Source organism: Pipistrellus hanaki, assembly GCF_964339955.1.
Source record: "Pipistrellus hanaki genome assembly, chromosome: 19".
Lineage (NCBI taxonomy): Eukaryota > Metazoa > Chordata > Mammalia > Chiroptera > Vespertilionidae > Pipistrellus > Pipistrellus hanaki.
Genome location: NC_140521.1, coordinates 4680854 through 4924646, shown reverse-complemented (window position 1 = coordinate 4924646; position 243793 = coordinate 4680854). Strand labels below are relative to the sequence as shown.

General features: G+C 53.5%; 6 protein-coding genes and 1 long non-coding RNA gene across 12 annotated transcripts; 4 read left to right on the top strand and 3 right to left on the bottom strand.

Annotated features, from left to right (window-relative positions):
- The first annotated feature begins 10540 nt into the window (after positions 1 to 10540).
- Positions 10541 to 123545, top strand: SEZ6L (seizure related 6 homolog like). Of its 3 annotated transcripts, none has more exons than XM_084867604.1 (17): positions 10541 to 11037; positions 89121 to 89882; positions 90615 to 90748; positions 91144 to 91336; positions 92319 to 92504; positions 95755 to 95920; positions 96957 to 97123; positions 97957 to 98151; positions 101014 to 101152; positions 108168 to 108364; positions 112333 to 112527; positions 113337 to 113528; positions 114440 to 114634; positions 115341 to 115373; positions 117041 to 117149; positions 118422 to 118524; positions 120506 to 123545. In XM_084867604.1, exons 1-17 carry the CDS (start codon positions 10947 to 10949, stop codon positions 120533 to 120535), a joined length of 3087 nt encoding a protein of 1028 aa, XP_084723730.1. In that variant the 5' UTR covers positions 10541 to 10946; the 3' UTR covers positions 120536 to 123545. The 3 variants fall into 3 exon arrangements, with proteins under 3 accessions (XP_084723730.1, XP_084723729.1, XP_084723728.1); XM_084867603.1 differs by having other exon boundaries at positions 10542 to 11037; positions 117038 to 117149; XM_084867602.1 differs by having other exon boundaries at positions 10544 to 11037; positions 117035 to 117149.
- Positions 123546 to 140647: 17102 nt separating this feature from the next.
- ASPHD2 (aspartate beta-hydroxylase domain containing 2) lies at positions 140648 to 156185 on the top strand. Its single transcript, XM_084868210.1, has 4 exons — positions 140648 to 140822; positions 144561 to 145670; positions 151729 to 151842; positions 154420 to 156185. Exons 2-4 carry the CDS (start codon positions 144860 to 144862, stop codon positions 154527 to 154529), a joined length of 1035 nt encoding a protein of 344 aa, XP_084724336.1. The 5' UTR covers positions 140648 to 140822; positions 144561 to 144859; the 3' UTR covers positions 154530 to 156185.
- Positions 156186 to 159479: 3294 nt separating this feature from the next.
- Positions 159480 to 180116, bottom strand: HPS4 (HPS4 biogenesis of lysosomal organelles complex 3 subunit 2). Of its 2 annotated transcripts, none has more exons than XM_084868160.1 (14): positions 180027 to 180116; positions 177652 to 177913; positions 176070 to 176160; positions 174237 to 174380; positions 171950 to 172057; positions 171489 to 171605; positions 170374 to 170468; positions 168861 to 168933; positions 168667 to 168703; positions 167829 to 167925; positions 166357 to 167272; positions 163167 to 163299; positions 162662 to 162770; positions 159480 to 161723 (listed from the first exon to the last, which is right to left on the bottom strand). In XM_084868160.1, the coding sequence occupies exons 2-14, from the start codon at positions 177684 to 177686 to the stop codon at positions 161552 to 161554; spliced, it is 2127 nt and encodes a 708-aa protein (XP_084724286.1). In that variant the 5' UTR covers positions 177687 to 177913; positions 180027 to 180116; the 3' UTR covers positions 159480 to 161551. The 2 variants fall into 2 exon arrangements, with proteins under 2 accessions (XP_084724286.1, XP_084724287.1); XM_084868161.1 differs by having other exon boundaries at positions 161580 to 162057.
- A 14-nt stretch (positions 180117 to 180130) lies between these two features.
- On the top strand, positions 180131 to 190615 carry SRRD (SRR1 domain containing; the record flags this gene model as incomplete). The annotated part of the gene is made up of 8 exons (XM_084868207.1): positions 180131 to 180334; positions 185418 to 185458; positions 186696 to 186955; positions 187038 to 187136; positions 188481 to 188635; positions 189043 to 189088; positions 189211 to 189397; positions 190506 to 190615. Exons 1-8 carry the CDS (start codon positions 180156 to 180158, stop codon positions 190613 to 190615), a joined length of 1077 nt encoding a protein of 358 aa, XP_084724333.1. The 5' UTR covers positions 180131 to 180155.
- On the bottom strand, positions 189015 to 198494 carry TFIP11 (tuftelin interacting protein 11; the record flags this gene model as incomplete). The annotated part of the gene is made up of 12 exons (XM_084868145.1): positions 189015 to 190070; positions 190586 to 190751; positions 191132 to 191274; positions 191609 to 191852; positions 192197 to 192365; positions 192936 to 193042; positions 193150 to 193677; positions 194573 to 194725; positions 196235 to 196362; positions 196684 to 196840; positions 197806 to 197962; positions 198286 to 198494. The coding sequence occupies 12 exons, from the start codon at positions 198492 to 198494 to the stop codon at positions 189715 to 189717; spliced, it is 2517 nt and encodes an 838-aa protein (XP_084724271.1). The 3' UTR covers positions 189015 to 189714.
- On the top strand, positions 196855 to 197427 carry LOC311613835. Its single transcript, XR_014793545.1, has 2 exons — positions 196855 to 196973; positions 197010 to 197427. It is a non-coding gene; the product is annotated as an uncharacterized lncRNA (long non-coding RNA).
- Positions 198387 to 238406, bottom strand: TPST2 (tyrosylprotein sulfotransferase 2). 3 transcript variants are annotated; one of them, XM_084868190.1, is made up of 6 exons: positions 238303 to 238406; positions 212262 to 213167; positions 211766 to 211964; positions 210347 to 210397; positions 208943 to 208991; positions 198387 to 198502 (listed from the first exon to the last, which is right to left on the bottom strand). In XM_084868190.1, the coding sequence occupies exons 2-5, from the start codon at positions 213101 to 213103 to the stop codon at positions 208950 to 208952; spliced, it is 1134 nt and encodes a 377-aa protein (XP_084724316.1). In that variant the 5' UTR covers positions 213104 to 213167; positions 238303 to 238406; the 3' UTR covers positions 198387 to 198502; positions 208943 to 208949. The 3 variants fall into 3 exon arrangements, with proteins under 3 accessions (XP_084724316.1, XP_084724315.1, XP_084724317.1); XM_084868189.1 differs by lacking the exon at positions 198387 to 198502 and adding an exon at positions 204852 to 205288; XM_084868191.1 differs by lacking the exons at positions 198387 to 198502; positions 208943 to 208991 and adding an exon at positions 209560 to 209761.
- Between the last annotated feature and the right edge of the window lie 5387 nt (positions 238407 to 243793).

Below are 243793 nucleotides of genomic sequence, written 5' to 3'. Positions count from 1 at the left end.
GGTATTCGAGCTCATTTCTAAAATATCGCATTTTCAGAAAAGCATCAGCTGGAGAGAAAAAAAACATTTTGTTTCTCTTCCCCAGGTAATAGCACAAATGCAGCGAGCCTGTAAGAGGATTTCTCACAATAACAGATTAATAGACTCGAATGAGCTTATCGCGCCATTTACAGGGGACGAGTTAGGCAGAGCTGGGAAGCTTTCCGTGTGGAGACGGAGCCCCAGGGAGGACTCCCTGGGACCCAGATTCCCCCTCCCCTCCCCCCAGCAGCCGCTGAGGTCCTTCTGTGCCCCGAGGCCGCAGACAGAGAGGTCTGTCTCTGCAGCAAACCTCAGGCCAGGCCCCCATGAGGGACAGAGAGAACAGATGGAAGGGCCTGGATTGGAGTGGGTTTCACTGGTGCCTGGGAAGGTAAGCCAGGGCCGAGTTCCAGCGAGAAAAACAGAGGCAGCCACACGCAGCCCAGGCAGCTTGGGTCCCGGTGACAGATCAACGCAAAGGGACATTACATGATGCAGGAAAGGCATCGAACAGCCATTCCTGATAAAAGTCCCCATCCCGTCGGGAATAGAAAGAAATGTTTTTTATGTGATAAAGGGCACCTCTAACGAGGTGAGATGAGATGAGAAATGAAGCGAGGGAATCCATTCTCATCCTGTCCAGTCAATGTTGTGCTTGATGTTCTAGTCGGGGAAATGAAGCAAAAAAAAAAGAAAAACAGTAAGAGCGAGATAGGAAAGGTAGGGGTGAAGCTCGTGTTATTTGCAGGAGGCATGATCATCTTTGCAGAAAATCCCACGGAGTTTACAAAGAAAGAACCCTAAGGGATCTACGTGGAAGCGACTGGTAGTAAAAAGTGAGTGTGCCTGGCTGGTGTGGCTCAGTGGTTGAGCGCTGACCTGTGAACCAGGAGATCATGGTTCGATTCCCGGGTCAGCGCACATGCCCAGGTTGTGGGCTCCATCCCCAATGTGGGGCGTGCAGGAGGCAGCCGATCCATGATTCTCTCTCGTCATTGATGTTTCTATCGTTCTCTCCCTCTCCCTTCCTCTCTGAAATCAATAAAGATATATAAATATATTTTTCAAAGCAAGTTTAGCAAGGTCCATATGCAAAGACCAAATTGTATTTCTATAAACTAGGAGCAATCTGTTGGGAGTTGAAGGTAACACAACCACTATAGCATGAGGAATGGGAGTTAGTCAGTGACAGATCTGACAAAAGACAGCCAAGACTTACAATACATACCCTAAGAACTATAAAAATTGTTGAGTGAAGTTAAAGAAGGCATAAACAAATGGGAAGATTTATGGTCAGAACAGGTTTTTAAAATATATTTTTCTTGATTTCAGAGAGGAAGGGAGAGGGAGAAAGAGACAGAAACATCAATAATGAGAGAGAATCATTGACTGGCTACCTCTTGCAAGCCCCTCACTGGGGATCGAGCCTGCAACCTGGGCATGTGCTCTGACTGGGAATCGAACTGTGTCCTCCTGGTTCATAGGTCTACGCTCAACTACTGAGCCACACCGGCCAGGCTAAAACATTTACCATTGTTAAGATGTCAGTGCTGCCCGCCTTGATCCACAGATTTAATGCAAACCCACTCAAAACCTCAGCAGGCCTTTTTGCAAAAATGTACAAGAAGATTATATACTTCATAGGAAAAGACACACACTCAAAAAAAAAAAAAAAAACTAGAGCAAAAAGAATTTTGAAAAGGAACGAAATTGGAGGACCTACGCTGCTTGACGTTAAGGTGTATTATTAGTCCATAGTCATCAAGACAGTATCAGCGTGGTCCTGGCATCAAGGTAGATCCAGAATAGATGGGATAGAATCGGATTGAGAAACAGGCCCATGTATATATGGCCAATTGATTTTCAATAAAGCTGCCAAGGCCATTCAATGGGGACCAAACCATCTTTTCATTTAATGATGCTGGGACAGTTGGCTAAAACGAATCTTGACGCTTACCTCCAACCGTCCAAATAAATCATAGACCCACAGGTAAGAGCTAAAATGATAAAACTTCCAAGAGAAAAGATTTTTGGCCTCGGCTTGGTCGTATTTTTTTCTAAATGGGGTTTTGCTCCTATGAGTTATCGCAAACAGGGCTCTTTGTCCGGTCACACGCAGGAATTGGGGCGTGGGAAATACGGGCCTCACGCTGACTCCGGATCCCTACCCCGCCCTCTCCTGGTGTGTCTTTTCCTCATTTCAGGTTCCCCGAGTCAGGATGCTGTCTCCTCCTTTTGTGTCTGTTGGGAAGAGATAGCATATTATTATTTTATAATGTACATCCAGTCATGTAGATTCAAAACCTGGCCCTTTAAAAAAAAATGCTTTTATTGATTTCAGAGAGGAAGGAAGAGGGAGAGGGAGCGAAACATCAATGATGAGAGAGAATCATTCACCAGCCGCTTCCTGCATGCCCACTAGTGAGGATCCAGCACACAACCTGGGCATGTGCCCTGACCGAGAATCAAACCGTGACCTCCTGGTTCATAGGTCAATGCTCAACCACTGAGCCATGCCGGCCTGGCCAAACCTAGCTCACACTGTCTTATAATGACCAGTCTCACTAGATCCTCTCCCAGCATTCTGAAGTGGTTGTGGGGTTTTTCCTGACACTCTGTGGCAGCCTCCTTTTGGCTCTAGGTCTCTCCAAAGGTGGTTTCCTTTGCCAGGAATCATCTCCTATTCACCATCCCCTACCTTGCTTAACTCCTGTGATTCTTTCTTTCTTTCTTTCTTTCTTTCTTTCTTTCTTTCTTTCTTTTTTTTAACATATTTTTATTGATTTCAGAGAGGAAGGGAGAGAGAGAGAGAGATAGAAACATCCATGATGACAGAGAATCATGGATCAGCTGCCTCCTGCAAGTCCCCCACTGGGGATCAAGCCCACAACCCAGGCATGGGCCCTTGACCGGAATCGAACCTGGGACCTTTCAGTCTGCAGGCCAACACTCTATCCACTGAGCCAAATCAGCTAGGGCAACTCCTGAGATTCTCAATGTCTCCACCAAGCATTTGCCTCCTCACAAAAGGCTCCCGGACTCTACGTCCCACGTAGAGAGAGCCAGAGCAGCTCTCATGTCACCCGGCTCATGTCTCCCTTACGTAATTAGTTACCTAATGATGAACTCACCCCAGTGGGATGGAAACTAGAACCAAGGCTTCCTCGGGGGAAGAGTCAGGGTTTCTGGAAAGATCGCCTGCCCCACCTACACTGTTCCCACCCCCCAATGCGCCCCAAAATCTGCCAAATGGCAAGAGGCCCCCAAAATCTGGGAAAAGCCTTTGACAAGTCATCTCAGAATAGTAACAGCTTCTGTCCCAGCCAGCGCTGTCGCTGGCAGCTTAATTACGGCAATTAGGACCGACATTAAAACATGATTATAACATAAAATTGGAATTAGCCGTAGAACACATCCAAATTTTTCGGCATGCTATTGATTTTCCTCCCCACTGTTCGTCAGAGGGCTACAGGAAATCCAGAGAGAGCCGGTATCATTAAGACGGAGCCTGTGAAAATGCTCATCAGCATCTGTCTTTTGTCCGGGGCAGTGATGGGGGCGGGGGGGGGGGCGGGGGGGGGGGTCCCGGGGAACATAAACACTCGTGTTTCTTTCCCGGCCCTCAGGTGGGGCAGAACGCGCTGTCTCGTGCCTTTTAAAAAACCGAGCAGAAAAGTGAGGCACATGTAAGACATGCTTAAGCCAGAAGCGGTGAGTGGTGAGTGCACAGGAAAACGGTGAATCTCACTGGCTCAGGTGGCTGGCAGGGAGCAACCTGCTGGGAACCCCCACACATCAGGGTCCTTGCTGGGGTGCTTCCCACCCCATAGCCCTCGGCACACGTGAGGGCGCCCCGTGGAGCCGATGTGTCAAACGCCGTGGGCGTCTGTTGTTTGCACTGGGCCAGAATTTATGTTCCTGTTGTCTTTATGTTCCCATCAGCACCACAGTTCTGTTTTAAGAACCACTTCCTGGGCTTGTCAACCAAAAGGTTCCACCCTCCTCTGCCCAAGAGCTTTGATTGACACCCCCCCCTTACATACACACACACACACACACACACACACACACCCTACACACACACACACACACCACCATTTATTCCCAAAGAACGAGATACACTCAGACGCTCCACCCTCCCGCAGCCTCTCAGACCATCTGATGTTTTTCTTGCCACGTTGGTTCCATTTATTGAGCACCTACTGTGTTCCTGACGCACACCATTATACACTGGAAAAAAAAAAAAGTATGGAGCACCATAGCCATGCTCTGCTTAAGAGGGTCATGGGAGCAGGGAGGAAAGGAATCTCACCGCCAGAGTTGGGAGGGGGGTGGGGGGAATGGGTGGGAAAGGCGGGCCAGTCACACTTGAACTTGAGACAATGAGCAGCCGGGGGCCTGTCAGAGAGGCAGCAGGGAGAAGGGCAGCCCAGGGGGCGGGAACAGCATGAGCAAGGGTGGTGGCCCAGGGGGCAAGGGAATGAGGAACAGGAGAGGAACACAGAGCGGAGCCTTTGCAGAAATGCCGAGGCCCTCCGCCCTCCGATGACAGGTGCTGGGGAGCCGTGGGCGGCTGTGGGTTCAGACGCAGCCTTTAGCCTGTGCATCAGAATTCCCAGTGAGCGCAGGGAGGTGGGCATCCAGGGGAGGCAAAGCCTTTGTTTGGCAATCCCCACCCCGGAGGCAATTCTGTTCCGTTCCCTCCCATCACGGAGAAACCTGAACTTAACGGCAGAACATCACTGCCATGGTAACCGTGAGAGAAACAAACAATGCACGCGCCCGCCGTAAAGGCTGTTTATTTCTCATACCGTTATTTCAATGGGCGGGATGGCAGGGACGGGATGGAGAGCAGCAGGCTTTAATGGTGTCACTCCAAACGACTCGAAATGCTCCCAGACACTCAGACACGGGCGGGCGCTTAGATCATGCCTCTGGCCCGGAACTCCCGCTGCTTCCGAATCTCACTGCTGGGAAGCGTCACCTGCTCCCCACCCTCCCCATCCCCCTCCCATTCCCTCCCCGTGGAAGGGCGGTGTGGTCCAGTGGTTATACACTTCAGCCGGAGGTCAGACAGGCCCGGGTTTGAGTCCCACTTCTGTCACGCTTACTGACGGGTGACTGTTGGCAAATTTCGCCTGATTCTGTATCTGAAACCCCCGCTGGACTTCCTCCTGGGCCCAGACACAAACACACTGAAGAAACCCAACTAGAAAAGGGCTCTCTATGGCATGTGAGCTGCGAGTCTCACCAACCGTCTGTATAAGGCAGTCTACCTCCTCTCTGCCCGTTCCAATAGCCTTCGGAAGCACTAACACCCCTCGCTTCGTACAGACCAGGAACCGGGGGTTTGAAGGTGATGCATCAGGAGAGGGCTCTGACCGCCCCCTCAGGCATGTCTGACTCCAAAGGACCCGGGCCCCGGTGGGAGGCCCACAGCAGCCCACAGGCTTGTTCTCTGTGGTCTGAACATTGTGGGTGCCGCCATTCACAATGCTAACTGAGAATAGATACACAGCATCTTTCATTTATTTTTCTTTTGTCACCTTGCGACCCGAAAGCATAAACCCAGGGAAATCTCCCCGCCGGGTCTGCGGGAAGGTGACTGCGGGGTCCCCTCAGGGCCTGTGGGGGTGTCCTGTCTTCCAGCCTCCTCCGCGTTTCTGACATTGCACTGTTTCTCCAGCCCCTCGGCCAGCCGAGCCTCTGCAGAATGCAAACCCATCCCACAGGCTCCGCTGCCGATACACTTTCCGAGGGAAAATAGCAGCATTGTCTCCCCGTGTGGGTTCCCGTGAGCCTCCGGCACCGCTCAGGAGCCAGGGCAGGTGGTGTAGACCAGGGGTCCTCAAACTTTTTAAAGTGGGGGCCAGATCACGGTCCCTCAGAGAGCTGGAGGGCCGGACTATATGAACTACTAATTCCTACTGTAACACCTCGGCTGCGCTCACTGCCCAAAAAACCTGGCGGGCCGGGTCAGACTCCTCTGCGGGCCGCATGTGGCCCGCGGGCCATAGTTTGAAGACCCCTGGTGTAGACACACCGAGAATTTCCACGGAAACCAAAGAGGCAGGATCACTTCTTTCCAGGTGATGGGAGCAGGCTTGGTGGGGGTGGCTGCCTCACAGTGGATGGTCCCCTTGTTAGCACGGGCCTGAGTGAGACAGGACGGCCTCAGCTTCCTGCAGGGCACCGCATGGGCCAGACCAGGTTGAAATCACACCATGAGATGCCGGGTCCACGCTCTGCCTGCCTTTCAAAGGCCCAGCGTGGCTGTGTCTCCGGGGCTCTCCTATGGCTGGGGCATTTCTTTAAAACCCTGTCACTTTGAAGATGTCTCCTTTTGTATCTTAGTTCTACTCCCACAAGACAAAAGATGTTCTTCCCTTCTCCCTTCCGGATGTAAACCCTCCCCCTCAATGATGTAAACCTTCCGGGCACCAGATGTTTCTGGGAGAGAAACGTGATGCTGCCTCTGGGTGGGGCCGGAGGAGGAATAGAATGGAAACGTCCACATTGTATGCTGATGAATGGGGAGCGCAATCACCGAGGACAGACTTCCTGGTTAATTATGATCTGTGCAGACAGAGGAGGGCATCTCAGACACACCAGGACAATGGCTACCATTTATGGCAACAACCCTGCTTCAGCCCCCGACTGGCACCTGCTGGGCGCTCTCGTGGAATGTGCTCCCCCCTTCTCCCCGTTCTTCACAGGTTACCTCCATCTCACCTTTCACTTCTCTGTTGAAATGCCTCCTACTTACTCTGAGGGGCTATTTCCCGGTCATTCAACATGAACCTGCCTCATTTACTCTCCCATCGCCCTGTTTTATCTTCCCACGGAACCCAAAGCTCTCAGCAGACATTCTTATTTGTTGAAGGGTTTTCTGTGTGTCTCTCTAAGTTCCGGAGAACAAGGACTTTGTCTGGTTCATTTGTGTGTTTCCGGTGCCCAGAATAGTGCCTGGCACGTGACAGGTGCTCAGAAGATTTTTGTTCAAAGGATGGATGAATGGATAGATGGATGGATGGATAGATGTTTGGACAGATGGGCAAACAGATGGGTGGAGAGTTTACTATATGCTACGTACACAACCCTAAGTGCTTATAATAATTATCCATTTCATCGAAATGACAGCCTTTCTTTAAAACAGGTTCAGAGAGGTTAAGTCAGTTGGGCAAGGCCACACAGCTGTTAGGAGGGAAACAATTCAAATTCAAGTCTGTTGGGTTTCAAAGTCCACTGTGATCCACTCTGCTAGGCTGCTTTTCCTGGCGTAGAACATTCACCTTGGAAAGGATTTGGGTACTGGTGCTGCCAGACTTCACTGGACTGTCAGGTCTAGAGAGCAGATGATAGCACCTAGCATGGAGTTTGGCTCAGAGTAGACACTTGATAAATAGTAGGTGCTCAAACAATATTTGTAGATAGATGAGATGGAAGGATGAATTGGGGATGCGGGTGGGTGGATGGATGGATGGATAGGTGGGTAGGTGAGTGGATGGGGGAATGGATGGATAGGTGGGTGGGTGGATGGATAGATGGGTGGGTGGGTGAATGGATGGATGGATGGATGGATAGGTGGGTGGGTGGATGAATGGATGGAAGGATGGATGGATGGATGGAGGGAGGATGGATGGATGAATGGATGGGTGTATGGGGGGGGGGGGTGGATGAATGAATGGATGGATGGGGAAATAGTCCTAGAGAGCCTGCTCACCAGAGGAGGAATCAGAGCTCAGCACTCCTATCCCAGTGTTCTCTTTCTCTAAGACCAAACTTCTGAGCATGAAATTCACTGTTTTCCCCACAATCTGAACTGGGCTGCGGGATGGATCCTCTGTACAACCCTGTGAAATAAAGGCTGTTGTATCCCCGGTGCCACAGGGGTATTATCTACTTGTGTCAGTCACCCCGCATGAGCAGTGTTATTTCTGTCCCTTTTTATCAGCAGAGGAAAAGAAGGGCCGGGAAGGTTAAATCTTGCCCTTCTTCCACAGCAGGGGAAGCGAGGCCACGCCTTGTCTCCCCTGGACCGGTTTTCCCTGCACAGGAGCCGGCACAGGCAGCAGAGAGAGTTGTGGGCACATCACCTGCTCTGCAGAGATGCTGGGGGTTCCTCTCGGGGAGCTGTGGGGAGCAGAGGGCCCCCAGGGCACCGGAATCCAGGCCAGAGGTGTCCTGTGGTCATAGCGAGAGTACACAAGCCGGGACAAAAGGGAGACCAAGTCCCTTTGCCTCCCCGAGCCTCAGTTTCTTCATCTGTAATGAGCATCAAAAATGAGACGGGGAAGATTTGCTTCAGAATTCCATTCCTATCATGGGCCTTCTTCTTTAAAAAAGAAAACAGAGCCGAAACTGGTTTGGCTCAATGAATAGAGCGTCAGCCTACGGACTCAAGGGTCCCGGGTTCGATTCCGGTCAAGGGTATGCACCTTGGTTGCGGGCACATCCCCAGTAGGGGGTGTGCAGGAGGCAGCTGATCGATATTCTCTCTCATCGATGTTTCTAACTTTCTATACCTCTCCCGTCCTCTCTGTAAAAAAAATCAATAAAATATATTGTTTTTAAAAGAAAACAGACAAAAAAAACAAACAAACCAAAAGCAACAACACACCTCTTAATATGAGACAAATGGAATGAATAAGTCCCTGCCCATATATTCAATGGGTAACGGTCTATGGTGTCACTTCTTCCATATGAGATACTGGCGTGCAAGCAATGATCTCGTGGCTCTCGGCCTTGACCGAACGGATTGACTCGGCTCAGATGCAGCCTGCTGGTCAGAAGGAGGGTGTCCGCACCAGAGAACAGCCGCCGGAGGATGGCACATCCGATTCTGGAAAGCAGCGTGTTGACTCAGACTGGAGCCTGCTGGGTGCCACTACTTCCCGGCCAAGTGACCTCAGCTGGGCCGTGGACTCTCCCTGTGGCTCCCACGGAGACACCCACACCTCACGGCCATGACACTGAAATGAGGGGCCAGGCGCTGTGCAGACACAGCAGAGGCCCCTGGCTAGCGGGAGCTGCGTAGGAACACGCGTGTTTGTTTTCTTTGCCTCAACGTGTGGCGCTGGCCTGTCTGTGTTTCTCTCCCTCGCTTGCTCTCTCTCCCTTTCCCTCCGCCTCCCTCGCTCTACCTTTCCACTCAACAAGGATCTCTGTGCACCTGCTGCACATCCACCCTGTGCAGCCAATCAAGAAGGCCATCGAGGTCACGCCCCCAAAAACACAGCTCCCAGCCCAACACAGCAAAGCCAGGGAGGGCCTCAGCTCCCCCAGCGGAGGGGTAAGGCTTATGCACCCCTCCCCTCAGCACCCCCTCTCTGAAAACCAACTGGCTTTGCTGCCAGGAACTGGAACTTGGCAGAGCTCAGGAGAGGGTTTCATTCGGGTGCTCTCTGTCCCCCAGAACCTAATGCAGGGCTGGACCTGTGGTGAGTGCCCTGCAAAGGAGCATGGAGTGACTGAATGAACGCGGGAAGGGGGCCGCTTCGGGGGGAAGATGGGGAGGTCTTTTGATTCCCTGGGTCACAGAGCTTCCTCTCCTCCCTTGTCCTCCTCCACCCAGCACCCTCCTTCTCCCCCCTCCCCCCCCCCCCCATTCTGTACAGGGACTCCCAGCTCACCACTCTGCAGCAGCGGCTGCAACCTTCTCTCCATCTGCTCCCTCTGCCTGCTCAGGCTGCCTGCTAGATAGGGTGGCGAGGTGGAGTCCGGGGAGGGAGGAGAGGGCTTCTGTTTGCAGGGGGAGTGGGGCGGGGGGGGGGGCGGGGGGAGGCCGGGGGAGACCTAGGGAGCTGGCTGGGTTCCCAAAGCTAGTCCACCCCTTCTCCAAGCCTGTCCCATCCAGCCCTTGGCTAATGCCTGTCCCCAAACACCACCCCCACCCCCACCCCCACCTCCATTTGTGGAGAAAAGTCAAGTTGCTGAAAATCAGGGCCTGATACCAGCAAGGCAGATGGGGGTGGGGATGGGGGGACGGGGGGCCTTGAACTCCAGCTCAGACTGGGAAGGGGCTGCAGCAGGGGCAAGGGGCTGGGTCCTGGTGTCCAGGTGCCCCTGGGGGGGTGTGTGTGAAGGGTGGCACTCGGGTGAGAACAGAGAGGCAGTGGTTTTACAGTCTCCGGGTGGGCTCCGGAGGGGCACGCGGGCCTCGGGTCCTGGAGACACCATTCTGCAGCCATGTGTAACGGTCCAGAGAGACGGATGGCTCTTAGGAGATCCACCGAGTCTGAGACTTCCTAGGTCATGGGGAGGACTCCCTTCTGAAACCCGGGAGGGCTGGCAGGGAAGAGGGGGGCCGATGGGGGCCGGGAGGGCTGGCTACAGCGGAGACACCTGGACTTGGGGTCCCCTATGGAAGGCCGAGAGGGCGAGGGTGAGCTCCAGGCTGCTCAGGGCCTTCGCCTGCTCCCGGTCTGGAAAGAGGTCCGGACACGCTCCAGCCTCGCCGGGCGGGCGCCGGGCCCGGGGAGCCCCCGCCGGGAGGCAGCGCCCCGCCGCCGGGACGCAGGGAGCCGCGGCGGTAAACTTTGCGGGGCGCGGCGCCCCTCTCCCCGCCGCCCGCCCCTCCCTCCCTCCCTCCCTCCCTCCCTCCCCCGCACTCGCTCCGCACAGCCCGGCCCGGCCCCTCCCTCCCTCCCCCGCCCGCTCCGCCCGCCCGCCCGCCGGCTCCTCCTCATCCCGCCCGCCCGCCCCGCACAGCTCGGCGGCCGGAGGAGCGTTCCGTTCGCGGGCTGAGCGCACCGCCCGGCTCGTCCGCCCGCCCGGGGGCTCGGCGGCTGCCCGGCCCGCACCCCCGCCCCCGCTGCCGCCTCTCCGCCCCGCTCGCCGCCCGCCCCTCCCTCCGCTCCCGCGGGCTCCGGAGCCGTCCGCCGCCCGCAGCCCGGGCTCCGCGCGCCCCGCTCCCCGCAGCCACGATGCCCGCGGCCCGGCCGCCCCGGGGACTCGCCGGGGTCCCGCTGCTCCTCGCGCTGCTGCTGGGGGGCCCCGCGGCCGCCCTGGCCGGAGGTGAGCGCCGGGCGGGGAGGGGTCGGGCGGAGGGAGGAGGGGGCAAAGTTGTAGCGAGTGTGTGTGGCGGGGGAGGAGGTTGGGGTCGCGGCCGGCCCGGGCCCCCCACTGGGATGGGGATGGGGATGGGGATGGGGATGGGGATGGGGATGGGGATGGGGATGGGGAGCGGGGCGGCTGCCCCCATGGGGGGCCTGGCGCCGTGTCCCCCCCGGCCCGCTGGCGGAGTGGAGGCGGGGGTGGGTCTGGAGGACTCGGCTGATCCCCCCCTTTGCAGCCCCCCCCCCCGCCCCGAGAACCTCTTTGGAGAGTGGGTGGCTCCGATCCCCAGATTCCCGAGCTCCTCCCCGCGGCTGCACCGGGGCTGGCGCCAGGGAATTCTCCCCTTTTCTGGGATGAGAAGCGGGGATGGGGGCTGAGGGGGGGGGGGGGGTGACCCGCTCTGCAACTGAGGACTGGACTCCCCACTGCTGGCACCGCGCTGCTCCCTCCCGCTCCCGGACTCCATGCCCCCCCCACCTGGGATGTGGGGGGGGGGAGGGGTGTGCCCAGGGCCCGGGTTGTAGGACCTGTCTCCGCCAAGTGTCTGTCTGTCTGGGAGCTGGACTTGGGTGTGGCTTTTGCCTGGAGGCCCCCTGGAGGGGGCTCAGGGCTCCCCGAACTTGGCCCGGGCGCCCTGGGGTGGCATGGGGGAGAGGAGATGTTGGGTCACAGCCGGGGAACCTGAGCGGACTCCGCCCCCCCCTCCCCTGCTTTCTCCCCATCACGCTCTCTCTGGTTTTGGAAAACACTATTAGGAATTGGGGGAGGGGTGCTCGGTGCTCGTCTCGCCCCCCAAGTGCTGGCCCATCGGCCCGGCTTCTCCCCAGACCGGAGCCGCACCCTCTCCTCCATCCCGCTCTGAGGTCCCCTCTCCCCAGAAAAAGTTGGGGAGGAGGTTCCTAGGGAGGGAGGGGGACAGTGCCTGACTCACCCCAAGCCGAGGGTGAGCTGGAGGGTCGGGTCAGGTCACTGGGAGACACCCTGTCTCTCCCGAAAGGTCCCACTCACTCCCTTTGCCAGAAGCGCGCTCCCCGCGTGGGGGAAGCAGGCAGGTGCAGGGGCTGCCCGGGCTGGAGGGCTGGGGACCATCCTGGAGCGCGCACCCCTCTGCCTGCACCGCCCTGACCTGGGGCTGATGCTGAGGGACAGGCGGACCCCTTCTCCCCGCAGGGCGCACCCCTACTTTCAGCACCAGAGTCCACTGACAGCTCTCTGCGCCCTGGGCCTCAAAGCTCTGGGTCCCTTTCCCTTCCACTCCTCCTCCCCAAGGCCTGGAGTGCCCTCCTCAGCATCCATCAGGCATTTTTATCCCCCACCCCCATCCCCACCTCCATCCCCTATAAACGGGGAGGCAGGCGTGCAGAGCAAGGGAAATAATTCATTCATCGCCTTCCGTTTAACAAAGCCTATCATTGAAGAACCACCCCCCCCCCCCCCCCGCCCCTCAGCAGGCCATCCTGGTCCCCGTGCACCCCGGGCCTGGATGGGTTCCCTGGTTGGAAAGACGGGAGGAGAGACTCTGGTTAAATAAATCGTCTCCACCACAGCAGGCCCTTCCTTAATTAGCTGTCTCTTTTCCAACAATGGCTGGGTGGCCTTGAGCGGAGTCCAGATCTCCCTCCTCCCTCCGCGCCTCCTCCGCTGTGAGTCTGTGTTGTCACACACACACACACACACACACACTCTCACACACTCACACACACACACACACACACACACACACACACGGTGCCTCCCAAGATCACAGTCTTCCACACACCACCCTCCAGGGGGAAAAAAAAAAAAGAAAAAAAGAAAGACATGTCTCCACGACACATTCTGAATGGTTCTCCGAGACCAGGGTTCCCCCCACCCTGCTCGCTTTGCTGGCTCCCCACACACCATGGGCGCCTGCTCATGTGAAAAGGCGTTTTTTGCTCTTGTTTCTCCTAACTCCACACGCCGGCTGGCCGGCATATATATTTTTAATTAACTTCGGGCCACCACCCAATTAAAGCCAACCCAATGCTGTCCTTCGGAAGCCTCATTAATAAGCCCAGCTGTTGTGACTGGGAGCGTCTGAGTCATGAGGAGGGAGGGAGGGGGGAGGAGGGGGAGGGGGGCCACTGGGCCTTGCGGGTTCTGAGGGTGCATTGGGAAACAATGGACCTTACCCCCTCGTCTCCCCCCCCCCCCCAATAAATTCTAGTTTTTAACGTGGAGTTCAACTTCCAAGAATGTCAGGTGGAGGAGGGCCGGGCCGGTCCGCTGACTCTGCCAGGCCAGCGGGTCCTCCTGTGTGTGCAGTGCAGGGAGGGAATCTCTAAGTACTTGACAGGGGGGACTTGTTGCTACATTCTCATGCCGGTCACGTGACTCCCCGGGCCATTTTCGCTGTGAGGCATGAATAAGTATAAAGTGTAACTTGTTTTTTTGAAGAGGCTTCTTATTGTCTGCGATAGGCACATGGGGAATAATTGTGGCGACGTGCTAAGACTGCAGAGCCTGGCTGTAATAATTTCTTTGCTTTTTTTTTTTTTCTTCTTCTTCTTCTTTTCCTTTCTCTCTCTTGAATTAATAAAGCAAATTGAATAGTGCTCAACACGCTCGGATTTGCGGCTTCCTCCGAGTCCCTAATGTGCGTTGTTGTTAGATTCACTTAAAGCCCATTTTCATTATGGATCGTGGTTCTCTCCCAGGGAGGGTTGGCGGCCTCTGCCAGGCGTGAGGGATTCCTCTTGTCTTCCCCGGGGGGCCAGGTTAGACATCGGGAAAATCATGTGGTGTGATTCTTGATCATAGTGGCTTGTTTTCTGGTTTTGCTCGCCGGTCCATTCCTGCTAGTCAAAAAGCTATATTCCAGAGGGCTGATTGGGGCCACCATCTCCGCAGCACGCCTGTGCCGCAGGCCTCCACTAGGGGCGCTCTCAGCTATGGTCGGTGGCTGAGGGCAGAGGAGGTGGATGCTGTCCCTGGAGCCAGCCACCAGGTGTGTGCGATGCCAAAGGTCAGCAGAACGGAGCTCTGATGAGCTTGGAGATGACCTCGCTATTGCCTCTGCCCTGTCCCTTTCTGCTGACCGCCGTGGATTCTTGTTTCTCAGGGAGATATTGCCGAGGACGCGGTGTGTGCTGTGCAAAGGGGGAAGGAGCGGTGGAAAGGGCAGGAGGACGCGCTGAGAAAGGCATCATGGGAATAGAGTTCAGCGGCCCTTTTTATTCCAGTGGGTGCTTCCTTCATGGACCCAAGATAAAAAAACAAAAACCAACAACAACAACAAACAAACAAACACGCCAGAGTCCTAACCGGTTTGGCTCAGTGGATAGAGCGTCGACCTTCGGACTGAAGGGTCCCAGGTTCGATTCCGGTCAAGGGCATGTACCTTGCTTGTGGGCACATCCCCAGTGGGGGGTGTGCAAGAGGCAGCTGAATCGATGTTTCTCTCTCATCCATGTTTCTAACTCTCTATCCCTCTCCTTCCCTCTCCGTAAAACGTCAATTAAAAACAAAACAAAACCACCAGAGAGGCCCTGGCAGGGCTGTTCTGGGGAGTCTGGCGGAGCTGGGTGCTAGAGTGAGATTTATCAGGTTCTGGGAAAGAGCTGCTGTGGTTTTGGAGTCTGAGTGACCTCAGTCCAAGTCTAACTTCCTGGTTTATGAGCGTGTGATCTTCCTAGCTTCTCTCTGCCTTTATCTCACCATCTGTGGAATACGGGTGGGATTGACGGTCCCAGCTTGGAACACAGGTTGTAATGATGGCGTAACACTTCCTTATAAAGGTGCCTGGCACATAGTAGGTGCTCACGTAATGCTTCCTTCCATGGCTTCCCTGCTTTCCCATGAGCTAATGGCCCCTGTTCATGGGTGCCAAGGAGCCATGTCCCTGGAATTGGTGTGACCCAGCTGTGTGCATGAATATCTGGCTCATTTCGGCCAGAGACCAAGGGGCGGAGGAGGTCGGTGAGTGAGTAGCCGCAGCACCTCTGTGCTGCCTGTGGCCGGTGAGGATTTTTCATTGCCAGGTGCCGACCCTCTCTCTACCTTTCCGAACCCTCACACGGTCTCTCTTTGAACCTCTACACTGCCATCAGGGAGCGGCTTTCATGGTACCCACAATGTAGGATGGCAGGTTAATGTTTGGAAAGAAGACATGAGATGACATAAAACATCTACTCGAGCATGCATTTATTTATCATTTACGGAGCACGTCCTGTGCGTGCCCCTGGCCCCGTGCTGGGTGCTGGGGACATACGATGAGGTCCCTGTGCCAGCTTAGGGCAGCCTAGTGAGAGAGAGCTGCAGCTGAAACCGGTGTGGCTCAGTGGACGGAGCGTCGGCCTGTGGACTGAAGGGTCCCAGGTTCGATTCCGGTCAAGGGCATGTGCCTTGATTGTGGGCACATCCCAAGTAAGGGGTGTGCAAGAGGCAGCTGATCGATGATTCTCTTTCTTTGATGTTTCTCCCTCTCCCTCTCCCTTCCTCTCTGTAAAAAAATCAATAAAATATATTAAAAGAGAGAAAGAGGGAGAGAGAGGGAGAGAGATACACAGCTCATGCGTGGGACAGATCCTCAGACCTGCCCGCTCTCCTCGCAGGCCCTGGGCTCCGGGGGCTCAGAGCGGGAACAAAGGCCCGGAGCCACGATGCTCAGTGTTGTCCACTAGAGGCTGTGGTGACACCAGAGGAAGGAGGCCTCTGGGAAGCCGGCCAGGGCCCTGGGTCTGCTCACGTTTGCATAATCGGCTGTGACTCTGGCTCCTCTGACTCGGCCCTTTGGGTGAAGGCAGGGGGTGGGGAAGGACAGGGCTGCTTTTAGGGGGCCGTGAAAGGGTGGCGAGTGCCCAGGAGGTCAGCGGACCCACGTGACATCATGTACAGCGGCCCCTTGACCAACGTGGGTCGTAGGGGCTCCGACCTCCCCGCCTCCTGAGCCGTCCAAAATCCAAGCATAACTTTCCACTCCTCCAAAACATAACGACTGAGAATCAGCTGATAATTGACAACATAAACAGTGGATTAAAACATCTCATATGTTCTATGAGTTCTATAGTGTATTCTTTTTTTAAAATATATTTTTTTAATTCATTTTTTTTTTTACAGAGAGGAAAAGAGAGAGATAGAGAGTTAGAAACATTGATGAGAGAGAAACATTGATCAGCTGCCTCCTGCACACCTACCACTGGGGATGTGCCTGCCATCAAGGTGCATGCCCTTGACCGGAATTGAACCCGGGACCCTTCAGTCCCCAGGCTAACTCTCTATCCACTGAGCCAAACCAGTTGTACTGTTGATATTTGGCTCTGCGGACGAATGAGTTTGCCGACCACTGCCCTGGACAGTGAAGTCTTCCAAAACCTCCCCTGATCCGCATTCATCCACATGTTTCTTAGCCTCTATCCAACCCAGCATAAGTGCGCAGCCCATTTGTAAGAAAGATGCTAAATTACCTTTCATCTTCGTCTCCGTTGTAAGGCCGTTTCATCAGAGCCCTAAGATCTGAATTTAATTTCCAGCTCTTCCTCCCGCATCTCTGTGGCCTTCAGAAGCCTGTAGGAGCCCCGGTTCCTCGTTTGAAAATGGAAATGATGATAGTGTTGCGATGAGGGAACGGAATGAGACGATAGGTGCGAGATCACTGACGAATTCTACAAGAGGGAAACTAGAGAGATGAAGAGAAAGGAAAATTAGAAGATGAAGAGGGAGAGACATCCACTTCGTAAAAGAGGGAAAATTCCTTTTGTGCCAACACCGAGTCATGAGACGGGCCGTCGAGCGGGTCCTGGCTGAAGGCATCGTTCCTTCCTTCCAGCGGGAGCCTTGGCTGCAGGGATGTACCTTGCTGCTGAGCTCATTCCGGAATGGAAACGTTGAGGTGTGGAACCTGCCTTCTCTCCCCCTGGCAGCTGCCAGCACAGCCAGTGCTCAGCCAGGAGCTCGGGAAGTGCAGCCAAGTGAGCAAAACCCCGGCTTCCGCGTCAGAACAGCCTGAGTGTAAACCTGTAGCTTCCTGCCGAAACCGGTTTGGCTCAGTGGATAAAGCGCAGGCCTGCGGACTGAAAGGTCCCGGGTTCAATTCCGGTCAAGGGCATGTACCTTGGTTGAGGGCACATCCCCAGTAGGGGATGTGCAAGAGGCAGCTGATTGATGATTCTCTCTCATCGATGTTTCTAACTCTCTATCCCTCTCTCTTCCTCTCTGTAAAAAATCAATAAGTACATTTTTTTAAAAAACAAAAAACCTGTAGCTTCCTGTTTGGTGCGTGACCTTGGACAAGCTGCGTGTCACGTGGCCCTGGATCTTGGACCCTGCCGAGGGGCGATGGTCTAGACTCTGTCCAGGCGTGTCCCTGGGCGGGAGAGGCCCTGGTCTGGACAGGCTTTGCAAAAACCATTTAAACATGGCACCTTCCTGGTGTCTGAAAATGAACCCGATGGTAGAGGTGCTTCCGGGCCCTGACCCACCTCGGTCCTCTCCCTGGTGTTTCCATCATATGGAGGGAAGAGGCCTACAGACAGGAAGGGGCCCGCTGCGAGCACCTTAAGGGCATCTGTCTCCATTAAAGCAGTGGCATCTGTCGCCCAAATAGGGGAGATATGTCACGGGCCGTGGCAGGGTGACGGCAGAAAAGGCGCTCTAGTAGAAGCTGAGATCCAGCCAGAGCGCCCTCTCCCTGCTGACTTGGCACCTGAGTCTCAGAGACACCAAGTGGACCAACCAGCACCTGGGAAAGGTGCCATCCAGGCAGATGGCTCCAGTCAAGCCAGCAAGAGGAGCCCACAGAGGGGGGCTGGGGAGACGCAGGTCCCAGGCCAGGTGCCCCCCTGTGCTTCCTCGCTCTCACTGGGGTCGAGGAGAGTGGCTGACGGGGTGTGAGAGCCAGAGAGGGATCACATGATGCGCAGACGGCTGGCTCAGGGCCAGCCTTGGGCAGTGGTGGCTGGACAGCAGGAATGGGGTTAGAGCAAGGTGAGCGGATACAGTCTCATATAGGGGTGTGGAGCTTGGGACAAGTCTTACAGGGAATGGGGGAGGGGGTCAGTGTCTCTGGGTGACAGTTTCCTTCTCTGGCCTCACCCCTTCCCAGTGAGGCCAGAGAAGGAAACTGTGGAGGTGGACATGTGCCAAAGTTCAGCATCATGGATCGGTGAGTTCGGGATGCCGGGATGGAACCTTGTAGCTTAATAAAGAATGCAGCCCTAGCCGGTTTGGCTCAGTGGATAGAGCGTCGGCCTGTGGACCAAAGGGTCCTGGGTTCGAGGGCCCTTGCTCAGGGTTGCGGGCTCAATCCCCAGTAGGGGGCGTGCAGGAGGCAGCCTATCAATGATTCTCTCTCATCAATGATGTTTCTATCTTCCTCTTCCTCTGTGAAATCAATACAAATATTTTTTTTTTTAAAAAAAGAATGCAGACACTAGAGTCTGAGAGATATGGGTTCCAACCCAAGTGCGGGGTCTTAGACGAGTCACTTACCATCGGAGATGATGGGAGGGGAGAGGGAATGGCAACGATGATGGCGGTGTTTGTTGTTATTGTTGTGACTCTGAGCCGATTTTCTTGATTCTCACATCACTGCCGGCTTTCAGGAGAGGAGCCACTCAGGGTAGTTCAAGGGTAAGAAGGCTCTCTCACCGAGGGACCGAGTCCCGGGTCCAGCATGTTCCCGGGACTGGCTCCGCTCTTCATTTCTAGTTCCTGGCAGCCCCTTCTCCACCATCAGGTGCTCCTGGCTCTCTCTCCACTGCCTGCCTCCTGCTCCCCTCACCACAGGCCCCCCATCCCCTGCACACATGGGCCGTCACCCCTTCTCCGGCTCCAGCTCAGCGTGCGGACTGTCTAACACGGTCACCACTGCTTACACGTGGCTACTCAGGCTTCAACCTGAATTAATTAGAATGACATTAGGATTAGAGTGCTTCAGTCAACTAACCAAATGTCAGGTGCTCAGTGGCCACGCCTGGTTCACGGCCGCCACACGGGAGCCTCCAGGGAGGGAGCGTGTCCATGTTGACAGCAAGTCTGGCTGGGCAGCACTGATGCACAGATGCGCCTCCCAACACTGACCCCCACCCCACGCCCCCACTCCTGCCCCGAGGAACGTGGCTTCTCCAGCTCAGGTAACAGGTTGGCTGTTTGTGTTTGATCCAACCGCCTGTGGCTGGAGAGGGCAGCACGCCAAGGGGCGTACCACAGGGCCCCTCGGGGCTGTGCTGTGGACTGAGGGACCGCCGCTAATGATATCCACGCTTGCTCTGCTGGCCTTGATAGCTGCTTCCCCCGCCCTTTCAATTTGCCAGGATGTGGCCTGGGAACCCTCCTGCCAGCCCATCCATATTCATCAAGTGCCTCGCTGATAACATCCGAGGGCGAGGAGAGCCAGAACCACAGGGTGCGGGAACCTGAGCCTCTGTCTCCGCTCCTCCCAGGACAGAGATTCTTGGGGTCAAGGGTTGATGCTTTTTTTTTTTTAGTCTTCACCTGAGAATATGTTTTTCACAGATTTTGGGGGGGGGGGAGGGGAGGGAAAGCGAGCTGGGAAGGGGGGAGAGGAGAGAGAGAGAGACATCCATGTGAGAGGGAAATGTCTATTGATCACTCCTTCAACGTCTCATTCCCTAGAGTCTCCCGGCCAGGCCCCCACCTCCATGCCTCCCTTGAAAGCAGGTTCATCAGGTTGTAAAGCTCATTTGGGCCAACCCCTTCGGAAATGGATGCAGACTATGTGGAATCGGGCCTAGGATGCCAGGGCTTCAGGAAGAAAAATTTGCTTAATTTATGGCATAAATAATTTTTGTAAATGATGCGCTGGGGCCAGGTTGCATACTTTTGCTTCAGGTGGGGTTCAAAACAACATCTTGTTGTTGGGGCTGCTTTTGAGAAAAAGCTCAGTCCACATGTGTCAGTGTAGGCACGTTCCTTGGCCTTTCTGTGAAATGAGGGTGCTGGATGGACCCCCCATCACAGGACTGTCGTGAGGAGTCAGGAGTTGACCTTGTAACTCATAGAATAGTAGTTGTCGCACTGTAGGAGCTCAGTAACTATAGTAACGCAAATATCATGTGATCAGACATGTCATCACCATTCGTCAAGCATGTATCTAGTCCTACGCTTGCTATCATAGGCAAGTCAGAAGGGTGCGGCATCACTGTGTGCCCAGCCCAGGGCCTAGATCCGGGTTAGCTCAGAGCAGGTGTCCAGTCACCCGATGCCTGGACAACTGGATTATCTTCACCGTTAACCACTTTCCCACAGATGCAGGGACTTGTAAGCCTTCCTCCTCTTCTAGACTCTGACATCCTCCAAGGCAGGGACTACGTCTCATTTGGCTCTCAGTCCCCACCGCTTAACGATACATCCAACAGAAGCCCTGTGAATGCAGAGTTGTTGAATGAATGAATGAATGAATGCTGAAATGTAATTATTCTTTGATCAAGTGCAGGAAATGCTCGCTAGTGACCCATGTGGTTGTCTTCTGCAAAGACTAAGAACTCCTCATGTCTGTGCCACCAACGTCTGGCTCAGAGCATGAGCGGCGGCGGGGGGGGGGGGGGGGGAGATAGAGGAGCTTTGCTGATGAAACCAAGTTCTCCTTGTCTCAAGACCCCTTGCTTTTTATTAACACAAATTGTCCTAAGGCAAGGTGGAGATATACACTGAAAAGGGTAGGGATTCATACAGAAGCATTGTCAGATTGGGGAATTGCCTTCGGCTGTTCAGCTGTTTGGCCAACAGGAGGCAATAACATGTAGATTAAAGATGCCTTGAGCTGTCAGCAAGCAATCATCCTTTTCAGGTTTGGAGAAATGCCTTTAGCCATTCCCAACAGGTGACAACATATGTGACTCAGCCCTTGTTGAGTCCCCAAGTTCCATCAACCTTTCAATGAAACTCTTGCAATTATGACAGTGCTAGAATTGGCTTCTGGCAGTCACCCACCCTCCTTTCTAGAAAAAAAGAAAGAAAGAAAGAAAGAAAAAGAAAATTTAGGTGACACTCTTTAAGAGACCTTCCATAATCATCCCTTCATAGATGACAGATGAGAAAATGCCATCAGGGCCTGCTGAGAGCAATGTTTCTGACTTCTCTTATGGCCACAATATGTTAGCACTTTGTCCTTTTGTGCATGTGGGAAAATGCATCCTGAGCAGAATCGCAGGGGATTATACAGATGTACCTGGATGTGTGTATATGCATTCTAGGGCTGACGCAGCTGTAAAAGATGTGCTGGGTGACCTTGGGCCGATCTCTGTCCCTCTCTGGGCCTCAGCTTCTCCATTTATACATGCAGTGGCTTGCACTGAATCAGTACTTTTCCAAAATGGACTGTGAGTTTAAAAATCCCGTGGGGAGCTTTTAAAGACACAGATGCACAGGGTGCACCCCCTGCCTACAGCCTTAGGAAGCGCCACACATGCAGTAAACTGTGTCTGGGTTCTCTGACCCCTAAACCATGACCTTCGATGATTCTTTTGTTCCTAACCATTATGCGTACCAGCTGTGTGCCAGGCAGACGCCAGCCCATTACATTATCTCAGGTATGGTAGAGAGGATTATCCCCATTTTACAGTAGTAGCTATTGGGCCTGGAGATGTTCAATGACTTTTGTTTAAGGTCACCCAGATCTAGTGAGACCCAGATCAGAGCAATGATTTTTGAGTCTGAGTGATCTGAAAAGAATGAACTGCTTTTCTGTGGTGTGGGTGTGGGTGAGAGTCCACTCACCATGTTCCCAACCTGAGGACAGTCCATAGGTGGGAAATTCACTGACTCAACCACCAAGAGCAAATCTATACTAATAAAAGGGTAAGATGCTAATTAGACTAAATGTCCTTCTGGACAAAGCCATGGTGGCAGGGGCCGAGGCAGACGCGGTTAGGGGCAGTCAGGCCGGTGCGGGAGAGCAGTCAGGGGTGATCAGGCTGGCAGGGGAGAGTGGTTAGGGGCAATCAGGCAGAGGCAGAGTTGTTAGAAGTGATCAGGCTGGCAGACCTGTGAGCTGTTAGGACCAAGCATTCCCAGATTGCGAAAGGGATCCTGGATTGGAAAGGGTGCAGGTGCTGAGGGACACACCCCCAATGCACGAATTTTGTGCACCGGGCCTCTAATATTTAATGAGTGTCCACTGTGTGGGCTCCCAAAAGAGGAGAAACAGTTGTCTTCATGGGCCCAGGAAATGAGTTGCAGAGGCTAAAGAAGGGCCCTTGGAACTTAGGAAAAAGAAAGGCAAAGAGCAAAGGAAAGGGGAGGGAGGGAGGGAGGGAGGGAGGGAGGGAGGGAGGGAGGGAGAGAGAGAGAGAGAGAGAGAGAGAGAGAGAGAGAGAGAGAGAGAGAACGCGCCAAATAAATGTACCCCATGGAGTGTGTGATGGATCACACACAGCTCTCCACCAGACAGGCACAGGTTGGCCATGCATGGGACAGCCCCCTCACATGACTGATGCTGTCTTCAGCCCTTTATGCTGCTCCGGTGCTTGCCAGGGGCAGGCTGAGCCAAGGACATGTTAGCACGCAGGCTCCAACTCTTGGAGTGGCCAAGGACAGGTCGCCAGAGTTTGTGCAGCTGTCTTTCCCCCCGGGCTTGGGAAAATTCACTGATTCAACCGCAGACAGCAAATCTGTAATGTGTGTCTGCTGTGCGGGCATTTGAAGACCTAACCAAACACCACTGTGGCGAGAGTATGGAGAACAGAGAAGGAAGTGGGCAACAGGAAGTCACTCGGAAGCTGGCTCAGATCCTATGGGGCAGGGAGGCTGCCGGCAGGTGTAGAGTTTATTCTCGGGTGCTCAGAAGCCACAGCAAGCAGGGCAGGGGCCTGTCCTAGTTTGGTAACAATAACTATGAAATAAAGGGGTGTTATATTTAGGAGGCCCTGGCAGACAGGACTCAAAGGAGTTAATTCTACCCTCGCACCTGTCCCCATGAGAGAGGCTCCTGCCTCCCTGTTAGTGTCTGGAACCATTGCAGTTCAGTCTTTTTTTATTATTATTTATTTAATATATTTTATTGATTTTTTACAGAGAGGAAGGGAGAGGGATAGAGAGTCAGAAACATCGATGAGAAAGAGTCATCGATCAGCTGCTTCTTGCACACCCCCTACTGGGGATGTGCCCGCAACCAAGGTACATGCCCTTGACCGTAATCAAACCCAGGACCTTTCAGTCCGCAGGCCGATGCTCTATCCACTGAGCCAAACCAGTTTTGGCCCGTTCAGTCTTGCTTAGCCCTTCCCTCCTGCACAATCCTTCCCCAGCTAGATGCAAGGGAGCTCTCTGCTCTGAGCTTGCTCAAAAGTCACCAATATTTGCATCTCTTGACCCTATGGCTGTATTTAAAACGTCCCAGGTACCCACTGACTTGCGCCCTCACCCCTGGCCTGGTGCTTTGAAAGGCTTTCTTCGTCCTCCCCATGGTGGCGAGATCACAGGGAAGGCGACAGAAAGAGGGGAGAGAATATGAGATCGGACAGATGATGTCTAAAGCCACCCTCCCCCTCCTCCCCAGCCCTGATCATGCGGCACCAAATGGATCTTAGATATATTATTACCAGGGCCTCTCCGTTTAATGTAGGCCCGACATCACTGGGTAAATTAAATGACATTTATAATACAGCTTAACTATAAAAATGTGCTTGGGGCAGAAATTAGACATCCCCGGCCTTCTTCTAGCAAAAGACATTTTTACAAATGCATAGAGCACCTGAGCCAATTTGGAGGCCCTGTCATTTTGATTTAGAGCCAGGGAAGTGGGGCCGATCCCAAAAGAGGAGAAACAATTGCCTGGTTGAGAAAGACTTTTCAAATTCTGGATCTTATCGCTAACCTGCTGTGGACTCAGAAGCATCATGTAGAGTAGACGGTTGACCCGTGAATGAGACCTGGAACCCTCTCTCACTTGCATAACCCACGAATCCCTGATGAGTTCCACATGTGCTCTCTTCCAGGCAGTGTTCCCTGCCCCTCTGAGCAGGGTGAGGAACATCTCAGTGGAGCCCTTATATTCACTTTGTCTCAGTTAGCTACTGCTGCATAAGAAAACACCCTCCCCACCAAAGCTTATTGGGTTAAGAATAACAACCACCTATTTATTATCTCCCATGATTCAATGGTTTGTCTGGGCTCAGCTTGGAGATCCTTTTGGTCCATGTGGTGTTGTTGACCTAGGCTGGATCACCCATATGTCTGGCAGCTTAAGCTGCTTATCCCCTGAGCGTCTCCCTTTTCCCTCCTGTGGCCTGTCCATGTGACTTGGGCTCCTCCCAGCTTGCCAGCTGGATTCTATTCCAAGAGCCAAGGCAAAAGCTGAAGATCTTTTAAGGGCCAGCTTCAGAGGTTGCACAGTGCGTTCTCTTGGTCAAGACTAGTCACACGGCCAGCTCAGATTCAAGGGCAGAGGAAGTAGAGCTCAGTCTTAATGGGCAGAAACTTGGCAGCCATCTGTAATCTACCTCTTGGACCGATTCAGGATCTAGCATGGACTGTGTTAGTCCACGTGCTTGGCAGCTGCGGTGCTCAATTGTCAGTTTGTGCCCGTGTCTCCTTGTATAATTCATTTTAGGTAAAAGGAAGTACTATTGGTTCAGGTTTGATACCGAGGCCACAGTCCTGTGTGGGTCATTCATAACCCAGGAAATTAGTGTGAAATATAGCAGGAATCTAAGGACCAACATTATATCTTTTATACTAACAGGAGTAATAATAATAATAGCAGTCATAATGATGATTAATAGTAGTAAGTATCAACAGTAGTATAATTCCTACAGCTCTAGTACTAATAATTGTACTACTGCCTTACACTTAAGCAGGATTTAGCCATTTAATAGCATCTTTATTTCTGTTATCTCACGCTACTATCTAACAATCTCGTGAAATGCCCTATGAGGGCTTTGGTTATAATCTAAAGTTTATATAAATGCGGAAACTAAGCCTAAAAAGGGATGAAAAACTTACAATGGTATCATTTATTGAAGACCTACTATGTGCTGACAATGTACATCAATTTGATTTCCTTCTCCTACCAAAGGCGGAAGGGAGATGCTATTATTGTCACAGTAAGCAACGGCCTCCTGTTTGATGAGAATAAGGAAAATATGCCATCAGCTAAGTCCCTTCCTTTTTCTGATCCTCTTTCTTCATCTGTAAAATGAGCAGGTTGCACTAAAGGATCTCTTGGGACCCTTGAGTCCTCATACTCAAGGAATTGTGAGAAAATTGCAATGGCTTTAGTAACAGCTTGGAAGTTAGGTGACAGGGCACATCTAACTTAGGGAGTGATATTGAGCAAATTACTTCATCCATCCTTGCCTACCCATCCATCTGCCTGTTCACCCATCCATCAACCTGTCTATCCATCAAAACATATTTTCATTCATTCATCTGTTGATGAATCTATCCACTCATCCTCACATCCTTTCATCTTTCCATCAACCTATCCATTCATCAGCTCATCCTTTGCGAGACCGTTTTAAGACCTTGGTTTGCCCTAGGCCCCGAATTCACGTTATGCCAGACACGTGAAATGCATTTTTTATTGAAACATTTTACAGGAAATATTAAAGTTATGCTTTTGGAATTATTTTGTTACCACAGTAACTCCCTCAATTTATATTCATCTCAATTTCTTGAAAAATCATCAAGAACACTCAGGAAATCTCATGAAATGAGACTCTAACCCATCAGTGCTTTTCAAACATAATGAAACTTTTATGAACACTGAATTTCAAAAAATACTGAGGTTGACATAAATGGTGTGTTGTGGAGGCATTTAATTTAAGCCCTTATTAATTTTGCTTGTGCGGTTTTCTTTCACTGTATTGGAGCCAATATATTGTTTTTAGCTCTCAGACATTTTCATGGGCTCTTAAAAGAAATAAAAAGAAGTATAGGCCTCAGGCTCTGATGGATAAAATAGCCCACTTTCCAAATCTCTTACTATCCTTCCTGAGTTTCTCAGCTCCCAGTTGAATGAGAGGAGGAAGGTCAGGCAAATGAGCTATCTGGTCAACCCAAGATTGTGCGATGCATGAAGGAAACACAACATGAATCCCAATACATCACAACAAAGAGATTTCTTCCCGTTTACCCTCCACCCCTTCAGGCACTTCTGTTCTAAATTAGAAACAATAATTCTGGACTGATGAGAGAGAAAACGAAAGCCAGTTTCAAGCACTCGTCATAAATTATAATGAATACCTCCTCTACTAAGGAGCGTTTTGATTACTTTCTGAAATGCGCAGTAGCAGATTTATCTTTTCTGATCACCTCGGGAACATTTTTTTCCCCCATCGAAAAAGAAGGTTTCAAGAAATGCTGAAAGGTTTAGGATAATGAAGGCAAATTGCTCTTACAACAGCAGGGAGTTGTGAGCAGTTTGTGGGTCTTTGAACATGGAAAAAATGAGAGAATTCCCCGGAGGGAGGGGAAAAAAACCCGCAATTTGTCATTAGAAAATCCATCTGAGAAAAACATGGCTGGATGCCTGTGGAATACCCATGAATCAGGACCCTTGGTGAATAGGCTAATCCTCATCCTTACTTACCGATGAAGCAAGCGTGACTCGGAAAGATCACTTGCCCAAAATCTCACAGCAAACTTCAGGTCAAGGCCAAGAGCTGACCCTGGCTTGGCCATCTTTTTCTCTCCTATCGTAACACAGCATCCTAAAACAGTGGGAAATACGTCAATTTTTTTTTAAAAGGTACTCTTTTTTTACAATATAATATGTTTTCTTCCTTTGACATTTTTGAACATTTGGGAGATGTGTAGAGAAAGTTAAATACCCCACCGCCACCCCACTGTACCCACAAAACCTATGTTAACAGCCAGTGCGAATCTTTTCTTCCCTTTGTTACCGCTTTGAAAAGCAATTTTCTCTTTATGTTTCTATATGCTCCTGGAGTCTCTGTAATGTTTAGATTTTCCATGGCATTCAATTTTGCTCAATTCCCTGTAGCTGTTTGGGTCAAATTCTTCTAGGAGTAATTGCCACGCCGGGGAACACGATGCTGTGTGTACCACATGCCCACGTTGGGTGTCTTTTTATTGTCAGGAACTGAGCTGGTTGTGGATGGAAAGAAGTTGTCTAGGACTGAAGGACCCCAGCCCCCGGCTGATTGATGGGGAGGATAGATGCATAAGCAGGCAATGTGGACAAAGAGCAATGTGTCCTGTGATAGGAATGAGCTGCAAAAGCCCAAGGATACAGTGATCCCGGCTGGGGTTTGGGGAGGGCTTCCTGGAGGAGGTGATTCCTGAGCTGAATTCCAAAGGCCGAGTCAAAGTTGGCAAAATGAAGATGGGAGCCAGAAAGGCACTGGAGACTCAGCTTAGAAGAGCAAGCTCAGCCCTAACCAGTTTGGCTCAGTGGATAGAGCGTTGGCCTGTAGACTGAAAGGTCCCAGGTTCAATTCCAGTCAAGGGCATGTGGTTGCGGGCACATCCCCAGTCGGGGGTGTGCAGGAGGCAGCTGATCGATGTTTCTAACTCTCTATCCCTTTCTCTTCCTCTCTATAAGAAAAATCCATTTAAAAAAAAGGAAGAAGAAGAGCAAGCTCAAAGGGTGGAGGCAAGAACTTTGAACCTTTATACTAGCAGCAGTAATAATAATAGCAGTCATAATGGGCCTGAAAGCTACCTCTGCCATTAGACCATACTCCCACAATTCCCTTTTAACATCTGGGAAAGCCAGGCCTCTTTGAGGCTCTGGTGCTGTTACACAGGCGATTAGCTCATTCTGCTGTCTTTCTTGGCCATTGGTATTGTCTAAGGTGATTATCATGCGGACGTTGGTTATAACCAGTGCATCCGGAAGCTAAGATGCGTATCAGATGTGCACGTGACGCTCTGTCCCCACCCCTGAGTTCAGACATCCTTACCTTGGCACTTGCTAGTTGGCAAGCCTGGACTGCAGCTCACTGACTGATCCACAGTGGCTTGCATCCGGGCCACGCTGAGGATATTTGGGAATCTGCCTATGAGTCAACCATCGGGCAATGCAGCCGGTTCTCAGAACAGGGTCGGGGGATTATGATGGCATGAGGGAACCCTGGAGGTAGAGAGGAGGCAGAACCCAATTCCTAAGAGCTTGCACCCTTGCTCAATCTTTGCCTCTCCTATCGATCCCAGCTCTCCCACTTACAAGCTGTGCAGCCTGGAGCCAATGACCCCGGAAGGGCCTTGGTGTAGATACAAATCCATGTAAAGATCTTGATAGAGTCACACACACACACACACACACACACACACACACTCACACACACCCTCGATGCTCAACAAATGGTAGCTGTTGGTGTTAGCTTATTTTAAGTTCCCTCAGGCCTCCCAGAACTGTTTGGGGCCAGCTATTTCCGCCAACACAGTCTTTTCCACAAAGGTCTGTGTTGGGCACAAAGCGATGGGAGAGGCAGGAGGCTGGCGAGCATCTCAAACGCCCGCCCGGCAGGGCCTCCCAGGCACCATCAGGAATGACTCAGTGCGGGAGTTATTTTGGTTCAGCCTTTGTCTGCCCTGCTCTGGTTGTTCAGATAACCGGACTGGGCCTGACTTCAGACTGATCTCTCCTCCAGGCTGACCTCCAGTTCTCAAGCCGCCTTGGGTACGCCTGCTGCCTGGGAGTGAGATAGTCCCCTCACAACCAAAGCAGGGAGGGAGCGGAGATGCTACCACCCTCTCCAAGGGATTAGGAGTGACATTGTGATGCGAAGCCCAGCGGTGAGAGTCGGAGTGAGCTTTGTTCTCATTTCAGTCGTGCCGCTGCCTGTCTCATCAGCTCCTCTCTCTGGACCTCAGTTTTCTCATTTCTAAAATGGAGCTGTAAATGTCCACCTCATTGGGTTATCGTGAGATTAAATGAGATTGGAATATGATAAGTGCTCAGTACTATCTTGGGATGTCGTAAGTACTCAGTAATTTCTAGCTATTTTTATTCTTATATTTATCCATTCATTTTGAAAAAAAATAAATAACTGAACTACATCTGTCTCTATATGCCATGTCCCCAGATAGATGCTGCTGATATAGTTGCAAGCAAATAGATGTGATCTCCACCCTCAGGCAGCCCAGCCCATTAGAGGAGAAAAGCAATAAGCAAATTAAATATACATATACTAGAGGCCCATTGCACAGTATTTGTGCAAGAATAGGCTCCTGGCTTCACTCCCAGCCTCCCGGGACTGGCAAGTCCCCACTCCTGCTGGGAGCCCACACGTCCTCACTTCTGTCTGGAGCACCACTCCAGTAGCTCTCTCTGCCGCCCCCCCCTCCCCTCATAGCAGGCTTCACTCCCCCCTGTGCCTATGTATGCAAATTAACCTCCATCTCTGTTGGGTTAATTTGCATACTCACTCTAATTGGTTGTGGGCATAGCAGAGTGATGGTTAATTTGCATGTTTCTCTTTTATTAGGTAAGATGTGTATGTATAAAGTCACAGGTAGGAATAGAAGTGCTGCAAAGGCATCAACCAGGGTGCTGGGATCAGGAATCAGGTGGTCAGGTAGGCGACCTTTGAACTAAGGCCCGGTGGGTGACTTAGGGGTTCAACAGGTCAAGATCAAGGGAAATGGCATGTGCAACGGCCCTGTGGAAGGAATCAGCTTGTCCTGTTGGGGTCAGAAGCAAGGCCATTGTGGCTGGAGCGTGGTCAATGCAGGCAAGTGTGCTCAGAAATGGAGTGAGAGATAGCCAGGCCCTGGCACACACAAGGCCTTGCCATAAGCGTGTGGGACCATCTAAGAACAGTGGGAAGGGAGCAGTTGAGAGGTGTGGGGCAGAGAAGTGAGGATGGTTCCGAGTTCCCTTTTGGAACTCTCCCTTGGGCTGCCGGGTGGAGAATGAACTTGAAGGGAAGGCCAGTCGGGAAGCTACCATAGCCATCCAGTGAGGCAACACAGCAGCTCCTACTTGAGCAGAAGCTGTACAAGTGGCAGGTTCAAGGTCTATTTTGGAATCAGAGTCAATAGATTTGCTGATGGATGCAGTGTGGGGGAAAGGGAGAAAAGAGAATCAAGGCCGTCCCTGGGCTACCACTCGAGTGACTGGCTGGATCTGGTGGTACCATCTGGTGGGACGGGAAAGATTTTGGAGATGGATCAAGGTCATGTGCAGGGCTCTAACGGCCCTGACATTGAATGGAAGGCACAGGCAGTCCTCAGGTTACGTCGGACTCCACCCACGTATGTCATTTCGTGGTTAGGTCGCCATCTCCCATCTATAATAAAAAAAGCATAATACGCTAATTAAACCAGATGTCCTTTCTTCCGGACAAAGCCGCAGCGGGCAGGGGCCACGGCAGAGAGGGCAGGCGGCAGCAGGCAGGAGCCAGGGGCAAGGCCCTTGCATGAATTTCATGCATCGGGCCTCTAGTTTATTTATTTAAAAATTTTTTTAAAAAAGTTCCGTCATTTCAAGGTATGTACATATGTGCTTTGTTTCTTATTATTTATTTACCACAAGTAAAGTCAGGAATTGTTATCTCTTTTTCAGTTTTTTGTTTGTTTGTTTTTACTGTTTCACTTCATTACTGCTGTGTTTGTGCTCCATGTGAGTGACGTAGGTATTTATGTAGGCGGGTCCCAACTTACGGTTAAAATCGCGTTACCTCGCGCTGTAAGAACGGATCTCTGACGTAACCCAAGGACCTACTGTATCTGTCACCAGCAATACACTGTGCCCAGACTCTGGTACATCTACCTATCGATCTAGATACGCCCTCTCACACGCATACACCCAGGCTCTTTTCATTATATCCCCTTAGTTTATGCCTTCAAAGCACCGAGGACAAATAGAATCATCTTATTTATTTATTTTCATTGGTACCCTCTAGCTCCATTACCATAATATAAGGTTTGTGAGGGTGGAACATTTGACTTCCATGTTTACTGCCAACCCCCAGGGCCTAACGCTGGGTCTGACATAGTTGTTGTTCCATAAATCCCTTTCTTAAAAATATATATTTGTATTGATTTCAGGGAGGAAAGAAGAGGGAGAGAGATAGAAACATCCATGATGAGAGAGCATCATTGATCGGCTGTCTCCTGCACATCCCCTACTGGGGATCGAGACCGCAACCCAGACATGTGCCCTGACCGGGAATCCAGCCGTGACCTCCTCGTTCATAGATTGATGCTCAACCGTGAAGTGCCGTCGGCTGGGCACCCCATAAATCCGTGTGGAATATGTAAGCGTCTGTGTTGACATGGCGATGTGTGCAATTTAACTTCTATTGCCTGCCGGGTGTTCTTTTCATGGATCTGAAATAGCCAAATGGATTCTCCGTGGGTTCTCTCCATGAGTTGGGGAAGGCCTGAGGCTGGTCCTAGCGGGCAAGCTGCACACAGCGAGGAGAGAGCCAGGATTCTGGCGTGGAGAGAGCCAGGCGGGGTCGTAGTGTACGGACAAATGAATGTCAGGAGCGCTCTGTTGTGAAAACGGGGTGGTTGGGGGCCTTCCAGGAAGACCTGACAATGTCAATTGACTGCAGGAAGAGTTAATATCTACTTGCAGCCCAGCCAACTGGACTCAGTTGCTTAGCAACTACCTCCCCGGAGTTATATAATATGTAAGGGAAACACTTTTTTTTCTTTCTTTCTTTGCAAATGGAATACAGGCTTTCTAGGTGACAGGCGCTCTTGGCCGTGATCTTTCTGGTCTCCCGTTGACTTGGGTGAGTTAGAGTGAGAGTGGCCACGCGGTGGCTTCCCAGCTGCCTTCATCCAAGAAGGGATGGATTTGGACAGAGGTGGGAAAGGGCAGTCTGTTCTCTCTTCTTTACCCACAGGAGTTCCTGCGGAGCTCTGGCATGGCCCCGCCCCCCTCTGTGGGTCTGCTAGAGGGGGATTTTGTGACATTGAATCTCCCTAAAGATTTGACCAAAAGGGGAGAAGTTACTACTGGTCTACCCAGAGTTTCATTTGCTCATGGCATTATCCATCGTCCTGGTCTTTGAGAAGCCTGACAAACACGTATTGAATAAATGAATATGTCACTCGTTCAATGATCACAATGCAGTATTAGAGAAGCAGAGCGGTCCAGGCGTGAATCACAAGCTTTGGAATCAGACAGAACGGAGTTCGAACGTGGGTTCCTGTTCAGCAAATTACTGAACCCGCTCTGTTTTTTCATCTGGAGGTGAAGATGATGGTGATGATGGTGATGATGGTGGATGGTGATGATGAGGGTGATGGTGACAGTGATGAAGGTGACGGTGATGATGATGATGGTGATGATAATGATGAGGATGATGGTAAAACTAGTCTTAAGTGCCCTGCAGGGCTGTGGCCACGATCTAGTGAGATAATATATATGAAAGTTGCTCTAGAAAGCTATATAAATATTCGTGATCATTAGAATGACGCTAAGACTGTAACTCAGATTCAGGGCTTCTTGTAGAAGGCCATGGTGTAGACAGTGATGGCAGGAGCACATACAGAGAGATGATGGGTGTGGGAGAGCAAAAGAAAGAAGGGATCCCTAAAAAGAGGAAGGGATCTTGGGATGAGGGCAGCTCCCTATGAGGGTGTGACTGTGAATTTGCATCCTAAACTCTTCACTATCCCAACACGCTGCTTCTCCAGGCACATTGAAAATGTCAGTTAAGCCCTGGCCAGTTTGCTCAGTGGTGAGCAAACTGGCATCAGCCCTAAGAACTGAAGGGTCTTGGGTTTGATTCCCGGTTCTCCCGGTACAGGTTTGATCCCCAGCCCTGGTCAGGGCACACGCGGGGGACAGACAACCAGTTGATGTGTCTCTTTCACATCTGTTTGTTGTTGTTTTTTCCTCTCTCTCCCCACCCCTCTATCTCTCCATTCCTCCCTCTCTAAAATCAATTTTTAAAATGTAGACAAAGAACCACACACCCAGCTCTCCACTTGCCCAGGGCCTGATGCCGAGTAGGGACTCTGAATAGCTCCCAACATCGGGGTATTCTGACGGAGGCAGCCTGGCATCCCCCTCCTGGGCTCATCTCAAGCTTACTCTCTCTCTAGAACAGACAGCCTGGGAGGGAGGGGATGTCAGGGAACTATTTAATGCATATCTATTCATCCGAGAGGAAACCCACCGTTTGATGACGCTGGATGCTACTTAATACAAAATGATAACTTCGGGGAGAGGCAAAGCAATCTTTTTAATTACATTGGTTTGATTCGTCTACCTGATGCTTTCTGGGAGAGGTTAATTTAGTTGATTCTCTTTTATGTGCAGTCCCATTACTTCTAATGTCTCCAACACATATTTATGCAGCAAAACAAGAGAGGAGAGATACAGCCAGCCAAGGCCCCAGGCAAGGAGGACTATCAAACTGTCCGTGCAGGCTGGTAAATTTCCTTCTGCTAATCTGCTCTCTGGACAGATGGGTCAAGATCGGAAGTTGTCGCTTCAGCCCCCGGGGCCTTTATAGACTTAACTAAACACACAAGGGGCAGGAGAGGGAGCTGGCTTCCCCGGCCCAGGAGGTGTGCCTGGCGCGTCCCCCATGTCACCACCTTCAGTCTGTGTTTATCCTGGGCTGAGCACGTACATGGATGGACTGACTCCTTGAAATCTCACAATAGCTCTCTGCACTTGGGGCTGTTATCCCCATTTTACAGATGGACAACTGAGTCTCACTGGTTAAGTTGTATAGCCAAGACCACACTGACAGGAAGTGCTGGGTGAGATGGACAGGTAGCTGCTTCCTAAGGCTTCCTCAATCCTTCTCCTTCCTTCTCCCTGCCTCAAACCATCCCTTCCTCCTCCTGTACTCATCCCCTTTTACCTCCCTTCCTTCCTCCTGGTAGTAAAACGTTGGATGTGAGTGTGTGTTTACCTATACAGTCTGCCCCGCAGACCCATGGGGTTCTGTATCTGCAGATTCAACGGAACACGGATTGAAAATATTCAGAAAAAAAATGACATGGTTGCTTGCGTGTACTGTGTGGCTAGGCCTACAGGGGTGTGTGTCTGTGCTGACCATGTACAGACATTTTTCTTGTCATCATTCCCTAAACGATACAGCATAACAGCCACTCACATAGCATTTACACTGTGTTAGGTGTCCTAAGCAATCTAGGGATGATTTAAAGCACACGGGAGGAGGATGTGTGCAGGTTATATGCAAACATTATGCCACTTTCTCCAAGGAACCTGAGCATCCGAGGATTCTGGCGTCTGCGTAGGTTCTGGAGCCAGTTCCTTGAGGATGCCGAGGGACGGCTATGGATTCGCATGTGCGTGTGTGTCTGATTCATCCTTCCAGTGGTTGATTTGAGCTCTAATTGTGTGCCAGGGTTGGTAGTTGGTGCTAGACAAACAGCGTCAGAGGCTAAGAGGGGAGGCAAGGTCCTTCAACTTTCTCCAGGCCAATCACAGGGCAGCTGTCAGGGCTTGGTGCATTCCCATTGGCCACTGCCTTCCCATGTCACCTTCCTTGAACTGGATCTCACTGTGTCCCGGCCCTGCCATGTTCTCCTATTTGAGAAGGGGTGGGCGGAAGTGAGGAAGGCAGTGGAGCTGGGGGCTCCCCATTTCCCAGACACACCCCCCACCTCTCAGCCTTCATTCAAGGAGGACCCTCCTCCTTCCTCATCCCCCCCCCCCCCGCCATTTGCCAGCCAAACCCCACCCAGAATCTGAGTCCAATTGAAATACCCCCAGGTCTCCTCTGGTCCCCTCCACTGCCACCCCAGGGGGCCGGAGCCCTCCTGTTCGAAGCCCCAGGCTCCCTGCACTTGTGTCTGGATCTCATCTGGGTTTCTCTCCTTGGCGGACTTGGCCTTTTCTCCCTGCTGACCTGAGAGAAGCCCTTTTGGGGAATGAGCATGTGTTCTCTTCTAGCCGGAGCCCACGCCCCTGGCAGGCCGCCTGGCATCCAGTAGGCACTCAACAAAGTTCACATAATAGATTCAAATGTCTCTGGAGGCGGTCATGGGACGCACTGTTTAACAAACAGAAACAAACTCCTTCTCGATGCAAAGAACAAGGCGCAGCCCCTGGTTGCCAGGGTGGAGGGGGTGGGAGAGGAAGAGAAGGGGATGAAGAAGTGCCACCCGCCAGTGATAAAATTAGTCCCGGGGATGGAAGCACAGCACAGGGAATAAGGCAGAGATCCCATAAAGGATATGGATGGTGCCAGTTGGCGGCGAGACGTTATCGTGGTGGTCGCCTTGTAAGGTGCATAAATATCGAGTCTCCGTGTTGTACACCTGGAGCTAATGGAATATTGTAAATCAGCTCTATTTTAGAAATAATTTTTTTAAATAATAATAAAAGCACAGGCTTTGGCAATGACTGGATCTCCAGCCATAACAGTCACTGTTGGTGGCAACCACCTCGAGTCTTCCAAGTCCCCGTCAGCTCATCTTTAAAACGCAGGTGACAGCTCGGCTGATGTGGTTCAATGGTGGATGGTTGGCCTATGAACCGGGATGTCACGGTTCGATTCCCAGTCAGGCCACGTGCTCGGATTTCTGGCTTGATCCCCAATAGGTAGCGTGCAGGAGGAAGCCAATCAATGATTGATTCTCTTTCACCATGGATGTTTCTGTCTCCTCCTTCTCCCCTCCTCTCTGAAATCAATTTTTAAAAATATTAAAGTTGAGAGTAACGTCATCTTCCTAGTAGGATTGTTGACAAGGTTTTAATGAATGAATGCCTCTAAAGTATTTTCAAAGCCCAGAGCAGAAACCCAATATGTGAGAACTGCTATGATCATCACCGTCATATCATTAGGACAACTACTATTCATTTCTACAGAAGACAAAAGCTGAGGAGTCCAATTTTCTATCTTCCCTCACATCTCTGTCTAGATCCACATGTATCCCCCCCCCTTTTTTTAAATATATTTTATTGATTTTTTTTTTTTTTTACAGAGAGGAAGGGAGAAGGATAGAGAGCTAGAAACATGAGAGAGAAACATCAACCAGCTGCCTCCTGCACACCTCCTACTGGGGATGTGCCCACAACCAAGGCACATGCCCTTGACCGGGAATCGAACCTGGGACCCTTGAATCCGCAGGCCAACGCTCTATCCACTGAGACAAACTGGCTAGGGCTATATCCCCCTTTTTAAATTACATATTTGGGGGTAACTAGGTAATAACATCATATACATTTCAGATATACAACTTTATAGTATGACATGTATCCCTCTAATCACATGGTTACATGTCTGATTTGTATAAAAGCCGAGTCTATGGCTTGTTGGTTCCCATGAGAAGGTAAACAGGTCACTCCCCAACTCCTTGGCCTTGGCCAGTCCTCCCAGGTTGCCATAGATTCACGGCGGCACCTGCTCTAACAGACAGTGAAGGCGGCATCGGCTGTCTCCGGAACGTTCCAAACCTTTGAGATTGATGGATGAGAAGGCCGCCCAGCCTCCTCGCCAAAACGCTCCCCCGAGGCCACTGTCAAACACAGAATCCTGAGCTGGAGGGACAGGGGTCAACTCCGATATTCTTCTGCCAGTAAACAATTCATCAGTTTTATGTCTTAACTTTTTTTTCTGACGAGGTTAGCGGTGGAGGAGAGGGAGCATTTAATGATGATGTGGGTGGAAGGGCAGATCTGCTTATTCAATCACAGCCGCACAAAAATAGAGAAGACCTTTCGATGAGTGATGGGCCCCCGGATGATTTAGAATACTCTCCACTAAGCGTATTATCGAGCTCGCACGCGCTTGAATCGTTCATCATCATTAACGCACGTTTAATAGAAATAATTCTTAAACATTAACGCCGGGCTGCGGTAATTTTCCTTAATTGTAATCCTTACACAGCACTATTTAATTTTCAAGTTTGTAGCCGAGTTTCTTGCTGGACAGATCCCTTTTGTTTTTCCGTTCAAACCTCTGAAGACAGATTGTTCCCGCAGCGCCCCCTGGTGGAGCAATTCCTAGAGTTGCCCACATGGGAAGCAGTGTGATGGCTCATAGGTGCCTGCAACTTGGGGGCCTCCGCCCTGGTGATTGACTTAGGAATAGTCAAGGTGTCAACATCTGGATCGTTTCTCCAGGACCTAGAAGGCTGCGGGGTACATGGGAACTCCCCAGCAGACATCTGTTGAAGGGATAAATGAAGATGGCAGTCACATCTTGTTCTCTGTCATCTCCATGCCATCTACCTTGGCTGGAAATGCCCTAACCCCTCTCTCACCTTCACCGAGGTGGCTCAGCCTTACATCCCTGTGAAACTTGCCCAGGAACCTTCCCAATTTGGTTAGGTGAGATCTTGAGGCTCCCTTGGGTCCAGACATTCCCCTTCATGGATGGCAGCAATGATGCAGATGATGTAGCCCCCTAGTCTCTGAGCCCTGCTAGGTGATGGATGTTTCTTGTTTATCTCTGTGGCAAGCAGTACCTGCTCGTATATAGAAGATGTTGGTGCAAGCTTGAACGGATGAGTCAAATCACTGATGTTTGTCCTTTGTTGTACCCTTTCCCCGCTCTGGGACCAGTTTCCCTGCCTAAAAATAAGGATGCAATAACCACAGGAACACTTACTAAGCGTGTGCTATTTGCCAGGCAGCATTTTATCGTTTCATGCTCGTTTCAAGCAGGTGTGACATGTGATAGCCAGCAGCCTACTGGGCTTACCCAACAGGCCCGTGACATGTGCCCGGGAGGTTCTGGGCCACCAGACCTGATTCCCTTCCACCCTTGTCTTCCTTCTCGTATTTCTTTCCATCGATATCATTGGCAAAGCAATCTCAAGGTCACATCTAAAATAGAGGTGGGTTTCCCTGCCTTTCCTCATTCAAGAACATGGATGGCTGCCTTTGGCACATCCCACTTCCGTCAACACTACTACGAGCATTCAAACCTGCTTTCTTTTTGCTGTTCAAGGTCATTTTCAATGACTTAACATCTGCCAGGATGGTCTTCTTGGGGCTGGTCAACAGCCAACAATCATAACCTGTTCCCCACTCCTCTGCTCCCCCTGTAAGAATTTCTTCCTGTAGAACTCCCTGTTGCTTATCCCACTGAGCCCTCACAATGGATGCCTTTCTCACTACCCCCTGCCTACAACGCTTCTTTCCAACAGCCACTGTTTCTCAAAGTATGAGTCCCGGACCACCTTTATCAGGAGCACCCAGGGGACCTATGAAACATGTGGTTTCCGGTTTCCCATCCTAGACGCTCTGTGTCAGAACCCCTGGGGGCGGGGGCTGGAATTGGCATTCTAGTGACTCCTCCAACCCAATCGCACTGCGGTTCAAGAACGGCTGTTCTCACCAGATTGCTTTCTTCTTGAATTAACTTTTAATTCTCCTGGGAGTCCTTTGGAGAATCAATTTAGCAGAAGCTCTTTCTCCTCTGGAAAGAGAACCGAGCCTTCTTTCTTTTCAAGCACGTTTCAGCGACTGGCTCGGACTCTCTGGAATGGCGTGAGACGCCACACTGCCTTCTTAAGCCACCAGGCCAACCCCTGCCCAGGCCACCCTTCGTGTTCAGGGGACCATCACACCTGACCTTCCAAACGCTTTCAGACCTTGTGTTTATGCCTTTAGAATCCATCCTCTGTCTTCCTGCGGGGGTGTCTTCCCCCCAAAAGAGTCTGAGCTGTGTGTCACCATATATCTTGATGGCATCTCTTATACAATGAGTGCTCGACCCACAACATGACCCTTCACAGCTTTGATCCCCACTATCCTGGCCAATGTTCCCCCACATACATCTCAGAGAATTCTGTTACTACTATTTGGGAGGCTCTCTGCACCCGCCCCCCCACCCCAAGACCAAAATTATCTTTCCTTTGGGTTAATTTCCAGAACCATCTCCATTTCCCTCCATTCTTACCCCAGGGAAGAGATGGTCGCTCTTTCTTCTGTGGCCCGAGTTCTGCATAGCATGATTTTATTTTTTTTTTAATTTACCAAAAGTGGGGGGAAAAACATTTGAAAGTGCTTTCTGTATGCCAGCCATGTTATGCCCATTATTAGCTTACCTAACCTTCCCAGAATCCTCTGCAGTAGGTGCTATTATCATCATCTCCGTTTTGGAAATGAGGAAGCTGAAACTCAGAAAGTCAAGTCACTTGTCCAAGGTTACCCAGCGAATAAGATGAAGAGTCAAGTTCAAAACCATAGCCATCTGACCAACACTGAGTGGCGCCAATAATGGAAAAAAATCTCAAATTTCCAAAAAGGACAAGCTGATGCATTCTCGGTGTCAAGAAGATGGTCTAGCCCCATGGTCGGCAAACTCATTACTCAACAGAGCCAAATATCAACAGTACAGCAATTGAAATTTCTTTGGAGAGCCAAATTTTTAAAACCTAAACTACAATATATAGGTAGGTACATTGTTATTAACTTAATTAAGATACTCCCTCAATTACACATGGTATTTTGTGGCGGAGCCACACTCAAGGGGCCAAAGAGCAGCATGTGGCTCGAGAGCCTCGGTTTGCCAACCACTGGTCTAGCCATCTATATGGCATTGTCTCTGCAGGGGATAAGAATTGTCCCAGTGTTTAGGAAATGGGAAATGGCACCTGTTTGGGGTTCTGTCACATAACCGAGAGCAACTAGTTTCAAGCTAACCTGCCAGAGAAAGGTGGAAGAACTCGGGGACACTAAGCCATCTCTTTGTGAACAGAAAATTGAAAACGGCATTGAAGCATGGAACTTAAAGCTAATCTCCTATGCCTGGTGAAGCCAGAGTGATTTATTTTGAGAGCTTCAGGGACAATTTATCCCTAAAAGGGATGTCTGGAATAAACCAGTGTTTTTTGAACCCTGACCACCTTCATTTTATTCCTAATGCATCTACAACTTTGTTTAAGGCAAAAAGCATAAACTTCCATCTTAGCTCTATGGAGGGTTGGCCTGTGAGGTCACTTTTGCTGATGGTAGATATTGGGACCGGGTTTCCTCTATGGTGCTCATTTCCTATTGGTTTTTTGGGGTTTTTTTTAAAGTCACATGCACCCACTAGAATTCTCAGGAGGTAGTGGGGAAGAGAGTGCAGTGCAGTACTCCATTCTTCTGGCTCTGATACCACAAAACTTGGTAACCACCCAGCAGGCAGAATGCTATCCTATATAATAAAAGCCTACAATGCAAATTACCCCCTTGGGAGTTTGACTGACTGGGAATTCGACTGCTCCCTGTGATATGTGGTGACCACCAGGGAGTACCATGGAATGAAGGAAGACCCTGATTGACCCTGATAGTTGGCCAGGCCTAGGGACCCAACCCACGCACAAATTTTGTGCACTGGGCCTCTAGTAGGATTATAAGCTTTGCAGTTAGACCTAAAATCTTGCTTCTGTCCATTATTAACTTCATCGCCTTAGGCAACACTTAACCTTCTTGACCCTCAATTCCTCCATCAATTCCTCCATCATAATGAAAATGATTTGCTATCTCACAAAATTGTTATTAAGAGCAAATGGAGTAATGCAGATGAACCCTGGCTCACAGTAGGTTTTCAGAAAGGTAGATAGCATCATCGTATTAACATTTAATATAGGTGCTGATATGGGTATATTTCAATTTTTCAACTTAGTATATTTTAATTATTTTTGTCTTTTTTCTTCTTGTTTCTCCTTTTTAGCATTCTTCTACATTATTTGATTTTTTTTTTACACATACATTTTATCTATTGATGTTTTCGCTATGTATCATTACCCTTCTTGGTGGTTGTTCTAGGAATGACAGCATGTGTCCTTTAATTAGCATTAGAGTTGATATTGTGCCACTTCATATAAAATTGAAACACTTTGCAACCATCAACCCTTGCATTTGCCATGTATGGTGGGAGGGTGCGATTGAATTCACTTCCTCAGTTGACCAAACGATTGCCTTGTCTTCAAACTGTCCCAGAAGATGCTCCTTAAGGAACAGTCACATCTTAGATCCAGAGCCGAGACTCTGAAAGTCAGCTCATAAGGTAGCACTCACATGGCATGCAACCACAGCAGAGGGCTACGCACCTCCTCTCTGGCAATCCAGTATGGCCAGATTGTAATCCAGTTTTGCCACAGATAGTCATTTCTTCATTTGGCAAAATAGCTGATATATTAGATTGGCTATGTCACGTTAAGATGCTTTAGTAAATACACCCCCAAAACCTCAGTGACTTGGAGCGGTAGAAGTATTTTGTCTCTTGTTCCTGAAATGTCTATTGCAGGCAACTTTCCTCATGGACCTTCAGGCATCGCAAATTTCTCTGACATGAGGCTCTACCCTCCTTGGGCGATGGAGTTCTTTGATGGGTCTTCGGCAGAGTGAATATGGGGACAGGGTAGGGCTTTTAATTGAGCCTCAAAGTGGCACAACCATAGACAGAACTCAGTCCCTAACTGCAAGGGAGGCTGGGATATGTAGCCTAGCTTTATGCGCAGGAGGAAAAGGAAATAGGTTTTTTTGTTTGTTTGTTTTTTAAATATATTTAATTGATGTTTTTACAGAGAGGAAGGGAGAGGGATAGAGAGCTGGAAACATCGATGAGGGAGAAACATCGATCAGCTGCCTCCTGCACACTCCCTACTGGGGATGTGCCCACAACCAAGGTACATGCCCTTGACCGGAGTCTACCCTAGACCCTTCAGTCTCCAGGCCAGCGCTCCATCCACTGAGCCAAACCGTTTAGGGCAGGAAATAGGTTTTAGTGAAAACCCAGAATCCTCTGCCACACTTGCCTTACATCATGAGTTAAATTCACTCCATGGAACAGGATGCTCTCACACTGTGAGGGGTATGTGAAGACCAGAATGACCCAGGGCAGCATGTGCTCATGGCCTATTGCTTGTACAACATCCAGCCCAATTGCCCACATTCCTTAACTCTCTCTTCTTATCTGAACTTGTGGAGGTGAATTCATGTCATTCAAATGTGCACCTGCTGTGAGTCGGCTCAGTGCATCTCTTCCATTCTGCCCAGGACAGTGCCTGGCAGGCAGAGGAGGCTCAGGAAGTGGAGGAGGAGGAAGAGGGGAGGGAAGGAGGAAGGAAGGAAGAAGGAAGGTCAATGGAATTACATGTCCTGTGAAGCTGTAGGTACCACCCACCTGTGTTAGCAAAAATTACCATTGATCCGTGAACTAAGGTGAGAGAGTGGGAGGATATCACCGTCATTCCACCACCTGGAAAGCCTCTCAGTCAATAGAAGCCATCCCTCATCTTCCCACCCCCACAGGCCACATCCTCCCATCCGTCCTCCTCCGCCATCCAGCAGGACCATGTCTGTTGGAGGAACGATAAAGCCACAATCAAAGCAAAACCCAGAACAAAACAAAAAAACACTCCTCTGTGAACGAACCGAAGGCTTTCATCAATTCTCCAGTTCCTTTCTCTGCCCCCAGAGAGAAAATTGGAGGGTTCCCATTCAGAGAGCTCATTTTCCTGAGTGGGTTCTGAGAGAGGACGGAACATTAGGCTTTCTCCTTTAAGGGAACACGGCGCTCCTTTTAGAATGCATCGGGGCACGTTGGAACACAAGCAACAGCAGCGGAAGGCACTCGTGTGGTGATAATTTGATGCGATTCCGATGTCAGGGACATGCAGCGCTGGTCTTAGTCAGCTTCCCTGAGAGCGTTGCTGTGTGTGTGTGTGTGTGTGTGTGTGTGTGTGTGTGTGTGTTGCCTGGGAGAGTGGGTGCGTAGAAGCCCAGACACCAGCCCTGCATCCTCAGGCCCAGGCCCTCTTTTCCCACCTCCCTCCTCACAGTGACTTTCTGAGTCCAATTCAAAAGACTCCTCGGGGGCATAGGATAAATTGGAAAAATTTCAAACTCTTCATCAGGAAAGAGTCCACAAGCCAAAACAAATCCACATACACTTGAGGGTTTGGCCTGGAAATACTTTACAACATTTTAAAGTGGATTATTCCAACATTTAAAATGGAAGATTTTGGCCAGGCCGGTTTGGCTCAGTGGCTAGAGCGTGGGCTTGCGGGCTGAGGGGTCCCAGGTTTGATTCCCGTCAAGGGCATGTACCTTGGTTGCTGGCACATCCCCAGTGGGGAGTGTGCAGGAGGCAGCTGATTGATGTTTCTCTCTCATCGATGTTTCTAACTCTGTCCCTCTCCCTTCCTCTCTGTAAAAAATCAATAAAATTATTTTTTAATGGAAGATTTTTTTTATTTTGTGTGTTTGTTTTATTTTTCTTCTTTTTTATGGTTAAAATGAAATACATTAATGCCAGTAAATCACATTAGTATGTGTCTGACATATACTAAGTATTCAACAAATGTTACCTGTTATTTATATATGATGATGTCTTCAAACAGGGACAGAGGGCTTAACCCAGAAAGTAGTGGTTTTTAGCCACTCACATGTTCTCTTGGCTCCTGAAACACGTGCTGCCCCCACCCCAGGCCGTCCAAGGGCATCCACAGAGTCTCCCTTAATTGGAGACAACTGTCAGAGGTTTTCATCTGCATAATGAAGAATAAAAGCCATTTTAACTCAGCAGACAAGACAGTGGAGTTTAATCTTCAAACTTGATTGACCTGGACACGTTCCTGTCAATAAGAAAGGTTCTGTTTGGGGCTGTGAGAAGCCAAGGCCAGCTCTGGGCCTGATGGGATAGCAGCCTGCTGCAGGCTCTGCTGCAGGCTGTTAGCCACCTTCCTGTCGCTTGCTGTCAAGCGAGCACCATGTTGGGCCTTCTAATGGGTTCAGGGGTGTGGTTGAGTGAAGGAAACAGATTTTTAAAGCCACCCATACGTTTGAGAAATTTCAGCTTCTGTCCCTCATTTTCAATACCAGCAGTATGCCACTGGCCAAACTGAGTTCCTGTCCATGTCTGCGTTTCAGAGGCTTCTGTTTTGCCTGATTCACGATCAATTTTTTAAAAAGTATATTTTTATTGATTTCAGAGAGAAAGAGAGAGGAAGAAAAAGATAGAAACATAGAAACATCGATGATGAATCACTAATCAGCTGCCTTCCACAGACCCTACACTGGCGATCCAGCCTGCAACCCCCATGTGCCCTGACCAGGAATCAAACCATGACCCCCTGGCTCATAGGTCCACACTCAACCACCCAGGCCAGGCATGACCAGTTTCCTCCCACAAGGCCTTTCACCCCACTGGTCTATTTGCACCGCGTCCCTATGGCCTTTCTTTTCCAACACCACCTCTAAGTCTGAGCTGGGCTCCTCCTCCCTGAGTTCTGCTACTTTGCCCTTCTCCCCCTCCTCCTTCCCCTTTCCTCTCCCTCCCCCTTCCCCCTTCCCCTCTCCTTCCCCTCTCCTCCCCCTCCTCCTCTCCCTCCTCCTTCTCCTCCTCCTTTTTTGCTCCACTAATACCAGCAGCGAATATTTTAGCAGCCAATGGCCAAGTCATTAATCTTGTACTGACTTGTTTGGTGTGCACAACTGAAAATATTTCGCTTCCGGAGAACAAGAAAAATAGGCTTATTTGCATTACACTTATTAATTTGGGCAGTTATTCAGTGTCGGGTAAGTTCATGTTCAAGAAAAAATGCTAATTTTTATTAAAATGTTCTATTATTTTATATTGACGATGACTCATTTATTTCAGCCCTTTGTATTCAGCATCTCTATCGAAATAAACCTGCGTTTCTATGCAAATGGAAGCTTTTGTTTTTCTGCAGCCCGCAGAAACCTAAACCTGGTTTATCTGGCTCGTGGTAGCCTTTGAGTTTGACATGCTTCGTGTAGGCCAGGCTGCTCACCCTCCCCTGGAGGACTCCCTCCTTTGTGACCCGCAGTGCGTGACCCGGAAATGGATCCCGCCAAGCAGCCCACGTGTCCCTGCTGCTTCCGGTCACGGCCTGGCTCAGTTTGGAGCACGGTTTGCGGTCACCATGGCGGCTCCCAGGCGGGTAGGCAGCCCCACCGCGCAGTGCGAGGAGCAGAGGGGCTCCCTGGGGTCCTCTGTCACCACCGGGACGCCAGAGCCCTCCATGTGCCTCGGGTCCCTCGGGCTCTCGCTCATCATCTCGCCCGGAAAGGCTGCGGAGCTGCCGGAAGTGGTTCTCGGAGCTGCCGGAAGTGGATCTCGGATCTGTGCGGGTAGGCAGCCGCCGGCGGGGGGAAGGGGCGGGGCTGTGCCAAGTTTTATTTTTCAGTTGCAGTTGACAGTCGGTATTATTTTGTTTTAGGTGTACAGCATAGTGGTTAGCCAAATCAGTTGCTTTCCTTGGTATTCCCGCCGATGCCTCCTGCAGCCCCCCAGCCCCGTATATGGTTATCAGTATTGTTGACTAGATTCCCTGTGCGGTGGTTTACATCCGGGTGACGACTCTGTCACTACCAATGCGGACTTCTTACTCCTTTCACCTCGCTCAGCTAGTCCCCCAGGCCCTTTCCCCTCTGGCAGCCATCAGTCTGTCCTCTGTATCTAGGAATCTGTTTCCATTTCATTTCTTATTTATTTTGTTCTTTAGACTCCGCACACAAGTGCAGTCAGGTGAAATCTGTCTTTCTCTGGCTGACTTAATTCTCTCGGCATAATACCCTGTAGGTCCGTCCGTGCTGTCGCAAATGGTAAGATTTTATTCCTTTTCTGTGGTTGCGTAATGTTCCGTTATGCACATGTACCAGATGTTTTTGTCCACTTGCCTACCGATGGGCACTTGGTTTGCTTCCATAGCTCGGCTGTTGTAAATTACGCTGCAGTGAGCGTGAGGGTGCATATATTCTTTGGAATCAGTGTTTTGGGTTTCTTTGGATCTCTACCCAGAAGTGGGATTGCTGGGTGAAAAGGCAAGTTCTAGCTTTAATTTTTTGAGGAGCCACCATATTGTTTTAAAACAGGAATTTTTATTTTTATTTTTATTTTTATTTTTATTTTTATTTTTATTTTTATTTTTATTTGCATGAAAGTCCCAAGTTCAGGCATCCCTAGAAAAATCGGAAGGGTTGGCAACACAGGACCCACATTCCTGCTCTCTGACCAAGGACTGGGGTGGAGTAGCCAAGGATGCCTCTTAATTTGGCATGGGTTCTCTGTATGTCATGCCCCGCCTGGTCCACCTTACTCATTTGCATATCCTGCCAGCCTGGTGGGCCTCTGACCTTACCAATCTTGTACCTACGCCTTGAAATCCCCACTTCTGGCCCCCATAGATTTGCCTGGGGCTCTCCATTTCGTGGGATAGGGAATCCTAGAAGACAGCCGGATCTGCACTGTTGGAATGGAAATTTCCACACCATGAAAGGAAGAACTAGTTCAAGATATGTATTTTTTTAATTCAAGAGGTTTTGCTGCAGTCATCTTTCAGTCCTGTTGAGTCATTTAGTTGATGGAATGTATTGGGATGAGATTGGGCCGTGAGTGGCATGTGCCAAACTCACTCTGCATTTCAAAGAGCAATGCCATCAGGGAAACAGATCTATGGGCAAGAATGTAACCCCAACCCGCCTCTCCTGCCCTAGATCCTGGGCCAGAAGATAAAGACTAAAGGAAGGAGACGCAGCTCTGCCTGCCTGTCCATTCTGCTACTTCAAGCTGCAACCGGAGTTCTAAAAAGGTGTGGGTGCAAAAAATGCCTTGCAAGTGCTACAGTCCAGTGGTTTTCCTGTCAGGCCCTGATGGGACCCGGGGAAGTTGCTGGTCAGGCAGTCATCGGATATCATTTGTGACGGGCGGACAGTGGTGAACAAAAGTAGACAGAATCCATGTCCTCACAGAGGAAGTCAGGTGGAAATGAGCCAAGGGCCGGGACCACGTGATTCCAGCCCGGTGTGGTGACTGGGAAAGACTTCTTGGAAAGTGATCAGATCTAAGGGACAATTGGAAACCAGAGGGGTGAAGGGAGCGGGTTTCAGAGAAAGAGGAAGGCAGGTTGAAGAGCCCCAGGATGGGAGGGAACATGAGTGACGTAAGGAATTAGAAGCAGGTCAGTGGGCTGAGATAAGATGGGGAATGAGAAGGTTTCGGGCCATGCATAGCCTTTCAGGGTTTTATTGCCCCCGTGAAGTCAACCGGAAAACCCATTTTTATCTTCTTTCTGTGTGGGATTATATGTTCTCATTAACGTAAAGGATCCTCTAGTAACTAGAGTCTAGTTAAACACAGTTGGAAAGCCCATTGCTCCAAGACCACTGCGACTATGGATAAGGAACCTGAGGCTCAGAATGGGACACAACCAGGCACAGTCCGAGGAAATAAGGAGCCTTAAAGCAGACCAGGCGCCGAGAGAGAGAGAGAGAGAGAGAGAGAGAGAGAGAGAGAGAGAGAGAGGGAGAGAGAGAGAGAGATGGCAGGCACAGTGTGGAGCCAGCGCTAAGGATGAGAAGACAGGCAGAATACAGTGCCTGGAGAGTTGAGGTTGCAAATGGCCATCACACATCCGGGTGGGAATAGAGCCAAAGCCTTCGGGGTCAGCACTCTGGTCCTTGGGATAGGGATTGGCAAGAAGAAAGCAGAATTGACAAGGCAATGAGGCTGGGATGGAGGCAGAAACCCTGTTATCAGAACCGAAGCTGTGTCAGTCAATTGAACATTGTGGGGGATGAGGGACCTAAATCCCAGAGTAGGCTGAGACCTTCAATCCCTCCCACCAGGGGTTGTGTGGCTGGCTGAGACCAGGCTCACTTTATCCACATAACCCTCTCCCTGACCCCTGGTTTGTTTTTTAAAGCAAAGTAGCGATTTCATCCGGGGGAGGTTGTCTTTGCTCATCACTGGATGATTGTTATTCTAGATGCGAACACCAGAGATCTAATACAAGGAAGCTAGGAAGTGAGTTCAGGTCCTGGCTGCAGGTGCTGGCTGGATGGCCCCCGACGTGTCTGTCCCCTTACCATGATGGCATCAGCTTTCCAGGCTGCAGCCTGAAAACGATGGTACTTCCCACTTTATCTTGAACTTCACGGAGCTGCCATAACACGCAGGATCTTTATCTGTTTAAAGGACTGTAACCTAACAGCTGTGGACACTGGCACCCCATAATGCATTGACCCCACCCCATTGGTCACATATTTAGTTAGGTCACAGACCACACATCCCAATGCCCACCCTGCATCCCAGGTTAAGAACTTAAAAGTCCAGAACTAGACAAAGCAGGAAGATCATGTGGAGGATTCTTATATGAGAATTTCCTGGCTGGGGCCGAGACGAAGTTTCAGGAAGGAAGGAGCTTGCCCAGAGGAAAGGTGTGAATAGACCGACCACAGCACCTTGATTTTTAACAAGCCTCAACAAAAGGCACTCGGAACCAGCTGGCCCAGATTTCTCCAGGGAGCGAGAAAAGAGTAGGCAGCCTACAGTTCGGAAGGAGAGAGAAAAGTAGAACAAGAATCATGATTTGGGGAATAGACAGGGTTTGGTGGGGAGGGGTGGGTTGGAAATGAACTTTTAACATTGACGAACAGACTCATACTCCTGGAGTTCGAGAGGCTGGCTCCTGGTCCCATTTCTCTCTCGGTCCTTTGCTGTGTACCCTTCAGCCAATTATTTCCCTTTCTGGCTTCAGAGGAAGAGGGAGTGTTTAAACTAGGTCACCTACAGTGTTATTTTGCTAGATTGTCAGGAATCTAGCCATCTAGATAGGACTAGTTGCCAATAATCTAGACAGGATCTGTCGACCTCTGAGTCCTAAGGTGGACACAGAGTTGGGGTATAACAGTGAGAATTGCCAAGGGTCCGGGCTATACAGTTAGAGGACTTGGGTTCGAATCCTATTCTGTCACACTATCTGAACCTCAGTTTCCCCAAACTGTGAAATAGTTCATCAACTCTAAGATGGCATTGACGATCAAATATGTAATATTTTATGGGCCACTAAGGAGGAAAAAGCGCTGCCAATGAGACTGGGAAACGCTGTTGGTTATAAGATGCATTCCAAATTCAGAGATGTTAAAATGTAAATCTATGTGCATCTGAGAATCAGTGAGATATGGTAACGCCCACTTCCTAGGGATGCCTCGGAGGGGAGATGACGCATGTAGAATGCCTGGCGCAGAGCAAGTGCTCAGTGTGAGTTACTAGGTATTAATTACACAGGCACTAAGTGCCTATTGAACCTGAGAAATGGAAGGTGCTACATGCTTTTTAAAGGAAAGGAGCAGAATGGTCCAAGAGAAGTGCTTCTCAGAACCTGCTTTCCATCAGTTTTACAAGAGCAGCCTTTGGTTAGAAGGGAGAACTGCACTTCCTACATGTAAATAACCTTTGCAATTTTGTGATTTTTTTTTTTTTTAATGATGAGGTTAAATGAGATGGTTGTGCAATTAATTCATATTTGGCCTAAGAGACAGTTGGGCATTCTGGGTGAGGCCCTGGTTTTCCTTTCCCTGTTTGGAGAACATTCTCGATGGACCCCTCCCACCATCTTGGGATGGCCAACCACAAGGGCAGAAGCGATTCCTCTGTTCCCAGAAGGAAATTGGCCCCTGATGGAGACACCGGAGAGGTGAAAGAAAGGGAGAGAAGAAGAGACGTGACCCATAAGGAGATTGGAGAGCAGAGCTGTGAGAGGTAGGGAGGAAAAGGGAACAAAAAAGAAACCCCGTGAAGAAGGAAATGAAGAAATAAAAAGAATTCATTCCTCGGGCCTTCATTTCTTAGCCTGAGGTTATGCCCCAGCAGCCAGGATTGGGCTTTGGATCAAGTTTCCAATTCCAGTGCCTTGTCGGAGATCATTTCAAATGCGCTCACCCCGGGCCAGAAGGGCCCTTCCCGGTGGCGAGTAGGGATTTGAGGAAGGAGGAGGCGTCTTGTCTGATTAGCTGGGCCTTATCTGCAGAGCCCAGTGGACGGCCTAATGCGAGGAGCTAGCTGGCGAAGCACTGAACCGTCCCAGCTTCTCGCTGACAAAAGCAGAGCTGAGGTCCTGGCTGCTCCTTATCAAGTGACAGGAACACTTGGTGAAGCCACGGAAATTGGATTTGAATGATTTCCATCCTCCTCTCTCCCCGCCCCCAACCCAGAGCATTCTGATCCCCCAGTGAGTTAAAGGGACAGCTCCTGTCCAAGCCATGCCCAGAGATCAGGAGACAGAACCAGGCAGACCTGGGGCCTAGTCAAGGCCACTGTGTCCCTTAGGGGAGTGGCCGGAAATGGGATCCAGTTCTTTAGGCTGCCTCAGTCTTTCCATTGAGTTGCCCTAGAATTTTTTCTGAGCCATCACTCTGTACCTAGGGACCCAAGGTGGTGAATATTTAGTTTATTGCCCTAAAAAATGATCTGGCAGGTAGAGACATTATCTTTAACTAGAGGCCTAGTGCATGAATTCATGCATGGTGGGATATGGCCGGCCCACCCAGATTGGGGCTGATCAGGGTCAGCAGCGGGGGGGGGGGGGGGGGGGGGGACGGACAGGGAGGAGCCCTGGAAGGTTGGCTGGTCAGCCCTGCCCCCATTGGGCTGCTTGGCTGGCCACAGCGCACATCATAGCGACTGTCATTCCGGTTCTGGTCATTCTGATCGCTTGGCTTTTATATAGAGAGAGATGGAAATAAAACCTATTTGGCAATAATAATAATAGCTGTAACTTCATATCAGACGATATGCTATTAATTTTTATTAAATTCATACAAACCCCCCCACCATGAGGTAGTCCCCATTATTGCCCCAGTTTGCATATGGGAAAACAGGCATAGTGAGGAAAAGTCACTGCTCAAGGCCACATAGCTAAATGGTAAGGTTTGGCTAGCACCCCAGGTATGTGGTGTTAAAGCCAGAGTTCTTGACCATGGGGCTCTCCTGCCTTCCCGGAGGGCTATGTGGGCAGAGCCAGGATTGAACCCATGACTCCTGTGTGACCTTGGGGAAATCCCTTCCTTTCTCTGGGACTATTTCCTCACCAGTACCATGGGGTAATAATAGAACCATCTGGAAGGAACAGTGAGGATTTTAACTCAGTTAGTGCATGGAAAGTGCTTGTATCACATCTGGTACATGGAAAACACTCAATCCGTGTTGACAGTAGTACTTATTATCATTGTCACTGTCATTGCAATTACTGCCTCAGGATCGGGAGAAGGTGGGAAGTTGGAAAGTCTGGGAAATACTCGATATCTGTAAAGCAAAGCTGATTTAATCCAGGCCTGAGAATTCACAGCTCACTAAGTCTGACCTGTCACTTCTGCTCTTAATGAAAATATGCTCAATATTGGAATTAATTACTATTCAAGTGGCCTTGTGATTAAGCATCGAGGGATCAGTAGCACACAGTGGATTATCATCATGGAGTGAAATATCTTAATTGGGCGGGGGGAGGGAGGGGTGTGCAGAATGAAAGCACTATCCTGAATCCAGTTGGAAAATCCTTGTAACACTGGCTGCTGTTGTCGACATAATGTCAGGAATATTATTACGAAAGTTCTACAGTCCACATGGTTTACTGTGGGATCTGGGGGTGTGGGGAAAGTTGCTAAAGTAATTAAGCTGTTCTGAATAAATGGATGTCTCCATGGCTTGAAGAATTTGTGGCCACTTGAAGAGATTTGTCCCAGCGACCCTACCACTCAGGGCATTGAGAGAGGGGACTGCACTCCAATTTATCCCAGGCTTTAGCCATTTCAGTTTTCTGATTAGCTTTGTGCAGCTAGCAGGGACTCTGTCAGGCAGATAGCTTGTCGTGCCAAACACAGGACAAGCCTGTCACTGGTCAAGAAGCCCACTCAGTCAGAGAAAGTGGCTCGCCTCGCCCTAATCGATACCATCTCTGCAGCCCTAAGAATCACAACCACCGCCAAGCCCGTGCCTGCTCCTGCTCCTCCATTACCGGTTTCAAGTAGCAGGCTCACTCAGCTGGCCAAGAAGCCAATCGACTGCAGGGCTGGCTGATTCTGAGCAGGAGGACTGGGGTCTCTTCAAGGACAAGCTGAACACATAGCAGGGAAAACAGACAGTGGCCTCGACCCAGCATCCACGGCTGAGGGATGGCGCCAAGTAGGAAGCAAGCCAACAAGACGAGGCTGTGAGCTGTGTTGGGCTAGCGCATCTCGACCCCCGTGGAGAAAGCATGACGAGGGATGCGCTTGAAGAAAACTGTGGCCATCCCAAATGGTGATTTGCAGTCTGGCCAGGAAGGAAGTAAATGGGACTCAACAAGAGGCATGAAGCAACTGCATTTAGAAGCAGACAGGGCTAACGGTGGCTGTCTAGAAGATGAAGGGCTGTGCAAGGAAGGATGGCTTCTAGTTTCACACAAGAGCAAACTTGCACTTGGCTCGCACTCCTCAAGCCTCAATTATCCCCATGCCTTGTCCCCCCTCTGTGGTGTCTGCTGGCTTGGTGAACAGTGCCACCATATGCATGCTTGAGCAAGACAAAACCTTGGAAGTCATCCATCCCTCCTTACTCTCCCCCACTCCTCTTACCCTATCCATCTCCAAGTCCTGCTAATTGTGCCTCCTAAATATTTTTCAAAGCAGCTCTTTGAAAAATATTTTCCCACCAACTTTTCCACCAACCGCCTATTAGCCACCACCAGTTATCACCTGGCCAACAGCAACAGTATCCTCAGTGGTCTGGCTTCCAGCTTCTTCACCCTGTTACCATCGACATCTTTTCAACAGAGATTTGCCAGTGTTACCCCCTCCCCATTTTAAAAACCTCCTGTGGTTCCACATTGCTTTCAGAAAAAAGACCAAAATTATGAATCTGTTCCACCGTTCCCAGCATAGTCTGGGTCCCTGCCCACCTCTCACCGCTGCACAAGCTGTTCATCAGCCTGGAAGATACTTCCCTCCAACTTTCACCAAGTTTACCCAGTTGTTCCTCAGATTCCAGCTCAAGCATCCATCGCACATAGTGGCTGTCCTTTGCCCGCTGCCTCTATTACCCTTGAGATCGGATACTTAAATATATACACAGAGAATCATAGTCCTTCAGAGCCCTTATCTCAGCTAGTAATTACATCTTCACCTTTCTGTGATTATCAGTTTATAAAATCTATCTCCTTGTGGATGCGTTTACTGATCACCCAGCCCGCTCCTGTCCTCTCTAGCCTTTCTCTACAATGGTTGAGTTCCCAGCCTCCCTTGCAGCTAGGAAGGGTCACATGGCACAGTCTGGCCAGTGAGATGTCAGCAGAAGATGCTGATTGGAACTTCTGGGAAAGATTCTCAAAAGAGGACAGATTTGACTTGGATGTCCGTGGTCTTTGTGCCTCTTCCCTTGATTCCTCAAAACCAATGAGACTAGTGCAGTGGACATGTTTCAGCCATGAAGTCAAAGCCACACAAAGATAGCAGAGCAGAAAAAGAGGGCCTTGCTGCCTCTATTGGGTGGCGGGGTCAGCCTCTTACCACCTCTGCATTAGGGTTTCATGTGAGTCACGGCAGCTGAGTTAACCAATACACTTCCATGGGCCTTATAGCTTATCCCAGAAGATTCTAACTGATGCAAGCTCTGAAAGATGGGCCTGTGTATATTTTTGCTCTGCATGCATCCCTAGCATGCATCCTGGCATCTAGTATATGCTCAACCAGCATCTATTGGACAAATGGATGGAGAAAGCTCCACCTTTGGAGTCCAATGGATCTGGGCTCCCGTTCCCATTCTGTTGCTGTGTGCCCACTTAACCTCTCTGAGCCTCAGTTTCCTCAAGTGAAAATCCAGCATACTCACATGATATTCAGGGGGTTATTCTGGGGATCTAGGAAGTGATGGGTAGACTGTGCCAGACCTTGACTCAATAAACAGTAACTGTTGATATGATGCTAACTGATTGGCTCTGTCACCTCCAACTGCCACTCTGAGCACTGACTATGATGTACGAGGCTCTGCGGTAGGCACTTGGGGGCGAAGATCTACAGAGTGGATTCTGTCCTCCAAGACGCGGCAGCTCAGTTGATGAGAAAGGATTTGCATAAAGGCATGGAGAACTCTGTGCCTCTCAGTGAAAATGTGCTCATGGCCATGGGGGGGGGGGGGCGGGGACAGGCCCTCCATGGGAGTGAAGAACAGGGGGAAATCAATCTCCCTGATCCAGTCGTCCATGGGAACAGCACAGGGACAGGAAGTCTGCTTCCCCTCCGCTCACTTAGCTGACAAGCACGTACTGGTGCTCCTGCCACGGGGCTAAGTGCTGGGGTAACACAGGCACCCTCCCCCAGGCTATGTGCAGAAATGACTGCTCGGAGATCCTTGCCTGCCTGAACAATGGGCTAAACGAGCGAATGTGCGATCAAATGAACTTCTGAAGAGAAACGAATGAGCTAGAAAATAAATGTCGGTGTTCCCCAGGGAATAACTGTGCTCTGGAAAATTACAGCGTCTGGGAAGATGGAGGGCCAGGCGGTAGGCTCCTGACCCTAATCACAGGGGGGAATGTGGGTGGGAGAGAAGGCGGGTGAAGGTGGGCGTGGAGCCAGACTGGGAAGACAAGGCTGGTGGGGCCTTGAGAATAGTCTTATCAACCACCCTCACCCCCCACCCTATCCACGCCCCCCCCCCTCACAATTGGGGAAAGGTAACCACAGAGGGTTATTCCTTGATCCTAAAGGTAGAAGAGAAAGGAAAGGGATTTTGCTCCATGCAGCCTTCCCTGATTACCCAACTCTCATGTGCTGTGAGACTCGGGCAGGTTGTTCATTCATTCAACAAATATTTATCGAGCACCAGCTCTGTGCCAGGCACGGGGGTTGAGTGCTGGGATTACATGATGTACAAGGCAGGCAGGCTGTCTTTGTGGCCCTTATATTCCAATGGGTTAAATCAGGTAATACACATGTTACACACAGCTATAGGAATAGACGATGAAGCTGGGACTTTGAAGAACATACTTCAGAGGGAAGAAGAAGAGGGTGTCTGGTTGAAGTTTAAATTTGCATTTCCTTCATGGCTAATGACACGGAGCATCCTTTCGTAGGCTGCTTTGCCATCCATATAGCTGGCGGGGGCAGTGCCTGTTCCAATATGCCACCCACTTTGGGAAGTTGCTTATTTCGATCCTATTGATTTTGAGGATTATTTATATATTTTGGATATGATTCCTTACCAGCTCTGAGATTTTCAAATAGTTCCTCCCCATCTTGGCTTGTCTTTATTTTTCTTAGCAGCGCCTTTCAAAGAGCAGAAGCTCTTCATTTTAATGAGGTGCACTTTATTAGTTTTTTCCTTTTATGGGTATTTTTTTCCCTCCCAGGGTGTTAAGATAATTCAGTGCCTGGCACATGAGTAAGCCCTTCCTATGTGGCAGATGCCATCGTTATTACTACACAGGAGAACGTGCAGCCCTCTCTGTGCAGCCTCGTTAAGTCTCCCCCTATCCCCCCCCCCCAGCCTCAGTTTCCTCGTGTGTGCAGTGAGGGAGTTAGTCGCTAAGTGGTGTTCAAGGCCCTTTATCCTGGACAAGTCTGAGTGTTAATATTCTCTGAGAGTTGAAAAGGAGCGTTGAGGGAAGGGGTTGTGGACTGGGAACCAGGAGCAGGGAAGCCTTTCTCAGGAGCAGAAGCTCTGCCTCCCTTTGGAGCTAAGAACCAACATCCTGCAGATGGTTTCAGACCCACTGTGGGCACCTGGTGATGCTGGAGTAGAAGCCCCGAAGGCTATGTGCTTCCCTGAACTGCTCAAAGTTAGGATTCTGCAGGTGGGGAAACTGAGGCTCCGGGAGGCAAGATTACAACGCGGCAGGCCAGAGCCAGAATTTGAACCCAGGACTGCATAACCCCGATGCCCACTCTCCTGTAGCCCCATCCAGGCTGGACCCCGGAGGAGGGAAATGACCAGGCAGGCAGAGAGAGGGAAACTTCAGCCAAAGAAATGTTCCCTCTGAAAGTCACAGTGCATTCTCTCCCCAGCAGCTGCGAGAGAAAAATAGAGTGGGTCAGAATTAGCAGGGTTTTTTTGTCTCCTTTTTAATTTATAGCTTGTTAGTTGATGTGCTCATTGGGAGAACTTCTTGCTCTCTGGCTTGGCAGCGAAGTCAGTGACAAAGCACTGACAGCCTAGAACAGCCCTGCTCCTCCATGTCAGGTCATGGCTGGGCTGGGAGCTAGGTGCACCCCTGGGTGTCTCGGCAATAATGGGAAGGTGTGAAAACCCCGCTGTGGACTTGGTGGCTGCAGCAGTCCCGTTTCTGAGTTTTTATTTCCCCAGACATTTCATAAACCACTCATTATTCTCCACGCACTAGAGAAACAAAGGCAGTTAGGACTCTGCCCCTGTCCTCAGACTGAAGAAGAGACAGCCACATCTATATATATAAAAGCCAAGAGACCGAAAGACCAGAATGACCGCTTGATTTGACGTGTACTGTCGCCTTGATTGATTCCTTTCCCCCAGCTGACTGGCCCCATTCAGCGCCAACCAGAGCAGGCTGGCCAGACCCCACCTGTGCACGAATTCATGCACTGGACCTCTAGTGTACAAATAATGTTAGGACAGGCTGATGGAAATTGCAACAGTAAAGAGAAGCAGCAGGGTGTCATGGATTGTGTCATCAGAGAAGGCTACATGGAGGAGGCAGTGTCTAGGCTTGGTCTTGAAGGATGAGTAGGAGTTCAACTGGGTAGAGATTGGGGGGAAGGGGGTTAATAAATGTTCCTGTTCTATTCTGTTCTCCAGCAGTTTCTCAGCTGTTGCTCTTGTATGCTTGCCGGATTATAAACTTACTGGGGAAATTATGTCTGTGCATTACAGGATATTTGATAGCATCCCTGGCCCCAGTACAGACTGTACTCTCCCCCTCCTCTCCACAAGTCATGACAAACAAAAAAGGTCTCCAGACATTGCCACTTGTCCCCTGGGGGCAAAAACCAAAATTGATTGAGAACCACTGTCACAGCATATCCATGCAGGCATTCATTTATTCATGTATTTTTTCATTTATGTCTTCAATAGACATTTTCTGAATACTCACCATAAGCCGGGCACTTTGGGAGGCATTAGGAACACAAAGATACACAAGGTACAGCCAGGGCCACTGCCCTCTGGGAGTTGCCAGGCCAGAGAGGAAAAGAGGCAAGCCAATGAGATGTGACGGGAGCATGGTGGTGGGGCGGGGACAGCAAACAGCTGGATGTAATCTGGGAAGGCTCCCTGGGAGAGGCAACACCTCTGCCGAACATCAAAGCCAAGTAGACATTAGCCAGGTGAAAAGGAAGGAGGAAGGCATTTCAAATCGAGGAAGAGAGAGGAGACCTTCTTAACCAAGAAAATGGGTTCGGCAAAGGCCTGGCGGGTAAGCCAAGGGGGCCCTCCGTGGGTTCCAGCAGTTGTGTGTCCCTGGAGCACAGAGCTCCAGGGCTGTAGGGTAGAGAGCCACCCATGTCATTGGGGAGCATCTGTGTTTATCCAGAGAGCCATGCGGGAGCCATGGGAGGATGCAAAGCGGAGAAAGAAGAGAAGCTGAGTTAGAGGAAAGCTGTGTGGCCGCCAGGAAACAGGGAAGCCCGGCACGGAAGCCTGAGTAGCTGGGCGTGTGGCGGGGCCAGGCTCTCCTCACTCCGGAGCTGCTCCTGGCCCTGCCCCTCCATCCTGCCCTCTGGGTCCCCTCTTCAGGGGAGACATTTGAGTCGCACCTCCGGCCCATCGATGGCTCAGTCTCTCCCTCACCCTGGCCGAGGCCTCCAGCGTCCCAGCAGCTCCTCAGCGATGACAATCCCTTCAAGTTGACGTGGGGAAAGTGCTTTATCTACCCCAGCCGTTAGGCTTGTCACCGCGCCCTGATTACACTCGGAGCTTGAAGACAGACTGCGGTACGCTCACGGCCCATCTCTGGAGAGTCAGAGAGTCACAACTGCCAACCATTAGGTCTCAGGCTGAACCAAGGGACCAACCGTCTAATTGCTTGAGAATGTTGGCATTACTGAAACTTCCTCATGCCTGAATGACATGATCTTCCGGGGGGGGGCGGGGGGGCTCCGGCATTTCCAACGGTTCCGCCAGCCCCTCCCCTTCATCTCCCGCCTCCCCAGGACTCAGCACAGAGACTGCCACCCACCACCCAGGCTCTCTGACTGCTCCCAGGGGCCCTAGAAGTCCTCTACATAGGGTGATCTTGGGTTCAAATCCCAACTAGGCCACTTAAGGCATGACTTCACCTCCCTGAGCCTTAGTTTCCCCACATGTCAAATGAGGATAACCAAGTTCCTACCTCATAGGATTACCATGCGGATCAAACGGAATTATCCTTGTAAAGATGTCCCAGTGGGCGCCGGAGCCACTTACCAGCTGGGTGAACCCCGGCAGGTTATTGCCCTTCTCTGTGCCTCAGTTTCCTCATCTGTAAAATGGCTATCATGATAGGACCTGCCTTGCAGGGAGGATACAACGAGCTAATACATGTAAAGCGTTTAGCACAACATCAATACTGCTTAAGTGTTACTCTTATTGTTTGAGTAATAAAACCGGGCAACTAGACGACTTATCACTTTGCCACGATGAAGGATTGTGGCTGCTGAGGCGGCCCCAGGTGCCCCCGCCCCGCCCCATCTGCTCCCAAGCCTCCAAGCGGTGGCGGCGGCGGGGACCAGCGATTCGGAATTTGTTTTAATCAGCAGAGTGCAGGCGTGCTATTTCACACGCCGGCTGTTTAACTGTACACCTAGTTACAGCTGACTGCCTTGGGTGATTGGTTGAGGGGGCCGAGTTCCCATTTGTCCCCAATCAATCTGGAAACGGAGAAGCAGCCAGAATATTCATTTTCCACCACCCGGCCCGCAGCCTGGGATAATTCCTGATGGGCCTCAGGGCCTGAGAGGATGCAGAAGTGGGTTCCTGACGTACAGGCAGGGGCTTAAATGGCCCAGGTCCCCGATATCGATCAAGGGACAGGACACAGTCCAAAGGGGCAGGAGGGCTAAGATTGCTTAAGAGCAGCTCTGGGCCCCACACTGTGGATGTCCGGCTGTATTCTTGACAGCATTTAACCCAAGCGACGTGCAGGCATGTCGGCTGGTATTTCATAAGCACCTACTATGAGCTTCCATCAGGCAAAGCTCTGGAGAGGGGAAACACAGAAGGGGGCGTCAGAGCTAAAAATAGGAGTTCCATCTGGGAGAAGCGAAAAGTTGGGGAACCGCGTTTATGAAGATGGCCCTGTGACAAGATGGCATTCATTCAATCGCGCCTGCGTTTACTTCGAAACCATGCACTTGCACCTGCCACGAGCCAGGCGAGGTCCTGATGACTTGCAGGTGCCCAAGAAAGTAAAATGCGGGCCCTGCTCCCCTACAATCACAGCGAAATCGCGGTACCGGCTGTTGATCGGGCATTGACAGTGAGCCATCCTTCGCATAAGTTATTTTGTTTAATTCTCACAATAGCTCAAGGAGATGGGTCCTATTTTTACCCCGGGTTTGCAGATGGTGAGGCAGAAGCTCGGAGAGGGGTGAGTCGCTTGACTGGGGCCCCTGCCTTGAGGGAGGGATCAAGATTCAAACCAGTCCCATCTGACCCAAACACCGGTTTGCCAACCATTAGAACCAGACCCTGATGTTTTAACAGCTGGGTACGAGCTACAGAAAGTCTGGTGGGAGTGCCCACTACCTGTGGTAGTAGAACCCTCATCCCCAGCACGCACTTTAATGTCTTGCACATAGTAGGTGGTCAGTAAGCAATTGCTAGTTGACCAAGTTCACTCAAAGCCTTCCCGAGCACTGTCAGGCTTCTGCCCCTTGTTTCTTCAATGGCATTCACAGAGCATCCTATCCACAATCCATGAAGAAGGACTTTGATAATCCTCAGTTTGTAAAGGAAGAAATGGGGGCTAGAGGGAAGTGGGTCCAGACGTGAACCCAAGCCCCACAACATGTACCGGGAGTTCAGGGACCTCATCACTGCGGGCACCGTCACCCAGTGCTACCGAGACTTGGGGGGCCCGGGCTCCGCACCCAGCACCCCCTGTTAGATGCAGGGCCCCCTGTGCTCTGGTCTGCCCAGGTAAACTCCTTGGGAAAACAATTGCACAGAACTGTAAGGCTTTGTTCTGGTCCACAGATTGGTGCTTGGCCTGATAAATAGGGGGACATGCACCCCTCTCCTTGCTGCCCATCCTGGTATTGAGGCGGCCATGTGCTCCGCCTCCCAGACGCTAGCCCAGACTGTGCTGCAGGCACGTGGCTTTGGCGTACGCCCGCCCAGGGAAGCAGCACTGGCTGGAGGGGAGAGAGGCTCCGTCACCTTCTCGTTCTGGGCTTGACTCCTTCGTCTCGAAAGCGAGTCTAAGAACATCTGCTCGAACGAGCCCGGGCATATTAACCAGCCGCCGAGAACGTATTGTTGTCTCCTCCAATACATAGCAATTACATGGTGTGTTTTGCTCATTAGCAAGAAATTGACACAGAGGCAATCCTGCTTTTTTAAATTACCACCAATCTCACTGCACCTGCTTGCGAAAAAGGCAGGAGAAAAAAAATAAATAAAGGTTGGTAATAACCATTTCATGATATTTTAAAAACAAACACTTTCCCTTAAAAATAGCTTTCTGGGTTTGCGGCCTCCTCCCCCCAGCCCCCGTCTTATGTTGAGGAGCCCCGTGTCTTGTGCTGCAGGCTGGCTTCACCCTCAGCCTCACAGGCTCCAATGCCACCCGTGCCTGGGCACAGGAAACAAGGGAGGCCCGGGGCATGAGTCTGGCTCCCTCGAGTTCTTGAAAGCAAGGTGCCAACGTTAATCGTGTGTTAAGGGACCTAGTGCACATAAATGACAACCGTCATGCCTAAGAGGCGGTGGGAAACTGACTTCTCTGGGGTTATAAGGGATGCATTTGCCCCCCTTCTGCCACCCCCCCTCCCCCACCCCCACCCCAGGACTCAGAGAGCGGAAGTCACTTGCACAAATCACACGGCTCTCCCTGAAGCTGGCGTTCAGACCTGCTGCCCAAACTACTGTAGTTGTTGAGTTCCCGCTATCTCATTCTCCCACTCCTCAGTCCACCGGCCACACCTGTCATGCCCAGTGCAGTGGCTCACTGCACACAGTAGGCGCTCCATAAACACATCCTTCGCTGAATGCCTCCAGGCCCGGGGGGCGGTCTCATTCTGGGGTCAAGCCCCTCCCTGGCTGGGTAAACCTCTCCACCTCTCTGAGCCTGTGCTTTCTTGTTTAGAGGACCGAGATCATGATTAAGTACTTCTCAAGCTGGTTGGTTTGTTGGTTGGTTGATTGGCTGGCAAGGGCCACCTGTAATACTGGGGCAGAAGGTGCCCACGGAACTGGAAAGCGTTTTAGGAATCAAAACGATGACTCTGGGGTTTACCTCAGAGGTCCTGCTGGGCACAACCTGTGGCTGATGAGAACTTCAGAGCTTAGCTTGGGGATTAGCATTCTGATTAAGAGAAGAGCTGAGGCCCTGAGGTGGGGGCTGAGCTCAGTGTGTGCAAAGGACAGCAAGTACCCCCGGGCTGCAGGTGGGGGGAGAGGTGATGAGATTGGCAGGATAAGGCAGCTGATCCTTTCAGAGCCCAGGGCTTTGGCTGTGACTTAGGATAACAGGGAGAGGCATCAGGGGATTTTGAGCCGTGAAGTGACCTTGTGTGGTTTCGCTTTCATAAGGATCTGCAGCTGACTCAGAGAGAACAGATTGCAGAGGGGCAAAGACAGAAGCGGGAAACGAAAAGAGGAGGAGGAGAGCCCTGAAGTTCATCAAAGGACTTGTCTGGTGATTCCGTTGAATCCATTAAACCCCCAGAGAAGAAAGCTCAGCAGAGCAGCCCACGGGCCACACTGCGCTTCTGGGAACCTTGGCATAGCGTGAGCTGGGCTAAGAGGCCCTGGAATGATGGAGAATCACAGTGGCCTTGAGGCAAATAAATCAGACACATTTCCTTCCTGAGCACCTTGTGGTATTAAGTTCTAGTCCTCGGAAGCCCAGGGATGAAGAATCCAAGCTCCCTAACCTCAAAGGACTGACAGGGGAGAGGAGGAGGGGCTCTGTGCACACAGCTCGCCTCAGTGAGCTCTGGAATAGAGAGGCCTTCCTCCTGAATGGGGCATCAGGGAAGTCTTCCTGGAGGCGGTGGCGGCTGGGCTGAGCCTTTGAAGGATGGGTAGGATTTGGGTAGAAGGAGTTGTGTGTGGACTTGCCTCATCTTGGAGGAGGAACTTTGAGGAAGATGTTGACTTTTTTCAAATTTTGTTTTTCAACTAGTTTCCATTCACTATTATTTTGTAGTTGTTTCAGGTGTCCACCGTGGTGGCTAAACAATCAGATACTTGACAAAGTGTTCCCCCTGACATTGAGTTTCCATTTGTCTCATGGACAGGGCTGAAGCAGAATCTGCTAAAGGGAGAAGTTCACATTTTCCACTTTTCACTCCTCTCTCCTTTATTTCTCCTTCCTGTAAGCTGGGAATTGTGTTGAGCACCAGGGAAGCAATGATGGACAGACAGCCCTGGTCCCTCCTGGAGCCCACAGGCTGGTGGGATCCTAGTCCTGGCGGACAGCTATTGGTGGAGGGGCTGTGTGAATACCACAGCAGAGAGTCTGTTCCTGCTCCTTCCGGTAGTGGGAGCCATGGCAGGTTTTAAGCTGGGCGATGACATGATTTGAACTGGACAAGAGCTAATCACTTGCGCAGCACGTACAGGATGGATTTGAAGGAGGCCAGAGGCAGAAGGTCGGTGAGCATTGAAAGGCAGGCCAGCAGTTGCAACCTTCCTTTATCTGGGGCTCTCTGGTCGACCCTGCTCCTGTGTGGGGGCGAGGTGGGGGGATGGCGAGTGGGAGGGAGAACAGGCTGCAGGTCTGGAAAGGGATGAAGGGTTTCCATGGCAACCTTTGCTTGCCCGTCGCCAAGGTAGCTCTGCAAATTCCCCAGGCATCATTCCCATGGACCTTGAAGCCAGCATCCCCGGCAGCTGAAGCCTGGCTTTAGAAAGACAGGGACGCATTTGGGAAAGGAGGAGGAGGAGGGAGTCGAGACAAAGCTCTCCTGCTGGAGCCAGGGTGCCCTCCAAATGCCCCGAACCCCTCCTGCAGGCTCCTCCTTCCTACTTCAGACAGGGACCCTCCCAAGCCCACCTTTACCGCTGGGGCTTGTGTTCCACACCATAGGGCCTCGAGGCATCTGGGAAATGGGCTGGCATAGTCTCCCTTCTGTGTCCTGTGGTCACTTTCAGTTCTGTTTGCCAAGCTCCCCATCCGACACCTGGTCCAAGGGAGGCCAGTCAGAACGCTGGTGGTCGTTATTCTCTTTGGCATTGGGGGCAGGATACCATTGTCCTCTTTGGCATTGGGGGCCTCCTCTCAGGCCGGCCACTGACTGGCATGTGACCTTGAGGTAGTCACTTCCTTTCTTTTCGTTCTCCCTCTCTTCATGCGCCATCTGGGGATGTTGGCCCATTTCCTGGGCACTGCAGTCTTTAGCCTGATGATGACGATTATTGTTATTCGTGGTGTTGCCGCTGTTGCCATATTATTGCCACCATTAGGACCATTATTATAAGCCCTCTACTGTTGATCCCTGATGCAAAGGCAAAGATACGAGTCCCACACTTAGTTAAGACTGAAATTATCTTACCAACACTGACAGCACAATGCCCTTCTGTCTTAGACAGAGTTGCGTGAATAGAGTTCACATCAAACTCTGTGTTATCCATATATCAGGCCGGGGTTGCTTGAGGGTGTGGAGGCTGCTTTAGCAAGTGAATCCTCAAATACTCATTTGTCTTCGTCTTAATCATTGACCAGATCTTCGATCCCTGAGTTCCCACCGGGTCTGCACTGCATGTCCATCTCCGCCCTAGATGACCCTGCATTATTGAGAATCCTGAGTTCAAACCCTTCGAAGATGCAACCCCTGCTCCTGTAGAAAAGCGTCCCCGTAGACCAGTTTAGTTCAGGACTGTATTCCCACCCCTGACCCAACTGTTGGGCACAGAGTCGACACTCAACATTTGTTGAGAGGAAGAAAGGAGAGAAGGAGGGGGAGAAGGAGGAGGAGGAGGGACTCCAGGCATTCATCCAAGAAGGTAGAGGCAGCAGATCCTCTCATCTCTCTCTCTCAGCGGAAAAGCCTCATCTTTTCCTCTGGCCCCAGTTTTTCTGTCTTCCTTTTTACTCACCAACACCCAAAGAAAGAAAAAAAGATTTTTTCCTACCATGCGAGAGCATCCATGTTTCAAACCTGCTAACGACCCTCCTCCCGACAGAGTCAATGAATCCCACGCGATGTCTCCTGGGTGGTTGTCATTAATTGAATTAAATGAGATAATATTTGTTGAGTACTCAGCAGCACCGCCTGGAAATGTTTCTTGCACAGAATTGGATCTGTAATGGGTAGCGACGATCAGCGTTTGTTGTGGCTGCTGCTCTTAATTAGGGTATTAATAGCCCCTTCATTAGCGCAGCACTCGGGAGCTTCCAACCCATTTTCCTAAGCGGCTCCTTATGACCCGCTTGGGGTCAGTTTTTCCATCAGACAGATGGGGGCGTTGACCACGCAAACCTCATGAAGTTGGTTTGAGAGGTCTCGGTTATGTTATCAGTGGGCTCTGCCACGTCTAGGCACAGCTCTCTCCTGGGTTAGTATGACCATTGCTGGCTTATCTCAGGCCTACTGGGTAGATTCTCACCATGGCAGCCAAATGCCTGAACAGTGTCCCCTGCAGAAGGGCTGTCGCTCAGGGACCGCTCAGAGGGGTCTGTGGAGTGGAAAGCCTCACCCCAAGGCTGCTTGGCTGTCATTCATGGCAAGTAAACTGGCCTTATCGTAACCTGAAACTCCACCTTCTGCCCTTGTAGGCAGGAACACATCTGCTCACAAACCACCTGCTTTGTGGCTGCTGCTGCTACTGTCGTCTGTCTGTGGGTTTGCACTGTGCCCAGACCTTACTTCAGCCTGCCCCTCCTCGCCCACTAATAACGCCCTTTCTCAATCACCTCATCTGTTGGCATTTAAAATGGCAGAAGAGCAGCCAGGTGTGGCTCAGTGGTTGAGCGTCGACCCAGGAACCAAGAGGCCACCGGTTCCATTCCAACTGTCAGCACACATAACAGAGTTGCAGGCTCCATCCCCAGTAGGGGGCATGCAGGGATCAGTGAATCTCTCATCATTGATGTTTCCATCTCTCTCTTCCTCTCCCTTCCTCTCTGAAATCAATAACAATGTATTTTTAAAAAAATAAAAATGGCAAAAGTAAAGGTATCAGAGACCTTGACTTCATGTTTGAATCCACAGGGACCAGCTCAGCGCTCGTACATAATAGATGCCCAGAAAATGCTTGCTGCATTTAGTTGAATTATTATTTAGTTCATGATCATGTGCTCATTATCCTTAGTGGAACGATTTAGTGGAATTTAGTTAATTGCGTTCATTCTCAAGAAGGTTAGTATTGCCCCCAAGGGATCAAACACTGGTTCTTGGGTTCCTGTGTATGTATAAAGCATACAGACAGCTAGTATACACACACAAATACATCAGCAGAATCACATTTTCATGAAAAAAAAATATATTTGGACAGGTTGCTGAGATGGGCAATAATTTTTTTTAAAAAAGGATTCAATAAACAGACTTATAATCCATTCAAAGTTATCATTTTAAAAATCTGGACCAGAAAACACAAATAGATAGAGCACATAATTAAAGAGTTCACCAACGTGAACCACCAGTGAGCAGTTCACGGAAAACAGTCATCCTTCATAGAGGTCAAGTCGGTGCATCCGAGAGTGCCCTTGAGGGACCACATTACACTGACTAAATCAGCTTAAAGCATTTAAACCAATCACAGCGGGTGCCAGCAAGGTTACTGTCACATTGGTAAGCTCGGATGTCTTGTAATTGGGAAGACCCCTTAGGAAAGCAATATGGCAATTCTGTGCAGCGAGGGCTTGTAAAGGTCTTCATGCCCTCGGACCGAAGAATTCCATCCCAGGGAATTTGTGCCCGGAAATGGATTCCATGGTAGCAAAACTTGTGTGCATAAGACGCTCGTTACCTGTAGCTAGCATTGGAGCGGTGAGAGAGGGGAAGGAGGGAGGGAGGGAGAGAGGGAGATATGCCCAATAAAAATAACGCACATCATGAAGCACCTAAGAGAGTGCTGAGCTCATGGCCAACACTTCAAAGTCAGTGGCATCCCTATTAACCTCCACTCCCAACCAGCATTAAGGTGGGAAGAATGAGCATCTGTCTTGTCTGGGGGGACTTGTGAAGGGGGGTCAGTGTCAGGGTCATATTGTGGAAGGGCAGGAATACAACGCCCGAGAGCTGAGAGTGGACGGCTGCCAAGTCAGCGAGCATCCTGTGCGGCCTTGTTTGGGGTGGCTGTCTCCAGGCATGAATGTGAGGGCTGTTTTCTGGGCTCAGAATCCTGCTCCCTGATCCTCCCAGCTCATTGCTGGTGGGAAAGCCTTTGTGCGGTTCACCTGCCGTGGCTAGGAGGCCGCCTATGGAGCCAGCCCGTGCGGACCAGCTCCCAAGGACCCTTTGCGGAGAGCATAGGGGGCACTGGGCTTAGCACAGAGTCCTTTCTCACTGCCCAGTTGCCTCCAGCCTAGGGATATGAAGGCATTATAAGGCCTAAGTACCTAAGGCCCAGCATCTGCATTTGCAGGCCTGCCCTGTGCTCCTCTCACGAGCCTGGTGAATGCTTCAGGGAGTCTGTGCCAGTCCCCAGCAGTTCCCCCGCCATTCCCGGGAGAGACCCACCATGCCCTCCGATGTATAAATATCAGAAGGCTGGGGATTTCAAAGTCTGAGAGGTGCCCCTTACAAAGAAGATGGCCAACCCATACCTTCCTTCTCCTTGTGCCTGGAGGAGAAGGACTTTCTGTGGGTTTTGTAAACCCGGGTCAACTTGAGAAATGAATGCTGACCATCGTGAATAACATTTGCCACGATGGTGGGGACCAGGCTTGTCTCTGTCTTTCTCAATGATCTTGCAATCCATCTAGGCTCCCAGTCGCTGCGGGAGAGTCCCGGGCCATCCCTTCCATGTCTGTCAATCACCAGGATCTTGCCAGAGGCAGACAGGGAAGAGTGACCTTTGGCAGGTGTCCAAGCTCCCAGGGTTCATTCAACACAGCGACAGGCTGTGTTCAATCCATGCTAGACGCTGGATTCCAATGGAAGCGGAATAGAGCCCCCGCCCTCATGGAGTCAAATGAACAGCAATCCTGTGGTTTAAAATCACTGTGAAGTTACACCTGGGAGATTAGTGGGGCTGTAAGAGCACAGGAGGTGGGTTTGAGATCAAGGAAGGTATGGGGACACTGAAGCGCCACGGAGGATTAGGAGGGGATGGGAAGGAGGAGGGGAGCGGAGAGAGAGAGTGCCACGCAAAGGCCTATCATCTCCGTAATGCTTCTCTCGCCCTTCCTGCTCGCAAAGCAAGATAGGGAAATAAATGAGCAAAGATAAAATGAGGAGAGTGAGCAAAAAGGTGGAAACGGGGGAAATGAATAACAGACCAGGTGAGGAGTGAGAAGCAGATAAGCGGTGGGGTGTTAAGGGGTAAAAGGGAGGTGTGGATAAAAGGATAACAAAGGTGTACAGGGACAAGGAGATAAACTAACGAATGAACGAACGGAGTGTGTGAGAGCCCCACATGAATGAAAAGTAGGTTTCCTCCACTAAAGCATTTTCCCCAAGGCCAAAATGGCCAAAGGGCTCCTTTTTAAAAAATATGTTTTTTATTGAGTTTTAGAGGAAGAGAGGGAGAAAGATCGATAGAAACATCAATGGGCTGCCTCCTGCACGCCCCCGACTGGGGATGGAGCCTGCAACCCCCAACTTCAGTTGGGCATGTCAGCCGTCTCAGTGCAACCAACAGCCACACTTGCCAGGCCTAAATTAAGGACTTCTTCATGTATGGTGGCTGGAAAGACCCTTCAGAGGAGGTGAGATGTATGCTGACATCTGAAGACTAAGGAGGGGCAGACACGGGGAGAGGGACCGGGCAGTGCAGAGGGTAGGGTCCCGGAATGGGTCTTTCTCCCCATCCCCCCACCCCCCCACCCCACACCCCCCACCCCACCCACCCACCCCCGCCTGCAAGGACAATCTGGCTTTCCCCCTGCAGTGATTGCCTGCAGCTTGTTGATCTGGGGGGAGTGGCTGGGACTCAGAGAAGAGCGGGCATTTAACCTCCAGGCAGCACTCAGAGTCTTATAAAAACCCCGGGGGAGTTTATCACATCTAAGACCTTGATAACATCTGTATTAGAAACAAGAATCCAAGCAGACTGCCTGTGAAAGATTAGCTTTAGTTCTTTCAGGAGAATAAATGGCTTATACCAACTCCGGCCCGCTTTATCGGCGTGCACCTGCCAGCCAGCCACCCTCGCTCCCCATCAAGATGGCCACTCGAGGAATCCGGGAATGAGCCTGTCATTCCCAATTCAGTCGAGCTGAAAAGTCTTTTGTAAGCATTCACTCTGCCCAGATCGAGGTGGAGAGCGTGGCGGGGGGAGGGACCAGGAGAGAAGGTGCAGCCCGTCTTTTCCGATGCATTCGGCCCTCTGTACCCACGGGTTCTGCATCCAGGGGTTCAACCCACCCTGGGTCATCAGTACCGAACATGTACAGACATTTTCCTTACGGTTATCCCTAAACAATACAGTATAACAACTATTGACATAGCATTTACATTGTGTTAGGTGCTATAAGTAATCTAGAGATGACTTAGAGTATACGGGAGGATGGGTGTAGGTTACATGCAAATCCCATTTCATATAAGGGACTTGAGCTTCTGCAGATTCTGGTATCCAAGGGGGATTCTGGAACCAATCCCCCATGGACACTGAAGGATGGCTGCAAACACAGGCTTATAGGAGATTTTCTTACATATCCGTTCACGCGACTGGTGCCACCTATGCCAGGCACCGAGGATGGAGGAGGAAAAGACACAACCCCTCACTCACATGGTGTGTGTCAGGGTGAGAAGTGAACAGGGATCAGGGTGTTGTTAACCCAGCCCAAGAAAGAACAAAAGCATAGATATATAGGGGCAAGGGAAAGGCAGAAACTGAGTACAAAGAATAAGACAGCAGAAGAGAGCATGGCAATATATATTCATTAAAAAAAAAAAAAAAAACAAACACTTATTAAGCACTTATTCTGCAAGGAATCAGGAAGCCAGGGATATAGAGATGATTCAGGTCCCTGCCCCCATGAAACATAATCTGATGGGGAAGGCAGGCTTTAAACAAATAGTTACAGGTGAAATGAATGTTATCCATAGGGGCTAAGAAGTATGGATTTTAAAAAAGGGGGAGGGTCGGGGTCCTATGGAAGGTAACCTCACAGGGTTATCTGTAAGCATATGTAACCTACACACATCCTCCTATAAATTAGGACCTATAAATTCCTAACTGGACAGGCCATGGTGGGTAGTCGTGCCTCAGGCATATAACTTTTTAGTGAACGGTTTATCTTTGCCTTAAGCAAGCCCTGTCCGTCGTTTCTGTGCATCTAGGTTAACACACCTTTCAAGTAATCTGTAACCTCCCTCAGGAGAGCATATGATCTTGTTAACTGTCCTGTAATCACATCCCTGAGTTGCTTCTTCCATTTAATTTCCCCTCCATTCCCTCCTTAATTTCAAATGTATACAAGAAGCTGCATAACGATTATCCTCTGAAGCATCTGAGGCCATGCTTCCTGGCCTATGATGTCGGTTTGGCTCAGATAAACCCATAAAAATTCTCTGCAGGTTTGGATGTTTCTTACACTGACAGTAGCATGTGCCTACGAAGCGTACAGCACTAGCTGCTGTAAGCATACAAAGTTACCCCAAGTAAGGCGCCTTCTTTTGGAGAATATAGTTGGGGTGGTGAGGTAGACACAGATTAAAAGGGTTAACATGGCCACAAAAAGAACAGCTCAGACTAAATGGATACGAGTATTTCCGAGGAGTCCATTGGAACTGGGGAGGTGGGGGGTGGCTTTGAGGAAGAGGTGGAATTGATCAAGGAGAAACAGCAGAGGGAGCCAGGGAGTTCCAGGGTGTCCCAGGGTGGGGAGAGCAAGCCTAAATGGTTCGGAGTCAGAGGGGGATAAAATCGGGGAGCTTTGCTTGGACCAGCCCGGGCGGGTCTTGAAAACCTAGCAAAACCATTTGGATTTTCCCCAGGGGAGGGAGCTAAGAATGAAAAAGAAACTTCAGCAATAGTGACCTGGCCACCAAGGATAGAATGAGGGACATGAAAAAAGGGGGGAAAGGGGGATCCACCATCCATCTAGGGGAGAGGAGGAACGTGTGGTAGATATGAGATTCAGCTAAATTTCGGGAGTGAGGGTGCAGGAGGAAGGGAAATTATAATGTAGACGTGGCAAAGGAACCAGGAGGCACTATGCACACTCAGTCATTCATTCGTTTATTCAAGCATTCAGTTAGCCGCCCGGATGTGCCCGTCTCAGAGCTGTTGGTACCAGATTTGTAAAGACAGATATTATCCCCGCACTCAAATTTCCCTCCGGGGGGGGAGGACAAGGGTGGAAGAAGTAATTAGAAGCCCAGGGAGCACGAAATGGGGACTGGCCTGGCCTAGAAATTTGCGAGGTGATGTTTAAGCAAACGGCCTGAATGCAGCAGGAGAGAGGGTGAGATGGAGGCTAGAAGGACCAAGGCGTTCACAGTTCGATCAGAGGCTGCTGAACACCCAAGATGTGAAGCCCAAAGTATTTGCCATGAGAAAGCTCAGTCTCTCGATAGAGACCAGCATGCAGTCACTAGAATCCAAAAGCAATGAAAGCAATGAATGGTTTTGAGGGCATGGTTTGAGCATAAAACAGAGAACTTTGGTTCCTTTACAGTCCACAAAATGACCAGTCAATTTCATATTGTATAGTTTTTACACCTGTCTTCACTTCTTTCCAGTGTTCTCCCACTAGAGTGACTACCATTCAGTCTCAGACCTAAAGTCTCTTCCAAGAGCGCCCAGCCCTGACCCCCCTAAACTCCTATGGGAAGGACTGGAAACCAAGCAATACTTCCCTGCTGCCCAGGGTCTAGGGCACATGTGTCAAACACAAGGCCCGCGGGCCAAATCCAGCCCGCCAGGCCTTGCAATGTGGCCTGCACCGCGCTGTCATCACTGCACTCCGCTGTCAGTTTATGACATTGTCAGTTTATGACTGTTCAGTAAACCATTCGGCCCGCGATTTAGGCTGGATTTTAGATTTTGGCCCCTTCTCTGATTGAGTTCGACACCCCTAGGGTGTCAGACACCCTATTAGCCCATCCCTTGGTCTCATCCTCACAATCACCCAGGAGGCGGGCATTAGACTTGATACCATAATCCCTGCAGAGGCCCCAGGCCCAGATTCCCAGTCTCACTCCACTCTTAGGTGTAACCTGGACCGGGTACATTCTCCTCCCTGAGCCTCATGGTCCTGCCAGGGCACAGGTCAAGGTTATGGGAGACGGGCATGTCAATCACTTAGCACCGTGCCTGCGCATCCGTGTCTCCGAGTCACCAGATGATGAACCAAGACCCAGGTCAGTGCAAGAAGGCACCAAGGTCACTTGATGAGTAAGTGACAGACCCTGGATTTGAACCCAGGTCTCCCTGACTCCAGAAGCACCTTCTCTCCATCCTGCCGCATCCTGCATTGATATCCTTTCACCGTCTTAACCGTGCACTTAAACACAGACTGTTTGCTTAGCTCTGCACAATCGCTATATCAGTTATTTTTCTCAGCAGCTAGCTGAGATAGCCAGCTCCCCCTTCCTTGGTGGCCTACATGGTAAATGACCAGTCGGATCCTCCTCCCCAAACCAGTCCTTGCTCAGCACTTCTCTTCTTAGGGAAGTCTCCACTCCACCTAGAAACCTGGGCGTCATCCTTGACACCACCTCCTCTTTCAGCCCATCCCCTCTCCCTATCCAATCCACTGCCAAGACCTCTCGGCTCTAAGCAGATCTGTCCTAAATCCTATTTGCCTTTCAGTCTTCACTGCTAGCTGAGCCTCATCTTCCTTTTGCTTTTACCCTGTGCCCTTTCTAAGCTCCCGCCAGCGGTAGAGTGATCTTTGCAAATTTAGTAATGTCACCCCTGCCCCCTGGTGAAGCACCCACATTGTTTTTGGGATAATGCTAAACCCTTCCACAGGGACAGCTAAGATGACCTTAGGCCGAGGATTCCAGTCTCAAAAGGCACTGCTAGTAACACAAAGAATAAACTCGGGGTCATTTCCGTTCTGGATTCTTGTCAGACTCGGGGGCTGCATTTATTTGCTCAGGCAAGCACTATGGGGGGGATGTTCATCTTTAGTGACTGCGAGGGCACAGAGGTTGACAACAGAGCACAGGTGTTGTCAGGACAGGAATAGCAGTTATCTTGGAGTTGTGCTCTTGAATTTGTGCCCTGCTTTTATCCCTTTCCAGCTGTGTGACCTCCGACAAGTCACTTAACCTCTCTCTCTTTAGTTGTGTTTACTTTAGACACAAACGAGGAAAGGGAATGAAACAAGCTGTACAATCTCTGGAGTTTAACCCCCAAATGGGGCATTAGATTGAACCGCATGCAATTGCCAATACTTCACCTATCACTACTGAAATGGCAACGTCATATATTCATCCTTCAAACCAGAAGTGGACAAACTTTTTCTGTAAAAGGCCAGGTTAGCTTTTGCTGGCCATTCTGTCTCTGAGACAATGACTCAGCTCTATCCTTGCAGCTGTAGACAATATGTAGGAGAGAAAATGCACTGAGTTCTAATAAAACTTTATTTACAATAACAGATGGTGGGCCAGACTGGCTCCTGGGCTGGAGTTTGCTGACCCTAGCTTTCCACCCATGGATTTTTCCTTCGTGGAAATAATAATTTCCGGTGTGGAATTTTCATGGGACAGCTGTGAGTGCCTAGCAAATGCAAGTTCATTTCCTTGCTGGCATTCTCTCCAGGAAGAGCAACATAGACCTGACATGTGGCTACCCTCCAGGATGTGATGCGTTCTTACTGCACTGGGTGTGTTTTTAGGACAGAGGGATCACACCTCACTAACCCTCCTCCACTTAGCCCCGCCCTTAATGGCATCATGGACAGTGCTCAGGACACAAGTCCTCCACCGAAATGCCCTGGGAGGCACTGAAGAAGTTGTTGCCCTGAGGGCAAGTTTTCTTAAATTTGCACCCCATGCGTCTCCCTAGTTGACTTGAGCGGCTTTGGCTTAGGCTCCTCCCCCTGTCCGTCGCCTGGAAAACTCCGCTGAGCCTGACACGAATTCAGATCTGCCCCTGCACGCAAGTTGTGAGCTGGGAAGGAAATGATTTCTTCCACCAAATTAGGCCAAGCAATACCCGTCTTCTCTGGGGGAAATTATTTAAATAGCATCAAAATCAATTTCCGTGCCATTAAATATTCTGGTCTGTGTTTTAATTGAGACGATTACATATTCCCCAAAAAGCGAAGAGCTATTTGAAGAACCGTGTCTTTTCTCTCCCCCTCTCGTTGGAACTGACAAGGATAGCACCTCGGAGAGCTGCAGACCGCCAGTGAGCCTGCCTCCGTTCCTATTCATCTTCTTTAGCGCTAACCTGGTTTATTATTTTTCTTTAAGAAATAAAAATGGAGCTGTGAGAGGCACCCAGGGCACTGGGAACTCTGAGTTCTTCAAATAGAATAAACCAGGTCATTCTTTCTTCTCCTTCAGGGACTGGGTTTGGGTTCATTCCGAGTGTTGTCCCAGCAGCTGGCAGCATTCGATCAAAGGGGACAGAGGGATGGGGGTCATCCCCAATCTTGGCCGCTCCCGGGCCAGTCCCTTATTCAGTAAACATTTCGGGTGGATCTGTGCACAGAGCACTGGCTCTCCGGCTCCCTGAGGAGTCCTGTCTGGGGGAAGAGATGTCTGAAAACAAGCCATGAAAATGCAACATTCTAAGGGCCAGAATAGAAAGGAGGGCCAGGATGTGTTCCCATAGCAGATCCTGGTCTCAGTTCACTCCTGTGTCATTGCTTATTCACATCTGTCTTTCCTTCCAGACTTTCAGGTCCAGGAGGTCAGAGACCAAGTCAGTCCCGTTTCCACTCTGTCCCCAGTGCTCAGAAGAGAGGCAGACACGGAGCAGGGGCTCGATTAAATTAAATGAATAAAGAGAGGGAGGGATGGAAGGAAGGAGGGAAGGAAAGAGGATAGGGGAAGACGTGCTTATGTCTTTCAAAGGAATGTGAAGAAGGCTCTACAGAGAGATAGTGTTGAGGCCAAGGCATTTAGGATGAGCAGAGGTACACCAGATGGCCAGGAAGAGAGAGGGTATTTCCAGTACAGGGAATTGTGTGTACAAAGTCACAACAACATAGTTAAATTAAGAGCTAACACATTGAGTGTCTACTGTGTTCTAGGCTCTATACGTACATCTGCTCATTCAATCCTCACAACTGCCATATGAGGTTGTGCTCTTATACCCATTTCACAGGCAAGGAGACTGAGGGTATGGAGGTTCACTCTAAGCTCTAAGGAAATGGCAAAAATACGATTCAGTGGATTCAGTAACTCAAGGCTTGGTTGTAACCACTGTATGTTCCTACCCGCCCTTCCAAAACACGGGATTTGGGAAAATGTCAAGGAGTTTGAAATGGCTGTAGGGTGAGTGCTGAGAGACAGAACATGAGGCTGGCAGTGTATTCAAGAACCTTTCCACGGAGAGCCGTGAATGCTAGACTAATGATCCCGTACTTCCGTGTGCGGGGCAGTGTTTCCTAGACTGGAATTCTGTGGAAGCCTGTTATACAAGATGTAAATAATGAGGGTGGGAGGGGAATTCGTGTGCAAATGATGTGAGAAGCATGGCTTACATCAACCTGGATGCATTTTCTTTTCGCAGCAAGACTTATCAGAACCTGTACCAGGAAGGTGGGTATATAATTCGCCCAAGAGAAGAACGCATCCCCAAGCTTGCTTTAGTGGCACACTTTCAGGAGCTCCCGGAACAGTGAACTTGGGGTTGCTGGCATAGATGATGGTGATTCATGGAGGGTTTTAAGACAGGAGGTGAATCAGAAGGGGATCACTAGGAATAAAGGAAAGGGGCCTGGAGAGGGTAGAGACAAGAGTTAGATTTGGAGGATCTGCTGAATGCAGGACCCTCCCAGCCAGGATGTGGGTGAAGGTGGTCAGGGGGCTGGCCCGCATCTGGCTCACTGGCACCAAAAGAGGCCATTACTCGCAGTGCTCTCCGTGGGGAAGAAATTGAACTCACACTCATGGCATTATCCAAACAAAGCCATGTTGCTTCTGTGTTGTAGAACAATGGGCTGGCTTTTCAGGGGAGTTTAATGGCAGTGGCATATTGCCCAGGCCATCAATTAAATTCCAATCCAATTTCCTTCCAAAGCATTATCTGCTTTGGGAGTTCCTTTTGAGCATGGAGCAAATCTGGCTGATGCAGCGGGAACACGGACCAGCCAGATCGCACAACAGCTCTGCCTTTCACGGGGCTGGCCTCTCAGATCTTGTCTCCCGTTCCAAAGGAGGTCACCCCGCATAACGGAAAATTAGACACAATTAGATCCCAGAACAGCGTTCAGGCAGCAGGCGGGGTCTCGCTTAGCCTCATCCCTCCACCCCTGTCCCACCTAAGAGGCTTCGAGAGGAGGGATGGGATGGCCACGGAGTTAAGGCCATGCAGCTATTCAATTAGCTTTCTGTCCTGGTCTCCCAGCATTTATTTCGTGTTTATTCCAGTCCACTCTCCCTTCATCAACTGGAGGGATGCAGAGCCTTACTCTGATCATATAAGCCCTATGCTAAGTCTCTGGAAGCATCTAGTGCACTTGGGGGAGAATGTGGGGCCTGGACAGCATGCATGGGCCAGGGCTGCTTTGTGGTGGGCTGCCCTGTGCATTGTAGAGGAGTGAGCAGCATCCCTGGCTCCACCCACTAGATGCCAGCAGCACACCCCACCCTGGTGATGGGCAACAAAAAAGTCTCCAGACAGGGCTACGTGTCTCCTGGGGCACAATCACCTCTCCCACCCCTTATCCCGTCTACTCCCCCACCCCTGGCTAAGAACCACTGGCCTAGAAAATATCCTACAGAGAAAGACGTGTTTCACCGGAGGTTAGGGAGTCCATGATGACTGCTTTGCTTGCTGTCTGTGAGGTCTCAGGCATGATCCTTTACCTCTTCGCACCTCAGTTTGCTCATCTGTACAATGGGAAGGATAATTTCTCTTCCACACGTTTATTTATTCTAGGCTCAAGTTAGGCAATGGATGTGATTGTGAAGTGTACCTAAAAATGTGCTAAAAATATCATATGATTGACTATCATGCAGTTCAATGCAACTTTACATGGTTTAGGGATATTATGGGATATACTTTTCCCTGTGCCCGGAAGTCTCAAAGGCCATGGTTCCCAAGCATCAGTGGGCATGCAGTGCACCTGCTGTACTTGGTAAAAGTGCAGATTCCTTGGTCTCTCCCCCCACCCCCACCCCCACCATTCTAATTGATGGGTCTGGGATGAGGCCCAGAAATCTGAATTTGAAAACTCAGCCTAGAAGATTCTGCTGCAGTGGCTCTTTTGAAAGACATGGTCTGGAGGAAGGCAATCCCCGAGGCTTCCTGGCAGAGGACCAGGAACTTACCAGTAAAGGATGAGTGAGTCTGGCACGTGGGGAGGTGTTCGGCACTATTCCAGGGTCAGCGTCGGAGCCCTGGCCTCGTGGCCGGCAGGTCTGAGCAGGCACTGCATTTGCCGTGTCCCTTTGGAAAGCGGGTTAACCACAATCTCTGATCCTCCATTGACTTTATTTTTTTTCATTTGCTACTTAAACAGCGTGACCGCCTCCCAAACATATTCTGATGCTAACATCACCCAGTCTCTGATCAAAAATTATGGCAAAACATTGTCTTGTCATGAGGCTAATAAAGCATGTTATCTTGCCTGTCACAGAAGCTCCTTTCAGCCACTGTGTGCTCCCCGCCAGGGCCCTGCATTAACCTCCTTTCTGCTTGGCTAGAAGGGATAGCATCTCCCTGGGAAGATCAATACTCTATTCTCTCACCCACCAGTGTCAGCCCAGCTGAGGCCAATGAGTGGCCATTGCCATGTGACCAAGGGGAGGGGCCAGGAGAAGAGGGAACAGAAGCCATAGCTAAGGAGGAGACCCCAGGAGGAAGACACTTGGGGAGGGCATCAGAGCCCCGAAAACTCGAGAAGCAGTTAAGGACACTTGCCCTGGCATTACACAGACCCCGGACAGTGCCAGGCCTGCTTCCAGAAGCCTTGGGATAATAATCTTATTTTTCTGAACCTCAGTTTTCTTATCTAAAAAATGGACACAAACATTGGACTCAACAAAGAAGGATTAAAGAAGATGATGCATGGTGAAGTGTTGAGCCCAGTTCGTTCTCCCTCCCTCCCTCCCTCCCTCCCCTCTCCCTTTTCCTCTCCCTGACTCTCTCCCCTCCCCTCCCTTTCTCCCTTTCTAAAATAATTTTTTTGGAAAATCAATTATTAGGTTTCGGTCAGTCTGCTAGTTACCGCACGGTAGGAAAACAGCTGGGTAGACTTTTTATTAAAACTGGAAGATGTGTTCTCAATTTTTGGCAGCATCTACTGAAGATGAGCATGCCATATTGTGCAACCAGTACTCTGGTTGGAAAAATTCCAAACGGTAATGAGCATACATGTGCACCCAGAAACATGTAGTGCAATATTCACAGTTACACTCGTCATGATAGCCGCGCCTGGAAGCGGCTCCAGCGCCCATCAGCAGTAGAATGGGTGACCTGTGGTGCAGGCGTGAAATGGAACACCACGCAGCCATGACAAAGGAGTGGATTACCACTGCACGCAGCAACGTGGATACATTTCACAACCACAATGAACGAAAGAGGCCAGATGCAAAAGGAAATGCTGCGTAATTATCCAACGAATTCATAAGCAGCCAAAACTGATCTTCAGCCATAGAAGGCAAGATAGGGGCTGTCGAGGGGAGTGGGGCTGGAAAATTCCGTATTTGTTGGCAGGTTTTGCTTCTGGATCTGGTTGCTAGTTCCACAGGTGTGTGCTGCTTAAGGGAGTTCGTTGAGTGGACTTTTTTATGCGTGTTACACTTCAACCAACTATGAAAAGTTGCAGATGGGAAAACTGAGTCTATGAAAAGCATGAAGGAGGCCGAGACCAGTTTGGCTCAGTGGATAGAGCGTCGGCTTGGGGACTGAAAGGTCCCGGATTCGATTCCTGTCAAGGGCATGTACCTTGGTTGCGGGCACATCCCCAGTAGGGGGTGTGCAAGAGGCAGCTGGTCGATGACTCTCTCTTTCATCGATGTTTCTAGCTTTCTATCTCTCTCCCTTCCTCTCTGTACAAAATCAATAAAATATATTTTTTTTAAAAAAGAAAGAAAGAAAAGAAAAGCATGAAGGAGTATGTTTGGGATCAAGAAACTCTAACTTCGGTCTGCATGACCATCCTCGCTATGGGCGTCGGACACAAGAGACCTGAGTTCTCCACCTTTTGCCCTATGGCTCGGCCAGGCTCCATCTGGTTATCTTAATACCAAGAGGGAAACTCGGACAATCCGCACAGAGGCAAGGGACAAACCTCGGGTCACCCATTGCTCCTGGTCCCACAGCCTCAGATAGGTGTGGGTGCTTTGAGGCGGGTGTGGGGAGAGCAGGGGATCTAGAGGTAGCTCACCTCCCTCTCATCACCACCCCAAGAGCAGAGATCGTTTCCAGCACCTTTATACATCCTTCCGCATTGCTGAGCAGTGACTGATACCCAGGGAGTTGGTTGAATGATTGAACAAAGGTATGGATGAGTGAGCGAATTGCTATTATCAGAATTAAATAAGACAATGTATTTAGAAGGCTTTAAACGGCACCTGAAATGGAGCAGGGCTAGAAGCTGTAAGGGGCCATTTGTCAAATGGTCCTTGGTTATGAAGCCCAGCTGCACTGCTTTCTCCCAGTGTGCTCTTGGGGGAGTGAATTTCCCTCTCTGAGTCTCAGTTTTCCCATCTGCAAAATGGGAACGTGAGCCATCCTTATAGCACAGAGTAGTTCGAAGGATTAAAGGAGATGGTGCATATAAAACAGCACATCCCAAGGTTCAGAAGGGGTCGTCGTCATTATCATTGCATAAACTTCATTAGTAGCATCAAGGCTGGAGCGACAGTCATGGTTCATAAGAAAAGGGGACTGTTGTCTTTCCTTCCTCATCTCTCCATCAATCTTTCTCTTCCTCTGTGTCCCGGCCCCCACGTGAGCTGAGCTGGCCTTGGCAGAGTTGGCCGCTGAGTAAATAAAAGGACATCCTTCCTCCAGCCCAGGGGGATGGCCCGGTGCCAGTGTGTATGGGCACAGGGCCCGTGAAGGGGGCCAGGTGGGCACCAGGACACTGAGGCCCTCTGTGTCGTCCCTGCGGGTTAGCAGGCTGACAGTGGCCGCTCTGAGGGCCCTTAAGTGCCTCCCCCGAGCCCCACACCGGCCACCTGCCCCGCGGGCAGGCCTGGGAGTGAAGAGAGGCTCTGTGCCCCTCCTCGGCCTGGGCCCACACACACCGAGGCGTTGTTCTTGGCCATGAGAGCTCGTTAGGCCCTGGGCAGAGGCTGGCTGGGCTCCAAGAAGAAGGCAGCGAGGCCCAGGAGTCAGAGAGAGGAGGAGCCTGGTCTTGGCAGGAGATGGTGCTTGGCAGGAGCCCGCTCCCCAGCATGCACTGAGCTCCTCTGCTTGAGAGAAGCTTGACGTATAGAAACAGAGAGTAGAGACGATCCGTTGTGCAGCCTGTACCTCCCCAGCTCAGTGCATGGTTACAGGCTGGAGGGGTTAGGAAAAGATGGGTTGGGATAGATGGATGGGATGGATGGGATGGATGGGATGGGAGGGATGGGAGGGATGGGATAGGTAGAATAGAATGAAATGGCTCCTCTAATTTCTGGCCCCCTGCCTTGAAATTGTCCTAAAAGATAGCAGGTGTGGATGAAGGCAGCTGAGAGAGCAGGGGAGAGGTGAGGACGAGCAGCAGCTATTTCCTCCTCTAAGTCCCAGGGTTCTCAGCTCGGGACCCAAAAGAGAAACTGTCCTTTAAAATCCCAGATGGCATCCGGTCAGGAAGGGAGCTGAGAGACCACTCTGCCCAGCGCTTGACAAATTGTGTTCAATTCCCAACCCCGCCAGCTACAAGCTGCGTTGCTTTGTGCAAGTGACCAAACTTCTTTGGGTCTCGGTTTCCTCCTCTGTAATATGGGGGAACAATATTATCTACCTCCCAGGGGTGTTGAGAGGAGTAAATGAAATGACCCATGTAAACATATGTACAGTAGGACTCGGCATATAGTAGGCACATCACCATCACCATCACCATCACCATCATCATCATCGTAAGAGAAATTGCAGGTATTCAGCTCTCAGACTCCCACCCCTTTTTTGGCTGATTATGGGGCTCCGCTGGTGCCCAAGCCAGTCCTCTGGTCCAATAATGGGCTGAAAGGACTCACAGGACTCAGAAAAGCCATCACACCCAGAGTTCCGGTTTGTTACGGGGAAAGGACGCAGACTAACATCAGCAAAGGGCAGAGGCCCATAGAGTGGAGTTGGGCAGAGCCCGGGCCTCGCTCCAGGGGGAGTTGTGCGGACAGTGGACTTCCGACAGGAGGCGCTGTGCAACACCCACAGAGCACTGTCACCCAGGAAAGCTCCCTGGTCCCTGGTGTCTAGGGAGCTTCCTAGAGGTTGATCCCATGTGGCTAATCTTAGTCTTGGCCCCCCCCCCCCTCCCCATGACTCCCCTCTAGAGATCAAACTTATACCAAGCACAACGTGCCCACCATAAGTCACATTGTTCACACCCACTGTCCCCAGGGAAACAGACACGTTACCTGGTAGGACAGGGTATTCCAAGGTGTTAGAGGGTCCTTCCCAGGAACCAAGGATTGTGCAGGGTGTGGGCAATCCAGACCCGCTGAGTTCATCCTTGACTGCAGTTACATACACTCACTCCTCTTAAGGGTTATTTGAAGAGATCATTCCATTATACAGAGGCTAGAATGGAGCCCCCTGATGTCAGTGGGCTTACCAAAGGCCTCTGAGTGAGTTCATGAGACATCCTGACTCTCCTAATCCAGAGCCCTTTCCTTCGAACCACAGGCCTCAGTTTGCCCATCTGTAAAATGGTGATGTAGGCCAGCTCCCCCTCCTCTGAGGTGCCTTGGGATTCTGCCTCTGTCGGATGTCCTTCCTCTTTTCTCTGCAGGGCAGTCCTCGCTCGGGAGGAGCGCCTGGTTCTCCGCCACCCTGGGGCACAGTTAGTGTTCTCTCTATCCCTAGGGACCCCGTAGCTGGAGCAGATCCTGTGCTAATGTGTTTGTAGTAGGAAGCTCTTGGCACTCACTCTGGAAGCCGCCGGGCCTGGGCTCAGGGGCCAGCTGGAGGAGACACAGAACAAATACAGGCACGGGTTTAGGCCCAGACAGCCCTGGTTCAAGTCCTACCAACCCTTCCTCATCATTAAGATGAAGATGGCATCAGTTCCTTTTCAGGAAAAGAAGAGAACGGCATTTCAGTGTTGCCAGTAAAGCCGCAAATACAGTCACTGTCTGTTATGTCTGAAGGGAGGCCTGCCCTCTCTCCCCAGTGAACCGCCATTAAGCCCGGAGGTTAGGCTGTAAAACTGCTGTGAACATATTAAAACTCAGTCATGCGCACGACTCCCACGACCGCCCCAGATTCTCTTTCTTTAAGATTGGTCAGGCAAAGATCACCGTCCTAGCCCGAGGCAGCTGGAAACTAAGGCTTTGAGAGATGCAATCGGTCAAGGTCACAGGGTAGTTTGATGATACAACCAGCGCTGAGGTCAGGCCTCCTGACTGCCTGGCTTTTCCACCTCTGAGCATCCTGGGATGTGGAGTTGCTCTTGATTCTTGTCTGGGAAGCTGAGCAAACAGGGGAGGAGACATTGCAAAGTTGGGATGCGTGTTCAACTCACTCTCGAACCGTCTGGATTCGTTCCCACGTATTGTATTTGCCTGTGTGAGCGGAGCGGTAACTGAGTCTGGGTTTCCCACCGCGGGTCCCTCTCTGAGCTGCCTGTGTGTCTGCCTCCCAGGCCTCCCTCAGTGACTCACTGGCTTTCACGGACACAAATAAATCAGACTGTTCCTCTCCCCCTCGCTGCCGAACAAGAAATCACCCAGTCGCACGTGAATGGAATGGGGGGGCCCGGAGGGAGGTGGGGGTGGGGGTGGGAAGGAGAGGAGCGTTTAAATGCTAATCAGTTGGCACTGGTGGGACCACAGTTAATCAGATTGTTAAAGACACAAAGGCAGAATCCCACCCCAGTGCCAGCAGCTCTCAGCGCTCATTCATGGGGGAAATGGATGCCCGCCAGACCGCTGCTCTGATGGGATGTGACTGGACATCAAAGAATGTTCGAGGCTTTCTGAACCCAACAGGAATTAGAAAGGAGGCCCGTTAGTGGGGGAGAAGCCAGCTCACAGAGGACAATTATCAGATAATGCCTCTGGTAGCCCAAACACTGCCCGTTCCTGCTGCCTGCACAGGCTGGTCCTTCCGACACCTGCTGCGAGTCCCCGGGGACCCCTGGCATTCTGAAGTGGACTCTGGAGGGGCCGGCTGGGCTGTGGGCCCACATGTGCAGTTCGGTGTGCTGTGTTGGGTGATACGTACCTCGAACCCAAGTCTCCCCTCCATCCAGGTGACCACGGCAAAGACATCAAACAAAGCAAGCCATGTGATTGACGGGGGTGGGAGGGCTTTACCCTCCACTGGAACCAGGATGAAATTGCGTTGGTAATCAGAACAAGGCAGGGTAGCTTCCCCTAGAATCTCCCTCCAGCCACAGTGTAGTGAAAGGAAGCATGCTTGTCCAGCATCAAGTTGACCAAGATTCACCTTTCTGTGCTGACACAGAAAGATATTCGTGACGGTCTTGAAGTCAAAACTGGTGGTAGGATACTAATGCGTGGAATACACTACAGCAGTGAAAAGGGAATGGGTCAAAACTACACTTACCAACATGGATGAATCTCACAAAGTGTTGAAAGAGAAAAGGAAAGAAAAGGAAAGAGCAGGTTTCAGGAGGAGCCAGATGGGAAAACTTTATATATTTTAAAGCACGCCACACAATCTCATCTATTGTTCAGAGACATTGACATGTAAATAAATCAATGCAGACGATAAGTAAGGGTAATCGTAAAATAATAATAATAATGCACGCAGTCGAAGAGAAGGCTGAAGGTCACATTCAGGACAGTCATCCCCCCGCCCCCAGGGTGGAGGAGATGAAGCATACCGTCAGGGAGAGCAAACAGGGGCTTCCGCTGTGCTGGTGGCACCCTCGTCTTTAAGCTGCAGGTGCGAACACGGGGGTGTTGGTTGCCTTCGTCTTGAACTCTTCTTGAGTGACTGAGACATTTCAAGGTGCATTTCTCAGGAAGTGACAGAGCAATAGAGACAACGCAGGAGCTCTGTGACTCCTCAGAGAGACGGGAAGCGACGACAGTGCTCATGAAGGCTGACAGGCTGCTGCTGTGTGAGCGCCGCGCCTCCCCTGGAGATTTCATCTTACTCTCGGCAGCCCTGGGAGAGAGGGCTGGGCTGGCCCACCCTGCTGAGCGGAACGGTGAGGCCCAGAGAAGGGGGCGGCCGCCTAGGCCTCCTGGACAGCCAGCCGCAGGCTGAACGCGGGACACAGGCCATTCTGACCCCGACCCCACGCTCCTGTGTGCTCTCACACGTTCTCAGGTAAAAATATTTTATTCTGTGGAGACTCCGCAAGATCCTCCTTACTCTCACTCCCTTTAGAAGCCAGGCGTGATGGACGGGGCGGGGCAGGCAGTGCTTAGATTTTTGATTTGATATGTTTCAGGTATTCTTGCATTTTTTCAGAAAAACTATTCTATGAGGAAAAATAAATAATAATTTGATAGTGTGGGAAAGAGGAAAGATCCCATGAAACCAGGTCATAACGTGTTTACCCCATTGGCCGTATGACTTTGGACAAGTCACTTCCTCTCTGTGAGCCATGATATTTTTTTTTTCTTTCATCTATGAAGTGGGGAGAAAATAAAACGCCTACCTTAGAATTGTTTGGGGGTTGGAATGAGATCACAACTGGGGATGCACTGGTGGGGTGTAAGTCGCCATCTCAGTGTCAGTATTGTCGGCATGGGTATACAGGTAGGGGGCTGCAACTGAGGCAGGAGCTGGAACCCCACTGTCCCCCAAGCCCACCTCCCACCTCTGCCCTGTGCCCCAGAAAGTCTTCTCAAGGTCCAGGTGAGATCGGCACCGTTCATCTGTCTGAGGGTCCTCTTGCCCACAGGACCGAGTAAGCCAGGTGTGCTGGGTCCTCTCCAGCGGAATGAAAGCAGTGGGTGTGCTCATCAGCTCCTGCTAGTCACTCTCTAGGGGGACTTCCGATGCCAGCACCTGGCTGGCACATAGTAGGTGCTCATTGGGTGGAGGGAGGGAGGGATGGATGGATGGATATGAATGAATAAATTGATGAACAAATGTGAGTGGGAGAAGAACACTCAGTTTTTATCTATAACATGGGGATTATGCTAAGATCTTCTCCAACCTTAAAATTCACTGATGCAAGCAAAACAAAGTTGCTCTGCTCTGAGAATGGAAGGAAGGTCTGCTCCATTGAGAGCAGGTCACCTGTTTTGTCCATTCTGGTTAACCCAGAGGTCATCAACCAGGGGCAATTTTGCCTGCGCTCCCCCACCACCACCACCACCACCACCACCATCACCATCACCACTACCCTACCCTCACCAACACCACAACCCCTCCCCATCCCAGCCTACCAAGGGACCTTTGGCGCTGTCTGGGATCAATTTGGGTTGTCACAACCAGGAGTGCTACCGCCATCTAGTGGATGGAGGCCAGGGATGCTGGCCAACATATTCCCCTCCTTCCAGCGAAGAATTACCCAGCCTAGATGCAGGCGTTCTAACACTGTTTCTGCTCCGGGTTTTGGTTTTGTTCAGTGTGCTCTGGAGTGTTTCAAGTCTGAAATAGCCTTTTTTTTGCTGCTAAGGTGCTGTGGGACCCCGAGCAGCCCATTTTCCCTCTCTGGACCTCATGTCCCTCCTCTGCACGGGTTAAAACCATAACCTCTAGGAACCTTTGGAGCTATAAAATAGGATATTTAATTTTGGTTTTGTCTGTGTTGGGGCCAGCCAAACCCACCGGAGCAGGCTGGGCAAGTCCTTATGGTGGAGAGTGAAGGTACAAGAAACCACCCCTGAATCGGATGTTAATCATGAGAATGAGAATGTATTAACATTTTTTTAAGAACCTCTTACCAAAAATACACCAACTGATGCCCTGCCAGTCCTGCCTCCTGACGGTGCTCATAATGCGGGAACTAATGAGAGAGGAATTTATCATTCTGTCCCACTTCCCCCAGGAAATGGAGCTCCAAAGTGTCCCAATGACGTGGAGTGGATGAGGTACCTCTGTGATCACAGATGTTCTGTGATTACAGATGTGTCCGTCTACCTCTCCTCAGCCTCTCCATCACTAGGTGCTAAAGGCAGCCTTGAACCCCTGCTCTTCCCATGCGTTTCTTTTTCCCTTAAGAAATATTAAATAGTTATTATACAGGTTTTGGAAAAATCCCAATAAGGAGAAGGAAGATAAGGCATCCCCACAGCCCCGCCCCCACAGGCAGCCAGGACCGGCCTGCCGGCGCTGTTCCAAGTCGGACAGCTCTCCGCCTTGCGATGTGTTTTCGTTGATTGTTTCTGGTCATTTTCCTCCACACCATAGACTTTTACATCTTGTTCGTCTCACTGAGCATTATGGCGGAAGCATCCCGCAGCTTGTCCCCCCGCACTGCGTCCCATCACTGTGCGCTGCTGGGTGATACGGGCTTGGGATCCGCGCGGTCCTGGCCATTCCACAGCCGCCCAGGATGTAAGACGCAGACCTTCAGTGCCAGCATCTCAGGTCTCAGAACCGGTGCTTTGCTCTGCTTTAATGGGATGCAAATGCCCCAGCCTAATGTCCCATCTCCCCATCCAAGTTAGAGAAAAAGGGAGAGGCGCTTCCTCCCCGGCTTGGATGGCAGAACACATGCCCAGTGGCCTTCATGCTGCCCCTCTGTGTGGAGGGAGGAGAGCAGCGTCAGTATGGATTTAATTAGCGCTCCATCTCTGCGGTTGGGTATCCGCACTTGGTTACCATTGGGTGGTGTCAGGGACCCCATCCTAGAGCGTTGACGCTCTCCGGAGTGTCAACCAGCAGAATGGGGACCCAAAGCTTTCCCTCATTGATTGATGGACAGCCTTTGGGCGCGGCACCAGGCGCCCATGGTAAGGGATCTGCCAGATGTGACTGCGGTGACTGGAAATGCTAGGGGCTCTGGGAAAGAGGAGTCATTTAACTCAGTGGTCGTCGAGGCCCCAGGAAAAAGCAGCCTATTCAAGCAAGTTATTAACTTGCTGGGTCTCGGAGGCCCTAGAATCCAATTTTGACTTGGTTTTGCCCAGCCCTCCTCTGGCCCGCATCCCGGCTGAGAGCAAAGCCTTCGGGCCTCGCAGGCTGCAGGCCTGTGGACCACAGAGACACACCCGTCTGTCCTGAGCGTGGCCCTCAGGGTGCAGCTGGCCAGAGAGACGCCAGCACGTGTGAGCTCTGAGCTGGAGACACTGGCGGCAGGGTGGGGGTGGGAGGTTTCAGACACAACACAGATAGGTCACCCGGCAGAGATGCAAACAGAAGGAGGGTTAGAGAGAGGCGTTGGGGGGAAAGAGGGCGGAAAAGGCTGCTTCCAGCTGATTGGAGGAGGCTGTCAGCGCCCACAGACCCCCATCATTCTTAGGAGAGCCGGTAGCTCTGTGCTCTGAGAACATTAACATCCAAAGCCTCCGTTTGCCCATCCGTAAGAGAAGAGTAATAATTTCTACCTAATAAGGCTGAGAAAGAACTAAATGAAGTTTAAAACGAGGAATGAAGAATTAAATGAGGGAACAAAGCATTGAGCACAGGCCTGGCACACAGTCGGCCTTCGATAAAGTCATCCAACATCAAACGTTATACATAGTACGATTGTGGCCAGGGCACCCGGCCATGCCTTATGTCACTCACCATCCTCTTATCACCTTCTCTGATGCAACCTGTTTCCCTGATCTCTTCCTCCCTCCCTCTCCCTCTTCCTCTTCCTCCCTCTCACCTTTCCCTCTGTGATCGGGGGACATGTTGGGGAGGGATTGGCTGAAACGAATGTAGCCACAGGACCCAACCAAAACTCCCGAGTCAATGTCAGGGTCCAGGCTGTCCCTTTGCCCTTTTTAAAACAAGATGAGCCAAAGACTAACAATAATTGTCAGTTCCCGGGTCCGTGTAGAAATGGACGGTGTCAGAGCAGGAAGGGCCTCAGCCTTTATGTAGCTCAGGCAGGCCGTCGGACGCAGGGAGAGAGGATGGGGAAAAGAGACCTCCACAGAGATACGCCAGGAGCAGAGACCAGAACAGGAACTGTCCGGATCCCTCAACCCCTGGCGGCCCCCAAGCTCTCTGCATCGGGTCTCAGGAGCAAGGTTTCCTGACCCGTGTACGCCACTCACTCTGTCCCACCGCCTCATGGTCACTCCACAGTCAGCATCAGTCATTTGGTAGAAGTGACTGCGAGCTTAAAAGCCACAGCTTCGGGGCAGGCCCATGTCTGCCCTCATCCTCTGAGGCCCGTGGGATATCTCCGTCACTTAAAAGAGGCTTCATGGACTTGCCCGGGCCCTTGCGGCTTGTCAGGGTCCGAGGCAGGATGGGAGCCCACGTTCAACACGGAGACCTCGGCACTTCCCACCTCGGACCGGGCAACCTGCCTGGCCCCTGGCCGCCCTTGCTCTGCCCTCCGGCCCATCGCACACCCGCTGCTCCCCGGGCGCGCTCCTGCCCTGGCGCCGCCGCCAGCCTCCGCACGCACTCGCTGATAATCGATGTTACACAACAGGAACATTTGTTGGTGCCGTTGCAAACTGTTGCAGTCTATATAGATTAAGCCGCTGCCGCCGACTCCGTGAAAGGAAACGAGTCTTTCGGGCGGCTGCGGAAATAAATTTAAATGACAGTGCCGAAGGGCCGGAGACCGTGGCTGAGTGAGAGGCTCTCTCCAGCAAATCGACAAGGACAGCCATCTGTCAGAGCACCCTTGTCCCCAGAATATAACTCCTCTCCGTCTCGAGGCAGTCATCGGGCACGTTCTGACCGCTCCAGCTCTCTGCTCCGAAAACAGTGGCAGCAGCTGGCACCACCAGGCACTCACTGTGGGTGAGGCACCCATGTGTACTATATACGTATGTATGTTTTACATGCATTGACGTATGGAACGAGGACAACCCTGGGAACTAGGGGATAAAAGGCCCATTTCACAGCTGAAGACACTGAGGCTCAGAGCGGTAAAGCCTTTTGTCAGCATGCGGTTGGCAGAGTGGGTCTCATGCCCACGAAGCTGATTTCAGGCATGAGTCTGCCAGCCAGCCGCCGGGGCCAGCCCGTGTTTAAGATGACCAGGTGCTTTTACTTTCCAGACAAAAATAAATCGGAAGGCGTCAGCAGCGTACACACGGCCACCGGGGCCTGGCCCGACCTCCTGACCTTACCACTTTTTTTGGAATTAGCTTCTGCCTCTGCCCCTGTCCCCTTCGTTCCTGCTGACCTCAGCCAGGCCTCCAGCCTCCTCACATCCCTCTCTCCTGAGCCTGCCCCACGATTCTGAGTCCTCACATATTCCTGTGTCTCCCACAAGGTCACTTGTATGTTATTTAATTTAAAAAAGAAGAAGAAAAAGCTTGCTCCCTCGGTCCCAAGGCAACAGAGCCCTGAGCCAGGCACGGAGCTTGAAGAAGAGGGTGTGACTGGCTGTAGTGCCTCTCGTCCTCTGAGTGGCATGGCGGCCCGGCTCTGGGCACTGGGTTAGGGGCCTGTCCTCTCTGTCCTGGTAACACGCAGGGCTTCTCTCTTTCTAAGCGTGTGTCGCATCGAATGTGCTTATCTTCTCTTCCTGTGGCCTCTCCCTGGACATATGCAGCTAGACTGTGAAACCGTCATGCCCTGGGCTTCCATGGCCCTAAGGCTTAGCTCGGGCCTGGCACCGACCACCCTAATCTCCATGGTCGGCAAAAGGAGGAAGGGGGAGAACAAAATGAAGAAGGGAAGGAGAGAAGCAGGAAAGAAGGGAGAGAGGGAGGGACAGAGGCAGCCTCCATGTCTGTGGATGGATCGTGCCTGCATCCTGATCAGCTTTGGGAGCCTGTAGAAGGGCCCCTGAGGCTGAGAGAAGGTGGAGGAGCTAAGCTAATCTCCCCCCACCCCAGCCCTAAGCTAACTGGTGTCTTTTCTCCTCTTTCCAAGATGCACCCCTGGAGGGAGATTCGGGTCCTTCGAGTACTTACCTCCTACCCTCCGGAGCCCTGGGGGGTGGCAGTCTGAGCAGAGACAGCCTGGAAGAGAAGGTGACACCCACCCCGCCCAGCCCAGCGCAGTCCGGGGAAGAGAGACAGGACCCGGAGCTGGACGGGACCACCCCCTCCGTGCGTCCAGACCCCGCGGCCCTGTCCACGCTGCTTCCGGAGGATCCCGGCACCAAGCTCGCCCCCCTCCCCAGGAAGAAGCCGTCTTCGCTCAAGCAGGCCAACTCGTCCAGGAAGCAGCTGCGACCCAAGGCCACCTCCGCCGCAGGCCTCCCCAGGGCGGGGTCCCAGCCTGCGTCCCCGGGCCTGGGTCTCCCCTCCTCCGCCACGGAGCAGCCTGGCCCCCCCGGGGACCCCGAGCCTGTGGCCTCCGAGGGTGAGGAGGCACTTCGGCTGCCGTCGTCAGAGGAGCCCCTCTGGCTGGACCGGAGGCGGGGTGCGGGGCCCACCACGCCTGCGCCCCTGCAGATCGCGCCCTTCACCTCGCAGCCCTACGTGGCCCACACGCTCCCCCAGAGGCCGGACCCTGGGGAGCCCGTGGTGCCGGACGAGGCCCAGGAGGTCCCTCTGGAGGACGCCAGTCCCATGACCTTGATGGACAAAGGTGAGAATGAGCTGACCGGGTCAGCGTCAGAGGAGAGCCAGGAGACCACGACGTCCACCATTATCACCACCACCGTCATCACCACGGAGCAGGCCCCAGGTATGCGCCCCAGCTCCCCCTCCTGCAGCATCACTGAGACACCACAGTGGGCAAGGCCTGGGTGGGCAGGGAGGTCCAGGCCCCACCATCCATTACCATCTATCCAACACTAGCTATGAGCTTGGTCCTGTGGCTCAGACTCAATGTTCCCATTTTAAAGATGGGACAACTGAGACCCTGAGACATCAAACAACCTGCCCGAGGCCACACAGCTGAAGAGCGGGATTCTAAACCTGCCCAGAAGGCCATCGCCTTTCCAACGTGCCTTTGCTTTTACCATTACATGTTCTTCTCTAGTCTTAAAATGCACTTCCATGTCGTAGTCTTTCTTTTTCTATCTTCTTTTCCATCTTCAGAGATACCAATTGTCTGTCATACGTGGATTTGGACAGATGCAATGTGGTCACTCGTTCGATAGTATAATCTCTGGGTTTGAACCCTGATTGCTGTGTGAGCTTGTCCCAGATGCTGTCCCACTCTGGTCTTTGGTTTATTTATCTTTAAAATGGGGACATAAATGGGGTCACCCCTCTCCCCTGGTCAGAATGGTGCCTAGTCGCGTGTGGTAAGTGATTATTGTGTTGCTTCTGGAGCTGAATGAGAACTGACAGGAGTGGGAGCGGTGGAGAACTGAGAGACCAGGTTTGCCCTGAGGCCCTGTTCCAGCCGAACCCCTTCTGAGACGTCCCCTCTGGGCTCTGGTCCGATCCTGATTCCAACGCTTTCCTCCAGCTCTCTGCAGTGTGAGCCTCTCAGACCCTGAAGGGTACATCGACTCCAGCGACTACCCGCCGCTGCCCCTCAGCAACTTCCTGGAGTGCACGTACAACGTGACCGTCTACACCGGCTACGGGGTGGAGCTCCAGGTAACCCAGAGAGGCCCCTGAGTGGCTGCCTCTTCCCACAGGCTTATCATCCTGGAGTCAGTCAGTGTGTCTGTCCCTCTCTCTCTCTCTCTCTCTCTCTCTCTCTCTCTCTCTCTGAAGCCCTACCTAGTTCATTTGATTCGTAAGCCTTTGCCTGCAAACTCTGATGGAAAATCAGGGTGCCATAGTGCTCCAACATCTGGGTTTTGGGGTCTCAGCTCTACTAGTTAAAGCTGCATCACTTTGGGCAAGGTACTGCCTCTCAGCTTGGCCTCCCCCTGTCCCATTGGCTAGGGGGCTGGTTGTGAGGTGCCGCATTGGCAGCCTCACAGCCTCCGGAGGCCATGGCTCAGACTTGACTCAGTTTCTCTGTGTCTGCCCCTGACTGTCCCCAGGTGAAGAGTGTCAACCTGTCCGAGGGGGAGCTGCTGTCCATCCGCGGGGTGGACGGCCCCACCCTGACCGTCCTGGCCAACCAGACGCTCCTCGTGGAGGGCCAGGTGATCCGAAGCCCCACCAACACCATCTCCGTCTACTTCCGCACCTTCCAGGACGATGGCCTGGGCGCCTTCCAGCTGCACTACCAGGGTAGGATGTCGCCGTCTGCCTGTTTCCCCCTGGAGCCCAAGGTTCTCAAACTTTTTCTCCGGTGGGGGGGAGGGGACCACCCACATTTACAGTTTGGTAAAAACCTATGGACCCCTTTTCAAAATAATACTTTGAAGAGCATTAACAGACGATATCAATGAAAAATGAAGCCAGTCATACTGAATTACAGTTGTCAAAATATTATTTTAATCTCTGGTGTCATAATCTATGCACTTCTTTAACACATTAAGTAATAAAAACCTCCTGGCAGTTCTGATAATTGCTAGAATTTCAAAGTGCTGAGTGAGGAGCATAAGAAATATGCCAAGCTAACCATTGGGATGTGAAAATATCTGAGATTTCTCTTGGTGACCAAGTCACTGATCCTGTGACTACGTTGCCTTCACTTCTGATACTGCCCCTTCTCTGCACAAGGAGAAGGCCATTCTAGGTCCATGTGGAGAAGGGCTCAAACGAGCTTTGGGGAATAATTTTTCACCCCGAACTTGCTATCTCTGGTTAGTCAGGGTTAGGGGATCATTGAAACTACGAAGGGTGCTCACCAGGTTTGTCTTGGCGCCGTATGGCCAACGAGAGACAGAAAAATGCCCCCTGCATGCCGAAGCCGGTTTGGCTCAGTGGTAGAGCGTCGGTCTGCGGACTGAAAGGTCCCAGGTTCGATTCCGGTCAAGGGCATGTACCTTGGTTGCAGGCACATCCCCGGTAGGGGGTGTGCAAGAGGCAGCTGGTCGATGACTCTCTCTCATCGATGTTTCTAACTCTCTATCTCTCTCCCTTCCTCTCTGTAAAAAATCAATAAAATATATTTTAAAAAAGAAAGAAAGAAATATGCCCCCTGCAGCTCTCCAGAGCCCGCAGGGACCCCTCTCCCCTCCCCAGCACACACTGGCTCCCAGGGAGTGGGTCCCGTTCTCTATCTCTGCCCTCCGAGGGTGACTGTCGGCCTCTCGTTTCTCCCCAGCCTTCATGCTGAGCTGCAGCTTCCCCCGCCGGCCGGACCACGGGGACGTCACCGTGATGGACCTGCACCCGGGCGGGGTGGCCCACTTCCACTGCCACCTGGGCTACGAGCTGCAGGGCGCCAAGACGCTGACGTGCATCAACGCCTCCAAGCCCCACTGGAGCAGCCACGAGCCCATCTGCTCAGGTACCCGCCAGCCTCAGCTGGACCAACACGGGTGGCTCACGTAAGGGGCGTGAGACCAACACCCAGGGCATTAAGACCTCAGGAGAAGGCTCTCAGCCCCGGGGAGAGACTGTTCCAGATGCTGACGACTGCTGCCACTCACAGTTTCATTAGGTGATACACTACACGTCACGTGAACTTGACCATTACTGACATTTGGTACATTCACAGTATTGTGCCACCATCACCACCGTAGCTCCAGAACATCTTTATCACCCAAAAAAAGAAACTCTGTCCCTGTTAGCAGTCACCCCTTTCTTTCCTCCCACTCAATCCTGGCCACCACCAGTATGCTTTGTGTTTCTATGAATTTGCCTAGTCTGGACATCCTATCTAATAAAAGAGTAATATGCAAATTAACTGTCACTCCGTTACAAAGATGGCGGTGCCCATAGCCACAAGATGGTGGCACCCAGTGCTCAGCCCAGCCGAAGTCCCCCAGTCCCGGAGGGCGGCCACTGAGAGCAGGCAGCATGAGTGGCCTGGCGGAATGCTGGCTTTGTCACCATGGCGACAAGGCAAGCATTCTGCTCCCAGCCACTGATGGGCCTCTGGACCATGGAGAGCCTCTGGGCAATGGGCATGGAGGCCAGGCCCTACAGAGAGCTACTGGCACAGAGATTCATGCTCAGGGCTACTAGTTTCATATAAATGGAATCACATAATATGTGATCTTTTGTGGTTTGCTTCTTTCACTTAGCATATTGTTTCCAAGGTTCATCCATGTTGTGGTGTGTGTCACAACTTTATGCCTTTTTATGGCTGGATTATAGTCCATTGTATAGGTAGACCACGTTATATCTCTTCATTCATTGGTAGGCAGTTATTTCCACTTTGGGCTACTATGAATAGTGCTGCTATGAACATTTATGCACAGTTTTTGGGGTACATATGTTCTCATTTCTTTCAGGTATATATCCAGTAGTGGGATTTCTGGATCCTATGGTAATTCTATGTATAACTTTTGAAGGAACCATCAATCTATTTTCCACAGTGGCTGCACCATGTAACATTCCCGCCAGCCAGCCATGTTCGAGAGTACCAATTTCTCCACATTCTCGCTAATACTGGTTATTTTCCGTGTTTTCTTTTAATCATCACAGCTATCCTATATGATGGAACCATTATTCCCATTATACAGATAAGGAAACTGAGGCTCATGGAGGTGAAGGCACTTGGCCAAAGCCACCAGACAGCCATTGAAATGAATCCAGAACCCTTCTCTGCTGAGCTCTTTCCCTTTCTACACCTTTACCACACAACATGCGGTCTGCAGACTAGCGAGATGATTTGAAATGCACAATCCTGGGTTTCACACAGGATCAGCTACATCAACATCTACACCTTCACATGCCCCTGTGTCATTTGTGTGCTGAGAAGCACTGGGCTATACCACACTGTCCCTGTGCCAGTGGACAAAACTTCAGCTATCAAGACAGCAAATTCCTAATAAGTTCCAAAGTCCTGAAGGTGACTAGGAGAGTCTAGGCTGCTATATTAACTGAGTGCCTACTATGTGCCAGACCCTGAGCCATGTACAAAGCGAATACTTGGAGCAATAAACATAAATCCTGCCCTCTAGGCATTCATGATCAGCAGAATCCAAAAAGCAATGAGCACTGATAATAAATCCTGAGATTTAATTGTTGCGATCTTATTCCCCCAAGGCCCTTCAGAATTTTTCTTCTTTTTAACAAAGAAAGAAAAAAAACCATAGGGCAGTTGGTCTCTGGCCTCCCTCGCGTTAATTTTTATCTATGTGTGAAATCAAGGAGGAATTACGCCTCAATTGGTTCTAAGAAAGATGGATGGAGAGCCGGGGCTGGCAAATTGAAACCAAACAGAGCTATCAGTTGGCTTAATAAGGCAAGAAAGGGGAACAGAGAGGCAGCAAATGAGGGGCGCCCCGGAGAGGACAGATGGCCTGCACCCCCAGCATGGACAGCGTCCTCCATCTCCGTAGCTCCTGAGCCACGGGACGATGATGCCGGCTGTGTTTTGAGCACCTCTGTGCCATGGACTACACCATTTCATTCGTTTCTCCCACAGCTACTTAAGGAGGGAGGAATTATTGTCACCATTTTACAGTGAACTCAAGGTTCAGAGAGCTTTGTAACTTGTCCCAGATCCACAGCAGGTACCTGACAGGCCAGGCTTGAACCTCCAATTTAGGACAGGAAGGCAGCCAGGAGGGAGAGACAGGGGTGCTGCGCTCTGTCCATGGTGCTAAAAGGAGAGCAGGGCTTCTGGGCAGTGTCATTGCAAGCTCTGTTAGTCACCCAAAAACTGTTTAATGAGAACCAAGTCTCCCTTAAGACTAAGAATGGGTCTGTCTCTTTACACTTGTACAACTTCCCAATTTGTAAGTCGTTTTTTTAATATTTATTAGGTCTTTATGAAAAAAGTATTCTATGGTGCTGCTAAAAAAAAAAAAAAAAAAAGTGTATATTTTAATCCTCACCCAAGGACATGCTTTTTTATTTATTTTATTTATCGAGCACCTGTATGTAGACATTCATGTTGGTTCTCATGTTTTGGCTCTTTGGAAAGAAATCTATCCGTGGACATCCTCATTCATACATTTCTGTGAAAACCTCTCAATCTTTTCTTAGAATCCATTCCGAGAACCTCAATTACTAGGTCAAAGCGTTTGGAAATTACTGTCTAGATTTTTCACCAAATGGCTCTCCTGAAAGGTCATACAATTTGCATCCTAGCCAGTCCTGAATGAGGGTGACCATTTCCCCTCACCTTCCTCATCTCCGGCTTATTGCTACGTTTTACCTTGACCAATTTGGTGGATGAAAATGGAATATAGTTTGAAAGACATTTCTTTTGCTATTGGTGGGGCTGAATGTTTTAGGGATTACTGAGGACTAAAAGCATATTTTATCTGTTATAAACTGACTATTTATGTCTTTCTTGATGACTTTTTTGTAATGAAGAACCGGGGCAGAGCCAGCACCATAGAAGCATCCTTAAATCACAGTCCTTCCCTGCCATGAGACCCACATGATGATGGTCCAAATCACGGAGTGACATCTCCTATCAAACAGGATAAGCCCCACCCAGCAGGCCAGAGCTTCTCCATGGTCTCTCTTCCCACCCTATTTCTGTTTCTCCCAAGAAAAGGTAGGGCTGGAGGTCAAGGGAGGATGGAACACTGACTTTCTCTCCTCCCTCTTCTCTCTCTCTCGCCTTCTGCCCCCAGCCCCATGTGGAGGGACTGTGCACAACGCCACCATCGGCCACGTCCTCTCTCCAAGTTACCCTGGCAATGCCAATGGGAGTCAGTTCTGTGTGTGGACGATCGAAGCCCCCGAGGGCCAGAAGCTACACCTTCACTTTGAGAGGCTGTTGCTGCACGAGAAGGACAGGTAAACCTCGATGGTCCCCGCACATAGCTTACGAGAGCGGCAGCTTTGATCTCTTCCTTTCCCAGGTGAGGGAGCTGGGCCTGCCGAGGGAGAGGACTCGCCCCGCATAGCACAAGGAAAGCACAGCAGGACAAGGAAAGGGGCAAAAGGGCATCTAGGACCCCCTCTCTGACCCCTCCAGTTTATCCTGCCTCCTCGTTCTTTCTCCTGAAAATCCCTTTTTGCAGTTGAACAAGGAAAGAGTGTTCATTTAGCTCCTGCTCTGTACCTGATCACATACTAGGCTTCATGGAGAACAGGGAAACAAGAGGTCATACGTTCCTGATAGAATAAGAAGCTGACATGGAAAAACTCGACTTACGCACATGAAAGAACTAGGGAGAAGGCACCAGAGAGCATGTCTGTAGACTCTAAGCAATATACATAGAATTCAGAATCTTAAGACTGTAGCATTCTGTGACCTTATGCTAGAATATTCTTGAATGTTCTTGAAAACTAGGACCTTAGCTGCTTAGGCTTGCTGTCTTGGGTTTGTTTCCCTTGGAAACAGAGATGCGACAAGAACGCGAGGAGAAGTCGTTTACTAGAAAATTGCTACTTTGGGAAGATTAAGAGGCTACTGAGATTCTGAGACCTTGAGGTTTTTCTCCAGAGTGACCTCCTTTGTCTTTAGTTCTTTGAAAGAGGATTTCTGGGACACGACCCCCAAGATATAAGAGTCAGCAGGGATCAGAAGGCTGTGAGGGGGTATTTCCTCACTCTTGGGTATAAATTAATCAGCAGCAGTTAGTTAGCTTGGTTTATTCCATCATACACATGGCTTTTCCTGTAACCTCAGAATCAATCCATGAGCCTAGAACAAGCTTTCTACCCAACACGAAACAGCTTCCATAATGTAAGGCAGCTTGCCTGGGCAAGTCAGGGGCCAAGTGGGATCTAAATCTGGGATGAGAGGGGCTCCGTGCACACCCCTGGGCTGCTGTGTCGGCACCCCGAGGAGACCTCTCAGTGGCCCTCTCTCCTTTCCCACCGGCAGGATGATGGTCTACAGCGGGTTGACCAACAAGTCTGCGCTTCTCTATGACTCCCTCCGAACGGAGAGCGTCCCCTTCGAGGGCCTGCTGAGCGATGGCAACAGCATCCGAATCGAGTTCACGTCCAACCAGGCGCGGGCAGCCTCATCCTTCAACATCCGCTTCGAGGGTGAGGGACCATGGGGCCTCCCTCTCCTGAGGTGGTGATGCGGGGTCAGGGAAGCATGGCGGGCTGGGGCTGGGTCCTGGGAGGTAGAAACCTGGCTTCCAAAGTCAGGGGAGACTCCGTGGCCAGACTGACCCCTGGGTTTCCAAAAGCTGACTTAGCTTTACTAATAACAGCACCTACCGCTTACGGAGCACTTCCTGTGTGCCCAGTGTCTTATGTCCATGAGCATGTGATGTGTGCCACACTGTAATGTGAGAGATGTTGTTATCTTTTAGGTGAATACACTGAGGGTAGGGAACTTGAGTTAGAAGAAGATGGAGATAAGGCTCTACCAAGCTCGAGTCTGGATCCCAACGCTTGCTCTACTCAGTGAGACCTCTCAGGGTCCAGCCACCCCTTCTGCCAACAATCGTTAGCCAGGGCCTCTCCTGCTCAGCCCTGGCCCTTTAAGAACGGATGACCTTGGGGAACTTTGTGTCCCATCTTTCCTAAGAAAGGTTGGTCTTTCTCTAGGACAGACTTATGGTTTCAAGTGGCAGAGATCAGGACTCTGAGTTATAGGACATGGTAAGAATCCATATGGGACAGTAAAAGGAATTGAAACACAAAACTGCAGGGTTGGGAGGGCAGAGAGTCTTAGTTCTATTTTAAAAATGAAAAACTATGAGACCCCGAGAAGCCAAATGAATGGCCACTGGGCCCAGATCATGGGGCCTGCTGCCCGTTTTCTGTGGCACGTCCTGAACGTCAGGAAGGGACCATCTTCTGAGAGGTGGCCTGGGAGCCGTCCCAGACTCATCTGAGCTGCTGCCCCCTTTGCACCCCCTCCCCAGCCTTTGAGAAAGGCCACTGCTATGAGCCCTACATTCAGAACGGGAACTTCACCACCTCCGACCTGACCTACAACATCGGCACCATCGTGGAGTTCACCTGCGACCCCGGCCACTCCCTGGAGCAGGGCCCGGCCGTCATTGAGTGCGTCAATGTGCGGGACCCCTACTGGAATGACACGGAGCCCCTGTGCAGAGGTGAGTGGCCCACCGCCCTCCTCCTGGGGCTCTGGAGACCCCCACCCCCCAACCCCCGATGAAGAAACCAAGGGAATGGTTAAAGGCCTGTCACCACTTTACTTACCAATTTTAGGAGTAGAACCCTTTCCAGAACGCCTGTCCTTCAGGTCAGGTTTGCTGCTTGTGCTTGAAAAAATTACAAAATCAACAATTTTTTAAAAAAACTATTTATTGATTGCTGTTAGATTAAGGAAAGGGGGGAGAGAGAGACAGACAGACAGACCGACGTTAATTCATTGTTGAATCTGCCGATAAATGCATTTATTGGTTGATTCTTGTATGTTCCCTGACGGGATGGAGTCTGAAACCTTGGCCTATGGAGACAATGCTCTAACTGGGCTACCTGGCCAAGGCAAAATCAATACATTTTCTTTTTTTAATAAACAAAAAATCAAACTTATTGCACAAGCACTATCGCCATTAAACCATTTCTCAGTGAATGGCTTTGGGTTCCTGTAATCCTTGAAACTTAGACTAGAAGAGATTTTCAGAGTCGCACAGTGCAATGTAAATGTTTCAAGACCAACATCATCAGCGTAGCTGATTAGCAGTAAAGGAAATTGGGAAAATACGGGAGGACAAAAAGCCATGCCCAGTCCCATTACCCATTACGTGAAATCACTCCCAATGCTGTGTCCTTCCTGCCAGCCTACCTGCTATGCAAAGGTGACTTGTTTTATAAAAACTCTAGAGGCCCGATGCACGAAATTCATGCAAGAGTAGGCCTTCCTTCCCTGGCTGCTGGCTCCGGCTTCCCTCGGGCACCTGGGACCCGGGCTTCCCTTGCAGTTCCGGCTTCATCTGGAAGGACATCCAGAAGGACATCCAGAAGGACATCCAGAAGGACATTTGGTCTAATTAGCTTATTATGCTTTTATTATTATAGATAACTAATGATACTGGATATACAATATTTATCATGAAAATCAATCAGGCACAGACCCCACAGTGTGCAGCTGAACAGCAAGACCTCCACATAGATTTCAGCTCCTAAGCTCTGTAGGAATTCCTGTGCCGTGCACAACCGCCCCTCAACCCAGCAGTCCTGAGCCCCATTATTAGTAATGGTGATAATGGCAGTTGTCAATAGGAATGCAAAAGCTGTGTTCCCGGCACTCTGCCAAGGGCGGTGTGCGATTACCTGATTTAACTCTCATTGCAACCCTTCCCGTGGCCCCATTTATAGAGGAGAAAGCTGAAGCTGCCCAGTGACATGCCTAAGGACACAAGGAGGGCAGGGATAGACCTCAGGTCTCCCTATTCTCAAACACCTGTGCTCCGAGCCCCTCTGGACAGCGTTGTAGAACCCCCTGTACCCAGGCCCCCAGTGCTCTGCCCTCCCCCTTCCCCAGATCCAGGGCGGCGGAGCCACCCGAGCCTGCATCCCTGCGGAGCCTGGGAGAAATGAAGAGAACCCTCGCTCCTGGCAGCCGCCACCTTAACAGCCCCGCGTGGTGAGGGATTGATCTCTGTATTAAATGTGCTGGTTTAACAGAGCGGAATTTATTGGTGCTTTGGCCTCTGCCACATTGAGAACTTTCCAACGCGGTAAACACGGAGTGGAATTTAAAGGGCCAGGCGCCAGGTATGCTCGTATCTCTGCCTCCAGTTCAGAGTCGGGGTCTTTCACAGCTGGCTGATGTATTACTGAGTACTTACCAGGTGCCAGGCGCTGTGCTGGGTTTGACACCCATGAGTTCAGTTATGCTCCAGAATAACCCGGTGATGTCAGCAGTGGTGTTACCCCAGCTTCCCAGAGAAAGGAAATGGAGGCTCGAAGAAGTGACCTGCCTTGTCACAGAGTGTGTCGATGTCAGAAGCAAGGCTCAAATCCAGGTCCTCCTGACCTGAGTGCACCATGTCTCAGCCGCCACCGACTCTGAGACAAGAAAGAGCCTGGACCAAAACCGGTTTAGCTCAGTGGATAGAGCTTCAGTCTGCGGACTGAAAGGTCCCAGGTTCAATTCCGGTCAAGGGCATGTACCTTGGTTGCGGGCACATCCCCAGTAGGGGGTGTGCAAGAGGCAACTGGTCGATGTTTCTCTCTCATCGACGTTTCTGGCTCTCTATCCCTCTCCCTTCCTCTCTGTAAAAAAATCAATAAAATAGCTGAAACCGGTTTGGCTCAGTGGATAGAGCATCAGCCTGCCGGACTGAAAGGTCACAGGTTCGATTCCGGTCAAGGGCATGTACCTTGGTTGCGGGCACATCCCCAGTAGGAGGTGTGCAGGAGGCAGCTGATCAATGTTTCTCTCTCATCGATGTTTCTAACTCTCTATCCTTCTCCCTCACTCTCTGTAAAATATCAATAAAATATATATATATTTTAAAAATCAATAAAATATATGTAAAAAAAAAAAAAAAAAAAAAAAGAGCCTGGCTGTTGAGGCTTCCTTCAGCGCTGTAAGCTCTGTCCTTGGTCCTGAAAGAGCCTTATCTTCACCAAACCCCAGTTCCCACAGACATGTGTGGACTTTTGAGGTAAAGGCACCTCTTCACTGAACATGGTGAGCCATGGCTGTATGACTTCACACTCTTTTTAAATATATATTTTATTGATTTCAGAGAGGAAGGGGGAGAGACATAGAAACATTAGTAATGAGAGAGAAGCATTGATCGGTTCCTCCTGCACTCCCTCTACTGGGGATCAAGCACACAACCTGGTCATGTGCCCTGACCGGGAATCAAACCGTGTCCCCTGGTTCATAGGTTGATGTTCAACCGCTGAGCCACACTGGTGAGGCAATAGCCCACGCTCTTAACCGCTATGCCATACTGCCTTCCTCCTAAATGAAGTGTGTCTGTCCGTGTCTTCTACAGCCATGTGTGGTGGGGAGCTGTCTGCTGTGGCTGGGGTAGTGCTGTCTCCGAACTGGCCAGAGCCGTATGCGGAAGGAGAAGACTGTGTCTGGAAGATCCACGTTGGGGAGGAGAAACGGATCTTCTTAGATATCCAGTTGTGAGTGTTTTCTGGTGGGCCCCACCCCACCCCAACTCATTCAGACTTGGGAAGAAATTGGTCCTGCTTTATTGTTCCAATCAGCATTAAATATCACCGGGGCTGTGCAAAGAACTGGGGTCCCAGTGGTGAGGGAAACAGCCTCATAGCCACAGAGAGAAAGCCCCTGTTCTCAGGAAATTCAGTCTGCTAAGGAAGCAGGCATTAACTGAGGAAACAAACCAGTAATGGTGTACTGTAACTGATCATTGATGTAAGGATAGTGTGTGGTGCTGTGAGATGCCGTAACAAAGATGTGATATAAAGAGGAAGATCAGGAAGGCCTTCCTTGGGGATTTGATGCTAAAGCTCAGAACTAAAGGATGAGCTGGAGTGGTGCACCCACAGGAACAGAATGTGCAAAGGCCCTGTGGCCAGAGCAAACACAGCATTTTCAATGGACTGAATGTCTAGAATCACCAGGAGGAGGAGAGTTCTATAACCCAGACTCTGTGTTGCAGTAGTCTATTTCCTGTCTCTCTCTCAACTACACCAAACAGTCCTTGCAGTCAGAGCCTGGTCTGACTTAACTCTGTCCTAGGGTCTAAGACAGAGCATGACACATACTAGCTGCTCAGTAAATGGTCTCTCAATGAAGAGATGCCATAGTGAATGGACTTACTGGCTGTGTGGCTGCTTCCTGTACCTAGATGTTCCAATTAAAATGCCCCCATGGCCAGTGTTTGCACACAGTAGGTATACAGCCTGGTAGGGATGAGGAGAAAAAGCTTTCCTGAGAAAGTAGCAAAAGAGTCAGGGGTTCTCAGCCAGGGGTGATTTTGCCCCCAGGGGGCACTTGACGGTATCTAGAGGCATTTCTGGTTGTCACAATTGCTGATGGGCAGGAGAGCTACCGGGATCTAATGAGAAGAGTGCAGGGATCTAGTGAGAAAAGTGCTGCCGAACATCCTACACTGCACAGGACAGCCTCACCACAAAGAATTAGCCAGCCCACAATGCCCATCGTGCCAAGCTAGAGAAACCCTCACCTATGCCGAGACCTGAAAGACAGAAGAAGGGAAAGATGGACGGGAACAGTGTTCCAACCCAAAGGAATAGCATGTGCTAAGGTCCAGAAGCAGGAAAGCCCCATGCTCTTCTCCTGTGTCCATGATATCAAACATGTGCTGAACACACAGTGCATCCCATGCCTTCACATCCTGGGCAGCTCACAGCAAGCACATGCAGGGGATTCCGTGATGAGCTCCATTTTACAGATGAGTAAACTGAGGCTCAGAGAGATGGAAGACTACCATCACCTGGCTGGGAACAGGCGGGGCTGGTATTCAAACCCTGCAGACTGCGTCTCTAGGGTCTGGAGGAAGCGCTGGGCGTTTGGAGCTCAGTGATACAGGAGGAAGCAGAGGAATCAGGCAGGGCCATGAAGGGCGCGCTGGGGAGTCTGGATTCGCCCTAATTGGGTAGCGGAGGAAGGGTGTTATACAGTTAATAGGATTAAAACTTTGCAGGGAAGAGCCCAGTCCTCCAGTGAACAGCCCGGGCTTTCTCTGGCAAACTCTGGCACACACTTGGCAGAGTGGCATCTGGACTTGGCACCCCTTTCCTCCCCCAGAGGGAGAGAAAATAGCATCTCACCAGCGAGGGTTACGTGAGGCCCGAGAGCTGCTGGGTTTAATTTATCTCCTTTGGTTTCCGCTGACAGTTTCAGTAAACCGATTTGAGTTTGATAGTAAAAATAATTTTGTCCTCAGGGCCCCTCAGCCCTGCCTGAGTGTTCGCGATTGTTATTTATCACAGTGGCCCGAAGGAAGCTTTTGCACTGCGGACTGAGGTGGGTAGGTGGCCCACAGTAGGCGCTGGGCAGTGTTGGCTGAGTCATGAGGACATAGCCACGTGTGCCCAGCACATGGGGACTTTTTTCCTCCCTCATCTACTGGGCAGGTCTGTTGATGCTGTGGGCATTTAAGATAACGGTTCTAATGAGTCACTATTTATTTATATGGGACCTACTATGTGCCGGGTAGTTTATATCCATGAGCAATAATGAATGTGCACATTATTATGTAGAGAAAACAATTACATAATTTAAAGCTAATGTGAGTAGACATCATTATAGAGGGGTGATTATCCAAATTGGAGATAAGGTATGCAGAGCACATTGCATGGGGTCTGGCACATAGTGGGAGCTTCATAAATGGAGATTACGGTTACCAAGAATCCTTGTAAGGCAGATATTACCATCATTATGTTGTGGATTTGGAACTGACAGCACAGAGAGGTTAAGTGGCTTCCTCAGGTCACACAGCCAAGAAAGGACAGAGCCAGGCTTTGCACACACCGAAGCCTCCGAAGCGAAGGAAGCGAAGGAGACAGGATCGCACCTGACGCGTGGTCCCTGGCATTCAGAAGGCTCGGAAAATAGTACCTCTTTCTCTCTGTGCTGCTCCCATTGTGTGGGAGGACACGCTGGAGAGATCCTGGATTTTTCTCAGAGAGGAAAAGGCCTTTGCTTGTGGGAAGAAGCCTTGATTTCCGATCCCAGCTCTTCTGCTTCTGAGCCTCACTTTCCTCTCTGCCAAGGGAGAGTCATCATGGACCCCCTCTGAGAATCTGAGAGGATGAAGACTGGGCAACCGTGTAGTTCATTATCCATATTTTTTAAATGAAAGGTGACCTTTTAATTGAATTCCTGGCACTTGGTTATGTTACTTACAGCTCTCGATGATATTTTCCCCATTTTACAAGTGAGCATACTGAGGCTCAGAGATGTTCCGCTACTTTTTCAAGGTCACCCAGCTACAAACCAGGACATCTAGGATGTCAATCCAGAGCCCGTTCTGTTAGCACTGTTTCTTGGGATGGAACAAAAACGCCAGGGTGACTAGGGACCGATTTTAGTTGGCGAAGCAGCCCAGAGCTGTTGGGTGCCCCAGGCCCACAGAGCTGGGTGTGGGGTGTCAGGTCATTGGCCCTGACCAAGCTTTGCCCGCCCTGTTCTGAGACGGCGCAGTCCAGGGAAGTGGAGATGGGAGGCCGCCCAGCCTGTGTGGTGGCCCCAGAGGAAAGCATGCCCAGCGCAGGGAGTGGGGGGTGGGGCTCTTTCTTCTCTTTCCTTTTGGGCAGAAGAGGAGAATTGATTGAAAAGGGGAGAAAAGTGGGGAGAAAGGAAAAACAAGAAAGAAAAAAGACTAGAAAACAGAGACTGGGTCTCATCGCCACGGAAACCTCAGAGCAGCCACTTTCGGTCCTGGCTGCCTCCTGGATCTTTAAGAACGCAGGCGCCAGGGCCCCACCCCCAGAGAGGCTGAGGGCCTCGTTAGGGTGCAGCCTGGGCCTCATCTAAATCTCCCCAGCGATGCTCAGGTGCAGCCAGAACTGAGAACCACTGGACAGGGACTGGGGGAGAGAGGCAGGGAGAGAGGGAGGAAGATGAGGAACACAGAAGCAAATAAGAAAACTCATTTTTTTTATGCTTTCAGGTGTTCTTTTAGGGAGCCAGCGAGATTGGTTTTTCGTGCCCTCCCTGGAGTGACATGCTTGCTTGTGGTGTCTGCCATTTTATCAAATTAAATGGAAACCAAATTAGGCCTGGGCCGCAGCGCCCTCAGCAATCCCCGTGCTGAGCAGCGTCTGTGCTGGCTGTGCCGCATCAGGGAGGAGCGGAGGCCTTGGGATCGGGGCCCGGCTGGGCACAGTTGACCCCTCTGTCAAATGGGATCCCAGACCTTTTCTCTGACCGTCTTGCTATGTGGTTGGAGGGACCTGATCAGAAATGGACACCAAGAAACTCTCAACAGGACTTGTTTTCTGGCCTCCCAGAAAAGCATCTGTTTCATCAAAGTTTGATCATACCTTCAACTGCATCTATAGATTTTGGTTCTCTTTTTCCCTTTATTTAAACCCTATGGTCTATTTCATTGCCATCTCTGCTATCCCGTGGGGATCCTGCCTTACTTGCAAGATGCTATTTTGTTAGGAAAGTCATTTAATAACCCCTCCGAGCCTCAGTTTGCTCATCTGAGAAATGGAGACAAATTCACCATAATTCATTTGTGTAAGTGACATTTACTTCACCTGTGCCGAGCCCTGTACTGGGTTTCAGGGACATGCGGACCCAGGCAGGTGGGGTCCCGTGGTCCATGCTGAGGTTCTGCCTTCGACTTAAGAGGTTTGGATTCTGGCTCTCCTAGTTAACCGGCTCTGTGAGCTTCAGTATGGTTCTTTACCTCTGGGCGCCTCAGTTTGCTTATCTGTGAAATGGGTGGCAACAGCAGAACTCACGGTGTCTGTCTGATGGTAAAATGAAATGGTGGCTGTGAGGTGCTTAGAACAGCTCCCGGCCTGTAGGAAGCCTGTGGAGGCCTTGGCTGGTTATATCGCTGTAAATGTCGAGCGGGTGGGGAGCATAGCAGGACCTTAAGGAATTAGTAAAATGTCAAGCAGAGAGGTGAGGAGAGGCATTCCAGGTAGAGGGGCAGCAGAGGCTAAGGCAGGTCTAGGGGATACAAAGGGCCCGGGGTACTAAGATGTGGAGACAGCAGAAATGGCAGGAGGAGGGCTGACTGTGGGCCTCCCGCCCGTCCTGAAAAGCTGAGCAGCCACGCTTTCTTCTGGGAGCTGATTTTTGCCGTTTCCACAGTCCGCTTTCTGTTACCAGCCACTCCTTTTCTTCCCCCTTAAACTGCTGCTGAATTGGCTGGCCTTTTTCACTCTGCTTACTCTAAGCAAAATAATGTCCGTGAAATTAGAAGTTGGATGTGCAAACTGTATATTTATATATTTTCTTCTAATTCACATTCAAATAAGTACATAGCCATCAGACATTATCAAATATGTTTGTCTAGCTAACAGCGCTTTATGAATATCACCGGGGAAAGCCTTTAATGGCAAGATTTCTAGGCAAAGGTCAGATGTTGGTTTAGAAAGAAAGAAAGAAAAGCAAGGTGGCTTGGTCATCATTTCTTCCTACGCCTTCTGTGGAATATTAACTCCAGCTCCACAGTTACAAAGCCACCTACCACTTCCACACACACACACACACACCCCACCCCCTTCATGCCAAGCTTAGGCTACACTGCCCTCTATTGGCCAAAACAATAATTTCTCCGCCAGAAAAAAAGCTTGCTAATCTGTCAGATTCACATTTGCATTCTATCCTCACCTCTCTGGCTGTCTAGACCCTAGTGGGAAAAAAATAATGAGGGTCCCTCAGGCTGTTTTTATCTGTTTTTGAAGAAGGAACACATGCACATGATTCCAAACCCAAAGGTACAAAAGGGTCTGCTGTGAAAATTGCTTCCCACTTTGCCCCAGCAAACACCCCCCTCTCCTGGCCCCCTTCCCTCGAGGCAGCCACTAGAGCTAGTTGCTTATGTGTTCTTCGCAGGCTCTTTAAATATTTCAAAAACCATTAGAGAAATCTCATATCTACCGAAATAAAGCCAGCCAGACTAAATAACCAGTTTAGCACTGATTTTATTACATCCTCTGTTATACAGGATCAATAATGGCAACAAAACAAAACAAATTTAATTGTTACCAGGAGATACATAACGTGTCGGGGACAAAAATCTTTGTAGAACAGGGAGTCTGTAGAGAGAAGAAATATTGCCGTAGTGGGAGAGAAAGTGTTGGAAATCACAGGTTTAATCAAATAAACGTTAGTAATGATGTCATAAGAGCAAAGGACGTGTCAGGATGGAGGTGAGGGGGCGGTCAGGTGGGGTTTCCATCTTACAGGTTTTAGTAATAATTTTTATTCACGTTTTCTGATACAAGACTGAACCCCGCACAACTTATTAGAGATGTATCCGTGGCTTTCATGAAACATTCTATAAAATAAGGGTTCCTATCTCAGGCTTTGGCATCTGACAGACTAGGTTTGAATCTTACGTCTTATCTGTGTGTGACCTTGGACAAGCGGTTTCTCCCAGCTGAGCCTCAGTTTTGTTATCTGTAAAATGGGACGATCTATAAAATGAGTCTTTGTTTGTGGCATTGTTGTTGTTTGAGTGCTTGATACTCAGGAGGCAGCATCCTTGTTATTCAAAAGCTAAATGGGGGTCTCAGGAGATCTTTCTTCAGATATCCAATGGGACCAGTGCTTTCACTGCCCTGGAACAGGGAGGAGGTAAAAGAGGGGGTCAGAAGTGTAAGCACTGGACCCACAAACAACGGCTCATGCTCCGGAGGGGATCAGAGGGCATGCAGAGAGCAGAGTCAGGATGAGGAGAGAGAGGAAGCCAGAGCCCTCTGCTCAAGGCCAGTGTTGGTGTTGGAATGGCTTATCAGGCATGTTGAGGCACACATTTCTGTGGCATGTTGAAGTGCTTTCTAGATCAGCGGTCGCCAACCTTTCAGATCTCACGGACCACCAGTAGCCTGTGGACCACCGGTTGGCAACAGCTGTTCTAGAGCATTATCTGCCCCTCGCAGTCCAAATGGTGTCAAGGTGCTTTCTTGAATTGAGTCCTTGAAAACATGTCGTCCTTGGATGCGATGAATAGTGATCGCAGGCTCGAGCACCACCCTCTGCCCCACCCTCTAAGCATAACGGATGACCAGGTTGATGTTGAGGGGTTCTCCACATGGTAAATGGAGGGATGGTCTCACCTCACACGAAAACACACATGGTGACTAACAAGCACGCAGCCTGTTGTATATCAGCGAAGAATGAGAGGCCCAGGCCACTCCCCCAGCACACAGCCTGGGAAACGGCTATTGATGTTGGGGGCATGGAAGGCAGTTCTGCTTACGATGCCTCATTGGGCTCTGCAAGGAGCACCACGCGGGGAAGACGGTTTCATGAAGGAGTCTTCAAAAACCCAGTCCACCCACCGACCGCTGGGCCAGGCTTGGAGGAGGATCGGCATGTCCTGATCACAGTGGGAGTCCATGCCCACCTCCGCCCAGTTCCTAGCCTGCCACCTGACACCTCGTATGTCTCAAGAAAGTGTGTGTTGCCTGAAAATATAAATCAAAAGCTTGTTGAACGCCCCTTCTCTCTGCCCCTCAGCCTGAACCTGAGCAACAGCGATATCCTGACCATCTACGACGGTGACGAGGTCATGCCCCACATCCTGGGGCAGTACCTGGGGAGCAGCGGCCCCCAGAAGCTGTACTCGTCCACGCCGGACCTGACCATCCAGTTCCACTCGGACCCCGCCGGCCTCATCTTCGGGAAGGGCCAGGGGTTTATCATGAACTACGTGGGTAGGTGTCTCCTCTGGTCAATTTTTCCCCCTTGTATTTAGAACACCGGTTAAGATGATGTCCTGTAGCTGCATCTCTTTCAGGGGGATTCTGTGTTTCGTGGGGCTTTGAATATATAGGCACAGTAAGGATGTGCAGTTTTAGACCTGAGTCAGAAGGACTGGGGTTTGAGTCTTAGCCCTGTTACCAGTGGCTCTGTGACCTGGGGCACGTCACTTCACCTCTCTGGGCCTCCTTTTTGTTGTCTGTGAAATGGAAATGGTGATGCTTACTGCACAGGGTCAATGTCAGGACTTCGTAGATTAAAGCCTCATAACTTGAGGAGGCCTCGTGTGGGGAGTTAGATAATCTGGAGTTGATGGGGGAGTTCAAGGTTGGAGGAAGAACGTAAGAATCAGTGAAGAATACAAGCGTTTAAAAGCATGGGACGGGATCAGACCGCACAGAGTCTAGATGGAGAAGAGGACAGGGTCCAGGATGGAGCTTGGGACCCTCCAGTGTTTAGCGGCTGAGCAGGAGTGGGGGGTTGAGCCAATAATGAATAAGGGGACATTACAGCTGGGGAGTGAGGAGAGAAGGGTGTGGGTGGACAAAACAATGAGAGGAATTGGATGGTCAAGTCTGAACTTGGCTTGAACTTTAGCAATTTTTGTGAAAGATGGGAGAGATCAGTGGTTTGGAAGCCACACTGAGGAACAAGATAGACATCACTGCACCTGTTGGTCCTAAGCATGGGGGGTGGGAGAAGGCTGTCTCCATTGGCAGAAGAGCCCTTAGGCGACCTGTTGGTGCATGGGATTGCGCTCAGCCAACGGAGCCACGCCGGCCGGGGCAATGAGAGCCTGTTCTTACTCCCAGCTGGTGGACATTCTCAGCCCTGCCTGCTCTATAGCAGCCGTCAGAGCGGCAAACACAGATGTTGATCTTCTTTTTTCTATTTCTCAGGGGCCTTTTTACCCTGGATTGTGCTGCTAAATGTGTTATGTTGTGTTATTTCTGCTGCTGTGAATGCTTGTCCCACTCTTGCCTGGGGGGTGCCCTGGGCATAGGGGGCGGCTCCTGCTGGCTTCCAGGCGAGGTGCCCTCCCGAGTCAGCTGCCTTTGGAGGGAGAGTGTCCGGAGACTTGGCTTCAGTCTATCCTCAGATTGCTCCCTCTTCTCGCCAGAAGATGAGGTCATCATTTCGCTCTTCTCTCTCCTCCGATGCCTGAGTCAGTATTCCAGGTCTGCATCCAGCTGGGCAGCAGGAAGCTGACTCGATCCAGGCTCCCCGAGGTTGCCCGGAGCGTCTGGCCCAGGCTCCATTGGCAGCATCTTGGGGAGAAGGCGCTCTTGTTAACCGAAGCAGAAACTTAGATTTGTGTGGCAATTTGAAGTTGGCAAGCACTCTTTCTTCTTACATGTTATTTTATTCCATCTTCAAATGCCTGGTCTCCAAGTGAACATGCAAGAGGGCGTCTGTTCATAATTCAGTGTCGGGTCCATGCAGTGATGCTGTGGAGAAACAAGTGTGGAGCTCCAGAGACCGCTTCCCAGGGGCACGTAGCCTGGCGAATGTGGGTGACACGCAGAAAACAGAAGCGTTCCTTTGGCTCTTAAAGAAACACCCAGTTAATTTTACAGGGAAGGCAAGTGAGCCTCTGTATTTCATTCTGATGCCCATCAGTTGCTGGTGACCACCAGTGCTGAAGACCACGTTGAAAAGAATCCTGAGCAGATCATGTCAACGGGAAAAAATGGCACGGTTGATTAGTGATGTCTGCCATGGCATGGGCAAGATATTTGCTATCATAGGTCTAGATTTAACCAGACACAGATGCGATTCCCATTCAGTAGAGGAATCAGATGAAGGGTCCAGGGTTTCTGTGATCTTGTAGAGAATTTTGAAGCTCCTAGACTGATCGCAAGGCCTAGCCCCCAGCTCTGGAGCTGGTCAAGGCTCACCTACTATGGCAGTTACCAGAACCTTCCACAGGAACACTCTGGGTTTACATGGTTCTGACCTCCTTTGCACACACAAAAGCAAATACCCATTCTCATCAATGCTTTTTGTGCTTTGCTAGTGTCTTTGGCCAAATGCATGGGAGGGAAGGGAATAAATAAAAAAGCAGAAATGAGTAAGCAGTGTTTTTCAAAGAGATGTTCATCACTAATCCTAGGATAATAAGTAAGCTCTATATTGTCTGTCAACTCCAATCAAAATACAGTGAGTGGCTCCCTGGAGTGCTGTGTTGAGGACTGGAGGGTTTCTGCTGGATCCAATGAAAGAGATTGCTGTAATTGATTAGTGATGTCTGTCATGAGTATAATATGGTAAATGGTGGCATATATTTCTTTTGCCCAAAAGTTAGACGATGGTGCTGACATTTACCTCTAGGATTGAGGTCAGTGAAGCTCAGAGATGTTTATGAACGTGATGGGCGTCACACAGTTTCTAAAAGACATAAAGAGGACGAGAAGGGAAGCCCTCCCATTCCTAGGCCAAGCTTCTCATTCTTAGCAGAGTGAGCGGCCCATAGGGTCAAATCATAGGGACAGATCATTCTAGAACCTCCACCTGGGATGTTTGGTGAATATGCAGATTTCTGAATCAGGGTCTCTAGAAGTGGAGTAGGAACTGAAGAAGAGGAAGGCTACCTGACCTAGCAAGGCCACTGAATGTGTCAACAATAGAGCCATGATCTAAGCCAAGTCTCTGCTACATGATGGCCACATCCGAGGAGTTACAAATGTGATAAATGCCACAAAGGAGACCAGATTCTCACAGGGATGTGCAGCCATGTTGGCTCACATCAAAAAAGTCAGACAAGCAAACCTTTCTCAGCAAAGCATTTGGCACAAGGCACACCACGCATCCAGTGTTTGCCCCATCTCACCCCTTTCAACCAGAATTCCAGCGTTTGCAGCTGCGTCCTAAATCCCGGGCTTGGCTGATTCTTCAAAGACCTAAAAATAGAGCCTCCTGTTCCCCACCAAGCAGTCCTAGATGCCCTCTCCCTCCCCTCCTTCTTGCAGACAGCCGGGAGCTCTCCCTCTTTCTCATAAAACCACAATGAAACCCCAGGAAAACCCATCGCTTGTTTCTCCGCATGACTTTCCCGCAGACAGAGCAAGTGCTTTGCTCTCCCCAGAAGCACATAAGAACTTCAAATTAATTATACAGCATAATTAGCTCTTCTCGCAATCTGGGCGGTGGGCACTTGGAAGCAAGAAGAGTAACAATGGACTTTGGATGACTACCTTGGTAATGAGAGTTCGCTGAAGAAGAACAAAATTATGCCAGAGGAAATACCTGTGATAATAAGGTGCTTGTAGCCTTTGATAATATGCACTCCATGATATGCAGTGTGATTTGAAGAATGCACCGACAATAGCTTTTATTTTGATAGGTAAGTATTGATCTTCACCTGTATTACAAAAATATTTATCACCTAAACCGTCAAACCCATGGATTTACAGACATTCTTAGGATGAGGCTGAGTGTATTAGCTACCTATTGCTGTGTAACAAATTACCTCCCAAAATTAGCAATAAATAATTTATTTTGTCACAGTTTCTGTGGGTCATGAATTCGGGATCAAAATGTTGGGTGGTTTGGACTCAGTCTGTCATGAGGCTGTAATCAAGATGTCAACTGGGGCTGTGGTCATCTGAAGGCTTGACTGTGGCTGGTAGCTCCTCTTCCAAAGTGGCTCTCTGCTATGGCTGGCAAATCACTCGAAGAGAAGTGGTCATGCCCAGTCACACTAGCGTAAGTAGCAGAGTTAGGATTCTGTCTGGTACTAAAGTAACTTTATCAAGCCAAGAGAACGGTTGCTTGAGTTCAGGGACCCACAGGAAGAGGTCATTGTAAAATCTCGCGGTTAAGAATTCTTACTGTTTTTTGGGGTTTGGGACGTGTCTTTCCTCTGACATTCCTAAAGCAGAAGGCCACCTCCCCAGGTGAGGATGACGTCTTTGTTTTAAAGAGGTGTCAAGGAATGACTCCTGCTCCGATCTGCCCGAGATCCAGAACGGCTGGAAAACCACTTCGCATACGGAGCTCGTGAGGGGAGCCCGAATCACCTACCAGTGTGACCCCGGCTACGACATCGTGGGGAGCGACACCCTCACCTGCCAGTGGGACCTCAGCTGGAGCAGCGATCCCCCGTTTTGTGAGAAAAGTAAGCATGGTCCTGTTTTCTTTAGGTCAGTGGGTGGTGACTCCTCACTGGCTTCTTTCTGTTTTGTTGTTTTGTTTTTTTCATGGATGCGGTGGAGTTATTTAGTGTGGAACCTGGCCTCCCTTCTACTCCACCAACTCACTGGTGCTGCTCACAGATGTTGTTCTGTAAGCCTAGGGAGGGGGTCTCACACTCAGGTGCCCTCAGAAGCCTGGCAGGTAAAGTAAATGAGTGAAATAGACTCGTGTCAGACAATAAGGAGTGGTGTGGACTGTGGCGAAGGGGAATGTACGTAGCCGGTGTGAAACATCATTCAAACTCAGCTCTTAAAATTCCGGTAGTAGCCAACCAAAGCAAATTAAGCCGGACCGTGGAGTCCCAGTTCAAACCCCTATAGTAGGTGTCTGACCTCATCCACACAGCATCCGCCCCAGTCTCCTGGTTCCTCCTGCCTGTCCCCTCAGGCGTGGGGCCAGCCATGTCTGGTGGCAGCTGGATCTGGTGTCTTGAAAAGGGGTAGCAGAGGGAGGAGCTACGTTCGGAGGTGTACGAGGTTGTATATCGTACATAGGTCTTCGGGCCCTCATGCAAAGCAAGCATATCATTGGGGCAAATTCCTGAAAGTGATTTGACATCCAAATCTCTTTCATCCCGGCCTAGTCTGCAGGCACCTTTGGTGCGCCCAAGGTGCATTATCTTCCAAGCGGGAAAACAGCTGAGTTAGGAACCCTTCTAGATCCTTCTGTCATTCATTCTCGGTCACTGAGAGCCCTAACTTAGCGCACCTGGTCTGGTTTCGTCTCGCATAGTTATGTACTGCACCGACCCCGGAGAAGTGGACCACTCCACCCGCCTCATCTCGGACCCCGTGCTGCTGGTGGGCACCACCATCCAGTACACGTGCGAGCCCGGCTTCGTGCTGGAGGGGAGCTCGCTTCTCACCTGCTACAGCCGCGAGACCGGCACCCCCATCTGGACGTCCCGCCTGCCCCACTGTGTCTGTGAGTGCTGCTTATTGACGTGACGAAAACTCCTCTTAGTCCCGGAGGAACGCTGACTAGCAGGCACTGAAAGCCAGGGTGCTGCGCTAAGTCCTTTGCCAAAGGCCCCTCTCTGCCTCCCCTAGTGGCCTGGTGAGATGGCATCACTGGCTTCACTTTCAGAAGGCCCAGAGAGGTGAGCTCACTGCCCAGGCCACTCTGCCAGTTAACCAGACAGTCCGCAGGGACTCAGTGGGGTGATTTAAGTTCTGTTTAGTCTCATTGAAGCAAATGTTTGGTTTAATAGCAAAAAAACACCTTTTTTAGTTTCTTGATCGTAAAAACTCAAAAAAGGCTTCCCAGGTCACCCTGAAACTGGACGGTCACGCCTCTCACCAGGCAGGGGAGGTGGAGAGCGGTGGTCCAGGAGGCTCAGCCTTGACTGCGCCTGGGAGTCCCCTGGGAGGTGTCACGCTCATGGGAGACTGCGGTGCGGTGCCATGGGCCCGGCGTGCAGCCGGAGCCCTGAGGGTTCTTAAGCTCCCGAGGATGCTGATGTGCAGCCAGGGGTCAGAGTCATTGCCCAAAGGAGTCATTGCCCAAAGGAAGCACGTAGCCATAGGGAGGAGCCTCACCGCACTCCATACTGGGAGGTGAGAGACTGTTGGCAGCAGTGACACTGCCCGTCAGTGTCATAAACAGCTGCCTTAAAGGAACAGCTGGCTTGAGCATCAACTCAACGCTTCTGCCTAGAAAAGGGGACTCTATTGTTCTTTTACACATGGAACCAGGAAATCTTAGACCCTCTGTTCCCACCTCCCTCTTCAGTCTGAGTTCTAGGGTTTCGGAGCTGAAGGGAGCCTGGGAGGCTCAGTAGGAGTCCCCAAAGATTCGCATCCTCTCACCTGAGCTCCTTTTGGCTTGCGTTCCAGCGGAAGAGTCCCTGGCGTGTGACAACCCAGGGCTGCCAGAAAACGGGTACCAGATCCTGTACAAGCGCCTCTACCTGCCCGGAGAGTCCCTCACCTTCATGTGCTACGAGGGTTTCGAGCTCATGGGCGAAGTGACCATCCGGTGCATCCTGGGACAGCCCTCCCACTGGAACGGGCCGCTGCCTGTGTGTAAAGGTACGAAACCTGCTTCACACGCACGGGACGGAGGAAGCGGGAGAGGTCAGGACCGGCGGGCAGGGGTTCTGAATCTTCTCCAGAAAGCTGAGTGCTGCGTTTCATCAAATCTAAGACACCACCGTTATTTCCTGCACCACCGAGAAAGGAAAAAGTCACTTTTTAAAATATATATATTTTATTGATTTTTTTTTTTTACAGAGAGGAAAGGAGAGGGATAGAGAGTTAGAAATATCAATGAGAGAGAAACATCGATCAGCTGCCTCCTGCACACCCCCCACCAGGATGTGCCCGCAACCGCGGTACATGCCCTTGACTGGAATCAAACCTGGGACCACAGGCCGACGCTCCATCCACTGAGCCAAACTGGTTTCGGCAGGAAAAAATCACTTTCAATGGAACTATGGCACAGTGCTTTCTCCCTGCTTAGCATCGTGATGGTGTGTTAATCCTCATCCAAGGATATTCTTCCCATTGATTGATTGATTGATTGATTTTGAGAGAGAAAAAGAGAGAGAGAGAGAAGAAGAGAGGGGGAAGGGAAAGCATCCAGGAATTTTCACCAACTCAGTAGCCCCCGATAAATAAAACATAACACTAACTTCAGGAGAACGTGGCATGGGCTTTTGCTCCGATTCTTTCTGGCCCCATAACATGCACGACGAATCCACTTGACATTGACCAATGCTTCCTCTTTCTCTTGCAGTTAATCAAGACAGCTTTGAACACGCGTTAGAAGGTGAGTCCCGGAATGAAAACATCCAATAAATCATGCTCATAGCAAATAAACACAAGAGCAGGTCCTAAACCATTCTGGTCCAGGTGCTCACAAAACCACAGACAGGAACAAAACATCTTCCTTCTCCCGCTGGAGGTGATTTCAAAACAAGTGATACTGCCAAGAAAACGTCATTGAATTGACATCTTACGGTCCTAACCGTGACCTGGAAGGGATTTGACGCCAGTTGTGCTCGTGAGAGTAGAAAATGGGAGTCCCTCTGCCTGACAAAGGCATCCGCCGCTTGTAAAACTTTTCAACCACGTGGTACCTTTGGAGAAACAATCCCATGATGCCTTGCTGCCTACCCTGAGCATTCTCCTGGTTTCAGGAGGGAAGCGGCTCCTGGGGGTGGTCTGAGGTCTGTTTTTCCCTTGTCTTCCTCTTCCCCAACTTTTCTGTCCCTCTACCCTCTTGTTCCCTGACCTCCTTTTAGGAGGAACTTCCAAGTAAGATGTATTAATGCGCAACAGATGCTAGAAAGCTATTCAGGATTTATTTTTGTTTCACTTGATGGCTCCTTCCCTCGCAGTCCGCTCCTAGAAAACCATTCTGCATCCCGTGTCCCCTCCACTTGCCTGAACCATGGCGCCGGATGGTTGTTGGTTTTTAAAGCTGTGACCAGTAGAACCGCTTCCATTATTATTTTTGGAGCCATTAAACTTCCTGACCCTAAGTGATTCCCTCAGAATCTGGGGCTGTGGGAATTGCCTGGCATTAGTCACTCTTCCTAGTAACAGATGATGTTTTAATCCAAGCAGAGCCAGGGCTCAAATAGAACGGTGGATATCAGTCACTCCCCTGGGAAAGAGGACATTCGTGGCCCCGGTGCCTTTGGGCCATCCCTTCTCCGCCTTTGCCAACCAGTGAACCATGGGAACATCTCAGCTGTGCGGGCTGGCGGAGAAATGACAGTGCTGATGTACTGTCTGTGCTCGTGCGTTTATTGTGGGCGTTAGGGTCACTTTTGCACACTCCGTAGAACGGCGGGTAATGAATTCTAGATTGATGTGCGGCTGAGCTCTGCTGGGCATGGCAGGGGGGATAGCAGAGGGAACCTGGAGGCCGAGAGAATGTGCAGCCATGGCCGCTGAGAATCAAAACTGGGTCTTCACAGTGGGGGGTACCATCGGGTCTGTAATATTGAGGCCGGCCCCGGCTGGCCAGCGCCCTCTCCTGGAGGGGCTGATAGAGCAGCCCTGGGAGGGACCCGCCAGTCCGAGTACAACAAGCTCCCTCCACTCCACCGAATGCCAGCGAATCTGCCTTCCTGTTTGCACATTTGGGATTTCTCCAAGCCTTCCCTTGGAGTTGGATTTTAAACCAGCTTTCAACTGTACCCCTCCCCCCTACCAAAGAGAAATGGGCGTGTTATGACCAAGATTCAAGGACTGTAATTCTCGGGTGCCCCATGACCACCTCACCCAAGGGTGGGTTGTTTGCAAAGTACCAGCACGAACTCCTCTAGTCTCCGCCCCTTTCCCCCTTGGAGATGGTTCTCCAGAGGGTAAGGCTCACTGAGTGGTGGGTGCAGGCCTGGGAGGGTGGTGCGGGCCTGGGAGCCAGGGACCCGGGTGGGCGGAGCGTCTGCGGCATGGAGGCCTCACTGGCTGTGTGTTCAGTAGCAGAAGCGGCAGCGGAGACCTCGCTGGAAGGAGGAACTATGGCGCTGGCTATCTTCATCCCGGTCCTCATCATCTCCTTACTGCTCGGGGGAGCCTACATTTACATCACCAGGTAGGGCGCTCCGGAGCGAGTTGGGGGCTGCCATCCCCTCATCCACTCGTGTCCCGAGGGGCTGGGCATTCACCTCTCTGAGCCTCAGCATCTCCACCTCTAATTTGGGGACAGTGGCATTTGTGTGAAATGACATTTGAGTAAGGACTCTAAGCTCTGCAAGCCTGGGATAAGAGAACCAGCATGTGCAAAGGCCCTGAGGCAGGTATTTGCCTCATAGGGGTTTTCCCTGCCCTCCTGGAGCTTACAGTCTGGTAGGAAGAGGGGAAATACACAAGTAATAACACACTGCATAAACACAATGAAGGAAGGAGTGGCAACAGAGGAGGAACCACCTTTAGGTGCTCTGACGCAACACAGTATTCGTAGGTGCTCAATGAATGCTGGTGGTTGTTATTACTGCTCTTTGCCTTAAAGAGGGACTTCAGTCACTTCTCAGGTGAAAACAAATTAAGCTCCGCGCCCTCTGCAGTCAGGGAGGTGCCGAGGCTTCAGTCATCGCTAACTGGGTTATAAGTGGAGGGCAATTATGATCTCAGCTTTCACCCCACTCGGATTCTCACCCACAAGCAGCTGTTTCCACACATCCACCTCATCGTTTATGGAGGTGCCGGTTCTCGGAAAGTCTCACTCACTGTTCCCCTCAGGCAGCGATTTTCAACGGGTGTGCCTTAGATTGTCAACTTACAAGTGACAACAACCAACACAACCGTAGCCTTCCGTTGTGAATGCCCTGCTTGAACCATAAACATTTAGGTCATATAATAGAGTTGCATCTTATCAGTCACATGGCACATTAAGGTTGTATATGATTGGTTAATTCTTGGTACCAGAAATCCTTATATACTACCCTGTTTCCCCGAAAATAAGACAGTGTCTTATATTAATTTTTTTCTCCCAAAGTTGCGCTAGGTCTTATTTTCAGGGGATGTCTTATCTTTCCATGCGCTAGGTCTTATTTTCGGAGGATGTCTTATTTTCAGGGAAACACGGTAGTACAACTATAGGTTCCTGATTTTTTCTTTTTTAAGTCACTTTGGGACAAAAAAAGATAGGCAATTCGTTTTTCTTTTCATAAATCAATCAAAATTATACCTATTTTTTTTATCAGAGCAGCAAAATACATATTTGTTGGTGTGTGACAGAATTTTAATAATCAGGCTATGTGTGCCACGAGATGAAAAAGGCTGACCATCGCTGCCCTTAGGTACAGGAAGGTGTCTCCCAGTCCGGGAGGAGTAACTTCTCTCTTTCTCACTGTCCCTTCTCCAGATGTCGTTACTACTCCAACCTCCGCCTGCCCCTGATGTACTCTCACCCTTACAGCCAGATCACCGTGGAAACCGAGTTCGACAACCCCATCTACGAGACGGGGGTGAGTAGGTCTCCCCTCTCTCCCGGGCGCCTCCCTCTTTGCCTGCTCTGAATCCCCTGACATCAAAGCTGAAGGTTTCATTTGCTTTTGCTCATGATGCCACTGGCAGAGAGGTGTGGCCAGGCTCCTACCTCATCCCCTGTGGTCCTGATGGAGCTAACCACTGAGAGCACCCAGCTCTCCGTGCAAGCCCAGGACACACCTGTACCCCTGCTCACTCTTGGCGGAAGGACCACAGAAAGAAGGGGCTGCACCGAGTACCCATGGAGAGACGGCTGGCACACACCTTATCAAGCTCCATGCCTTAATGAATGGCAGTGTGCAACACCCTACACATTTTTTTTTAATTATCTTAGTAGCTTTCTTTTTTTCTTTTAATATATTTTATTGATTTTTTACAGAGAGGAGGAGAGAGGGATAGAGAGCTAGAAACATCGATGAGAGAGAAACATCGACAGCTGCCTCTTGCACACCCCCTACCGGGGATTTGCCCACAACCAATGTACATGCCCTTGATCAGAATCGAACCTGGGACCTTTCCGTCTGCAGGCTGATGCTCTACCACTGAGCTAAACCGGTTTCGGCAACACTCTACACATTTGAGTGGCCGGCCTGTTGTTGGGTATTAAGGGCATAATCATGAGCCAACATACATGATCCAGTCATTAATGTGCATATGGTCTTGCAAAGGTGACAGCTATCAGTAACAACAATAATATGTATCATGGGCTGGGCACCTGAAATGCATGATCCCCATGAATCCTTGCAACTTCTTGTGATGGATTCTGCAGTTTGCATTGGGGATGGATGAGGCTAATGAGGTTCAGAAAAAGGTAAATGTGATTTGGCCACGGGAAGGCACAGTCTGGAGCCAGGATGCAATCTCTACCCGATGCTATCACTCCTCCCACTATCCCGCCTCCCTTCAGCCTCACACGATCAAATGTGCCGATGAACGTCTTGATTGCAACAGGTCATTATTTTTAAGGACCATGAAGGCAATTAGACAGGCTGCTACAAGAGTATAAGATGGAGGACACTTAGACGTGATGGGGAAGGCAGCGCTGATGCGATGATGTAAGGCTAAGGCATGTAAGTGAGTAGAACTTGGATGGTGGTTAGAGAAGATGCCAGGGAGAGGTGGAGCCCATGCAAAGGCCTGAGGCACAGGGCAGGAACCAGAAGATTGGTCTTGACTTTGCAAAACCACAACCCTTCAAATTCACTGTGTGGTGATGTACAGCCACCTCCCAGTATTTGGGCAGCATAAACTCACTTGTTCCTTGTCCTTACTGATGGTCCCTCGCCCACCTCTTCTTCTGACCTCCTGTGTGAGTTATTGATTGATGTGTAGCAATCTTTCTGAAAACTTTAGGTCATGTATTATTTTACATTACATGTAACTTGTTTCCCAACCCTTAAAAAGATCAAGCCGATGAAAAACCACTACTTTAGAAACCAGACCTTTTAATACTTATTAGAATAGTATATCAGTTATCTAACACTATGATCATGCTGCGTAACAAGCAATCCCAGATGATTCAACTGCTCAAAGCAACACGGTCATTTGCTCATCAGTCTGCGAGGCAGCGTTTCCTGCTAGTTTCCGTGAGGTGGTAGCCCTGGTTCGCCTGTGCTCACTCAGGGATTGGCTAGTCATCACATCCGGGATTGGCTAATCACTGGCTGGGGGGCTGAGCTCTGCTCTCCATGCCCTTCACCTCTTGGCTGGGTCTAATGCTCTGCTCATGGTGATGGCAGAGGCGCAGGGCACACGCAGAAACACACAAGCATGTTTCAGGCCACTCTCGTGACCCATCTCCTTAGAACCCCTTGGCCAAAGCAAGTCAGAGTCAGAGCAGAAGGCATGGCCATGTCGCCTGGCCAACGCTGTGGACACGGGAGGGATGAAGAGCTGGGACCATCAGCGCATCTCTCTGCCGCACAAGCGTCAATAGATCTACGCCTCTCTCTCTTGCAGGAAACCAGAGAGTACGAAGTTTCCATCTAGAGAGAGCTACGCTTGAGAAGGGAACTCACACCTATGAACTCAACTACAACCTCCTCAAGACATTCATCCAGAGACCATGTGGCATTTGATCAAAACACCCCGGAGTGTCGGCTGTCTTTTCTTTAGACTCCTTCCGGAGGACGTACTGTTTTCTTCACTGTATTTATTATATTTAAAATGGAAATAGGTGTGGTTGGATGTATTGCCGCTGCAGTCAGATTCGTGTCCCAGCCTCCATCGCTCCCGAAGGCCGGCGGGAGAGCTGCGAAATGGCCGGCACAGCAGGAGAGGGGAAGCCAGCAATGCCATTCTACGGCTGCGTCGAGTTGCATGCGTCTTTGGGATCCGTGCCCGTGGTGTGTCTAGTGCAAATCGCAGTCCCCAGGTTAGGTTGGAGAGGGTATTCTTTGTAGGATTAACTTGGGTTGGAATTTCCCGTGGATCCTTCGGTAGGTCTGCTCCCAAACAGATCCTGTGTGTTTCTCTCTCTCCCAGTTTCCCCAGCTTCTAAGTGGCCTGGCCACACCCCGTCCCTCCCATGCTCCTTCTGAAAGCAGCAAAGGGGTTGAGTGATAAATACAAGGAAAATTTTTTCAGAGAGGATGAGAGACTTGAGAGTTCCCACGAAGAATTGGGCAAGAGAGAACGTGGTCGTGGGAGCCGAGTTAATAAAAGGTTTCGCTTTGAGACTCCGTCAGCAATGAAGGAGCAGGTCATTCGGGCTACAGGCATCCCAGTCCGTCAGCGAGGCCGCCCTCCAGCTGTGATCAGAGAGCCGCAGCCTTGGGGTCAGGGCCCCTCGCCCACAGAGCTAAGGGTGTGTGTTGGAGGGGAGGTGCCACGTCCTGAAGTCGGGGTGCGCTCTGCTCTTCTCCTGGAATGCCTGAGCCCTCAAAATGGGGAGACTCCAGTGCCCCGTTTCTCCTAAAGGTGGGCTTTCATAATATATTTGCAGTCGAGTATTTCGGGGGAAGGAGGGTTTCCATGAGAAGAAGCTGTTTTTCTGTTGTCCCGACCTTGGCCCAGATGGTGAAGAGGGGGTGAATGCAAAGAAACAGAACCAGGGGGTTAAAATCACTAAGGAATCTGCATCCTACAATGTGAACCCCAATGAGAAGGATGGAGGATTTGCAAGCCAGAAAGGAATTCATAAAGCACCTCACTCGTCGCATGAGCATCCTATATTTTACGAGGGCCATTGCATCCTAACCCAGTGGTACTGGTGAGCGAATAACTATCCCGGAAGAGTCTAAATACAGGTATAAAGAAAGGGGTGGGGGGAGAAGGAATATGGGGCTGTCATTTCCTCCCTAGTGACATAGGATGGCACACAGATTCAGTGTTTTGGGGGTGCCCTTAGGCTCCCACGCACACTCTCTAGACTGGTTTTAAGTCAGCTGGTTCTCAAACAAGAGGAGATACTCTGGCTGCCATGCCTTTGGGAGAGTCCGGGCGCCGTGTTTCGGAGGCTGGCTTTGGAAGCCTCTGGGGCTGCAGAGGGTCGTGGGCTTTGTACACAGGCAATACCCTCCTCCAGCAGGGAGCGTGAACCTCGCTCGGTCTCGGAGGTCTGAGGCTGGAAGATTTCCATGCACGCATGGCACTCAGCAAGAGACCGTCAAAGGCCAGAGCCCACCCGTCCTCCGGGAGAACCAGAGACGAAGCGCTGGCACCCTCAGTGAGCGATGCCATGTTTGGAGAACGACCAACAACGCCACTAACGTAACCTTTTCTCAAGAGGCAGAAGGAGCCCAGTCCTTGCTTTTATTACGATGACTCTAACCCTAACTGGGGGCATCTGGCAAGAACTCTAGGGATGATTCTTCACTGTAGAACCGGCTGTGGTTCCGTGAAAATGAAACACTCGCCTTCCGAAAAGACTGACATGTAGAATCTTTATTCTAACCTTGACCCTGAGAACTGGCCGCTCCCTGGCCCAGGGACTTGTGTTGGTTGTGGGAGGGATAGACGGGGTGTTGGTTTTTTGTTTCCAGGTTCAGTGTCCTGGTTCTGTCTTAGCAGCACAGCCCCTGTGACCACATTTTAAACGTTCGTTTTAGCCTGAAGGTGGGCCGCGCGAGAGCTGGACGCTGTAGACAGTGTGATTGCAAAGACAGGCCGGTGTCTGTTTTCTGTCCTGACTGTGTATTTGTAACATGTGAAGGTAAAGAAATCGTCCTCCTAGTGCCAAAAATGTGCCAGGCAGGCATCTCATGGCAGTCCACGCGTGTCTGTTTTTACAAGATCAACATGAAAACCCATTGGGATTCAGAACTTTCTCGAACAGGATGCAATCTTGAGAAACTTGAGAACCGCCGAGACCTTTCCCAAAACCACTCTTTGTTTTGAAAATGGCGGGGAAATAAGTTTACAGGGATTTCGCGCCTCCAAGAATGCACGTGATGGCGTGTCTCCCCTGCTCCTCCCTGTGAGCGGGATGTGTCCGCTGGCACCCTGTCCCGTAAACACGAACCCTGTCCCCTCTTCAGCTCGGAGCCCCTCCTGCCTCTATTTGGGGAGGAGATGGGGGCGTAGAATTCTTGAGCCAACGTAACTGTTCTAGTCGCTCTGGTGGCCGTCCTTACTGAGCTCCACAGACATGCTTTACATCGGATCGTTTGAAGTCAGCTCCTTGGAGAGCCTACAGGACCCCAGGCTGGTAGCCCTGGAAACCGCCAGACAGCCATGCAGAGCTGTGCCATCAGGGCGGTTGTGTGAGCGGAAGGGACGTGGCAAACTTATGGGTCGGTGTAGACTGAGCGTGAGCCTGGGGCAAAAATGACCTTTCTTTGGGGTGAGTCCGAAAAGTATGACTTCCTGTGCCCTGGCGCGGTCACGGGGGGTCACCGGAGTGGTCGGCACCCCCAGAGGGAGGCTTCCTCCTGGGACGTTTTCATTTCCATTTTCTCCCCCAACAACAAAGAGCAAAACCAACTTTCTAAGCTGAAAAATGAAAGGACACCATTTTCCACTTTGTATATATTGATGCTAATAAAACAAATGAAAAAGAGCCAAACCTGTGGGGAGGTGGTTTTTCTGGGGGGACACCCACTGAAACTTGGGATGCCGAAGCAAGACTGCCACCTTGGGAACCGTTCTGGTCGCTCTGATGGCCGTCCTGGCAAACGGGACATCCTGGCAATGTGTGGACCGGACAGGACCACTGCCATCGCCAGGCATGCCACCCCCTCCCTGTGCGGGCTGCTCAGGCCGCCCTAACGGGGCGCTGGAGCCTGGGCGACACACAGCAGACGGTTCTTTCTCACAGCGCTGGACGCTGGGAAGTCCAAGGTCAAGGTGACACTGGTTGGGATCCTGATGAGAGCTCGCTTCCTGGCTCACAGACAGTGTCCTCACATGGCAGAGAAAGAGAAAACCATCGCTTCTTTCTCTCCTCCACCTCCTCCTCCTCTCTCTCTCCTCATCCCCCTTTCTCCCCCTCCTTCTTCCTGTCAAGAAAACACAGTAACAACAATAATAATCATAACTGGCTTAATACTTTTTTTTTGACATTTTAGACACTTTTTATTTTGGAATAGTTTTAGATTTCCTAAGTTATTTCCTTACATTTTCAGTATGCCTTTGTTTGCCCTAAACTAAGAAATTGCCATTCTAGAACCCTGCTGTTATTACCGCTGTTTGCAATGTAGCTGCCTGGCACATCGTGGGCACGCAAACGTTTGCTGGAGGAATGAACATCAACCCACAACCCCGGATGTGCTGCTGTACGGTCAGTGCCAGGAGGGTGCGGGGTCCCTTTCAGCCACCAGAGGGCAGCCTCGGCCTGGTCTATGGCGGGGCCTTCAGGATCCTAAGAAGCAGTCACACTGGCTTCCTCGCAGGATCGTATTTGGGGGGTTAGCTCATGTCCTTTCCTCTTGCCCATGAAAGGGACACCAGCCTGGTGTGTGACCACAGGGTAGGGGCGTCCCAGGGGCCCCGGGCCCTGCCTCTCCCTCTTGGTCCGCAGGATCTGAGTGAGGGTGGTAGGTGCCTGCCTCTGCAGAGCCCCACTCTGGGCTTCGTGCTCTGCTGTCATTGTCCTGAGAGCCTCACTTCTGAGCCAGGGGCCTCGTGTTTTCATGTTGCCCCACAAAGCAAGTGCCCAGTTCCAGCTGTGGGCGTCCCACAGGGTCCTCCCAAAGTCACCGCCTGGGAAGGGGCATCGGAGCCCAGGAGAGGGTCTGCTCTGGGGCGGGGTCTGGTGGGGAGGAAAGCTGGACAGCCTGGGGCTCCGGGCTTCCCCAGGCGGGAACCCTGCTAACTGCACCCTCGGCCTGGGGAGGAGGGGGGGCCCTGCAGGAGGAGAGAAATGGTGAAGGGGCAGGGCCAGGCGCATCCTGGCTAAGGAGGTCCCTCCCTCCTCCTCTCTCTGCTGCAGTCAGCTTTTCTCTCCTTCCCCCCTTCTCTCCCTGCTTTCAGTCTCTTCAGGTTTTCTAGCTCTCCTTTGCACACCGCCCCGTTCTCTAAGATCTTCCTTTTCTTTCTCTTTATGTCAACAAATAGTGTAATGTCTGCACTGTCCTCTGCCCCTCTCTCTCCTGGACATCCTTTTTTTCTGTTTCAATGCTTGCTTCCTTCCTTCCTTCCTTCCTTCTTTCCTTTCTCTCTCTCTCAGTTTTCCTTTCCTTTTTCTGTCTTGTTAAGGGGGGGGGGGGGGGAACACCACATTCAAATCTGTAAAGAATTTTTGGGAGTTTATTTGAGCCAAACTGTTGACAATTGCGGAGCGGGCTGTTTTTCGCCTTGTTTTATGCATTGCCATCAGAGGAGGAGGCGCAAGTGGGTCACGTGAAATCCATTGGCGGTAGATTAGGGAGGGGGGAGAAAGCAGGGGGGCGACCTCTGGGATTGGACGAAAAGTGAAATGATAGACACGTGCTTCCTTTCCACGGCGGGAACAGGATAGTCAGCAGTGACCACGATAACAATAACGGGATCTGTGGTCCGCCAGCCTGCGCTCTGAGGGGTCCGGAAGAGGGAAGTCACCAGTTACCCTGACATCCCACAGGTATGTTACCCTGACATCCCACAGGTATGTTACCCTGACATCCCACAGGTATGTTACCTCAGATGCCAGAAGACGTTGGGCTCAGGGAAGCTCTGTCAGGGGAGATACTGGCTAGGACACGACTACCCAGGACAAACTGCTTTTTAGCTAAAGGTTTTACATGCAGGCCATCCTCTGGGGTTACGTTAGGTCTCCGTTTGCAAGGCCACCACCCAGGCCTTCCCTGAGTTAGGTCAGCAGGTGGCGCCTTCTCGTCCACACTTCCCTCCTGGTCTTTGTCTCCTTGTCTCTTTCCCTGTCTTTCTCTGTGCGTCTCTGTCTCTTTTCTTATGACCTTTCTCCCTCATTCATGGTGTCTGTTTCCTTTTCTCTGTGTTTGTCTCGTCTCTCTGCATCCCACCCCCCACCCTTCACCACTCCCTGTCTAGCTCCCTCTCCCAGGGACCCGCTGGTCAGGCTGCTCACCTGTGGGCTGCCTTAAGACATGTCACGCACATCCTCTGGCTCAATTTTACCTGTGTCCCTCTCTGTTTAAAAAGACCTTTGACTTTTGAGGTTCCAACAAAAAGAGCATAGTACGACCTTAAGGGACAAGAACCTCATTCTTATTGCTTTGTGGGTTTTGTTTTTTAAGTTTTTTTTTTAATATATTTTATTGATTTTTTTTTTTTTTTTTTACAGAGAGGAAGGGAGAGAGATAGTTAGAAACATCGATGAGAGAGAAACATGGATCAGCTGCCTCCTGCACACCTCCTACTGGGGATGTGCCCACAACCAATGTACATGCTCTTGACTGGAATCGAACCTGGGACCTTTCAGTCCGCAGGCCGATGCTCTATCCACTGAGCCACACCGGTCAGGGCTGCTTTGTGTTTTTGAATGATGCTCAGCCCCAGGTTGTGGAGGCTCCTGGAGGCCCCGGGGGAGCTGCCCCACCCCCAGTCCTGGGCTGCTTCCCCTCCCACACGCACTGTGAGCTCCGAGGGGAGTTGAGCTGATGATGGTTGGTTTTCTGGAGTCTCCGCTCTACAGCAGACTGCCCAGGGCCGCTGCCTCCCAATCCCGCTGAGCCCTGGCCACAAATCCCTCCTTTGTCACCATGTAGCCGTGAGGTTTCAAAGAGTGACGAGAGGAGAAGCAGGGGGAGCTGTGAAGAGACCCCAGGGAGGTGTAAAGAACATAAAGCAGAGCCAGACATCCTAGGGATCAAGACAGGCCAGACACATAAGGGCTGGGTAATCTTGGGCAGGGAGACAGCTAACAACTGCTTAGCATTCCCGGCGATAAGCTCCGTAGAGAGGGTCTCCTTTAATCCCGCCAGCAGTCCTATAAATGGCAAACCCACACAGATAAGGAAGTGGAGGCTCAGAGAGGCTGGGTCACTCGTCCAATGTCACACAGCTAAGCGGTCACCCTTCCAACGGCTGATTCCTGAGCGCAGTGCCTGGAGGTGGTTGAGGGATGGTGGTTCCTTCGACCTCCCTCCCAAGGCCTGACCACCACCATCATCCCGAAGGGAATTTCTTATCCATCACAGACTAAGGTGACCAGGCATCCCGCTTTTGGCGGGGCAGTCCCAATTTTTAACAATTTGTCCCGCATCCCACAGAGTTTTTTAAAAGTCCTGATTTCTTTCTTTCCAAAAATCATGACTTTTTTAAAATGCCGAGGGACAAATTGTTAAAAATCAGGACGTCTAGTCACCTTATCACAGACCCACTTTGGGAGCCGGGCAGCTGCCTCTGTGGCTGTCCCTCACGGGCAGAGCCCTGGTTGCTAAGGGAGATTGGGACGTGAGGATGCGGCATTTTCAGCAAGTCTGGGGGAAGGTTGTGTCTGTTTCTGGAGCATCCAGAGCCTCAGCCAGCAGCCTCCCAATGCACATCTCTGGGGCAGCAAAGAGGGGGCAAAAGGGTGTGGAGTTTTTTTTTTGTTTGTTTGTTTTTGTTTTTGTGGTTTTTTAAAATATATTTTATTGATTTTTTTTACAGAGAGGAAGAGAGAGGGATAGAGAGAAACATCGATGAGAGAGAATCATTGATCAGCTGCCTCTTGCACACCCCTTACTGGGGATGTGCCCGCAACCAAGGTACATGCCCTTGACTAGAATCGAACCTGGGACCCTTGAGTCCGCAGGCTGACGCTCTGTCCACTGAGCCAAACCGGTTAGGGCAGGTGTGGAGAGTATAAGCAACTCTCCCAGGAAACACGCTCAGCTCTCCAGACAGATTCTTGCCCAGGCAGGGCGAGATGGCCAGCCATCTAAGACTCTTTTCTCCTCACATTTGAACAGGATCTGACAAAGGATGCCCCTCCATGATCACTTGGCAGCACTTCCTTCGGTGAACATACAAGCACTGTAAGTCCTGCCTTCTGGTCCATGGGCCATGGGAGCTCCGGCGCTGGCTCTCATTGGCCCAACAAAGGTCACGTGACCCACTCTGGCCTTAAAAATGCTGCTACCAGGAGAGGGTGAGAATTCTGGGCGGACGGAAACGGCTGCCTCCTCCACCCCAGAGTCATTCGGAGTTTGGGTGAGAATGGGTGGACCTAACAATGATCTCCTAGTAACTGCTAAGTTGGAACTTTTCCCCTGAGCCCATTCAGGTTTCAAGACAGAACTTCCGGTCTACAGAAAGTCCTTAAGATAGAAAAGACCCTGGTGAAGGAATTATTCAGACAAACCAAAGTATTTATTGACTTTCCACTGAAGTGTTGTGTTGTAAGTCAGCGAGCTTAACGCCTTATTACGCCAAATTAATTTGGAGTGTTTTATTTACACTAACAGGCCCAGAGGAATATTGCTTCTCAAATTCTGGGCCCCCCACATGAAGGAAGGCTTCCCTTTTTATACTTTTCCCGGCCCTTTGGCTCCCAAATTTGGAAGGAGACTTCCGGACCTTCTGAGAAAGAAGCCCTGTGTGCAGGGAAGGGGCCATGAGACCGTATCTCAAGGCCTAGCCTGGCGCCAGCACTGACAACTCTGTCTGGGGTTTGGTTTATGGCCTCTCTGAAACAGGAGCAGTCTGATTTTCCCTATAACTTAAGCAAGCATATTTATAGAAGCCAACGTTAAATTGCAAACAGCAGTATTTACACCAGATGAAGGTTTCTTATGCTTCAGAGGCTACATGGGTGTTTGCTTTTTTGCTTTTGTTTTTATGCTTGTCACCTTTTCGTTTTTTGTTTGAATTGGTGGGAGTAAGCACATGAAAAGATAGTTAATGAGGAACTACTTTGCACCCACAGGATGGACATCATTTTAAAAACAGAGAGAGTGTGTGTTGGCAAGGACGTGGGGAGATGGGGACCTTTGTCTAACTGCCATGGGAACAGTTGGGCGATTCTTCAAAAAGTGCAACATTGAGCCCTGGCCGGTTTGGCAGTGTGTTCCCAAAGTGTGGTACGCGGACCCCCAGGGGCACGGGAAGAGTTTGGTGGGGGTACACGTTGCACCGGAGTTTGGTGGGGATATGCACTGCACCGTGCTTAGCTGCACCTAATTCTACGTTCTCATGAGTACGAGGGGCACTCAGCGTTATGAAAATTATAGAAGGGGTGCACATGTGTCAAAAGTTCGGGAAACACTGGACTAGAGGGTCCCCAGGTTGCCTGCTCAATCCCCAGAAGGGGGCGTGCAGGAGGCAGCCGATCCATGATTCTTTCTCATAATTAAAGTCTCTCTCTCTCTCTCTCTTTCTCTCTCTCTCTCTCTTTCTCTCCCTCTCCCTCTCCCTCTCCCTCTCCCTCTCCCTCTCCTTCTCTCCCTTCCTCTCTGAAATCAATAAGAATATAATTTAAAAAAAAAGTTAAACATGGAACTATCAAATAATGCAGCCACTTTACTTTCAGACATACACCCAAGTGAAATGAAAACGTGGGGCCCAGATGAAAACCCCTTACATGTGAATGTACATGGACGCTCGGCTGGTTGGGCATCCTCTAGGGGTCTTCAAACTACGGCCCGCGGGCCACATGCAGCCCCCAGGGGAGTCTGATCCTGCCCGCCAGGTTTTTTGGGCAGTGAGCGCAGCCGAGGTGTTACAGTAGGGATTAGTAGTTCATATAGTCCGGCCCTCCAGCTCTCTGAGGGACCGTGATCTGGCCCCCCACTTTAAAAAGTTTGAGGACCCCTGCTCCATGCACTGAGGTTGCCGGCTCCACTCCCCGTCAGCACACACGCCCAGGCAGTGGGCTCCGTCCCCTGTGGGGCTCAGGGGTATAGGGGATGGGCTGATCAATGTTTCTCTCTTTCTCTCTTTCCCTCTCCTTTCCTCTCTTTAAAAGACCACTTAAAATATATTTTAAGCCCTGGCCAGTTTGGCTCAGTGGGTAGAGCATCAGCCTGAGAACTGAAAGGTCCCAGGTTCGATTCCAGCCAAGGGCACATGCCCGGGCTCGATCCCCAGTGGGGGACTTTCTGGAGGCAGCCAATCCATGATTCTCTCTCATTGTGGATTCTCTCTCCCTCTTCCTTCCTCTCTGAAATCAATAAAAATATATTTTAAAAATAAATAAAATAAGAAATATTTTTTTTAAATGTAAAATGGCTAATTCTACATTATGTGAGTTTCGATTAAGAAAGTTGGTGGGAAAATAAGAGTGTAAACAGCCCTCCTAGGAACTAGCCACAGGTTCCCTGGGAAACGGGCCGGGAGAGAGAGGCTGTCGATAAAAACCACAGAAAGCGAGTCAGGCATTTGCGATTGGCGTGATGGGGCTCCATCCCACGGGAGAGCCCTGGAGCCGGTGCATCTCATTCTCCCCATTAGACGTGAGAACGCAGGTAACTGTCTCCAGGCTCCCATCAGCCACCGGGTAAGGGCTGCTCTCAGCGGGCGTTCACTCCCTGCCGGGCTGGCCTGCCACCTGTGCCAGCAGATGGGGCCCCGGAGAAAGCCCTCGGGCTGGGGACCCAGGCGCAGAGGAGGGGAAGGACCCGAGGCTGTGCGGCCCCTCCTGCAGATTCCCAGGTGAGCCCGCAGGAGAGGGCTTCCTTCCGGGGCCCATGGCTTTCCCCAGCCAGAGCCCAACACAGGGAACCGCTTCTCCTTTCCATTGGTGCCAGGAACGAGGTGCTTGCCGGCTCTCCCTGGGCACCCCCTCAGCTGCTCTGTCCAGCCGGGTGCGGCGCCCAGCCCCCGGGAAGCCAGGAAGCCGGGGAGGCAGCCAGCACTCTCCGCTGACGGGCCGCCTATAGCCAGACTGTCTCCCCAGACCCCGCAGCAGGGGTCTTCAAACTACGGCCCGGGGGCATGCGGCCCGCAGATGAGTCTGATCCGGCCCGCCAGGTTTTTTGGGCAGTGAGCGCAGCCGAGGTGTTACAGTAGGAATTAGTAGTTCATATAGTCCGGCCCTCCAGCTCTCTGAGGGACCGTGATCTGGCCCCCACTTTAAAAAGTTTGAGGACCCCTGCCGCAGAGTCTCAGAGCTGGTGGAAAATGCATGTCCTTCCCTCATTCCCCATCTCACACTCAGATCTGCAAAACGTGATGCGTTCTGAAAGCGGCTCGCCCAACCTGACACCTCCTACCGACACGCCGGGCCTCCTGGGAGCTCAAGCCTCCGGAAGGAATGCCAGCCAGCAGGCGAGCACCCGTGCCAGGGCCTTCTCGCCCCTCCCCAGGTCCACGATCGCACATGTCTGGCAGGCGGCAGTCGCCGCATCTGCCCAGCTGGTGGCTTAGCACTGGGAGTGCTGGAAAGGGGCTGAAACCTTAGCGACAGAGAGAAAAAGAGTCCGCAGACCGGGAACGCCGGAGGGTGTGTGTGTGTGTGTGTGTGTGTGTGTGTGTGTGTGTGTGTGTGACTGCATCTTCGTCATTCGGCTCCTTTTTCTTGAGAAGGTCAACTTGGCCGAGTCAGAGGAAGCCCTGAGCACGGTGATCTGCCACTGACGTTACCGATAGACCGACTGACTGCACGCCCCGTGGTAGCCGGTGTGTGCAGAACCTGTCACCACGTCTCGTCAAAACACTGCTGGTTTCCATGGAAACAAACAGGGCTAACACGGAGAGAGCTGCTGGGAGTTTCAAGGGGTCCCGGAGTCTCCCCACAACATAGGTTTCTGAGCCCCGCTTTGGGAGAGAAACGAGGGCACGACCCTGCAAAGGAGACAGGGACTGGAGATAAGCATGGCCTGGCAGCATTCCCGGGCCCCAACATCCTGCTGACGTGCTGTCCTTGTAAGAGTGAGCTCAGGGGAGCCCTGGCCGGCGTGGCTCCGTGGTGGGGTGTCGTCCCTCACACTGGAAGGTTGCCGCAGGTTCTGTTCCCGGTCAGGGCACATGCCTGGGTTGCAGACTCCATCCCTGGATGATTTGCGCTCACATTGATGTTTCTCTCTCTCTCTCTCTCTCTCTCTCTCTCTCTCTCTCTCTCTCTCTCTCTCTCTCTCTTTCTCTCTTTCTCTCCCTATCCCTTTCTCCCTCCCTAAAAAAAAAATCAATTTTAAAAATCCTTAAGTTAAAAGAAGGAGGAGGAGGAGGAGGAGAATCATCATCCCTGGCCGATGGCTCTCAGTGGTTAGAATATCAGTCCTCACACCAAAGGGTGTCAAGGGTTCGATTCCCAGTCAAGGGCACACACCTGGGTTGCAGGTTCTATTCCCAGCTCAGGAGGGAGGCAGCCAGTCCATGTGTCTCTCTCACATTGATGTTTCTCTCTCTGTCTCTCTCTCTCTTCCCTCCCCTCTTCCCTCTCTCCCATTCCCTCTAAAAATTAATGGGGAAAACATCCTCAGGTGAGGATTACCAACAATAAGAAAAGAAGCGGCTCCAGGGAGATCACGCATGAAGCAGACCCACTGACCCAGGGCTCCCGACCTTCACGCGTGATCTTATTACGGGCAACCAGCCTGTGTGCCGCTCCGGTGACAACCTTGACAGGTCAGGGCGGCTCCGTGACGCCTCTGCCGCTCGCTCAGTGAACCCAGGGCCTCCCGCACCCAATCTGCCTCCGACTCTCAGAGCGAAGAGAGAGCTCCCGGCCCAGAGCTGCTGGATCTGGTTTTTCAATCCCCTCTGGAAGGCGTTAACACGACCTGACAGACAATGGCTTCCTTCAGCGGCTGTCACATTGGCATAACGAGATGACATTTTCTTTTTTAAGCTCCTGGAGAAAGTATTCCACGTACATTTTTAAAGCAGGTTCAGAAAGTAATTAGACACACCGGGATTTCTTTTAAAATATTCTCTCTGAATAACATGAGACCTTGCCCTAGCCAGTTTGGCTCAGTGGACAGAGCGTCGGCCTGTGGACTGATCTCATCATTGATGTTTTTATCTCTCTGTCCCTCTCCCTTCCTCTCTGAAATCAATTAAAAATATATTTAAAAAAAACAAAACAAAACATGAGACCTTGTCAGTCACATCCTATTCTGGCCTGTGAGTGGGTGTGGGCTGTAGGGGTCTTCACTTTCATTTTCCCACCGTTGTTTCTGTCACAGTGACGGGCCCAGGAGGAAGGTAACGGTTCCACAGATTCCGAGGGCCACTGCCACGTGTCCTGCCCACTCCCGCTCCCACGAAGGTGGGTCCACGGAGGCGAAAGAGTCAGGTCCCTCTTCAGTCTCCTTGCCAGGTCCCATCTTCGTCCTCTAAACCTTCGTTCTGTGGGCACTGGCATAATAATAATATATATATTATATTTTAGAGAGAGAGTAGGGAAAGAGAGTTCGAAACATCCACGAGAGAAACATCGATCCGCTGCCTCCTGCACACCTCCTACTGGGGATGTGCCCGCAACCAAGGTGCATGCCCTTGACCAGAATCGAACCTGGGACCCTTCAGTCCACAGGCCGATGCTCTATCCACTGAGCCAAACCAGTCTCGGCCTCGCTTCCTTTTCATCGAGGTCTTTATATATGTTACCCAGGCAACGTATATAAAGACGTGCAGAGCTGTTAACACCGAATGCTTGGATACTAGAGAGCGATGCCAAGGTGAGTGAGGAGGGGAGGCCCCTGGCACAAGGGAGAATGGTTGGCGGGGGGGGGGGGGGAGGATCTGTCCGTTTCTAAAAATAAAGCCCCCAGATTTGACCCCGAGACAGGTATACACAAGGGCCAAACTGGACCAAAAGATAGCAAAAGGGAAACACACACACACACACACATCATCTGGCTCAGGCTGCTGCAAACTCCCAGATGCATAAGAACCGAAGTAATTACTGAGAAATGCAAAGGAGACTCAGCTCCATGGAGCCGCCCTAAATCCATTCCCTGTGCCTGAGCCGCTGACAGTGATCCAGTGACTTCCCGCCGTGGCCGGCTGGCGCTCACCTCCTCCCCGGCCCCAAGGGACGTGGCCTGCGTGACCAGGAGACCTGGATGTCTGCTCTGTGCCAGCTCGGCTTCTCTCTCCCTGAGATCCAGGGAACCCTGGTGACCCGCGGCATGAGCAGGCAGCCGGCCAGGCAGAGACTGGCGCCAGGGCCCGGCCCCTCCCTGGGGGCGAGCTAAAGGCCTCTCCAGTTGCAGCTGCAGAAAGAGGGAGGAGACTGGGGGGCAGGATGGTGAGCTGTGGGGGCCGTGGATTGGACATCAGCTCCGTGAGTCATGCCTCCCTCCCCCCTCACCCCCCCCCCAAGTTTTATCCAGGAGTTGCAAATTCCAGTAATAGCAGATCAGGGACATCTCTCGGGCTGGCAGTTCTGAGTCTGCATCTGAAGCGCCTCTCTTCCAAACCTCACCCAGGAGGCTCTCCTCGCCTTGGTCCCGGGCTGCCTCTGCGCTGGAGGTGGAGTCCGGTGGTCTCTGTTGACTGTGATCGCCACACCTGGTGTGGCCCCCAGTCCAAACGGGGGTGTGACTGTCTTTTCCCAAGTCCTGGAGGCGAGCCAGGCCCATGCCTTCCCTTCGGCCCCAGGTCTACTCTCTGGCCTTCTCCTCCCGGTCCTTCCCTGCAGAGGGTGACTCACGTGGTCTCCATCCATGGCTCCTCCACTTTCTTTTTCCCTTAATATCTTTTTATCGATTTCAGAGAGGAAGGGGGAGGGAGAGAGAAACATCAACGATGAGAGAGAATCACTGATGAGCTGCCTCCTGCACACGCTGCCTCTGCTACTGGGGATGGAGCCACAACCCGGGCAGGTGCCCTTGACCTGAATCAAACCCAGGACCCTTCAGTCCACAGGCTGATGTTCTATCCACTGAGCCACACCAGCTAGTGCCTCCCTCCACTTTGATGTCCAGTAGGAGATGCCCAGGAGGAAACCCACGGAAGACAAGAAGGTAGGGTGAAAGTGAGGTCTTCCTCCCAGCTTCCCCTCTCTCTCTCTCTCTCTCTCTCTCTCTCTCTCTCTCTCTCTCTCTCTCTCTCTCTGTTTCTGGGTACTGCACCATCCTAGAGGCATCTTAAACTTCTCAACCCCTTCCTTACACCCTCCTCAATACCCCAATGGGAGTGTGCCACCTCTGGGCACCTGAGTGATGTCAGCATTGAGGTGAGAGCCGGCCTTACCTCCCCAGCGGTGTCCGCCGCCCTGACCTCCCCTTGAACCACCCACACCTCCTCCAGGGGCCTTTGCAGGTGTCAGGGTGACCCATGTGAGGCCACTTAGAACAGAATAAAACCGAGCTCCTTCCGCGGCTAAAAAGACCTGAGCCAGCTCTCCGGACTCATCGCCCTCACGCTCCCCCCTCTCCGCCCCACCCGCCCCAGCCCCACGGGCTTCAACACGCCAAGCTGGTTCCTCCTCCTCAGCCTGCTCCCTACCAGGCCCCTGGGGCGAGGAGAGGGGGTTCTCTGAGGTTGTCACATCCCAGCTTCCTCCTGCAAACTCTCCCAGGCGGGCATCCGTGTTTTTATTAATTTTTTTTTCTTAATATTTTGGCACCATCCTATTCCGGGAGCTGCAAAGTCAAGTGCCTGCGAGGAACATGTCAGGTAACATAAACAAGGCGCGTGGCCAAGGCCAATAAAACCCATTCAGCCCTCCCGGCCTGGCTTTTGTTCCCCTCTTCTGGCAGAAACCTGGAAGTGCACACACACACACACACACACACACACACACACGTACAGAGGCACACACACACATACAGAAAACCTGGAAGCAGAGAACTGATTCCTTCCTATAAACACACACATACACACACATACACACACATACACACAGAGGCACACACACACATACAGGAAACCTGGAGGCAGAGAACCTTTCCTCCCTATAAACACACACACACACACACACACACACACACACACACACACACACGGGCCCACAGCCTGAAGTCAATGACTGAGGCCAGTGACAGCCCCTTGGGCTGGGGAGCGATGGCAGCGGGTGGAGCCTGGAACACACCCCCTCCCAGCCAATTGGCTGCTTTGCAGAAATCGGGCCCATAGAGGCCTGTTTTTGCCATTTTTTCAGGAGAAGCAGCAAATCCGGATTATTATGCGCTGTCTCCTCATTTTTACATGTTGGCGATTTTTAAAAGCCCTGCGCAGGGCTCTACCTGGTTTGGCTCAATGGATAGAGCGTCAGCCTGCGGACTGAAAGGTCCCAGGTTTGATTCTTGTCAAGGGCATGTACCTTGGTTTCGGGCACATCCCCAGTAGGAGGTGTGCAGGAGGCAGCTGGTCGATGGTTCTCTCTCATCGATGTTTCTAACTCTCTATCCCTCTCTCTTCCTCTCTGTAAAATATCAATAATATACTATATATATATACATATACACACACACACACACACACACACACACACACACATATATAAAAGGCGACCTAGTTCCCTTAGGGGTGGAATTCCATCCCAGGCTTGGTAGCAGGTGGCCTGATTCCCTATAAAGATCTTAGGAGTCTGGCTATGGTCCTCATGTCCGTTTTCCCATCAGAGAGACGTGGAGGTTCTCACACCGCCTCCCATGCCTGCCCTAAGCGACTCCAGAGCCTCTAGAGATGGAGGAAATGAAGGAGCCAGATCCAGGGGGTGGGGTGGGGGGTGGCCCTGGGGAAGGCAGCGGCAGAAACAGGTGAGAGCCAGGCTAATTCATTCACTTACTCTAATGGGTGAAGCTAGCCACCCCCCTGGGCTTCCCTAGCCGCAGGCTCCCGTCCGGCTCCACCCATTTGCATTGGAAGCAGGAAGTTCGCCATCTGTTCCAAAGTTAAAGAGATGTTAGCGGCTCTTTACCGGATCCGCTCCAGGTGATTCAGATCGGTTCTTGGAACACACTCAGCCTGGAGACCACGCGAGTGTGGCACTCTGCTCGCCCGGTGGATGGAATGACACACCTGTCTGTGCCAACCAACCAGAGCGTGGCGTCCAACGTGACGGATGCCTCTGGAGGGGGACGCAAGCTTGTGCCCTAGAATTTCCGGCTTACCCTGATCTTTCCCGGAGAAAAACTTCCCGACATTTGTTTGACTTACAGTCTTTCATTTCAGTCTTCGGATCTTTTTGCAGAAGGCCACGTTCCAGACGGCCGAGAGATCCAGCTGGTGAAGGGCAAGCGGCTCAGAGGGAAGCAAATGAGAGAACCCCTCAGCACCTGCCAGCCCCTCTCTGCCCCTGTCCCTTGTTGAGCCTCGGGCACCAGGAAACAGGGGTTCCTTATCCGATGGACAGAGCTCCCTTCTATTCCTTCTTTGCTGGGAGTGTTTAATCGTGGGTGGATGTTCGATCGTGTCCAATGCTTTTCTCCGCACCTATCGGGTGTGCAGCTCTCGTCCTTTAACTTGTTCATGCGATGCGTTCTGTCAAGAGTTTCTGGAGTTAAACAATTCTTCACCCTTGAAAAATAATTTTAAATCTATTTTTTAATATATTTTATTGATTTTTTACAGAGAGGAAGGGAGAGAGATAGAGAGCTAGAAACGTCAATGAGAGAGAAACATCGACCAGCTGCCTCTTGCACACCCCCTTCCGGGGATGTGCCCGCAACCAACGTACATGCTCTTGACTGGAATCGAACCTGGGACCTTTCAGTCCGCAGACCGACACTCTACCGCTGAGCCAAACCGGCTTCGGCTAAATTCATTTTTAATGTCATTAGGAAGGTACTCATATTTCCTTCCTGGAAGTTAAAATATTTCCGTGTGTGTGCAAATGCATAGCATTTTCCCAGGCAGAAGCATAAGAAATTGGTTGTAAGGATTGTCTCCAGGAAAGGGACCCCGTGGAGAAAGGACGGGGAGAAAGGTGATCCTAGTAACTCATCTGTCCTTTTTGGGTTGTGTTCCCGGAGCATTTAGATCCTTTTGGCTCAGTGGATTGAGCGTCAGCCTGGGGACTGAAAGGTCCCAGGTTCGATTCCGGTCAAGGGCATGTACCTTGGTTGAGGGCACATTTCCAGTGGAGGGTGTGCAGGAGGCAGCTGATCGATATTTCTCTCTCATCAATGTTTCTAACTCTCTATCCCTCAAAAATATTTTATTGATTTTTTTTTACAGAGAGGAAGGGGGACGCTCTATCCACTGAGCCAAACCGGCCAATCACTCTATAGGTTCTTTCATGCACCAATCAAGCATTCCCTCAAGGGTCTTCACATTTGCCTGCTGACTTGCTGTGACCCTGAATGAGCAAAGCAGGCTTTCTCTCTGTGACTCCATCCTGAGGAGGAGGAGACTGGGGCCCCGTGAGCCTCTGGGATGGCAGGATGACAGCTCGGGCAGCCTCACAGTGGGTCGGCGGCAGCTGCCCTCGGGAAGACAGCGAGAGGGGGAGGGTGCGGGTGGCAGCTGAGCTGCAGGCAGACAGTTCACATGCATTTGGCCCTTATCTCAGCTCCTCCATTAGCGCAGCAGTAATTTATCTGGAGCTCTCCCCCCAAAGCCCCCTCTGGAATGCCCAGATTCCCTTTTTTGGTGGAACGCACTCCCCAGAGGCTCCCAGAGGAAGAAATGACAAGCAAGGTTAGCGAAATGTGTGCGTGGTAATGTTACCATGGAACAGATGAATACTCTTAACAAGTACAGAGCCAAAACCGGTTTGGCTCAGTGGATAGAGCGTCGGCCTGCGGACTGAAAGGTCCCAGGTTCGATTCCAGTCAAGGGCATGTACATTGGTTGCGGGCACATCCCCGGTAGGGGGTGTGCAGGAGGCAGCTGATTGATGATTCTCTCTCATCGATGTTTTTGGCTATCCATCTCCCTTCCTCTCTGTGAAAAATCAATAAAATATATATTTTTTAAAAACAACAAAAAAATGAATACAGAGCAGTGTCAATGCACCGGCCAAAGAATGCCTGCCACCTTCTCCACCCTTCCCAGGCTCAACCCCTGAGGCTGAGCGTGAGACAGTTTGTTCAAATGTTTCTAAACCCAATGCCTGTGGATCGCCCACGTTTTGAGCAGATTCGGACGCATGTTATGATTTCCTGATGCTCTGTAGGCATTTGGGCTTATTTCAGCAGAATAGGAGGGAAACAGAGTCCTCCCGGCTGTGGGTTGAGAAAAGGGATGACGTCTTGGGACGGGTGGACTCTGGATCACAGTAGATGTGGATTCTGAGCCGCAATTGAGGTGAGTTCTGGGGCAGGGACCAGGTAGATACTGGGACATGACAGAGGTTGGTTCTGGGACGGGGTAAGAGTGGGTTCTGGGATGGGGTGAGATGGATTCCCGGACGTGGCAGAGGTGGGTCTTAGATCAGGGACCAGGTGGATTCAGGGTAGTGGTGGGTCCTGGGACAGGGAGGGGGTGCATTCCGGGAAAGCAACCAGTGGATTGTGGGATGGGAACAGATGGGTAGTGGGCCAGCTGTCCCACTCCGTGCTCCCAGAACCTGGCCACGCATAGCACTGCTGGAGCCCTTAAAGGTCCCACGTCACTGTTAGCTTATTTTCCCAGCACAGGCTTTAGCTCAAACATCACGCCCTCGGAGAGGCCTCCCTGTGGCCTCCAAGCTCGCCCTCATGAGCCCCCTTTCTCCCCTTCTCTCTCCTGTCCAGTGCTTTCTTTCTCTTTCTCCCACTCCACCCAGCTTGTGATCGCAGGTGTACTGGGTGTGCCAGTTAATGCGGACTTTTTTCAATAGATGGGGTTACACATATGTTGATACTTATGCAATTTTTAACTGGTCAATAGCTAATCCGCATTTTTAATCGGTATCGGAATTTTTAACCGGTTATAAGTAGCTGTTCATCGGTTAAAAATGTGGGTACCGGTTAAAAATGCAGATTTTTGTAATCAAAGAAAACATAATTTCAAGAGAAACATCAAAAGTGCTTTATTCAAAGTAATTGCTAGCTACACATTTCCCCCACCTTTCAGGTAACTTGTGGAGACGGTTCCATAGAACTTTTCTTGTTTTGAGGCAGACCATTCAGAGACCCCCATTTCCCACTTCCTCCTACGTTTTGAAGTGCTGCTCAGAAATCGCATGCCATCGATCGGAACAAAGCGGTCATCTGAAAGGAGCAATACAACAGAATAGCATACATATCAAATCACATATTATCAACATATGTGTAACTCTATCTCTTGGGGGGAAAAAAATCCGCATTATTCACCGGCACACCTATGATTACTTGGGCATCAACTCCTCCTGGTTGCACTGTGATTCCCTGCCCGCTGGGGCCTGGTCTGCACCGTTCACCACAGAGCACGGGCCAGGCGGGCCAGGCACGGGGCGGGCGCCTCGTCATTTCTGTTTGTATTGAACGAATGAGGTTTCCGTGAGACCACGGACCCTGATTTGCGGTTTCATCCCAAGTGCCGGAGAGGCTTTCTACGTGTAGGCTGACTCAATCGGTAAAGGAAGAAGGATGTTAGGGCGGGAGGAAGTGAGAGCAAAGAAGAGGGCGAGAAAGTGAAAGAGAAGGAAAGGAGGAAGAGGAGGAGAAAGAGACTCAGCCTGAGAGAGGGGCGGAGGAGAGGGGCGGAGGGGAGAGAGGACCGAATGAATGAATGAAGGCGCGCCGCCCTGCACGGATCGCTGAGCTCCGGCTGGCCTGGCGGGCGGTGCGTCTGGCTGCACGAGGTCCCGGCCGCTCCCGAAAAAGCCACCAGAGCGGGCGGCGCGATTCGATCCTCGGGTCACTGCAAGGATCCACTCTGGGGTCCGAGTCCTAGCCCGCAGCCGCCCCGCCGGCACCGCCCCGGCGCGCGCGGGGCATTGTGGGAGTTGTAGTCCTTCCGGCCCCGCGGAGCGCGGCGTCGGCACCGGCGGGGCTCCGGCTCCTCTCGCGCTCGGTCCCGCGGCGTGGCCCGGGCAGCGGCCGGCCCGGCGGAGGCTCCGCGGCGCGGGCAGGGGATGTCCGCGCGTCCGCGCCCTCGGGCGGCGGGGTCGCCCCGGGCCCAGCGGTCGCCCCTGCCGCCGGCGCTCCGGGCGCAGGTAAGCGGGTCTCTCTGGGGAGGAGGCTGCGGGGCGCGAGGGCGGCGCGGCTGGGCCAACCCCGCTCCCCGGGAGGAGGAGGTGGGGGCCGGGCGGCTGCAGGCCCGCGGTCCCGGCGCCGGGAGCCGCTGCCGCCGAGGATGCTCTGAGGCGCCGGCGCCCGCCTGCGCCCCACATCCCGGCCCGGCGAGGGGCCCGAGCTCCCCGGCGCTCGCTACGTGCCTGTGTTCGCGGCCCGGGTCGGGGGCATCACCCTCCTCCTGCCCCATGTCCCAACGCGGTCTCCTACTTATCCCCTCCACCCCCGCCTCGCCTCCTCCCCGTGACCCTCCTCCTGGATCCCTCTCCTTGCTTGCTCTCCCCTCCCCCCAACCCTGAGCTTCACCCACTTCCCCTATTTCCCGTGGTAACCCTCTCCCCTGCCCCCGAGGGATCCACCCGAGCTTCGTCCCCTACTCATTAGCGGATTGTCCACTTTTCCCGTCCATCCCCCTCCTCCCCCGACCTCCTGGTATGGTCACCATCTGTATGAACCCACCTCTGCCCTCCCCTCTCCCCCTCAGTCTCCCCCAGAGTGAGTGGATGCTGAGAAAGCTGGCCCAGAGAGTGGGGAGGAAAGGTCTCCGGGTCCCTGCTGGGTGGAGGGGTGGCGGGCATTGCTCACTTTGCCCCCGCGCTGCCTGCTCCCTGCTGGGGAGCTTCTGGGGTGACCTGGCCTCACCCCTGAAAAGGACCAGAAGCTTTTTAGCCTTGGGAAGCCCCTGGACTGGTATTGGGAACTGGGTTAAGCCGGTCAGAGCTATAGGTCTGTCCCCCAGGGAGGTGTTCATTGTATCAGAAGTTACACTGGATTGGACTTGCTCCCCAATGGGCCATGAACTTGAACTTGATTCCCCCCAAGCAGACCGACGTTTAAGATCTGGAGTTGCATATTATTGAAGCGCAGAACTGCAGTGAGGTGTCCCCTTCCCCATTGAGGACAGAAACGGAACGTGAAAATGAACAGATGTGTGAAGGAAGCCGGAAGTTGCTGTGGTCACTGAGACGGGAGCTGGGGGAGGGGGAATCCATGGGAGACGTGGCTTTGTCACTGGGTGCCAGAGGGTCAAATGTTTGAACCCATATTTAATCAACTGCCAATCACCCTGCTAATGTACCGGCCACCTTTAGTGTCGCGGTTCAGCCGTGAACACCCACCTCTGGGCCCAGGGGCCCGGCTGCCTGTTTTGGGTAAAAGTCACGGACAGATCTGAAAAGCCCCAACTTCAGCTCAAGCACTGTTTAGGATCTTGTGAACAGGGTCCGAGCCTGGAGCTCAGGGGGTCAGGATCTGTTGTTGCCTTTTGCCTATAGCTCAGTCTGTAGCGATCTGTACAGCCTGTCCTTGTACAGAGCGGCGCTTCCCGGAGGAGGGGGTAAGCAGGAGGGGGGCTCAGTGTAGCCATTCCTTCTTCCTCTTCCCTGCCCTCCACATCTCCTACACATCTTCATTTTGATTGACTTAAACTCTAGCGCTGAGCAGGGCTGATGGGAACTAACACTTAACAGGTGTTTGTCAAATTATCAGCCTCTCATGCTGAGAACATTTCAGGAAACCGCTCCTCCTGAGAGAGGGTGTTTACAAGCCACAGTTCAGGGAGCTGAGCTCAGCGATGGGGAGAATCCCTTCGAGTCCAAGCTGCTTGTTGCCCTGCAGGTGACGGTTTCACGCTGGCGTTCGGGAACCCCGGGGTTCTGTGGCGAGATGGCATGCAAACAAAGCACCTTTCATCCAAATGCTCCTTCCCATCTGGAGAGGAAACAGCTGCCAGTCGCGGTAGGACTGGGAGAGAACCAGGGGCCCCGAGGGGTCTCTTTCCATCCCATGGAGCCCAGCCTTGCCCTCTTGTCCCACGTCTGTGATGAAATCAAGAACACGTGAGAGGAAAAAAAAAATTAGCGTGCGCCTAACCTCCCCAACTAGAAACATAAAAATCCACGCGTGACTGTGCAGCACGTGTGTTTTGGACTTCCTGTGTACACCGTAGTCACGTGGTTCCATGTTCCTTCCCTAAGCTGGGAGGATGCAAAGAGGCAGTGCGTGATCACCTAAGGCACATATGTCAAACACAAGGCCCGCGGGCCAAATCCAGCCCGCCAGGCCTTGCAATGTGGCCTGCACCTCGCTGTCATCACTGCACTCCACTGTCAGTTTATGACATTGTCAGTTTATGACTGTTCAGTAAACCATTTAGGCTGGATTTTAGATTTTGGCCCCTTCTCTGATTGAGTTCGACACCCCTAACCTAAGGTTTCCCTTTTCGTTTTTGGCTTTGCAAGGCTGGAAACAAAAAAATAAATAAAAAATCACTTGAGGTGTGTGGCCACAAGAGTGTCCAGAATCTACCTGTAGCTGCTGGAATTTCCTGTCCTGATTTATCTCTCCCTGAGGCCCCACCTTTGGTTTTGCTGGCGAAGCAAGGCGGGTGCCACACGTCACAGCAGTCACCAGCGCACATACTGAATGCTCACCACGACACGATCGGAAGTGCTCGACATTCAGCATTCATCCTCATTCAGCGAGAAGAGCATCCCCGCCGTCTTACAGATGAGGAAACTGAGACAGAGAGAGGGGCAGTGACCTGTCCGGGGTTAGGAGGTCACTGCCAACATCTCCAGTTCTTAATCTCTGCTCCATGGCAAGAACTTTCAGGCCACATGTGGTCCTGACAGGGGAGGGCCCAGCCCTCTCACATTTTTCCGTTACTTTCTCACCTTCCTGAGAGAGGAGGGGCAGGACAGAGCACAAAATGAATTGTCTGAGTTATTTTGTTGCTCGCGATGAGGGGACACAGTAGCGCATAGACCTGGCTGTTGTCATCGGGTCAGGAAAAGCAGGTGGCTGGCGGGTTTCCGCTGGGGAACATGGTGGGGACCTGATAGACACGGGCAAGGTGGCTGCTGTGCCCTGATCAGACCTTAGGTTCTAAGGACAATCAGGGTGCTGGACAGTGACCCTGGCCATCGGTAAAACACGTGGGAGAGTGTCTGTGTGTGTGGAGACGGTCAGAGACCCCGTCTGCGTGCCATTTTCGTTGCAAGGAGTCTCCCCAGTGAGAGGGTGAAACGCCCAGAGTCCACCACGGCCGGGACCGCAGGGTGCCCACCTCCTGTTCCAGTCTCACTGAAGCTCAACCTGTGCCAGGAGGGCAGGGGGGATGAAATCAGAACGATGGAGGGCTAGGAAAACAGCGAAGTGCAAAATAGGCCGTCTTAAAGTGCCTTTGCCGTTTTTCAAAATGCTCTGTGAGCCCACATCTCTCTTAAAGGGACAGAGAGTGAAGGGGGTTAAGCATTTATTAAATAGCTGCAATGAAAGTATAGCAGAATGGGTAGCTACCGCTTTGAAGTCACGGGATTTGTGACCCCGCGGTGGCTGCAGGAACTTGGGGGAGCTGTAGGATGTCTGGGCCTCAGTGTCCTCATCTGTGAAATGGGAACACTAGTAGCTCCTAGGGAAGCTGTAAAACGCATGGGACGGCTGTAGCAGTCACACAGTACTCGATGCAGATGGGACACCGCTGGTCTTTTGGGAAATGGGGGTGATGGTGAAGTGGGGAGAGAATACACAAGGCTGAGAAGTGTGTCCCCCGCCAGCAAGGACCTTCCGAAACGATCTGGGGTTTCACATTTCACGTGAGGATTTTTCCCGGCGTAAAAACTTATGCTGTGTTTTGTTTTGTTTTGTTTTTCATCCAGGTTTGGACTTAAAAAAAAAAAAAATCGTTTCCGAGTGACCACCACCACTCGCTGATGTGACACCAAGCAGCTCCTGCCGCTCTGCCCACAGCCCCTTGTGCCCGGAGTGGGGTGGTGGGCACAGGCGGCCTCGCCTGCCAATGCCGCCCTTGGCGGGACCCAAGGAACAGGGGCAGCCATGCCACCCCCCGCCCCCGCTGCCCCGCGCTAACCTGCCGAGTGCGGGCGCCCCTGGGACCCCCGAGGACTGACCGATCTGACCTTGCTTCACGCCCACGCCGACAGGCCGCTCCCCCAAGATGTCGCTCGCGTGGCTGGCGGCCTGGAGCTGGTCGCTGGACGGCCTGCGGGACTGCATCGCCACGGGCATCCAGTCCGTGCGGGACTGTGACACCGCCGCCGTGGCCACCGTGGCCTGCCTGCTGGTCCTGTTCGCGTGGTACTGCTACCACGTGGGCCGGGAGCAGCCGTGGCCCTACGCCTCCGTGTCCTCGCTCCTGCAGGGCGGCGGGGACGCCGGCGGGCTGCAGAACGGGTACGCCTACTGCCAGTCCGCCGAGTGCGTGCGCTGCGCCCACCACGAGGGCCTCAACCAGAAGCTCTACCACAACCTGCAGGAGTACGCCAAGCGCTACTCCTGGTCGGGCATGGGCCGCATCCACAAGGGCATCCGCGAGCAGGGCCGCTACCTCACCGGCCGGCCCTCCATCCAGAGGCCCGAGGTCTTCTTCCTGCCCGACCTCCCCACGGCGCCCTACTTCCCGCGGGACGCCCAGCGGCACGACGTAGAGCTGCTGGAGCGCGGCTTCCCCACCATCCTGGGCGAGTTCGAGGCGCTGTCCAAGGGCTTCTCCAACTGCGGCCTGCCCCAGGGCTGGAAGCTCAACAGCACGCCCCGCGGGGAGTGGCTCACCTTCTACCTGGTCAACCAGGGCGTGTGCGTGCCCGGCAACTGCCGCAGGTGCCCACGGACGTACCGCCTGCTCGGCGGCCTGCGGACCTGTATCGGGAACAATGTGTTCGGCAACGCGTGCATCTCCGTGCTCAGCCCCGGGACCGTGATCACGGAGCACTACGGGCCCACCAACATCCGCATCCGGTGCCACTTAGGTAGGTAGGTGGCGGCGGCGGCGGCGGCGGCGGCGGCGGCGGCGGGGCCAGGGTCCCGCCCGGCGCGCACCCTTCTCAGCAGCGTCGGCCCAACTTCCAGGGGAGGGGGGAGCGGGGGAGAATCCAGACACCCCAAAAGCTCAGTAGCCAGAAAGGTGCTCTTAAAAAAAAAAATAATAATATATATATATATATATATATATATATATGTACACACACACACACACACGTATTTTCCGGCGTATAAGACGACTTTTGAAACGAAAAAAAGTCAACCGAAAATCGGGGGCAAAAGACCAAAATTGCACAAAAATTACCTGCAGATTTTGGCGGCAAAGTAAGTCTTTTCTTTGAAGTGGGGGGTAGTCTTATACAGCGAATATAGGCCTAAACCTATGTTTTAACTATAAAATTAGGGGGGTCATCTTATACGCCAGAAAATACAGTGTGTGTGTGTGTGTGTGTGTGTATATATATATATTTGATTTTTTTACAGAGAGGAGCAGAGAGCTAGAAACATCAATGAGAGAGAATCATCGATCAGCCGCCTCCTGCACCCCACACTGGGGATGTGCCCGCAACCAGGGTACACGCCCTTGACCGGAATCGAACCCGGAACCTTTTAGTCCACAGGCCGACGCTCTATCCGCAGAGCCAAACTGGTTTCGGCCAGAAGGGTGCTCTTTTCCCATCTTTCTCTGTGCTTATCTCACAAGTTGATGAATCAACCTGTAAACAGTTTGACATCAGATTTGGGTAAAAAAAGACAAAAAAAGACACTCGTGACCAGCGTGAACCTGATAGTGACAGAAGCTGTGTCCAGAGGGAGCTGTCTGTGCTGATGGGCACTGTCTGGTACGGTAGCCGCTGGCCCCACGTGACCGCTGAGCGCTTGAGATGTGGTTAGTGCCACCGAGGGGCTCAGTTTTTAACTTAATCTGAATTAAAATTTAAATAGCAGCATGTGGCCAGTGGCTGATGGGCAGTGGCGCTGCGGAGCCGGAGACGGACACGGTGGTCACCGAGGTCCACGATGATGAAAGAGGCCGAGCGCCTCCTGGTACCCAGAGATTCACGGATGCTCCGTGGGGAGGCTGCTCAGATCCTAGGGGCGAGGGAAAGGCACGCATCGTGTGGAGCAGTGGTTTTGAGGACAGGGTTGGAGTCAGATGGCCCGTGTTTGCACCCCGGCCCCACCTCCCGCTGGCTGTGTTACTTTGGGCAAGTGACTTCACTGCTCTGAGCCTCCGTTTCCTCATTGGGAAGGTCGTCTTTTACAGAGTTCCTCTGAGCATCCGGGGGGAGATTGTGTTCTGAAAAGCGTTTCTTCACGCAGAGCATGACGGAGAGGGAGTACTTGCGAAAGGCAGGCTTGGAAACAGCTTGGTAAAAATGGGGTGTCAGTCCCCCAGAATGCCTCGTTCGTTCCCGGTGAGTCATGATAATGGCTTGGTTACCGGGGCGATGGCACCTCGGGTGAGCCTCCCAGACTGGGGGAGTGTGCCGGGAGCCAGGCCCAGCTCTGGGGAGCTTGCAGCGCTGCCTGGGCATCGGGATGGAGCGAGGGGAAACACACAAGGAGCCCGATGTGGCCAGAGCAGGGCCACTGAGGAACCTCGGGGTGCACTGGGGGGCCCACATGCCCATGACCCCCTCCCCCCGGCCTTCACTCACCCAGAGCCCTCTGCTTCTCCTGTTCTCTCTGGGGACTATGACTAAAGTGTGGCTTCCACAGAGGCCTTCACTGCTTTAAAAAGCAAAAGGAACGGGATTCGAGCAGTTGACACCTCGAGTATTTCAAGGACAGGCAGAGCAGGGTCGTGGGTCTCTCTGTGCCTCAGTTTCCTCATCTGTGAAATGGGCGATCACAGGATCATTAGGGGAGTTACATAAACTAATATCTCCTGTGGCTGCTCGACACAGTGCCTGGCACGTGGCCGCATTGGATAAGCAGTCGCTGGTAGCTCTGAGAATCCGACACCGGGCTGGACTGTGTGATAAAGAACCCGTGAGACACGGCCTCTGCCCTCGGGAACAGTGGGGAACGAGCAGACTGCGGAAGCACATGCGCCTGGACGCTGATCGGTCCGCCCTGTTTGCTGAGTGACCTTGGAGCCACCGTGCTCCCCTCTCGAATGGAGGTAGTGCTCGCCGCCTGAGGGCCGGTGGAGGCCTGGCAGTGCTGTGAGTGTGACGTGCTTGGAGGTCGAGAGCGGTCAGGTCAGGGGGGCCGTGAGGAACCTAAGAGCAGAGCTGGTCATCCACGTGACGGGTCACGATCAGGGAAATCCCTGTGCGAGGCACCAGGGTGCTCTCCGAGGTCAGAGGACGTGAGGGCTGCAGGTGGGCTGCTCGGGGCAGGTGGGCTGGCCTTGAAGGGTGCAGTTGGGCAGGAGGTTGGGGGTTGGGGAGCCGTGTCTGGCTTGCTGGGGTGACCAGCGGTGGAGGCCGGGGTTGGAGGGGCCTGGTGGGAGCAAATCACAGAGCCTCCTCCTGCTCCCCCGTCAGGCTTGGTGTTAAGGCTGTGGGCAATGGGAACAACGCTTTGTTTTGTGTTTTTTTGGTTTTTTTTAATAATATATTTTATTGATTTTTTACAGAGAGGAAGGGAAAGGAATAGAAAGCTAGGAACATCGATGAGAGAGAAACATCAACCAGCTGCCTCCTGCACACCCACCACCGGGGATGTGCCCGCAACCAAGGTACATGCCCCTGACCGGAATCAAACCCGACCCCTCGGTCTGCAGGCTGACACTCTATCCACTGAGCCAAACCGGTTTCGGCAACGCTGTTGTTTTAAAAGGCTTCTTTTTATGTTTTGTAAAAACTTCAAAATGATGCAGGGAAGGGCGTTTGAGGATAGGTGAAGGGCTGAGTGGTAGGCGTGCTGAGTGGGAAGGGCGGAGTAGTAGGCGAGAACCAAAGATTTGCCTCCTGTGTATTAATTCCTGTTGCGCATCCATGCAGTGTGTGTGTGTGTGTGTGTGTGTGTAAACCACACCCACACGGGTCCCTTTATGACCTGTCCTTCCCTCCTTGGCCAGCTGGTTACTGGCCGCAGAAACAGCCGGCCACGTCCTGCTCCCAGCACAGCGGGAACCTTGGAAGGCGTCCCATCGGAGCGTGGCTCGTCCCCGTGGCCAGGCGAGCTCCGTGGTTGGCTCTGCTCACCGTTTCCTTCTCTCCAGGGTCATGCCCACGTTCGTATTCGCCCAGGAAGGAAATAAGGGTGTGTTTGAGTCACGTGACCTTGAGCGTTGACAGAGAGGGAGGCCAGAGAACAAGGTCAGAAGCAGGGCCAGCAGGACAGGTGTCTGGGGGCCACACCTGTGCCGGTTACCCGGCTGTAGGTGGCGGAGGTACTTGTGGTTTCAGGCGTGCCGAGCCTTGTTCTCCTTTCCTGCGTGCCATGCGCGTTGTGACTGGTGGTACTGTCCCACCTCACGTGCCCAGTCACGTGCTGAGCCCTGTCCTGCGCCACCTCCAGAGGTGGTGTCACTCAGCCTTGATTCCGTGCGGAACCAGGGACAGCTCGAGCCTGGCCACCACCCAGCAGTGTGTGTGGGAAGCAGGGGGTGCTAGGACGTCCTGCCCCCACTGCCACAAACCTCTAGGAAGCAGCCTCAGACCATTACCAGGCAGGTGTCTCCGGGCACTCATCCAAATGGCTAACCCTCAGGAAAAGGTAGATAAAAACGCATATTCAGCAACTTCTCGCTAATAAGCACAATTCCACTCTCCGTTTTCTCCCGTGCGTGTGCCGTCAGGGTGCCGGGCCGGCAGATTGGCTTGTGTTTGCCTCGCCCACCCTCAGTGTCGGCCGCCAGCCTTGTGAAGCGGGCCTGGTGGGCAGAGCCTTTTCTCCGCCTGCTCCATCAGTGGCTGGTGGGGAAGGCGGCAAACCCTGAGCCGGAGGGAGGCCTGGGCGTGTGGGACTGGCCCGGGCCATGTGCGGGGCCTGTCCCAAACCCAGGAGCCACCTGGAGTCCCATTTGGGGGAGTATTGATTACTCCTGCCAACTGAACTGGTTTGTGAGCAAGAGGCAGGCATGGTGGGCCACTGGAGGCTGGAGCAGAGTGTGTGTGTATGTGTGTGTTGGGGAGGGGGAGGAGAGGCAGGAGAGAGGAAGCAGGGCTCTGAAGCCAGCAAGACACACCTTTTTCTGCTTTACCATGGCGCATGGCAATCAGCCATTCAGTGTCTCAGAGAAAGGGAAACTTCTCTCTGAAACCCCGGGGTGGACCGTCCCTGCAGACAAGCGCCGTCCTGAAGACCTCCGCCTGCACCAGCCAGTGCGGTCACGCATGAAGGGGGTGCGGTCATGCATGAAGGGGGCATGGCCTGGGGGCCTCTTCATTTGAGCCAGCGGCTGGCCCCCTGACCCCCAGCACTTGTTAACAGTAGTGGGAGGCCTCGGTTTCAGAGTCAGAACAGACGGTCTCAGCTGATTCAATGAAATGTGCTATTGATGGTTGAAACTTAACCATTAACTGCAGGAAAACCAGCAACCACTTACCTACCACTGCTACTAATGTAATAGCCAGCATTTACATCATGCTGGCCAGTGTTGTAAGAGCCTGTTTTTATGAAGCCAGACAGTTTGGATGCAGATCTCAGCTCCTGCCAGGACTAAATAGTGGCCTCCAGCAGGTCCCTTAGCTTCTCTGTATCCGCTTGCTCTGTCTGGGAAGAGGTGAAGTGAGGTCTAGGTCTGTAAAGTGTTTGTTTAACACAAGCCTGCACACAGTCAGTCTTCAGATACTAGTAGCAAGGACAGTGGTGGAGTCACACTGGCAGGTAAGTATGCTAACCTCCCCTCTTTACAGACAAGGCGGCTGTGGCTCAGAGAGAGTGAGTGCTTGCCAAAGTCACACAGCAGATACACGTCAGAGTCAGTGATCGGATCCCAGGGCCTCTGTCCCTCCTCCGGCTCCGCGCGGCCTGCGTTAGAATTCTTACTGCATTCGTGCTTCCCGGAACCGTCCGTTTTTGGCTCCGACAGTGCATTAAAATACCCTGCCTGTGAGAGAGAAGGCTGTCGTCTCCTGTTTGTCATAGGGACACTGCCGACTGGCCCAGGGGCTGTGCTTGTCACAGTGAGTCACTGAGGACGGATGAGAGCATCCCAGTCCCAGCCCCTCCGCCAGGGCCTGCTTCCCCGGGCCTCCCGGGCCGGGCACCAAGTACGGGCCTCGCTGCCAGCGCTGTAAGTGTATGGCTTCGCAGAAGGTGTCGCTCCACGCCCTCCTGGAGCTCGGGCGCTCTCTTGCGGGTGTCCTCCGGTTTCCCAGAACGGAGCCAGGGAAACCTCCACCCACAGCATGCCATCCTCAGGCCTCCAAATGGATGGAAGGGTTGGAACCCAAAGAGGGGGGCACCGTGTGAGCCTTGGTGTCTTTGACCTCACCTAGAGCAGCCCTAGGGGTGGGACTGTAGAAAACACAATTATTATTATTTAATATATTTATTGATTTTTTACAGAGAGGAAGGGAGAGGGATAGAGAGTTAGAAACATCCATCAGCTGCCTCCTGCACACCTCCTACTGGGAATGTGCCCGCAACCAAGGTACATGCCCCTGACCGGAATTGAACCTGGGACCCTTGAATCCGCAGGCTGACGCTCTATCCACTGAGCCAAACCGGTTCGGGCAAAAACATAATTTTTGAAAGGCGGGGTTCTGAACCTGCTCCCTCAGTTTCCTGTGGTGCTAGGGCAAGCCTCGGTGCCCGGCATTAGCAGAGGAGCCCGGGACCCAGAGCAGATTACGCCAGTGGAGGAATGAGTTTTCCCAAGGAGGACGGAGAGGACCAAGGTTTTTACCCGGCCCCCCCCCCCCCCGCCCCCATTTACCCTATTGAACTAGCCCTCTCCCCATATAGAGACCCCGAGGGGTGAGGATAAAGACCGGAAGTCTAGAGCTGCCTGCCCCCAAACTTCCGGCCATCCCCGACTTCCGGCCCCGCGACTTCCGGTTGCACCCGACTTCCGGCCACCCTGACTTCCGGCCATGACTGATCCCGCCCGCCTTTCTCTTCTCCACTTTTTTCCTCTCTAAGGTCTGAAAACCCCAAGTGGCTGTGAGCTGGTGGTGGGGGGCGAGCCCCAGTGTTGGGCAGAAGGCCGCTGCCTTCTCTTTGACGACTCTTTCCTACACACCGCATTCCATGAAGGTGAGTGCCCGCCCCTCTTTTATTTATTTACTTAATTAAATTGGTTGCGGTGCCATGGGTCAACATGAACATATAGGTTTCGTGTGTGGATTTTTATGTTACCAGATCTGTCTATTGCAACCGGGTGATCACCACCCAACGTCAAGTCTCCTGTCACCTCATAGTAGGACCCCCTTCCTTCTGGCAGCCACCACTTTGTTTTTGTGTTCGTACGTTTCAGTTTTATATCCCACAGTGAAATCATACGGTTCTCAGCCTTTTCTGTCTGACTTATTTCATTTAGCATAATGTTCCCAAGGTCCATCCACGTGGTTGCAAATGGCGCTCTTTCATGCTTGCTTATGGCTGAGTAGCATTCCGTTGTGTGTATGGACCACATCATCTTCATCCAGTCCTCTATGGCAGGACACTTTGGTTGTCTCCATGTCTTCGCCACCGTGAATAATGTTGCAATGGACACGGGGGCGCATAGTCTTTGCGAGTACGTGATTTTGAGTTTTTCATGTATATACCCAGGAGTGGGGTTGCTGGGTTATATGGTAGCTCTATTCTTAATGTTATGAGGAATCACCAGAACCGCTTTCCACAGTGTTGATGCCAGTCTATATTCCCACCAGCAGTGAATGAAGGTTTCCTTTTTTACCCACAATATCTCCAACACTTGTTATTGCTTGTCTTTTTTCTAACAGCCACTCAGACAGGTATGTGGTGGCCTCATTGTAGTTTTGATCTGCATTTCCCTAATTGCCAGGGAAGTTGAACATCTTTTCATATATCCTGGGAGAGGTGTATTTTCAGGTCCTTTGCCCACTTTTTTATTGGATTGTTTGTTTGGTGTTGAGTTTTATGAATTTTTTTATATTTTTGGAAATTAAACCTTTGTCGGAACAACTGTTTGCAAATATAATTTCCCATTGGTTGGCTGCGTGTTTGTTTTGTTGTCAGATTCTTTTGCTGTGCAGAAGCTTTTTAGTTTGTTATAGTTCCATTCATTATTTTTGCCTTTACCTCCTTTGCCTTTAGGGTCAAGTCCATAAAATGTCCTGTCAGGTCCGTAAGTTTGGTACCTATGTTTTCTGCTACGTAACTTATAGTTTCGGGTCTTATGTGTAGGTCTTTGATCCATTTTGAATTAATTTATGTACATGGGGACAAACTGTAATCCAGTTTCATTCATTTGCATGTGGCTTTTCAGTTTTCCCAGCACCATTTATTGAAGAGACTACCGTTACTCAGATGTGTTTCTGGCTCTGTTGCATGTGATTATCTGTCCACATGTATGTGGTTTTATAGCTGGATTCTCTATTCTGATCCATTGATCTGTGTGTGTGTTTCTCTGCCAATACCATGCTGTTTTGATTATTGTAGCTCTGTATTTTAATTTGAAGTCAGGTACCGTGATACCTCTAGCTTCGTTCCTTTTTTTTTTTTTTTTTTTTTCCCCCCCAGCATGGCTTTGGCTATTCTGAGTCTTTAATGGTTCCATACAAATCTGATGATTTCTCATTCCATTTCTTTAAAAAATGACATTAGGATTTTGAAGGGGATTGCATTAAATCTCTATATTGCTTTGGGTAATATGGCCATTTTACCTATGTTGATTCTTCCAATCCATGAACATGGGATGTTTTTCCATTTTGTTGTGTCTTTTTCAATCTTTTTATTTTAGTAATGCTTTGTAACTTTTAGTATATAGATCTTTCACATTCTTTGTTAAGTTTAATCCTACCTCAACATAATAAAGGCCATATATGATAAACCCTTAGTGGTGAGAAATTAAAAGCTTTTTCCCTAAGATCAGAAACAAGAAAGGATGTCCACTCTCACCACTCTTACTCAACATAGTGCTGGAAGTTCTAGCCAGAGCAATAAGGCAAGAGAAGGAAATAAGAGGCATTCCAATAGGGAAGGAAGAAGTCAAACTGTCACTTTTTGCGGATAGGAAACCCTAAAGACTCCACCAGAAAACTACTAGAAACAATAAACAAATGCAGACAGGTTGCAGGATACAAAATCAATGTGCAAAAATCCATTGCCTTCCCGTATACTCACAACAAAACTCCAGAGAACGAAATGGAAAAGACCATTCCTTTTGCAATAGCAACCGAAAGAATAAAATGCCTGGGTATTGCTGCCCTTCTAAAATGAACTTTATTTTTAGAGACGTTTTAGGTTTCCAGGAAAATGGAGCAGAAAGTACACAGCACCCTCCCTCATCCCGATACACAATTTCCACGTTTGCTAGCATCTGGCATTAGCGTGGTGCATCTGTTACAACGGACGAGCTCATAGTGACACGCTGTTGTTAACTAAGTGGATAGTCTGCACTAGGGTTCACTCTATGTTGAACATTCTGTGGGCTTTGGCAAACATATAATGACATGTATGGACCATGACAGGATCACACGGAATAGCTTCATACCCCTCTCCCTCTGCCTGCATCTGTTCCGCACTCTGCTAGGAAGCCAGGATCACATTCCCGGCCAGAGAGCAGGAACCCTTCCGGTCTGAGCTGGAAAGCTCACCACGGGTCCTGGCTCCGGGCTCTCGAACCTCTCCTCTCTCACCCCTCCCCAGGTGCGGCGGAGGATGGCCCGCGGGTGGTGTTCATGGTGGACCTTTGGCATCCGAATGTGGCCGCGGCGGAGCGGCAGGCCCTGGACTTCATCTTTGCTCCGGGCCGATGAGAACGCGTCCCGGGCCAGGTCGGCGAGAGAGGCCTGGGGCCAGCCTGGACGGACAGCCGGGGGGACGGCCCGGCGCCCGCGTGTGACGATCCCATGCTCAGAAACCTGCCTCGACAGAAAGCGCTCCTTCGGGGTTTTTATACCGTGCGGGGTCCCTCTCTCCTCCCGTCGTCAGTGGGACATTTCCGCCCGTCTTTCCTTAGAGGTCTTCTTCCCTCCGTCCGTTTGCTTCTGCGGTTCGTTCCCGCTAACGATGCGATCCTGGGCTCTGGGGCCAGAGGCTGGTGCCCCCGTTGGCAGTGTCACGTTGCCACTGGCTCTTTTCAGTGGTCAGGTGGCTCTCAGTCTGAAGGTAACAACGTAAAGCTTCTTGTGGTCACCATGCAAAACAGAAAACACTGCAACCCAGAGCGCCGGAGAACATGGCCTCTGCTGCCGTCACCGCCACAAGGGGGACCCTCCGCCCCCCAGGCAGGTGGAGGCCGCAGGCCCTGCCCCCGGCCAGCTGCATGGGCAGGACGGACATGTCAGGGGCAGGATGGACATGTCAGGGACACGCATGGCCTGGGGAAATGTCACCATCCACTCACCCCACTGCAAACCCTGTTCATCTGATGGTGGAGAGCACGCGGCTGCGGGACCAGAGGCTTCTCTGCCACGTGGCTCTCCTTCCGAGCTGAGGCTGGTGTCCTCGGGCGGGGCTCTCTCGGATCGGCCGCAGAACGTGTGCGTCACTTACCTCACTGCCCACAGAAGCCCCACTGCCACCCGGGCCCGCACAGTCCCCGTCTGAGCCGTTCTGACGATGACCTCCGAGACCACCTGGTCGGCCCACTGGGGCTGTGGCGGGCCAGGACCGCACGTGTCCAGTGACATCTGGGAAGCCGTTTCCTGGCAGAACCGGAACTCTGGGTGTGACCCAAGTGTCTGTTTCGTTTGGAGTTTCGTTGCCTATGATTTTTCCATTTACATGTCTGTACATAAATGTGCAAACGCTGGACTCAGAGACAGCCGGAGGGTCACAGCCCTGTGGCCTTGTTATTGGCAGCCGAAGCGAATGTGTGAGACAGGATCCCCGGAAGACCTACAGACCCAAAGGGCCCTGGTCCCCGGAGCTGGCCTGGCCCTTCCATCTCCTGTGAAGGGCACGGCCAGGAGGGGGCGCTAAGTCTAGAAACATCCTCCTGTTAGCTGAGGTGTGGAGGGCAGCTCCTCCTTCCATGCGAGATGCCGGTTTGCATCATGGGTCACGGCAGCGTCAGGTCGGTGAGGCCGTGACACGGTTCGAATACAAGCCTGTCACAGGGGCAGGCCCCGTGTTCCATCCACACGGAAGCCAGCAGCTTCTGTGAGAAGGAACCACGACCTGCAGCGCACTAGCAGATCCTAGCAAGCGAGCCGAGATGACGTGTCTGCGGTTGAGTGAAATGTCTGCGAGGTATTTCCCAGTGACTAGGATGCAGGAAAGGGCAGACCTTTCAAAGCACCGAAGTCTCTTTACTTGTGTTTGTTCAGGAGTCACTGAGGCGCATGATTTCTCTGCACACCGACCGCTCTGCGTTTACAAAGCCAACAGCCCGCGCAGGCGCCCGTCTGCCCGTGCTTGTGTGACGGGATGGGGACCAGGAGGTCAATAAAGGGTCTTGCTGAAAACCACAGTGCAGTGGTGATGTCGTCTGTTGGGCAGGAGCCCTGAGCGGGGCACAGGTCTGAGTTGGAGGCTCTTGGCTTTTGGATGGTGTCCCAGCGGCAGGCGGGACCCTCACGGTGTAGTGACTGAAGCAGGATGTTCTAAGATAGCAGGTGTGGGGCGGGAGAAACAAGAACAGGCCCACGGAAGGTTACGGAATGGCCAGGGTCACCCTGGCAAAGAACAGGGACTCGGCATAGGGAAAGCTGGTGCCAGGACTCAGTGCCAGGTCTCCTTCCCACGTGACCTCTGGCCAGTCCCGCAGCCTCTGGGAGCCTCAGATCACACAGCTGTAGGGATGGTCCCTGCTAGGCCAAGCCATGGTGCTGGTCCCTTCTTGCCATGGCCGTGGTCCCAGGCAGGTCCAGAGAAACGGGAGGAGCAGGATGGGTGAGGCAGAGGTGGGTGAACACATCTGATCCGGAGGGGGGCAGGGGGTGGCGGCCAGGGCAGCCGTTGGCTCCTTTGTATACCTGTAGAAACCACAATTAGAAAAATGTCCCCTTTGTCTCAGGAGAGGGACAGATGGCCCTGGTGGCCTGGAACCCCAGAGCAGTCTGGCTGCCAGGTGTTTTCCCACGCAAGCCCGCTCCCAGCCCACAGCCCTGGCTGGGCCACCCTGGCAAACGGGAGAGCAGCGCTCGCTGGAGACCGCGGTGTCTCTCTCTCCATGGTGCGCCGCCAACGAGGCAGCTGCTGAGGTACTTTATGTGCTTCGGCCTAGGACGCTCAGGGCGACAAAGGAGCCAGCGTGTCCGCCCAGCTCCGGTGAGAAGCCTGCCTCTGCCCCGAGGCAGCCTGTGTCCGCTCCGAGGCCAGGCTGCACAAGGTCACATCCCAGTCTCCCAGGCATCTGCTCATCAGCCCCAAACTCATCCGGGCTCTCTGGGTTCTGAGCCCCTTGGTGACTGACCACACCTGTAATGACTGCCCTACAGCTTGGAGTGGGGGAGGGGGCGGTACGCCTGATCACGGGTTCTTGACCTTGGCTGCACGATACAGTCAGTATTTTGAGAAATACCGATGCCCCAAGCATTTCATTTCTTGGTTCAGGGGGTGCGGTCCAGCCCTGGTGTTTGTTTTAACTCTTTCCTTGCCTGGCTTCCCATGTGGGACTGGAACCGAGGGTTCTGCCCTGAATAGCAAACCTAGGAAAGCCTTTGGACCAGGCAGCTGGAGATGAGAGTGAGTCTGGGCTGGGCCCTTGTGTGATGACGGGCAGGCCACCCGCTGGCCTCGAGGGGACGGGCAGTGTTTTAAACACCCTGGTGAGCCCCCCACAAGACCATAACACCCCTATTCCCAGTCGTCCCAGTTGCAGGGCTTTGCTTAGGATCCAGAACTGACCAATCGGAGCCTTCCAAACTCTTGGCTATTCAGAGATTGCGCCAGGGCTGGGCACATGACCCTCTCTGTACCCATCAGAGTCTTTTAAACCCTTGGACAGTCAGATTGGGTCAGGGCTGGGCAATGATTCAAAATCCTTTTTGCTGGAACCATTGAGAGAGGCAACTTGTCAGTGATGGACGTGGGGATCTAGTGCAAAGAATCTGAGAGTGAAAGCCACAGAGAACAAGAGACCCTCCCCCCACATCCGCCCCAACCGTGGGGATCATCTGAGCCTAACAAACTTTTCCTGAAACCAGCTCTACCTCAGGACTTTTCAGTTACACGAGTCAATAAGCTTTCCCCTTTATCCTTTTCTTTTTAAAATCCTTATTGTTGGAAGTATTACATATGCCCCTCCTTCCCCCCACTGACCCCTTGTAGCCCGCCCTGCCCCTGCCTTCACCGCCCTATTGTCCCTGTCTATGGGCTATGCTATAGATATGCATACAGGTTTCTTGGTTGATCTCTTCCCATCCACTCACCCCCACCTTCCCTCTGAGACTTGATAGTCTGTCCCATGCTTCCGTGTCTCTGGATCTATTTTGCTCATCAGTTTATTTTGTTCATTAGATTCCACATACGAGTGAGATCATGTGATACTTGTCTTTCTCTGACTGGCTTATTTCACTTAATACTCTTCAGGTCCCTCCATGCTGTCTCTAAGGGTAAGAGATCCTTTTTGGCTGCTGCGTGGTATTCCATGGTGTAGATGTACCACCGCCTTTTTATCCACTCGTCTGCTCTTGGGCACTTGGGCTCTTTCCAGATCTTAGCTACTGTAAATTGCGCTGCTATGAACGTAGAGTGTATATATTCTTTCTGATTGGTGGTTTAGGTTTCTTAGGATATATTCCTAGAAGTGGGATCTCTGAGTCAAATGGCAGTTCCATATTTAATTTTTTGAGGAAACTCCATACTGTTCTCCACAGTGGCTGCTCTAGTCTGCATTCCACCAGCAGTGCACTGGGGCTCCCTTTTCTCCACTTCCTCACCAGCACTCACTGGTTGTTGATTTGTTGATGGTAGCCATTCTGACAGTGTGAGGTGGTACCTCATTGTTTTAATTTGCATCTCTCTGATGACCAGTGACTTCGAGGGTCCCCCTTTATTCTTAAGCCAAGTTTGAGTCGTGGTTTCTACCCCTTGCCACCAAAAGGTCCTCATCCGCTCTGAGCCTCATCTATAAAGTGAGCCCAATGCCTACTTTCAGGCTTAAGACAACATGTCACATTCTGGGTGGGCTGGGTGCGCTCCAGACATATTTTTAAAATGTAAACACGAGAAGCAAAGGTGAGTACAACATGCTGTTCCTAAGGACCACCGCGGCCTGCCGCCAGCACCCCCATAACCTTTCCTCCCCAGCGGCGCTTGCTAAGCAGATGTGAGCACAGGGAGCAGGACGGAATAAGGCCACATATTTCCGAGCTGCTGACAGATGGCAGATTGTAGCGTCAGGTGGCAGCGTCAGGTGGCAGCAGGCAGCACACACGGGTTGACTGACTTTCTGCCTCCCTCCCAGGCACACACATTGGTCCTGACTTCTAGTTACCCCCACCTTCCCCGTGTTTCCACACTTCCGGTGCTTCAGCCACCCCGCTTCAAGGTGAGGGCCTTCCCCCTGAATGCAGAGCACCATGCACTCTAGAAGATTCCTCCACGTGCAGAATTTCCACACGAACACGGACAGCCACACGGGTAAGGAGGGACGGTGGTGCACACTGAGCAGCAGGAGAAACGGGCTCAGAGCGGGCAGCGGATGTGACCACAAGGTCATGCGGTGGCTGGAGGACAGGGGCAGCGAGAAACCAGGCAGCCAAGTACACTCGGCCACCTTGAACTCAGACATATTCAGGCTCCTGCACAGGGACACCGACACTGCACCCATTGGCAGGAAGGGCACACAGGAAGCCACACTTCTAAATACGCTGCGACTTCCTTTCCATTCTAAAGGGCATGACCCTGGGGTTGAGAGAAATGAAATAACTCGGATCGGTTTCCAGGGCAGCACGTCGCAGAGCTGTGAGTGGAACCCAGGACTCGGACACCAAAGCCCACAAGTGCTGTTGCCACAGGAACTGGTTGGAGATGATGTCCATTCAGACTCAATGCCTCTTTCCCGGCACACAGATGGCACCTGTCACCCTCCCCCCCGCCCTCGGGCCTGGCTGGGTCTGCTGCTCGGGGGCCCCCAGCCCTCCCCCGGGGGCTCCTCACTGGATCTCGCAGACTCCCCTTCAAGGGAAGCCCCTGGCTGCTGAGCACTGACTCTCCGAAACCAAGGCATTTTGTATTAAAAGCATTTCTCGCTCGATGGCAGCCCTGGGAAATCAGATGGGAAGAGAGGTTTCTGGATGCGAAACAAGGAAGATCTGCCAGTGGCCTGCCACGGAGGAAGGCAGGCAGCGATCTTCTTGTGAAACATCTCGTGCGAAGGGCCCTTGAATCAGACGGTTCGCTGAGCTCCCGGTGGGCGGATGGAAATGGGTCCAGGCTCCAAACTGTCCCCGTTCCACCACACGACAGCTTGTAACCCGCCCGGCTCCACGCTGGGGGCGGCAGCTCTGGAGCTGGAGGAAAAGCCGGCGGCTTCAAACGCCCCCAAGGGAAAAAGGAAAAAGCAGCGTGTCACGGGTAAGCCAGTCCCGAAGGCTCCTTGCGTGGTTGGCGTGGAGACCTGTGATGAATTTTTTCTCGGAGAACTTAGCAGAGAAGTAGGAACATGGGTATTTATTGTAGCTGGAGGTGTAGTCCTCCTCCCCGCGGGAAGATGGCCCTCTGGGCCAGCCAGTGGCAGGAGGGTGGGGGCAGGGGGCTGGGGGCGAGCCTTGCGGAAGCTGGTGCTCATGGGAGCAGCTGGCTGGGCCCCGTCGCCCACGCAGAGACCATTCTGAAATGCACCTTCCTCCCCTGGCCACCCTGCGTGCCCACGCAAAATATGTGCGTACACGCTCACACAAAATACCGTCCCCCCACCCCCCCACCTTAACTTGGTCACCAGAAATGTTGCTCTTTCATTAATCAGAACTCAGCGGCAACTTTGGCTATTTTATTTTAGCCCTTGGAAACTTGTTTCAAGAAAAAGACACCATGCCATAACCATCAGATGCCATTATTTAACATCAAATGGAATCTTCCAGTAAACACTGAGAGGAGACTTTGATCAATAGCTGTACCGCATTATCATAACGTGTCTGACTGTGATGTGATAGACATGGAACACACACATGAAGGTGGTTCCCTCACACACAGCCACACGGAAGCATGGGTCTGCTTCTGCCCCCCTCCCCCCCCCCAAATGAGGGAGCGGTGCAAAGCCCGGATCTGAGACACACTGATTAATTGCATCCCGCAAGCAACCTGCACCCTGGAATTTCCAACTCGAGACCCTCAGTCCACGGGCTGACACTCTACCTGCTGAGCCAAACTGGCCAGGGCCGGGCTCTTAAGTTTTGAATCCGGTTCCAGGATACTTCAGACGAGGTAGCTCTGTGTCCTCCCCCTCCCTCACTGTCCCAGCCCTGCCTCCCAGGAGGACCGCTCGGAAGACAGTCCCACTGGGAAGTGGTTCCAGGCAGCTTGCTAACAAACCTGCCACCTCTCCGTGCGCTCACACCTCATATCGCCCCCTGCAGGCAGGGCTGGAAATCACTTGGGACAGCTGCGTTCTAGAAAGAATTCTGCCTGTATTCTGTGGCTCATGTTAAAGCTGAGACGTCAGGAGCCGAAGCACCTGTCTGGCCCAGCACTGCCAGTGAACCAAGGTCTTCATCACGCGCTCCAGGTCTGCAGGCCGAAGAACTACCCCATCCCCTCCCATCTGTAAAGGAGTAACCGACACGCAAACATCACAGCCTCCTGAAAAGGAGCGTTCCCAGGACGGTGGACGGGGTGCTTCTGGGTAAGAAGGCAGCGCTTCCGTGGTGGGTACCGCGTGAGGCCCCGTTCACAGCAAGTTCACCCCGTGCTTGAGCAGCTTCTGCTTGGCTTTGCCCGTGAGGCCGAAGGCGGCGTCCTGGGGGCTGGGGAAGCCGGAGGTCCGCGGGGCCGACGCCAGCTGCTGGAAGTAGGTTTCCTGGACGGGGTTGCAGCAGGCGTACACGGCCGTGGAGGCGTTTCTAGGAGAGGAAGAGAGAAGGTAACGGCCAACGCCGCTGGAGCAGATCTCAGACCACACCGACTGTGTGTGTGCCTGCCTTAGTGGCCCCCAAACTGGAAACGTGGTGAGAGAGCATGTACTTCAGAGTCAGAGAGACAGGGGTTCGAAGCCTGGCCCTGCCACTTTAAAAGAATGTGCCCTGGGGCAAGTCACCGCTATTGCTTGTGCTCCAGTGTCCCCATCTGTGCACTGAGGGGAAATGCACATGTCCAGATCGTCCCAGGACTAACGGGGATGTTAGTCACACAGCAGGCGCTCCCCTCGGACCTTCCCACTTGCCTTGTGTCCTGCTACTGGTTTCACAGAGAAGCATGTGGGAGAAAGGAGAATTCACTCAGTTACGTACTCGGGTGGCAATAATGGTGAAGAGATATCTGTGACTGGCATGGAGGTGTTTAGGGCATGCGATGGAATGGAAAAGGAACGTGTGAACAGTACATTAGTATGATCCTGTTTTCTAGAAAACTTAAAATAATTAACAGAAATATTAATAGCCTGTATTTCATATAAAAAAAAAAAAAAAAAAACACATTTGGTGAGGGGGGAATGTTGACTTCCTCGACCTGGGAGAAGACAGGACTAATGAGCCAGAAGACCGTACATCACTCGGCATCATTCAGACAAGGAGACGGAGACTCTCCTCCCCAGCAGCCAATGAAAGCTCTGAGGCGGGGAGGACAGCAGGCGTCCTCACTGTTGTCCCCCAGTGTCTACAGCAGGTCTGAGCCCCAGGATGGGGCCCCAAAGTACACGGCACAGGAAAGCATGCGAGGAGATGACAGCAGCCACCAGGACGAATAAAAGGAGACCCTCAAGGCAGTGCCTGGAATGTTCCCCCGCCCGGGCCCCCGGAAGGTGATCCCTGTGCAGGACCGTGAGGGGGCGGGGGAGGCTCACCGGAGGGTCATCTCGTACAGCGAGGGCAGCTGGGCGAAGTCTGCGTGCATCAGGCGGACGGCCTGCAGGAAGCGGCGGTCCTGGGCTGCGGCCGCCGGGGGCAGGTTGGCTTCCAGAAGAGGACACGGCAGTGAGTGGCGGACTCCCACCCAGATCCCCCCGACCTGGGCCTGTCGCCTCGGACACGCGCGCAAGTGCCGAGGGGGAGGGACAGAGGCCTGACAGCTGCCACCGAGCAGCGGCGCAGGCGCTGTCCCCGATCATAAGCGGCACCGGCTTGTGGGTATCAATTTTAGGCAGATATTTGAACATGCGTGTGCTTCTCTGAGACGCGGGCAAGACAGCCAGAAAAGGAGCAAGGAGCAAGGAGGTGTTCATCGAGCAAATTCTAAACGCAGCAGCCTCGCCGCTGCACATCGGCAGCTCTGGACAGAGCGGCGACACCCTCCGCTCACGGGGCCCGTTCTACCCTCCACCCCCTCCGGGCGGTGCTCCGGCTCCTCACCTGTCAGCACGTTCTGGACGCGGTCGTAGTGCGTGAAGTTGTAGGTTCTGCTGGAGGAGGTGGCCTCGTCCCGGGGCAGCGTCTCCTTCAGGTGGACCTCCAGCCCGTTCAGGGACGCCAGGCTGCTGTGGAACTGCGGAGGGGCCACAGCCACGACCGCGGTTAACCCGCAGGTCCCACGCCTCGCAAACGCTCAGCCAAACCACCCCTGCGCGGCTACTCCACTTGGCAGGAAGGACTCTGACCAACGTTCTCACCCATTTTTAGAGAAGTGCTAACTTTTGCCCTTATGTTTTAATGCTGTTGTAAAAGTACAGAAAAATACATTTTAAAAGGAAGGAAAAAGCAAAGAAAAACAGCCCATAATCCCACCATCCAGAAACAGCCGCTGTTGTTGGCCCTCGCACCTCTCCTTCCAGCTACGACTTTCCACGGAGGCTGCCCGTTTGCACAGCACCCTGCCCGGGCCCCCACCCTCCCGTGCAGGAGGCAGAGATCAATGATTCTCTCTCATCATTGGTATTTTTTATCTCTCCATCTCTCTTTCAAATCAATAAAAATACATTTTTAAAAAATCCTTTGTAAACTCTAAGGCGCCACCCTGAGAAGGCATTTTTACAGAGGCAAGAATATGAAAACCATCCAATGTCGTGCACATTATTTACTGGTGACCCAGTGCTTCCATGTCTGCCGGGCCTACACACCCTGGCCGACGCCACATCCAGCCCGTTCCGTTTTTGTGTAGCCCGAGAGCTAAGAATAGCTGAGTTTTTATATTTGTACATGGTTGGGGGGGTGAGGGGGAAAAACCCCAAAAGATTAATATCGTGACACATGAAAATTATTGAGGCTCCAACTTCCATGTCTATAAATAAAGTATTATTGGGACACAGTTATTTACATACTGTCTAAGGTTATGAGCCGTCACAGCAGAGGTCACTAGTTGTGCAAAGCGGAAAATATCTGCTGTGTGTTCCTTGGCATTAGAAGTCTGCCAACCCCCGATACATGCCACACATATGCAGTCCTCACCACTGCCCTGGAGACCCAGAGCTGGGCCTAACTCCTGGCTCCTCCCGCTTCTAGTCCACCAGCCAGGGGCTCCGATGTGAGAGTGCCATCAGGGGCAGAACCAGCGATGCCCGGACACATTCCCTCAGAAGCACCGGTTTCCCGGGGAGGGGAGCACCTCCACATCTCACTCTTACCCTGAGCCCAAGCTCACCCCCAGCACACAGACAGCTCAGTGTCCCATCAGTCGTGAGGAACTGGTGTGATCCCTGAATGTGAAGGTCAGTGAGAGTCCTTTGGGTTTTGAGCAGGAACTATCAGCAGCTCTATGCTGCCCCCTGGTGGGAGTCTAGTCTGTTCCCTCTGAACTGATCTGATCTCTCCTGGCTGCTCCCCCTTCAATCCCTCCCACCCACCTCCCAGCCACCCACCCTAGAGATTGGCAGCTGATCCGCTGAAAGACAAGATGGCAAGATGACACCAGGCTGCCTTGCCAGTGAGTGACAGAGCCAGGGAGGGGGTGTGCTCGCTGTCATCTGAGCTGCAGCTTCCCCTCCTGCAGGGCCTTGCTTTTCTAGACTGCAGCGGGCGGAAATCAGGTCTGGGGCAAAAGGCAATAAAGGCCCTCTCCCCAAATGACGAGGAGGCAGCCTTCGCGTCTGGGCCTTCACCCCAGGCTCACACCAGCAAGCTCATCAGTTATCACACCCTACTCTCTCCAGTAAGCTGCATCTCTTCCCGGGGCCTGCCCTACCTGCACCCGACTTCACGGGGAAGCCCCTGGCAGCTGTCCGAGCAACATGGATGGGCTGTGACCCACCAAGGGCGTGCCCACATATCCAGAGCCACAGAGGGCGGGCACCTCCCTTTTCCTCCCCTTCCCACCGCCAACTCCAAGGTCAGGTCAGTAGGGGACAGAGTAGCTGGGGTGGGAGAGAGAACGCAGCTTACTGGAGAGAGCAGGGTGCGATAACTGATGAGCTTGCTGGGAGAGGAGAAACAAGAATTCTTGGCCCGCTACTTGCATTAGGTCTTTATCTCAGCGAGGCCTGTTTTCTTGCTGGTGAGATGGGAGCTACAGTGCCTGCCCCAGAACCGTCCCACAGCCTGGCTAAAGGATAGATGTCAAGTGGTTAGCACACACTGAGTCTACACATCTTACTTCCTTCTTCAAGTGCAGCCTGAACTGGTTTTTCCTTTTCTTTTTGGGGGGGAAGGTAAAAGAGCTGTCATATCTACCTTATTGCATCCAAACACTAGACCTTCAAAATAATTTGTTTACAGCTCGAGACTGAGCAGAAAAGACCATGAAAACCAAAGCCTTCAGGATGTACAGTCCGTGGTCCCTGTGTTGTCAGAGGAGGTGGTGGCGGCGCTGGGAGCTGTGGTGGAGGAGGGTTGGGAGCAGAGGAGCCACCACTGGTGACAGTGTCTGAGGAAAGGGGGGAGAGAAGCAGGCAGGTCTGCAGAGGAGCAGCCGCCTGGGGCTCTGAGCCCGGAAGGTGACTTGCTCCTTTATGGGGGTCACAGCCCTGCATGCTGATGAGACCGGCTTAGAATAATACAGATTTAAGAACAGAAACAAGGCAAGCCCCAGGACACCATCACCCTGCAGCAATTTCAACCTCCTGTTCCTATTGCTACCACTTCCCTGCCAACTCCAGTAGGCTGTTACTATAGCAACTGCATCTCCAGGGCAGGCCCCAGAGAAGGAACTGCTGGAAGTGGGGCAGGGCTGGGACCGGTTCATTAAGAGGAACTTCTGGAGCCGGTTAGGCTTTCGGATGTCCAGGCCCTCTAGGAAGGAGCCTCCGGTCACTGTGGTACAGTGGTGGTGGGGGTTAGCAGGGAAGGGCAGCTTCTGAAGAAGTCCAAACACTGGCTAGGACCATGCAGGGACAGACTCCGAAGTTCAGAAGTGAGGCCAGCAGTGGTGGCAATGGCACAACAACGCGTGTGCGCATGACCACACTGTCTACAACAGCAGGGCCTGTCGCAAAACAAGCTGTGCCTGGGCTTGCTCTCACCCCCACAAGCCCAGGAAGGCAGGTACGCCCCACCCCCAATCAGCAGGCCTTTGCACCAGGGCACGCAGCACGGAGCCCTGTCCCCTCCTGCTCGGCGTCAGGGAGCACCTCCCTGCCTGCGTTCCCAGGGCTGGGGCGGGCGGAGCACTCACCACCTCCTCCATGGCCGCGGCGTCTCCCATCAGGGGCTCCTCGGCCAGCAGGGCCAGCACCAGCCCTTTGACGCTGTGCGTGTAGAGGCTCATGCGCACCAGTTCTCCCTGGGGCGCCGGGGCTGCCCCGGGGTCAGCGCTGTCTGGGGAGGGGCTGTGGTCGGGAAGGCCTGCACAGCCCGAGGGGCACCCCAGGCCGGGGGCTGGGCGGCTCTCCCGAGCCCCATCCCCACGCCGCTCCGTGCCTTCTCCCCGCTCCGGGAGCTCAGTTCCCCTCCGCCTTGAATCCGGGCGAGGCGATGGCGATGGCGATGGCCTGCCTGCACTTCTGGGGAGGGGGTCTCCCCTAAGAACGGGGGCGTGGCTGCTGTCCCCCGAGGGGTCTTCGTGCTGCTCTGGGGTTCCGTTCCGGGTGAGCGCGTCGGGAGCGGAGGGAGAGAGGAGGCCGGCGATGGCCGTGCCCGCAGGCAGGGCCTCCGAGGGTTCGGGGTGGACAGAGTTGCTAACAGATTCCGTGGGACAAGGACCACCGCCATCGGGGACACGCCCATTGGAGACGGCAGCGGAACCGGAGGCTGTTGGTGTCTCCTGAGCTTCTGGAATGTGGATCTCAGACAAGTCCAGCTCCTCGCGCCCCATCACTGCCCCCGGGGAGCGGCGGCGGCCAGGACCCTGGCCCCGGGCAGCGGCCGGTGGGTCTGCGGGCCGGGTGCCCTCCAGGTCACGGGCGGAGCGGTGTCCACGCTCCCCCCCGCCACGTGGCCCAGCGGCGTCGGCGGGCCTGGGCTTCGGGGTGGGCGCCCACGGCCAGACCACGGCTTCCTCGTGCCCATCTTCTTTCAGGGCAGAGGGGCTGCCCCCGCTCCGAGGGTGCCGAGCCGAGCGCCCCTGGAGTCCGGCTGGAGATGCGGGAGGGCTGCGAACGGAGGACATGAGGACATAGCGACAGACAGGGCGCGGACTTTCCCCGGGGAGACTGACGCACCGCCCCGCCCCGGTGACGGGGGTGACTGGGGTGACGGGGTGACTGGGGCCACAGAGCCGAGGCCAAAGCACAGGGTTAAAAATGAGGCGATGCCCGGCCCTCGGGGCTTCACCAGTGATGCCAGGATCATCTACTGGAACGGCAGGCCCCCGGATTCAGCCACATCTGGGATCTGGTATAAGGCACCCTGCACTGCACATTATACTAACACTGCTTCCGCTCTCACCGGAGCCCAGGAAGTGGGTGTTACGGGGTCCAGTCTATAAAAATTAAGGCTCAGGTAGTGAATGCACTTGCCCAAGGTTGCAGAGCAGATAAGCAACAGGTCAGGGGGCTTGACACCCACACCCCTGTCCCCACGCCGCTGCCTCGGCGCTCTCTGCTGACGTCCCGGAGGGAGAGAGGATGGGACCCCCAGGGCTTGCGTGCATAAGCCCGGGAAAGGGGCCCTACAGCGGGGCTGAAGGAGAAGCCGGTGCTCCCCTACCTGGCCGCGGGCTCCCCTGGGAACTCATGGAGACTGGCGGCTTCCTCCTCCGTCACGAAAACAGGCATGACATGGACGTTCGGGGGCGGGACGGCTCCTGGAATCACAAAGCAACATGGGAGGCCCCCCTGGACCAGAGGAGAGGGGAGCGACTGTCCTTGGGGTGACACATGTACCCCGACATGCCGGCTCAGAGAGCAGAGCTGTGACACACGCCTCAGCCCAGACAGAAGCACAGAACTGCAGCCACGGCTTCCGTGGTCGGCAAGGAAGAGCCACGGGGACACTGCTCCCCGCTGTGGAGAGGGCGCGCCGGTGGAGGAAAACTGAGTGGCACGTAAGACGTCCACTGGGCAAAAGCAGTTCCAGCTGACCGCAGGCATGTGCCACAACTCATGCTTCAAAACACAAACAACCCTCCTGGGCGCGCGTCCAGTCCTCACGGGTCCTCCGGGCGCTGGCCGTTTGTCTCTCCCTCCAGGGGGACCCGTCTGAGCCGCCGCGCACCAGTGAGTTAAGGAGGAATTGGAAGCGGGGAGCTAACAGGTGCGCCCACACAGTGCGGCATACAGAAACCTATTACAGAACCGTAACTTATTCACCAACGGTTAGCGTTACTAACGGGCATCACCCAGTAAGTTAGTTTTTAAAGAAGCTGCGCCTAAAATCACGAGCCTTATGCCATTAGGGTTTCCATGGCTAGCTTTGTCCTCGAAGCTCTGTTCCATCCGTTTCCCTAACCTTCCGAGCAGATGAAACGCCATTTGGGACACGTTCACAGGACTGTCTAGGGACAGGCAGCATGAAGGATGCATCCTCCATGCGCCTCCCGACTCACCAGGCTCCTGCAGGGCGTGCCCTCCGGCGGGTATTCTCTGAAAGTAAACAAACACACGCGGTGGCGCTGGTACCACGCTCCTCCTCGCTGACCATCGGGACTGACGAGGCCGTCTGCTCATAAAGTAAGTTTGTCCCCGACGCCCCTGTCCCTCTGGGGCGGAAGCTGCCAGCCGGGTGGTGGCTGAGCCATACCTGGTCCCGAGGTGCAGCTCCGTGAAGCAGGACCTTGGCCGTGAGGGAGGGCGGGAGCTGGGTGCTCACGATCCTGGGAGGTCAGGCAGGAACAAGGTCAGCGTGAGAAGACTCCTCCCCCCCCACGTTGGCCGGATCTTGGGGACACAGCTGGTGAAGTGTCAGCTGGTAAAGCACTCATGGAGGGCGCTCTGGCAACTTCCATTAAAATTGTAAATGTCCCAACCCTTTGACTGGCTTGTACCAAGAAATATGCAGAATTTTCATTACAGAGAAAAAAAAAAGATAAGATAAAAATATTAAAAAAAGGTAAACAACTTAAATTTCCATCAAAAAGAGGACAGTTAAATTAATCACTTAACTATTCATGAATTATTAAATTAATATTTAAATTAACTAATATACGTGCAGCTACTATGAGGTAATATGGACTGAGAAAATCTGGCGGCTGGGAACACAGCCTAGAAGCCCGGAGTCCCCCAGGGGCGTGGAGAGTTCCTCCGGCCTCACATCCCTCGGCCATCAGAAAGCTCTGGGCACAGGCTCGGCCCTGCCTGCCCTGGGCTGTGAGGGCGAGCCCTCCAGGAGGAGAGGCCCTGGAAGATGCGTGGAGGGCCTCTTGGGCACTCAGGCTCATGAAGAGGCCTCCAAGTGCGTGAGAGGATTGAGATCTCGGAGCCAAGCAAGGGACAGTACAGACAAGAGGCTGCAGGAGTCCGAGGAGAAGCACTACCACCGCTTTGCAGAGCGGAGCAGCAGCCGCAGGAGGATGCCGCAGGCCCCGCCCCCTCCCTGAGGATGCCACAGGCCCCGCCCCCTCCCTGAGGATGCCGCAGGCCCCGCCCCTCCCCTCCCCTCCCCGAGGATGCCACAAGCCCCGCCCCCTCACCGACATGCCCCTGCTGTGACCTTGGGGCCTTGGCACTACCATCACCTAGAGACTGACAACTAGAAACGCGTGCCCCGCCCTGAGAACTATAAGATCTCTTTAAACTGCCTTTGCCCCTGGATGCACGGAACAGACTGACAGCTGTCAGAGGATGAAAGAAGATGAAGGATTAGCCAGAAAACAAACACATATCACATAGACAGGGACAACAGTGTAGTGATAGCCTGGGGGGGAGAGGGCGGGGAGGAGGTGGAGATGGGCAAAGGGGGGAAATGGGGACGGAAGAGATCGGGGCGATGGGCACAGGATGCCGCGTGCAGATGATGTTTTATTGAGTTGTACACTTGAAACCTGTATGGTTTTGTGAACCGATGTCACCCCAATAAATTCAATAAATAAATAAACGCCTGGCTTTTCTATTCATGTTGTTTTCTGGACAGAACAGTGTCCAATGTCCCAGCTTTGCTCAAAGACAGGTACCTAGCCTCAATCAAGTCTGACCTACCTGATACTTGCCAAACCAGCCTGCTGGGAGATGGAGCTCCCGCCTACGGCCTGGGCGGCATGATCTGGCCCCGGGGGCTGCAGCAGGGGACGGGGGGGGGGGGCCCTGGTGGTACTCACAGGCCTTTGTAGAGGAGGCAGCCGGCTAGCACGTGAGGGCAGCGCTGGCAGGTCTGCAGGATGAGGGCTGCCTTCAGCAAGAGCAGGGGCTCCACCTGGCAGGGCAAGAAGCGTGCCCACAAGTTAGCAAGCTCCCAGTCTGGGAGGGGGAGGGGAAGGGGGTTGTAGAATGTGGGCAGGTCCTAACCCAAAGCCTGGAAAAAGGAGACCGTGTCACCTGGTAAACTCCCTTCGCCACCAAATGCCAAGTTCCTGGCGGGCACAGTGAACAGGGCATGTGGCTGTGCCCAGGGGACACACGGACTGACCAGGAGACCCTGCCTATCCATGCTGACACCAGCAGGCAGCAGGCAGGAGGCCTGCAGGTTCAAGTGCAGGTCATGGTGCCAGGTGACGCCCACCCCGCCGCCCCCTCCATCCTCCCTCTGAAGCACGTGCCCCCCAGGACCAGCTGACTGGATGTCTGAGGGGCCCAGAACTCTCTTCCATGATGTGAAGTGAAAACATCACAGCTTTCACCCGGGATAGTCCCTGAAAACACTGCACAGTGAGGATGTGACGCTCATTGAGCTGCAGACAGTGCAGGCGGCCAGGCCAGCCACACAGGCAGCCTACGTGTCACTGAACGCCCGCGGCGAACGGAGTGGCTCAGAGGTGAAACCCTCCTCAGCCACTCCCTCCCAGACATGGCGGCCTTGTCTGTACGGTATTAGCACTGGGCGCTTCTAATGGTGAGAATAATTGTATCCTATATTATCATCAAGGGAGAAGGGGACTTTCAGATGACTTAGTTCAACATTTCTGGGACATTAATAATAGTAATACTGTTACTGAGTGTTTACTTTGTGTCATTTAGGTATTATCTCATTTCATCATCAAAACAGTTCTGGGAGGCAGGTCCTATGACCCCATTTTATGGAGAAGAAGAGTGAGGTTCCGAGAGGCGCCTTGATTTGTCCAGGCTCACACAGCTGGTGAGCAGCACCATGGAATTTAGTGACGGAGAAATGGCACACCCATCACCTCTCTCCCTGTGCCGTTCATTTCAAGGGGAAAAGACAGAGGTGTCAGGCTCGAGTCCCACACGGGACAGGAGAAGCGGAGGAGAGAGTTACTTTGGTCCGGTCCAGGTGCCAGAGGGAAGTGAAGATCTTATGCAGATCACTGGTGTTTTTCAGAATTTGTTCAATGAAGGTGTCCCACTCGGCGCTCAGTTCCTCCTGAGAATAATTCTGAAACAGAAACAGCCTGAGCTCGGGAGCGGAGGTTCTGAGAGACACCTCTTCGGTAAGGATCCCGACTACCGCCAGCTCACTCCTCACACGGAAATCGGAGGGAGGAGAGCTTCCTACCCTGACAGCCTCCCCATCACTCTTTCCACCTCCCCCGGGGGAGGAGATGGAGGTAAACCCTTGGAATGAATGTGACCCTCACCACTGGGTCAGAGGCATCTGAGAGGGGCTCCCGGAGTCCCTGACCTGGTGGCTGGACACGGTGTGTGTAGAATGGAACAGACCCTAGAGTAAGTGCTGTGTTCCGGCAATATCGGTTTTGCCACATGAAGGCTCCTCCATACCTTGTAAGCCAGAGAGACAGGTCCGTTGTAAAAGTTAAAAAATCCAATGAGCTGGCGCAGAAACTGCTGGCAGCTGACATCGGAGAGCTCCACAGCACAGCCCAGCACCTGTGAGGACGGAAGCGGGACACGGGCATTTCCTGTATTGACTCCGGGCCCCAAATCCCTGCATCCAGGGCTCGCGGCAGCCAGACTCCAGAGCAGGGGTCCTCAAACTTTTTAAAGTGGGGGCCAGATCACGGTCCCTCAGAGAGCTGGAGGGCCGGACTATATGAACTACTAATTCCTACTGTAACACCTCGGCTGCGCTCACTGCCCAAAAAACCTGGCGGGCCGGATCAGACTCCTCTGCGGGCCGCATGTGGCCCGCGGGCCGTAGTTTGAAGACCCCTGCTCCAGAGCCCATGGAATCTGACCTACTGCCCAGCCCCACCTCCTCACTCCGGCCAAGCTGGTCTCCGCAGAGAACGATGGCCACATCGCCCGCCCTAAAATGCCCCTTCCTGCTCATTGCCCAGGGCCCTAATCCCTTCAGTGCCCACCAGATGCCAGCACCCCCACGCAGCTTGCCCCAACCAACCGCCGGGCCAATGCTGACCTCTTTTCGGACCCAGCGCATCTTAGGCCTGCTATGTGGACACTGAAGGTCTAATCGGGTCACTGCAAACCCTGGGTGGAAACTGCTTCCCCAAGAGCCCCGCCTCCCCCGAGCTGGGCCAAGGGCCCTGAGAACCGAAACTGACTAAATCCCCGGGTCCCAGAGCTCCCGGATGCTGGGGGCAGCATCTTTCCATACACAGACTCCGCTGGGAAGCATCTCGCCATATGTTCACAGAGCCTGAAAGGAGTTCGTGTTCTTTGACTCAGCAATTCTACCTCGAGGAATCTTTCCTCAGGGAATCATCAGACACTTACACAAAGGAGCAAGCACACCCTGGCAGGAAGGAACATTTAAAAACTCCCTCTGAACATATGCTCCGCCGAGGCAAGGACCTTTGTTTCCTTCCTGATGTAACCCCAAGAGGTAGAGCTTCACCGACGTGCCCCACCTGAGCCTGCTGCTTCCCCGGCTGAGCCAGAGATGACACGCAATTCTCATCATAACCCACCAGCTTTGCTTTAGAAAATGACACACTGATTCTACTCCAGGGACACCCAGGACCCGCAATGGCCCAAGCTAACTTGCAAAAGAAAAAGGTAAGACCACTTACCCTACCTGATTCTAAAAGGTGTGCTACCCTCTGAGATCTTATAAAATTAATGTATACCTACCCCAAGACCCACAATTCCAGAGACCAATGGAAGGACAGGCAACCCAGAAATACAGCCTCGCTTACGTGGCCCCTGACCTTTGACAGAGGAGCCGAGCAGGGAAGGATCCAAGAGGAAAGGGAGTTTTGCAACAATGGTGCTGGAACCACTGAGTATCTGTACAGAACCAGAGGGCCCTTCACCTCTACTTCACATCCAACCACAAACAGTAACCCAAGACGGACTGCAGACTCCTATTTAAAAGCGAACACTATAAACTTCCCCCCAAAATGGGAACATCTTCTCCAATGAGGTAGGCAACGGTTTTAGACAGGATGCAGAAAGCAATAACCGGAAGATGGATAAATTCGACTGCACTGAAATGAAAACCATCTGCTCATCAGAAGGCATCATTAGGAAAATTAATAGGAGTGCTGCAAAGTGGGAGAAGATATCTCTAAAATAGGTATCTGACAAAGAACTTGTATCCAGGATATATATAGAAAAAAAACAACCCTACCATCAATTAAGAAAAAAGCAATTTACAAAATGGACAAAAGCTTTGGGTACACACTTCGCAAAGGAAGATGTACAAATGGCCTTAAGCCCATGAAAAAGCCTTAATACCATTAGTCATTAGGGAAATGAAATGGAGCTACAATGAGCTAGCCTGGCACATCCGGCAGAATGGCTAAAATTAAACATCTGCCAGCATTGGTGCTGACGAAGATGTAAAATAACCGGAATTCTCACATGTACAAAGATATTTACTCGAGAAATGAAGACTTATGTCCATGAAAAAGACTCATATAGGAATGTTCCTAGGAACCTTATTCTTTTTAAAAAATATATATATTTTATTGACATTTTACAGAGAGGAAGGGAGAGAGATAGAGAGTTAGAAACATCAATGAGAGAGAAACATCAATGAGAGAGAAACATCGACCAGCTGCCTCTTCCTAAACCTATAGTCACGATACTTATCACCCAGACAAAGACTCATGGGAGAGGCACTGGTTCTGCCTGCTAAACTCACCCAAAGGTAATCTCCATCCACCTTGATGGCGAACTTTAGTTTCCGAAGACGAATGAGGGCGGGAGGAGCGCCGGAGATGTCAGAGATACAGCGGGCCACGCCAGCAATCTGGCCACAGAGCAACTCCTGTTGGTCAAGCAGGGTCTATGGGAAAGCAGCAAATTTCAGACAGGAAGTTGAAACTGCTGGACTCTCGTGTCATTCCTTAGAGCAGACAGAGTCTGCAGGCCAGATCCAGTTGGCGGCCTATTTTTATATGGCCTGTGAACTAAGAATCTTTTTTTAAGGGTTGTCAAAACAACAACAAAGAATAGTGATGAGAACCATCTGTGGCTTCTTACAAAGCCTAACATACTTCGCTGCTTTCAGACAAAGTCCGTGGACCCCTGCCTGAACACCCACAGTGAACACATCAGATGATCCACAGAACTGCATTCTTCTTCTTGGATTATACCCTATAATTTAACCCCCCGCATGGATAGAAGCAGGAGCCTTTCAACCCTATTCAGATCCCCTGCAGAGTGGCTGGAGCAGCCGAGATTAATCCCAATTACCCAAGTCAGAGGGTAATCACATGAGTGAATTTAATGGATCTTAGCATTAACTCCGCTGCGGGGCAGCCAAACATTATGTGATGAGCAGAAAATGTGCACACCACCTATGAAGAATTCTTGCCTAAAAGAAATGAACTTGAACCTCACGAAGGCTCTGGACCTTAACCCAGGTTTAAAGGAAACTCAGTGGATAGAAGACATTAAATGACACCACCAGGAGGGAGTCATCAGCAAACCCAGAGCAGGAACAAGGTCACATTCTATTGCACAAATGGCCTGGTTTCTTTTTTTCTTTTCTTTCTTTATTAAAATATATTTTATTGATTTTTTACAGAGAGGAAGGGAGAGGGATAGAAAGCTAGAAACATCAATGAGAGAGAACCATCAATCAGCTGCCTCCTGCACACTCCCTATTGGGTATGTGCCTGCAACCAAGGTACATGCCCTTGACCGGAATCGAACCTGGGACCCTTGAGTCTGCAGGCTGACACTCTATCCATTGAGCCAAACTGGCTAGGGCTGGCCTGGTTTCTTCCTCACTCAGTGGATAGAGCGGGAAAGGGGATGGGTGGGTGAGGACTGCTACAGGGTAAAAGGGACTCAACACACAAAATAACCAAATAAAACAGCGAACCTTGATTGGGTCCCGATCAGGAAAAAGAGCGAGAAGGGGGGAAGGAGAGAAGGAAACTAGGTTTAGGCCGCATCTAAGTAATCGGGCAAAATGTGAATATAGACACTATCCGAGATATTAAGGAATTATTGTAACTGTTGTTATGTGTGATTTTAAATAAAAAAGTCCTTTTCGGTTAGAGAGGTTACTTGATACCGATGAGATAACACAATGTCTAGGATTGGCTGCAAAATACCCCAAGAATAAAAGGGCAGAGAGTTTAGGTTGGGTCATAAGAATTGGCCAAGTGTTGATAACTGTTAAAGCTGGCGACAGGCATGTAAGGGTTGCTGATACTTTTGTGTATGCTTGAATAAAAGTTGTTTTTTTTTAACAAGCTGATAAAAAATTGGGAGCATGGGGCAGACAGAAAATCGTGGTGGTACCAGCCAGCCAGGTAAGATGGCAGCCCTGAGCTGCCTGGGAGTTCAAAGACCGGAACAAGAACTACCACGACTAAGATTAAGAGAGTAGAAGCGTCAAGGGCCTGGGTCATCCACAGAAAGCTGCCCCGATGTAAACCCTACACTTCCGAAAAGTCACCACGGTGAGGCCTCGGTTCTGTTCTGTGGATGCCCACGAAACAGGGGCACCTGCGTGGCTCACCTGGGAAGGATAGAAGTAACAAATGCCAGCTCTTGTCGGATCGCCTTCTTCCTTCACCTTGGAACCATCGTAAAGGAAGAAATAGTTCCACCTGGCGAGAGAACAGAGCGGAGCCGTTGCCTTGCATCGGGACCAGCCGGAGGCACGGCCCCCATTTCCCAGCCCGCGAGAGCTCACTCCTCGGTGTTTGCCAAGCCTCTGGTGGCCCCCCAGGAAGAAGAACCCAGCGGCTGCAAACAGATAAAGCCATTTTTTAAGTGCACTTGAGTCGAACTAAAAATATGCCTCTACCCAGCCGACCATCTGTGAGGAAGACAGGAAAGAGGGGTGCCCACAGCGACGCCTCCTGTGGGAGCTGTGGAGCTTGAACTGCTAACCACATGGTTTGGTGAACTGTCTTTCCAGGCCCCAAGTGAGTCAGAACGTCTCAGAAGCACTCCGCACAACTGGGCACGGCCATCTCCCGAAATAGCCCTTCTAAACGAATCCACAGATCCCTAGGTTTCATTTAACAAATATCACCGAGGCCTAAGTGTGTGCTGGGCCCCGGCGATAAAGGGAGGAAATAAACTGCATGTTTCAAGGCAGGGAAAACGGGGCCCTTTAAAGGTCACAGAGAAGCACCGGGCCCCTCTCTGCCTACAAAACCTGACGAGGATTAGCTCACACATGATCCCTCATCAAACGGCAGGTGCCCAGAGGAATCCCTCTTCTTAATCTCCTTAACCCGCTGTTCTCCCTAGTCTTATAGTCTGCTCTGCCATCCTATATAAGACTAATATGCAAATTGTCCCCTCGACCGGGGCCAGCCAGCCAACCACCCGTGGCCCCCTCCCCCCAGCTGGCCTCACCCCTGATGGACTCTCTGATTGGGGCGGGCCGGCCAGACCCCACCCATGCATGAATTCGTGCACCCGGCCTCTAGTATAATTATAACCACCTCTTTAAGATCGCAAGGCAAACTCCACAAAGGCTTGCCTGAGTTTTACTTCCAAACCTAGAGCCTAAGGAGGAGGAGCTGTGACTCGCTGTCACCTGTGATCTTCCCCCTGAACCCCTTCCCTATCCCCCTCTCTGGCTCCCACCTTATCTTTCTGATCACAAGCACTGACTCAGTTTCCAGTCCCGCCCGCCTTCCTGAGTTCCAGATGTGCTACTGGCGTCAGGGCAGGTCCAGATCAGAAAGCCCCCAGAGTGTTTCAGACTCAACTGAAGCCTGGCCAAGCCCCTTCTCATGGTGTAATTCTGCAGTGCAGCCATTTAACTTTCAAAAGTGAGGGCTCCAACGCCCACGTTATCATCAAAGCTGGAGGCATGATCGGCCACGATTATCATCAGTGCAATCTACCAACAATGCTCGCCTCGCTGGAACGCTGGAAGAAGCTTGCAAAGTTACCACACACCAGCTTTGGTGGGAAGCGGCTCACCTGTTTGACTCAGCTGCTCTGAAGGAAATCGCACCGCCCCCTCTTTTTTGTTCCTTAATAAAATCAAGACAGTCTGGCTGGGGATGTTCAGTTAACCCAAATCCCAGTCCAGCAGCCTGGCAGGAACTTAAGCCCCAGCAGGCCTTGCTACTCACCAGGAGGCTGACTTCCTCTCTGTTGCGGCGGCCATTTACTCTCAGGTGGCTCGCATCCTCTTTATTTGGATTTTCTTTTCCAGTTATGGCCTCTTCCTCCCCAGCAGGGACTGCTCCTCTGTGTCCCCGATCCAGGGAGGCCAGACACGGGAGGTCTGAAGTGTTTTTGGTCCCAACTGTCACTTGCTTTGTTTTTATTCAACGTGAAAGTGCCACTTCCCTCCTGGCAAGCCCTTCAGTGCCATGGATGCCGCTGAGAACCCTGGGAGAGAATAGAATAAAGCCAGAGAGTTCTACCAGCAAAGCCAGCGCCACTAATCTGGCCCCGTGGGCATCAGCTCCCTGCAGAATGACCCTGCCAAAGAGCTGGCCAGGGAAGCGCGACAGGGGAGAGGCACTGCTGAAGGCACTGTTCTGGGGCGATTTCTAGCCTGTGTGCTTCAAAGCCATTCTGAAGACGCTTTTAAACTTTTTGAAGCTTCCTGTTCAAACATCAGTGCCTTAGCCCTAAAATAAACACAAGGGATAGATTATCTCTGAAACCCACAAAAAGGGCATGTGACCCAGCGTGGTTAAGCAAATGGTAGACTTCAAAAGAGCTTTCTAGAAAGTCAAAAAGTTTAAAAAAAGAGAGAGAGAGGGTAGCAGGACTTCATATCCTTTAGTTCTTGAACAGTGACGTCTCATGGAAGAAACAGTTAAGAAGCTCTGGTGTCAAGGAGCGTGTACACGTGAGGCAGTTGCTGTAGTAATAATGGGACTCAAATTAAGGAATTGTCCCCATGACAGCTCAGAAGTAACCCGAACATGTGAAAGTCCAGAGCTGGGCAAGTTTCCAAAAGATACAGTGAGAATTTTTTTTTTTAATTTTTTTTTTATTGATTTTTTACAGAGAGGGATAGAGAGTTAGAAACATCGATGAGAGAGAATCATCGATCAGCTGCCTCTTGCACACCTCCTACTGGGGATGTGCCCGCAACCAAGGTATATGCCCTTGACCGGAATCGAACCCGGGACTTTTCTGAGCCAAACGGGTTTCGGCTGCAGAGAGAATTTAACAAGTGGCTTTCAAGCTCCTCCCACCAGAGGAGACAACTCCGACCACCAGGGCACTGCAGGGTCTGAACGGTGGGACCCTGGCACCATTCACTCTAATCCTGATCTCTGGACAGTGGGTCAGCGGCGCAGGAAAAATCCCCTCCACCGGCCCTAACCAGGGAGCTCATTTGATTACAACAGTCACCATGATACACCGAGGTTTTGGATTCCATCTCCAGTCAGGGCACATACAAGGCACATACCAATGAATGCATGAGTGGGTGGAGCAACCGGTGGGTGTTTCTCTCTCTCTATCTCTCTCAAAAAATAAATCAACCAATAAAAAACTACCTGGACTGTCTGCTTATTCCCTCCAGAGGTAGGGAGTTCACACTGTTAAACTTCCGCTAAGCTAACCCGGCCTCCCGGTAGCCTCTACACACAGTTCCGCATAACACTGTCCAGGAAAATTACACAGGCCTGTTCCTTCCACAAGACACGTTGGTGCATCCAAATTGTATGCCTGCTGTCACTTTCTACAAGACGAATGCCCTCAGGGACACGGTTCCAAATGCTTGCTCACCGTCTGTCCTCATCCTGGGAGCACCATGGAGTTTTTTAAAGCTCCTTAGGTAGAGAGATGTCCCTAGAGAGGACCCCACTGATGGCCTGTACAATCTCTAATCTTTCCTCAACTCTCAATATCTTGGGGTGGGCCTCCATAGGATCACGCTCATGGTTTCTTGGAAGCATATCTGGATGCCTGGGGAGAGGCATCAAAGCTCTAGGAACCAAGGACAGCGGCCTGAAACCCCCTACCCCCTTGTTCGCGGGGGACTGGGCCCCACACTGCCAAGTCCCCTCTCTTATCTCTGAAAGGTCCACAAGAGGCCGGTATTGGCCCTGGGGTAAGGCAGGGGTTGGAATGTGACCACAGAAGGCGCAGGCAGCCTGGGAAGTGGCAGCAACGACCCAGGAAGTCAAAGAGTTGCCAGCTAAGACCCGAGGGGGGTGGTGGTGGTGGTGTAGGAAGCGGCCTCAGCAGGTCAGCGGGGCAGGAAGCGATCGGTTACCGTCTAGGGCAGGGGAAGTGTCTGGCCTCGGCGCAGGGGGCTGGGAGTTGGTTGGCAAAGGCATGGAGGGCCCTCTGGGCCGGGCCATCGCGCAGGGAGGCCGCGATGCGGCGCTCTTGGACGCGGTCCCTCCCCTCAGAGCCCCCGCGCTGCCCGCCCGCCAGAAAAGCCCGGCAGCCCGAAGATCGGGGTTCGGGATCCGGAGCGCAGGCGGCAGCGGGGCGCCAGCGAACCCTCCGCCCCCCAATCCCCCCAACCCCGTACCTAAGCGCGCGGCAGAGCGGCCCCGGGATCACGCGCTGCCGGCGCCTCCCGCCCCCTAAAGGCTCCGCGGGGCCGGCGCGCGGTGATGACGTAGCCCGCGCGCGCCGCGCTCCCGTGACGTCACGGCCCATGGCGGCGGCGGCGGCGGCGGCGGCGGCGGAGCCCTGGCGGCCGGCGGCTCCGCGGAGGAGGCGCCCAGCGGCTCGGCGGCCGCGGCAGAGGCAGAGGCCGGCGGCGGCGGCCGGGGACCCCGAGGCGGACCCCGACGTGGACGACGGAGTCGTGCTTCGCCGCATCCGGGAGGCCAGGTGAGTGGCGGGTCTGCGCCTGTGGGACTCCCTCCGAGCCTCAGTCTCCCCGGTGGAAAGCGGGGGTCAGAGGAGCCCGGGGAGAGGCGGTCTGACGGAGGCAAGTTATGTCACGCCTGTGGCTCAGTGTTCTCATCTGTGAGGTGGGCACGGAAAGTCACCTGTGGCCCTGACCGGTGTGGCTCAGTGGATAGAGCCTCGGCCTGCGGAGTGAAAGGTCCCAGGTTCGATGGCCGGTCAAGGGCATGCGCCTTGGTTGCGGGCACATCCCCAGTGGGGGGTGTGCAGGAGGCAGCTGATCGATGTTACTCTCTCATCGATGTTTCTAACTCTCTACCCCTCTCCCTTCCTCTCTGTAAAAAAATCAATAAACAATATGTATTTTTAAAAGTTACCGTAGCGGCTTGTTTGGAGGACTCGGTGGATTAGTAAATGTAAGCCACTTCGAACGGTGCCTCCGCACTTGGCGTGGGAAACGCAGCACCCGAGTCTGTGGTATTAATAACGTTAACGCCGATGTTGGTTTTTGTGGGCGTTGCTAAAGTGCCTGGGAAGCAACACGAACACGTGATAGTAATTTTCATGAGGATCATCGGCTAATTGAGGTGCCTTTTTTTTTTTTAGATTGATTTATTTTATTTATTTTTCCATTTTTTTTAAATATATATTTTTTATTGATTTTTACAGAGAGGGAGGGAGAGAGATAGAGAGCTAGAAACGTTGATGAGAGAGAAACATCGACCAGCTGCCTCCTGCACACCCCCTACTGGGGATGTGCCGGCAACCAATGTACATGCCCTTGACCGGTATCGAACCTGGGACCTTTCAGTCCGCAGGCTGACGCTCTACCACTGAGCCAAACCGGTTTCAGCTATTTTTTCCATTTTTTATTAAGGTATTATATGTGTACATATCTTACCATGCCCTCCCTCCCCAGAGTTTTGCATCCATTGGTTGTACTTATATGCATGCATACAAGTCCTTTGGTTGATTTCTTTTCTCCCCCATACCCCCCTACCCTCCCCGCTATAATTTGACAGTCTGTTTGTTGCTTTACTATCTCCAAATCTATCTTTTTGTTCATGAGTTTATAATGTTCTTTATTATCCATAAATGAGTGAGATCATGTGGTGTTTTTCTTTCACTGACTGGCTTATTTCACTCAGCATAATGTTCTCCAATCCCATCCAAGTTGCTGCAAAGGATAAGAATTCCTTCTTTTTTATGGCAGCGTAGTATTCCATTGTGTAGATGTACCATAGTTTTTTGATCCAATCATCTGCTGACGGGCACCTAGGCTGTTTCCAAATTCTAGCTATTGTAAATTGTGCTGCTATGAACATAGGGGTGCATATGTCCTTTCTGATTGGTGTTTTAATTGAGCTGCTTTGTGCCTGGCACTTGATTAAGCATGCTCCACACTTGATCCATTTGAACATCTCGGCCACCACACTGGGATCCTGGGGCGTCTAGCCTGACTGAGACACAGGTAATGCATGGAACCAAATTGCAACCCCATGGCTTTGCGACTCCCAAACCTGTGATTCAAAGTTTTTTTTGACCCCCTTCACGCATTTCACACCCATCCCAACCCCGCCACCCTCCTGCCTCTGGCAGCCACCATCTGTTCTCTCTATGAGCTCAGTGGTTTTGTATTTTTTCTAAATCATACGTATGTTTTTCGCTGTATGACTCATTTACTTAGCATAATACCCTCAAAGAACATCCAACTTCTGCTGTCACAGATGGCAAGATTTTATTCTCTTTTATGGCCACATTTTTTAATTTGTTTTTTTATTTTGTCAAATCTTGATCCATTTTTCCATCGAGGGACACGTACACAGGTTGTTTTTGGATTTTAGCTGTTGTATGTAATGCTGCAGTGAGCATGGGGGTGCAGATGTCTTTTTGAATAAGTGTTTTTGCTTTCTTTGGGTAAATACCCAGAAGTGGAATTGATGGATCATGTGATAGTTCTATTTTTATTTTTTATATATTTTATTGATTTTTTTTTACAGAGAGGAAGGGAGAGGGATAGAGAGTTAGAAACATTGATGAAAGAGAAACATTAATCAGCTGCCTCCCTAAACCCCCCCCACCCCCACCCTGGGATGTGTCCACAACCAAGGCACATGCCCTTAACCCGAATCGAACCTGGGACCCTTCAGTCTGCAGGCCGATGCTCTATCCACTGAGCCAAACCGGTTTTGGCGATAGTTCTATTTTTAATTGTTTGAGAAACCTTCGTGTTTTTGCATAGTGTCAGGGCACCAGTTTACGTTCCCACCAACAGTGCGAGCGGGTTCCCCTTTCTCCATATCCTTGCTAACTAACACTAGTGTCTTATTCTAACAGCTGTGAGGTGGTATCTCATTGTGGTTTTGATTTGCATTTGACTAATGACGTTGAGCATCTTTTCGTTGGCCATTTGTGTATCTTTGGGAAAATGTCTGTTCAGATACTCTGTATTTTTGTTGTTAAATTGTATGAAGTCTTTATATATGTTGGATATTAATCCCTTATTGGAAGTAGAATTTGCAAATATCTTCTCTCATTCATTGCTTGCCTTTTTGTTTCGTGGATGGGTTGTTTTGTTGTTTATTTTTATTGTGCAGAAGCTTTTTAGTTTGATGTAGTCTCATTTGTTTGTTTATTCATTTATTTATTTTTACTTACTTTGCCTTTGGAGTCAAATTCACAAAAAGACCTCGGACCAATGTCCAGAAACTGGTGTCAATGTTTCTTCTATGTATTTTATTTTTTTCAGGTCTTATATTCAAATCTTTAGTTCATTTTGAGATCATTTTTGTGTATGGTATAAGATAGTGGCCTCATCAGCATTTATTGAAAAGGCGTTTCTTTCTTCATTGTATATTCTTGACTCCTTTGGTATAAATTAGTGCCCATAAGTGGGTGGGTTTATTTCTAGGCTCTCAGCTCTGTTCCATTGTTCTGTGTGTTTATTTTTCTGCCAATACCATACTGTTTTGGTGATCTAGCTTTGTAGTATAGTTTCAAATCCAGGAATGTGATGCCTTTGGCTTTGTACCTTTTTCTCAGGATTGCTTTGTGTGTTTTTTTGTGTCTTGGTGTCTTTTGTGGCTCCATGCAAATTTGAGGGTTATTTGTTCTATTTCTATGAAAAATGCCATTGGAATTTTGATAGGATTAGCTTGAATCTGTAGATTGCTTTTGGTAATATGGATATTTTAACAATATTAATTCTCCCTATCTATGAACATGCAATACCTTTCCATATCTGCATCTTCATTTTCTTTCAACAGTATCTTTCTGTGTATAGGTCCTTTTTACCTTCTTTGTTAAATTTATTTCTAGGTACTTTATTCTTTTTGTTGCGATTTCAAATGGATTGTTTTCTTTATTTCTGATACTACATTGTCAGTATATAGAAACCAATAGATTTTTGCATATTTTTGTATCCTACAACTTTACTGAATCCGTTTATTAGTTTTTTGGTGGCATCTTTAGGAATATATATATATATATATATCATGTCATCTGCAAATAGTGATGGTTTTAATCCCTCATTTCCAATTTGGAGGTCTTTTGTTTCTTTTTCTTGCCTAATTGCAAGGACTGTCAGTACTGTGTTGAAAAACATTGGGCATCTTTGCCTTATTCCTTATCTTAGAGCAGTGGTCGGCAAACTGCGGCTCCTGAACCACACGTGGCTTGTGAGCCGCGGTTTGCCGCTCTGTTAACTAATGGGTTTTCTGACCACTGTCTCAGAGGGAAAACTTTGAGTTTTTCTTTACTGAGTATGATGCCAGGTGGGGGGTGTCATATAGAGCCATATTATGTTACGATGCGTTCCTTCCAGAGCCGTTTTATTGAGTTTTCAATCATAATTGCATGTTGTATCTTGTCAAATGTTTTTCTGCACCTATATTGTCATATGATTTATTTTACGTCTTATTAATATGGCGTATCAGGTTCATTGATTTCCCGATGTTGAATCATCATTGCATCACTGGAATGAATTCCACTGGAGCATGGTGTATGATCTTTTTTATGTATTGTTGTACTTGACTTGCCAGTATTTTATTTAGGATTTTTGCATATACTGATAGTGTGCTTTTTAACGGTATTGGCCTGTAATTGTGTGTGTGAGTGTGAGAGTGTGTGTGTGTGTGTGTTTTGACCTTGCCTGGTGCTAGTATAGAGTAACGCTGGCCTCTATAAGTTAGGAATGTAAGTTAGGAAGTACTGCCTCTTCATTTTTTGGGAAAAGTTTGAGAAGAATAGGTGTTCAGTCTTCTTTGAATGCTGGTAGACTTCACCAGTGAGGCCAGCTGGTCCTGGAATTGTTTGTTGCCAGGTGTTTGATTTCTGTTCCAAGTTCCTTTCGAGGGATCAGTTTGTTCAGATTTTCCAATTTTTCATGATTTGGTTTAGGATGGTTGTATGCTTTACAAATTTGTCTGTTTCTTATAGTTGGTTCAGTTTGTTGGCATATAATTGTTAGGAGTCTCTTCTGAGACGACTCTGTTTTTCAGTGGTGTGTGTTAATATCTCTGTGTATTTCATTTATTTAGGCTCTAGTCTTTGTTATTTCCTTCCTTTACTAACTCTGGCTTAGCTTTTCCTTCTGTTTCTAGTTTCTGGAGATGTGAAGTTAGGCTGTTTATTTGAGACTTTTCCTCCCCCCCCCCCCCCCCATTTATTTAATGCTTACTCTGAGAAAGCACATTGCTAATACTTAAAAAAAAATTTTTTTTTTTTTTTTTTAATGCTCTATCCGGTTTGGCTCAGTGGGTAGACCCGGTAGAGTGTCAGTCTGTGGACTGAAGGGTTACGGGTTTGATTCAGGGCACATGCCCGGGTTGTGGGCTCGTACCCCAGAGTGGGGCCTCCTCCAGGAAGCCCTCTGTGCTGCTCTCTGAGCCCCGGCAGTACGTGCTCTGCTCTACCACGTTCGCCATGTGTCCTCCTCCTGTCACTCAGGGTGGGCTCTGCGTCCGCATCGTGCTCCCCACATCCAGATGGCGGACAGGAGGGTGGGGTCACTGTTCGGGCCGCCCTGAGAAGACGGGAGATGACCTCCCCTCCCTTTCCCCCACAGGGAAGACCTGCGCGTTTCTGATTTCTGGAGCTCAGCCCTGGGTGAGTGCCCTCGCCAAGGCTGGGGGGGGGGGGGGTGGGAGGGGGCCTCAATATGGGCAAAGGTGCACTGGATGCCGTTTTGCTTATAGGGTGGTGCACCGGTGGGTTCTAATTCTAACGCCTTACAGCTGTGCGCTTGTGGCTCTTAACTCTGACCCTGAGCTTCTTCATCTGTGAGATGGAGATGGTGAAGCAGATCCTGGAGTGGGATTGTGCGGATTACATGAGGCTGCTCTAGGGCCTAGAATGGTAACAGCTGTCATTGCCATTGTGGCTGACATTGGTGTTTCCCTGAGATTGCAATGTACCCCCCCCCCCCCAGGGGGTTATACTGTCTTCCTAACATTGTGTGTGGGAACATAAGTATTGACCCATGGAGTGGACTTAACAGTGGTCTTACAGTAGTGATCATTTCTATTGAGGGACATTTTGTTTTACTTGTTTTTTTAATTATAAGTTTGCAATGTTTTGCATACAGATTTGTGCAAATAAAGTCAGTGCCAGTGTCATGAAGGAGAGAGACAGCACCCACCTCCCTGTGAGGGTTAGAGAGAGCGCTTTTTGTTACTCCAGAAGCCCAGCCTACCCTTTTTAAAAATGTTTTTATTGTCTTTAGAGAGAGAGGAAGTGAGAGAGAAGAAATAGGAACATCGATGAGAGAGAAACCTCACGGATAGGCTGCCTCCAGTACAGCCCCTCCTGGGGGTCAAGCCTGGAAGCCCAGCATGTCCCTGGCCGGGAATCCAACCAGTGACCTCTGGTTCATGGGACGATGCCCCGTCACTGAACCACACTGGCTCAGGCCCCCCCCCCCCTTTTTTTTTTTTTACACCTTAAGTATTCCTACTCTTTGCCATTTATAGTGTGATATTAAGAGCTCTGCTCCTCTGTTCTTCGTTATAATTAAAAATAAAAAAAAATGGAATTTCAAGGCATAACCTGAGTTTACCAGGGCCCGCCTATTAAACTAGAATGAGTTTACATTCGTGTTTTACAGTGAAACCGTGCCTGTAAAGACAAGCGATTTCTTCTCAAACCCTTCTCCGCGGTGGTAGGCTGCGGGGGTCCAGGGACAGCCTGTCAGCTCCAGGGGACACGGCGGCAGGTCCCGGGATGTGGGAGTGGAGGGAGCTAAGGCTGCTGCTGCCCTGCTCCGTGCTCCCTGCCCGCGGGCTGCTCTGGCGGGTGATCGGGGTCACGGGCCACTCTGACTGTGTTTGGGGGCCTGCTCTTTCAGAAACCATCAACAAATGCCTTAGGAAACATCTGGGACAGCTGGATGCCCCTGTGGGGACTCTGTCGGAAGCCATTGGGAGCCTGCGCCTCGACTCATCACCCGATGACTCGGGGGCGGCTCCCGGCTGCGGCCCGGGAGCCAGCCTGGCCCCGGCGGCCCGCGGCTGGAAGTGTGTGTGTTACGGCCTCGGGAGCTTTGCCACCTGCGTCATCGCCAGAAACCAGCTAGCGTTTTTGCTTCTCTTCCTGGAAGAGTGCCAGGTACACTGTGGACTCCTCCCTGGGTCTTACCCGCGGCGGGCACACAGGCATTTTTGGTGGAATGACGCCTTGCCCCCCGCAGATCCCCAGAAGTCAGTGCTGGGTGTATGACCCTCTGTTTAGCCGGCTGGAAATTGCAGTGCTGACCGCCCTCGGGGTGACTGTCCTCGGTGAGAACGAGGTGAGTGGCTTAGGAGGGGAGGGTGGAGCGAGGGGAGCTGCTGGCCCGCTGATCTCGGGCTCGGACCCGCGGATGCGAACTTTTTTTTTTTTTTTTTTGAAACGGCGGTCCTTCTCTGTTGCTTTCCCGGTGCCTGTGCGTGTGCCCAGTTACCCACGTTTTGACTGTTGTGTCCATCAGAGAAAAGTGAATTACACAAATGGCATGAACCAGAAATGTTAGGAGTGTGTGTCCAGAAATTGTGCTCAGTTGGCATTTCCTGTTGCTATTGAAATATTAAAAGGTAAAATTCTTGCGGCCTGGAGAAAGGGAATTCCACAGGCGGAGGACTGAAACCACTCGAGGCGAATACCTCTGAGCTTAGTTCTGTGTTGTCTTGGGGATTATAAATAATCGCTGGGTTCCTCTCCGTTTGGAGAAACTGCCATCTCAGTGCTTACTATGGAAATTAGGCCAGCTGAGACTCCCACAGCACGGCCGTTTAATCCAGATCGGCTTTTCTGAGAGCCTGCTCTGCCGGGCAAGGAGCCAGTCCCTGTGTTCAGGGAGCCCACGGCCACATCAGGGCATGCGGCCTGCGGACAAGGAAACGAGTCAGACAGGGAGGCAGAGCCACGTGCTAGGAACAGAGAGGGGAAGGAGACCGTTTTCTTTGGGGGAGGGAGGCAGCTTCCCGGGTCTGGAGCTGGGATTGAGGGTCAGCCAGGAGTCTGCCAGGGGACAGGCCCAGGGCCGCAGGCAGCCCCTGCAGAGCTGGCTGTTCAGGACCCGCCGCCCGGTGTGGACAGGTGGGAAGCTGCCAGGAGCATAGAGAGGGGCCAAAGGTAGCCGAGCCAGGTTTCCTGCCAGGAGCTTGGCTGCGGAGCAGTAGTCCTCAGGAGGGGCGTCTGGAAAGGGCTCCGTTGTGGTAGGACCTGCAGAAAGCGACACGGGAAACAGGCCCACCAGCCAGCACGGGGCAGTAACTATTGCCCTCCTCACGCCCCTGCTTGCATGGACCAAGAGGCCCTGCCGTTGAGCCAGGCTCTCTGTGGGACACACGCCGTTGCCTTCAGACTTCCGTTTGCTTTCCTCTCCGCTCGTTTTGTCCTGCGCTTGCGCTGTGTGGGTGTAAGCGCTGAGAGCATTTTCAGGTTTAAGGTGCAGTGTGATACCCGTATGCTGCAGGATGACAGCACAGTAAGGCCAACACCGCCACCTCATAACCACACTGTGTGTGTGTGTGTGTGTGTGTGTGTGTGTGTGTGTGCGCGCGCGCGTGCGCGCGCGCTGAGAATCCTCGGCTTCTGGCCGTCTGTCTGGCCCTCCCTGTGCTGAGCAGTGTTTGCCGCCGGCTGTTCTCAGGAAGGGAAGCGGAGTGTGTGTGGCGAGCCCACCATCTTCTACATGCTGCACTGCGGGACCGCCCTGTACAACAACCTCCTGTGGAGCAACTGGTCCGCCGACGCCCTCTCCAACATGGTCATCATTGGCAACAGCTTCCGCGGCCTGGAGGAGAGGTAAGCCGGAACGTGGCGGCCGCCCGGCCCGGAGGGACCCGCCAGCAGAGCACGTGTCCGAGGCCGGTCCTCGGAAAAGGACCAAGAAACTGGACGGAGGGCCAGAGAAAGAGGCCGCCCTGAGTCAGCGGTGAAGCAACTTGGAGTCCTTGCCAGGCGTCCTCCCTTCCCTCAGGCTGGGCAGGGTGTTAGCGGGAGGAACCACGTGGCCGCCTCCTGTTCCCCACGCGGCGCCTCTGCTGTCATGGCCCCTCGATGAGGCGGGTGCAGTTACTGGGACATTCATTTTCCGCGGAACCTTCTCCACATCCCATTTACATTCTTACCATATTTAAATCACCTTGCCTTCAGCTGGATAAAACCACTCTGTACCTCCTAATCATGCGTTAAAAACCTTTTATTTACAGGTTGTTGACAAGGATTCTGCAGAAAAACTATGCCTATGTCGCACAGGTATCTGCCTGACCGAGGGGCTGGGGTGGGGACGGGTGTGCGCCTTACACGTGCAGGCCAGGCTGGGGGCAGGGGGCTTACTGCCCACCGAGGTCACCTGCTCACTGGGACTGTCTGCCCAGGTCCTAGGAGGCCTGGAAGAGCAGGCACTTCCCCCGACGGCGCAGTACTCGGACGTGTTCAATGACACCTCTGTGCACTGGTTCCCAGTCCGGAAGCTACAGCAGCTCCCCGCCGACACCTGGGCATCTCGGGAAGAGCCCGATTACCGGGACTGCGAGGACCTCGAGATCATCAGGAGCCAGGCAGGTGCCTCAGCCACCGGCCAGGCAGGGCCATGATGTAGGAAGTGCTGGCGGAGGCAGCACCAGCACCAGGACTGGGGGAGGCGGCCACGGAGGGGCTGCGGGGACTCACGTTCCCTCAGCCGGCTCTCGTGGGGAGAGGAGATGGGCTGTGGGAGAACTGGGGGTACAGTTAGGTTGTATGCACTTCTCTCAAATACCTTATCACACCTCATACCTGCCTTGGAGCCTGGCTGGTGGGGAGAATCGACTGAATAGAGAAGTGACTTTAAGATGGCTCTGAAGGTTTAGTCAGAAACGTGAGCAGCCGCCCGGCTGCGCCTACTTGGCCATGTCGATGAGGCTCTGCAGGGAGGTGGGCACCCAGGTCTTCTCGCCCTGCACGAACACCACCCCACGGTCGATGTAGATGACGATGCGGCCGAAGGTGTAGAGCTGCTTGCCCTCGTGCCGCTTCCCGATGACGGGCATGAAGACGATGTTGTGCTCCTCGGCCTTGGTCTCGATGAGGTCCTTGAAGTTCATGGGCACGGAGCTGGCGGCCGCGCCGATGCCCCTCTGGGCCATGTTCTCGGCCTCCCGCCGCTCCTGCATGGCCTCGTACTGGAAGTCCTTCCTCCGCTCCGTGTGGGTGAGGTAGGCGATGTTCTCCCGCGCTCCGGGCTGCATGTAGGCGCCTGGGGGAGAGGGCAGGGTGAGGAGGGGTGTCCCACAGGCCCGGGAGGGGCAGCTTTCAGTGTATTTCCTCACTGAGCAGCTCTAATGAAGTAAGCTGTGAGATCTGCTCTCCTGCCACAGCTGCCCCTCCACAGCGCCCTCCACCTGCCCCAGTGACTCAATCCCTCTAGTTCTCAGTCACACCTACGAGGCAGGTGCTGTCACTGTCGTACAGTAGAGAACATGGTCTGAGATTGGTCACCACCAGTGGTCCATGAGGTCCGAAAGGTTGGCGACCGCTGGTCAAAGAGTCAGACTATGTCCTGACTCTACGCTGTGAGCTACGCTTAAGGAGCACCCAGCACTGGCTGAGCAGGCGCACAGCGCAGTGGTTATAGGGGTGGGCCCTGGGGGTGACCAGTGTGAAGCCTGCTTAAATCTGCCTCCACAGGGAGACGCCGTGGCAGGAGAGCTGGTGGCTGAGAGTCGGAGCCTGAAGCCTCGGGTTCTGTTCCGTGTGCAGAACCCCACTCACCCACGTTGGAGGACACCGCCCTGTTCATGATGTCCAGCGCTTCGTTGAACTTGTCCTTGATGGAGGGGTGTGCCAGCACTTGGTCGGAGAACATGGACTTCCAGCCCAGGTACCACTTGGTGATCTCCTCGTAGTTGGGGCTGTTACTGAGCCAGGAGCACAGCACCTGCCGGAGAGGAACAATAAGAAACCCGCATCCAAAGTGGCAACAAATGGGAGCGAACACCTACAGGGGCCTTTGCTGCTAATCCTGGTCCTACAAGCTGGCGCCGCTTGTGGGGCTGAGAGCCAGGCCCTCAGGAGTGTGGGACGTGGAGGCAGCTGAGAGCTCAGGGCCTGGCAGGCGAACTGGGCTCCGCCTCCTGTGTACACAGCAGGGATCGGTCCCTGCCCCAGAGAAAGGCAATAAAGCGCTCCGAGCATCTGGCACACGTGTAACTCGTTCCTCTCCGGCCATGCAGCTCGTTTCTGTTTGGCAGTCACAGCACTGCCAGCCAGCAGGCACCGAGGACTCAGTGACACACACACACACACACACACAGGTACCTGGAGCCACTTGGGGAAGAAGTGCTTCTCCAGCAGCCCCACCAGGCTGGAGACGGAGACCATGCCCTCCCAGTCGATGACCCAGTAGAAGGCGTCCATGTGCTGCTGGTGGGGGTTGATGACCAGCTCCCCGAGGCACATGCCTGCAACGAAAGCCGGGCTCAGAGGGGCTTCCCGAGGGCCAGTGTGTGGTCTGCCTTAAAGGCACTTTCCTCTCTCATTCAGAATCAAACCCCAAGGACGTTCAGGACCCGATGGCGTCCTGTTCCCAGAAGCCCAGACCAGTCTGACATGGTCGGCACCGCCCTAAGGCCCGGTCTCATTTATATCCGGCCTCGGTGCACAGCAGCAGCACCTGTTACAGTGAGAAGGGCCGTGTGCTAATGTGGCTCAGAGGCCTTGTTTTGAGAAGCACAGCCGCTGAGCGGCCCGGAGAAACCACGGCTGCCGGCTGGGCTGGTTTCCGCGCGCCCTTACCCAGCTTGGGCACGATGTTCTTGACCATGAAGGCCTCCCAGGAGCCGGGGGTGAAGACGTCCTTCCAGGGCTGGAGGATGAGCTTGGCGGAGGAGTCGCTGGGGTGCCACTTCTGCAGGGCGCTGGACAGCTTGCTGCGGATGGGCGAGTACAGTGGCTCCAGGCGCGCCTGCATGAGGGGCAGCCACGGGTGGATCCAGGAGTGGATGGGCACAGTGTCCGTGAGGGGGTTCCAGCTCTCCACCTGCAGGAGGAGGGAGGGATGTGGGAATGGCGAGGCCGCCAGGTGCTCTCGGCCAAGGTCCAGCCCTTTGCACGTGTGTGGGGCACAGGGTCTCTTATGGAGGGACACGTTTGGTACAGAGGCAGCCAAATAAAATTAACACTCCCAAGCGATTGTATCACATGTCAGGAATGGCAGCTTTCACTTTAAGAAACCGAGTTAAGGAGGTCCCTGTTGGTGGGGGCTGTGGGGAGACACGTGCTGCTGCAGCGGCCGAGTTAACGGGCGGCAGCTGTGCTGACATCCTGTTGGCGGCGGGCGTCCTGGCAGCACTGGCCCCCGTGGGCTCCGGGCTCCGGGCCTACCTCCTTCTGCAGCTTGGGGAAGACGAGCTGGTCCAGGATGTTGTCCAGCACCCACACGGGGATGATGTGCACCCAGCTGTCCAGGAAGTCCACCATGGGCTCGCAGTTCCGCGGCTGCCACTGGCTGACGATGTTGCGAACAAACGGCATCCAGACTTCCCATATCAGCCTGCAGGGGAGACAGGGCAGCTGCCGGGGCACCGCCTGGCTCACGGGTGCAGGGCGCCCCACACCCGCTTCTCTAGAGTAAGGAAGGCGGCACATGGACATCCGGGCAGAGAACCGCCGGGCCCACCTGCGCCTGCCGCCTTTCCCAGCCGCCCGCCCAGCCTCGGACCTCAGGATTGGCGGCACCTGCCGGCAGGGTTGCTGCGGGGTCACACGGGCTCACGGCCCCCCCCCACGGCCCCTCGCAGTAGCGGATTCTACACCTTCTACCCAGAGCTCTGCCAGCAGACACCTCTCACCCTCAGCTTACAGATTAAATGTCCCCCGAGCCCTCTGCCTCAAACCTCCCCCAGAGAGGGGTGCGCCTTCCTTATTCCCTGCCTTATCCTCTGTCTGCCTTTTCCAGTTGCCATAGGAACAGTGAGGCTGGCTGCTTCACTCCCAGGGTCAGCCTGGCCCACGCATGACCCCCGGCACACACTCGACAAGCTTTGGGTGAAGTAGGGAATGAGGAATGAGTCCCCAGCAGTGCCAGCAGGGGGCAGAAGGCGGAGCGGCCCGGCCCGCCCACCTGTGGAAGGCGTCCGCCGAGAGGTCCTGGCTACCGTGCGACAGGAGCTGGTCGTTCTCCAGGAGGCTCTTCCACTTGGAGATGATCTCGGTGCCGTAGGTGCAGTCCTGCGGGGAGGAGAGCGGAGAGCGGCTGAGCGGCGGCCCTGCGGCCCCCTCGCCCCGGGACAGGCCCGCAGGCCGGCAGAGGCGGGGCCGGCGTCCCCAGGACTCACCTTGAGGGGGTCCCACTCCTGGAAGTACTCCTTCACCAGCGGGTAGACGATGGCCACGGCCAGGTCCCCGCGGTCGGCCATGCGGTACTCCTCGTAGTACTTGTCCTGCAGCGTCTCGAAGACGCGGGCGCACTCGGCCAGCGTGAGCGGGTGGCTGCAGCCGGGCTGCATGCGCCGCTCGCAGCCCTCCACCAGCTCCAGCACCTCGCTCAGGTTGGCGATGGCCCGCTCCTCGTGCTCCAGCACCTCCGCCATCTTCTCCAGCTCGTGCGACAGGTTCACCACCATGTCCCGCTCGTACTGCAGCTGCCGGTCGTTCTGGATGATCTCCTGCTCCGTCAGGTCGATGAGCAGCTGCAGGTTGTGCTCCAGCTCGGGCAGCGCGAAGCCCGGGGCCCTGGCCTCCTTGCCGGACAGCGGCAGCGGCTGGGCCTGCGGCGGCAGCCCGTCGTCCGGGATGCTGTGCTTGTGGCTGATCTGGCTGTAGCTGTAGTAGACCTTCTGCTCCCGGCCCGTCATGTCTATGACCTTGGAGAGGGCAGGCGACAGGTTTGCACCGCCACGGCTGCCCGTGAGACAGACACGAGGCCGGGGACACAGGCTGCGAGGGGAAAGGCGCTACTGAGCACAGCGGTGGGGGCGGAGGGCCCGTGTCGCAGGGGAAGTGTGCACAATGGAATCTGCTCTTAAAAGGGCGCTCCAGCCGAAACCGGTTTGGCCCAGTGGATAGCGCGTCGGCCTGCGGACTGAAAGGTCCCAGGTTCGATTCCGGTCAAGGGCATGTACCTTGGTTGCGGGCACATCCCCAGTAGGAGGTGTGCAAGAGGCAGCTGATCGATGATTTTCTCTCATCGATGTTTCTAACTCTCTATCCCTCTCTCTTCCTCTCTGTAAAAAATCAATAAAATATATTTTTTAAAAAAGAAAAAAAAAAGGCATTTCAGTGCTGCTCTGCCCCAAGGACTGTCCGGCACCCTCCCCAGAACCCTCCCCAGTGTTAGAGCCTTAAAGACCGGCCTGGTCTTTACCTGGTGGTTGTACTTCTGAGAATCTACCCTCAAAGATGGAACAAAGACACGGCTTCATGCACAGACCAGCCTGTCTCAAAGCCAAACCACACCAAGCCGGGAAAAGGTAAAGGTCTGGCAATGAGGGGACCAGTCACAGCACGGCCGTCTCTGGACTGTGTGTGCAGCAGAGACGCCCGCGGGAGTCGAACACCTCCCCGGCCGTGAGCTTCAGGCAGGTGGGTGCCGTGAGGAGGGCCGGCAGAGCAGGGACTTAATGACCGTACGAGCAGAGAGGCGGGAACAGGCTGCCATCAAGTGAGAAAAGCAGGATTGCGGGGCACTGTCCGGAGCGGCTGCTGGCTGTGGCATTTGTTCCCGGCGCCCCCTCCTGGCCGGGGTCGAGGCCCACGTACCTTGACCTGCGAAAGCTCCTTCTGGGGAGCGGTGAGCTTCTTGCTGGTCCTGCCCTTGGCCTTCAGCTCCTCCACCGTCTTGTAGGAGTACTTGGGCTTCTTCTTGCTCCCGCTGGGGTCCTTCCTCCACTGGCTCAGCTCCTTCTGGAACTCCTGAGCGAGAGGGTGCGGCCCGTCACACAAGAAGCCCCCTTCGGGCTGAGACCCATCCGCATTCGCGGGCCGCTCCCTTAGCCCGTCACAGGTGATGCTAGGACTGTGCCTGTGTGACGCCATGCCATCTAATGACACCCGCCCCCCTCGTACAAATAAGGGGGTTCAGAAGGCAGGTACACTGACTGGGAAGAGAAACAAAAACAGAGACATTTCCTGATGGTCTAGGATGGCAGGAACTGCTGGTTCTACATGTGCCTCGTGTAAAAGGTAGGAAAAAAAGCATCAAGGATTCCTAAGTACACTGCCCTGGTGCTAACCAAGTGCAGGGAAACCCGTGGCCCTCGGTGTCAGGCAAAGGCCTCCCAGCAGGGTCAGCGGCGCTCCCTGAGGCAGAGCTTGGTCTGAGGGCCATGGAGTCCGGCCCCAGCAGTGGGTTTGTGTCGGTCACTTGTGTTCCTCACGGTGTTAGTTTAAGACTTACAGCCGGCAGGCGTGCCTCAGTGGCTGAGCATCAACCCGTGAACCAGGAGGTCAGTTTGATTCTCAGTCAGGGCACATGCCTGGGCCGTGGGCTCCATCTCCAGTGTGGGGTGTGCAGGAGGCAGCAGATCCAGGATTCTCTCTCATCTTTAATGCTTCTATCTCTCCCTCTCCCTTCCTCCCTGAAATCAAAATATGTATATTTTTATAAAGAGAATAATAATCTGGACTTCTCCTTTGGGAAAATCAGAAAAATCAGGCAACGCCGAGTCCACATTCTGTACGGCAGTCATCGCCTGGAGCTGAGCAGGCACTGCCCTCTATGGGCTATGCCCCGGCCCCCCCACACCCCGGCCCCCCCACACCCCTGATGCTGCAGCCCGGCACCTGGTAGCTTCCAGGCCTGAGCCTCCTGCCAGTACAGGAGAGGGTCCTGCTCCCCCACAAATGCAGAGAAAAAGGTAACATGTCCTCCCAGGGAGCTGGCCCCTCTGTCGCTGAGGCAAAGCGATACCTAGCTGACGGCAGGTGGCCCCGCTGCACTGAGACCCTAGCGCCTGAAGGGCCCTAGAGGCGGGCTGTGTGGGCCCCCCACTGCCGTGCACGCCCCGCCCCTCCCCCCCAGTGCGGGTGCTCCATCCTGCCCCCCTCCCAAGCTCTCTCCACTGTCAGGCTCAGCTGCTCCGGCCTCTGGCCTCCTGACCCCCTGCGGCTGAGACCCCCTCTTCTGCCAGGTGTTTCCTGGAATGTCTTCTTCCCGAGGTCTCTCCTGACCCCACTCATTCCAAGTATGTCAAGCCCCACCTCCCCCCGCCCCACCTTCTCTTCCACCTCTGCCCTTAGCAGGCACTGCTCTTTCTAACCCCGCTGCCTGTCCACGGACTGTTCACAGGCTGTAAGCCACTGGCCATGGCCACCACCCTCCAGCCTGGCCTGTACCGGAGCGATCACTGAAGACTGGCAGTGAGTGGTGAACACACACAAATGACACAGGCCCCGCCCACCACGCCTCTGGACTCCGGTCACCTCTTCCGCTTCCTCTTCGGAGTCCACCACGGGGAAGTCCTGCAGGGACTGGGTGGTCCGCTCGGAGCCGTACGCGCCCACGGCGCCTTTTCCTTTCCTCTGCTTGGCTTCGATGGGCGTGATGATGCCTGGCAAGTTCAGCAAGAGGAAAGGGAGAGGCTTCAGATCACAGCAGTCTGGTCTCTGAACCCACCGCTCGGGAAATCACGTAGCGTGGGCCTCACGCACACCAGGAAGGAGAGCTTGTCCCAGACCCCAACCTGCCCGTGTCCTGTGACTGGAGCCCGAGCACGTCAACTGCCACAGACCAGCGCTGTGTGAGCCCCCCCCAACCACACACACACACACACACACACACAGACCTCCCCGCACTCATTTCCTGGTGGACGCAGAATCTGTAACGGGGGGCTCCTCGGCCCGGCTCCCCCCAGGAGCCCTCCGGGCCGTACCTTGCGCGTTCTTGCCGAGGCCCCGCCCGGGGACGTAGCCCATCTTCTGCAGCAGCTTCTGCCCGATCCCCTTCGTGTGCCTCTCCCAGCTGCCAAAGTCCATGAACGACTTGCTTCCTCCGGCAAAGCCTTTCTGGCTGGGCTTGAAATTGCCGCCCTGCAAAGGAACAGCGCAGCTCAGGTGATGGAGGGAGAAAAAAGAGGAAAATCTAGCAAGCGAGCTCCACCGGGGGGCAGTGGCCTGGCAGTCAGATCATGGGAGGTGACACGGACAGACCACGTGTGTGTCTGTGTCAAAAAGGAGCACACTGCACGTCACGCCTCAGACCGGGAAGCAGCCACACTCCAGCTGGGCCCCACCCGCGAGGAGGTGCTGGGGCTACAGGGACCTTCCGAGGGCATCACGAAGGTCACAGTCCTTCCACACAGATGCTACTGTTCTTTTGCCCCAGCTGCTGTGGCTCAGTGGTCAGCAAACTCTGGCTCGCGAGCCACATGCGGCTCTTTGGCCCCTTGGGTGCAGCTCTTCCACAAAATACCACGGCCTGGCCAAAACCAGTTTGACTCAATGGATAGAGCGTTGGCTTGGGGACTGAAGGGCCCCGGGTTCGATTCTGGTCAAGGGCATGTACCTTGGTTGCAGGCATATCCCCAGTAGGGGGGTGTGCAAGAGGCAGCTGATGGATGACTCTCATCAATGTTTCTAACTATCTCCCTTCCTCTCTGTACAAAATCAATAAAATATATATATATATTTTTAAATACCACGGCCTGGGCGAGTCTATTTTGAAGAAGTGGCATTAAAAGGAGTTTAAAAAATTGGGCTCTCAAAAGAAATGTCAATCGTTGTACTGTTGATATTTGGCTCTGTGGACTAATGAGTTTGCCGACCACTACCCTAGCTGGTTAGGCTCAATGGATAGAGCGTCAGACTGCAGACCGAAGGGTCCCGGGTTCAATTCTGGTCAAGGGCACATGCCCAGGTTGCAGGCTTGATCCCCGATAGGGGGGATAGCAGGAGGCAGCCGATCAATGATTCTCTCGTCATTTATGTTTCTATCTCCCCCTCTCCCTCCCGGAAATCAGTAAAAGTATATTTAGAAGAAAAAAAAAAGATATTACCGTTTTTAACTTCTTCGGCCCGAAATCCTTAGGAAATTCTTCCTGCTTAACAGGCTTCTTCTCTTCATCGTCAGAATCTTCCGGCTCCGCCTCCTCGGCCGCCCCTTTCTTGAGCCCCGCGCTGATGAAGTTGACGGGCGCGGAGTAGTCTCGGGCCCTGCAGGCAAACACAGGCCCCGTGCGGGGAATCCGGAATCAGTCACAAACGTCCGTTATGTGAGCTGGGGATCAGCGTCTGTCTCCTCCACCCACGGGGTCTGGGCCTCCAGCAGCGGCCTAAGTAACCGCTCAATAAACACCGGCCGGCGGTCAGCTCAGCGGAAGGCCAGCAGGCCAGCCTCCGGAGCACAATGGGCCGCTGTCCCGGCGAAGGGGAGGCTAGGAGAGAAGTAGGTGCGGCGGGGCAGCTCCCAAGTCCCACTCTGTCTACCCCGACCCCTTCCCCAAAGCCAGAGGCAGCAGCCCCGGGCCGGCCAGCACCGTTTGCCCCCGAAGCTGGGCCGCTCCTCGTCCGAGTCTCGCTCCGCCCACACTCCATAGGTGGCCTCCTCCTTGCTCTGCCAGCGCCGCTGCCGGTTGGGGTTGAACTCATTCTGCAGGTCCCAGTCGGTGATCTCAAAGTTCTCCCTCTCGTCGTCGTCGTCGTCCATGTGGCCGTCCCCGTCCCGGTACAGGTGGGACAGTGACATGGCAGCCCCTGGAGGAACAGAGAAAGGCGCGGTCTGTCATCGGTTCCCAGAGCATCAAGGGGAGACTCGCTTGCGAGTTCCTCTTCCTGCCTACCTCCCCAACGCCCCGCAAACTCAGTCCACTCATCACCGTGACAACTGAGGCAAGCAGCCATTAAAATCGTGTACTTTGGGCCTTAGCCGGTGTGGCTCAGTGGATAGGTCTGCGGATGGAAGGGTCCCGGGTTCAAAACCAGCCAAGGGATCCCTCGCTCTGGTCTGGGCACATGTATGGGAGGCCACCAATAAATGTCTCTCTCATCCATGTTTCTTTCTGTCTCTCTCTCCCCTCCCTTCCACTCTCTCTAAAAAATCAATGGAAAAATATTCTTGGGTGAGGATTAACCAAAAAACAAACTGGCCCTAGCCTGTTTGGCTCAGTGGATAGAGTGTTGGCCTGGGGACTGAAGGGTCTCAGGGTCAATTCTGGTCAAGGAGACATGCCCGGGTTGCTGGCTCGATCCCCAGTGGAGGCAGCCAGTCAATGATTCTCTCATCATTGATATTTCTATCTCTCTGTCCCTTTCCCTTCCTCTCTAAAGTCAATAAAAATATATTTTAAAAAATACACACAAAAATAATCAAACCATATCTTAGGAAGCAATGGATACTAAGACAGGTGAACAAAAGGCTAGTCCCAAGTCTGGTTCTTAAGCAGGTATTCCCTTGTCCTAGTCAGTGTCATAAAACATTTCTCACACAAAAATAACTCAGTTATTCCTTAATGTAGACATCACTCCCACTCCATTACTTCTTCTGTTGTTGAGAAAGTTATATCTGGACCTGGCAGTCCCAGGAAGTGATTTTTAAAAAAACATATATATATTATTGTTTTTTTTTACAGAGAAGGATACTAGTTAGAAACATCGATCAGCTGCCTCCTGCGCACCCCCTACTGGGGATGTGGATGTGCACATGCCCTTGACCGGAATCGAACCTGGGACCCTTCAGTCCGCATTCTATCCACTGCGCCAAACCAGCCAGGGCAAAAGTGATTTCTTTAGAATATGCTTTCTGAAGAAAACTACTTGTTGAGACCCCAAGACTCAGTTTTCCTCCCCAAACACGAACCGACCGCTTCGGAGGAGCTGGAAGGCAGCGGCGAGTCAGAACACAAGCTTAAAGCCAAGCCTCTCTCCACTGGAACAGAACATTGTTCTTGGTAGCGGGGTGATGAGACCCAGCTGTCTCCCAAACGCACTCACCACCCACCCGCCTTGGAGGGCGGCTGCCTTCCCTCCAGAGCAGCAGCTGTTCCCTGGAGCCCATGATTGCATTGGTATCGTTTACCAAGGACTGGGAAATCAGGCTGCCCGAGTTCAAATCCCCCCACTCCCAGGCACACTGCCCAGCGAGGGGCGCCACACGGTGGACATGGGACCGGAGGGCAGGAACGGATCCGTGCCCACCAGCCGCCGCCAGCAGCCTGGGCGACAGGGAGCCCGTGACTCCCCCGGCAGCGCCCACCAGCCACGCTCCCATAGGCGGCTTTCCCGGCTCCCTGGGGGGACTCGCTGGCGATGGGCTGGGCGCTCCTGCATCCCACCCGCCGCGTGCCAAGGGGGACACTGTCCCGCGGGGCCCCGGAGGCGTGGGCACCGGGCATGGCACCGATCGCGGGGCTGTCACGCGTGGAGCAGCGCTCGGCTCCGGCTGAGCACTTGCTTCGGGCCGCGAGGCGCTTCCCCAGATCGGCGCTGACGGCTCGGCGCCGGGGAGAAACTGAGGCCGAGAAGCCACCGGCCTTTCCTGAGCTCCCCGCGGGCAGCCCTGCGGCAGGCGGCCGGGAGCCGGGCGCGGGCGCCTCTCCCCGCAGCCCCCGCCGCACGGAGACCCGAGCGCCCGCCCCCTCGGCCTCCGCGGAGCCTCTGCCAAACGGAAGCGGGGCCGCGGCTGCCTCCCTCCCGGACCCCGGCACCCGCTCCCCTGGGGCGGCGCCCCGTCCCTCCCGCCCCCGGCGCGGCTCACCTGGTGGGAGCTCGGCGTCCCAAACACGGCCGCCCCCTGAGAACCGGAAGCGCGCAATTCAGGAAGTCGGTGCCCCGAACCCGGAAGTGCAGGGACCGGCGCGCCGGCAATGACGTCATATGGCGGAAGCGGCGCGCTGGTTGCCATGGCAGCAAGAACGCCTGGAGCGGCTGTGGCTCAGAGGGGCGGGGCCGAGATGTTGGAAAGCAGACGCGGAGTCTCAGGGTCCCACGTGGCTGGTCACCTCCCCGCCGACCAGGTCACCTCCCCGGCGCCGCGCCGGCCTCGGGGCGACGCCCAGCCTGTTTTGATTGGGGTGGACGTCGCCGAGCCTCCGCGGTGGCTCCTCTGCCCGCCTCAAATTCTAAATCGGCAAAACGGGGATCTAGAACCCGTTCGTAGGAGAGTGGCGAGGAATTGTGAGACATCACGGGGGTGGGGGACGGGACACGCCTTCGTGTGGGAATAATGAAAGGCAAGACCGTATCCTGGCCCTAGCCGGTGTGGCTCAATGGATAGAGCGTCAGCCTTTGGACCCAAGGGTCCCAGGTTGCGGGCGCGGTCTCCAGTAGGGGACGTGCAGGAGGCAGCCAATCAGTAATTCTCTCTCATTATTGACGTTTCTATTTCTCGCTCCCTCTCCCTTCCTCCTGAAATCAATAAAAATACATTAAAAAAAAGAATACAGCCTCTGATTCGAGTGCGCTTCAAGGATAGGACAAATAGCAATCACATACCACTTGGTAGGATGCCTTGAGAAAATTGCAGCTTCGCCCCTGTGATATTCCTGGCAAAATACATAATCTGAACCAAATCACGAGTATACATCAGACAAACCCAAATAAAGGGCATTCTACAAAAAAAAACAACTTGCTTGTAATCTTCAAAAGTGCCGTGGTCGTGTAAATCACAGACCCTGTAACTGTTCATACTGAGAAACATGGCAATTACCGAAGATGCAATACATGATTCTGAACTGGATCTTCCATTGTAAAATCTCTAGGGTGCTGTTCTCAGAATGTCCACAAGACGGCACCATTGCAACCCTTCTCGGCAGGGCCAGAGCCCTTTAGGTCTCTCAACATGATGCCCTAATACTTTCGTATTTCCAACCAAGACATTCTCCAATGTAACTGCAAAACCACCCCCAAAACCAGAAAATTAACACTGACACATCACTGCCATGGACACCTGAGACTCTATTTGAATTTTTGCCTGTTGTCCCAAAACATTTTTTCTACTTTTTTTTCTCCGAGAACAGCACACTAGTAAGGGGAGGGTCGCAATCGTGCCCTCTTGTGGACATGCTGAGAACAGCACCCTAGTCATGAAATCTGCGAGTCTGAAAACGCTGTTGAGAGACCTACAGGGCTCTGGCCCTGCAGGGAGGTCACAATGGTGCCCACTTGTGGACATCCTGAGAACAGCACCCACTAAATTTTTGTACAGCAGAAGACCCCTTTCAGAATCATGTGTTGCATTTAGTTGCCATGTCTCTTTAGTCTCCTTCCGTGTGGAACAGTTCCAGGTCTCTGACTTACACGATCTAATTTCATGATGGAGAGGGGGAAAAAAAACCTCTCTATGCATTTAGAATTTTTAAAATGGAGTTTCTGGAATAAACCTTCAAGGATCCCAATCTCTATTTTTCTGCTTCCTAGGTTTGGGACTGGGGCAGGTTGCTTCACCTCTCAGTTTTCTCACCTGTAAAATGGGGACAATGTCAGCACTGCTCTAACAGGGTTGGTGGTGTGGAGCTAACTGAGGCATATAAAGCTCTTAGAGTAATAAGTGCTTCGTATATGGTTGTGGTTAAAAGACCCAATTTCATACCTTCACATGGAAGACCTCTCGGCCTTAAAGGTGGGTAGTTTTTCAGGATTTCTGGGCTCAAGAAGTTTCGATTCAAGACGCCATACCCACCCTGGCTGCTAGTCACTGCCCAGGGGAACCCCTGCTTTGGGACTCAGGACACCCGGGCCCGGGTTTAGATTCCCAACGAGGTACCCGGACTTGAGCCTCCCCAGGAGGGGTTGCCAAGCAACGAGGCTCCTCTGCAGGAGCCGGGCAGGGCCTTCCGACGCTCATCGGCCCGTTCCCCCTTTTCACAGACGAGGTGATGGAGGAGCCGTCCCACAGGAAGCAGCCGGGGCTACACAGCGAGTCTGAGCACAGAGCCGGTTCTAGGACCCAGGAGGTCAGACTTCCAGGCCAGAGCTGGCTCAGAGTCCCTGCCCGGGGCCCCACACCGTTTCGGTCCACTTGTCGGAGCCAGCACTTCTAGAGATCCCTGTCTGCTCGGGGTCACAGAGTCAAGCCCCTGCACACGTCATCTCTTCAATCCCCCCTTTCCCTGGGGGTTTCTGTGCCCACCCGGGCCCCCACACCCGACCACCCCTTTAGCAGCCTGTGCCACGCTGTTCTGCCTCTGAAAGATTGGGGGGGGGGGTGACTGCTCAGTTACCACTTGAAATAGGCTGATACCATAGAAACAGCTCGCAAGTGGCATTTCAAAGCTGATTTATTTAGAGTCTAGCACAAGTGCCTTTTCTAGGACACTGACATTACACAGTTGCACACGGCTTCGTAGTTTGAATCTTGCCACAAAAATATATACCGGGCCGGAACTGAAAATCCAGATCAGCTGGGTTTGCGCACTGGCTTTCTTTAAATGTTTCCTGCAGGTGGCTTCCACCCTTTCATGACCACCATCCTTGGATAGCAAGCTGGGACAGGGCCTTCTGCAGGCCCGAGGCAGGATCTGAAAGCAAACCCTCAAAAGCCACGGTGAGATGAGGAACCCCGGCCGCCATCATCCATTCATTCACTCACTCACTCACTCACTCATTCATTGGGCCGCTCATGAACAAGCATTTATGAGCCTCATGTATCATTGATTGCAGTGTTAACAGTTACCTTCAAGCTGAGCAGCTGGGAACTGCAGGAAATGTGACCTCAGTTTCTTTGGGGAGGAATTCAAGCGTGGCCCAGCTGCGTGCCGTGCCGTGGGGTCCCCCTGGGACCGCACTCCTGAGGGATCCGCGCGCATGGCTGCCGGCTGGTGCTGGTGGTGGGCAGGAGGCCCGAGGGCCCTGCCCCGTGAACCTGTGTCAGGCGCCGAGTGTCCTCATGACGGTGACCGGCCTCCCCGAGGGAGCCGAGTCCAGGTAACAAGGCCAGAGCCTCGCCGTGTTTATGATCTCGCCTTGGGGGTTACACGCCGGGGGTTCCCCAATATCGGGCCCCAGGGAGGGCTGTCAGCCAGATGGAGCAAATAAAACTACAGGGCGCCCATGTGAATTTCAGACAAACGACACATAGGATTTCAGTGTGTGTCCCATGGATACTGTTTTATCTGCAATCCAAGCCTAGCCACCTGTCTTGTATTAACCTTGAACCCTGCCTTCTTGTGTGTGGAAGGGACATCGCATGAAAGGGTGTGAGTACCCGGAGGTGGGGACTTCTGGGGGCCCCTCCATCCGCCAGGCACCATGTGGGGGTAAAAGATGAGCCATGAACCATGTGGTCCCAGACTCATCCAGTTCACGGTCTAGTTAGACCAACAGAACCCGGGCCCCGGCGGGCAAATGCAAAGCCTGGTGAGGAGGGGGCTTCCAAGGAGCCGCCGGAGCCAGGACCTGTGGGTCTCCCTCGGATCGCCGTCCCTATGGTTTGTAGATGGAGCCTGTGCACGTGACTGTGTGTGTGTGTGTGAGTGTGTGTGTGTGTGTGCGTGCAGAGGGGAGGGGGGACAGTGAAAGAGGAAAACCAGCCCCTGGAAATGCTCCCGGATAAATGAACGGAGAAAACGGAGTCAGGCTGCTGGGAGTGGGGCTCCCGCCAGCCCCAGGCCCGTGACGGCCCAGCACCCACATCGGCAGAGGCCGCGGGGCAGCCCGGCCCGCTCAGCTCTCCCGGGACTGCGGCTTCCGTCAGTGGTGTGAGGCCCCTGCGCTGGGGCTGGTGGGATTTGCAGGAAAATGGGGGGCAGCGAAGGGGGTGCATGGGCCCCCCTCCGGTGATGCCGACCCCGAGCCAAGCTTCCTGTGCGCACAGTGCGGCCGCGGCCCGTCCCACGGCCCAGCCCGTCGGTCACACCCGCGAGGGAGGGCACCCCTCCGCCCGGCCGGCCCTCCGCCGCCCGGGGCCCGGGGCCTCTGCTGGTTTGGATCGGCGCCCTTTGGCCGCAGCAAACCGTCCACGGGGGTGAATGGGTTTCCGAGTTCGGTGAGTCCTTCCAGCAAATCACCAAACGGGGGGCCCGTGGGGACCCGGACTCAGGACCCCAGGCCGCACCCCCACCCCAAAACGCAGCCCCGGCCGCCCCTCCGTGAGTAAGGCACAGACAGACCTGTCCCTGCTCCCTTTATTCCAACATATACCTGCGTCCTGTGTCATGTAAGAACCGGAGGATCAGAGAAAGCTTCATATATTAAATTTTTAAATAGATTCTTTGAATTCAAAAATAGGTCCTCGGAGGCGGGGCGGCCTGGTCCCGGCCAGCAGCGCCCGCACGGGAGGCGGCCGGGCCACTTCGTGGAAAAGTCCCGGCGGGAAAATAGAAAATCCGAGTCCCCGGAGCTGGCCCGTGTGTGTCCGCTTCACCATCCCCTGTCCCCGGGGTCCGAAGGCAGCGCGTCAGGGACGTTCCGGGGCCCGGGCTTTGCAAACATGTGCAAACACGCCCCTCGGCGGCAGTCCGTCTGCCGGTGATAGCAAGCAATGTGCTTGGATTGGATCCGATTTCCAAGGAGGCGGCTGCCCATCCCGGCGGCCACTGGCGGGACCTGCGAGCAGGAGAAGCCGTGAGCCCGCTCCTCCGTGTGCGGGACCGGGAGCAGGCGGGTGGAGGCTGTTCCCATCGCACCCGCACCCCCCCAGACACCCTCCCCCATCGCACCCGCACCCCCCCAGACACCCTCCCTCCCGCCCGGAGCCAAAGCAGTGCCTGTTGGCGGGGGGAGGTCAGCATGGAGTCCAGGCCACCCGACCAGGGCGGAGCCAGCGCGCTGGCCTGCGGGGTCTGGTTTAAGCAGAGAAGTCGGGTGCGTCCGGCTTTGGTGGGGGGAAGGGGGGCGGGCAGAGAGCAGGGAGGGCGGGCAGAGAGCAGGGCGGGCAGAGACCTGTGTCCCCGGTGGTTCTTTTCTCTGGGATGAAGCAGACTCCGGGGTCTGAGCACGATTTGGGGGGAGGGGGGTTAGAAACCGAGAGCCGGCCGGGGTGTTTACAGCCTGGCACGTGGATGCAAAGTGGATTTTTTTAAGTGAAAAAATATGCTGATGATTGGGAAATAAGATGAGACTGAAAATAGAGTCTGGGTAGAAGCTGTTTCCGATGAAGAAACACGGGAGATACCGGGCAGGTTCCTTCCTGCGCTTCCCTGACCGGTGGGGGGGGCGGGGGGGCCCGCTGGGTGCTCTCAGCTACTCCCCGCCCAGCTGGGTGCTCTCAGCTACTCCCCGCCCGGGGCCATGGCGAGGCCGGCACCCCACTCCCCCTCCCTCCCCCCGTCAGCCCTCTCGCAGGGGCCGGGTGGAGAGCCCGTTCTCCAGATGTGGAAACGGAGGCTGAGAGGAGTCACACGTGAAGGAGCCCTTAAACCTGTGGCCCAAGTTCACACCCAGGTTGGGAGCCCGTCCCTCGGCCCCTCAGCACCCACAGAGGGTGAACACGGACTTAGGCTAAAAGCAAACTCTGGGCGCGATCTGTGGGGGCTGTCCCTCGGGGGCGGTCTGTGGGGGCTGTCCTTCGGGGGCGGTCTGTGGGGGGCTGTCCCTCGGGGGCGGTCTGTGGGGGGCTGTCCCTCGGGGGCGGTCTGTGGGGGGCTCTCCCTCGGGGGAGGTCTGTGGGGGGCTGTCCCTCAGGGAGGTCTGTGGGGGGCTGTCCCTCGGGGGCGGTCTGTGGGGGGCTGTCCCTCGGGGGCGGTCTGTGGGGGGCTGTCCCTCAGGGAGGTCTGTGGGGGGCTGTCCCTCGGGGGTGGTCTGTGGGGGCTCTCCCTCGGGGGCGGTCTGTGGGGGGCTGTCCCTCAGGGAGGTCTGTGGGGGCTCCCACTCGGGGGCGGTCTGTGGGGGGCTGTCCCTCGGGGGCGGTCTGTGGGGGCTCCCACTCGGGGGCGGTCTGTGGGGGGCTCTCCCTCAGGGAGGTCTGTGGGGGGCTGTCCCTCGGGGGCGGTCTGTGGGGGCTCCCACTCGGGGGCGGTCTGTGGGGGGCTGTCCCTCGGGGGCGGTCTGTGGGGGGCTGTCCCTCGGGGGCGGTCTGTGGGGGGCTCTCCCTCGGGGGAGGTCTGTGGGGGGCTGTCCCTCAGGGAGGTCTGTGGGGGCTCTCCCTCGGGGGCGGTCTGTGGGGGGCTGTCCCTCGGGGGCGGTCTGTGGGGGGCTGTCCCTCGGGGGCGGTCTGTGGGGGGCTCTCCCTCGGGGGCGGTCTGTGGGGGGCTGTCCCTCAGGGAGGTCTGTGGGGGGCTGTCCCTCGGGGGCGGTCTGTGGGGGGCTGTCCCTCGGGGGCGGTCTGTGGGGGGCTGTCCCTCAGGGAGGTCTGTGGGGGGCTGTCCCTCGGGGGCGGTCTGTGGGGGCTCTCCCTCGGGGGCGGTCTGTGGGGGGCTGTCCCTCAGGGAGGTCTGTGGGGGCTCCCACTCGGGGGCGGTCTGTGGGGGGCTGTCCCTCGGGGGCGGTCTGTGGGGGCTCCCACTCGGGGGCGGTCTGTGGGGGGCTCTCCCTCAGGGAGGTCTGTGGGGGGCTGTCCCTCGGGGGCGGTCTGTGGGGGCTCCCACTCGGGGGCGGTCTGTGGGGGCTGTCCCTCGGGGGCGGTCTGTGGGGGCTCTCCTTCGGGGGCGGTCTGTGGGGGCTGTCCCTCAGGGAGGTCTGTGGGGGGCTGTCCCTCGGGGGCGGTCTGTGGGGGCTCTCCCTCAGGGAGGTCTGTGGGGGGCTGTCCCTCGGGGGCGGTCTGTGGGGGGCTCTCCCTCGGGGGCGGTCTGTGGGGGCTGTCCCTCAGGGAGGTCTGTGGGGGCTGTCCCTCGGGGGCGGTCTGTGGGGGCTGTCCCTCGGGGGCGGTCTGTGGGGGCTGTCCCTCGGGGGCGGTCTGTGGGGGCTCTCCCTCAGGGAGGTCTGTGGGGGGCTGTCCCTCGGGGGCGATCTGTGGGGGCTGTCCCTCAGGGAGGTCTGTGGGGGGCTGTCCCTCGGGGGCGGTCTGTGGGGGCTGTCCCTCAGGGAGGTCTGTGGGGGGCTGTCCCTCGGGGGCGATCTGTGGGGGCTGTCCCTCAGGGGCGGTCTGTGGGGGCTGTCCCTCGGGGAGGTCTGTGGGGGGCTGTCCCTCGGGGGCGGTCTGTGGGGGGCTGTCCCTCGGGGGCGGTCTGTGGGGGGCTGTCCCTCGGGGGCGGTCTGTGGGGGGCTGTCCCTCGGGGAGGTCTGTGGGGGCTGTCCCTCGGGGGCGGTCTGTGGGGGGCTCTCCCTCAGGGAGGTCTGTGGGGGGCTGTCCCTCGGGGGCGGTCTGTGGGGGCTGTCCCTCAGGGAGGTCTGTGGGGGGCTGTCCCTCGGGGGCGGTCTGTGGGGGGCTGTCCCTCGGGGGCGGTCTGTGGGGGCTGTCCCTCGGGGGCGGTCTGTGGGGGGCTGTCCCTCGGGGGCGGTCTGTGGGGGCTGTCCCTCGGGGGCGGTCTGTGGGGGCTGTCCCTCAGGGAGGTCTGTGGGGGCTCTCCCTCGGGGGCGGTCTGTGGGGGCTGTCCCTCGGGGGCGGTCTGTGGGGGGCTCTCCCTCAGGGAGGTCTGTGGGGGCTGTCCCTCGGGGAGGTCTGTGGGGGCTCCCACTCGGGGGCGGTCTGTGGGGGCTGTCCCTCGGGGGCGGTCTGTGGGGGCTCCCACTCGGGGGCGGTCTGTGGGGGGCTGTCCCTCGGGGGCGGTCTGTGGGGGCTCCCACTCGGGGGCGGTCTGTGGGGGGCTCTCCCTCGGGGGCTGTCTGCCCTGGGCCCTGTCTGCCCTGGGCTCCTCCAATGGGAGGAGGCACCCGCCTCCCGGGACGCTGAGGTCAGTGAGTGACGCTGACCTCAGTAACGCTGAGCCCTGGCCCAGCCCGCAGGGTTGTCCTTAGACCAGACCCGCCTGCGGGAACAGCAGAACCCCGGCTGCTTTGGGCCAAACCGGATCCGTTCTTAGGAGCCGGCCCGGCGGGCGGCATGCCACGCCACCAGGATCCGGGATCGCCCATCACTGGTCCCGGGCAGCGTCCCTGCAGCCAGACAGCCTCCCCCTGGCTGGCTCAGCACCGAGCCTGCCCAGCCGCCCAGAGAGGAGACGGAGCCGTGGTTCTATAAATAGCTCCCTGGCCGGTCACCATGGAAACCTCCCAGAGGGGTGGTCAGCCCACCTTGGGGGACACTCCTCCCGGGGCGGCCCTGGAAGGACCAGCTTTTCAGCAAAGCGGCTCCGGAGCCGTGGGGCGGGGAGGAGGGCGTACCTGGAAATCACGAGCTTCCCCCGTGGGTGGCGGTGCTGTTCGGGTTCGCCTGCGGAGGACACGGGAGGTCACGGGAGGTCACGCCAGGGGGTGCCAGGGGCTCGCTGCCTGCGGCCCACCCTCAGCGTCACCGCCCGGCACGCACACTCACCCATCTCATACTTCCTGCACACCCACTGTGTGCGAGGTGCACACCCACTATGTGCGAGGTGCTGGGAAACATGAGCCCCGCAGACCAGGCCTGTTCTCAGGCAGCTCTACTCTAGGGGGAGGGGCTGGAGCTCACACACAGGCAAGATGCTGTCCACCCCCAGCAACGCCTAGCAACGCCTGGCAACGCCTGGCAACACGCTGGCCCCCAGGAGAGATGGCAGTGGGGCTGCTTCCCCGGTGGGAGGAGCCGATTCGGGGTGACTGGGGTGCGATGAAGAACCAGCATGTGACCTTTGACCTGGGCCTGGCACACAGCTAAAACCCGCAGCGTCCCGTATGCTAATGAGATGGCCGGGGGCCAGGGGCCCACAGAGCTCCAGGATGGGGGCTGAGCCAGAGGACCAGGCAGATCAGAGGGTGCGACTCAGCACCACCCTCCCCCCCCACTCCCCTCCGCCCCCGACCTTAGTAATCACTGGCCTGTGACCCCGTCAGTCATGTACGTCATGAAGCTCCCCAGAATCCCTAGCTTCCGGCTGGGAGCGAGGTGCCCCCGAGGGGCCGCGGGGGCGGGCGGTGCCTCCAGCTGCAGGTGGAGCTCCGGGCGTTGGTGCCAGGAGAACCGGAGGACTGGCTGCGGTCTGACGGCACTCCACAAGCCACAGCCTGAAAGGTGCAGGGAGCCGCCCCGTGGAGGTCAGAGGCCGAATGGGAACAGCAGAGCCCAGGGCGGCGGACATTGGCGCCGCCCGAGCCGCATTCGGCGTGTGAGCTCAGCTCTGCCGGCTCCTGTCCCCCTCTCTCTGGCTTCAAGGTGCCGCCTGGAGGACTGCACCGCCGGCTCACTTAGGGCGCCTTTCCCTCCACCCCGCGCTCACCTCCCGGCTGAACATCCCGGCCCAAGTCACGTGCGGCGGGGGGGGGGGGGGGGGGGGGGGGGGGAGCTGGGGCCCAAGCGCAGGGCAGCTCCCGAGGGGAGGGGAGGGCATGGCACGGCACACGCCCCTCCTCCGCTCTGCTCCTCAGGGACACGCCCTCAGCACCGGCCAGACTCCGTGAAAACACGATCTGAGCGGATTCCAGGCCTTAAAGAGGGTTCCAGGGATGACTCAGCAGAGCGCGCACACACACACACACACACACACACACACACACACACCCTGCCCACGGAAGAGGCGAAAGCAGGGTGACGTGTCAGGCACAGCTGGCGGGACGCCGCCCACACAGGATTCAGTCCCATGAGGTTCTAACCTGGAAATGGCCCTTCAGATTGGCTGGTGTCTTGTAGTCCCCTTTCAACACCTACAAAAGGGAAAGAAATGTCACCTTCATGGATCTGATGACGAGATAAAATCGAGTCCATCACCTCCACATCCATGCACCTTCCCACCCGTCCGTCCATTAACATACCTATCCATCCACCCATTAACTTACCATCCCGCCACTCACCTATCCACCCACCCACCCGTCCACCCATTAACGTACCCATCCCGCCACTCACCTATCCACCCACCCACCCGTCCACCCATTAACGTACCCATCCCGCCACTCACCTATCCACCCACCCACCCGTCCACCCATTAACGTACCCATCCCGCCACTCACCTATCCACCCACCCACCCGTCCACCCATTAACGTACCCATCCCGCCACTCACCTATCCACCCACCCACCCGTCCACCCATTAACGTACCCATCCCGCCACTCACCTATCCACCCACCCACCCGTCCACCCATTAACGTACCCATCCCGCCACTCACCTATCCATCCACCCACCCATCCACCCATTAACTTACTCACCCCGCCACTCACCTACCCATCCACCCACCCGTCCACCCATTAACGTACCCATCCCGCCACTCACCTACCCATCCACCCACCCGTCCATCCACGTGGCCAGCCTGGGGCGGCCTGGGCCTGTCCCTCACCACGTCTCCTGGGCTGTGACCAATCCCTGGGAGAGAGCTTCCAGGCTCCCGGAAAGACAATTTCACTAACACTGGGGTCCTTTCAACCACTGAGTGCTGTACCCCTGGATCCATTACAGAAACACACACAGCATACACATGTACACGCACACATACACATGCGCACACACAAGGCTTTCAACAACGGAACTTAACTCAGTAGTTCCCCTCTAAAGACTAAACAACTATCTGGTCCAGCTGGCGGGGCTCGGAGGTTGAACCAGGAGGTGATGGTTCGATTCCCGGTCAGGGCACAGGCCCGGGTTGTGGGCTCGATCCCAGTGTGGAGCGTGCAGGAGGCAGCTCCATGTTCTCTCTCATCACTGATGTTTCTATCCCTCTCTCCCTTTCTCCCTCTCTCTGGATCCAATAAAGGGGAAGTCAGAGCAGAGAAATAAAGTAAAATCATTGCACAGACGGGCCTGCGGGCTGGAGACTGCAGAGTGTGAGGCTGAGTTTCCTTGTGACCCAGGCAAACATGGAAATACTGCAGTCACGTGACCCATTGGACACACTCCGGAATCAAGGGGCTTGTTTTCTCAGACAGCGGGGGCCTGCACCCTCACCACAGACCACAAGCACGCCTTCCCATGTGCGTGAGAGCACGCCTCCACATGTGTGAGAGAGCATGCCTTCCCATGTGTGTGAGCACACCTCCACGTGTGAGAGCACGCCTCCACGTGTGAGAGCACGCCCACTCACCCGGTGCGTGTTGTTGATGACGATGGGGTCCGGGTTGCCGTAGTTGGGAGGGTTCGCGTAGGGGTCGTAGCCGAGCCGGGCCAGCATGGGGGCGATCTGGGCCATGTCCCGCACCACGTCCCCGGGGATGTGCCCCGTCCACTTGGACAGCGCCTCCAGGTTCACGGGCTTGATGACCTGGTCCGTGGACCGCTCGATCCTGCGGAGAGAGGGCAGGCTCAGGGAGCGGGCAGACCCGGGGGTTCCCGGGGGGGCCCTGCTCAGTTGCTCTGGGGCAGTGGGGAGACTGTGAGACCGCGGACGGGTCACGGGCCCGGTCACGCCCTGTGTGTGTGTGTGTGTGTGTGTGTGTGTGTGTGTGTGTTGGGGGGCGGGCAGTGGGGCAGAGGGGTACAGCACACGAGGGGAGGGAGGAGGCCCAGGCAGAGAGCACTGGGGCCTCACTTCTGCTTCCCTGACGCCGCGGGCGTTTTAAGGGGCCGCCGGGGCCGCTCACTTGGACAGGGAGACCCCGCCGGGCTTGCCGATGAGGTCCTCGTGGTGCAGCACCGAGTCGCTCCAGGCGATGCCCAGGAAGTCCAGGATGAGCTGCAGGGAGCGCCGCGGGTGCAGCACCAGCTGCTCGTAGTAGACGGGCAGGCACTTGTCGCGGCCCACCTCCAGGCACTGCGCGTACATCACCTCGATGGCCTTGTTCCACTTGCTCAGGCAGTCGCGGTAGCTGCTGAGGTCGAAGCCGGCGATGGTGACCTTGCGCGTGATCATGGAGTGCACCGAGGCGCGGCCGTCCCGCACCATCAGCAGGAACTTGGAGTTGGGGAAGAGGCGCGACAGGTAGACGGAGGACTTGAGCGTGAAGGGGTCCTTGTTGCAGAGCACGCGGGCCGGCTCGCCGTGCTTGGCGATCACCTCCAGGATGAAGGCCTGCATGGCCGCGTCCAGCACCTCGTCCGTCACGCCCGCCTCGTCCAGCCGCTGCTTCTCGCGGCCGGACTTGGCCCAGGCCTGGCGCATGGCCAGCACGCGGGGGATGACGCGGGTCTCCTCGCCGCAGCGCACCTCTGGGTGGGCGTCCAGCATGGCGCGCATCAGCGTGGTGCCGCTGCGGGGCACGCCGCCCACGAAGATGAGCGGCATGGCCTTGCCGTAGCGGTACTCGGCGCGGTCCGGGCCCACCACCACCAGGTCCTCCTGCTCCGGCCGCATGGCGGGCCAGCGCCTCCACGGGCCCCTCAGCGCCGCCCGGCACTCCAGCACCTGCTGGCCCAGCTGGAAGGCCAGCAGCAGGGCCAGCGTGCAGCCAGCCGCCAGCAGCGCCCTCCGCACGGACAGGCGCATGCTGGGCCGGGGCCGCGGGGCCTGCGTCGGTGACGGCTCAGCCAGGCGCCCGCCGGGCTCACATCTGGGGAGAGAGGGACACCGTGGTCAGACCCCGCGGCAGCCAGCGGGACCGAGCCGCCCTCCTCCCCGGTTTAGGCAGCCGCCGCCCACACAAAAGACGCAGACTCGGCCGCTGGACACTCAGCAGGCCTCCGTCCACCCCAGCCCTCCTCCGCCTCGCCCCCCTGCTGTGTTCCCGAGAAGCAAAGTCAGGGCCTGCGGTCTCTGGGCATTCGGGGAGTCAGGCGGGCTTGAGTTCAAATCTCAGCTCTGCCACTTCCTGGGTGGCTGTGTGAGCTTGGGCAACAGGATCTACTACTCTGAGCTTCGTCTGTAAAAAAATGGGTCTAAGAGTGTTAATATCAAAGATTAATCACGAACATTGAACAACCTCCAAAGACAGAAGAATGTGCCTGGCACACGGGAAGCACTGAGCAGTTTCTATCATAACAACTGGTTACCCATTGATTCTAACATTTAATGAGCAACTACTATGTGCCAGGAATTCCGGGAATTGGGGGATGGAGCTCAGAGGCACAGCCTCAGTCCCAGGTCCACACACATCCCAGACCCACACCTGGGAGGGGTGATGGGTCCTACTGAGCAGGGGAGGGCAGGCTTCCTGCCGGAGGCCACCCTCGGCGGAGTTCTGAACAGCCGGCGGGTGAAGCCTGGACAGCCAGGCAGGGGAGAGGGGAGAGTGTTGTTCCTGGCACAGGGAACAGCCAGTGCAAAGTCACAGGCAGGAAGGAGCCCGCGTGCCTGGGAGCTGCCGGCAGCCTGGGGAGCTGGTGGGGCGTGGAGGAAGGGGCCGGGGAGGCGCAGTCCCCTTGAACATGAGGTCCAGCCAAGACCACACGGGACCTGGCCTGCCCCTGGCCCAGCCCCGGCCCGGCCCTCCGTCCGCCAGGGGCAGAGGCGCTCCGGGCGGGTCAAGGCTGATGAAAGGCCCGGGCGTTTCCTGCCACGTGCCTCCGGGAGAGTCACTTCCTCCATCTCGGCCGCAGCTTCCTCCGCCGCACAGGGCTGGGGCCTCTGGCCTCCGAGGAGCTGGGAGGACCTAGAAGCGGCTGACACAGCAAAGCGGAGCCTCCTCCCGGGGCCCTGGGCTGAGCTGCAGGAAGGAGCTGGGGAACCCCTCCCCAGAAACGTGCTGCTCCGACGTCAGGGTCCACGGGAGCCCTGCACGCAGGAGCTGGCTGCTCTGGGGGTGGCGGGGAGGCTGGGCGGGACAGAGAGCCACTCGGAAGTCCGCCCGGGCCTCAGCCTCCTCGGTGCTCACGGCCATGCTAGTGACACAGACTAGACAGGAGACTGGAAGGCTGCCATGACTATTGTTTCAGCGTCAGTACCCCTGGGGAGCTGTCAGTCACATGCTAGCCTGCATTAGCATAACCACCCTTCCTTCCTGACGCTCAGTAACTGGAGTGAGAGAACGAGCTCTCAGGAAACAGATGGCGGGGGGGGGCGGGGGGGGGGAGAAAAGGGGAAATCTGGGAAGTGAGTGTGTAAGGCCCTGTGCGCGTGCATGTGTGTGCACAGCAGTCCGCCTCTGGGGGGGGCGGGAGGGGCTGATGTGCCAAGACCCCCAGCAGATACCGAAACCGCGGATACACCGCAGCACCAGCCTGCGATGGCCTCTGAGCACCGTGTGCGCTTCGGGCCATTAAGTGAAATAGGGGTCCCCTGAACACAAGACCATGACGCCGTGACGGTCACTCTCTGATAACCAAACTGCTACTGACGGGGAGGGGGCGTGCCCAGCGTGCAGATGCTGGGCAAACACGTGATTCACACCCGCTACTCAGGACAGCCACAGGTAAACATTTAGCATTGTTTCTTTCTGGAACTTTCCATCTCATATATTCAGACCTCAGTTGACTGCACGTAAATGAAACCACGGGAGGTAAAACGGGGGGGGGGGGGGGGGGATTTCTGTCCTTTCCAGCTTGTTTGGGGTTAGAAGTGATCTGGATGGTAAAGGCCGGTGGGGGGGTGGGGTGGAGGGACAGAGAGAAAGAGAGAAATGCCAGCCACTCGCCCGCTTTGTTTAATACCCGACCCACAACGGCACTGAGACACGCCACCCTCACTGCACAGGCGCAGCACTAAAGCTTCTCCCGCGGCACCTAACAGGCTCCCCTCCAGCCTCTGGGGTGGGAATGCCGCCCCCAGGCTCAGCCAGCGGCAACCTGCCCCAGGGCCAGGGCCGGGGGCAGAGGAGCAGGCGCCAGGCCCCAGATAGAGGCCCCCTCTGCAACCAGAGCTAACAGCTCCACACAGGCGGCGCAGACGGGAGCAGAGGACAGCAAAGACCTGGAGGGGGGCTTGGGAAGCAAAAGCGGGGTGACTTGCCAGCCAGCCCCCCACAAAGCACAGGCAGCTTCCTGGGCGCCCAGAGCCACTCCAGGAGGGGCCAGTGGGCGCAGCCCAGGAACCAGGCCTGACCCACCCCACCAGACTCCATCATGGGCATGTCCTGGCCTCCTGGCAGCGAGGAGGGTGGGGAAGAGCTACAGCTAGGGGTTCAAATCCTGCTTCTGCCCCTCGCCATTTGGTGACCGGACAAGGGACTTCATTCTGAACTCGTTTCCTCCCCCAAAATAAGAGGTAATGACAGGCTTCCCGGGAGCTGCTGTGAGGCAGGGAAGCGTGGGTGCAGGAGCAGACAGCAGCACCAGCCGGGGACCAAGGGACGCGGGCTTTGGGGCCTGGCCCCCGCCCGGGGGGCTTTGCTGAGCCCCCAAGAATGGAGGCTGGGGTGTAGGGTGCCTGTGCCTAGGACTGCCCCAAGAGGAGCTGGGACTCGGGGACCAGGGGCTGCACCCACCTCTTGGGCACTCCCATCCCGGACTGCAGCCTAGGGCGCGCTCACCAAGGCTGCCCGCCCCTGACCCTGGGGGATCAGCGATGCTGCATTGGGGCTGGTGCCATGGAGAGGGGATGGGGGTTCCCCGAGGGCACCGACAGTGACGGGGAAGCACTCGGGGGCGCTGCAGTGCAGGGGAGACCGTCTGGGCCCCGGATGTCACAGCGGGGCCTGGCCTTGCCTGGACCTCCGGGGGTGACCTGGCTCAATTCTCAGGCAGAGAAGTGCAAGCTGGGAATGTGAGCTGAGGCGCTGCTGCTTGGGGAGCCCTGGGTCTCTGCCAACCCATTTCACCGACAGGGCAACTGAGGCCCACCAGGGCAATCACTTCAGAATCGCAGCTAAGCTTGAGTGTCACCTTCCCCCGTCCAGTCCCATCCCAGGAGGAGGGGTGGATAAGAAAGCAGCTCTGGAGCTGGATGACTCCCTGACCCCAGAGACTGTCACCGCTCTGAGCCTCGGTTTTCCCCTTCTGTAAAATGGGCTGCTGCGAGGTTTCAATAGGAACAGCCAGTCCTCAGACATCGCAGCTGTTAGTTCATTTGTGCCAAGAGGGAAACAAGCTGGGGCAGGCTGTTCCCACATTTCTGTCCTTCCTCCCTGTGCCCATCCCTCGCTTCTATACGGTTTTTTTTTCACCTTCAATATTGATTTTTTATATATATATACAGGTTTTTTTTTTAAACACCAGCCTAACGAGCACATCTGAGCACAGATGGTGAAGGACTCCCAGGTGTAACCACAGCAACCAGCCCCGGCCTCCCCTCCACGCCACAGAACACACAGGCCGCCCTGCGGGCCCATAATGGGAGGCCTGCCTCTTGGAACAAATACAACAATCAGGGAGAAGGTGCTTGAGGCATTCCAGGAGGAGGGGAGGGGCGGAGGGCGGCGGGATGGCTCGGCCCAGCTGCTCTCAGGAGCCCTTGAAACGCCTGGAGCCGGGGAGGAGGAGGCCGGGCTGGCGGGCAGCCTGCAGCTGAAGGGCCCCTTCAGGGCTGAGGGACGGGCTGAGCCTCGGCCACCGGGGCCAGGTGTCCTAAGTGGATCACCACCCACGCGTGGGCATTTGAACTTAAAGGAAAGAACATTGCAAGCTCAGCTCCGCAGGGTGGCCAGGCGCAGATCTGGAATGGGGGGGGCAAAGCTGGCCCTCCCCCCCCCCACCCCCCCGCCCCGGCCTGTCACTGTGTGGCCTAGAAGCTTCAAAGGGCTTTTACATGTATTTTAAGGGAGAGAAGCGAAGGGGGAGCAGGGAAAGGGGGGGAGGAGGGAAGAAAGAGAAGCGCAACAAAAACTCCATGTGATGCACAAAACAGGACTTCCTCTCTGGACATTCATGGAAAAGGTCTTGGGCCCCGGGGTAGGGCACCCTGCCCTCGCACTGATTTCTGAGGACAGCGCTGACTCGGAAGGCAAAGGCGAGGCCTGGGGAGGGGGGGTCCATGAGCCCCCTTTTTCTTACAGGAGAAAAGTAAGCATTCATTATGCGCCACTGCATACTCCACTCGGGGCCGAGGGCTTTCCAGGCCCTGGTTTTACCCTCACAACAGCCCCGGTGGGCGGCGGGGCCCGGCGCTCTCGTGTACGGATGGCGAAGGTCAGGTGCGTGCCGGCTGCGCAAGACGGCGCGAGAGCGAATGCCGAATCAACCAAACCCAGCGGCACCTGAAACCACAGGCGCCAAACGGAAGACGAGGAGGAAACTGAGGCAGAGGCCACAGGGTCGGAAAGGATGCTGCTCCCCATCGCCTGGCGCTGTCATACCGTCTGTCTACACAGTAATGAGATGACTAGTGTTTTAAAAAGTACAGTAGGGACTCAAACCCCAGCTGCACGGGCTACTGACTTACCCACTCGGAGCCTCAGTCTCCTCATCTGTAAAACGGGGGTGACGACAGCGCGCACATGGCCCGGGCCCTGGAAACGTGGCCGCTGCGGAGGAGGAACTAGGCTCGGAGAAGCGCTGAGACACGTAAAAAAGGCAGCGCCTGCCACGGCGAGTGCTATTTACATGCTGGCTTTCATTTTCTAATTTCACCCTCCGCGGAAGCCAGTGTTTCTTACAGTCACCCCAGGAGAGGGAGACGGGTGAGAGAGAAGCCTCCATCGGCTGCCTGCCGCTGGTGCCCCCGCTGGGAGCGGAGCCGCCGCCCCGCCAGCTGAGCGCGGCGCGGCCGGAGCTGTGGGAAGTTTGCAGGTGGGGCTTCCATTCCCACCTGAGAGGCGAGGGGATGGAGCTCTGAGAACGGAGTGCTCGGAAGCCTCACAGCCATAAGGGGAGAAGCCCGTCCCACACCTGGCTCTGCCCCCCGGCTCTGCCCCCGGCGATCTCCCTGGCACCTGTCACGGGGCTCATGTATGGGTGCAGCTGGAGGGGGGAGGGGCTCTGCTCGCTTTCCCCACTGACCCTGGAAAGCGGGGGGAGTGAGAGGGGCTGTTCAATCATCCCGATCCTTTCAGACCCACATTCATTCATTCATTCATCCATTCATTCCACACGAGTTTACTGAGCGACTACTATGTGCCAGGACACACCGAGAGCCGCCGACAAGGCTCCTGCCTCCTGGAGCTGACCTTCTAGTGGAGAAAACAGCAGCATGTGAGCCAGGAAGAGGCTGTGCCAGGTGTTCAGAAGGAAATGCCCCCAGTGGGGGGGAGGGGGTGTGTGTGTCATTCCACAGGAGGTCACAGAATGAGGTGGCATTTACACCGACACCCACGGATCTGGGCTCAAACGCCTCTGAACGTCTAACTCAGCAGAATCTCTCCAAGCTCAGTGGGCAGGGGTTTGAGCACAGGCACCAGCGAAGGTGGCAGGTCCCTCACTCAGAGTGGCCTGGGGGGGTGGGGAGGAGAGGGCAGTGCATGTACCCGGCGCAGCTATCATCCTGCCAGCCCTCCCCTCGGGCACCAGCTCCCACATTCCATCGCCATGGCTACCATCCACCCCACGGAGCCCCGCTGACCCCTGCTGACCTCACCATCCCAAGCCCCAGCTCGGGAAAACAAGTCATTGACTAAACATACACGCACGCACGCCCACACGCACGCAGGCACACCAAGTGGTCTGCCATCGAGGAAAGAGGCTTGTGTGCACCTGGCACTTAATTATGTTCGGCCTCTAACCTCCACCTGGGTAGGCACTGTTATCAGTCATGTGACAAAGGGGAAACCAGCTCAGAGACAGGAAGTGAGAGTCCGAGGTCACACAGCCGGGAACTGCCTGAGCCTGTACTGGAACCCAGGTCTCTCTGATGTCAGAACCCAAGCTCTTAACCAGCCCCCAGCCCCTCCCCTCCCACTGCCAGGTGGGGAAGCCGAGGTCACGCGGCTGCTCCGGGCAGGGACCAGCTCCAGCTCCGGCCCCATCCCGGCTCAGCCCTGGCACCCGGCTCAGCCCTGGCTCTGGGCTTCCTGCTTGGGAACACGTGGGACCCCTCCTGCTGGTGAACAATGCAAACAGGAAGGGCCCCGAGTGACCTTTGGGTCGGGGCTTCCTGCACCTGCCACACACACACAAACAAACACACACCACACACACCACCCGGTCTCCATTCTTCCGCCGAGAAGCTGCCAGAACGGGGAAGAGCACTGCGGGAGGAGTCCGCACACCTGGCTCGGAGTCCCGGTCCTGCCGATCACTAGGGCCCGCTCTCCCCACCTGTGGCAGGGGGTGCTCACAGCAGTAGCGGGGTTCCGTCAGGGGGCTGACACACCGCGCTCAGACCAGAGCTTCGTTATAACTGGTACTTCTTCCCTTAAGGTTTTCTCCACCAACAAGCGCATCAGCACCTTCTGCAATGACTCAAAGACCCGCCCCAGGCGTGCTGATTGGGACGTTACGGAATGGGGTGCAGGGACCCGCATCGCCAAGTTCGATCCCCACCCCCATTCAATACTGCGTAGGGCCCCGAGTTCAGCATTCAGGGGCTCCTGGCCGGGCCGAGGGAATGGGGTACCAGCTGGACGGGCCAGGTGCAATGGCCAGCTGTTGTGATCCAGTGCTGACCACTTCTCTCTGGGCCTCTCTTGCTCCTCTGCAGAAGGGGGGTGCAAACAGTACCCACCTGGCTGCTCCTGAGGCTGGCACAGCGCATGCGCTCAGTGACGTTAGCAACGACTAGGGACACTCTCATCTCTCAGGAGACGGGCTGCCGGGGAGGAGTGTCCCAACAGGCACAGGAGAGGCAGATGATCCACCGAGGGGTGGACGCCCGGATGGAGGACACGCGGGGGCTGTGGGAGCACCTTGGTGGGCAGGCCAGGGTGGCCCAGGGCCACCCCCAACGGACAGACAGACAGACAGACACCACGCCAGAACTGCGCCCAGCAACTGCCGACCTCCCCAAACACCGTGAGAGCGAGCTCCCCGCTGCCCAGGCCACAAATAAGAGACGCAGACGGGAGGCGGCTGCCCACGGGGTGCAGGGTGGCATCACACACAGGCCTCACCAGCTCTTGGACTCCGTGCCGTGGGCCCCCTGGTGAAACCTACGGGTCCCTCCCCAGAATGTTCTGTTATAAGGACACCAATTAGAGCAAAACCTGGCTAAGAACACGGGTAAAAAATGGTGTCTAGAGGAACCCATATGGCCCTTTATTAGAGCAATAAGTTAGAGGCTGAGGACTGCAATTTGCATGGATCTGTAGCACCTGAAATGTGATATGAAGATACATGTGGTTTCTCCCGGAGACCAGGGCCCCGCTGCGGCGAGCTGGCACCTACCCCGCTGCTGGGAGGAAGTTTTAATTGAGTCAATAAAGATGTCACTTTCCCATCCCAATTCCTGGGCCCGGAGGGGGGGGGGGAGGCCTGGGCTCCCGTTCCTACCCATTCCTGCCTACTTCCTCTCTCCACCACCAAGCACAAGGCAGCAGGGGCTGCACAAACAAGGAAGAGCTTGACGGCATATTCCGGAGTGTGACTTAGTGTTTGGATGTGATTTAAACACAGGAGACAACAGCCAAAACCGGTTTGGCTCAGTGGGTAGAGCGTCGGTCTGTGGACTGAAAGGTCCCGGGTTCGATTCCGGTTAAGGGCATGTACCTTGGTTGCGGGCACATCCCCGGTAGGGGGTGTGCAAGAGGCAGCTGGTTGATGTTTCTCTCTCATCGACGTTTCTAGCTCTCTATCTCTCTCCCTCTCTGTAAACAATCAATAAAATATATTTTTAAACATAGGAGACAACAGAACTATTAGGAAAGAAGCCAGGTGCCCGCCCATGCTGGCATCAAGCGCCCGCATGTGACCTTGGATGTTGTCAGAAGTGAGTCTGGCCTCAGGGGGAAGCAGAGCGAGGCTCAGCATCAGGGTCACAGTCACCATCGGCGGGCGAGAGAAGGCTCAGGTAGGCGGCCAGGACCTGGCGTGCGGGCAGCCGGCCTGGGCGAGCACCTGCCTCTGCTCCAGACCAGACCCCTCACAGGGTCCTCTCTCCCTCTGGGCCTCAGTTGCCTCATCCATCAAATGGGGCCAGGAATTCTGACCAGCAAGGCTGCTGGGAGGACTGAGGTGGAGGCTGTACCGTGATGCATTGCAGGGATTTCAGAAATACTGGTATGTGCCAGTTAGAAGTCAGCAATGGGGGCAAGAGCGCAGGGAAAGGAGGTAGACAAGGAACAGACTGTGTCTGGCCTGGAATGCCAAGTACGGAGCCTGGGGTTGCCTGGGGCATCGGGGAATTGTGAATGCCGGTCAGGCTGTGCAAGGCTCTGTGTCTCAGAACCTTAGGGTCTTCTCTCCTTGGCGAGCACCGATCTCACTTGCCCGCTTCGAAGACACAGGCATCCTGAGGACATGAGAGGTGAGGCACATGGCCATGTGGCCCAATGGTTAAGGTATGGGAGGAAGGCTCGGGAGGGGCTACGGACCTGTCCACGGCTGCCTTTGCCAACTAGGACTGACCATGAGACCTGGGGCCAGTTAACTCCAACAGCCTCAGTTTTCTCATCTGTAAAATGGGGCTGAACATAATTTTGACAACTCAGAGGGTTGCTGGGATAACTGTTAAGTGCTCCGGGCAGGGCCCAGCAGAAGGAGGATTTCAGTAAATGCCAGCTCTTAATTTAGCATCATCTCTCATTAGACATTCTATTTATTTAGCATCATCTCTAATTAGACATTCTGGTTAAATATTCATGGCACAACCTTCACAGACCTGGATCCATCTGTAAAAAAGGGTTCATGAACCTGAGGGATACTGGGCTGAGATGTTGGTGATAAATTCGCTATCCGATCCCATCCCGGTAAATATTGATGTTGGAAAAATACTCCAGAAAGGCTAAGTGAGCTCATGTCTTTCTCCTCCCCTCCCTGACCTACAGGGCTATCCATCAGCGGTGTGATTAGAAATAAAGAAGAAATGAAATCAGGCGATTTCTAGGTTTCTTACATAATTCCAGGACCTTGAGAGCTGGGACACAGAGCCAGCCCGGAACGAGCCTGAGAGCCTCAGAGAAAGCCTGGAGCCAAGGGCCCGGGGCAAGGTCACGGGGCAGGCCTGGCTCACCCTCTGCAGGCAGCAAGCCGGTGCCTCCTCCCAAGAAGAGGAGGGAGACCGGCCCCTTTAAGAATCTGGCTCTGGAGTCAGGATGCGGATCCGAGCTGGGCCACGGCCACGTGGCCTCGGGCAAGACACTGACCCTCTGTGGGCATCCGTCCCCTCAGGTGTGAAACCAGAGTCCGTTCTGCAGCCGCTGCAAATGGCTTTTGTCAAAATTAAGTTGAAGGTAATGCAGGTAGAGCGCTTACCACTGTGCCGTGCAAACGGCAGGCGCTGTAATCATTACCAGTATTGCTATTATTAGTATTTGAAACCTGGCTCTGTCTTGAAGAATCTCTTGCAGGTTATGGCATGCTAATCCAGGGGGCACAGAAGGGAAATTTAGTCGTGGGTACTAGGGAGCCACGGCACATGCTTGAGCTGAAGCAGTATAGAATGCTCAAGCTGTACAGGCTGGCAGCCAGTGCCCATCTATAGGGACAGACCGTGCCAAGGTCCTCCATCTCCACAGCCTTGACAGTCCTCCTCCTGCCCTTTCCGGCCTTGCCTGTTTCCTTGGTGCCAGCTGGGCTGGTGAACTTCAGGCGATCAAGAAGCAGTGGGGCGAAACCAGTTTGGCTCAGTGGATAGAGCATCAGCCTGAAATGGCCCGGGCTCGATGCTGGTCAAGGGCATGTACCTTGGTTGCAGGCACATCCCCAGTGGTAGGTGTGCAGGAGGCAGCTGATCAATGTTTCTCTCTCATCAATGTTTCTAACTCCCTATCCCTCTCCCTTCCTGTCTGTAAAAACAAAACAAAACAAAACAAAAAATAGAGAAGGCTGATGTCTGTCTGGAGGAGAGCCTCCAATCCCATCCCAGTCCTTCATTTCTAAGAGGCACCCACTGCTGGCCCGTTTGGGGTGGAGCACCCTCACCTACCTTCCTAGGTTACAGCCGAGTACCCACCTGGATGAAGTCACATGGCGCTCCCCTCCCTCCCTCCCTCCTCCTCTCCCTCCCTCCCTCCTCCCCTCCACATGCTGGCACATCACACCAGGGGTTCTCAATCGGAGCAGATTTGCCCCTTTGGGGACAACTGGCAATGTCTGGACACGGTTTTGGGGTCATCTAGCAGGTTGAGGCCAGGGATACTGCTCAGCGTCCTGCGATGCCCAGGTCAGGCCCACCACAAAGGGTCATTTGGCTCCAAATGCCGCTCATGCCAAGGCTGAGGCCCCAGCTCACGCGGAGCCTTCTGAAACTGGCACGGCTCCCTCCAACGAGGTCATGGAGATCTTTCCATTCCTGTGTATTTGCTCCGACATCAGTAAACACTGCTGAGCGCCCCTGTGCCAGATCCTGTCCCAGCACGGGCCACGTCAGTTAACGAGAACACACACACACACACACACACACTCAGACACACACACACGGAGCCCCAGCACTCACGGGGGCCCCATCCTCATGGAAAACAAGACATGGATTCCCAAGACCCGACGGATCATCCCACGGAGCAGGGATGGCCCCCCATGCGTCTGGCCAAGGCCTTCCTGATGGCCATCCAGGCTGCTGTCATGTTCGATGCACGCACCCCGTCCGTCACAAAGGAACATGTGTAAGGGCACCTGGGACTCGGTAACCGCATCAGGAGCGGCAGGCTGGCTAGTCCCACCCCGGGAACCGACCAGGCTCAGGGGGCACCTAAGAGGGGCCACACAGCCTTTCCACTGCAGCGGGCACTGCCCAGGCGCCTCCAAAGGCCCGCCCCCAGTCCCCTCTCCGGCACCTTCGCACGTCCGACATGTTTACCCAGAGCGGATGCTTCTTCCCATGTCCAGGTGAGGAGACGGAGGCCGGACAAGGCGTCGGGACCACCAGAGCCCACGACCTCGAAGGCCTCCCTCCGCTCCGGCTTCTTGGACCTGGCCCCCTCCCGGCGCTGCTCCGGCCACTTCCTGCCCGACCACGCCAGCGTCAGAAAGCCGCACGGAGCAGGAGGGCGGCCAGGTACAGGTGCGCCGAGTGGAGGAAGGACAGTCCCCGAGGGAGGGAACGGGCTCTGTGGGCTGGGCATCTGCGCCTTTCATGTCCGATCATCCAGGACGGAGGGCCAGGCGGGGCCACGGGGCAAGTTTTTACCACTATCAAGCACCGCCAGAACTGCCAGGACTCCTGCTTGGGAGGGGGCGATGGGGGGGAGGGGAGGATGGGGGCCATGCAGCAGAGGGAAAGGGCTCCGAAGCCAAGGGCTGGCTGGGACTCCAGCTTTGCTCTCACCAGCTACCCTCTCTGCCTCAGTCTTCTCCTCCTGGAAAATGGGCTCACACTACTCACTGCAGGGAGCCGCTGGGGGACTGATGCGCACGCGTCCACAACCAGGAGCCGCCATCGGAGGCCTGCCTCGGGCGGGCACCGGGCTGCTCTCATGAGCTTAAACGTGCTCACAGCAACTGCTGTGGTCAGCCCTGCTCCGCTCCCACTGGACAGAGGAGGGAACGGAGGCTCAGAGAGGACCCTCTGCTCATTCCACTAACTAATGTCACACCTGACTGTAACTGTCCATCTCACGGTGTCTCAACCTTGGCACTAACGACATTTGGGCCATATACTGTGGTGACGGCATTCTGAGTACTGAGCAGCATCCCTGGCCTCTACCCATTAGATGCTGGTAGTACCCACTCCCCAAGTCACCACAACCGAACATATCTCCAGACGTCGCTAGGTGTCCCGTGGGGGCACAAACCACCACTGGCTGGGAATCAGTGCCTGGCACACAGAAGGTGCCCAAATGTGCAGAACAGAAGGCACCCACTCAAGTATAGCCTAAGGCTTGCCTCCTCCAGGAAGCCTTCTGTGATGCCCTTGCCCGGTGAGTGCTCCCCTGGGTGCCCACAGGTGCAACGCCCTCCATCGGAGCCTTGTTCACTGCTGCACTTTCACTGCGTGGCCCAAAGGCTGGTATACAGCAGGTGCTTAGTAGATGTTTACAGATCTGGCCTGAAAGATGGCTGAAAAGCCCCCACAGGGTCAGTTCTGCCCATTAGCTCAGGGCTCTTTCATCCCCAGCAAATGTGCCAATAGTCATCTATTGGAGTGGTGACTACCAAGAGCGGGCCGTTTATTCACCAAACACGGGGCTAAATAAATACTCTGCTGGGTTTGGAGAGGGAAACTGAGGCTCAGGCAGATGAAGGGGTTGACCTGTGTTCAAGTCAATGAATTCCTGGTTTCTCTTCTTACGGATCAAAAGACGTTACACCTGGAAGATCTTTACAATACCTATATCAAACAAGGTATTCGTGTCCAGAATATATAAAAGACCTCTGTGAAATCAATAAGAACAGGACAGGCAACGCAACAGGAAAATGAGCAAGTCTGAAGAGATAATTCACAGCAAAGGTTATCTAAATAGTCCATAAGCACATGAACGGGTAACTCAATCCTATCCACTACTAGGGAAATAAATGCAAATTAACAGTACAACGTGAGACCACTGTACATGAGAATGGCTAAAAAAAAATTTTAAAAAAAGATAAGACCAAGTGTTGGCAAGGATGTGCTGCAACCAGAACTCTCAGCTCCGCCGGTTGGAGGGGAGCCTGGCACGAGCTCTTAGGAAAGGCTTTGGCATAACAGAGATGAAAGCCGAACATACGCCTGGTCTAGGCCCAGCAATTCCACCGCTAAGCTCACATCATCGGAGACGCAGCTACCCATTCACCGACGGGCACATACTGAATGTTCCCAGCACACCCATTTGCGATGGTCCCCAACTGGGAACGGCTCAAATGTCCATGAACCAGAGAATGGATAAATAAGTCCAAATAAACAAGCGTACACTAACCAGCCAGGAAGGAGAACAGGCCAGAACCTCGTATTATAATATGGATACAATCTCACAGCTATGGTGCTGAGCAAAGAAGGCTACAAAAGAGGATATATGTGTGTTTACGTGGCTTTCCTATAATAATAAAAGCACAATATGCTAATTAGACCGGACAGCCGAACAGCGAAACGGCCGGATCAATCCCTAGTCGGAGACTTCAAAATGGTGGTTACCCTTGGGGGGGAACATGGCTAAGGGGGGATGAGAGCTGGTAATGTGCTTTGAAAATGCATCGAGCTGCTCACTGAGGGTGTCTGCACCTTCCTCTGGCGTGACAGATTTCAATAAAAATAGTCTCAGAGAACCGCACTTCGTCAAACACCGAGGAGTGATGTTGCTGGCTGGGTGTCCTCTGTCCTCCCACCCGCACGCCTTCCCCGTCTGCTTAGAGAGAAGCACAGGGACTCCATTCACTCCTTCAAGCCACACTCCCTGGCAGGAGCTCTCCCGGGGCCAGGCACGGAGCCAGGCGCCAGGAACATAGAGGTGATCTGAGCCACGGCCTCTGATCGTGCCACCCACACCCCAGTTCTTGGCACTGAGACCCCAAAACCCACATGCAGTCCATGTGCAGCCAGGCCGAGGCGGCTTTTGATCAGAGGCCAAGGAGGTGATGTCTGTTTGTCTTCCTCTCTCCCATCCGACCACCCCTTGGCCAATGACAATTTTCAGGCTTTTTTCCTGATGCTGGGCCAGGCCACTCTGGCACGGAGAGCGGGAGATCCGTGCTCTGCCCTCTCCCCTCCCTCCCGCCAGGTTTTCCTCCTCTCCTGAGCGCTGGGGACTCCAGGATTGTCACCTCCCGCCCAAACCTCTTTCCTCAAAAACAGACTCAGGTCCAGCTGTCTCCCTGTCGCCTCTGCTTGGGCACTGAGCTGGCTCCTCCAACTTCAAGCACCCAGAGCTGATCTCCTGGTCTCTCCCCGCGCCCCCCCTCCATCTGCCCCCGGACATTCCACCTGCAGTGGGTGGCAGCTCGTTCTGCAGGCCAAGAGCCTCAAAGGCAGCCGAAAGCCGGAGTCCTCTCTCTTTCAATCCAACCCCGCAGCAAACCCTGTCAACGGCGCCTTTATATTTATTTTTTATTTTTGTTGATCCTCACCTGAGGATGTTGAGAGTGGAAGGGAGGAAGGGAGGGAGAGAGGGGAGACAGGAAGAGGAGAGAGGGAAAGGGAGGGGGAGAGGGAGAGAAACACTGGATTGGCTGCCTCCTGTATGCAGCCAGACCAGGGCCAGGGATCAAACCCGCAACCCAGGTATGTGCCCTTGACCAGGAATGGAACCCTCAACCCTTTGGTGCAAGCGCTGACACTCTAACCACTGTGACACTAAAGGCACAAAGAAAAAATAGACCAACTGGGTTTCATGAAAATCAAAACCTTTTGTGCATCGAAAGATACTCTCCCAGAGTAAAATGGCAATCCACAGAACGGGAGGAAATATCAATATTTGCAAATCATGTATCTGGTAAGGGATGAATAGCGGACTATACAGAGATGCCCTAAGACTCAACAGAAGCAGCCTGGCTGAAACGTGGGCAAAGGACCCGAATAGATATTTCTCTAAAGATGTTTCATGTGTGAAAGGCCAATATGCACGTGAAAAGATGCTAAACCTCTAATCAGGGAAATGAAAATCAAAACCATAATGAGAAACCAAGTCACACACATGAGAAGGCCGACTGCCGCCTGGCCGGTGTGGCTCAGCAGTAGAGCACTGACCCGGGAACCCAGAGGTTCCTGGTTCGATTCCTGGTCAGGGCACAGGCCTGGGTTTGGGGCTGGATCCCCAGAAGGGGGTGTGAAGGATGCAGCTGACACATGATTCTCCCATCATTGATGTTTCTCTCTCTCCCCCTACCTCTCTGAAATCAATAAAAACATTTTTCTTTCTTTCTTTCTTTTTCTTTCTTTCTTTCTTAAATGAAGGCTATGAGCATGAAAACAGAAAACAAGAGCTGGAGGGGATGTGGAGAAACTGGAACCCTGTGCACTGCTGGTGGGAACGTGGAGTGGTCCAGCTGGGACGCTCCTACCCCACCGCCAGCGGATACAGACACGTCACCGACCTCTGCACCCTCTCCACTCAGGGGGTCTTCTCCAGGCCCCACGTGATCTTAAGAATAAACTAATGTTTTGACAAATTGATTTCCAAAGGCTGAGGGTGCGAACTGGAGTCTCCCAGCGGGAGCCACTGGAGAGCGCAGCGCACGGAGGTCGGAGGTCGTGGCGATGCTTTTTGCTGAGAAAGCGTGTGGCTGACTCCCCCCCCCCCCCCCCCCAGTTGCAGTTGATGTGTTTTTAAAGCGGCATGAGCGGCCACTTGTTTGTGAGTTTCTGAAATGGCTGGTGGCCAAAAGGTGGGAAAGCTTGACCAGGAACAGAGAGAGCAAGCAGCAGGCACTTGCCGGAGGTACCGTCCCCGCGTGATGTTCCCAGATAAGCTGGTGGGAACCGGCTGTCGTCCTTCCGCCAAGAAGCAACAGCTCCCGGCCTGGTGGGCTTTGGGGCGTGAGTGTGGGTGGGGGTGGGATTTGGGTGGGTTTTTAAAATGTATTTTTTAAATATATTTTTTGTTGATTTTTTTGAGAGACAGAGGAAGGAATGGAGGAGGGGAGGAGAGAGAAACATGGATTGGTCGCCTCCTGCACAGCCCACTGGGGGTCAAACCTGCAACCTGGCATGGGCCTGACCAGGAATTGAACCGGCGACCTCTTGGTACATGGGATGATGCTTGAGCAGATGAGCCACCCAGGGCAGGGGTGGGGGTGTTTTGTTTAAAATATATATTTTTAAAAATATATATATATATTTTTTATTTTTATTTTTATTTTTTTTTACAGAGAGGAAAGAAGAGGGATAGAGAGTTAGAAACATCGATGAGAAACATCGATTCAGCTGCCTCGTGCACACTCCACTGGGGATGTGCCCGCAACCAAGGTACATGCCCTTGACCAGAATCGAACACGGGACCCCTCAGTCCGCAGGCCGATGCTCTACCCACTGAGCAAAACTGGCCAGGGCCGGGTGGGGGGTTTTAAAGGTACAATTTGCAGGCCCAGCACAGAGCAGGGAGCCCCGTTTCCCAGGGCAGACCTGCCCCTCGGCCTCCCGCTGGGAAAAACCCAGCCCAGGCCTGAGAGACCCTCTCCCCTCTCCCCTGCTCCTGGGATGGAACAGAAGAGGAGGAATTTCAAAGGCTTCAAAGAGCTGCTGAGAACAAAAGCAATGAAAACAAAAGCAGTGAAAACTAACAACAACAAAACCAAAGGCACAGACCCATGAGGAGGCAGGGAGGTGCCCAGGGTTCACTGCGTCTGGGTCTGGGTCTGATTCAGAGCGTGAATGGCCTTTTCCTACAGAGAGACGGCTGGGGACTCGGAAGGGGCCTGGGCCTGCTGGAGACTTCCATCTGCACACCTGCCTGGACACTGCCCGGAGCAAGGTCAGGGAGCACAGTGCTGTGTGGGCCCCTCCCTGGAGAGCGAGATTGCCTGTACCCAGAGGCCCACAGCAGAGCAGAACAAGATAAAGCTGACTGGCCGAAACCGGTTTGGCTCAGTGGACAGAGCGTTGGCCTGCGGACTGAAAGGTCCCAGGTTCGATTCCGGTGAAGGGCATGTACCTTGGTTGCAGGCACATCCCTATGGGGGGTGTGCATACAGGAGGCAGCTGGTTGATGTTTCTCTCTCATCGATGTTTCTGGCCTATCCCTCTCTCTTCCTCTCTGTAAAAAAAATCAATAAAATCTATATATTTTTAAAAAAGATAAACCTGACTGGATTATATTGTTCACCCATTCCACAGATGTGGAAACTGAGGCTCAGAGCAGTTCAAGGACCCCCCCCCCCCACACACACACACACACACTAGGACATCAGTAACACTGGCCATGATTACCCTGACGTGGACATCAAATGCCGTCCTGTCCCTGTACTGATGCTGGCATTCTTTGTTCTTCCTAAACACTGCCTCCCCCTTCGCCCACTCACTCCAGTAATCACGGTCACATTAATAAGAGTAGGAACTTCGGCAGCTACACCTGCTGAGGGCCTGGCATGTGCAAGCCTGTGCATGGAGAGCTGCGTGGGGCCGCTCTCCTCCCGGAGGTCCCCGGGAACAGTGACGCTGTCATTTATGTTCCTTCCCACGGTTAATGTGTGGGGAGACTGGACTGGGCTCCGGGACGCCGGGGAGCTGGGCAAACACGGCTCCTGGGAGTGCGTGTGCGGATGTGTCTGGAGGGGACTGACAGGAAAGGTCACCCTTGGCAGGGTGGGCGGATGGCGCCATCGAGTTGGTGGGGCCCCTGAACAGCAAAAGGGTGGGGAAGGGCCACTTTGCTCCGTGTCCTCCTGCCCGTGGGCACAGTGCTCCTGGTTCGCAGGTCTTTGAACTCTGGTCATACCACCAGCGCAGGCTGAGGGCCCCAAGGCTGGGGCAGCCGCAGGCCTGCTGAGACCAAGCACAGGGGAAACCGTGGGGCTACCCTGAGCCCCCAGGCCCTCAGGGGAGAGCTCGTCCCCCAGCAGGTGGGGGAGGGCAAGCCAGCCTCAAACCCAACTCTGCCCTCCGAAGAGGGGGTTTTCACCTGGCACCCACAGGGGCCGTCAGAGCACGCACCAGCTCTATACTCTCCCCGCACTGCTGGCAGGGATGGGGACCACACCCGCTCTGTACTTGAAAGCTGCGTGCTTGCTCTGAGCAAGTCACCCCACGCCGGGCCTCTTTCCCCATCTGTGAGGAGAGGCTGGCCTAAATTTGCCATCTATTCTCCCTAAAACTCTTGCAGTTTGCTCCTGAGGGTCCATGAAAGGAGCTCGGGCCGGAGGGGGAGGGGTGGGGCGCTGAGGAAACGGCCTGTGGGCGGAGCCTACAACCTGCAGGTGCCCCAGAGGCCGGCGGATCAAAGCCCCACCCCGAGCCATGAGCCTGCGGAGCGCCCCAAACCAAATCTAACCCAGAGAGGCATCCAGCCCTCCAGCTACCAGGGCTTCCTCTTCCTCCCCGACAGCACAGCACGGGGCCGGCGGGGCGGGGCGGGGCGGGGCGGGGGCCCAGTGGGCGGTTGGGGTGCTCCAGATCTCCCCGGAGCCTCCAGAGACAGGGAAGTGGCCGCACTGCCTCCACCAACGCCAGCAGGCTGTCTGCGAGGGCTCTGAGGGCTCCGAGGCGGATGTCACTCGCAGCCAAAGGAAGTGGGACACTTTTCGTAAGAGGCAGAGATCTGTGCTTGCGGGCCTGTGCAGGGGGGGGGGGGGGGGGGGGGCCGGGGATAGTGCAGGAGGTGGGCCAGGAAGGGGACACCCAGAGATGGAGAGGGGCTGCCAGCCATGGACAAAGATGGGGGAGACAGAAACAAAGAGGCCAGGATAGGGGGCGAGGCAGAAACAGGGGGACAAGGATGGGAAGGAGACAGAGAGAGACAAAAACAGACCAAGACGGACCCAGGAGCGGGACCTCGGCTCCAAGCAGCGCCCACCCCGCACCCACCGCAGCACAGTCATCCCAGCCCCTCAGTCAAGGCTCCGGGAGCGGAACATGAAGCGCAAGGTCACTGCTGGACTGACCCCCCTCAAGCCTCCCATGTCCTGTCACTGGGCTCCCCAAGTCCCACCTGCTGACCTTGGCCGCACCCAGAACCCTCGGAACTCTCACCTAATGGCTGTGTTACATGGATTCAATATTTCCAAAGAGGTGCTGTCCCCAGCTACCCAGCTCAGCACCCAGGTCAGAGATGGGGTCACTCTGCTGCTCCAGGATGCCACCACCAGAAGGGACACCCCAGGACTGTGGAGACCTGGTGCCTCTGATATCCCATAACCCACGGGTCCCTATTCAGCAAGCAGGTAGCTCTGCGGCTGGGTGGACATGGGTTTAAATCCTGTGCTGTCCCACCAGGCCCATGTGACCTGAGAAAGCGTCTCTGAGCTTCCGTTTCCGGGAAAGGGGGTGGCCTCCCTGGTACCCAGTCCGGTGAGGCCCGCTCCGGCAGCTGCGGGGTGCGCTGGGATGCAGGTGCAGGGCCAGTCGCACAGGGAGGAACTGAGGCTGCTCGGTATCTGGGGCCATCTCACTATCGCCCTGCGGGTGAGTTGGGGCCTGAGGCCATTATGGAAGGGCCCTGGGGCCAGAGAATGTGGAATGGGGACAGCTTCCTTGTGTTAAAAGCCTGGAGGGTTTTGAGTGGCAGGGAAGGCCGCAGGAGGCCCGAGAGCCCTGATTTCCTAGAAACGGAGCTGGCTGCCTGCAAAAACGCTGTTCGAAAAGCAATGGAAGCACTTGTCCCAGTGACAGTGGGCAGGGCCTGGGTGTCTTCAGAGCCCTGAGGCTCAGGCAGGGCACCCAGGGGACGAGGGGGCGAGGAGGGGGACTGTGGGGACCAGGAGAGCCCGGGCCATCTAAGCGGCGGCCTCAGGCCACTCCAGTTTGGCCCAAGCTCCTGAGTTTCCAAGAGAAGTGAGAAATTGGAATTAATCTCTACAAATATTTTTCTGCCGGCTCAACTGAAAATAAAACGCCCTGGGTGCCAAGTAAAAGCCACCCTGTGGGTTGAAGCCATCGAGTGGCAGGCCGCTTCTGTTCCAGCCCAGCTCACCCATGCCCCAGTGGGGGAAACTGAGTCTCAAAGAGGGGAAGCAGCTTGCCCAATGCCACACGGTGATGTGGCAGGGGCTGGGGCTTAGGTGCCTGCAAGCTCTTACCCACGCCCAACTGCTCATGCGTGTGGGAAGCGGGAGGGAACGGGGGGAAGCGGGGGACAGGAATCTACACTCAACGCCAAGGTCTGCTTGTTCTGCCCGCCCAGGAAAGGGCGAGGACAAAGGGGCCGGGATGAGCATTTATTATTAACATACAGCAGTTTTGTAATATACCGTGTGATAATAATTATGTCATCACTAGAGGCCCAGCGCACAAAATCGAGCGCAGGTAGGGTCCCTAGGCCTAGCCTGCGACCAGGGCCATCTGCCCGCTCCCCAGTCCTGAGTCCTGCCCACCGCCGCCCACCCCGGGTCCCTTTGCCATCCAGCGATCGGGGCCTGTGGGCTGGGGGAGGGACCGCGAGGTGGTCGATGCACCTCAGTGACTGGTAGGTCAGTCGTTCTGGTCGTTACGACATTACGGGCACTGGCCTTTTATTTTATGGGACTGGGATAACTGACATTTCCGGAGTATTTTCTAAGCGCCGAGCATTAAGAAAGAGTATTGACAAGGGGCAAGATGGTAATTAAGAACGCAGACTCTGGATTTAAGGCCTATCTCTCTCACTTCCTCGCTGGGTAACTTGGTGCAAACTACTTCACCTCTCTGTGCCTCAGCGTGTTCATCGCACAGGGCTGCTGGGAGAGCTGAATAAAATGTATAAAGTGCATTTTTTTTATTACTGCCTTCGACAGCTGGCTCAGGAGGGACAGGCACGCTCGGGAGTCCACTCTGTGCCTGGGGGCAGGGTGGGAGCGTACCTGAATCCCCTCCGGTGCCACAAGCCAGGAGCCGGTCCCACTGGCGCCAGTGCTGCAGATAAGAAAGCTGCGGTGGGCGTAGGGAAGGCGGCAGGCAGCCATGGCCCCAGGCACACCAGCCCTAAGCAGAGCAGCAGGATCCTAACGCAGACCCACGCCCTGGAGCGCGCTGCCACGAGCCTGCTGCCACCGTGCCTGCCTTCTGGGTCAAAAGTCTGGCTGATCCAAGAACTCCCTTGGCAGGGCTGGATGCCCTCCCTTGCTGCTGCCATCTGAACACACAGGATAACATGAGGCTCCTCCCCAGGCGCATGGGCACTACCCCCTACGCTCCTGCCCTGCAATTTGTGGGGCTTGGCCCAGCTGCAGGCCACAGCCCTGGGTGGAGGATACCCAAGAAGGGGCATGACGGGAGACGGGCATTCCAGAACCTTCTCTGGAATGGCCTCAGGGCGGATGTGTCCACAGAGATCCAGGGGCCTTGCAGGCGGAAGGCAGAGGTGGGGAGCGGGAGACCGGAAGATGGGGCTACCCAGACAAGCTCCCATGAGGCCACGGGACCAATGCCAGCCACCAGGCCACGCTCGGGCTTTCAGATCACCAATGCCAACCACGGGACCCGCCACTCTTCGTACAAATAGATCCATAAAGTCACACAGACAACGCCCTGGGACAGCCTCACTGACCGCGAGGTGCCGCTGCATCCGTCCTGGCTCAGTCCGCGCCCATTCCCCGGCAGGGCACACTGAGGTCCAGAGAGGGGCAGCCCCCTACCTCGCCCCCCCAACCCCGTTCCCGTTTCCCAGGCTGCCCTCTTTGTGCGCAGGAACTCAGGATCTAAAAGGCACAAGGACGGGAAAGTACGCACAAATGAATAAAAGCAGAAGAGGCCGGAGAGAGCCGCCAGAGGCCTGGTCTCAGGTGTCCCCCTAAGGCCACCCACGTGACCCCCAGGGGAGTTCACCTGCTCAGTGAGCATGGGGGGCCAGGGTGGGGCACGGGCAGGCCTCTAGGAAACCCAAGCGTCTCCCTGGCCTCTATGGACCCTCAGCTGTCAAGGGGACCCTATCCCCGAGGGCCTGGGGTATGAGGGTCCGAGCCGTTTACACCTTTCCTGCAGCCCGCCCACAGGTTCCTAGCAAGCTCTCCCAGGCCCGGCTCCTCGCTGCCTCCTCTTGTCCCCTTGTCCCGCAGAGGGCCTGGCCCAATACCCTCAGCACGTATGTTACAGGAGAAGCACATGCACACACAACTCGGGCTAAGGCTTGACCTGCTTCCCTAATGGTCCTGGTTACCTGCAGGCCACTCCTTCGTCTGCTAATGAGACGCTTAATTGCATGCATGTTAGGGAATAACTTATACCCAGCACATCAAAGCTGGTTTATTTCAAAGATCGGAGCTGCTTAAGAGAAGACTTCAATGTACACACGATCATCGGGACCCCCGTCTGCTGCTGCTGGGAATGGATGAGGGCGCAGCTGCCCCGGCAAACAGCCTGGCGGGTCCTCCAAAGGTCAGACGAAGAATGACCACGTGACCTAGCAATTCCACTCCCACGGATCTGCCCTGGAGAACTGAAAACATATGTCCTCACAGACGCTTAGACATGCACGCTCATAGCGGCATTATTCGTAATAGCCCCAAAGTGGGATTAACCCGGCTGTCCATCAACTGCTACGCGATACAGAAAATGTGGGACAGCCACACAATGGAATATCTATCATTCAGCTGTAAAAGGTAATGGAAGGCTTGGCCTGCTTCCCTAACTGATGGTCCCGAAATATTAAGAGAAATGGAGGTACTGATGCTAGGTGGACGAACCAGTTCCCAAAGGCTATACAATGCATGATTCCATCTCCATGGCATGGCCAGCACAGGCCAATACACAGAGACAGAAAGCAGATGTGCGGCTGCCAGGGGCTGGGGAAGGAGAGATTGAGAAGTGACTGCTGACGGCTCCCCGGTTTCCTTTGGAGTGGTGAAAATGTTCTAGAATTAGAGGGGAATGTTCTAGAAGTATATGGAATGTCCTAGAATTAGATGATTTGTTCTAGAGTTAGATGGTTGCACAACTCTCGATATCCCAAAAGCCACTGGATTGAATAGTTCAAATGGGTGGACTGTATGATCTATGAATTAAATCTCAATAAAGCTGCTATGAAACAAATTACATGAGGTTTAAAAAAAAAAAAAAAAAAAAAAGACAAAGTGATGTATCGATAAACAAATCTATTCAATAGCCCTTGCTGGTTTGGCTCAATGGACAGAGCGTCGGCCTGCAGACTCAAGGGTCCCAGGTTCAATTCTGGTCAAGGGCTTGTACTTAACCAGAGCAAGCCATTCATTGCTAAGTCTGGCCAAATCCAGACACGTGGCCCAGGCAACCGGGTTGGAATGGGGGGGCTGTGAGATGGGGTGCGCAGAGCTGTCCACAGCCCCGTGTGGGAGACAGACCTGCACGGTGGTTGGGGAGGTAAAGGCCCAGCGAGCTAGCTCGGTGGGGGTTCAAAACAGGAAGCACCCACCAAAGCCTGGGGAGTCCAGAGGACGCCCCCAGGAGGGATGCTACCCCCAAATCGCCAGTCCTGTACGACCTGCAGTCAGGAGGTCTGAGGGGGAGTTTAAGCCCTCGCTGGGGGGACCTAAGAGCATGGATGCGGGACCTCTCCCAGCCTCAGTTTCCCCATCTGTAAGAGGGGAAGGGACGGGGTGACAGGCGCAGTGCTTTCTAATATTGCTGAGTCAAACGGTTCTCACCCTCCCTCCCCTTTGAGTGGGAACCCCGGGTTGACCTCCCGCCTTTGCTCACAGTCACCATCGCTCACAGTAATACTCTGACAGTCACAGAATCAGCGGCCCGAGGGCCCCGTCCACCCAGCAGGAGTCCCAGGCAGTTCCAGAGCCGTGGCCAGCTCAGAAAGGCTGTCCCCGCCCTCCCGGCGTCACCTATTTTAGCACACACCTGGGCTGTGGCGATAAAGTACCGATAAAATACCGGCAGCACCCAGCACCCTCAGCCGCTGGGGCACCGGAGAAACGGTGATTTTTCTAACCCGCACACTTCACCCTGGGCCTCTCAAGTAAACCGCATCCTTGTTCACGTGTCCACAGCCACCCCTCCATCCTCCGAGCTGAGGCACGGGGGACGGTGCCTGTGGGGCTTAGCGGTTGCTCTTTAAGCAGGCTTAGGTCTCCATGTGGTTTCACGTCTAACTCCCCGGTGGGCTGATCTCCAGATCCGGTAAGGTTAGAGGAGGGGAGCCCGCTCTGTGAGGGGTACGTGGGGGCAGGAGAGGGATCCCTTAGCCACGTGTCTACACTGGCACATGCACGGGGCTGGAGCTCAGCTCACGGGGGATGCGACCCACCCGTGGCCAAGGACACGCTTTCAAGCAACATACGACATGCTTCCTGGTGCCTGTAGCTGGCTGAATGGCGCCCCTCACCCCACCACCTGCCATGGTATGTGTATTGTATGTTTCTACCTGTCGGGCTATAAACGACACTGGGGCAGGCATCTTGGTCTTCTTGCTTTTTCACTGCTGTGTATCCCAAGTGCGCTGAAGAGTGCCAGCACGTGGCAGATGCTCAATGAGTATGTTTTGACAGACCCCCCCACACACACACATTTTTTAAAAATGACTGCCAGGTCAGGGGTGCCCAGCCTCGGCCGCCCATGACCCCCTGGCTCTGGCTGCCACTCCTAGTCCCAAGCTTTAGGAGGCATCATACTGCCGGGCTAAATTTCAGCCCCTTCTCCCGTGGGACCCCAAGTTCAGGAGGGTTTCCCCTGCACCCCTCCCCAGCCTGCGATTTCCGCCTCCCGGCGCCTCCACTATTGAGTCACCCGGTAACTCCACGGCGCAAACTTCCACGCGCCCCCCAGCCCGTCCCGGAGCCCCGGGAGGTCCCCACGCGCCAGGGAGGGGCAGGGGGTTGGGGGGAGGGCAGGGACACGCCACATCCCCCCAACACACTCACACTCACACACACACTCATACACAAACACTCTCACACTCACACACACACATTCACACACTCACACACACACAAATTCAAACACACAAACACATACACACACACACAAACTCACACTCATACAAACACATTCACACTCACACACACACACACACTCACACACACTCACACACACTCACACAAACACACGCACACACGCGGAGAGCCTCCCGGGTGCAGAGTCCGAAGCGGGGAGCGCGGGAACGGGCCGGTCCCGCCGTCGCCCCGCGGAAGGCGCTCGGAACGCCCGGCGGGTGGGGATCCTCCAACCGCCCGCCCGCCCGCCCGCCCGCGCGTCGGAGCCCCGGAACCCGGGCAGCGGCGCCGGGCCCGGGAGGAAACCGCGAGGATCGAGGCTCCCCGGGGTCGACCTCGGACCCCCCCGCCCGCCGGGGGCGGCCGCCCAGGCCCCCGCGCCGCCCCGGGGCCACCTACCGTGCGGAGGCGCCGCGACACGGCCCGCGACCCGCGAGCGGCTCCCGGCTCGCCAGCCGCCCGGCCGGGCAGGGAGGGAGGGAGGCACCGCGGGGCGGGGCCGCGGCGCCGTGACGTTGCGCGGGGGCGGGACGACATAGGCCACGCCCATAGCTCCCCGGCCCCGGCCCCGCCCCCGGGCCTTGCGGTCCGGAGGCGTGGCCCTGGGAGCTGATGCACACACCCACACACCCACCCACCCACCCACCCACACACACACACACGCACACACACCCACACACACACACACACACACACACACACACCGGAAGCTCTGATCTGACGCCGGTTTACCCCAGAATCAGCGCTCACCACTTTCCCTCCCAAGGCAGCTCCGTTTTGTTTTATTTTATTTTATTTTTTATGTTATTTTATTTTTTATTTCATTTTATATTTTTTATTTTATTTATTTATTTACTTATTTTTATTTTATTTTATTTTATTTTATTATTTTATTTATTTTGCAGCTCCATTTTAGAGAAGTTCCCTTCTGTCTGTAAGCAGCGAGTGCAATGATCGCCAAGAAGTGGTGTAAAAAAGAAAAAGTGGACTAGACCCCGAGCAGGGTGCATTAACGCTCCTGTTAGTACAAAGCCAAGGAAAAAGAGGGAGGGAATATTCACCCATGTTCAAACGCACCCGTGGCTCTGAAGGAGGGGGCGATTTTGCCCTTCTCCCCTCATCCCCCCGGACACTTGGCAATGTCGGGACACAGTGTTTGGTTGTCATTATTGGGAGGGGGGTTGTCATACCGGCATCTGGTGGGTAGAGGCCTTGGGATGCTGCTGGGTGTCCTACAAGGAGCAGGGCATGAAATGGTGCCTGCGGTGCAGAAGGTGCTGGACCCCACACAACGGAATCCCTGCCTTCATGGAGCCGGCTGTTTCTGTCTCCAGTCGACAGAACAATATATATATATATATTTTTAAATATATATATATATTTAAATATATTTCTTCATTGAATTCAGAGAGGAAATGAGAGGGAGAGAGATAGAAACATCAATGATGAGAGAGAATCACTGATCAGCTGCCTCCTGCACACCCCCTACTGGGGATCGAGCCCGCAACCCAGGCGTGTGCCCTTGGCCGGAATCGAACCTGGGACCCTTCAGCCCAAGCGCGGTGGCCCTCCCCGGTTCCAAACTCGGACCCGCACTAAGTTTCTTTCTCAGTTTTATACGCTAGCCCAGCTACGCAAGCAAGCACCCTTTGCCTCCCCCCTCCCCGTTCCCTTGCATAAGTCCTCTTTAGCCATTTTTCTGCATCTCCGGGGTGGTCATCTGGTCATCTCTCGTAATGACAGGTAAGGCTGGTCTGTTCCCGGGGGGTGCATTCCGAGGCGGTCAGCTCCGTTCCCGGGAGGAGAATTCCACAGTCGTCATAAGATGAGCATCACGAGATGTTGTACCTGCAGGACGAAACCCTCCCTCGGGACCTAGCCATTCTGGCTTTACTCAACCTTACAGCAGGAGGACTCGAGGCCCTGTGTCCAGGCGGGGGAAGCGGACCCTCCCATAAGCCCTGGGGAGCTGGGAACAGGGGGTATGAACCCGGTCCGGGGGAGGGAGGAGGGTCAGGGGTGTGTACACTGTGTTGTCGTTACACCGAGGCCTGAAACAGGTAGATGAGGGTTCAATGAAAGAGTATGCCAGGCACAGGGACCCACAGGGGCAAAGGCCGTTCTTGGGATTCTGCATAAATGGAAGAGTGGTCAGGATGTGGGGGGAGGGGGGAGAGGAGGTCAGGGGGGTGTGCAGGGGCTGGAGGCAGCAGGGGTTGGCGCGGCAGGACTTTGTGGGCTGTGGGAAGGAGTCAGGACTTCATGGTGCAGCGCTGGACAGACAGACGCACCACCACCAAGCTCCTACGGCTTCCTGTTTCAGGAAGCTTCGCCTGGCTCCACCCCAACCTCCGTCCGTGCCTTTGCTGGAGGTGCTGCCCGGGTGCCAAGCGCAGTTGTGCAAGCTGAGCGCCCACCGTACCAGGTGTCCCACTCACACGGCAGACCTTACAGTTTATGTGCCAATCGCTTCTGGTCACCTGACTTAAGGAAAAGGCATCTTTTTAATCATTAGCCCGGACCCGGCTGTTTGCTCTCCCTGGAGTGTCCTCCCCCTCCCCTTCCCCCTTCTCCATGAAGCAAGCTCCTGCTCCGTCCTTCAAGGCCCCCCGTCACACATCCCCTCCTCCAGGAAGATCACCATGGCAACACCTCCCCAGCCTTCCCGCCTGGATGAAAGGTTAATAAGATCAATCAACGGTAACCGACGATACGGGAGTCGATATAGCCTGGTGCCCATTTCCAGAAAGCCAGGCCCGTAGCGTTGGCAGCGGGTGGAATTTGGAACCAGGGACTGAATAACACTGAAGCAGCAGGTACAAGGAGATAATGCTCTTTTCGGTCTTCGATAAAACCCAGGGATAAAAAAAAATCTCACTGTGGTGCCGCCTCTGACACTTGTCCCCCCCACCCTGTCCACGAGCGGATCGCAGGTTCCCTGCCTCCCGCGGGCTGTGGAGTCTGCTGAGAATGCTATACTCGGCCCTCTCTGAGTTGTCTTTATTTATAAAACTGCTTCCTATCTATGGCATAGGATGCTGATCTTCCACTTCCCGTGGCCTTATAAAGTCTTAGTTACAAATCAATGCGTGTAAGCGCAAAACAGTAAATCTATTTGTAAAAAATATATATCAAGTAAATAACAAAGCAGGTGGTATAGAGTGCAAAAAAAGAAGGAAAAAAGAAAAGAAAAGAAAAGAAAAATCCTGAGGCCGATGTGTGAAGGAACAGAGCTTGTACATACAGATTTGCTTGGGAGGGCAGCTCTGGAGCCAGACTGGGTTCAGTCCTCCACGCAGTAGCTGTGTGACCTGGGGCAGGTCCCTCTCCCTCTCTGAGCCTCCATTTCCTTCCTTGTCAAACGGGAAGAATTATAATCCTGGCCTCCCAGAGTAGTGCGAACGTCATACCAAGGGAATGTGAGTGGCGAGCATTGCAGTGCTCGCTGTTGCTATGATGAGAAAGTCCCTGAGGGTCCTGATGCAGAGAGGGGCCCTGGACCCCAGGTTCTTCTCTGTCCCCATCAGGCGCAGCCCCAGGACAATCTTTGTTTGAGGAGAAATACTTTGGGTTTGAGTCACCAGCGCTGAAAAAAGCCTAAAACCCCCAGCCGGCCACATCCCACATCCGGCAGCTTCTGCTCCCAGTTGGGCTCCGGGAAGGGGGTGTGGCTGAGGCCGTGCTGACCACACTGGTGGTGGGGGTGGTTGCAGGGCATAGAAAGCCCCTACTGTCCGCTGGGGTGGCGCAGCTAAGCCCCCAAGACAACAAGGAAGGCTAATCAATAATCATCTCTGTCCCCTGCCATGTCTGGGCGCCCACCGTGGGCCAGACCCAAGCCGCGTTATCTCCTTCGGGGCTCGGAATGGTTGCAGTGGAGAGTAGTGGGGACTGTTCATCTCCCCATTTCAGAGACGAGAAAACTGAGGCTTGGGGCTTGAACAAGGTCCGGGGGAGGTGGGACTCGAACCCAGGCCTGTCTGAGCTCAAAGCCCATCCCCTGCTCTTTGTACTGCAAACAGCCCCAGGATGCTGGGCCTACAGGCTGACCCTACCCCTTGGGGGCTGGCTTTCGGGCTGGGAAGACAAGCAGCGAGCGAAGGGGTCACGTGGCGCTTCTCAGGTGCCCTGACTTCTGTCCACACGGGCTGGCGCTGGTCCAGCCACTATGTCTGAGGGACAATTCTTCCTGCTTCATAGTGGGGTCATTGAGGCCCAGAAGAGTCCAGAGGCAGGGCAGGCCGTGGAGCAGGGGGTAAAAAGCATGTGGATGAAACCGACCAACTGGAGTTGACCCCAAGCTCTGCCACTGGCCAGATCTATAACTTCATACTACTGAACCTCAGTTTGCCCATCTGTCAAATGGGCATAAGAATAGTCTCTCCCTCATGTGGCATTGTTGGGTCACCTAGGGCAGTGGTCGGCAAACTCATTTGTCCATAGAGCCAACTCCCAACAGGACAATGATTGACATTTCTTTGGAGAGCCACATTTTTAAAACTTCAACTTCTTCTAACGCCACTTCTTCAACATAGACTGGCCCAGGCTGCGGTATTTTTGTGGAAGAGCCACCCTCAAGGGGCCAAAGAGCCGCATGCGGCCTGACCTCCTGCCCCAGGCGGGGCTTTCCTGACTGGGCACCTCCTCGCACCCAGAATATGCCCTCCACCAGCCGTGCCCTTGCTTCTACCCCAATTTCCTTGACACCCGGGGGTTTGCGCACCACTTAGCACTCTTCCTGGCGTGTGCGGTCTCAAGCTGCCCCACCAGGTGAATAACAGGAAGCCTCACTGGGCTCTGCTGTGTGCGGTAATGAGCTCATCTGTCCTTCCCCCGCTCTCCCCACCTTCAGGCGCTATCTTTTCCCCTCTGAGCACCCTGCGCACAGAGAGGGCAGGGGACCGCCCAAGCTCACACAGCCAGGACACGGCAGGACTCCGGGTTTAGCTCAAGCGTGCGGATCCAGCAACAGGGTTCCGACATGCTCTGCCGTCCTCTCATTCTGATGTAGTATTTGAAAGATGAAATAGAGAAGGCCGGAAACACAGGCTTTATCGAAGAGAAGAGTACCACTGCCGGCTGCTTCCAGGGAGAGAGAGAGAGAGAGAGAGAGAGAGAGAGAGAGAGAGAGAGAGAGAGCGAGCTCAGAAGAGAGTGAGGGCCCGGGTACGAGCACCTTTAAGGAGAGGAAAGAGAGGGGACGGGGCTTAGGGCACTCAGCCCACGCTGATGGGTGGTTCCATGGAAGCCTATGATTAGGGACCTAGGGACTTAGGAATGGGGGGGGGGAAGGGGGGGAGGGGCGCTTAGGGCATTTGGCAGGTGCTGATGGGTGGTTCAGAGCTCAGGAATGTCCGGCCACAGGTGGAGTTTACTATGTCGCTCCATCAGTTGGAGGAAGGGAGGATCTATCAGTATTCTCCCCTCCGTCCCCGCCCCTGGCTTCGCCCCTGGCCGCTGGAGGGTCTCCTCTGACTTCTGTCCAGGATGCTCGTTCCTGCCTCCCTCCCCAGTCAGACCGCTGCCTCGGGCGGGCGTTCTCTGGGAAGGAATGTGTGGGTGCAGCTCCCACCGCGGGGCCCAGGGCTGGGGAACAGGGGGGGCCTGGAGGGTGTCCTGAGTGCCCGGGGTTCTAAAAGGAGGGCTGCGGTGCGGGGGCGGTGGGTGGAGAGCGCTCTGGTCAGTTTCCGTGGTTCCTCGTGGTTCCGGGTCATGAGTGTTTGACAGATGCCTTGCCTTTGTCGGGGGCAGGGGGAGCGCCCCCCTTTAATTTTAGAGGCCAGGTCCAGGGATCTGAGGACGGCCTGACCACATAGATCGAGACCCTGGGGGCCAGCGGATTGCAGATCGCGCCCCTCCCCCCCCCCCGCCCCTATCCCCCGCCCCCCCC

Excerpts from the sequence above, each read along its gene's own strand:
- SEZ6L (XM_084867602.1), top strand. The coding sequence starts at position 10,947 with ATGCCCGCGGCCCGGCCGCCCCGGGGACTCGCCGGGGTCCCGCTGCTC. Across the intron at positions 92,505-95,754 it reads CCACGAGCCCATCTGCTCAG|CCCCATGTGGAGGGACTGTG; the intron begins GTACCCGCCAGC and ends TTCTGCCCCCAG. Across the intron at positions 112,528-113,336 it reads TCCCCCGTTTTGTGAGAAAA|TTATGTACTGCACCGACCCC; the intron begins GTAAGCATGGTC and ends CGTCTCGCATAG.
- ASPHD2 (XM_084868210.1), top strand. The coding sequence starts at position 144,860 with ATGTCGCTCGCGTGGCTGGCGGCCTGGAGCTGGTCGCTGGACGGCCTG. Across the intron at positions 145,671-151,728 it reads CCGCATCCGGTGCCACTTAG|GTCTGAAAACCCCAAGTGGC; the intron begins GTAGGTAGGTGG and ends TTCCTCTCTAAG. Across the intron at positions 151,843-154,419 it reads ACACACCGCATTCCATGAAG|GTGCGGCGGAGGATGGCCCG; the intron begins GTGAGTGCCCGC and ends ACCCCTCCCCAG.
- HPS4 (XM_084868160.1), bottom strand. The coding sequence starts at position 177,686 with ATGGCCGCCGCAACAGAGAGGAAGTCAGCCTCCTG. Across the intron at positions 174,381-176,069 it reads GTTACTTCTATCCTTCCCAG|ACCCTGCTTGACCAACAGGA; the intron begins GTGAGCCACGCA and ends GCTTTCCCATAG. Across the intron at positions 161,724-162,661 it reads CTGTACGAGATGACCCTCCG|AAACGCCTCCACGGCCGTGT; the intron begins GTGAGCCTCCCC and ends TTCCTCTCCTAG.
- TPST2 (XM_084868191.1), bottom strand. The coding sequence starts at position 213,103 with ATGCGCCTGTCCGTGCGGAGGGCGCTGCTGGCGGCTGGCTGCACGCTG. Across the intron at positions 211,965-212,261 it reads GGCGGGGTCTCCCTGTCCAA|GATCGAGCGGTCCACGGACC; the intron begins GTGAGCGGCCCC and ends CTCTCTCCGCAG. Across the intron at positions 209,762-210,346 it reads ATCTGAAGGGCCATTTCCAG|GCTGTGGCTTGTGGAGTGCC; the intron begins GTTAGAACCTCA and ends TGCACCTTTCAG.